We start from the raw sequence: 287226 nt of genomic DNA on the forward strand, positions 1-287226 counted from the left end.
CCTCACATGGCGGCCGCCTGCACCGCGAACCCGGGACCACCCGCCGCCCCTTCCCGCACTGCTCCCCCGCGGGGACCGCCCCCCGGGACCGCCGGCGCTCGTCAGCCGCCGGGAGCCGCGGAAAGTCCGGGTCACGGCGCTGCCGGGCAGGAGCTGCCTGAAAATCCCCCCGGAGAGCCCCAGCCCCGCGGGCCAGCTGGGTTCGACGCCCCCCCGGGCAGCCCGACTCGCTCTTTCGCCTGCAGAAATGAAGTCCCCGCAGTTTCTCCCCTCTCCAGGCGGCCCCGGAGCCCGCCTCGCCCCGTGTGTCCCCCGGCGCTCACCTCCGGCCGCTCCTGCACGCCGCGCTCCTGCGACATCGCTCTCTGGAGCGGCGGCAGCTCCACATGGGGAACAGCCAGCTCAGCCCGGGATCGTGGGTGTGAGGACACGGCATCCGTGCTGGGATACAGCGATTTTCACTTTCGCTACTCACCCTGTTCCTTTAAATAATAAGGAAATGCGACAGACTTCTTGTAAAGGCAAAGCCAGACAAAAAATGCTGGAAATACAGTTGCTGCAGACAAAAATCTTTCTCTTCCATTATTCTGTCGAGTGTATTTTAACAGAACACTGTTTCTTTTACCTCTCGGAACGCCTTCCTGCATTTTAATTGCAGTTACCTTGGCCTTATGCTTTGAAAGGGGGTGTTTGCACTGACAGCTACTTCAACATCCTTGCTCTTCTGCAAAAGGATTTGTACCCTCCTGGCTATGCTCAGCTCACAGAGGTGAACACATGACCATGAGAGGAGGGTATGTGCCCCCAAACTGCAGGGCAGTCGGTCACAAAGCCCCGGGTATCTCCATAAATCAGATACATCCCTATTTTTCTGGTTTCCTCAGCAGCTTGAGTCATCCGGCTTAGATGAAGTTAGAGAGTTGGCAAACTGAGTAAATATAGACTCTCCTTCCAGGAAGATGTGGCTAACAGTTCATGCTAAAGGTGAGGGAACCATGCTCCCTGGAGTCCAAGAGTCAAAGTGACGCCTGTGCTCTGCCACATGTTTCCTGGTAGGCTCTGGGACTGTGACTAAAGGACTTGAGCATGACTTCCTTGGTTTGAAGTGCTTCTCCCCAGCTGTTACCCCTCAAAGCAGCTTGTGTCTCAAGGCTATCCATGAATTTATTCGATTTTGATAGCCCTCCAGGCTATCCATGAATTTATTTGATTTTGCACTTTTCCAAGAGCTTCTCTAACACAGGAGGACCGAGTCCCTGTGAGTCTTGCCACCCTAACAGCCCTGGGAAGGTGGCTGGTGACCACAGCTGGGAAGCACACTCTTGCCAATATACCCTGACCTAACTTGCAGCCCCAGACTGTGCTGGGTCTCCCAAGCATCTCACAGGGCATTCCCTGGTTTCTTCAAAAGCAGTCTTGCTTCTTTCTCCCTTTGTCATCCAATGTGCCAAGAGCAGGATGTTCACCAAGGGCTGCTTGTGGAGGCAGCAGTAAGGTGTGGGTTCAGTGCCACTCTCCAGCTGAGGGCATCCAAACCAGCACCTCCAGGAAAGCAGCCCTGGCCACCAGGCAGAGAGCTCTTAGGGGGTGAATTGCTCTCAACTGCTCCTTTGAAACAGCCTAATCTTGCATTAACTACACCTCATGCAGTTAAAGGGAAGCAGTGCAAGAGGGCACCAACAGAGATGTAGTTGGGACAGTTGCTGAAAAAGAGAGCACTGGCATCTTGCTGCCTTTGTAGCTTTAGCTCAGATGAAATAAACAGGACTAGAAGGCAGTATTTTCACAAGCTCAGGGAACAGGTATTTTGTCTTGCTATGAACCATGTGGATAAAACACCTCAACAGCCCTCTGGAGTGATCTGTGGGAAAGAAAGTCCCCTTCCACAGAGGGACTTTGAACTCCATGCTCCAGAAGCAATGCTGCTGCAAATGGCACCTGCACCAGCTACCTGACAGCATCAAATCATGAGCAGCTCACCAAGAATTTATTAGTCCTGAGTAAATATCCACCTCACTGAGTAATTCCCAACAGCTGCAGAATAAGGTTTCCAGGATAACACAAGCATAGGACAAGCCAGGGGACAGTCCCCTTGAGCCTGAATAGTCTGTTCTTGTTCAGAACAAATGACAAAGGAAATGACAAGTCAAAATTTGCTTGTGGGAACAAGTTTCTACTTAGTATTAAAGCTATCTCTGGTACATCTGTAGAAATGCCTACACAGTAATTCCAGGTAGTGCAGCAGTAAAGGCAGAGTGTTTCTGTGCAGGAGAGAAAACCAGCCCAGAAAGCAGCTTAGTCAGCTGAGCTTGCCTTTTATAATGGCAGTTTATCAGTGATTTTTGTCTGCACTGAAGCAGCCTACACGTATGCAGACTAGTTTCTGATCATAGCTTAGCACAGCATGGCTCTCCTGGAGAATGGCACATGTCAGAAATGGGTCTCAGAGCACCCAGGCTTCCAAACAGATGTCAGGGAACGTGTGAAGATTTCTGGAAGAGGAGCTTCCCCTTTAGAGTTCATAATCCTCTTTGTTCAGAAAGTACACACAGCAAAAGCAGGCGTGGATGCTGCTCCAATTTGCAAGTTTTTCTTGGCCAGGGACAGCCTAGCCTTATGAGCAAAAAGCACACTGCAGACAGGACACACTAACAAACAGTGAGATGTTCTGTCTCGCCCCCAAAGGCCAAGAAATTCAAACTCAGTTTGCAAATGAACCCAAGCATCCCTCACCGTTGAGCTGTCTTACAAAATTCAAAGGCTATATAAAGAAAAACTACCAGACATTTCTTGATGCAATACCAATTCGCCCCAAGTTAAAAATAAGAAGCTTGGCTGTTGTGACATTTCAGTAGAAGCCTGATTAGACATGTCTTGCACAACACTGCCAATTCCTATGAAAAGTTAACTGAAGGACAAAAGGCTACTGGAGTGGGGAAAAATGAAGTGTTTTATGTGTTTCTGCCAATGGGAAGAACAGCTGGTTGCAGGTATCACTGGCTGTAGAATTTTTTAATAACCATTGGAAAAACTGCTGAACATTCATGTTGAGTTTAGCTCATCACAGAACTTGCATTTAAAGGGAGACTCTCTTTCCAGTGCTGCTTGGCCAAAAGTAGCCATCAGATTTTTAAATTCCTAGTTTATACACTGCACTTGGAATCTTGAATAATTTATCTTTTTCTTTACACAGTCCACTTGGCCAGCATTTCCAGATGCATTTTTCTTCTTCCACCCGGTTGCAGTTGCAACACAGGCTATGGAACAGAAGACCAAGTGCTCTAACTCAGAGCATCCATTCCCACTTACCTGAAATCCTGTGCAGGCCAACTATCCCTTAGTCTCTAAACAGAAACATGCACTGTGTGAATTTATTTATTAAGTCTTAAACCACAGTGCTTTCCCTTTTAATTTCTTATGGCATTTGTCCTACCCCAGCTATTTCTGATGGAATTTCTTCAAAGAGATACCTATTCCTAGCTATTTTCTGTACTTGCCTGTCATTTGCAGAGAAGAGCAGAAAACCTTCCTATTAACAGAGGAAATGGCCAAACACTGTAATAGTACCCATGCAGAATCTTGTAGGGCTCACCTTAGCCCAGCACCAGCCAGGATCTGTGTGAAGAAAGCCGTAGCAGGGATTTCCAACGCCGCACAGAGCCGAGCACTCAAAATAGCAAGGGGCTGTGTGAGAAGCAGTCTGAGCCACACACCCCACAGCCCTGCAGCTCCAGTCCCTCTCACATCCTGTCCTCTCTTAATGAGAAACTTTGCAGCCCTGAGATTAATAACACTTGTGAGTTCAAAGGCAGTAAATGGAACTACTTCAGTTACTCAAGGCAGAATTTAACACAGATGTCCTCTGAAGAACACTCACTGCTCAGCCACCATCTATTCCAGGATTAGAACTGACAATATTATCTGAAGCTTTGATCTTCCTTAATTGATTTAATTTACTTCATATAAAAACACACATTTGTATATACAAAGTCAGGAAAAATATTTACATATTATTACATATACAAAGTCTCAGTACAGACGGTCACTTTTACAAAATAAATGATGCTAAAATCTGTTTTCTTGAGAACTCTCAGTCTCTTAGACATTAGGTTGGACATGTCTTCTTAGCACCAAATATGTCATTAATAAAGCTTCTAAAACTCCCCTCCATTTACTGTGTAACAAATATGTTACATACTAAACAGGAGTATTTACTGCAGGCACATGCAACCATAAACTAGAAAAAGTTATAAATGGTTAAGGCACAAGGCTCAATTTAGTACTAATTTCCAATATTCTAGGCACTAATGAGTAAAGAAAACAAAAGTAAGCTAGCTCAAGTGAATACCATTAACTGGTAGCCTCCATTGATCTTTAAAGTTTAGTCAAACAACACAAATGCAAACATAACCCAAGTCAAGATCCTTTCTTGGGTAGAAATATTGCTCAGGAAAACCCCAGGTGCACAATTGGATTACATGAAATGATATATCAGACCCTAAGATGTTGATGGTTGAATTCGTGTTCAGAAGAGCACACTGCAAGTAAATACATACAATTATTAAAAATCCAAGTTTCAACAAACATGACTATAAATAAGCCTAAATGACCTACATTCAGGAAAGGTAGAATAGCAAAGACTAATGTCACATGTGTGCATAGACTTCCTTAAAACTCCAACATCGCATCAAATTTGGTGATTTCAATATGCTGCAGCGTCAATTAATTCATTAATATAAAAGCCACATGCCTCAGTAATCAATGAAGGTGCATTAGGAGAACTAGACATTCTCCAACCTCTTTAGAGACATGCTGAATGTAAATGAGCAGTTAGTGGTTTCCTAAAAGACTGCCCACATACATAAAGCATGCACATGAACTCTGAGAAGCACAAGGACTCAAGCTAAAAACTGCAATATAAGAGCAAAAAATGAGTTAAATGGCAAATACACTTGCTGGATATTGGATGCTACTGGTACATGTACCATATATCATGTCAGCAAAAGTAGAAATATTTAAGAGGTCAAAGACTAATTAAAGAAGCTCCCATGTATAGCACTGAGGGGAGATGAGTTCTAAGAAAAAAGATGGAACACATGGAACAAAAGTACAACTGAGATTCCAATGTGAAAACACAAAATGAGAAATTCATGCACTGAGAGTGATCTTCCTCCGCCGCAGTGGGTAGCGCCTTCTCCCAGGGGAATCTGCAGCTTTTCTTCTTCTCAGCAAAACATAAGGATTTTTACTGCAAACAGTTCCTGTTGGTGTGACTTCTCCTGGTGGTACTGAATTTTGGACATTGTTTTCCTCCTTCACCTTGAAACCAGAAAAGACTTCTTGCCGCAGCTTGCAGAGTTCCAAGGTTGGTTGCAAAGTCAATGCTTGGGAAAAACCTTCTGCTTTTTCTATGAGTGCTGGGATAGACTGCAAAAACAAACCCGAGGATCTCAAGTTACATGGGAAAAACAATGGTTATAAGGCATGCAATATGCTAATGAGATTCTGACAGGCACAAAAGCTTCAGTGTCTGCAGAGATGATGCTCAGGAGGGCGGGTGAGGGCGGTGAACGCAGAGCTACCACCCCAATAGTGAGGTGTCTGCACTGAGAAACCATGCAAAGAGTGTGCCAAGGTGAAGTGTTCCCTCATGATATCTCTAAGCTCAGGCAGTATCACAGGAATACCACAGCTGATGCGTAAGCAGGTGTTGAAGTAATAAATGTCATACTCTAGATGAAGTCATACAAGTCTTCAAAAGATGTTCTGTTTTTCAGATGCTGCAGGTTCCAAAATCTCAGTGGAAGTATTTCCTGGGTAATCTCCCTTACTACCACATGAGGGGGAATGCTTTACACACACAATGCTTTACCTGCTTCCTAGGTACACACACAGGCTTTTTTTCTACTGAACTATAAGGAAGATGAATTAGAACTCCTGTTTTGTGACATATTACCAGATCAAGAAGATAAAAACATATTTCTCTTGGAGCACATGGAGGTCTCACCTGCATTGCTTCACTGATCTGTTTGGATGCCACCTCTGTTGCCTGCTTCAGATCTGCGATGTAAGCATCTACAGACAAACACAGCCCAAATCAACTTCTGAAACATAACCCCTTCCCCCACTACTCACTATCAGAAAATGGACAGAAAACCAGTAAAGTCCCTGTATAAAACCAACACCTGCAGCACATCCCTTTCACTGTAACACTGAGGACAACAGCTGCCATGGTATATCTCACTAGTAGTACTCTTTATCATTCAAATTGCAGTAGAGGCTAGCAGTCCCAACTACAGAAAGCCCCAAAGTTCTTACCTAAAAAACACAAAGCCAGTATTTGAAATAAGAGAACAGTTGTAAAGAAATAATTACATAGAAAGATTTGTTTTCAAAACTTTTAAGCTCATATTACATTTGATAAAACCCACACAGAACACAGAGAACAGACACCACTGTGGGGAACATGAGATTTAGAAAACCCATTTTCAGGAAGGCAAATAAATCTTCCTATTTCTCCAAGTTGGCTTTTACAATAAAGGCTGCTTATTTTTCTTCTGGCTTAACTTATCAAGCATCAACACTAAAAAGAACCAAGCATAAATAACATGAACTGTATTAATTCTGCTGTGCTAATAAGGAAAGAAAAAAACCCCCAGCTTTCAGAAACACTGAAGCAGGCAGCAGGTGCAGAACACCAGCATAAATCTGACTGTAATAGCAATATGATAAGATCATCAAAACTTTAATTCTGTATTCAAGAGTTAAACTCTAGCCTATTATGAAACTGTTTTGCATGTTCTCCATCCACAAAACTTAAAATGAGCAGACTAGCATGCTTTTGGGAGGTAAGGAGCCTCACGTCCACTACTATTACTTTTCTGTAGGGTTTCACCAGTGCCTGCAGTAGGACAGTGTCAGGTGGTGCACATACCCCTAAACCCTGTCAGGGTTAAACACAGCATTCTGTTTTGAAGTCAATCTTTGCAGTGCTGCTGAAGGCATTTAGAATCAGTCACTGCATTCTAGCTCAGGGTTACAGTGATTCCCTGCTGAAACATGGTAACCACCAAGGGATGGTGCTTGTTGAACTGTCCATGTATCCAGTGTGCTGCTCAGAGCTGGTTTAGGAACACATGATCCCTACATGAACATGGACACTAAAATGCACCATCATTCAGTTTGGAAGAATTAGCAGTCCAGAAGCAATCTCTTTAAACTCATCTCAGAGCCCTATGGAAGGGCATTCTCTAAAAGAAGGATATCTCTACAATGAAGCGTTCTTACAATAAAGTATTGGGATGAGGAGGCTGGTGACCTTATGAAATGGTAAGGATGGAGTGAAGTGAAAGAAGAAATAATTATTTGTATTATTGTACAGAAAGACTGACACACAGTTAAGTGAAATTTGCCTGCAAGAGTTTGCCTTGACATAGATGGCATTATATTCCTCGGTGTTCAAGGCTTTCCAAAACATAGGGAAATGAAACAAGGAAATGAAAGGTATTGAGTAATCTAAACATTTTTGGTTTCTGGCCACTGTACTTGCTAAAGTGGGATACATAAACTTCCCAAAGACTACATAATACCAAAATGCTCCATAAACTCCATGGTATCTTAGCGACAACTTTGCTGTCACCAAACTCAAAACCACAATATCACAGTGCAAGCTGCTACTAACTTGCAAGTAGTGGACTGACATCAGAAAAGCCTGGATTTGGACACTAGAAACCAAAAGGAACTCAGATACAAAGTGACCACTGTACTGCTCCTACTGGCTGCTTTGGGGCACAAGCTGGCACTGCCGGAAGCCATGTCTCACATCTACAAAGAGGAAATGATGTTTAGAATGAAGTCAGATCAGCAGGGTGAGAACTGAAGATTCAGCTCAGCTCCTCAAACTCTGAGCACCACTGCTTGTTACATCATGTGCAGTAATTCATAGTGAGGGTGCTCACTTTTCAAATTAGAACTGCACTGCTGAATTCTGTCATTATTCAATACTTAACAACAGGTAACACAAAACTTCCCATTTATTAAAGCCAGCCTCAAAAGAGGACATCCCAATCATCCACTGCAAAATCCACCACCTTGTTCCAAGGAGTCTGTACAAGGCATCTTTCCAAAGCATGCAGCAAACTTACAACGTTGTTTGCAGCCCTGTTCCTTCATCAACCCTCACAAGTGACACAGGCAGGATGAAATCTCTGTCCTACTTGGCAAGTTAGGAGAGCCAACCCTGCCACCACTGAGTCCTACACAACAGCTTTCACCAACTCCCTGAAGGAAATGACTGATTAGGAAGAGAGGCTGAAGCATTTCTAGTACTTGCGTAAAATGAACACAAGAACAGATGAAGTACAATGTCAGTGATCCATCAGTTCCCCACCTGGCTCCACCAGTGATGAAGGGAAGAAGTAAGGAAGCCTTCTGGGGGTAGCTGTGTGACAATTTCTCCCCAACACACACACAGAGAGAGAGCTTTTTGCCTTCAAGAACAGTGCCTAACTGCAGGCAGCACTCAGAATGAGAGAAATGGACACAGTAAAACTCAGGCAGCAATACATTCACTTATGACAAACTTCTAGCTTTTTAGTTAATTTATAAACAGCCAATTTTAAACAAGCTTAAAGAAAGAAAACTTGTTAAACATTTACAGTTAGCCAGTAAGTGAGGCAGTGTTTCCTCACTACAGCTGCCATCCCCACAAAATCTTTACCTTGAGAAGGCTGAGGTCTTATGTCTGCTGGTTTTACCACAGGCTGGTAGAGCTTCTGCATATTGAAAAAAAAAAAAATTGTAAAATACCTCTTTGGTTTAATAGATATCTAATATATAGATATATATGTATCAGTCAGAACAATGGGGATTTTGGTGAAATTATTTAGATCAAGCATATATTAGAGGTACAGATTATAGATACTTAGCTACTGAAAATAGCATTCTGGTTAACACAGTTACACTCACTGTAAACACATCTCCAGAAATCTGCTTTAGTTTGCAGAATTCTAACTATTAAAGCATGAGAACTGACATCCAGGCATTTTGGAAGAAGCATTGCCACCTGCTGCATGACTGAGGAAAATAAGCTGCTCTAGCTTCTCAAGAGCCATTCACAGAACCAGCATGCTTTCACAGAGCCACAAAGTCCAACAAAAGGTACATTAAGACAAAAAGCTAAGAAAAAGAAAAGTACTTAAACAACTACACTCTAGCCCTGCAATTACTTATACAGAACTAAGAACACTCTGCTTCACAAACTGTGAGTCTTGTCCCCTTACATCAGTTAACTGAGACATGAAGCAAACTAGCAATAACTGAATACCACACATACTCAGTTACATTAAAGGTGCAATTAGAAGCAGCTAACAGGGAAGAAGGAAACAAAGCAAGGCCAAGGGAACAGAAGTTAGATCATCTGCAAGTTAGTGCTCTCCACTTCAGAAGCTGTCCCTCAACATTCTTCAGGCAACAGCAAGTAGGGGAAAGCTAATTATTCCCGGCTGTAGTTTGGGAGAAATTTTTTCGCAGTCCACACAACTTAGCAAGTTTGCAGTAACAGCTCCAAGCAGGAGAGCAAACATGGCTTGCACTAGCCTCAAACTCTACAGACCATATTGACTGAAAACCCACAGGATGATCTCCTGCTTTGGCAATTACAAGGAAATCACCACAATAAATGACTGGTTCTCTCCAGATAAATCACATCTTCATGGCTGCTCTTTATGCCTCAGAAAGCATCACTCATTTAGCTATGATGATGAAAGAACACAAGAAATCCTCAGCCAAAACCAAGAGACCACTGGTACCTTTGCAGAAATAGCTGAGAGATGAAAATAAAAGAACCATTTACAGAGATAAACTAGGCTTTCCATATTTCTTACACATATTTCTACATATTCTTACGGGGATAAACTAAACTTTTGCAGACAATTTTAATTAAAATAATCGTCTAGTTGTGGTGGTGTAAACTTTGAAGAGATCAGCAAGAGAAAAAAAAGCAGTATGGGAGGCATTCCAAATAACTAACCCACTGTGGCACTCAGGTAGCAGAAACATTAAAAGGTCTTGTTAAATCTTGGTGCTATTCAATAGCATATTTTATTTAAGTTGATTTTGTTTGTTTTACATACTTAATATACTGACTAAACAGATCACAAAAGACAATATATATCAGAAACTATCTCAGGTGTAAGATGAAAGTGCACCCATGCACTTTTCCTTGCTGTAAATCATCTCTGCCTGGCAACCCTAGAGAGTTAACATTACTCAATTTTAGTCCTCAGAAATACAATGCAGGTTCCTACACAACTTCCAAAAAAATTCCCTGTCTGCTTTAGTATAGAATAGCTGAAGTTGAAAAGAACCTCTAAACACCCTCCTGAAAGTTGGGCCAACTATGGCAGGTGGCTCAGAACCTCATCCAGTCAACGTCTGAGTGTCTCCATGAATCTTTCCAAGGATGAAGATGGCACAGTTTCACTGGGCAGCTTGTGCCAGTGTTTGACTCTGCCTCAGCCTCTTGTTTTTTGCCAAAGGAATTCTAATTAATCAAGAGGTAAGCAAAAGGAAAGCCTAACATAACTTCAGGGAAGAAATCCAGCAGCTGAGGACACAACTGGCTTGTTTAATGCCAGTAATTACTTTACACTGTGTGTCAAAAATCCCCCAGAATTTACTGTGTTGATTCATTAATCCACACTGCCCTTTGCTTTACTGAAAATTATTACTTGAAGTAGTTACTAGCTCCAAAAAAGTGCTTAGGAAGCCACTGACATTTTTTAAGCAGTACACTGCATGTGATACTATCTATCTGTACGTAGTGTAACATTTAGCACCTCAACCTCAGCCAGTCCAGCCCTTGGGCAAGGACTTGAGGAACTCGAAGATAAATAGGTGCCTACTGGTTTGTAAATCCTGAGTCACCAAGCTGAAGCAATGTGCTACAGTTTCTTTGTGCCACAGACCCAATTCAGACACAGCCACAATGCTTTGTAGCAACCCTTAGTAAACTTACTAAGTTTAACCCTTAGTTACTGCAGAACCAGTTAATGAAAAAAAAGCAATTTCATTTTATGATAAAGAATCAAAAGCAATCATGGGAAGGAGCTTAAAGGTCAACACTGGATGATTGATTTCTTAATGCAAAGGTTTTCTGGAAGTCTTAGGTTACTCACCAACATCTCTTGCTCTGCTTTCATGGTTTCGATAGCATGCACCAGGATCTTTTTAGGCCACTGTTTACGCCTAGTTGCTGTCTCTACTATTAATTCATCAAATTGATCCTCCAGAATTTTAATATTGGAATCTGAAAGCGACAAACACACATAGTTACTGTGGAATTCTCAATTTTTTTTTTTTTTTTGAGACAAACTTGTCAAGAAAAAGAAGCTTCAGATCTCAAATAAAAAAAATCATGCAGAATTATCAACATAGAAATAAATGTATGTCTCGAATCTCCTTGCTAAGAGAGTATAGAGATTGGAGCATAACTTGATGTTGGCCAGTTATTCTGAAGTAAATGGTCTGGGGTGGGGAGAGGGAAAGAACTATCCAGGGGAAAAATAACAAATGTATTTCCCTATGAACACTGAATCTGTGAAGAATGTCTTAGGAAGCAATGGCTATCTTCTAAGGAGAAAAATGGTTTATCTGTGTGATTTACAAGCACTAAACAAACTCCAACTGTACAAACAGTAATTGGAAGCCTAACTGATTTTACATCACACAGTGCACAAATAAGCAGTTTAACATTAAAATCCACTGTTCCCATTAATGTGCTGAGTATAACTTGCAAGCCATGCAATGTTTTCAATCTAGTGGTAAAGAATAGATTTTGAGCACCCTCTCTGGGTCACTCAGTGCAGAATCAAGTGATTGCAAAACTCAGGAAGGAAAAGCCAAGGTTTTAGGAGTCTGTGAGTTTGTTTTGGTTGTTTGTTTTAAGATCAACATGAAACCATTTAAATATAGACAGGAAAGACTTAAGCCACTGATCAACATAAATACGGAAGGCACAAACTGACAGATCTCTTGGTGACTCAAACTGGATCAGAGCTAGGCACATGAGTAAACTATATCAAATTAAAAAGCACAATACAGTCCTTGCACCTGCTTTATGCAGCTGTGGGCAGATGACAGTGTCTCAGTTTTGCATTTTGCATCATGAGTTCCATGCATTTTTGACCTTGTAGTCAAAGTACCTGGAGTTTTATCATTCTAGAATTACAACTGCAGACACTTCACAGAATGAGAGAATAGTCTGGGTTGGAAGGGCCTTTAAAAGTGATCTAGTCCAAGCCTCCTGCAATGAGCAGGTACATCTTCAACCAGATCACACTGCTCAGAGCCCATGTGTGCTCAGAGCAACCTGACCAAAAAACAGTTCAATGTTTTGGGCTCAACAGCTCCGTACTTAGCTCAATGTATCTGTATTTTCAGCTCTATATAACTGCAAAAAGCATTAAACTGCAAGCAAAGACCACCCAAAGCCAACATAGGTGAGTGAATGGACCGCACTGAAATTTTCTTAGGACACCAGACTACCAAGAATCTCCACTACTATTATTCAAAAGACAGTAATTAAAAATACATTGTTTCTATTACACATATTTATATAGAAATAATTTTCAACACTTAATCTGTACATTCAATAGCAGCAACAGAGAGTCTCCTAGGGTCCTCTGACAGATCTTGGTCACTGCCCCCAACACTGAGGCTGGAGGGGCCCTCCAGAGCCTCCTGCTCACAGCAGAGTCAAAGCCCATTTCAAAACAGGTTGCTCCAGAGGGTTTTTGGAAGCCTTCAATGCTGGAAACAAGCTCTGGGCAGCCTTTTCCAATGCTCTGTTATCCTAGGAATGAGTTTTTACTTCCAAACATGAAGTCAGAACCTCCCCTTTCAATCGGGCCCCTTCTGCTTCTGGACAAAACCAAACCAAGCCAAACCCAGGGAGCGGGAAGCGAATGGAAGCCGACGCCTACCGCTCTGCAGCCGGGAGTCATCCGAGGCCTCCTCCCAGGGCTGCCCGTTAATGGTGACGTTCTCCCGCACCGCTGTCTCGAAGTTCTGCAAGGCACGGAGCAGACTGAGAATCCATCGGTGCATCCGTGAATCCATCCATCTATCCATCCATCCCTCCCGCAGGAAGAGCCCCCGGGGGCCACCCCGGGGCAAGCTGCCACTCACCCCGGCTGCCGAGCGCTGCCAGCGGGGCCCGCCGGGCCCTGTGCCGGCATGTTCCCGCTCCCATTCCCGTTCCCGCTCCCTCTCCCCGCTCACCCAGAGTGCGTCCGCCTCTGCGGCGGCCCCGCCGGGCTGTCCCTGCACCAGGGCCCGCACGAAAGGCGCGCACAGCTCCAGCACCGCGCCCAGCCCGCGCCGCGAGCAGCACCGCACGCGCGGGTCCCGCCGCGCCTCCCCCGGCCCCGCGCCCGCCGCCTCGGGCTCCGGCGGCGCCTCCATTTCCCGCCCGGGACGCGGGGAAAATGCCGGCCCGGAAGCGGAACCCGCGGCCGCCCGGTGCCTTCCCGCCGGGCGCGGCATGGCGGGGCCGGTGGACTGTCACTGCCACCTGGCCGCGGCCTGCTTCCAGCCGGTGAGGCGCGGCGGGCCGGCGGGCGGGCGGCCGGGGGGAGTGGGTGCCGGCGCGGCCCTGGGCTGAGGCGGTGCGTGTCTCTTGCAGGACGTGGCGGCCGTGGTGCGGGCGGCGGAGCAGGTGAGGCGGGGCGGCCTGAGGGGACCCTCTGCCCGCGGCCCCGCCGGTCTCAGCGGGCCGGGGGTCTCTGTGTGCCGCAGGCGGCCGTGTCGGCGCTGGTGGTGGTGTCGGAGCAGGCGGGCGAGTTCCGGAGCGTCGTGGAGCTGTCCGAGAGGTGCGAGTTCGGCCGGGATCCCGCGCCCACCCGCGCCTTGGGGACTGACGGCGGATGCGCTGCCCCCCTCAGTCAGGCCGGCCCTTCTGGGCTTTAAACCTGCGCTCTCTGCGAGCTCCTGGCGTTAAACTTAGGGTCTCTGTGGTCTTTCACCCTCTCGCTATCTGTTCCGTGCCTAGATTCCCAGGGTTTGTCTTGCCATGCCTGGGAGTTCACCCCGTTCAAGAGATTTCTCCAGAGGAGCAGCGCAGTGTTACTTTGAAGGTAAAACGCGGCCTCTAAAATACTGCTGGAACTTTTCAGGACAGACGACAGGATGCTCCGGTCTGCCTGATTTACCTTCGGCTCTGCCCAGTGGTTTTTCTGCCCTCTGTCATGCAAGGAGACCCAGTGGACCAAATCCCAGGCTCTCTCAGCATATCCATTTGTCCCTGTTAGCCTTTAAAGCAGAATTGTTATCTGGAGTCATCTGGCTGTATTACTGCAGTGAAATGGTTTTAGAAATCCCAAGTGTGCTTTGCTTACAGCAAACAAAATGTGCAGATGTTCCTTTGTTAACATGGGAACTGGAAGGCAACTGTTTGTGGCCTTATCCTAAAAATCTCAGGGAGCTGTCTGCAGCTATTTAATGTTACTAAGTTATTTTTGGGCCTTGTTTTAATTACCTCTGCTGCTATTGTGAAAAGTTAGCTCAGGACTATTTAGAATAAGGTTTTGAGTTATATATATACATATTAATATATATATAGAGATAGATACAGATATAGATACAGAATGTAATAATAATGTGTAATGAAGATAGGAAATGAAATGGTTATTACGTGAAGAAGATAAATCCTTCAGACTTCTAAAATCTGATGGCACAGCTCACAGTAATGGCAAGTTGTGAAGTACAGAATTTCAGAACAGCGAAGGAAATACCAATTTTATCATAATGCTCATAATGTTCATAACCCTTTCCTCTTGTAAGGGCAGTGAGAGTTGCATCTTTTATTCTTGCAGGATCTGGATGCTGCGCTGCCTCTTATAGAACTTTACAAAGACAAATTGGTGGGGATTGGAGAAGTGAGTGGAATTCTATAACTTGTTTAAATCTCTCCAGCAGCAGCTGTCACTGGAATTACAAAAACTGAGTCAATGCTTGTTTTTCTGCATGTGATAAGAATTGCTATCAGCCTGAACAAGCACTAAGTCTGATTGGCAGTTCTCTTAATGTGCTTTCCTTTATAGCTTTGGTTGATTCCTTCTTTTCCTTTGTTATTGCTATTAGAAAATAGATGGAATTTATGCTGCTGGAGTTGTTGGAAGATTACATACTTATGCTCTCTCATGTTATACCCAAAGGCAGGTCCTTCCTGCCTTTTTCTCTGACAAAGTTAGTCTAAGCTGTGATTTCAGTACAGCACAGTAACTTGTACAGTTCTTTTATTTAATCTTTCATCTATCTGTATCCATCTGTTGTCTACTGTCTTACATTTGTTTATAAATGAATTGAGGCTTTAGGATGGAGTCTGCCTCGATTTGTGTGTTAGTACCAGAGGGACTTACATCTGGTTCTGCACTGGCTACAGAAAAAGCAGGTTTTGGCAGAGTTTTGTAGCTAAATTTGCCATGTTGTACTGTATATGAAGAATTTCTCTTCATCTAACTGTGAATGGGACTGCTTTGACAAACATTTGAACATGTTTACATCAAAAAAGTATAGAATTAATGGGTAATTTTTGCTAGAGATTGGATTAAAGCTATGGGTTCAGGTCAGAAATTTTGCCTATACTGGAGATCCATATTTGAGACTTAATCTGACATAATATTCAATAGAATGTAAACCCCCAGAAAACCAGTTACAGACTAAAATGTTAAATACCCTTGTTAGTAGCTGTCTACCCACAAATGTTTTCATTGTTGAAAAGCTTATGGTTGAGAATGCATTCTTTTAATTTAAGCTGCAGCTGAGCTCATTTTAATTGCAGTCTCTATTCATATTTTGAAATGTTTTGCAGTTTTGAATCATGGTATGCCTTTGTATGTCTAATTATGGTTTTGTTAAGTGTTAGGTCTGTAAAACTTTTCCCTTCTCTTCTTGTACTGTAGGTTGGACTAGATTTCACTCCCAGATTTGCCAGCACCGATGAACAGAAGGAAGGACAAAGACAGGTTTTGATCAAGCAGATTGAGCTGGCAAGAAGACTGGATTTGCCACTGTAGGTTTTGTTTATACCAGGAGGATTTGCCAGGTCTCAGTAACATGTTGAAATACTTCCCAGGATTTATGGTTATTAAGTGCCCACAGAACTTTCCTTAGATGGATTAAACTGGCATAAGTGTCCTGTCAGTCTCCAGTTTGAGACGTAATTGTAGAATTTTCCTTATGTTTGCACTTCTGTACAGACACCTTATGTTCCCTGTCCGTGCTATGTTGTTCCTATATCTTCACTAGCTGAAAGGATTAATAAATACATCCTTGGGTCTTTTTCTTGATAAAAGTTATAGTATAGATTCATTATTTTCATCCCAAGATACTGTTTGTTTGTATTTGCAAGAATAGGGTATTTGGCTAAATTTCCTAATGCTAGGCCTCTCCTTGCTGTGCAGAAATGTTCATTCCCGCTCAGCTGGAAGACCAACCATTAATCTCTTGAAGGAACAAGGTATGCTTTGAATGCCTTTCCTCTGCCATGGCTTTGGCCAACAGGATTTCTCCAGTTGTGCCACGTCCTGACATCAGTTTGTGTGTGTTTAACTCAGGAGTGTGAAAAACACCAATCACTTGTTTTTAAAATTTTAAAAGTTTAATAGTAATAAAATGGTTATAAAAATAGTAATACAATTAGAGTAATAATAATTTGGGCAATTTGAATTAGGACAATATAAGACAATAGAAACAAAGAGTTATGGACGTCCAGGTACCTTTTTCTGGGAAGGACACCCGTTAACAGAGGATTAACCCTTAAAAGCAATAGCCTGTTGCATGTTCATACATCTCATACATGATGCATAAATTCCATTCAAATACAGGATTCTGTCTGGTCATCGTCAACTTCTTCCTCCGAATCCTAACAGTGCCTTTGAGGCAGGAAGAAGTTCGTTTCTTCTGATAATGGGGCAATAAATTCTCTTTCTCTGAAAGATTTAGGTGTCCTGTGTCTGCTATCTGGTGCGAGTCCTTTCCTTAAAAAAAGTATCTTATATAGCATAGTTTCTATTTTAACAATTTTTATAACCTAAAACTATATTTAACACACTACTTAAGAGAATTAATACAGCATAACTTTCTAACATAACACATATAATATTCATTTTATATTTGTGAAAAGCCAATCATAAAATATGCATTTTTCACAGGAGCAATAGTGCAGAGTTTCTGTGTTAATTCTGTATGGGACCAAGGTCCCACTGGAAGCTGGCATGACAGCCCTGTGTAACCCTGCTGATGAATGTGGTTTGCTTTGTTTCTCCAAGGTGCTACCAAGGTGTTGCTCCATGCCTTTGATGGGAAGCCATCTGTAGCCATGGAAGGGGTGAGAGCTGGATACTACTTCTCCATTCCTCCTTCCATTGTAAGGAGTGAACAGGTAATGTTTTGTTCCAGCTGGGATCTGCTCCTTCTCCATGCATTGCACATTTTTACTTTGGCTGAATTTCTGCCTGGGGCTTTTGCCTTAGCTGGACTTTGGAGGGGGAATTCTGGCTAAAACAGCTCAGCTGTTCCTGAGAAACAAGGGGGATTTTTCTCATTTTATTGCAGTTTCCGGTGAACTCTTCTTCAGAAGATTCTGTTACTGGACTGTTTTACAGCAGGGACACGTCATGTAGAGAAGGAGTAGTTTTTGTGACAGGATTGCTTTCTGTGATAAGCTCAGGAAATGTAAGAGAGGAAAAAGTTTGATTCAAGTGGAGGGAGCATGAGGAGTGGATATAAATGGGGATGAGCATGGGTACTTAGGAGGAAGGAAAACAAACTGGGGTTGAGAGGTAAAGCAGAGAGGAGGAAAAGGTACACAAATACTATATGCACAGAAAACAGCAAATTAGAATTGCACTGGCAACTCTATAACTGCAATATACCTGCATTATTTAATAAATAATGATGAATTCAGCTTTGAGATAATAGTACTTTGGATATTTAGAGAACAGCAGAACCCTAATTTGAAGGGACTTCTTGAGCAGCTCCTGGTGTTCTTGCTTCCATTCAGAAATCATTGATAAAATGTAAACAGTGGCACCAAAGTCTTTTGATGTTGTCTCTAAATGTAGGGAATATCCTCCCTTCATGTTTTTCCCCCACAGTTTTAAGTGCATAAAGCATTTAATGGCTGTCTTATTTTCTTCAAGAAGCAGAAGCTTGTGAAACAGCTGCCACTGGAAAATATGTGCTTGGAAACGGATTCTCCTGCACTGGGGCCTGAAAAACAGGTGGGTGATGGGAGGGAGGGACTTCTGCCTATTTGCATCCAAACCCACACCTTGTGGAGGTCAGCTGCTGGCACAGGATAGTGAAGTAGTCTTAAGTGTGGTTACAGAGAGGAAAGAAGCTACCAAGGGAACTTGATTCAAGAGGAATGGATACATGTAATTTTTTCTGCCACATGTGCCACAGTGTGACTGAAGTTGTGTCAGAAAGTACTGAATCTGAAACACTTGTGATCTCTATGGGTCTGTAATTTGATTGGTTTTGTTTGTTTTCCAGGTGAGGAATGAACCCAAAAATATTTACATTGCTGCTGAATACATTGCCAAAATTAAAGGAATTCCAGTTGGAGAAGTTATAGAAGTGACTACACAGAATGCACTAAAAGTATTCCCTAAACTTCAGCACTTTATTCGGATATAGATTCAGAAACTGAAATATATGATGTTGCAGAAAGTATTACTTGTGGTGTAATTAATAAAACCAACATCTTGTGTTAAAGTGGAGTTTCACAGTTGGAAGCTCAAGAAGCAAGGAGTGTTATATAGCTGGATAGGATGAAAATAGGGAATTTCTCAAAGGCTTTTGGTGTGCACCATAATAATCTCATTAATGTGATAAAGGCATGTTGTTCCTTTGCATCTCTCACGTTTCTGAGCAAATAGTTTGTAAAGGAGAGCACCATAAAATTGTCAGTTTAGTTTCTCAGGCTGCTTTCCCAGCTGCTCCTAGTCTGGGAGATGGCCACTGTACAGTGCTTGATGTCCCCTTCACTCCTTGTTTCTGCTGACTGAAAGTCACAAGTTGTGGACCCAGGCATGATAAGAAAGCTCCTGTTAGAACTGGCAGCCTGCACATCCCTTTCTGAGCCATTAAAAAACCCAGCTGGAAGGACATTCTCTGTATTCTGTGCTGACTGGACTGAGTGGTGCAGAAGCAACATCTTTTCAAAATACAGTTAGAAGAATTATAGCCCTTCTCCTTTTCCTTGGCTACTTTAAGATGGATTTTCTTGGATTTTTAAAATACTTTATTTTTTGAGTTGTGTTCAAAGCAAAAAGCCTGGGTTTGGTCTTAGTTCAAGGACTCACTCTTCTGACTGCTCAGTACCAGGAGACACAGGATGTGAAAGGGAGACAAGCTCAGTTTTGTGATATCTTGGAGGTGGTCTCTGTGGATTCATCTATGTTGCCCAGTGTCCTAAAGCTGAATCTGGTGCTCCTTCACAGCACCTGTGTGGATGTGGTCCTGTGAAATACTGATCAAAACGTTGTTGATTATAAACCAGCAATTGAATGAGATGGGTTTTATATGGCACACAACTGTTCTGAGGGCCACTAGGGAAGTGGAGCTTTTCTCTCACTATGGGGAGTTTTACCAGGTCAATGAAGAAAATACACAAGCATTAACTTAGTTCATGACCACCTCAGAGAGGAGAAGGGGCCAAAGCTTGCAGTGTAAGTGATGCCCATCATAAAGTTTTGTTTTCCTCCACCTCATCTTCCTCAGTTTCTTAAAACCACATTGTCAAGAGGTTTTTTTTTGCTGCCTTTATCAGAACAGTTGTTCTGCCTTTTGACTAGAACTAGCTTATTAAGTTTAAATGTGTTCCTAAACAGTTTTCAGCCTGCAGCAAACAACCAAACTTGCACAATTTGTCTCTACTACAACGTGTGTTTAGAGCAGCAAACACCTGGATCTCTGCTGAGTGTTTGATCCAGAGGAGTCAGAGCTGTTCCTTACCCTGGATCTGCGGGCACCATTTTCACTAAACAGGGCCAAGGACAGGGTTTGCCTGCAGGTGGTGCTAGGGAACAGGTGTGCAATAGTCAGAATATTAGCTTGATTCACTTAATTAATAATCATGTCATTGGAGATGCTAAATGTGATAGATACCAGGCAGCCTTAAATGTGCTTCCTGCTGCCTATGTGTTGGGAAGTCTCCCAGTATTGCTTGGGAATGCAAAATTCCAATGCAATTGCAATGTGAGGAGGTGCTCTGGGTAAGAAGTCAGGCAGCATCCAACTGTTTGTGAAGTTTCAACCTAATTATTTTTCTCTATGGAATCCTTAGCATTGGATGAAAACACTGGTTTTGCAAGAAGGGGGAATATTAAGGAGTCTCCTCAAAATCGCTGTCTCTGCAGGGGGGTGGCATTGCTCTGTTTCAGCCTTAGCCTTGCAGTAGGATGATTCCTGAGTGGTTGAATCCCTTTTGCTGTGGCAGAAACCTCCAGCACACTCCCATGCTGGAGCTCCTGTGTGGGCAGGGCACTGCCGAGGGTGGGCAGCCCCCGGGGGCCATGGGGCTCTGGGACAGCCCAGGTCCCTGGGCCCTGCAGCAGCAGGCCTGAAGCTGCTGCTGGTGGTGCAGGAGCGTGGCTGAGGCTGGTGGAGGAGGCACAGAGTTGCTTCCCCTGGGCCAGGGAGGGCTGGCATTGCAACAGCCATGGGCAGGGTGAGCCTGGCAGGGGGCCACGGCAAAACAAACCAGCTCTGTGCTCTCCTTAGACCTGCGGCGCCGGAGCTAAGTCATGGAGTAGGTGACCTGGAGTCCCAGAAAAGGAAAACTCAGTGTCACTCCCACCCTGCCTTGGCATCCCTGACACAACAAGGGTCAGAAGCAGCACCCTTTTCCCAGTGCTGCTGGTTTGCCTGTGCAAGTTGTGCCCCAGTCACTGCACTCAGTGCTGGGGGTGGGCAGCAGGCACTGGAAATAAAGTTGTTTCCCTGCACAGGAAACTCTAGGGTGCTCACTCAGGACTGGGGGTACTGCTGTGCAGGGAAGAGAAAGTGTGGTTTCTGATGTTCTGGAAAACATCGCTGGTCCTCAGCAGTCGTTCTGTAACTTTACCTCAAAAGGAGGATTTAACAGAAAGCTTGGATTTCTGCCTGCATTCCCAGGCCAACACCTGGCCTGCAGAGGCTGGGGAAGGCAGGATGGCTTTTGGGGAGCTGCATGGCTGTGCACTGTGAAGCCCTTCATCCCCACAGAGGTTGGCCTTAGCAACATCCATGTGTGTCCTGAACCCTGTTGCAAGCTTCTCAGGTCTGGATAAACCATGCCTTCCCCTACATAACACAGGAGACTGAAATGGCCAAGGATGTACTGGAGGAAGGACACAGTGCAAATTTAGTTTTTGGGAAAGTTAGTGTGACCCAAGTTTTCTTTTCAGCCATGCCACCACTTTTGGAGGTCACACACAGCCCAGGTGACCTCTGTTTCAGTGAGGGGAATGGCACAGATTGTCTGCAGCAGTGTGGAAAGTGGTAGGTCTCAATCTCCATCATACCTTCAGCCATCAGCTTTCCTTAGGATGCTACAAACAGTGGATCTGGTTGTACTTTGCAAGACTCCCCATGTCATTTTACCTTGCAGGATGTACATGGAGTGATAAAAAAACAAGGAAGGGCTCTATCTGTGCTCACAGAAATAGTCTTTGGAGGGCTGCAGGTGGATCACCCTCCTAGGGCCTTTCTCCTGAAATTTGTTTTTAGCCATGTATTAACAGGGGCTGAATCTCCTGAACTCTGGGGCAAAGTGCTCTGAGTTTTTCCAGAATATGACATGGGAGCAAATGGGGAGATGGTAATGAGGCCAAGTTGATGAAATGCTTCTTATTCCTGCTGATTATCATGATAAGAGTTTAGACCAATGGACTAAAGACTTTTACCTTTTACTGAGGTGCTTCCAACAGACTCCTATGCAATGCATAGATAGGCTCTTAAGAGGCAAAAGCAAATAAATGAATGGCTGGAAATGCAACTTTCATCACTTATGAAGTTCTGCTTTTGTTTGTTTTTTCATTAATGCAGGCTGGGGTTCAATCCTCTGTTCCCATTACAGAGCAGGAAAGTGAATTTGAGAAAGTCACTGGCTTAGCATAAAGCTTTATTGTTCTCTTTGCTTTCTATATGCAGTACAAAGACACTGCTGAGATCAAAGAAAGGACATGAATTGCCATATCACTCAGTTGTCTCAACATTTTCCTCTTCAGCAGGTGGTTATCCATCTGTTCATTTTCCCTGCTGGGGTTGGCTTTTCTGTCAGTGTGAATCTCCTGGGGCATGGGCATGTAAACCCTGCTTGCACTGGGTGGTGGCCCAACCATGCAGTGAGTGCCAAGTGCCTCCTCCAGGAGCTGCTGGACTTTTATGCCCCTTTGAGCTCCTGTGTGTGACAAAACAAGGAGGAACCATAGTGAGGATCCAGGTCCTGCTGAACCCTGGGGCAGGGGCTGGTGCCCATCTCCCCAGATGCTTGTTGCTGTGCTCAGAGAGATGCTGCTTGGTGCAAGCACAGGAGATCAGTGCCACTACCCTGCTCAGGTCTGCTGATGAAAACACCAGTGGGGTTCCCTTGAGGAAGCAGAAGTGTTGAGGCACTGGAGTCCCTCTGAGGCATGGCACTGAGGACAAGGAGTCTGGAGGAGCATATCTGATGTCCTACCAAAGAGGCAGAATCAGTATATATGGATTTTGTCTGCAGTGTGTGGGTGAGGTAATATGCCTTGTACCCTGCCTCTGAGGGAAGGTGAGGCAGCTGTGTGGTGTCTGTGGGCAGTGATTCACATGAGCCCAGCCTGCCACAGCAGAGCCCTGGCTGTGCTGAGGCTGAGCAAACCTTCAGCTACCCATACAAGGGCGAGTGCAGCTGCCTGAATGACCATGAAGCAGCAGCGACAAGTGGGGGAGCAGGGCTACATCTCTTCCCTGTTCTGGAAGAGCAGGGGGTGAGACCTGGAAAAGTGACAGTATGGGCAGTGTGATTGAGGCCCTGCTGCCCCAGATATCAGCAGGCAGACGGGCTGGGTCTGTGCCTGGGCCGGCTGTTAAAGCCTGCCTGCAGTGCAGGAGAGCTCTCTGTGCTCCCCACCCTGTCAGTCCCTCTCGCCGAGCCCGTGGTGCTGAGGCCGCTCTCCTCTCTCTCCATCTGCTGCGAGGTCCCCGTGGCTGCCTGCCTGTACTGCACCTGGGCTGCCCTGGCTGCAGGGAAGAGCAGCTGACGTGTCCCTGCCCCCTCAGCCCCCCACGTGCATCCTGACTCCATCCTGTGTGGGGTGGGGTTCATCCCATTCAGAGCAGAGCAGATGGGCAGCGCCACAGTCACATAGATTTTGTATTTCTGTGGCAGAGTGTGGACACTGGGTTTAATTTGTTTAGTGTTCCCATATGGGCTTTGCATCTGCTCTTTTGGCTGTACCAGGGCTGTGTGCTTTGTCACCAAGAGTGCAAATGGGTGCTGGGGTCCTTGTTGGTGCCCAATCACACCTTAAGGCACATGATGCAGCATTGATGGAAGTTGTTTCACAAGCAGCACAACCAATAATGCTTTTTTCCCCAGGGATTTATGGTCGCCTGACCACAGCGATCCCAATCTCCTACCCATGTCCTGTAATGTTCCCATTACAGCCCAGCAATCCCAGTGCAGCTCCCAGTGTTTCTCCCAGTCATGGTACAACCAGCTCCTCCATGTACCTTCTGGATTCTGCTTGTCACATCACCTTGGCTTTCTTCTGTGTCCCTGTCATCTCCTTGTAATTCCCATGCCTCTTCCATGGTGCCTGCCCCGAGCCTGTTGGATTGTCATTTAGGCAAGATTAGTCTGGGTAGATCATGTTTGGATAGTGCTGGCATCAGCCTCAGCAGCTAGGTGTGTGACGCCTCTTGGTAGCCACAAGAGGGAATGGGGACAGTGTCATCTACCTGTCCAAAACTCCCACAAACCATCTAGGGACTTTGTACCTCCAAGACATTTGTCTCTTTGCTAGATTTTGTTGACCATTGTACAAAACCTCTGAGTTGTGGATGTGGACTAAAGGGCAGTATGTTAAATGAATTCCATAGAAATGTGTGTGCATGGGATGATGCATCTCCTGGGTGGAATTGGACCTTGGAGCCTCTTAGGTCTGCTCAGCCTATGAGCACTGGTGAACCTGTGGAATGGACCTGGGGTTATCTAACAGGAAGGTCTGTCTTTCTGAAGTGGAGAGGGCAGCTTTGAAGTGTTGCTTGGCACTGGCTTTATTGTTATAACCATATAGAGAGAGTGTTTTTGTGCTCAGATCATTTCTGGACATCATTTCCTCACAACAAAGGGTTAGGAAGCAAACAAATGGAGTGCTGTGGGAACAAGTTAAATGGAGCACCATGTGGGGAGCTCCAGTCACAACATCACCAGGTAACTTCCCTTTTCTCTAGGGGTCATTATTCCTGCCTGGAAAAGTCAGGGTGGAAACTCAGCTCTGTACTACACAGGACTTCTGTGCTGGGTCGAAGCAATGGTGGGTGCACGTGCAGTGGGCTAATGGGGTGTATAATGTGCACAAGCAGATGTCAGCACAGTCCAAAATAATCCCTCCTGTGCTCCTGGTGAGTGCAGCACATCCACTGACAATCCTCGTGTGTGACATTTATCCAAAGATGGCGTTTCTTGACCAGCACATGTAGGCTGCTGTTGTTGCTCCAAACTGGTTTCTTACACTTTATTTCACCCGCTGTGCAAGAGGCCAATCCACACACAGAGTCGAGGTATTTGATTTATTTACAGTTCTGTGCAGAAAGCAAATCCAAAACACAGCCCTGTACCAGGCCCTTTGAGGAAAGTTAACCCCAGCCCAAACCAGCACAATAGCCCAAAGTGATGAAGGGCTTGGCTGAAAAGGCAGTGATTTTGGGACTGGTCTGGAAGGGTGGCTCAGCAAGACCTGCTCCCTGGCACTGACAACTGCCTTTCCTCTGGAAAGGACACAGGACCAGCTGCCAGAGACCTTTTAAAAGGTTTCTCAGAGGTTTCTCAGTACTTAAAAGATGAGGCTCAGTTCAGCCAAATGATGAAGAATGGGGCCTTTCTTTGCTCACTAGCAGAGTTACCTGGACTAACATCCCTCCAACCTCCTTTGAATCTATCTTTTAATTTTGTTCTCAAAGGGCTGAGTAATTAGGTTATTTAGAAGCTGTCAGCAACACAGGAGACTGGTAGCCTCTGTCCTGGACAGTCATTTTCATGGTCTGCTTTTCAAGTTGTGCCATAATAAAGTTTGTATTGTGGCTTTGTTTGCCATGGCTCAGCTGGTTTATTACAGGCCATGGAATCTGTCCTGCTCTTCAAGAAACACAAAGATTAAGCTGGAGGCCATTGGTGAGGTAATCTGCTCTGATTTCTGCAGAACCAGAGGATGCTTGATTTGGCTATGTGGAAACTGTCTGAAGGTAACTCATTGTAACCTCTGACTGCTTACACTCCTCTGCATGGATAGATATGAAATGAGTTAAGACTAAACCTCAAAACTTCATTTTCTTGGCTAAACATCCATGCAGGAGTAAAATGAAAATTGCAAAATCCCACAAGGAGAGCATATTGATAGATGTCTGAAATGCTAATATCTTCCTGCAATGAAGACACTGTAGGGAAGCTACTGAAGCTACTTTAATCTGTGCCAGGAGTGTTTTTGCAGCTGTTATCACATTTTCTTGATTTTTATTATTTATATGTTACTATATTTCAAGGTTTGTTGTCTTTTGAAGGGTGCTGTTTGCTGCTCTGTTTCTTCTCTGATAAAAGCTTCTGCCACTCTCCTGAGAAAATTAAGCTAGCAAAGGCATTAGATCCCCCCATTTTGAAGTTAATCACATTTCACAAAGTTTTAGATAACTTTTTGTGTGAATTGGGCTGAACTTCACTCCATGGATTGTGTCCATGGCTCAGCAATGTGAGGAGCAGCAGAGAGCCCTGTGCAGCCCCTGGCACAGCAAAGCAGCTGGACCTGCCTGGAGGAGTCAGAACTTTTCAGGGTGTCTCCTTTGTAAATGGGACTTTAACTAGGCTCAACACCTGTTTCCTGCATCACAGCTCCACAGGCATCCCCTAAAGAACACTGGTGATTGTTTTGAAGTTTATCTAAGTGTTCAGTGGTTTAAGATGGAAAGATAACCATACTTGTGAGCACTAACATCTAGGAGCATGGTGTCTTTGCCAAAAGCCAACTGGAAAACTGTTCCTTTCCAACTGTGCCTCTGATGAGGATGTGGCAGACTTCCTAGCCCTTTCCTCAAGATTCTCCCAAAGGAGACTTCTTTTTATGGTTCTTCATCTCAGAGACTCAAGGGTGCTGGTTGGTACAGACCTAGTAACATAAGGAATCCCCAAATACACCTGAAAATTAGTGAAACCAAGACCAAGGAGTAACTTTGGGGGAGGAATGGTGGAAGTAGTGGAGCAAAACAGGCACTGCCACAGCATTACCCAGTACAGTGTGTTTTCTTTTATTGTGGAAGAAAGTATTATTTTGTGAGATATTTTTTCTCCCTGTGGACTATTTTAAGCAGATACGTATATGCCAAATTTTACTCATCTAATGGGGAAAAAGACGTCCTTTCCACTCATTAAAAACCCAATATCTTCAATTAAAACATGACAGAAGACAGCAGGACAGAAAAAAGTGCCATGGACCTGGAAGAGAGGCAGCTGAGCAATTGCAACAAAGACTTTTCCTGTATTTGCAAGTCCCATTTTGGACCAGGAAGGTGCTAAATGAAAAATTAGGTGCCCATTGCCAGTGCTCTGGTGACTGGTAAGTTAACTTGGTGTCCTTGCCCACCTACCAGTGGGTCAAGGGAATATCAGCAGCCATTTCACCGTATGGAGGGCAGGGTTAACAAGTCCAGGCTCTGCATTTTTTGGTGGCTGTAGTTCTGCTTAAAGTCTTGGAGCATTCTCATCCTGCTGTAAGAAAGTTTGATACACAGGCTTTGGGCTGCTCAATTCTGCAGCCTGATCCCAGCTCCCTGGCTTTCATCACTGTGGGTGTTCAGGACATGCTGCTCCATAACTTTGCTGGGACACAGTCTGTCATCCTAGAAAAGGTACCAGCTGGTTATTATTCTTCTTTTATTATTTTGTTATTATTATTATTTTCTTGCTATTATTTTTTTCCCTCTTGCCATTACAAGCTTGATCAGGTTAATCCTTGCAGAGTTCCTGGAAGTTATTTCAACAGGGTTATAATTGGATTGCATGAGCCTTCACCTTTTTCTCTCTCTTGCAAATATAATTTTCCAGTATCTGAATCAGTGTAGAAGGAAAAGTAATACTAGCAGGGATGAGGAATTGGCTGGGGTTGCCATGAAACAGATCAATGTCCATGTTTCCCTTTGGAGTGATAATGAGACACTGGGATTTTTTTGATTTTGGAAAAAAAAAAAAAACCCAATGAGAAAGAGAAGTCACATAGCAGTTTGAAGCTAAGCCTCCTATAAGCTGTTGTTTTGAAAAAAACCTGCCCATCTTGAAACTAGAGGCATATTTATTTTTCAGCATTCCCCACATAAAACCAAACATTTCCACACTTCTAAAGGGAAAGCTCAGTATGACACTCTCAGTGAAACAGTTTGGTGTTTATAAATAAATAAAATTTCCCAAATATATAGATATCTTCAGTTCCTCAAAAAATGCAGCCTCTGCCAAGCCCATCCCTTGTCAGGGAGCAGTGGGAGCTCCACCTTCACCACCGTCCATCCCAACATCACCCAGCTCTGCTCTTGCCCCAGGCTCTGGCTGCTCCATCCCCTCCCTCTGGTCTGAGGAAGGGGAACAAGGACTTTTGCTTCCAGCACTGACATTTATCCTGGCAGTAGCTGGGCTGACAGGAGTCACCAAGACAGCCAAATCTGCCTGGGTAAAGGGAGGCAATCAGAGCTCTCCCTGTCCCTTCCCTTGGGCTGGCAGGAGGGATGCAGGGATGTCCCTGAGCACGGTGCTCTGAAGCTGCCAGGCTGCTCCTGGCTGTGATGGTCTTTCACCAGGGTGTGAAGCTGCCCTGTGCCTCTCAGCAGCTCTGAGGGTCTGCCTTCTGGCACCCAACAGCACCTTTGTCCTGAGCACAGCTCCCAGGGTAGCTGTACAGCCAGCAGAGAGGAGAGAGCACTCAAAGCACAGTTATTCCCAGGACCCAAGTTATTTCCACCTCATTCCCCTCCTAAGGTTTCTGAAAGCTATGAACTGTTGGTACTGCCTAAGGTCTTAAGGGAAACAAATGCTCTGTTCACCCTGTGTTTGCAGTTCATTGGAATTGTAGGATTATCTCCAAAGGCTTAAACAGTCTGAATGCCATTCTGGCAGAGCTGGGATGTATTTTGCATGTTGCTGTATGGATTGCTGTAGTGAGACTGCTTCTCAGGGGCCATTCTCTCATGTTTATATCCCCACCTGCTCTGGTGCAGATAAGAATAAATGGCCTCAATCTCCACCAGGGGAGGTTTAGATTGGATATTAAGAAAAACTTCTTCACTGAAAGGGTTTTTGAGTGTTGGAACAGGCAGCTCAGAGAAGTGCTGGAGTCACCATAATGGAGGTATTTAAAAGACATGCAGATGTGGCACTAAGGGACATGGTTTAGTAGTGGACTTGGCAGTGCTGGGTTCACAGTTGGACTTGATGATCTTAAAGATCTTTTCCAAAATAAATTCTGTCATCCTATATTTAAGAGCCACAGAGTACTCACAAGACAGATAAACAATTTTTAGGTGGACACTATGTTGCCATGATATTTTATGAAAAATCCTTTTGCTAGGATTTTTTCTCCTGATAAGCTGAGAGGCCTCAGAAGCGAAATGTAAACAATAATTTTCTGCTGCTGTGGAATGCAACAGGTGCATCTTTGATTGGTCTCATGAGGTTGTTTTTAATTAATGGCCAATCACAGTCCAGCTATCTCAGACTCTGCTCAGTCACAAGATTTTATTATCATTCCATTCCGTTCCTTTCCTTGCTAGCCTTCTGATTAAATCCTTTCTTCTATTTTTTTAGTATAGTTATAATATATCATTTTCTTTTAATACAATATATATCATAAAATAATAAATCAGCCTTCTGAAACATGGAGTCAAGACTCTCATCTCCTCCCTCATCCTGGGACCCCTGCGAACACCACCACAACACTACAGCTGTTGGGCTGATACCATCTGACTGCTGCTCCAGTGAAACACACTGATGAATGTATTTGTGGACTCCTCAGGGATGTCAGGAGCTGGGTGACTGCTGGAGGTGCTGAGTGCCCTCCATTCCCTGTGGTGCCACCAGGAGCTGGTCAGTGTGCAGGCTGGAGGAGGGAGCAGAAGGCTAGGCTCTCTAAACATCTGCATGGAGTAGATGTTGTCACTCACATGCAAAAAGTTCTACATGCTCTGGGGTTGTCCTGGCACAGGAGCTGCCCACTGGTTGATATGGGCACTAAGTTTGTCTCCCCTGACAGTAAAAGAGAGGGAGTTTTCTGTGAAAGATTGTGGGTTTGCAGCTCATCTGAAATAGTTTATATCTTCTAGCTGTGATGCAAAAGCCTACTGTTCAAAAGGGTCTTTGGAGAACTCTTGGAGTGCTTTCCCAACAGAGGAGCTCCAGCAAGGAGAGTCCCTGGTGTCTGTCCCTCTGACTTCCTGTTAGAATGATTAACCTTGCTGGAATGTCAATGCATTTTCTATAATGTACTTTCACAGCCAGGGTCCTGGGCAGGAATCTTTTATTGTTACCCAGTCTAAACAAAAAAAAAATCCTGCTGGTTTTTAGTTAAGCTGAGGTCAGCCAGCATCTTCCCCATGGAATGCATGTAGACCTTTAGAGGCTCTCTTCCTGCTGATAACCTCTTCAGAGAGAAATTGGAAGCTTCAAGCTGTTACTAAATATTTGGTTTTCCTCAACAGTAAAAGTAGCAATGTTTCTCAAGCTTGGGTGAGCAATCTGTCTCTAAAACACATTTTCATACCAGGCTCTTAGTGGCTCCAAAATCATATGTCCCTTCCATTTAATTTTCAAAGGATCTGTGTGCATGGACAGGCAGGTAAAGTGTAAAGAATCAGGTAGTGAAGGAGGGTTACACCGTGTGTTTTCAAGAGCATAGTGCTTTTTTTTTGTAACTCTGAGACATCCTCGGAGTGAAGATTTTATTGTTGTTGCTCTGAAAAGTGGTTTCACCAGCTGCTTGCTCCCCATTCCTATGCAGCTGGGCAGGGAGCAGGAGCTCTCAGTGGACATTCTGCATCCACAGAAGGCTCTCTCTGACTTAGTGACCAGTGGTCCTGCTGCAGCCAACAGAGAAAACTCCCACATTACTGAATTCTTGTAAGCTGGGTTGCTAAGTGGAGTGTGTTAGTGGAGTCCTGCCACATCCCCCAGTGTGTGTTTGGGGTGGGATGAACTGCAGCCCAGCAGTTCCTCAGGCTGTGGGGGAGCCTCTGGCTGCATCTGCACAGCTTCTCCATCCCTCCTGTTCCACAGCCCTCTGATGGTCCAGGCTGATGTCACCTGTCAGCTTTTTGGTTATCTTTTAGTAAGGAAATGAACCCAAGGCATCAGGATTGCCTGAGAGCACATGGCTGTGCTGGTGTATCAGTGGAGGGAATCTGTGATGTAACACTGAAAATGCCTCCAAGCCTTTCCCCAGATTTAATAACCTTCCAGTGCTGATCAAAAATGGGAATGTTCATCTAAGACAACCTTTCTACAGATCATGCATTTCATTAATATTTTTTTGTGGGCATTTACACTTTACTTACTGTGCATAAAGGATTCAAATGAAAGTTACATTTTTTGTAATATATGAAGAGCCTGTTAATCTTGGAGAATAAGAACCCAATAAATTTTGCCAACTATATTTGTTGACATGATTATTTACTTGTATTAAAATTTTATTTTGCGTCAGTAGTTTTTCCCCTGCTTGCTTTGCTAGGAAACTCAAGGGTAAAATTCCATTACATATATGAAATTGATAGCTAGCTACAAAAATAAAAGCAGATGGCAGCTAAGCAGAAGTGCCAGATGTATATTTCTGCATCTTTTGTACAGATTGAGACACTCAGGAACACAAATTCCTATTGTTTACAGTAGAGAAGTTAATTACCCATATTTTAAAATTCAGAACTTTTCTCTGCACTTATATGTTCTTGTCAGTGCATCAGAAATGGAACCCAGGTCACTGGCAAACATGCCTACTGTGGGCAGTCATATTCCCAAATTGGGGTGGCCAGGCAAACTTCTGGAGCTACAAACAAATTTCAGGCAAATGCCTTGAGTTGCAAATGCTTTTTCTTCAGTTGAGGGTTCTGGCTTTATCTTGTGGGGAGACTGGGCAAATGTAGCTGGAATGAGGACTGCACAGGAGGAAAAGGATGTTTACATCTTCCCCTGAATTCTCTCTGAGCTTTCCACCAAGACATTTAGGCGTGGGACTCTCCAACTCTTTATTTCAAGTCCAGCTTATTGAGCTTTGTTTAATATCCAGCTAAAATTGTTCATTTCTAGCTCAGTTGGAACTTCAGATCTTTTGTTCTGAAACCCTTTTCTTAAGCTGCTGTGGTTTTCTTTTTTAAACAACTCATCTGGGAGACAAGGACCTGGTGCTCTCCTGTCATGTAGGTTTTCTCTGCATGGAGAGATCAGCTTTTGCATTGACAATCATAACCAAGATATAAATGCATTGTAAAATAAAGCTCTTTTTTTTTTTTTTTCCTTGCAGACTGGTACATGATTTGAAACATTAAAACCAGAAGATCTGAAAGTCTTCACTGTGTGCCTGATGTACATAAAATTTCTTTAGGATTGTTTTAGAATTGCTGGAATTTTGGCAAGATTCTACAATCTCCATTTCAGACTCCTAACCTTGGCCTCATGTTTCCCAAGGATGGACTGACCTGTGGGGCTTTTATGGGGGGCTTAAATACCATTTTGAGGTTTGGAAGGAGGACATAACTAGGAATTGATATGACTGAGATAACCCAGTTAGGGGTGTCCAAAAGCTAAAAACACCCTGAAAGCAACACTCTACAGATTAGTTTCCTGTATTTTGGGAAATATTACCTGGATTGAATTTAAAAGGCTCCTTCTGAGCCTTTTTTTTTTTTTTTGTACAAACATGCAGTAGCTGCAAGATGAATTTTTAGTTTCAAAATAATTGTGAAGATACACTCTTCTTTCAATGACACATATGCTACAGAAGGAACAAAAACATTACTGCAAGTAAGGTTTGGCATTTCTAATTGCTTTTTAACCTTCTCCAGCCCAATAATTTAAGTGTTAGGTTCCTGCCTGCCTTTTTGAATTTGGATACAAGGAAATAATTTTTGTGGAGATAATTTGTATCACATACTTCCCAGTGACTGCCTGATACATAAGAGGTATTTTGGCCTTTTCAGAGCATTCAGGAAAATAAATTTGTTACTGCTTGGGTGTATGTGAGAAATTTCTGGCTCTATCACCAACAGGAGTATTCAGGAGAGCCTAAATTTTCAGTTAGAGGGCAAATTAAAAACAGATAGCAATTTTAAGCTAAACTGTGCTGTAAACCTTGATATCAGTGTTCTGTTTTTAGCTTTATAAATTGTCCATGAAATGTAGAAATCCAGGGACTCACATTTTAAGTGAAATGCTACAATGGATGTTTCTCCTGGATCACTTTCTCTTGCTGGGCAACTTTGTCCTTGGCCATGCTTTTTGGACAAATGGCTGTAAATCAGAAGTAATGCTCATGAAACCTATGAAACACAGCAGGAGATAAATATCAAAGCTTTGCCATTGTGAAAAATGCCAATCACTTGTTTTTAACATTTTAAATGTTTAATAGTAATAAAATGGTTATAAAAATAGCAATATAATTAGAGTAATAATAATTTTGGACAATTTGAATTAGGACAATATGAGACAATAGAGACAAAGAGTTATGGACATCCGGGTACCTTTTTCTGAGCAGCACAAGCCCTAAAAAGGACACCCGATAACAGAGGATTAACCCTTAAAAGCAATAGCCCATTGAATATTCATACATCTCATCCTTGATGCATAAATTCCATTCAAACACAGGATTCTGTCTGGTCAGTGTCAACTTCTTCCTCTTAACCCTAAACAGCGTCTTCATGGCTGAGCGAGGCGGGAAGAAGTTCGTTTCTTCTGATAAGAAGGCAATAAATTCTCTTTCTCTGAAAGATTTAGGTGTCCTGTGTCTGCTATCTCACTGTGAGTCCTTTCCTTAAAAAAGTATCTTACATAGCATAGTTTCTATTTTAACATTTTGTTATAACCTAAAACTATATTTAACACACTACTTAAGAAAATTAATACAGCATAACTTTCTAACATAACACATAAAATATTCATTTTAATATTTGTGAAAAGCCAATCATAAAATATCTATTTTTCACAGCCATCATATTTTATTTTTGGTTTGTCTTTTCCTTTCTTTCTTAGGAAGGTGCTGCTGGAGATAAATGTCCCCAGGATGCAAAGGCATTGGTTGTACCTCACCAAAATCAAACTTTGGATTTGATTTCACTGAGACCAGCGCAGCGCAGCAAAGATGGACGTGCCTCTGTGTCCATCTGCTGTAAATACACTTCCTTCTTTCTGGAAGAACTCTCCTTCCCGGAGCTGGCTTGCATCCACAGCCTCTTTCCTTGTCCCTGCAGTTCCCTGGTGTCTCGTTGCTGCTTCCGTGCAGGAAGCCCATGACAGCGAGTGTGCCGAGCCAGTGGCTGGGCAGCGCGGGCAGACGATGCTCTGTGGTGAAAGCCAAGATGTGCCAGCCATTCTTAGCACAGAACGAGTTTGAACCGTTCTCTGAGCTTGTTAGCTGGCAGCAGCTGTGAGCAGGCAAGGGTGCAACAGCAGGGAAAGGAAGAATGGGAGAACAGAGCCTGTTTTCATCTGGTTTGAAGGAGTAAATGCTGTCTTTGGATGGACTTTGAGATCATCCAAATTTCAAGGGGAAAAAATGTTAAATTAAGTCAGCTGTACATCAGTGTTTGTACCTTCTTCCAAAAGAACAAGAATAATTTAGGAAGTTAACACTACATCTATTCCACCAGCCAAAGTGTCACAGCCCTTTCCCTGACCCCAAGGGCAACCCACAGCCTGTGCCAGAGCTCCTGAAGGGCCAAGCACTGGCACAGACAGAGTCTCAGCTGTGTTTTCAGCACACAATGTATAATATGGATATACACTCCTATAGTGAAACCCAGCTATTCTGTCGCTTTGACAATGTTTGTTTCAATTCCCAATACACTTCTTCCTCTTGAGGTCCTGTTAAAGAAAAGCTCCATTGCTTCAGAACTTAGGACAAGTCAGATAGAGAAACTGAGAGAAATTTACCAAGCATCTGATCTTACAGAGGGAAAAAAATAAATCAGGCTCTTTTTTTTTTTTTTTTTTTGGCAGGAATGAGAGAGGCAAGAAGGGCCTGAATCTGACAAAGGTAACTTTATTTTTAAAGAGCTGATTTCTTGCACACACCTCTTACCTGCAAATTCAGGACTACTTGCAGTAGTCTCTAAAATTCCATGGTGCCTGCAATCATCGTTACTGTTGCTCAGCTAAGTGCCCAGGGAAAGCAAACATAGCCAAATTAATAGTTTGAAGTATGTGTCCATATTATTATCCATACTGTAAATAAGATCAGGAACTGTGGCTTACATAGGTCAACAGGTCTTGAGTAAAATACCAACTCCTAATTAGTGATAAAATACCAACTCCTAATTAGTGAGGGTACTTAAGACTGGTGGCTGAGTGTATCCACAGCCCAGACAGATCTGATTAGGCTCTGACCTATCCATGAACAATGTGCAGTGTGTTATTTGCTGAACATGTTCCAAACTATTTCCCACAGAAACCAGTAAAATACTATTAACATTGTTAGCAAACTTAAATATTTCTGTATTTTCTTATTATGCTTTGTAGAATAATCTGTCTCCTTATTAGGGGACACTGTCTGCAGCAGCAGAATTACAAACAGTGACAGGGGCTGCCAGACACTGCTCCTGAGCAGACATGGACCGGGCAGGGTTGGGGGGAAGATTGCTTACTGAGGTGATATGCACTGCACATGAGCCAGAGGGCCAGTTTTCTGGGGTATGTGTCAAATCAAATTTCAGAGGCTGAGTGGAAACAAGGAATGTTTTGCCTGAGGCTCTGGAGGCAGTGAAGGACTGGGGTGGATGCACATGCCCTGATAATGCTCTGTACTGGCCACCCTCGGCTGCAGTTTGGGCTCTGTCTCTGCCCATCCGTCTCTTATCACTTCAGTACATTTCTGTGCATCACCACTGCAAAGAGACAAATCTTAACAGGGCAGGGCAAGGCCCTGGATTTTCCAGGCTGTGCTGGAAGTGGTGTGGCCCATGTGTCTCTGCACAGATGGTGCAGCAGCCGAGGTGCCCTGCCTGTGCCCAGGAGGAGAGGTGAGGGATGGGCCACAAAGCACCAGGCTGTGCCCACCCAGCCTGGCCTGGGCTGGGCACACCAGCCACCAAAACGTTCCAGGAAGGAGGTGATGCTGCTCCTTCCTTGGAGGTATTGTGGGGATTATGCACATCATTACTTGTCACCATAGGACACGAAACAACACGAGCGCACGCACCACTGCTCTCAAGGTGAATAAAGGGGAGTTTATTTTCTGACTCCAACATTTATAGTTTTGCAAAAGTGACAGTGGATTGGAGGGTGAAAGTGCCACCTCTCCGATGACACTGGACAAACTAACAGTCTATCAAATTTCTCTTCCTCCATAAAAGAATGCAAAACAATAAGTTATTTGCAGAAAGTGTGTGAGAAATTTTGCTACAAGAATGTAAATATCAGAAGGCTTAGAAAATCTTAAAAAATCAGGGCGACATCTACTATCGCCCCATCGTTCTCATGCAGCCAGCTAAAGTCACACAGGGTTTGTAAGTTCAGTTTAAAAGACTTCAAGAAGTGTGAGTCTTTGTGTGTGTGTGCCCATACAGCACTCAGATGTTGGCATGTGGGGATTGAAGCAGAGCAGGACAGGAGCAGGAGCGCAGGGATTGTGCAGATCAGGAACCACGAGAAAGATGGACAAAGAAAACGGGAGCAGAGGTGTGATCAAAACATCTATCTATATCTATCTATCTATCTATCTATCTATCTAATCTATCTATCTATCTATCTATCTATCTATCTATCTATCTATCTATCTATCTATCTATCTATCTATCTATCTATCTATCTATCTATCTATCTATCTATCTATCTATCTATCTATCCCCACAGGCACAGGCTCCCAGCTCTTCCCAGCAGCCCAGACTGTGCAGTGCCTGCCCCCGGAGCCCCCCGCGCCCCGGGCAGCGCTGCCGGGCCCGCCCTCCCTGGGGCCGCCTCCTGCTCCGCCCGCCGGGCACGGCTGTGGCCCGGCCCCGGGGCGGGGCGGCGAGCGGAGCCGCGGCCAGGTGACCTTGGCAGGCAGAGCCGGGCTGTGCCCGCCGCCGGGGAAGCTGGGTGCGGAGACGGCCGAGATGGTGGAGGACGGCGGCGAGGAGGAGGCGGAGGGAGAGAGCGGGGAGGTGCCGGCGGCGCCGCTGCAGCAGCAGCAGCAGCAGCGCTGCAATGGCTTCCTGCCCGGCAAGGAGGCGGCGGGCGGCGGGCAGCGGGCGGCCCCGGCGGCCGAGGAGATGCTGGCGGCGGGCGGCGAGCGGCGGGAGGCGCGGCTGGAGACGCGGCTGTCGCGGCGGCGGCTGGCGGTGCTGGCCGTGTTCAGCTGCTACTCGCTGGTGAACGCCTTCCAGTGGATCCAGTACAGCATCCTCAGCAACGTCTTCGCCGGCTTCTACGGCGTCTCCTTCACTCAGATCGACTGGCTGTCCATGGTGTACATGGTGGCCTACGTGCCGCTGATCCTGCCGGCCACCTGGCTGCTGGATGCCCGCGGGCTGCGGCTCACGGCGCTGCTGGGCGCGGGGCTCAACGCGCTGGGCGCCTGGCTCAAGTGCGGCAGCCTGGCCCCGCAGCGCTACCCGCTCACGCTGGCCGCCCAGGCCGTGTGCGCCGTGGCCCAGGTCTTCATCCTGGGGCTGCCCTCCCGCATCGCCTCCGTCTGGTTCGGCCCCACCGAGGTCTCCACCGCCTGCGCCGTGGCTGTGCTGGGCAACCAGGTAGGGCCGCAGGGGAGCGAGGGGGGGGCTTGGATAAGTGGGCTTCCTTGGAGTTCGGCATCGAGTTGGAAACGTGGTGCTCAAGTGGGAGAAGGCTTTCTGCAGGATGCGGTGTTGGGAGGGCGGCCGGATGAGGAAGCGGGGCTGTGCCGGAGCCGGGCCATGTGGCAGCGTGCGGCTCTCCCACGCTTCAGGCAGCTGCCGGCAGTACCGCAGCCGAGAGAGAACCTTTGCACAAGTGGTCCTGCTCCGCTTCCTCTTTCTCTTGCATTTTGGCGCTTGGATTCATTTGGCTGAATCCACCCCCGTTGGAGGGGTATGAACTACGTGAACTTCCATGAAGAGCCCCAACGACAACATATATTAGTTTCTGCTTTTTAAAATATGGCCTCTAATTGCCAGGTGCCAGTAGTCAATACCCTGGTGACTCCTGAAGTTTTGTGTAACGCTGTGATAGTTCACATCACTGTTGGGAGCTGATAACTGAGTCATGGATTTCCTCAAGCTCCCTGGTCCTGGCCAGTTTCAGAGAGCTGGAACAGGTGCATCTGAAAGCACAGGTGCAGGTATGATACTTTTTCCTCCTATAGCCTAATTCTCACCTCCTGCCACTGTCCCAGATTTTTTTTTTCTCCTGTGGCAAAAAAATGGCTAAGATTCAAATCAGCATCACTGATGCAGGCTGAGGTCATAGGTACAGTTTGGTTAAGATAACGAGGGATTTGGTTTTTATCATGTGAGTCTAATGATTTTATGTTTGTGTACTTTGGATTATGACAGCAGTGGCATGCATTTTACATATTTACAGTGAGGGTGTACCTAAACCTAGCTGATTCCTCATTAGCTGATACCTGGCTGTTTGCAGTTCTTCCAAAACATTTTTTTTTTTGCATCGGAGGTTTCAAGTGGACAAGTCAACTGTCTCTTTTGGACTGAAGATTTCAGAAATTGTTGGTTGTTTCAGCAGTGAGGCAAAAATTTTGGATCTGTATCCTGGTATGAGGTTAAAGGTTTCTTTGGCAGCTAAATGTCCTCTCTTTCTGACATGCACCAGTCCTCCCAGTAGCAAGGAGTTACCGGGTTTTCAGTTCTGCAGTAGAGTGTCAAGTATCCAGCATGGAGCCTGAAACTGATGCTTCACTGGGATGCTGAGATGTGGGGCTGAAGTGGTGCAGGACAGGAGCAGAAGAGCAGGGATTGTGTGGATGGGAGCCACGAGAAGGATGGACAAGGGAAACAGGATCAGGATGTGAACAGAATAAGCCGTGGATATTTCTGGAGCGTATTCCCCTCCAGAAGCTAGGACTGATCTCCGTGTGCCTGTTGAAGTGTGTCAATAGAACAACAGAATTTATCTGTTCTTGCATTTTACTTCCTTAAAAAAAGCCCTAAAAACTCTCAAAAGCTAGATTGAAAGAGTAGCAAGAATTTAGGCCCTTGGAAGTTAGAAGTAATGTCTGTGTATCCCACTGCAGTTCCCTTCTGCACAGGCATTCCTGCTGGGTCTCCCTGTCCTGATAAGGCACAACGTGAACTGTGTAACAGAACACCACTCACTGTACCGGGCAATTGCACAACCTGAACTGTGTCATAGAACAGGTTGCTATAACCCACCCAGCTGCCGGTCATCCAATTTCTTATCAGATTGCTTATCACACGGCTTCAGATTGTGTGAAGCTGCAGGGCTACAGCGGCCAGCAGGGCAGGGACAGCAGGCAGGGGAGGAACAGAGCAGTTATCAAAATTTAGACCTCACTCCTTTGGGATGCTGATCGTTTGCAGCTGGAACACAAATCACTGTGATGTACCTGTCAAGGGTTGTTTGGAGTGCCAGATCTCCACAAGTATTTACCATCTTAAATGAGGCATGCCAAACTCATTGGAACACTTTATTCTGGCCTTAACCTCTCTAGATGTAAATGATGGGAAATGGTATCACTCGACTTTGTTGGAACATTGTGGATACTGCACTGGCTCCTCTTGGGGGAGGAAAAAACATCCCTAAAGGCAAAAAGTAACTATGTGCTCAGTTCGTGTTTGTAGGGTTCATATAATGAAGAGTGAGGACAAAAGGAGACAAATTCTTCCTGGGACCACTGGATACTGTGTCAATATGATGGCCTGGGGGAAAAAAGGTAGCAAAACCCTCATCAGGGTATGCACAAAGGGTGTTTAGTAAGCATAGTGGCACACCTCTAATGTGTGTGCTTTCTGATTGTTGGACTTGCTACTCTAACAGTCTTTGGTGCTCTTTTTTCATTTAATTTTACCTAAAATAAATAAATGTTCCAACACTTTAAAATGCCGCTAAGTTTTGGGGGAACAGAAGAGGGAAATTGGAGAATAGTTCAGGACGTGTTCCTTCATGTTTAAAAATATTTTACATATGTACCCAAAATTTCAGTCCCCATTTTACGTCTCTTTAATGCAAAATCAGTTGTTATGTTGGAATTTACTCTACACACAAACCCACTACTACTTCATTCTGTGATTTTCATTTATTTCCTTAGCAATAATTGTTGAGTTTGGTCTTAATAAGGATATTCCTTTTCTCTGCTCTATATGTGCTTCAGTGAACCTTGCAGTCAGGCTTTGCTGTAGTGGCAGAAGCATGACATCAAATGAAGAACATTTCTGCAAGAGTAGCTGGAATCTTATGTCATCTGTAGCCCTTCACTTGCAGGATGACTGATACAAATTTATGTTCATGCATGGTGTTTTCACTTCCTGTGAAAGGTTCTTGTATATGTATGAAGATTCTTGTACAAGTACTATGTGTACTGTAAATATATACACTAAGTGTGGTAGTGTAGTTCAATTGAGAAGTGAAAAGGTTAAACCCGAGTTAAAGAAGATCTGGTTGTAAAACAACATCGAGAACAAGTGGCTCAGAAGTGTGATACTAAAGTTTTGTTAACGCTTATTATGATAACAATTCTGAATTCTACCTGGTAAGACTTTTCACTTCTGTTGATTTCTATGTTCAGAGGGAAATTATTTTTGTTTTTTTTTCTCCTTGCTTTCCAGCTTGGTACTGCAATTGGCTTCTTGTTGCCACCTGTTTTGGTCCCAAATACGCCGAATGATATTGATCTTATGGCACACAACATCAGCATCATGTTCTACGGAACAGCGATAGTGTCCACACTTCTGTTCTTCTTAGCAGGAGTTGGTAAGTCTTTAAATTACTGGGATTTATGTGCTGACTACAGGGGGTGTTTACAATGTCTCACTTTAAAGCAGCTGACTCCTCAAAGTAGTTGAGGTCACAATTTTTCCAGTTTGTGTTCACTCACCTGTTGTGCCAGGGTTAAGCAACAGCCATTTCACTCTATGTTGTGCTTCACATGGGGTGATTTCTTTCAGAATATTTAGTTCTCTTAGTTTCTTTGCTGCAAGGACTTATTATATAATGTGAATTCACTCTGTTAATCTTACAATTTGTATACAAAGGTCCTGACGTATTGCAGATGAAGTCTGTCTTTCACCATATTTTGGTAGCAATCATATGTCACCAGATAACACATCCTTTGTGGATGTGACTCACTTCTTCCATGAGAAAGTCTAGAAATTTTTTTCATGGAGTTGTTAAAACTACATGTCACTCTTCTGGAATTCATCAAGCTGAAACACTTCCAAAAAAAAAAAAAAAGCCCAAAAAAACCTGCACATTAGTTTGGTAGAGATGAATCAAAAATTGTTCCTTCTGTTTTTTCCCCAGTGTTTGAAGAAAAGCCCAAATACCCTCCCAGTCACTCTCAAGCAGTCCTGCAAACTAAACCTCCTGAGGATTACTCCTACAAACAGTCCATTATTAACTTGTTCAGAAATATTCCATTTATACTTTTGCTAATCAGTTATGGTAAGTGGTGCTATCTGCTTGTAGTCTGGCAGAAAGGTTCAAATGTAGCCCAGAAGCATGTAGAATTTTAATTGTGGGGGTTTTTTTAATCAGGGAGGGGGTGTCAAACTTTTATTTACTCAGGTGCCCGGGCTGGAAAGTCTGTAAGGATAAAAAATATCACTTATAGGTCCAGTGATCTGGCTTATGTGCCAGATTTTACCTGGCACATAAAAGGTTTTGTGTTGTGAGTCTTAAATGTCATAAGATGAATTCTTTAGGGTAAAAAATCAGCATGGCTGCACCTGGAATGACTGAAGCTTTTTTCTTGGTACTGCAGGTATTATGACTGGGGCATTTTACTCTGTCTCCACATTATTAAACCAGATGATAGTAACTCATTATGAGGTAAGTTTCTTGGATCTTATCTTTCTCTTTTTCACCGTACATTTGCAGAGGTGATATTTATTTTGTAGGTGCTATGTGTGCTCAGACATTTGGTTTCTTGTATACCTCTGTACAGTTTCTTGTGCCATACAGCTGTGGGAGTCATAGGAATGTTTGTTTGCACTTATGACTGCCAAGAGGTCTGAACTTGACTCTGAATGGAAGCAATTATTAATGAGCACCATATAAATATTTGTTGAAAGGGAGAAGAAGTGAACGCTGGGAGAATTGGCTTGACACTGGTGGTGGCAGGAATGGTGGGTTCGATTATTTGTGGTTTGTGGCTGGATTACACTAAAACATACAAGTAAGTGTGGGTAGGCATGTGTGGGGCTAGGGGTAGGAGAGTGGTGCAATTGCATTAGGAAAATACTCCAACATAAGGGCTGAAATGATCTGCTGATGAAATGCAGTTGGTCCCTGATCTTTTAGTGGCCTTGATGGAGAGAAGTTTCTGCGGCTACAGCAAAAGCTTGAGACTCTTACTGGTTATTGGCCAAAAGAAATGAGGGAGCACAATGCAAAGGGATTTGTCATCTACTCCTGTCTCTTTAGGACTGTAAGGAAAGCACTGTAGGTCCTACATACAGTGGCCAGGTGGCCCAGTGGGCTTCTTCTCCTAGGAAAGCATAAAGTCTCAAAGCCTGCCCTGCATTGTTTTGTAAAATGGCCAGCTGATGGATTCTCAATTTTTTTATGCTACTCCTGATCCTATTAGTAAGTGTAATGTTTGCTTTAATTCAGGGGATGATCATGGAGCAGAGCTCTCTTCTGGGGTAGGAGCTCCTGGGTCTATCATCCAGGAGCGAGCACTGCCCTGGAGCACTGTTTGTGATGGAATAGTTCTCCCCTGTGACTCTTAGTACATTATGTGCCTCTACAAGCCTAATGGATGTTAATGCTGTAGATTGGCTTTGTTTCTGCATGTGTTTTGGCTTACAAATATGTGCTTTAAGAATTTGGAAGACATCCCTTCTTCCAGATTGAAAAGAAATAGAACACTGTAATGAGATTTGTTTGACTTGCCTCTTGTAGGCTGACTTTTATTGCTAATAGTGTTGGACTCAGCTGCTCCTGTGTTGATGTATCATGTAATGGGCAGCAGTGCAGAATGGCCAAGAGGTACAGCATAGCAGAGAACTAAAATAGTCTTAAGGTAGTAGTATGTGCTGTGATTGTCCATTCTTTGAGAGTTTGAGTCAGTATCCTTAGCCTGGAATGAAGCAGCCAGACACTGAAGGGTTCAGGAATGGATATGTGCTCACTGCATGCTAAGTTTGAGGCAGAATTACATGGAGCAAATTTTATAGCTTTAGAATGGCTTATGTAATGTTCGTGTTATCCTTCCATGCTTCAGCAATGTGCTATGGCCTTCTATGAACAATGTTAATTTGTTGTTGTTGTTGTTGGGTTGCAGGCAAACTACTTTGATTGTTTACATTCTCTCTTTCATTGGGTTGCTGGTATTTACCTTCACCCTGGACCTCGGATACCTTATAGTGGTGTTTGTGACTGGAGGAGTGCTTGGGTGAGCAATTAAAGAGCACTACAAGACTTACTGCAGTTCTCTTCTGAAACATATTTAAATATTTTACCTAGATAATTCTGTGTATTCTGTCACCATGGTCTCAGCCTTTAGCTCACAGTACAGATAGGGTTTCTCCTTCTGTTACATCAGAATAAAGCTAAAGTAACTTTCAGTAAATTTCATTTACCAATTTATGGACCTAAGAGAGGTCCTATGTGATCAGTTTGTTTGGTTCCAATTCAAAAAGCTGTGTGCAGTGAAGTTGAAGCTTTTTCTTGAGCAGTGTGTAGGTGATTAGAGTTTGAGCAGATCTAGGAAGACTGGCTTCTCTGCATTTTCATTAATCTCTACTTTGATAGCCCAAGCAACATGCTGGTCCCTTTGTGTGCTGTGCTCATAGATACCCAATCTAAAGGCCTCAAGAGGTGCTGAGGGAATGTTGCTGTATTCAGACACAGAAGTCAAGATGAAACCAGAAATGTCTTGAGAGTTTCAGTTTAAAAACCAAACAACCAACCTCAGCTGCATTTTAAGCCTTTTCTCTTCCCATCATTCATGGGTCCTCTCAGCTTCTTCCATAGCAGCTTCCAGCAGGTGTTCAAGTGTACAGCCTCACTCCCTACTCATGGCCTCTTTTTGTCCTCCAGCATGGATATTTGGGCTGATCAAATGATGCTTGTGCATGGCTTTCATATGAAAGTAATTGGCTTCAAGTATGGAGTGGCTTGCAGACTTCTTTGCAAAGGTTGTTTCATATGTATGGGGTTATGGGAAATAGGACAAACATATTTTAGCAGCTTTGCCTTAAAGAGAAAGATGTGTGGCTAAAATTCTCGGATCATGCTGAGGGAATGAAGCAGTCACTATTATTTGGAATTACTGAATTCTGTTAAGTCGTGAACACATGACAATTCAGAATACCAGCTAATTCATAACACCATGTGTATATGTTAGGTTTTCTTAGCTGTAGTAACAGATGAAGGCCACACCTGTCATCCTCTTACTCTCCTCTTCAACAGGTTTTTCATGACTGGCTATCTTCCACTTGGGTTTGAATTTGCTGTGGAAATTACATATCCAGAGTCTGAAGGCACTTCCTCAGGTCTCCTTAATGCATCAGCACAGGTTACAGCATTTTATTTCTTCAAGTGAAGTAATGTTCAGAAATGCCACTATGCTCAAGTCTAGGAAAGCTTAAGATTTGATTTCTATAAGGTGTGACCTGGAACTTTTAAAGGTAAAATGATGACTCTTTTTCTGTGTGATCCTGATGAAGTTACTTGTTTGTTTATAGATATTTGGAATTATCTTTACACTTGTTCAAGGAAAGCTCACAACAGACTACAGTCCTCGTGCAGGAAACATCTTTCTTTGTGCTTGGATTTTTGTGGGCATTATTTTAACAGGTAATTACAAGTGCAAGTAATAGCTTCTCTTTAATGTAAAAACTTAGGTGTTTTTAGGACAATGTTGCTAATATATGGACACCCATCTGACCCCCATTTCCTGAGACATGTCTTGAATTTGAGACAGATGTCCATCTCCAGAGCAGGGTGAGAAATAGAAACAAATGCACAAATGGAAGCAGTTTGCAGTTTTCCAAATGCAAGAAATTGCTGATGCACTCTGGAGCTGTGCCAGTGTTTATACATGTTGACTCACAAATGTGCTGAAAGTGCTGAACTATCAAGCTTTTCTTTAAGTGCTTGTGGTTTAAAAGATTTTATTGTCATTGCCTGCTTTGTGTGCTTTGTGAGGAGCAAGTTCAAATTATCAGTGAGTTCAAATTGCAAAGAAAAAATAGGGGTATTTTTAAAATGTGCTGAAAGCAGCCTCTGTGTGCTTGCACCCTGCAAACATTTCCCTTGAATTGCATGTCACTGCAAAGGTGTGAACCAGCTTTCCTTTTTCCTTCTTTTCTCAGCCTTAATAAAATCAGATTTGCGAAGACACAATGTGAATTCAGGGATTATGAACTTGGACGTTAAAGCTGTAAGTGGCGACTCTTTTACCATCCTACTGGAATGCTTGACTTCTACTGGCAGAACAATAGCAGCTGCAAAAGAGTACTTGACAAAGTCTTATGACTGGTTCCATGTTGGTTTTGAACAACAGAGCCACATGGGATGCTGCTCTCACATATCTGTTTTTCTCCTTAACTCCCATGAAAAAAACTGAAAAAACTTCTGCTCTCAGATTTTTTAAAAATTTTTTGAATATTTGAATTTTAAGTGGCTAATAATATTATGTTATTGCTTGAATCTTGCTTTATCATAATAGCAGGGAAGCATTTTAAACTGTGAAGCCTTTTTGTTTATTGGGTTGTGAGGCCATCCTATCGACTATGTATGTTATTTAAAATACCTGCAGTCTCTTCAGATGAAGTCAGTGTCTAAACAGAAGCCATGCTGGAGTTTCTATGCAGTGCTGCATAAATAGCTGGGTTTGTTCCTCTGCTGACACTCTCAATTTAAAGGAAGAGTGAGCATAGCATTTTCTGATGATCACAGGGCTCCATTTTTCAGCAGCTTTTCCAAACTACGACATTTATTAGTAGAAATAAAGCTCTCAGTGGAAAATTTTTTCAAAATTTGCTGTGGGTTTTTCATTGCTTGGATCAAGATATGAGACAGCTTTTTGGAGTCAGACATCACAAGATACTCTGCCATGCTTATTTTTGTGTAGGCATCTTGCATGCCCAGCAGCTTTTGATGATCTGTGACCAACTGCACGCTCTTAGTGTCTGTATGAGGTTCAGAAACTTTGAGCTGGTGCTGTCGGAGCTAACTTGAACCTGAAACCTGCTGGCAGCTGCGGGTGCTCAGTGTGGCATCCTGTGGGTTTCCCAGCCGGGGTTGGGGCTGTTCATGACTTATCTGCTTTCCATTATCACCTCGTTAATTAGCCGAGATCGTCACAGCTTCATTCATATTAGCCAGGGTGTAAGAAAAGCTGCAGTCCTTGCCCTGATGTTGCCATGCATGATTGAGACCTGGCTGAGTTAATAATGTTCAGTATCACTTTGATACTGAACCTTGATCATGATTCTACTGTGGTTAAATGTAACAGAGAAAAAAATGACAAGTTAATCTTCATGTGACAGATACTTATATGCAGTAAATATATACTTGAGAGTTATACTAAGAAAATAAATTCTATGTTTGGGCTCTCTTCTTTTATTACAAAAAGAATATAGGGTTTTATATAATTTGCTTAACTGGGCTAATTAACTACATATACTGTTGGAGCCTAACCTAATAATTACCCAAGAATACTGTGTTACAGAATAATTCTGTTGAATAACAGCCTAATTCCTGTTGTGTTTTTACTTTTTTATCTCCCTCTTCAGGTACCAGTTGACAGTCCTGTAGAACCTGAAAGCACTACATTAAAGGTTCAGTCAGCTTTATGAAGCTGAAGGAAGGTGACTCAGAAATGCACAAGTTTGGTTAGATATGGAATGATATGAGCTAGTGTAATCACTGGATTTGTGTGTATGAGTAGTGACATGTGTTTGTTGATATTGGTGGTAGTTGTGTACTGGAAGATGCTCAGTTCATTTTGCTCAAGATGCAAAGAATTCACCTTTGTAAGGAATATTTATTTTAACATTTTCAAGTCTTGCAGTTTCATTAGTAAAGAACTGTGTGAACACTCTCCACAATAGGGAGATGTGCATTCAGGATGCATACTTGAAAAAAATCAGGAGTCTTGAAACACAGTTGATCAGAAGTATCTAATCTTCTTTTCTTGTTCAGTCTTGCTGGTGCATTTGAAAAGTCAAAGAGTAGGGAAATGCACAGCAGGAGGATGTTCACGAGTTCATTTTTTATTTTAAATCTATCTGTATTTGAATATAAGCCAATGATTCCTTCTGGGAAAGTGATAGCACAATACTGAAAACAAGAGATGACGTGTGTGTTTCATACTGGCATCTGACATTCCTTTTGCCTTGAAACTTCTTTATAGGTATCAAAAGGCAGATAAGAGAAAACACTGTTTTTGCTATAGCTTCATTGTAGCATTTCTGGGGAGATTCAAAAAGTTTCTCAATAGATAAATTGGAGAAAAAACATTTCTTATTAAATACAGTAAAAAGGAGGACAAAGGCCTTTGATATCTCTGTTATGAAATATTTATAAGCAATGGAACACTACCACACGTTTCCTCCACGGAATATTTTGAGTGCTTTCTCATTTAAAGAGAGAGGAGTACGTGTTTACAAAGAGCCAGTGCCTTTACTTTGTAAAGAAGATCCCTGCCTCATCTTGAGTTTAATCAGTGCTGCTGAAGAAATTCCATTTTGTGTGTTAAACCTCTGAATATTTGTGGAGTATCAGAAAACATGTTCTGTCCTTTTTATGAATTGTATCACTTGTCTCATGTGAAATTCCTGTACTTGTGTAACTTAAATAATGTTTTTGCAGTTAGTTAAAAGCTGTAAGGATGACTGAAAAGAAAATAGTGATATTTTCACTATTTCTGATCAAATATTTTCTTTTATGCCATTTTAGCTGCAAAATGAGCAGACATTATTAACAGTAACTTTTTGTTACTTCATTTATCTGTACTTGGGATGGGGGTTCTTCAGTTCAGTGCTTTTGAAAATTTTCTCCTTTACCTTGTGCTCTATCTACACACCCACAGAACTGATAGCACTACAATAATACTATTGCTGGGAGTCAGACCTGGGTCAGTGGACTTTTTGGAAATATTTAATTTTTAGCTCAGCAAACTGAGCTTGCAAGTCAGTGGCATCAATGATGCTGTGTCTCTGAGTTCCCACAGTTGCAATGCCATCCAGAAGGTGCAATCCTGCTCCAAGTTTTCCACAGGTTGTTATGGTTAGGGATGGGGAATTATTTAACTCTGTGCTGGTTTCAGCTGGGCTAGTTAATCTTCTTCACAGTGGCTGGCATGGGGCTGTGTTTTGGATTTGTGCTGAACACAGGGCTGGTAATACAGAGATGTTTTATCCTTGCTGAGCAGGGCTCACACAGAGCCAAGGCCTTTTCCGCTTTTCATGCGTCAGAAAAGGTGAGGAAGTTGGGAGTGCCTGGGAGGTTGGGAGGAGACACAGTCAGGACAGGTGACCCCAGCTGACCAAAGGAATACTCCAGACCATGTGACATCATGCTCAGTGTATACACTGGGGGGTAGAAGGAGGAAGGGAGGGATGTTTGGAGTTGATGGTGTTTTCTTCCCAAGCAGCCATTGCACTTGGTGGGGATGGCTGAGCACCTGCCTGCCCATGGGAAGCAGTAAATTAATTCCTTGTTTTTCTTTCCTTGTGTTTGGCTTCTGCTTTCCCTATGAAGCTGCCTTTATCTCATCCCATGAGTTTTCCAGCTTTTACCCTTCTGATTCCATCCTCAATCCCACTGCTGGGGAAGGGAGGGAGCAAGTGGCTGTGTGGGGCTTGGTGGATGGCTGGGGTTAAACAACAACAAACTCCAAGATAGTCTCTAAGTACAAGAAATATAATTAAAAGCTTTTCTTTTTTTTATTTTGCTGTAGACTCAGGAAAAGCCTTTTGTAAAAAAAGGGCCCTGAAAACTTATCTTCCTAAGCTTAGCCTCTAAATGTGATGATCTTGATTTAAAATATTTTGTATGACAAATGCTTTAGACAGGAGAAGACCTATCAGAATAAACTAAGCACACTTGGAACACTTGCCCTGCCAAAAAGGGTTCATGTCTCTTTGCCAGGTCCAGTGCTAAGGAGAAAATGGCCAGGCCTTGCTGCTCCTGGAGAGGTGAACTCTAGAAGAGTCCACTGCTGAAGCAGCTGAATATAGGAAAAGTCACTCTTTGATTCTTGGCTATTCAAATGGCAGGCAAGGATATAGGAGTGAAAGGAAAGATGCTTTCATTATGTCATGAAAGACATAAATGAAATGAAAGTAGAGATGCTTACATTATATCATCGAAGAGATGCTTTCATTATTCATTTACATTGAAGCTGCCCCATCAAGGGATGTACAGGTTTTCAGCCTGAATGAGAAAAGTGAAAGTTTCTGCCTTCTGACATAAGTGGGTGGCCTTTCCCTTTGGAAAAATGATAATAACATGTGCCAATATATATATATATGTTTTTCATCAAGATACAGAAAATATTTATGTTCATGGCCCATGCATGGTTGCTTTGAATTTTGGTGTTGCAAAATCTTAACAAGATAATATTTTTATAGTTTTGGGGAATTGTTTTCAAATGTCCAGTAGAAAGTCTTTTGTGGTATCCAGGATTTTTGCTGACCTGTTCAGTATACACTGTTAAAAATAAAAGATTGAGTATTTTTGTTCCATTCTTAAAATTTATTTTTTCAATTCCTTTCTTCACTGCTTGTTTCCAGTTTCAGCTATGTTCAGCTGATTATTGAAAAAAATATTCTAGTTCTGGCTCTTTGTATTTTTTATCTTCTGCCAAATTACTTGGCTACCTTTTGAAAAGGTTGAAAGAAGATTTTGGCTGGCTGGAAACCCTGCTGGGTCCCTGAAAAGAAAATATTCCTAATAATGAAGGCTTAATTACATCCTGGATTTAATATTCCCCTTCTAAAAGGAGCTTGAAAGTTGGAAACCTATGAGCTATTTTCAGGCAATGATAAAGTATTTAGATGTAAGGCTCAGCAGCAGAATAAAGAGCAAATAAAGAGCAAATCAGTATTTTCTATGCAATAGTCTTATAATCTGTCAAGAAATTGAGGTTCTAGCTCATGGCAGAAATAAATTAGGAATAGTTGAGGCTTCGTGGTTTTTGCTTTTAATTTTTGGGTTTTAGCAGAAAACATCCACTCAATCAAACATAGAATCACAGAATGTTAAGAGGTTGGAAGGGACCTTAAAGATCATCTGGTCCCAACCCACTTGCCATGGGCAGGGACACCTCCCACTGGACCAGGCTGCTCAAGGCTCTATCCAGCCTGGCCTTGGACACTGCCAGGGTTGGGGTGTTCACAACCTGCCTGGCCAACCTGTTCCAGTGCCTTGCCATCCTCACAGTAAAAAATTTGTTCCTGATACCTAAATTAAATTCCCTCTCTTTCAGTTTGTACCCATTTCCTCTTGTCCTATCACTACAATTCCTTACAGAGTCCCTCCCACTTCGATGTAGTCTCTCTTCAGATACTGGAAGGTTGCTATGAGTTCTCTGGGCAACCTTCTTAGCCTGGAAATTCCACATGCATTTGGAATTGCAAATAGGGTTTCTGATTCTTAGCCTTCAGATCCTGGCTCAGCCCTCCAGCAAGAGTACAGTTGGGGGCTAAAAATCCTAGCTGCTTAAAAAAAAGCAATTGTATAATGAATGGATTGTATAAAAAAAGTAATTGTATAATGAATGGAATTGCACATCAGCTAGGAGAGGATGGTGTAAGAAACCAAGTGATGAGAACAGGCATCCCAGTCCCATGCATCAACTTTTGCTTTTCAATTTGCTTTTTTTCTGAGTGTTTCAGGAGAGCTCTGGAGGGTGCAAGAGAACACACACGAGGCACACAGTAGGGAACATAAACAAGGGGACTGCCCCCAAGTTCCCAGGAGCCCAGCAGGTTGTGCAATTGATAACTTTCAGCTACAAAATTCAGAGATTAGCATTAATATTAGTTCTTACCTTTGTGTTTCTTCCCAGCCACGTTAAACTTTTGGTAATTTCAGTGGAAGAGACTCAGAGAACATTGACACATTTTTATTTAGGATTCCTGCCACGGCCTTAAACCCCTCGTTTCTATTGGCTGGGTGTGAAAATACCAGACCTGTAGGATGGAGTCTAGAATTGCTGGTAGGTAAGTCCCTCAGAACAAGTATTTGTAGATGGGTGCTTGTCTTTAGTAACATCTCTTTCTGTTGCTAAATGCCCATGGTTTATGAGGAAGAAAGAACAAGGGAAGAAGTAGCAACAATACATATGAATAATTTCAGATTAATAGCGATGCCTTGAGAGGCTACCTAGAACAGAGGCTAGACAGTGTAAAAGGAATAAAGTAGGTATTTGTTAAAAAGGCCTTCAAAGGAAAAACCTTGGGCAGTACAAGAGCCCAGCCAGGGCTATACCCAAAATGGGTGATGGGTCACGTTTTCACACTTTTATAAGTTTTGGTCCATTTACATTTTGGGGTTGATTATCCAATTACAGCTTCAGGTTATGAAGTCCCATCCTCCCAGATTGCTCTCCTCAATTCACTGTTGGTTATGCTTTTTGGGTCTGAAGGTGCAATGGTGTCCTTGGTTTTCAAGCTGGAAAAGGATTGTTTGTCACACTAAACTGTGAAGAGAATTTGCTAACACTTTATATGAACTTCACAGCTATACACTAATGCAGTACAGAATCTGGAAAATATGAAAGCTAAAACTCAAGACATCAATAGGGCTTTTCTAACTTCAGACTCATGGTTATCTCTTTTGTTCAAAGGAGTCTGTTATTTCAGAGACAATCAGTGGAGTGTGTAATTAGAGCTGCCAGCCCATGTTGCCTAATGAAAAAATGTTTTTTGAGAAATATTTGTACTACCTTGTGCATCTACAACCAAGTGAAATTTGGTTAAGCTGTAAACATTTATTGTTTTCCTTTTCCATTTTGTGAACTCACTAGTTTTTCTGTGTGAATGGGAGTGTGTGACCTTTACAGTTGCTGTCTTTCAATACACGTATGTACCTCTTTCTCAACTGTAACAGGCTATTGATGTTTCATGGAGCACAAGCTGTCATTGTACACAGTCATGTGTGATTGCCCCAGCCCCACCATTAGGTCTGAATTCTGTGAAGAGGGAGAAGTGATGTTAATGCAGGAACTGGAATGAATTAAGCAAAAAAATTTCCTAAGAGAAATGTATTTCTGTGTAAGACCCATGTTATTTACTGCTCATGCCTTTGTTCTACTCATGAAGATAACAAATGTCTTTTGCTGTAATATTTTGGTTTTGTTAGTGTCCAATTCTTTATTTCAAGAGAAAATTAAAAGTTCTTAATGAATATTCTCTGATTGCAATACTGTATGTATGTGTATATGTGGATGCCATCATTCCTTACCATTCTATGTTACTAAAAAAGTGTATAATGCCTAAATTGATTGGAGCCAAGAGTAACATTTTTGACAGCTGGTAATAAAGCTGCTAATCTAAAAGTGATTTTTTTTTTCCCTTAGAACCTGCTTTTTAATGTAGGAAAATGTGTAAGTGTATGACTTACTGTTTCATTAATAAACGTTCATGCAGAGTACATGCAGGGTATAGAAATTTATTTTACACAAGAGTATTGGCATCCAGAGACATTTTCTTGGGGCATAGAATTAAAGTACTAGCATTGGTAGTCAAGTTGTACTGCTCTAGCACAGAGATTTCTCCTTGCCTTTAGAAAAGGTCTGTGAGGAAATGAAAGGGCAAGTAAAGCCCTAAAGCAGAGCAATCCAAAGGCAGCTTCTTGAGGGTAGGGCAGATATTATTTTTATAAAGCACTTTGTCGCTGAGATATTATCTGGGGGAGAGGGTAGGATAACTTCTGAGGCAGGATAGAAGTGAGACATTACATTCAGTTATGGCTAAAATCAGAGGTGTCTTCAGTGGGAGCACTGCAGAACCCTTGTGAACACTCTGCAAGGGTTCTGTCACCTACCCTCAATGCCCCTACCTGGGCATTTAGCCCAGGTGTGAGCCAGGCAAATTTGAGGAACCTGCTTCGAAGTATGCAGAGTCATGGTAAGAAAATGTTTCATTTTTTAAATCTCACTTCTCCACAGAGCTGGGATTCTCTCTCAGCTATTTTGGTATAGGAGATGCTTCACAGGGAGAGGCTGCAGGTGCTGCAGAGCACAGCAAACACAAGCCTTGTGTCATAAAGCAATGCTGAGATGCAGTTCAACACTGAGTTGAACTTTCAGGTGGGTTCTTTGTTCTACAACCAGGACCACAAGGTCATGTTCCTCTTATGGTACCTCTATGAAAGCTGCAGGGAATATCTCCAGTTAGCACTGTAATTTAAACATTCCCACAGCTAGAAAGGAACAATCCCAGAAAATCATTATTGGCTAAACTTTCTTTGGCATTGGAATTTTGGGGTTGGTCATTTTATTTCTTTTTTTCTGGTTAGATTCTCAGTCCTTCAAAGAAAACACTAGAAACCTCATCAGGGAAGTGGGAAATGTGAAGTCATCCTGACTATGATTAATCAGATAATTATTTCTATAGCTGGGAGGAGGCTCTCTGATCCAAAGCTAACAATTATTACCCCTTCCAGAAAGTGATGTGCTTTGTGTATGGATAAAATAGGCAGATGCCTAACAGTCCAGCTGCTTCCTGGGCTGGAAAGGTTTCTTAGAAGTCTGCTGGATTTCCTTCTGTCTGTGCTTCACAATGAACTAAACCCTATCTGACCATGCTCTAAATCAATATTTACAGCTCTATTACACAACAACTTTTCAGAAAACAAAACAATAATATCCTGAACTTTGTAGAAAGGACTTCAGCAGATATGTCACAAAGGCGAAGTATTGGCAATGGTTAGGCATAATTACTGATTTGTGAGTAATTATACATTTGTGAGTAACGAGCTAATATCTGCTTAATGTCAGGGACCAAAATTCAGCCTCTGGGGTGCTACTTTCCAGTGCTTCCTCAGTAAACCACTTCTGCTTGTAACAGTGTTTGGACCATTAAAAAGGCAGTAAATAGTATCTAAAGGGCATTGTCAGTATTGTGGCCTCGTGTTACGAGTTTCCAGAAACAGACACAAGATTCTACAAAAGCTACAAACTCCATGCAGATGGAAAAATCCTGGGGAAGTAGTGAAGGCTTCAGAAGTTTTTCTAGCCTGCATTAGGCTGAACCAGAGAGGTTTTTTTTTTCAGAATGGGGCAGTCCTAAGGCTTTTTAGATGTTGATGACTAGTTTGGTTAAGGCAATAGAGGAACTGCAGCTGACTGCAGAATCAGTTATTCTTTTATAAATCAAATTGTCCAGCTTGCTGCCAAGAGAAAAAGAAGTTAAAATATAACAGTGCAGCTTCCAAGGCTGTGCATGGCATTTTCTCCACTAAATATTGGAAGGCAACTTGATTTTCTCAGAATAATTCATCAGCTGGTTCTGAACAACCCTGCAGGCATTAGACAGAATGTACATCCTGTGTGGAATGAAGAGACACTGTCCCACAGGGGTGAGAATGACTCACCCAGAGATCATTAACTGGCTCCAGGGGACTTGAATTTGTGTTATCTTCTGCTCACAATGAACAACTGGATTTTCTTCAGGCCTTAATGCTAAAAAAACCAAACCACTTGGAGGCTACTGCCTAAAGTCTAGCCTTGTTTGATGAAATCATGATTTCTCATCTTGTCACAGCCCCACTGAAGCTTCAGAAGGGTAGAGAAGGCCTCAAAGGCTCAGAAGCTTGACAAAATTGTCCAAACCAGACTGTCACCAAGGGAAATACAGAGGTCCCCCAGCTTTTGGGGAACAGAATGCCCCATGGTCAGTGTGATTTTTCTCTGACTTATTTCATCTGCTCAGAATGCGAGAATCTCATGAGGGTTGAAATGTCTGCATGCACTGAGAGCATTAGGGAGTCTCCTCCAAGTCCACAGCTTGTGTGATTACACAGCATTCCTGGGTTTGATTCCAAAGCCAGAAGGTGCTCTGTAGGCTTCAGTCTGCTCTGAAGATTATAATCACTCATGTCATGGCAAATAATGAAGATCATTAAGTAAAAAAAGTAATTTTGCTCTAGATTACTGTATTTCCTTTAAGAGCTTTATTTTTAAAATGATTGTGGTATTTGAATTTTACTGTCACCTTCAGGTGCTTCTGCAGCATTTTGATTACTCTTCAATCATCCTCTGGAAAGGGGAACTCAATCTGCAGAGCACTGTCTCCCAGGGATGCTTGAAGTGATGCTTAAGATCAAAAATTGTTTGATGAAATCATCAGTGTCGTCATGACCCTTTGCAGCACCAGGGCATTAAGAACAGTAAATCACACATTTCTCATTGCAGGTTTCACACAGCATCTCAGTTCAAAGGCTTTTAGTGTTTGGGCTTGTGACACATTCTATTGCTAGGCTTAATAACTTTTCCAGTCTGCTTTTCTTTCTTCCTGGAAAGAAAATGCATTTGAGGAACTTTAATAATAAGGAGGACATTTGGTCAGTGTTCCCTAACCAGCATCACACTATTCCTAGAGGGCACAGGTTATCCCATAGCACAACTGGACTGTTTAATTTATTTCTGATCAGCCACAACAACTGTGCTTCTAACCTCAAGCAGGCAGGGGTTTATTGCAGTGCATTCCTCTCTCCAGGAAGGCAGGGATGACTCAGGTGCTCACTTGGCAGTGGAGGTAAGTCCTGACTTTCACCTCTGGTGCCACCACTGGCAGCTCCTTTGTGACAAGCCGGTGGGTGCTGATGATTGCTGAAAAGAAATCTCATTTCTAGGGAGCAGATTTTTTTCAGCTACTGCTGTTCTTTACTACCTGTATTTTTATTATGCAGTTCCCCTTGCGGGGGGGGAAGTGATTGTGCAGGGTAGTTTACCCTCTGACTAAACGTTAAAGAAGTAATTAGTAAAAAAAAAAAAAAAAAAGCCAATATTCATGGAAGGTTACATTAGTATTTTCTTGTTTTTGTAAGCAGAGCTTGCTGCAGAGAACAAATCATGTGATATGGTGTCAAGTAAGATCTTCAGAGCAAACTGTATTGATGTAATTATTTTCCCAAGCTACTGCAATGTTTGAGACTGAGACTTTGGAACAAGATAGGAGTAAGGCAGGCTAATTGGGATGCTGATGTTGTACCACTCTGGAACAACAGTTTCACCTGCATCTGATGGCATCAGTTGTAGACCAGAGTGAGGTGACAGTAGGAAGTATGGAAAAGGTTATTTCAATGTCAGCAAAGGCTCAGTCAGGTTACTAGGACATGCTGATCTGCAATGGGGAGTGGAAAGTGAAAATTTGCAAACCAGTTTTGGGGAAGGTCTGATTTATAGGCTTTTCATGACACTTTGAATTTTTTTAAAATGCTTTTAAAAATCTTTTTTAATGCAAGAAAAACTTGCCTGTTGGACTAGTCTGAGAACAACTGGAGTCCATCTAGCCCCATGTAAAATAAACACTATAATGATTTGTTGCAGTAGATTTATTGCAAGAGATCCTGGACTTACTCAGGCAGAAATGAAAACATGCTGCTGAAGTTTTTCATTGGTGCAGCCAAAGCAGCTGATGGCTGCTTTTTCTGCTAGACTATTGCAAAATAAACAGTGGCTTAAGAGTTCTCAGAAAGGGCTACCTTGGGGAATGCTCCAAGGAAGCACACCCTCAAGCATTTTTTTATAGCTTGCTTTTTTTTTTTAAAGTCTGCTTTAGATATTTATTTTCCCAGTGATCACAGGGAAATTCTATGAGTACAGAAAGTTGTTCTTATTGGTTACGCAAATCGCTCCTGCAAACTTGTACCAACAGCCATTGCCATATTGCCATGGTTACATCCTTATCACAGTCTGACCTTTCATTTCATCACTAAAAAAATCCCATTCCAGCATAATGTTCAATTTAGGAAAAAAGCCCCAGACAAACAAATTTTATATTCCTTTCAAAGGATCAAATGAGGTCACTATGGTCTTTTCAGGAAATGGGCCAATATTTGCATTGCAATAATGCAATTTACTTAAAGCAGGCAAACTTTCTTGACCTGTGTTTTTCTGCTGCCCTCTGCAAAGCTGAAGCACCCCTGTAGGATTAACCATTTTGGCCTGCAGCCGCTCTGCTGGCTGCTAAATGCAGAAAAAGCCATTAAGGTCACTTGGCCTAGCTTTAGCAGAACAGTGTGCCCAAGCTGGTGTCAGGAAAATCCACAAACACCAGAGGTTTATGTCCAAAAAGGAGACAGAGGAGTCCTGCAACTTTACTTGCATAAAGGGAGAGTCCACCGGAGCACAAGCCCACAAACTCTTCTCTCTCAAGGTTTTGGAGGGCGCAGACTCCTTTTATCCTAAACTCACGACTGTGTGTTTCTCCCTTCCTTTCCCCACTGGCTGAGGCACTAGGAAGGTACAGCCTTCCTGAACTGCTGACCACATATTCCCCCTTGAACCTACTATTTTACCCCAAAGTTCAGAAACTCAGGCTTGTGCAGACCCCACTTGTCTGGTTCAGTAGCTGAGCTGTCTGGGCTCTGCAAGGAACCTGCTGCCCACAGTTAGCAGAGATATTGAGCCCCTTTTCAAAGATGTTAACACCCACACCTTCACCCATGATATTGTTTGTAAAGACATCAGACTCTTTCCTCTCACTGGGAAGGTATCCAGGCTTCAGGCTTTTGCACTGACTGCTGCCAGCTGGAGGTGCTGGGCACATTTCCTGCTCCACCAGTAACTGATACTGGTACAAAGTTAGTGTCCACTTTTACTGACCTGGGAAACAGCCCAGGTCCAGATCTGTCCTGTTACCGAAAGAAGGAAGGAAGGAAGGAAGGAAGGAAGGAAGGAAGGAAGGAAGGAAGGAAGGAAGGAAGGAAGGAAGGAAGGAAGGAAGGAAGGAAGGAAGGAAGGAAGGAAGGAAGGATAAACAAGCTTTCGCTTCCCAGCACTGCCTTGGATGGCAGCAGTTTGAACACCCTTCTTGCACAAAAGAAAACTTCTGTTCCTAGTGTAAGAAATGTCAATCACATTTTTCTTTTAATTTTAAAAGTTTAATGACAATAAAATGTTCATAAAAATAGCAATATAGTTAGAGTAATCATAATTTTGGACAATTTGGATTAGGACAATATGAGACAACAGGAACAAAGAGTTACAGACATCCGGGTACCTTTTTCTGGGCACCATAAGCCCTAAAAAGGACACCCGATAACAGAGGATTAACCCTTAAAAGCAATAGCCCATTGAATATTCATAGATCTCATCCATGATGCATAAATTCCATTCAAACACAGGATTCTGTCTGGTCAGTGTCAACTTCTTCCACTGAATCCTGACGGCGTCTTCATTGCTGAGCGAGGCAGGAAGAGTTTGTTTCTCCTGATAATGGAGCAATAAATTCTCTTTCTCTGAAAGATTTAGGTGTCCTGTGTCTGCTATCTGGTGCGAGTCCTTTCCTTAAAAAAAGTATCTTATATAGCATAGTTTCTATTTTAACATTTTGTTATAACCTAAAACTATATTTAACACACTACTAAAAAAATTAATACAGCAAAACTTTCTCACATAACACATATAATATTCATGTGAAAAGCCAATCATAAAACATGCATTTTTCACCGTAGGAGGGTTAGAACAAAACGTGTCTCCTGCCCCTGCTGGCTGGGCTGCTGGAGCAGCTGCCCTTTTCCTGCCTGCAGAGGCATCAAAGCACCGGGCCAGCTGTGTGCCGTGGCTGTGGCTCTGAGAAGGGTCTGTTGGACTGGGACCCGGGGAATTGCCACATGGCCTGGCTTGGAGGGCTCCAAGGTTGCAGAGCTGGGGCTGGCCAGGCAGGGCAGGGGCAAGGGCAATCTGCTGACCAGCCCATCCTTTGCTGCAGTGCTGCTGCTGGTCTTGTTTCACTTCTGGGTTTTTTGCCCCCCTTGTGGCCCTGGTAGCACAGAGAGGCATTCCTGTTCACAGTGAGAAGTATTTTCACATTACAAGGTTTATTGATATCAGAGTCTGGACAAGGCATTACAAAGATCTTAGAAAAGGCTGGAGCTGTGCTGGCAAAAGATCTGCAGAGCAGAAAACCACCAAATTTCCAAGCAGCAAAGCAGGAGCATGAGGCCTCACAGGCCATGAGACAGCAAATGACACCAGTCCTCCTTCCCCAGCCTGGCTGCAGCTCCCTCTTCTGAGGCCAGGCCAGGCTGGAGCTCCTGCCCAGGAAAGCCTTCTCCTGCCGGCTCCTTGCACGAGAAGGGCTGTTTGGAAACAATGGGTAATAGAGGAAGTGCTTTCCCAGACAAGTCCAAATAAATACATGAATGAACTTCCTCTGCTCAGTATCACAGGGCAGTGAGGGTTTGCTGTGTGGCCAGGCTGAATTCGCTCCTGTTTGATCTCCGAGGAAGAGGATAGTGGGACTCCTTGTGGGGGTGTGGGGGTGGCACTTTGGAGAAGAAGCCTGCTTGGAAAAAGTGCCAATGCTGATATCACCTTGCTGCCATGGTGCAAATTAAGAGCTATTAAGTTTCCTGCACTTGGTTGTGTAATTGCACTGCAGGGCCTTTTAACTGCTGCATTTAAATGAGTCTGCAATTGGAAATAATGAAGGTTAAAACCCTCTTACATGTTGATTCTATGATCAAATTAGCTCCTTTGACCCAGAAAGCAGCTGTGGTAGCAATGAGCTCTGCGCTAGGACTGTAGATGGAAGTGTTGCTCAGAGCTAGCTTTAGAAAGGTACATCCATACAAAGGGACTGAATTTCAAAGTCAAACAGGTCTGGCACACTGGGACAGAGGCTGGGCAGGAACCTGGTGTGAGAGGAAGACCTGCAAACAGAGCAAGGAGGAAGGCAGCTCTGCTCAGAGTCATGGTACCAAAATTAAGTGGTCCCATGAGGTGAAAGCCATGGGATACAGGGGGCATGATGCAGATCCCATCCTGCTTTTACTCATCTTGAGTATCTGTTCATAACTAATACCAGGGAGAGCTTTGGCTAATCCAAAGCAGCATTATTCTATTTTTACACCTCATTTGTAGCTGGTGAGAGAGTTATTAAGACTTTCCCTTAGTTGTAGGGACTTAGGTACTCTACTTTTATTTCCTTAGGCTGTTGCTTTGAAGTTGCCTTTAGCTCCAGGACTCCAGCTAACTTCTGCCCTGCCTGTCCAGTCCACAGCTGGCCTTGGACCCACTGACTGACCTCTGGGAGTTCAACTTGTCACTCTCCCTGTTCTTCCTGAGCATCAGGGAGGAGCTGGTAGGAATTTTCTTTCTTTCAGTCCTGATTGGAAGTGGTCTGGATGCTGCAGACTGCTGTGAGCAGAGCTGTGGTGTCCAAACTTTGCCAGGACTCTCCCTGTCTGGCCAGGGAGAGTCCTTCCCTCTGGCATGGAGCACATCCTGACATGGTGGATGCAGGAGGCTTTGAACTGCAAAGCACGTGGCATCACTCTAATCTTCACCCTCCCAGGTGAAGGGTGGCTGTAGGAAAACATGATCTGAAGGTTCCTGGCTGCTCTAGGCAGTGAAGCAGCACTGAGCAAGGCTGTGACAGCCTCAACATGGTTGCCTGTTCCAACCAGGAACAAGGCTCTGGAATATACGTGACTGCCAGCTTGTGTATGAGCATCCTTGAGGATGACACTGTGCTGTGTAATCCCAGCACTCCAGGCTCTGGCACATGCAGTGTGCCCCTCAGCTGCTCACACATGGATGCCACCACCTGCACTGTCCCATTAGTTCTAAGATCCAGGTCTGAAGGATTTTCAGGCTTTCCCCTGGCTCTGCTCCAGTGAACTCACAGACTTTCTTGGCCTTCCTTTCCTTGCACTGTCTTGCCTGAGCCTCCCTTGGCTCCTGGAGAGTCCTTTCCTCTGTGTCTGCAGCCATCTGCAGCCTCTCTGGGTTTCTGTGTTTCATCATCTCCCATTGGGAACTCCTCTTGGTGCTCTCATATCTTGCTGTTGTTCAGCATCATCTGCACTCCAGAAGGAGAGACTGTGCTTCCCCTGGGATCCTGCTCCCAAACCCAGCAGGGTGTGGGGGTGTGTGTGTGTGTGTGTGTGTGTGTATGTGTGTATCATCTCTGCCCAGCATGGATGCACATTTTCCCTCCAACTGCAGCGTTTGCTTGATGATTAGGGAAATGCAGGACATAGTGGAGAGGGTGAAGACTTCAGAGCAGCTCTAAGTCCACCCTGACCTTTACCCCTTTCCCCTGGATTGTGTTGCCATTTACACACAGAGCCCCACATTCAGCTCGGGGGGTTTCTACACTGGGTTGAAAGCTGACACTGGGCAAGCCATGTACGCTGAAGCCCTTGATTTGCTGTAGCTGATGGAACAGCTTTTCACTGTCCTCCCTTCTGTTAAAGCCCCTGGTGAGATTCTGGCATGCCATGTGGCCAGGGGACAGCAGGGAGGATTACTGCTAGGACTCACAGAGACATCGGCTCCTGTGGAGAGTGATTAGCAACTCATCATGCACTTCTGGCTCCTGAGAGCCTTCGGGAAGCTGATTAGGGACCGCAGAAATTTATTCCTGTCTGGGAGCAGGGCAGATCGGAGCTCCAGCAGTATCTGAGTGCATGGTCAGGGGATGGGAGCAATGCTTTTCACACTATTTGTATCTGATGGGGGGGTCACTCACAGCTCTAGGAGATGCATTATTACACTGACACTGCTGTGCTTGACATAAAGAGCTGAAAATTCGCGTCCGAGCGTGGCCACAGCCACCAGGGCACGGTGGGCGGGCAGCACGGCCAGGGCGGTCTCTGCCGGGCCTGGGGCTCTCTGCCCTCTCCTCACAGGCGCCTCTCCTTCAGGATCTCGCTGCCACCACCGTACCGCTGCGTGGTTAACAGGGGATCTCCCAGCTCTGCTGGGAAGAGCGAACAGCCCGGCTCTCTCCGAGGAGGACTTCCATCCTCCGGCCCCCATCCCGCACCGGGGACCGGGACGCACGGCTGGAGTCGGGCTGCGCTAGGCTGGGTTCGGCTTGAGGGGATCGCCGCGCCTCGGAGGGGCCGGGCTCGGCTCTGCTGGGTTCGGCTGCGCTGGACTCGACCTGGCTCGGCTCGGCCTGGCTCGGCTCTGCTGGGTTCGGCTGCGCGGGGCTCGGCCTGGCTCGGCTCGGCCTGGCTCGGCTCGGCCTGGCTCGGCTCGGTTCGGCCCGGCTGAGGGCGAAAGCGCTCGGACTGCGCCGCCCGGTGGTGGTGTTCCCCGCTGTGCGGCAGGGGGCGCCTCCCGGCGGCGTCTCGGCCAGTGGCGGCCCGCCCCGCCCCGCTGGCCCCGCCCCTCTTTGTTGCGGCGGCCAATGGGGGCGCGCCGCGGGCGGGCGGGCGGCCGGTCGCGCGGTAACGCGCGGCATGGCGCGCGGCGCGGGGCGCGCCCCCTGCGCGGCCGCGGCCGGTACCGGGGTCGGGACGGGGCGCCCGGAGCGAGCGGGCCGGCGTCGCTAGCGAGGGACCGCCCCCGCCCGGCCTCCTCCGCACGCCCCTCACAGGCGCACACACACACACGTACACATAAAGAGCGGCCGGGCGGCGGCGAGGCCGTGGGGCGCATCCCGGCAGCGGTCCCGGTCCCGGGCATGGCCGCGGGGCCATGACGGGCGTGGCGGGCCGCGGCGGCGGCTGCCGCGGGAGCGGCCGGCGTGCGGCGGCCGGCAAGGAGGGCGGCCGGTCGCGGAGCGCCCAGCCGCGGGCGGCGGGCGGCGGCGGCGGCGGCAGCGGGAGCGGCGGGGGCTCGGAGGAGGAGGAGCAGGAGCAGCAGCGGGACGGCGGCTCGCTCTTCCTGGTGAACAAGAGCGGCTTCCCCATGGACGGGCAGACCTGGGAGCGCATGTGGGGCCACGTGGAGCGGGTGCACCCCGACGGCGGGGCCGTGGCGGCGGCCATCCGGAGCGCCGCCCGCCTGGCTCGGGTAAGGCGGAGCCGCCGTGTGTCCCCTCGTGCGGGGCAGCGGGTGACAGCGAGCCCGAGGGCGGCGTCCCGCGGCTGCTGCGTTCGGTGCGCGTCCGGCGGCCGGGCGGCTCCGGGGCCGGCTGGGAGGGTGCGACACCGCTGCCCGGAGGATGCTCTGGGGCACTGCGGGGATGGATGGGGCATCTGCTGTCCCAAAGCGGCCGGAACGGGGTACGGGGCTGCGGGTGCTTAGGGGATGCACTGGGTGTCCTGGGGAACAAGCAGGGGAAAAATTACTCCTTTTGGCTTGGGGAGAAAAAGCCAGAAAACAAAAGTTAAAAGAAATCTTCAGGGATTGAGTGAAGCATTTTGTGCGATTTAAAGCAGGTTTTTCTTTTGCTTTCGGAACACAGCTGTTTCCTTAAACACAGCGTTGCTCCTCAAATGTAACAAGGGATTTAAAACTCAGACGTTTCTTTTCCACTAAGTGGAAAGATTCCAAATGCTTTTGTCTGGTACGTTCCTCAGTACAAGCCCCAAATAGCTCTGCCTCACCCAAGTATTTTTCCTCCAGACAGCAAATAAAATGTTGATGTCTGCTCTTGTTCCAAGGCTTCTTGACACTGTGCTGCATTATTGCTCACAATGTCTTTAACACTCTCTGCTTTGGCAGACTTTGAGCTTGATTCACTGCTCACATCAGGCAGCATTAATGTGAGCTGACTGCTGGAGTCTGGCTTGGTTCATACCCCTGTGTGTGCTGGGGTGACATGGTTGGGCTGCTGCTGTCATGGTCCAAGCTGTCAGTGATACTGACATGAACCATATGCCTGTTCTTCTCGTGGAGTGGAAAGGAAATTCTGTGCACAGGGAAGTCGAAATCTTATTGTGTAGGGCTGTATTGAGAAGGTGCTTGTCAAATAAGCTGCTGAAAAGGCCTTTCATCTCTCTTCTGCAATGTTCAGTCCAGTGCAGGTACAAAAGGGACCATCTCTCTCCTCTCTGCTCTCCTTGTGCTGGAACCAGCCTTTGTTTGGATGGGGGAGCATATCCAACTAAAGAATAATCAGGCTATGCTGAGTTTGTGGTTCCTTGGTGTGGTTCATCTTGTACTTACACGAGCACTTGAGGTGGAAATGAGGGGGCAGGGACTGGGCAGAACTTCTTGTTTCAGCAGCCTGACCAGCTTATGCCAGTCTAGATGGCCTGCAAGCCCTTTTGATGTTAAGGGATGGCAAAGCATGTGCTAGATTTGACTTTCATCCTTTACTTCCCAACTCCAGAGCATGTAACTTTTATTGGTGACAGCCGTGGTGACTGATAAAGCATCTGGTGAGAGACATGCCAGTGGCTCCAGTGTGCTGGACTGTATTCCTGTGGGAATGTCCCAGAGAGCATTGCCCATGGCTTCTTCCTCAGTGCCACAGCTCTGGGCTCACTCTCTGTAGCATCTGTGTAAGCTGGGCAGAATAAAAATGTTTTGAAATCTGCCTGGCCAAATCATTTGATGTTGATGATCAGTGCCCAGTGCTGCAGGAGTTGTACTCCAGCAGTGCCTGGATGCAAAATCCCTGTTACAGTGATTAGTTTCTTCAGGGTCTGGAGGACCCGGTGCCCTCTGTGACTAAGTAGGTATTGCTGGCTGAGTGTGGCACCTCTAGGGTCAGAGAGTAGTTTGAGGACTTGCTGGCCCTTATTAGGGCCAACAGAGCTCGGGTGAGCAAATGAAGGTTAGGAGCAGGGTTTTTTTTGCCAAAGCGGTAGTGGATTACCAAAGTTGTGATGGTAATTTTTGGGTCAGAGTAGGAATATGAGTGGGGACTTGTTCCTTAAATGGTGGTACAAATTATTTTAATTGGCTTGTGCTGCAGGGTATGTGTCACCCTGCAAAAGACCAGGTACTGCTGTTTGGGAGTGATGAGGGAAACTTGTGCCTGTGAGAAGATGATTTGTAATTTGCTTGCATGGATAGTTGGTTCAGGCTGAGTAAGTGGCATGTGCAACTGCTCCATTTCTGCATCTGATCTGTTCTTAATCCCTGCTGATGGGAGAGAGTTTTCATCCCCTCTCCAAGAAGCTCCACTTGATTGCTCTAATCATCTTGGCATTAGTCTCAGCAATCATACACGCAGGGTGTAAGTAGCTTCTGACTGTGTCTGTGAGGCTGTCCTTACTGCAACAAATGCAAGCTGCAGAGGTGCAGGGCTGCATCTCTCTCGGGAGGCAGAGTCCTTACAAAAAGCTGCCCTGTCTGCAAGGGCACTTTTGGAACCTGTGGGGTGCCCACCTCTGGCTGTTGGCTTGAGCTCTGCAAATAGTGCAGGCTCACGGTTTGGAAGGGCTGTGCAATCCTTTACTTGTTCTGTGATCTTGGAGGTACTTGGAGATTGTAATAAATTAAACCTCTCAGCAGCTTTGAGAACTCTTGCCTGTCAGCTTCATCCGTGCTGAGTAACGGAGTGCTTGCAGGGGGAGCTGGTAGAAAATGACTTTTTGGTCATTAAGTGAGACAGTGCATTTGGGCAAAAGGAGTTCCACACAGGATATCTGTGGTGAAGTGAGACTACAGCATTTCCAGCCATGGGATGAGTCTCCAGCTCTGCCACGTGGTCTTGCACTGCAGCAGCTCCACTCTCTGGAGCTGCTATTCCTTGGAAAGACTGATATGAGGTCAAGGCTTTTCATCTGACTCATCTCTGAATTTCTCTTGCTTTACAAATTCATGGTCTGTAGTGCTGTGTCTGCATTTCCTCTTGCCATCCATGACCTCTTGCCTGCTCCTTGCTGCTGTGGATGCATACCAGGAGCTGGAGGGCTGCATCCTCAATGAAAACAGAGCTGTGCTTTCCTGCACTTGTATCGTGCAGCCCTGCTGCTCCATGCTGCGTGAGTGCCCAGGATCAGTCCTCCTGTAGCTGGGGCAGGAATCAGGGAGGGAAACATGTTTGGAAGGAGTGGGAGTGGTGTGTGGCTCCCCAGTGCCTGGCCTGGCTGGCAGCATGGTGTGTGTCCTGCCTGCTCTGCATGGAGAGATGAGAGCAGTGCTGCCCTGTGTGGGCTCAGGCTTATGGATGCTCCTCCCTTCTTGCCTGAGATCTGGAGGGCTTGAGCCTCCTGGCTCAGCAGGCCTGCTAGGAATGTGTTCTAGCTAGTGAGAAAACCCTGGATCTCTTTTCTAGGCTATGCTCTGGTATCTGACATCATCATCCTCCTTGGATAATGTGATCACCTGCCTTGGAGATGGGGAGCACCTCACTTGGAATCTGAACCTGTCCCCTCTGGTGAGGGTGGCCTCTGTGGGTTTCAGGAAGGGCTGTGTCTGTTCACACTGCTGCTGTCCCTGTGGGATGCTGTCCTGGGTCCCACAGCAGGGTGAGGGCTGGGCAAAGGATGGAATCCCCACCTCTGCAGCAGCCAGGCCCCTCACTGCCTGGGGCTCCCATTGATTGGTGTGTTGTGTAAGTGCAATGCATGCACCTAGAGCTTCTGTATCTTTGAAGCAAAGGTCTGAGTGTATTGGAGCAGAAATGGCCCCTCCAGGAAGGTGTGAGAACCCTGCCAGAATTCCCTTTGTCAGCTCCTTGCTGCATCTGGAACTTGAGCCTTATCTGGTGTGTTGAGTCCAGGTGTGCCTTCGTGCTGGAAGGGACAGGTGAATAATTCATCCAGCCCAAAGGGGCTGGGTGGGAAAGGAACCTGTGGAACCAAAAGAAAATTCCTCTAATGAAGAGCTTAGGCATGAAAATCATGATTAGGAAGTGCTAATGAGTCTTGCTCATAACTCCCACTGGTGAGAGGAGACAGCCCATGTGTGCAGGTGCCGCGTAGCACTGGGATGGCGGGGGCGAGCTGGAAGCCTTGCCATCTGCTTGCCACTTACAGTTTGTTTCTGTGTGCCAGGAGTGTAGGAGTCTCTGGTTTGGTGTTTTCTCCCCCCTTCTCCAAGGTGTATTTACTACTTCACTGTAGTAACTTGCTGTGTGTAGTAAATTCTGGGTTTTGTTGCCTTGGGATTACCAGTGCTCATTCTCTGGAAGCAAACACACAGTCTTAACAGAGATGGGAGCTGGAGAGGACAGTCTGTGGCAGAGATGCCCCATACAACCTGAACTTGCTGTTCTTATCAGCAATTGCTGACGTGAAATATATTAAGGACAGTGATATGTCACTTTATGAGCTTTAAACTATGGTTACGACAATGTGGTCCCAAAACTTTTCTTTGCACCTTGTCACAGCTGCCCAAATTGCTGGTTCCTGAATTTGAATCTGCATTAATATTCAAATTGCTTCCTTCACTGTGTTTGTGAGGATTGTGCCGACTTCTTTCTAGCCATGCTGCCCACTTTAATATCTGCTGGCCCCATATGTTGCAGTCTTACCCCTGAAATAAGTGGACTTGGGACAAGGCTGTGCCCCTTTCCTGCATGGCTGCAGGCTCAGGAGCCAAATAGCTATGGGGATTAAATGTGGATTGAGGGCCTGCCTTCTTAAAATGCTTAGGCACAAGCAGATGTCTTATGAGATTTTGGAAAAATCCCATCATGTTGCCAGTCTATATCTTTAAGTGTCTTAATGTCATTAAATATTTGGGTGCCAGGTGGTCCTCTAGGTGCTGTGCTCTCCCTCCCCAGCAAGCCTGCTGCAGACGTATGGCAGATGGGAAATTATGCAGCCTAGGATCCTTGTCTCCTTTTATCTTTCTCTTGTGGTAAAGGAGGCCAGAAATTAGACTTGAAATGGCTTCCAGGGGGAGGGAGAACAGCAGGGTCAGTACTGGGACTCTGCTCATCCAAATGCCCTGTGCTGGGGGGGAATGGGAAGCAGAGGCTTTCTGTGTGCACTGCCTGCCTGCATGGGTGGTGTTTGAGGGATGCTGGTGGCTCTGATGATCAGCCTGCCACAGTCTCTGTGCAGGGCAGGGCTGGCTCTGCTGCTGGGGCAGCCCCTTGCTCAGCAGGATGACTTTGCCTGATGCCTGAGTTCACGTGGGGCTTAAGCCATCTGTGCTGCAGCGTTGTGTTGCACTGAGCACATGCCACTGCTCAGTAAATCACTTATCTGCTCTGCAGGGAGCCGTGGCTGTCTAACCTCTTCATCTTTTTTCTTGTGTCCAGCCCTCAGTGCCGCCAGTGCCAAACTACAAGCTCTCCATGTCAATCCCAGAATGGCTCCAGGCAATACAGACCTACATGAAGATGCTGCAGTATCCTTCTCCTGTGTGTGTTCTCTGGAATGAAGGCTGACTTGTGCCTGGTGTGAGTTACAGAGCTTTACTGAAGCTTTAGCTGGTTGTGAGGGCTTGGGATCATTTGGGGGTAAAGGGACGCCTCCAGGGATTTGTGATAGCACCAGCAGCACTGAGCTTGTCATAGCAGTCCTCTGGGAGATGTAATTAGCTTTAAATTATACTGAAAAATTTAACTGGAATGACATTGGTAGGAACAGAAGTGCTTATTTTGAAGCTGATGTATGAGGATATTATGATTGGATCATGATGCCTGGAGAAATAATATGGCATCTTGTCATAAAGCCACGAAGAGGGAGCCAGTGTTGTGTCAAACCCTTTCTCCCTGTGCCTGAGCAGCCCCTGTGGGTTCCCTGAGGATTGCCTGTGTGCTCAGCCTACAGGGAGTGCTTGTCACTGGGGTGAGGGGCACAAGCAGCTGTCCTGACCCCAAGGTGGGCAGGAACACCTGCCTGTGACACAGGAACTGACCAAAGGCATCTCCCTTCCAAGATGTTCCACCTTGCCTGGGGATTCATCAGGGATGTACACATCTGTCTAGCCTGTCTGTCACTGCCCCACACCCAATTCCCACCTTTCCATTGCTGACAGATAGTTTCAGAGAAGGTTGCTGGCCCAGATGCTGCTCTTCTGTTTCCCTTTTTTCCTAAATTCTGCCTTTTTGTGTATGTGGGGAAACTGGGGGGGATGAAGAATGAGTGTAAAGTGCTGGTAAGGATTAAGAAGGATATGGGAGGCAGCTGGAAGAGCATCCAGAAATAGCAGGGGGGGAGTCGTGGCTGGGATCAAGGCGGGCCTGGAGCTGCAGCAGCTGCCCTGGGCAGGGAGCCTGGGCCTGCCTGCTCTGCAGGGGGATGGTGCAATTCTCTTCTTTATGGCAGCCACTGGGCCAGGACAGGAGGCTTCTTGCTCCCTGGGATTGTGCCAGAGAGGATACCGTGTCATACAGAGCTCCAAAAATGACATTATCCCCCATTTCCCCCTGCAGTGGTTTTGAAATCCTGCCTTTTGCTACGTAGCAGGAGCAGGCCTTGGGCACAGGGTTTGGATCTGTGTTCAGAAAAGCTTCAAAGGGGGCTGGGGAGCAGCGTCTGGGCTTCCTTTGAGGGCTGCAGGAGGATGTATGCTTTGTGCAGAGCACCCTGAGAGGGCCTCATGAGTTAGTTTTGAAGGCGGGAGGGGAAGTAAAGCCTTGTTTGTGGAGAACTCTGAACTCTAATTGAAGTCAGTTCAGAGCATCCTGGTGAGATCTGGAGTTTTTATTTAGGCTATGGTTATACATCCAGCAGCTGTGTTATTTATGCCTTGCAAGCAACTCTTAGCTTCCATGGGGTCACCTGCTCATGCCCTGGTATCTGCCTTGCTATCACCAGTTTTACTGGCATGAACATTCTGATGGGAATAGAATTTAGGTACTAGGTTAGGAAAGAGATTCAACTGGAAAAGTAACCTAGCAAAAATAAGGACAGTGTGTTTTCTTTTTTTTTTTTTTACAAAACTTAATTGGGTTTTTTGTTTTGTTTTTACTGAACAGATTGTTTTCCTGGTCTGATTTATTGTATTGCTGCTTGTACAGAAATGCACAAGGAGGAGGGAAGAGGCTGCTTCTATTGATGCTGCTGTGTGGCAGCCTGTGCTTCTAGGAGAGTGGTGCTGAGATTTGGTTGACTGCTGGCATCATTTGTGATGAACTTTTCTACTATTAATGTTAGCTAATGACCTTGGCTTGCACATAGCTGGTTGTTTTCATTTCAAGAGCATTGTATTTTTAGAGAATGGTTATATTTTCTAAGTGTGAAGGGATGCACCTGCAATGGTTTTGGTTGACAGGTCACAGGTGAGCCATGAGGCTGATGGAGTTAAAAGACTTCTAAAGGAAATAAGTTTTTTCAGACCATGGATTATGTTGATTGGTTTGGGTAGGCTATGAATGCTTTTTCTTGCCCATGTGGGAGACTTTTTTCCAAACTTGCAACCTAGTAGTGAGCAGGACCTAGTGAAAAAGAATTTATAACCTTCAAATGCTGAATTTGAGTGTCATTTTACATGGTCAACCTTAATACATGATTCTGCACCTACTGCTGTTAATAAGTCATATAAAAAGACAAGTGAAAAGTTTTGCTTTATTTTACATGCCATGTGCTTCATATCTGAGAGTCAATGGCTTTTACTGCCTATTTTGTGTTTCAACAGGAACTCAGAACTGAAATTCACCTTTTCAGCAGTGTTATTTTATTGCTTGGCTGTTCAAGTTACTTTCCCTTAACAGAACAAAATACAGATACAATCACACGGGAACACAGTTCTTCGAGATCAGAAAAAGCAGACCTCTGAGTGGGTAAGTGCCCCTGGAATTGCTCTAATGCCCTTGTCCCTGATCAGCTGGCATTCAAGCACTGCAGCACCATGGCATGGGAGGGTTGTGTCCTCTGTGCCACAGCTCCTCTGGCAGGGCCAAAGCTGCCTCTGTTGCTTCTTTGCAAGGAGTGTCCCAGCTTGCTGCGGGGTGGCAAAAGCACCATGGAGTGGAAAGTGCTGCTCTTACTCAGCAGCTGTGTGGGAGCTGCTTGGCTGCAGGCCAGAGCTGCCTGCACAGGGCTGGGAAAACTCTCTGCTTATTGGTGTTGGGCTGGGAGGGCTGGGCTGCTTTTCTGGAAACAGAGTAAGTCCTGATACTCTGGTTGTGCCAAAATGCCCTTTGCAGGTAGTAGGAAGGGATTAGCTGTGTGAAGTGCAGCAGGAGTTTGGGCATCCTGAGCACAGTAGTTTTCCCTGAAGGCTCATGATGGACTGTTTAAGTCATGTCTGTGCTTCTGCCTTGCTGCTCATCTTGCTGTTCCATCCATGTGGAGGGCTTGTGCTGGCTGGTGATGAGTTGTGCAGTGCAACTATGAACATGTGCCCAGGGAGCCTGGCAGCAGAGAGCTGGGGTCTCTTGCATGTTAGAACTGCATCATACTTAGGACAGCTCTTTAACAGAACCTAATAAATTAGCAGGTTAGGGCAGGAAGGGTGTTGACAGCATTATACTTTTATTTTAGGGTGAAATTAAGATAAGCAGAATATAATCACTCCCACAGACTGCTCTGTCTCTAGCTCTTCCCAGTTCTCTGTCAATAAACTAATGGTCCCTCATTGTAAAATTCCAGTTCCCATCTCAGCTTTGTGCTTCAGGTTTTCATCTTGCTGACAGCAATCTTTCTCACCTCCTTTATCTAATGTTCACTGCTCTGGTGGAACTAGTTTAAAACAAATCTTGTGCCTTGAATGATAGATGGGTTTACAGAAGCTTAAACCAATTTTCAAGCTGCTCACTCATTTTTAAATTTGTCCCATTACTTTTTTCAAAAGAAGTGAAGGATGAAAATGAATTATGTTCAGCACTTACCACTTAAAAGGTCGTTGCCTTCATGGCTGCATAAAAGCCTGGCTTACAGGATGGTGCTCTTTCCTAGAAGGGAACAGTGCTCACAGCTGGAGATGTGCCTGTGGCTTTGAATCACCTCCCAAGTGGGGCCATTTCCTCTGTGTATCTGCCTTAGTGATTGCTTGGGGGCGAGTGTCTGACTCCTCTCTTGTTGCTGCTTGGAGCTGCTTGGAATGGGGTGGCAGGAGTTCTGTGGGGTTAAGGATGGTGCCCCTGGAAATGTCCAACCCCTCAGGGGCTGCCAGCTCTCCAGGCACAGTTGCCTGAGCACGGTGTGTGCTGGACTCAAACAGGGTAAAGTCCTAAGAAGGCCTGTGCTGCTTTGCTCCTGGATTGGGTAGATGTGGGTGCTGGGAGGAATGGAGCTGTCAGGAGCACGAGTTGCTGCCCAGATCCTGCTGTTCTGCTGTAGGGCTCTAACACTTGCCTGGGCTTGGTTTCTCCAGTTTTGAGAAGGAGAACACATGCAAAGCTGCCTGAAGTTCCTGTCATTTTTATGAAACGAAAATTCCAGTTGTTTTTATGAAACTTACAGTTTCTGGTTTAGATTTCAGATCTTTTAAAATTTACCTGGCCAAGTCAGGATGGGACCAGACTATTTTCAGTAGTCTCCAGTGACAGGACAAGGAGCAGTGGGCAGAAGCTGGAAGTTCCATCTAAGTATGAGGAAAAAATGTTTACTTTGAGGCTGACAGAGCACTTGAACAGGCTGCCCATAGAGGTTATGGAGTCTTCTTCTGTGGAGATATTCAAAACCTACCTGTGCAACCTGCTCTAAGTGAAACTGCTTTAGCAGGAGGCTTGGGCAAATGGAGGTCCCTTCCAACCCTAGCTTTGGTGTTTCTGTGTGAATAATGCATTGAGGTGTGCACAAAAGCTTCCCTTTCCTTCATCTGGCCAGTTTTCATCAAAGCTGAAAAATCACTTACACCTCCAAGTTATTTTTCCTGGGAGGTGTGCTCTACTTTGCAAGAAATCTGCTCCCAGCATGGCAATGACAGGTGTCCTGTGCTGTGACAGGAGCTGCTCTGAGCCGTTTCTGTGGTGTGAAAGGCCTCGCTTGCTGCAACACAGTGTTTGCAAGTGGATTGGGCAAGATGCTGAAGGCTTCCAATTGCCACTGGCTCTTGAAAAATGAGGCTGCTCCCAGGGCTTTATTGACACTAAACATATTGCTGGTTTCATAATGTGAGGGCTCAAAGCTAGTGAAAGTATTATGAAATCTTTGGCAGCCTCTCTTCAAGACAGCCGTGGCTGGACACAAAGAAGCTGAGTATTAGATGGAAATTGAATATTCATAAATTCATGTCAAAGTGTCCTAAAGCAGCTGGGGCATATTAATGAGTTTTCCTATTATGGAGGGAGGACTAGATATTGTAGAGATTTACTGCCAGCATCAGTGTGATGTATGAGAAAATAAAAATGCGTGGCTGAGCATAGGAAGAAGAGCATAAATTATCTATGGGAGCTCATTAAGGGATACAGTCTTGCTGTAACTCAGTATTTACAGTCTCTTTAAAAAAAGTTACTCTTATTATCAACTTGAATTTTAGAGTGCCAGACCACCACGTGGATTTGTCTAGACCACAGATAGCACTTTTAGAAATGCTAGATTTCTGTTGGCATAGCTGTGTGAGTCAGGGTGGCAGAGCTGTGAACCTGTAAACTTGGTGTGCTGTTCTTGTTGTACTGGCAAACTGTGTCTGAAAATGTGCCTGGGTCTCACCTCTCCTGAGCTGGCTGTATTTGCAAAAAATCCAAATTTATGGGCGTAGCTACCTGCACTGTAGGAGTGCTTTGCTTACACAGGTATCCTGGGAGAGTGCCCTTCACAGGCTCCATGATGTACCTTTTTGTACTGAATAGGTAAAGGGCACCCTGTGAAGTTCAGCTCTGCTGATCCATGTGTGCATGCATGTGATATGAATGTTTCAGACACCAGTAGGACTGGTTCTCCTTTTCCCATGCAGGATTATGCTGGCTAAACCTATATTAGGCTTTTATTGGTACGACCAGTCTGATCAAAATGGTACTTTTGACTGACACATTCTTTTTACAACTTTCAGGCTTAGATCATGTAGGAGCTTTAGGAAAAAAGTGTATGTCTGGATATCCAGTAATATCTGTAACTGTGAATTCAATGTCAACAAACTGATACTACTGGGTTTACAAGGAGTGATAAGCCCTCTGGAAGCTTCTGTTCTAGGATGCAGGCTTGAGGCACGATGAGAAACAAATCTCTTTATCCTCCACAGAGGATCAGGGGAGGTGCAGTATTGTTCTGTTCCCTCCAGTAAGTGCCAGCTGAACAGGGGGACCTGCAACTGAAGCAGAAACTGATATTTGGGGAGGTTCTGTGCTCTTTGAGGAATTGGAGTCCAGAAGCTGCTCTGTGAGGAGGGAGAGACCTTCAGTGGCAGCAGATGTAATGTGTGATCAGTTGCAGGAAAGGAGCATGATAGGAGCTGTCACATGGCAACGATGCAACCAAATAACAGGGAAGGGGAGATGGGAAATAATATTGTTTCCACACACCATGTTATTAAGGAACACTGATGGGGCTGTAAAGAAAAATGGGCTCATAGCATTTCCAGACAATAGACTGCAGAAGGCATTTGAACATCTGCTTCTCTCTCTCACAAAGGGGGATGTTACAGATACGGTGGGGTGTTCAGCATGTTCTGGAAATGCTTTTGCTGTTGCAACACTGTTTTTGAGAGGATTCACAAGATCCATAGCTGCTCTGCTGTTTTATCTCCTTTTGCTCCTGCTGGTGCCTTTCACTTCTCTCTTGGCTTCATTATCATGAATGAAACTGTCAGGAGCCTTAAAATCTCCTTCTCCCAAGTTTTTCTATAGATCTCATGCAAATACATGGGTCTGTGCAAGGAGAATTTTGTGGAAAAATGTGCTGGAAGATCTCACTAATAAAAAATTTATTCAGTCTTGAAGGAGTCTTTCTGGTGAAGGTAATGGGGAGCCTCTCCTAAGCATGGTCATCCCTGAAGGGATTCCAGTGTGATCGGTGGTGGCTGGTGAGATCCTCCAGTTTTGGGCATGCTGAATGGTTTTAAGATTTTTCTAACCTGTATATGAAATTGGGTGCCCCAAGTGAAAAATCTGGAAGCAAAAGGAATTAGTGATTCCTGTGAGCTGTCTTTAGACACTGCCACTTTGAACAGAAAGCATCCTGAAGAGGCAAAGTCAGCTCCTTTCAGGGCCTCTGTTACTGCAGGAAGCAAGGTTCCTGAAAACACTGAAAGAAATTTGAATCAATTAACAAGGAAGTATCACTATCTGCCAAGGACTGGGTCTTGAGGGAGGAACAAGCAGCCTGTTCCTGTTGGCTACATTTGTTAGAGGCAGAAGTGTTCACTGTGGTCTGGAATAGAGATGTGCCTGGCAGACGTCAGAGAGTGGTGTAAATGCCACAAAGAGGGGAGCTGCAGGGTGCTTCTCTTTGGCTCTAGCAGTCTCTCCTGGAAGAGATGGGCTGCCCCCAGTGCTCACTGGAGTGTGGGGAGAGGGTGACTGTGGGCTGATTCCCAGCTATCTGATATGTAAGACTGTAAAGAATAGCTATATATATAGGGCTCTTTTCAGGTAACTGTCAAGATTTAAAGAAAATCCCAGCAGCAAACCCTGCTAAGGCAGGGAATTGAAATGCTTGATGCTGTTTTTTAATTATTTTCTGCCTTCCTTAAATCTTCTTTCACAAGTTTAACTGCAGACTTTCTGGTCACTATCAACATCTGAGACAGTGTGATAGGAATTTAGGAGTGAGGGAAAAGAGGGAAAGGACAAATCAAAGAGCACCTGCAATGAGCTGAATGCTCTGTCATTTGCCATAGGTCATTTGCCATAGATCCCTTAGAGAGCTGACAAGCAGCCTTCAACCATTAATATTTGTGTTAGAGAATGTGGGTGGGTGCTGGGGAAGGCCAAGATAGCAGCCTTTAAAAAGAATAAGGGAAAAGATAAGTCTAGGAACTTTGAGTTTATCTGCAGTTCAAGGGAAGGGAAAGGCAACATTAATATTGTTGGGCACTATTTGTTTCTGAGAATTTCCTTCTATGAGCGTGTAAGAGCTTTTGTCAACAAGGGAGAAGATGTGGATGTAATAACTCCTTGTTTTAGTGTGGCTTTTGATAGGGCCACATCTTATCTCTGCAGATAAGGCAGGGACCTTGAGTCTAAACAAAACTATTTGATGGAAGGACCCAACTTGGTGAAAAGCAGCACGTAGGAAGTGGCACTTTACCAATCTTGCCTAGCAGAGATTGTCAGTCGAGGTGTGCAGTGTCTGTCCCAGCTCAGTTTTTCCTTCATGGTATGGGTAAGACTAATTGTATCACGAGGGATGATATGTAGTCCAGGCTGGACAAGGTGACAAGGCTTTGAAAAGTGAAACTGGGATATTCAGAGTGATCTCTTGGGCTGGAACAAATGGGAGATAATTTAGTGAGGGCAAATAGATAGGAGAGTTTGGCAGTAGCCAGCTGTGGAGAGCAAAAGTGGAGTTTGGCAAAGAAGAAGATGAGCTTAAAAAAATAAAAGAAACCAAACAAAATTTACCAAAAAAGCCCAGACAAAAAATCCCCACCCCTAACAAAAAAACCTCCCAACCAACCTAAAAAAAACCCCATCAAAAACACCAACAGAAAAAACACCAGAACCCGATTCAGTGTGGGCCAACAGAGAAAAGCCAACAGCATGCTGGCTTGGTTGCAAATATGCACTGAAAGATGGATTCAGAAGGAAATTGGTCTGTTTGTACTGTTGTGGGCTTATCCAAAGGACTGTGAGAAGTGAGTTGGTTGAAGGGATTCCAAGATTGAAAGAAACAAACATTGTCCTAAAATCATAACCTCAGGGGGAGTGAGGGAGGAATTAAATAAAAATTGGTGTCTGCTTTCTTATTTTTACAGAGGAGAAGGTAGATTACAGTCTTTTGCATATACAAATGTCTGTAGCAAGAGGAGAGATGATGAATGGTCTCCATGCCCACTGTGGAGAGAAACAGCTCCTGATTTGATTTGCAAAAAGGGAAGGATTTAGTTTAAACATTAGGGGACCTTCTTAGATGCAAGGTTAAGTATAGGATAGATTAACTGGTGGGTTCCCAGGCTTTTGAGAAGCCAGTTGAAAGCAGACCGAAAAATAATCTGTGGGGAGTGATTTAGATTTGGCCTGTGCTACCTTGGGCAGAGCGGCGGCTTGGGGATTCTCCAGGGCTCTGCTTCCAATACAAACACAGGGTTCAAGGCCATGCTTTGACTTAAGCTTGTTAAAAGTGGAAGGAAAAACTCTTCAGTGGCTTTTGAACTGGGTCATGCACATAAAGCCTGAGGTCTGTGCTGGAAATGCAGAGAGAAAGCAAACTGTTTGCAGAGTGCTCCCAGGAGTCCGGGAGGGCTGTGTGTGAGGGCACAGCCTGCCCAGAAGTGCAGGTGGCTGCTGCTTTGCTGACAGCTGGTGGTGCCTCCTGAGCAGTGCTCCCCTCTCACAGACCCTCCTCACTGTCCTGCTCCATTGGTGTCTCTCAGCTGCCAGGTCCCACTGCAGCTCCTGGATCTGGGTGCAGGCTGCTGGGTGTCCCTGAGGAGGAGATGCTGGCCCTGCCCCTCAGACTCTGTGAACCAGGTAGAGGTCACACCAAATGGCTTGCAGGTAAATGGTTTTACAACTTGACATTTTTCCTCATGATGCACATTCATAATTTTTTTTTTTGTAACTCCCGTGTAGTTAGAAGATAGGAAATCCAGTGGCTTATCTTGTTTATGGATACCTCCCATGCCTCATCTGCACATAACAAATCTGAGACAGGCTTTGCAGTGACCAGTGGGAGCCTCTGTGGGCAATGAAGGAGCCCCATTGTGTGCCCTCCCCAGGGTTGCTCTGTGCTTCCAGCAGTTCTCTGGGTTTCTGTGCCTGATTGTGAGTGTGGAGGAGGCAGGCAAACTCTAATTAGTCTTCTGAACTGCAGGCAGAGTGTAAGGGTGGTTGTTTACAAATGAAAAGATAATTTCTAACTTGGATAAATGGGACATGAAATGGCTGTGACAGGCTGTAATAGCAGTGGAAACTCTGTTGTCACTTGCATTCAACACAAGGTTTAAAATGCATGAGGTGGGTGAATCAGAAAGTGGGGGGAACAGACTGATGGTTTCAGATGCATATTTTCATAATCTTCTCTAATACAAATATTTTTGTCATTTAATCTTGTATTTCCTTAGAGTAGGGATCTGTTTACAAAGCTCTTCCCAGAGAAAGGATATGGATAGAGAAGACTGCAAAAGAAAAGTTATCCTCTGGCTGAGTTTTCAGCTGTGCTTTTCTGGGGGGGCAGTTTTTTGGTGTGGCATTGGATATGATTCTTCTGGCCTTTTTTAGGGTTTTCCTTTTTTTTTTTTGGTTTTTTTTCAACCTGTCCAGGATTTCAGGATCTGTTTGTGGAAGGGGATGGGTTACCTACTAGGTTAATAGTGCAGTGTCAGTCTGGCACAGCAGCTTTCTCAGCTGACCTGAGGTTGCTTGTCACAGTGCTGTCCCTGTCAAATAATTGTACTCCAGAGATGTTGTCTAGATTGTACCTAAACTTTGGGAACTTGCAAAATCCTGGGCATGCATAGTTTCCTGCACTCCTGCAGGAAATTTTGTGAATTTTGCCACTTTCCCTGTCCACAGGAGATGTGGGGCAGCAGCAAGACAATAACTCAGTGTACAGGGATGTGAAGTGTCTGTGTTGGTAGAGCTCTCTGCAGTGCAGGCTTTCATAAAAAGGCAATAAATTCTGGTCTGCAGTCGTAGCTATGGGATTATGGAGGCATTTGTAGCTCTTAGGGGGGCATGTAACCATCCTCTCTCTCCTGGTTGGTTTGTTTGTTTGTTTTTCCTGCAGAGGACAGCCAGGATTATTTTGAAAATAAGCTGAACTCAGTCCTGCTCTGGGATTTCCATGACTGCCAGCTCGTGCAGTTCAGTGGGCTTTGTGTTACAGTCTGAGGTGATGCTCAGGGAGTTGCTGCCGGATGCAGAGAGGACTGCATTCCTCCCATTCACCTTCAAGTCTTTTTGTTTCTCTCTTTTTCCCTCCCAGTCATCCTCCAGAAGTTAACAGGACTCTGACGAGTCACTGAAGGGGAGAATCAAGTTCCCCAGCTCTTGCTGAGATAAGAGCTGGAGGTGCCTGGCTCTTGGTGTATGAGAGGACCTTTTGATTCCTGTCAATTGCTCTAGCTGGAAGGACTGAAAACTGTTTTGTTTCTGTTCTAGGTTAATGGAGACAGCAAGAGAAATGACCAGGGAGTCCTTACCTATCAAATGCCTTGAAGCAGTTATCCTGGGGATGTATCCTTTCACGTGCCTGTGCCTTTTTGCACTGCAGCTCTGTTGAATACATTGCCCCTCACAGATGGTGTTTGAGAGGGCTGCAGCCAAAGGTGAGTGCCAGCAGCTTGGGGAGCTGCCCTGGTATTCATCACTGAGCTGCTGAGTTGCCTGAGATTGTAGGTGGGAGTTGTTGTTGTTGTAAATTGGCCATGCAGACTTTGCCTCCTGCCCTGGTAATCTGCATAATGTCAGGATCTGACCCAAAGTGCCCAAATAAGTCCCTTTCTGCACAATCCTTGTTTACTTTTTGTTAGCATTTCTCGGTTGTTGTTGGAGCTTGGTAACAGCTGAGGAGGTGGGTTCTGATCTGTGTTTGTCTGATGTTTAGCTTTTGTCTCTGAACCTGCAGCTGTGCTTTGTGCAGAAACATGTGTGTGTTGCAGTTAAACACTGGAGCTTCCCCTTGACATAATGCTGGCTTCCCACTCACTCTTCAGTCATTTAGACACTGATTGCTTCTCCACCCACTGGTGCTGTCACTGATAAATCAACCTGCACCATCCTCAAACACTGGAGGAGGGCAAGGCAGGGCTGCAGGAACAGGTTGCCAGACACATCTTGTCAGAAATGATCAAGTTTCACTTAAAACAAATCCCAACTAAAAATAAGCCCGGAAGCAAACCATCTCCTGGGGTGTCTCTGCAGTGTTTTGCTGGCTGCTGCTGCCCCCTCCTGTGGGACAGGGAGCTGGCAGAGCCTGGCAGGTCGTGCCTGTGAGAATCCACGGCTGCTGGGGGTGGGAAGGGGATGGGCTGAGCAATGTGTGCCAGGGATAGGCCTCGATTGCAGTCTGAGAGGTGGCTCTGGCTGACAGGGTTTCCCCTGGGAATGCTGACAGGCTCTGCATGAGCTGGAGGGATTTGGGTCCTAGGGGCTTGATGTCAACAAGAAACTCAAACCCCCTTCAAAGCCCTTACAGAAGGAGAAATCACAGAATTATAGAATATCCTGAGTTGGAAGGGACCCACAAAAACCATGGAGGTTCAGGCCCTGTGTTGTCCAAAAGCTTTTTGAACTCTGTCAGGCTGCCTGGTGCTGTGACCACTTCCCTGGGGAGCCTGTTCCAGTGCCCAGCCATCCTCTGGGTGAAGAACCCTTCCTTAATATCCAACCTAAACCTCCCCTGACACAGCTTCAGGCCATTCCCTTGGGCCCTGTCACTGGCACCACAGAGCAGAGATCAGTGCCTGCCCCTGCTCTTCCCCTCAGGAGGAAATTGTAGACTGCAGTGAGGTCTCCCCTCAGTCTCTTCCAAGCTGAGCAAGCCAGGTGACCTCAGCCACTCCTTGTATGGCTTCCCCTCAAGGACTATCTTCACTGCCCTCTTTGGGATGCTCTCTAATAGATTTATATCCTTTTTATGTTGTGGCACCCAGAACTGCCCCCAGCACTGGAGGTGAGGCTGCCCCAGAGCAGAGCAGAGTGGGACAATCCCCTCCCTTGCCTGGCTGGCAATGCTGTGCCTGATGCCCCCCAGGACATGGTTGGCCCTCCTGGCTGCCAGGGCACTGCTGACTCACGTTCCCTCTCTGTGGTGCTGTCCTCCAGCCTCTCATTCCCCAGTCTGTCCACACAACTGGGTGTGCCCTGTCCCAGATGCAGAATCTGGCACTTCCCTTGTTAAACTTCATTGGTGATCACCCAGCTTTCCAACTTGTCAAGGTCTGCAGGGCCTCTCTGCCCTTGAGGGAGTCAGCAGCTCTTCCCAATTTTGTGTCATCAGCAAACTTACTAAGCATACCTTTAAGTCTTGCATCCAAGTAATTTGTGGAGATGTTGACCTGGCCTTAAAAGGGAGCCCTGTGGAAGCCCACTAGTGAGTGGCTGCCAGCCTGGTGTGACCCCATTTGCTGTAAGCCTTGGTGTCTGACCTGTGAGCCTGTTGCTTACCCATTGAGTTCTGTATTTCTCTAGCTGTATGCTGGATATTTTGTCCAGGAGAATACTGGGAGTAACAGTATTGAAGCTTTCCTGAAGCCCCAAAATTTTATATTAACTGATTTCCCTTGAAGTGATGTCAGTGGATCTGTTATGTTTGCCCTTGTGGCAGGGTTGTGTCCCAAACTATTGGAATGGGGGAAATAATGCCCAGGTGGAGTTGATGCTGCTCTGCAGGGTCAGTGTGGCTTGCAATCTGTATTTCTAGCAGTGAACTGATTATTCCTCATATCACAGGAGCAAAGGGTGATTAGTGGCCTATGGATAAGCATGATAACCTGAAAGTGTTGTTGCTGTTTTTTTTACTTGCCTCAAACACCTGACTTGTGGGTTCAGTTTGGTGGTTTTGGGGTTGTTTTTTGGGTGTTTTTGAGAAGTGAAGGAAGAAAAATAGTTGAAAGCTTTGTTTTATACTATTTATTGTCATTTGAAGTTTCTTCAGAGTTAAGATGTGTATGAATTTTTCTGTATCTAGATGCTAATTTAAAAAAACCCAAACTTAGGGCAAACTTTTTTTTTTTTTTTTTTAATTAGAAGGTTTAGCCAAGGGAGTGTGTGGGACAGGCTTGTCTTTCTAGGACTTGTGCATCCAGTCTTGGAAGTCTGTCTGAGAGCAGGGACTGTCTGGTGGCTGGTGGTGCAGTAACAGAAGCATTTAGGTTTACAAGATTCACGCACTATAAACCCCAGGTATTTTGCTTGAGGAGTGGCTACACAAAGAGTGTAGCAGAGGTGAGTGGATGGGCCACCTGAATTTGTCTGGGAAGTGGCTGGTACAGAGCCTGTGCCAGTATGGAACCTCACAATGCTGTGATGCACGTGCAGCATGAGGGGTTTTGGGAGGCATCTTTGGCATGACATGTCACAGACATATTTTATGAAAGATCCTTTTGCTAGGATTTTTTCTCCTGAGAAGCTGAGAGGCCTCAGAAACGAAGCTTACCCTCTCCTGAGTTCCCAGGCCTCAGCTGAGCAGCCCTGTGTGTGTGTGAACCTCTGGTTCCATTCCATGTGTCTGGAAATAAGGTCCTGCTGTAATTTGTGTGCTGGCAGGCCCTGAGTGTTGCCTGGATACTGCAAAAGCTCAGCCCACTCCAGCGACCCTCGGTGTGAGCCTTCCTTCAAAGGCCGCCTGGCGCAGAGCGGCTTAGCGAGATGTCGCTTCAGTTGAGCTGCTCGCTGGCTTTTTTTAAAAATTGCCTTTTACTGTGTGACTTCTTATAAAATGCTTCTATAATCCCTCTTGGTGCAGAATTAAGTTTTGCATAATTGCCTATGCACTTGATCTTGGAACGTTTTTATAGGGCACTGAGGTACCCTGTCTGTACACACCAAGGAAGCAGCTGCTCTGAGATGACCAAAAGCTCAAGCAGATCTTCCAGTGTTATTTTGCAGCAGTCTGCACAGCTCTTTTTCTCTGTGTAGCTGTCTGAACTGGCTTCCTATCTCTGCTTACATGATCTGCTTGTCAGAGCCTAACCAGAAGCATTTCTTCTGCTGTCTTCCCCAGGGCATTGCTCAGTTCAGTTGTAAATCAGCTGAGTAATGGTGCGTTCAGCCCACTCTTTCTGAGCAAAGATCCAATTGATTTGAGCTCATGAAAGGGAATAGTAAACCAGAAAGTGCCAAGGGAATTTTATCTGCACTGCATTCACTTTATTAAAACGTGGAGAGCAAAATATCAGAGGGGGAGAGGGAAGCTGCACACTGCATCCCTCCTCGGGGAGTCTTGCAGAGCACATCCACATTGGCTGAGCATAAATCACAGAAATCACTCCCATTGCCTTCAGCATCCTTCTTCCAGTTCATGTGAGGTAACGCTTGGACCCACACAGGGTATTAGAGCCCCTGGCCAATAATATCATTAAACAAGGAAGAGAAAAAGTGTCTCAGGAGTGAGAAATTATTCAGTAGCTTCTGCAGTGTTCCTTCTGTGGATGCAATCCGTCGATGGTGTTTATCACCACTGGAGGCATGGGTCCATCCATCTCCTCCAGGCCAGCAGGTACATCCCTGGGCTGGAAGTGAGGGTTTTCAGTAAGGGAGAGAGTTTACTGCAGTCATTGCAGGATATTGATATCTGTTTAGTGCTCCTCTTTGCCTCCTGCATGCTTGTCTACAGCTTGACCCACTTGCTAACTGAAATATGGGAGAGGAAGATGGTGCTGAATGTCTACAGTCCCTGGGTGGCTGTGAAGAGCTAGGAGAGAGCTTTTAATTGCTTACATTGTCATGGTCTAATCTTTAGATAGTCCCACCTCTTACTGTAGCCAGGCACTGGAGAGTAGGTTTCTCAGACTAAGGGATGTCACCCTGGCAGTCCTGCTTTGGGAAGCTGAACCAGCTGCTTGAGCCTTGCCTACATGGACCCTGGAGATGCCAGGGGGAACTGTAGGCCCTCTGTAGACAACATCCAGCTGTGGGCTCAGTAGCACTCTGCCTCACTGTAAGCAATCCCAAGCCCATGGGAAATGCTATCTGACTCCAGCTGGAAACCTCTCTAAGTGTTTATTGCTGGTGGTTGGGGGCCCTCTCAGCAGTTGCTTGGAAAACCAACTCTTCTGGTTTTACTGAAGCCTTATTTATGGTTTTGAGATTTATTTTCCTCCTGCTCCACATGCTGCTCTGTGCTAGCAGCTTCAGCATTGCTAAGAACTAGAGCAGCTTCCTTGCTCCCCAGCCTGCTGCCATCCCTCCAGATCACTGCTGCTCAGTGGCACTTGCTCATGGCCCCAGCCCTTGGGAGTGGCTCAAGGGGGAAGCCAGACACCCTGTAGTTTTCTGTGCTCGTCTTGACCAGACTTCAGCTAAAACACCCTTGCTGGGCTCTTGAGGCATGAAGCACTGCCCCTTTTCAGGTATAGATTCCAGCACTTCTCTTGTTAAACCTTTTGTGGTTGGTGGTTGCCCATCTCTCCAATTTGTTGAGGTCTCTCTGCAGCACCTCTCTGCCCTTGAAGGAGTCAACAGCTCTTCTCAGTTTGGTGCCGTCCCCAAACTTCCTTTGAGTTCTGTGTCCATGTTATAATGAAGATGTTGAAGAGACCTGGGCTGAGGATGGAGCCCTGCTAAAGAACCCCTTTAGTGACTCGTCTCTGGGCTGATGTTACAATTCTCTAGGACTCTCTTGTGCCTGACCTGTGAGCTTCTTGTGCTTCAGTTTCTGCCCTGTTGCCTCTTGTCCTGTTGGTTGGCACCACTGAGAAGAGCCTGGCTCCATCATCTTGATTGTGAAGAAGACCCAGGATTAGGAGGCCGCTGAGCTTTGCTGCAGCTGCTTTTGCCCTCTCCTGCTCTGCTCTGCTTCTCTATTGTGACATGTAATTCACTCCCTGACTCTCCATGCTGCAGTCACAGTCCCAGCTCAGAAGTGTGATTACAGCTGCAGCATTGCTGTGTGCTTGCCTTTTGTTTGCCACAATACAGCTCTCCTTGGGCAGAGCAGAAAGGAAAGCTGTAATAATGATGCAGGGACAGAGGGGAAGATCTGACGTGCCTTTGCAGCCCATTTGCTGTGTATTTCATCTCGGGTGGGGACTCTCATTAACCAGTCCCTCAGCAGAAGCAACCAGTACCTAAAGGTTAATTTCCACAGCAGTTGTTGCTGGGTTGTTTGATGGTGGGTAATTTCTGCCCTCAAAAGATTCTTTTACTCCTACTAAGTATTTAATGAGATTAAATTGCAACTTCTCTGAGCCCTTGTGGCAGAAGTGTGTATGTGTGGCAGGTGGCCACCAAAGCTTTGTGTGGACTTAACAGAAAGGCACTTGGGGAGCAGAGTGAAAACCCTTTCATAATGAGGGGGAAAAATAGTGGTGATGTTTGAAAGCTTCCTAGGTGTTAATAAAAGGTAGTGCTTTTTCACTTACACAGAATGATAAATACAATGGGCTTTTGCAGGAATCGGTCTGTAGGACACAAATTATTGTAACATGACTTTGATGTACACAGGATGCACCTTTTAAGGCCTGAAGTAAGGTGACCTTTTAAATGAGGTGAGTGTGTGCTGAGTTTTCCAGTTGACATAATGTTGCTGGGCCCCATTCTACCCTTGCAGTGTATTTATAATCTTTAATTATAAATCATCTACTGATGGTGGGGTGAAGATATTTTTCTTGGAGAAGCTAGTCCTAAGGCAGCAGTGATCCAGTGAGACCATCTAAGGCAAATAGAGCTGTTTCTGTTCTGTGTAGGTGATGTTGGGGTGGGCTTTGATGCTGGAGGGGGTCTGTGTTTGGTGGCAGTGGGGCAGGAGGTGGGTGGCCTTGGCTGGGTGACAGATGTGTGTGGCAGGGAGGTCTGTGCTCTGCTGTGCATAGTCTCCAGACTCATGGTCATACAGCCAGTGAAGTGCAGCGTGAGCTGAGCCCACAGTGTTGTCTGTTCCTTTACCCTCTAACACGTTTTCTCCAGGCTGCTAAAGCTGATCACATCTAGCACTGAATACAGCTAAGCATGTTTGACATGGAACTGAAAAGCTTCCCTGTGGCTGTTCCAAAAGTTCTGAGTCAATGTGTTTTTCTTGCCTGTTTTTTGTTTGTTTGTTTGTGAAACTCCTTGCTCTTGACTTCAGATTCTGGGCAGTTCATGGATCTCTTATTAGTTGATTTCTGCATTTACCCAGAATCCAAAAGTTTGAATTTGTGAAATTCAACAAACATTGGGTGAAATATCCCCCTGAGAAAGTGGTTTAGAGAGAGATGAAAGCCACTGGATGCTTTTCATGCAACCCTATAGAACGAAGAGGTGAAATATGGGGTGCAGGCAGGGCTCAGCATCCAGGGAGTCACACTGGTGGTGAGGTGGTGGCGTGTCAAGCTGGGCAGAACCCAGAACAGAGTCCAAATTTTGTTTTACAGTCTTGATACAAAGGCTTTTTTGTGCTCTCAGTTTCCCAGCAGCTGTCTGGCAGCCGTGCTATGCAGGCAGGGGAGGAAGGCTGGTCACAATAACATCCCAGGATCTCTCAGCTGTGTGGTGGCTCTTGTTTCACTGCTGTTAAATACCTCCTTTTTGGGCATGAGGTATGGAGAAGAGGCGATGCTGGCAATGCCAAGAGCAGAATCCTGGACAAAGCAGGTTCCTGCAGCTTCAGTGGAACTGAGCCCACTCCTCCATCTGTCAGGATGCCCTGACACTATCCTGGCAGTGCTGCCCTTTGGGCTGGTGTGTTTTGTAGTGGCAGCACCATGACCAGCTGCCTCAAGGGATGGTTCCGAGGTTCCAGCAGGTGCCTCTGGCTGGAGTAAGCCCAGGCTGGAGCGTTTTGCTACAGCCTTTTCTGGTCATCCCTCCTCCATCCCCCAGGCGTGGGTGGGGGCCTCAGCTGTGGAGGGGAAGGGCACCTGCTGTCTCAGGGGCCAGGTGCCAGCACGTGGAGCCAGGCTGAGTTTCAGCTGTCCCAGGATTAGCAGCAGGGAGCTGCGTGCGACGTAGGTGCTGACGCAAAGCTGCCTGTGAGGGATTCTCAGGCTGTCCTCTCCCTGGCACGGGCCAGCAGCCTCCTTGGGAGGTGACCTGCACGTAGCTCCCCTCTGAGATCACACACTGCACTGGCACAGAGCTTGGTCCTGGCCTCTGCACGTGGGGCCTTTGAAATGGCCAGTCAGTGATTCCAGGGACAGGGTTTGCTTTTTAACAGCATTGTTTCTGACCATGCCTCTGTGCTTATCTAATTAGTTATTCATCTTGGACCTTTCCTTTGGTTCTTCTCAGCAATGTGTTACAAGGGTAACGTGCTGAAACACTCTGTATGAGGAGTGCACTGTCGAAGGCCAGTTTACAGGAGGAAAGGCAGACTGTCATATTAGCAAGGAATAAATCCAAATTTCTTGGTACTATTTGAAGACGTGAGAAAATGAGGCTCAGTAAGCTAAGTTGTATCAAACCCTCAAAAAAGGGAGGTAAACACTTTTCCTTTCGGAAGCGTGGGAGTTTGATGTATGTATCAAATGGGGAGCTTCCACAGATCTAGGGAGGGTGGTCTCTCTTTGGGTGTGCTAACCTGAACAGTGTTGTGGTTTTTATCTTTTCCCTAAGTGTGATTAAGAGTCATTTATTTTCCAAGCAGTGAAATGGGCTTTGGCAGCATTGGCTGTATCTGGGCACAGAGATGAATGTGAGATGAATGAATGAATTCTCACACAGTGAGAATAAGTTTGTGTTTACAGGAAGACCCTTTGCCCTGGCAGTTAGAAACCCCAAACCTGCTGAAGATGTCCCTCAGGTGTAACTGTAGCTGCTGCTCTCCCAGCACCGTTGTTGCCTTGATGCAGTGCACCCCAGCTACTTAACAAACGGGCAGCCCTCCGTGGAACGATTCCCCATCAGCTTTAAAACCCACTTCTCAGGGAACTATTTCCATCACGTGGTGCTTGGGATTTACTGCAACGGCCGCTACGGCTCGCTGGGCATGAGCAGGCGATCGGATCTGATGGACAAACCTCTCACGTACCGGACTCTGAGCGACCTCATCTTCGAATTCGAAGACTCCTATAAAAAGTACTTGCATTCAGTGAAAAAAGTGAAAATCGGGTTGTACGTGCCGCACGAGCCGCACAGCTTCCAGCCCATCGAGTGGAAACAGCTGGTCCTCAACGTCTCCAAGATGATGCGCACAGACGTCAGGAAGGAGCTGGAGAAGTTTGCCAGGGATATGAGGATGAAGGTAGGTCCGTGCACCTGGGTGTTGGGCTCAGGAGGCAGCTGTGCCTTGTCCCATCCTGCATCCTTGTCCCCCTGTCCCTTGCTGTGTGTCAGCCTGAGATCATGCAGGTATCAGGTGTGCTGAGGGGGTGCTTGCATCTCTCTTTTTTGTGTGCTTTCAAGCCCTTACAGCTATTTAGTTGAAGGATCTCCCCTTTAGCCTGGGAAACACTCAAACCCATACTTGTCCCTGGCTATTAGGTAACTGTTGTCCAGTTTGCTTTCCTCAATGACTCCAGAAGAAGGTGATTGGGAAGTATCAGTATGGCTGGGACTGGAACTGCTGGGAAGAGTGGCCCGGTTGCAAGTAGGGGAGGGTCTGTGTTTTCCACCTGAGCTGCAGGAGGTGCCGTGGGACATCTGTGTCAGTGGTTGCCTCTTATAAATGGTGTTCAATGTGTGTTGAATTGGGGCTGGGTTCTTTTACCTATAACACTTGCAGGACATGCCAGGGGGCTGATGTCTACTACTCTCAGCTATATCACAGAGTAGGTTATGTGGGACAGGCGAGTAAAGCGACTCCCTGACAGACTTCCCTGCTGGCTGGTTGGACTGAAGAGCTCATTGGGAAACAACGGGGAGACAAGGCAGGCTGCCAGGGGCCTGCAGGGTTTGGCTGCCCTTGGGCATGAGGGGTGTCCCTGACCGTGCCTCTGAGCCTGGCATGGGCCAGGAGCTCTTTGTGGTCGTGGTGGAAGCAGATTTGGTGCCTGTCCAGCTGGCTGCCAGCAGCAAGAGCAGAGCAGGTGTGTTGCTAAGTATGGCTCTGGCTCTTGTGCAGAGCTATGTGGCATGGTGTCCAAGTTATTCTGGGTTCTCTCCCCTTCCCTGCTAAAGGACGGCTCCTACGTGGCAGCCACGTGCCTTTTTGGCTGAGGCACCTGCCCCGTGCCCTGACCTTGGGTGAGCCCTGCCAGTGGCATCGATGTTCTGCTGTCATCTCTCCTGTCCTGCCAAGGAGTTTTGAGGGCCACCTTGTACCATGCTTAAGCATATGGGCTTGATTACTGATGTGACCTCAAAACTCCTTACCCAAATGTAAGTTTGGGTTTTTTGTCCTTCTCTATTCATGTGCTTTTAATACTGTCCAGAGAGCAAACAGGCTTGAGTTGAAGAAGTCTACATGGGTGGGTGACTGACTGAATTTTCTACTTGCTTTTGATAGAGGGCCCAGCTCTCTGTGTGCACTGAGCTGTGACACTGGGTCTGTCCTGGTGAGTGCCTCAAGGGCCAGGACCACAGCCCTGAACCCTTGAGGCTGAAGGCCCTCCATCTGATCTTACCCTCGAGTTACTACAGAATTCAGAGGGCTTCCATTGTGAGTGGGCTGGGTTTGGAGGATCAGGTCTTTAAATCTGTCCAGAGTGTGAGTGTAATGCTGATGGCCCTCTGATGTTGGAGGGCCTGGAGGATGGGGGCAAGTTGGAGACCTCCTGAAAAGCCTCACTGTCAGAGTTCAGCTGCCAGCCTGAGATGGTCACCTCTGTTCGCTGAGAGAAAAGCTGAGAGGGTGATTGGCTGCCTGAGTTTCTTTCAGCTGAGGCTCAAAGCCATTTTTCTTATCTCTTGCCGTTGCCAGCTCTGAAGAAAGCCATGGATGAGACAGTATTCAGCTGGGAACTGAACTGGTGACACCAACTAATTCTTGCAGGGGGCCCCTGAACAGCTATCACATGATAACAGCTTTGAGTTCCTCTTAACCTGGGCAGGGTTTGAATAAGCCCCAAGGGACTGAAGGCTCTTTGTGTGTCATCCCTGCTACTGTATGAGGCCCTTTATTTTAAATTTTTATTTGCAGTGAATCATTGCCTTTATTGAAGGCCACTTCCTTCCCTCCCCCATCTCTCACAGATTCTGAAGCCCTCAAGTGCCCATTCTCCGATGAAGGAGAGGCCCCGGGGTAAGTCGCTGTCGCCGCGCCGGAGGCAGGGCAGCCCTCAGAGACGGGCCTGCAGGAGGGACAAATCGTGAGTATCCCTGCCACCATCCCTGCTGGGCACAGGGGAGGCTGCTGCTGTTACTTTGCTGTACACAACTTCTGTGCTCACTGACACATACAGGAAAACTGCACCAGGTGCCTTTGGTAGCAGAGGGGCTCCAGAAGCTGCTGGCACTGCTGATGTCCTGGCATTGCTTCCAGTGCTTCCTGCTGCCTGATGGCCCCTTTGTGCTGGGTCCTTGCACTGTGCAGCTTACAGAGACAGGGGAAGTGTAAACTTGTCTTTCCAAAGTGACAACATCACTTGAATTGAATTCTTTGATTTTAATCAGCCTAAAAAAACCCCAGGCTGCTTTCCATGTGTGTCGTAGCCAGGAGTTGTTCTTCAGCTGTGTGGGGAAGGATGGATGCAATACCTCTAAATGGATAAAACTGTGCTTCCAGATCCACAGGCCTTTTACAGCCATTGGCAATTCAGACTCCCCTACCTTAGATGTGGAAGAGCTGAGTTCTAGCTGTAGTGCTCCATGCCAGGAAGCTGACAACTGTGAAAGCCTATACGTAACCCAGATTAGTCACATATTTATGATCATTGCTTTTTAAATAGGCTCCCAGACTACTGTCTCAGCACTTATTTATTTATTTTAAAGCACCTAACAAAGACATTAGACTAACCTTCTAAAGATAACTTCAAGATACGTTAGCAGCAGATGATTTCACAGCAGGCTTTTATTTTTACATGCTCATTCGCACGCAATCCACGATGCTGTACTTTGGGCTTCGTCACTGAGAGCTCCTTGTTTAGTGCATAGATAATTATATTTGTGATGGGCTCAGCTGCTTCAGGCTTCTTCACCTCCTAGATTCTCTTGGGGAACAGTTTCATTTTTGAGTTTCTGATAGTGCTTCTGAGTTGCTGGAGTGGATCAAGTATTTCTGGAGAGGAATGAGTGTCACTGGGCTTGGAGACTCTCCAGTTGAGGTGGTTTCCTGAAAAAGCTGCTGGGCATGTGGCTGCTCTGCAGTGACTGATCTCTCCTTGGCAGCTTTGCTTTTCCAGGACAGAAAGACAGGGAGGGTACAGGTGGCCTTGCAGTGGCTTCAGCACCTGTTACCTGCTCAGTGGTTTTGTTCTGTTGCTCTGTATCAAGAGCAAATGATACGTAACTCTAAAATAAACCCTGGGTCACCCTGACAGAAGATGCAGGACCCAGACACAGTGTGATGAGCTGTGAGCCCTGAAGGGGGAATGGCATCCCCAGGTCAGGGATGAGCTGAATCACACATCCCAGCATGTGCAGCAGTTGATGTAAGGCGAGAAATACAAGAGGAGAAATGGGGTATTCTCTTCTCCATATTGGTGGATCTCTGAGAACCTGTTGGAGTGAGAGGCCTTTGTGTTACACACAGAATAGGAAAGAGTCAGGTTTGCTGGGCTTTAGGCTGGAATCCAAGCTAAAGAATGGCTGTGCTTATCAACACTGTTTTGTTTCTTTGTGGATCTCTTACTCACATGCTGTAATTACAGCTTTCTTGAGCTTGCTGGGGAGGGGGAGAGAAGCCTTTTGCTCCAGTGTGAGCTGGCAGGGCAGAATAACACATTCATTTGAAAGGCTTCACCTGCTGATGACAAGCTGTTATTACAGCTTGGGTTTTTTCAACAGTAAAATTATATGGGCCTGCTGGGAGAAATCTCCCACTGAAGGATATGGAGTGTAAACTAGAGTATCTTGGCTGGATTGTTTCTGAAGGACAAAGGCTGAAACTGTGCTTAAGGATGGAAGAGGATTTCATAGCCACAGATGTTTAACTTCTCATCCTTGCCCCTTCAGCTTTGTTAGGGAAATGTTGGTGGTGGCTGCCAGCAAGCCCAGGATAGCCTTTCAGCCTGGAAATGCAGCTGCAAGGCAGGTGGGGCACATTGCAGGGCAGGTGGCAGTGCAGTACCCAGTGCATGCCTGCTAGGAGGCTGGTGTGTAGGCAAATTGCAGCTCATTAACTGAGCTGTGCAGCAGTCCCCGTGCTCTCAGCCCACAGCTGGTGTGATCCTGCATGAATACAGAGCATACAGATAGGGCAGTGCCAATCCCTCTGGTGAGTCTGAAGCTTTACTGTGTCCACTTGCCCATCCTCTGAAGTCCCAAAGCAGAAGGGTGCAGTAAATTGCATTCCTGTGCTGGAACAGGCAGTGAAGTGTTTCATCCTCACTAGGAGCTCCTGGAGCTGGAGGAGTTTGGGAGAGTTGCTGTGAGTTTGGAAGGGAGGGTCATGCAGTAGTCTGGAGAATCTCTGCTCCTAAATGTCAGCTCACCAGATCTATTTCCTTTCAATTTCATGTTGAGCCTTAACATGCATGCTCTGTGACTGGCTGGCAACACTGGCCTTGTGTGCTTCCAGCCCGGTGTAGCTGCTGAAAGGGAAGTTCTGCTAGTCTGTTTTATCAGGGTGGGCAAGGGGGCAGGATTACATTAGGATGTGTCAAATCAGGCAGCTCCAGTGCAGACAGCTCATGAATGCTGTGTGCCCAGCAGCTGGGCACAGCTTGCTCACCTGCTCGTGGTCAGGGTGCTTTGGACAGGAGGTGTGATCTGATGGACCTGTAAAGCAGAGGCCCCCGGCCTCAGAGGGCATGTCTGGCATAAAGTCATTTGGCACCGAGGAGAATGGGGTCTGTGGTGCCTCTGGTCCAAGTCTTGTCTTTTCCTGAAACTTATGGAGGACAGTCTGTTTGTAGCTAAAAGCTACAGACAGTTGTGGATGGGTGGAAATGGGCATGTCACCATGGGTGTACAGTGACTCCCCATCCCTCCTGGATAATCAGAGAAGGTACTACCATCCAGGCATGCTTTAATTAAAACCATATTGTGACCCTAATTAAAGGGAGGGAGGAAAAGGTGTGAAGAGAATCCCTAAATTGGAGAGAAGGGGGGAAGGAAGGACACTGGAAGTCTCATACAGTGCATCTCTTGCTGGTCTCTGACTCCTACACAAGCTCTGAGGGATGCAGCTTGTAGCTTGTTTACTGGTTAGTCAAATCCCATCTGCTCTGAAGGAATAATGAGGAAAAATGCAAACTATCTTACAGTGATTTCTTTTAAGTGTGATCCCTTCCTGCAAATGAGAGAGACTAGTGAAGACTTCTCTTTTGTGAATGACTTAAATTGAGACAAACACAAGGCATGGTGCAGGGCAGTACTGCAGTGAGGATGGTGAGGTTATTATGAGAGGTGCTTAGATAAATGTCAAAGCAACAGCCACTAGGCAGAAGAGCATTAGATGCCTCAAATGCTGTGCAGATTCTCAGCAGGGATTTGGTGTTAACTCTTAAAAAGAAAAAAAAATTCCTTGTTGAATTGAGCAATTAAAAAATATTTCAGAGGCTGTGTTGCACACACGCATGTGTGAGCTATACACTCTCAGTTTTTGGGGCTGCAGCAGTACAGCTCTTCCCTGTGTGTGCCCCAGCAGTGTGCCACAGGCAGGGCTGGGCTTTCCCTGTTTTCCAGCCTCCTGTGGCACTGCTGCCTGCCCTGAGCTGCTCCAGTGGGAATGGGCTGGCAGCCTGCAGCAGGGAGATAAGGGCCAGCCTGGCTGTGCAAACTCAGGGGTCACATCTGCTGCAGAGAGGGCAAAGAGGAAGCATACAGAGCTGGAAAGCAGGGCTGAGGAGCTGAAAGCACTGGAGCCATGATCAGCCTCCCATTGTACTGCTGGGGCTTTAGCTGTGTTTCTGCAGGGAAGCAGACGTGCTGTGGAGTACTGGAGAAATGTGTGCTTTAAACAATGTCTGTCTTCAGAAAAGCAAACACATGGCTTAGTGTGAAAGCAGCCAAGAGCCTGCAGTAAATTCTCAGATTAGACACTTCTAGACTATAAATCAGCTGGATAGTTTTGGTTTGACAACTTTGTTGCAGGAGCTTTTCCATTGCTTGCTAAAGAGAGACTGATAGCTCAAGGTTTCCTTTGGTTCAGGCTGTTGGAATACTTAAATGGCCTAACAGCATCCATGTGTGATTGCTCAGGTGAGTGGTATCAGAATGCTGAATGCCAGGAGGCTGGAGGGAGTCCACCCTGTGTTTTCTGTTTGGTGGGCTCCAGCCCTTAACACAGACCCAGCCAGGAGGAGGGGGCAGGCTGGGGGACAGCCAACACACAGTGTGCCCATGTGAGAGGCCCTGCCTGTTTGCTCTCAGCTGTTTTTGCTTTGCTCTAAAAACTGGAGTCCTGCTCCGAGGTGGATGACAGGTGGGGTGTGTCTAGTCTTAGCTACTCATTCAGGGCCTCTCTCAAATCAGGAGGAGGGGGTGCTTCAGGCTCACATCCTAAATCCCAGGCGCAGCTTGTCAGAGGCAATATGCAGATAGCTCTATCACAGTAGCTCCTGTAGCAGATTTACCAGGATTGTGTTTAAGATGACATTAGCTCCATCCACTCTCCTGTGAGGCAGGCTTTTCCCTGTGTGGCTGCTGAGCTCTCCACGCCTGCACGGCCGTGCGGGATCGCTGGTCAGCAGCGCCCTCTTCCCTCCCCTGTGCGCAGGCCGGCGGTGCTGGACAAGAAAGGAGACCTGGCTGCACTCAACGAGGTGGGCTACCAGCTCCGCATCTGACACGGCCGTGCCACGGGCTCCAGAGGGCTTCCCGCTGCTGCCGCTGCACTTTACCTGCACCCCCTTGGAAGGAAAAAGGAATGGGACTGGTTTTTAATTTATGTACTCTATAAATAAAAGTTTGACCTAGAAAATAGGGGGTAATTGTTTTTGGTGGCGGTATTTATTTCAATTTATAGAAAAGGCATCAGTGAAGAGAACCTAAAATTAGATTTGCCAGGATATGAGATTTTTTTTCTCTCCCATCATGTAGCAGGTGACTTCAGTGGTGTGAGTTTCTTCAAATATAATTTCCCTGTACAAGTGTTAATTGAACTTGGCCTTGTGCTGGGTGGTTGCATTGGAGTAACTAACAAATCATATTCTTAGTATTAAGATGTGCTGGGGTGCAGTGCAATTAAAAAAATCATATTCACTATTAATCTTTAATTCAGCAATAAAAGCAAGCAGTGAAGAAGTTTTTAAAGTATCAGTATTACCTCACTAGACTTAATAGATATGCAAAACTGTCAGTATTATTGTTTTCTAACCGATTTGTACTGTTTCCCAGCATTACTGGGAGTATTAAAACAGCACTGGATGTTTTACTGCCACCTCTATTATTATTTTCTGCGTGTTGCCGAAAGATGTTAAGTAATAGTAATATGCAACTGTATTCTTAACACTGACGTCTTGTTAGGCAAGATACAAGGGTTGAGGTTTTTTAAATGATGATAATTGATGAATAATGAATTTTTAAACTTTCATAATTTTTTTTATACTTTTGTCACAAGCTTATAGTCTTTCTGAACTACACCGCTGAAGCACAAAACATAAAGATTGCTGTTTTGTAGAGACAAGTCAGCTTTTTTCTCATATATGTAGTACCTGGAATAATGGAAAAACTGTGGGAATCGCTAACCTATGTGCTTTTCTCTCCACATTTATGTGCAAATTTGAACCTTGTCTTTGAAAGGCTGAGCAGTCTCTGATGGTGATGCCTTGACACCTTGTATTAAATCAGGCATGGCAGGCTGAAATCAAACCTCCTGCCATGCTGTGCAGGGAGTTTTCCTGCACATGTTGTAGTAATAACTGCTTAGTCAGACTTGAATAAGGAAGTATGGCTGAAATAGATGAAAATCAAGCTTGTCTGCTTCCTCCCTGCTCAGTTGTTTTGTTGTAAGACTTGGCTAAGGACCTGTGATGGACAGCAGTGTTCTCATGTGATGCGGTAAGACTCGCTGGGGTCCACCATTCGACTTAGTGAAGTTCTCTGGAAGCATTTGAGTGCTGCATTCCTGGAAATGTTTCAATAGGTGCCTAAATATAAACTGGATTATTGTACATGTCCAGCCTCTACCCTTTGTGCTGTGCTCATAGATGCTGCCATGCGCCTGGTGTACCTCCCCTCCTGAGCACTTAACTTTTTTGGGATCTCGATGAAGATGGATGCTGTTACAGACTGACAGTAATGCTTATTCAAATGGAATGATGGAAGCTCCTAGGACACTTCCATCAGCCAGAAAATGAATGAATATAGAAGGAAAGAATTGCTTGTTCACAGACCTCATTGCTCAAAAAACTGAATTTCACCTGCCTAGGACAGGAAGAAAAAGCCAAGACCCAGCAACCTTCTACAGCCAATGAAAGGCTTTCTACTGATTAAGAGTTCAAAAGCTCTAGAAAGAGAACTTTTCAAAAGTGTGACACCTCTTTATCCAAGTTTACCATATCAATATCAGGAAGGCCTTTCCCATCCCTCTTTCTCTAAACTTTTCCACTCCTGTGTTCACAGTAAGGATTTTTTTAGTTAAGGAGTGAAGCTGAAGAGAGGGAAATACTCTTTTGGTAGAAATTCTTGTGTAATTTGACATCAGCTGCAGAGTTTTGGTTTCAAACTTTGTGCTGCCCAGTGTCTTGTGACCTAAATAATTTTTAATGACTTCTCATGGATAAAACGGTGTGGAAAAACTTTTGATCAGCTGTATCCTATAGCACAATGTTATCTGATATGTTGCAACTTTTTTCTATGAAACCATGGTTTACTTCAGCTCAAATAATCGTTGTATATAGTTTCTACCCTTGTCCAGCACACTTTATTTTCTCCTAACTGATACTGAAGCTTTTTAATGCTGTAGAGGTGTGTTGACAAATTGCTTTTGGTCCTTGTTTAAAGTTCTGCTGAAGTATTCTCTTGAAACTTGCTTATGATGGCATTTGTCTTAAGTGTGGTTCAAGTGACAGCAAAGTGGTCAAATAGTATAGAAAAACATGCATGACTTTTTGGGCTTTTTCTCATCACTTGTATATGCACAGCATGAAACTTCAATAAAAGTATCATGGTAGTCTTTTTTTTATGCCTTATGGTGTTTTTTTGTTTTTGCTCTTAACAAGGGTTGCTACAACTGAACAATGTTTTTAGCTGTAATGTGGATGTACCCAGAAATTTGTTGCCTCTATCTAAGGATGCTGGCGTCTATGAGGTTACTCAAATGCTTGAAAGCAGACAGCATCCAGGATCAAACAGGTTCTCATCCTCAGCATCAACCTGACTGTTAACAGGCAGAAGAAAGATCTTCAGTTACAACTACCTATGACTATGACAAAAGTAGCCCCTTCCAAATTCTCAGCAATGTAAGCTGAATGTTTTGGCAGGTGCTCATATTTTGTAATGGACTGAGGAGCTTCTTTAATTGCAGTTGTCTGCAGTCAGGGAAAGGCAACACAGATGAAAATTCCACAAGTGCTCCTGTGAGACAAATGTGTCTAAATGGGTGCAGGTTTTCCAGCACTACACTGAAAGACAATTCTTACTTCAAAGTTGGTTCTACATTACTCATCTATGTGTAGTTTGACCAAGTTACAAGATCTGTTTCCAGCCCCTCTACATTTCCTATTTAGGCAGTCTGGTGTTTTTTTAATTACTTTTTAAATTGTATTTTATAGAGAATGTTTATGAGTGCATCATGAGAGTAAATATAAAACCATGATAATTTAATAACGTCAGGATCTGTCATTTCAAGATACAACCAGGCCTTTTTAATAACTAAATGGAAAAAAAAACCCCACCCTGTCACCAGTTCTTCAATATGTATGAAACCTTAAGATGTCAAGGGCTAATTTTTTTGCTCCTGTATAGATCAGTTAAGTTTCCTGTGATGTGGTGTACTCGTTAAGCTTAGCTTTATTTCAGATATTTAAAAAAAATTTCAGTGAATGCTACCTATATTTAAGCCCTTAAAATTTTAAGCAGCAAATTCTTAAAGCATCAGTATTTGCCTTTCTTCCTTTGAAAGTTCAATCTTGCAGCCTCTGCACTGACAACACTGAGTAAATTCCTTTACAGAAGTGCTAAGATGGAAGTGACCACAAAGCACCTTTGTAGTAAAACATTATTTTGAACTCATTTTAAAATGCTGCGGGAACACAGACACATTCCCCTTTGCTTGAAGAAACACACAGTTCTCAGAATAGTCCTTTTTACTGTGATTTACAATAAAAATCATTTACAACATATTCATGAAAAATAATGCCATTTGGAGTCTGGCACAGATGTTTTCCTTTATCAAAGAGGAAGCTAATGTAAAATCCTTTTTCTCCCTAAAAGACTTGGTAAAGTAAATTAAGCATTTTTTTTAAAAAAAAGGAAGTCCCTTTAGAAAGTCTACTTTACACAACACTAATAAATCAGCATGCAGGCAAACTTATTTAAACTGGACCAGCAGTGCTTGAATTTTAAAAAAATAATAATAATCATCCCATGAGAGAGAAGGTAAAGGGAACTTTACCTACACCACAAGTCCTTTGGATATTACCGTTCAATAAGCCTGAACTCTGCTAGCAGTGGCAGGTGGTCAGAAGAGTTCTTTTCATTGGGAAGACCATTAACAGTCCAAAGATCTTTCTCTGTTACAAGTGCCAGCCTGCCAAGAAGTTTCAGACCTCCACAAAAAGAATCCTCTGCTCCTGTTAGAAAAAACAAACCAAAAGGCAGTGTTTATCAGTGTGGGCTAAGTATCACATGTTCATACAGATGTAGAAGGAGGAAAGCAGTATGGCAGCAATAATGCACAGTTGGTACTGTTCCATGCAAAATCACCAATATGACAGTTCAGAAATTCTTTTATGATTCTCAAAACAGAGTTTCAGCAGTAGACCTCAATGTATTCCTGAGGACACTGTTTTGTGGAGAGGTAAAAATAGAAATAAAAAGGAAAATGCATTTATTTGTTCATTGTAACTCCCCTGAAAAAGCCTCATATAATCCAATCCATTACTTTAGAAAACAGCATTGCCAAACAGAGCTGACACTTGCAAAGGTAAGTATCTTTTTAGAGTTACTGGTTCACATAACATTTTATTTCTGTATCCTAAGGCACACAGTTCCCCAGCAGGCAAATCATACAGAAACTTTTGCTCATAAGGATGAAGGTATTCGAGCTTTCTATTCCCTTTCATCAAAAGAAAGGGGTCTCCATTATCTCTTGCTACCTATAACTAAGGAACTAATAATTATATTCCTACAACCTAAGGAACCCACTCCCACCTCCTTCCCCAGATGGAACACCACACTGCTCATGCAAGAGTGAACACGACTCAAGCCTTGCAATTACTGCACACTTACATAGAATGGTTTGGCTTGGAAGGGATCTTATGGACCATCTTGTTCCAACCCATGGGCAAAGGACACTTTCCACTAGACCAGGTTGCTCAGAGCTCCATCCAGCCTGACCTTGGACACTTCCAGGGATGGGGCAGCATTGGTCCCAATACCCTGAGGAATGAGGAACTGATCCCTGAGGAATGCCACTTGTCTCCACCTGGATATTGAGGCATTGATGGCAGCTGTTTGTTTCCAGTCAATTCGTGGAGTGGTGCAGCCACCAAATCCATCTCTCCAGCTGCTGGGCAGGACCATGTCAGATGCCTTGCACAAGCCCAGGGAGATTGTTCAGTTGTTCTATGTTTCTATGTTTCTATATTTCAGTTGTTCAGTTGTTTCTATGTTTTACAATTACTGTAACCCTGCCACTCAAGGCCATTGGATTTGCCCATCATCAAAGAGCAATCAGCTTCAGCTCAGGTGGAGAAATTTCACTGAAATCCTTCCATGATGTGTAAAATTTAGATTTCCTGAGCTATGTATTCAAGTTAGACAACTACTCAGGAACCCTACCTATTGCTTTCAGAGTGCAGAGGTGATCCTGGGCAAGTTGAGTGCTTTCAGGACCAGTACAAACTGCAGCTGTAACTTTTGACAGAAATACTTTCTGTGTGAAAGTTCTCAGCAAATTCAGAGCTTCCTGGCTGACTCTGGTACTGGCTTCCCAAGAGATACTTTAAAGAACTATCCAGCAACTGCTGAACTCCTCAGAGAGTTCAACAGCTTCATCCTTTGCCATCTGCCAGCTTTCCAGCCCTTCAACAACCCAGCAGCTGTTTGCTGCTTTAAAGAAAAGCTTTTTTACTTCAAAGATCTCTTGGCAGCTCTAGAGCACATGTCCACCAGGTCTTGAGACAAATTTGTCATTTATCAGCACCTGCACATCTACAAAAGAGCAGTTTGTTGCCACAGAGAGCTTGTCTGCATGCAGTGGTTAATGTCACTCAGAACACTCAGCAAAACTCTGCCCTGCAGGACTCAGGTAGATACTGAACCCTGGTAACAGGAAATCCTGTCAGGTGGATTTTTTATACCAAATATTTGGATAAACATGACAGAATAAAGCATGAATATTTTAAAATAAAACCCTTTAAATGGAAAAAACCAATCCATGAGCCTAGAGCACATTTAAGATTCTTGTACAGACTTTGGCAGCTTTAAATACAGATGCCCAGGTCATTAGAAAACTGAAAATCCAAACCATGGCTTAATTTCTAAGAGCTTGCGAATAAAAACTATACTAGTTTAAAGTAGCTGGAAAATTCGAGTTTGGTTCCATTCTGTGCTCTGATGTGAGAACAATCTATTTGAAAAACAAGTGCAAAAAGAAAAAAGTGCTGTATCTCTGCTGGAGCAATGATGGTGCTAATGATGCAAAAAATATATAATGATGGTGCAAAAAATATATAAACAGGTGAATTAGGATTAAATTCTGTGCAGAGATGCATTCTGCAATCACACAGCACTCCATTAGATTACATGGCACTCAGAAGTAATTTAAATACTTCCCATATTGTGGTTTTTCAGTCAAAGCTTTTGTATTTGCCATTTTACATTAAGGTGGCATTTACTGTGCACGTTATGACAAATGAGACTTCTATGAATCGACTCAATGAATTTTAACAATCTAGTCTCAAGTTACAAGAGATGAAGGTGGTGTTTTCATTCCACATACTGAAAACAATGTTAATTTATAAAAATCAGTGGCACTGTACTCTACGGCAATGGAATCCAGGTTTCTTTGCTCCAATGCAGAGACATTTATGTGCTAGCACTGCACTGATGTTTGTTGATGGCATGAAACACAGAACTCAGGGGAGCATGGAAAGCAAACTGGTCAGAAGCACCCACGGAATGAGTCCCAGAGCAGTAAAGCATGGAGAAACACTGTGATACCCATCACGAAATTCCCACAGAGGTACCGCGACTTTCTTGCACCATCTGGTGACTTTTAGCTGCAACTGCAAACCGGAGAGTGACAGCTGGGCCTGTGCCAGTGACCGTGCTCACAGCAAAGGCCAAGAGTCTGTTACTGGGCAGAAATTACTGCAAGACAAGCTGAGAAGTAAATTGCCAGGAAACGGTTCGTTTATCAGTTTTAATGCACATCACAAATTGCTGTTCATTGTGTTGATCAGATGATTGGGAACACTGCCTTGCTGTAGGTCTGGCCTGCATTACTGACAGCAGTACTTCTCAGGTGCCACTTCCACTGCTGCTTTCCTGTACTTCCAGCTTGTCCCCAGGCTGAGACAGGAACCACAGAAATGTTCACTCAGATGAAAAGGGTGGCCCTGTGTGGCACTACAAGTCCAGCTGTGTTGAGCTTACCATGTTTCTCAGGTAACAGCTGATATTCAAAGCACTACCACGAACTTCTGAGGAACTTCACTTGCATGAAATCATCACTACACTTCTCTTACAACAGCAAACAAATATTCTTGTTGAGCATTTATGAAAATTAAAAGTCAGTTTCTTTACCTGGCTGGTCAGCAGTATCATCATTTGCTGCAGAATAGAAAATATAATCCACGGTGACAGCACTTCGGGAATGACAAGTTGTCACTTCTGGAATCCCAGTTTCAGGGAAGTAATGAGAATACACTGAAGACAATTTAAAGTGGTGCCGCAATTTTGAAGATGACCTAAAGAGACATCAAAGAAAATAATTTTATTTTCTTCCATTACCAAGAAGGAATAAGCAATGAAGAAATACCAAATAGTTCCTGGTTACAAACAAAATTAATTATCTGGACATGCAAACTAGTGTTTCTCTCCTGCAAGCCATCCTGTAGTCTTTTGTTGTGAGAGGCCTAAAACTCTGAAGGCAAAATGCAGGCAGCATTTTCAAATAAAATGCTGGTCAGAACTGGTTTAGCTGACACTTTACTTAATAGATAGCTTTGAACTCCATATACATTCTGTAAGCATTCACATGTCCTCACTCAGCAATCTCCCCCTGACACACAGGCAGAAATGTCCATGAAAGCAGCTTATATGAAAGCAACAAAAACACAAACTCATCTAACCAGACCCTTCAGCATAAAGAGAAATTCCGATTTTTAGAGCTTTTATCCTCCCCCAAGCAAGAGGCATCAAGTTCCAAGTTAGGCTATGCTTATATCTTTCTTCCACTCAGGCTCCCATTTTGTGTCTCCCCATCATTTGTCTGTTCCTCTTCAGTTCAGCCCATCTTGTCTCACCTGTCTTTTCAATCTTGAAAGCAAAATGCAAAACTGCACCTTTCAGCAAAAGAACTCCTGTCTCTCAGGAGTTTTGCTTCCATCATCTCTACAAATCATCCATCCCTCAGCTGTACCTGCCTCATCCTGGATTTTAAACCTAGGCTGCAATGTGTTCTGATTGAAACACAAGCAATTAAACAAAAAAATCAGCACATTACCTTGCCTGATTCAGAGCACAGACAAACATGCCAGTTGGTACAACACAGGCAAGTAGTAATTTCTGGTTTTGTTACCTGACATTCCTTTTAAGATGAGGTGGAAAAGCCCTGCAAGAAGCATTCAGCATGCTATGGATTTAAACCATAGCATAGGGCTTCCTATTTGTTATCTACTTCTTCTCTCAGAAATGCCACGAGACCTTTTTCATCACCAAGAATCACCAAGAGTTCTACTATGACTATCTGCAGTGATGCCAAGATGTCATTTCTGGTAAGAAATACCTGACTTGGAGCTTACCATCCCATACATACATTTAGGCATTTATTGCCTTCTTCTATGCCTAACTTTATACGCCTTTGCCAGTTTGGTAAATGCAAATATATTCTTGCTTTCAAAAAGCAGTTACATTTTCCTCCTCAGCATTCCAGCCATGGCTTCCTCCTTCTGAGTGAAAGTTGCATTACCAAATCCATAATACTCCACATTTCTCAGACTCAAAGAACTTAAACACTCCCACAGAACTCATGACAAGGAAGATTTTATGACCTTTCCAGTTCCTTTCCCTTCTTCATCCCAGTTTCACATTGAATTATAGGATTTTACAGATCCATAAACCAGTGTATCAAAAACAATAAAAAGAGAGAGAAGTGCCAGTAGTTCAGCAGCTGTATTTTTTTCCTCTCCCTCTTTTAAAAACATGGCTTCTGTAACTGGACTCAAGATCACATGTTTCTTGTAATGTCCCTACAGAGGATGATGTTCTGTTTATGTCAAGAAGTGACAAAAAATGCCAGAGGCATTCTTATAATGAGCAGACAGAAAGTCCTATCTAGACAGCACTGACACCTCAGCCCTGCATTCTGAAAAAATATCTGCAAATTCCTGAAGAACACACATTCCATTCTGCTGTCTGATCAGCCTTTTCATGTTTAAATGAACAATGATGCTTTTGCCAAAAGGGCAGACAGGGTTGGGTGATCATCAGGTACCCACAGCTGGAATCAGATATAAGTTTGGTCTAAAACCAAAACCAACCCCCAGGTAACCAGCCAAGGGCTTGCATATTTTTCCCCAATACATACTTTTCAGGTGCTATTACAATCTCCTGAGTGTTGTCTGGTTTTGCTGTTTCCAATTTTTCTCCTGCAAAATAAAAAAAAATTCAATTTATATTTAAAATAGGATATAAGTAAGACCAATGCTGAAGAGCTACAGAAAAGCTACAGTAAAAAAAAAAGTATCTTTAAGTACAGTTATTTTTTTACAGCAGGCAAGGTACAATTCACCTAGCAGAATTGAATTCTTCTGTTCCATTAGTAAAATCCCCTTTAAAGACTCTTTTATATTATGTCCCATTCATTTAAAATTTGTTTTTCTGTCAAAGGAAAAAATAGTGGATGAAAGATGTAGCCATACTCAGCAAGGAATCACTTGCTCTTCCCAACTGTTCCATGAAGTGCCAACACTATAATTCATAAACACTGAGGCACAATGCAGGTCCACATTATGTCCATGTGCTGCATCCCTTCACCTCCCTCTCCCAGTCACAGCACAGCTGGCTTTCAGGATGCAGACACGGGACTTTAAACATTGCACACCAATTCCTGAAGGGAAATTTCTAACTATTATCTTATAAAGATTCAAATTTGCAAAGTTTATGTGAATAAATCACTTTACACTCTAATGAGCCCAACAAGAAAGTTTTGTAAACTCAAGACTCACTGTTTTTCCCCCACTAAAACAGAACATATGGTTTTCAGTACTAGTTGAATGATGCTTTCAAACGCTCACAAAAATTCATTTATTCAAAAACTGACCTGCATTTTCTTCCTTTTGTTGCTGTTTTATTTCATATACACAGTTTTGTGAAATGCCTAATTTTTTGGGCCAAATTGGAATAGATAAGATTCTTTGTCCCCTTGGAAACTGTTCTTGTCCAGAGACCTGAGAAAGACAACAAGCTTTTTTCAGAAAAAAAATCTGATTTAAAAAACAACAAAAAAAAAGAAAACCCACTAAACAAACCTGAAATAAGTGAACATTTTTTGGTAAAGTTTAAAGAAAAAGGCCCAGCCCCTTGGAATAATTATAATGATTCAAATCCCTGTAAAAATAACACCCTTTATGTACATCCACTCTGTTTATCTATAGCAAGTTCTTTACAGGTACCCGATTTTTCCAGATGGTTCTTGTGACACTGAGACACTTCCAAGGACAGCACTGGCTCAGCACAGAGAGCTACCCAGATCAGCTGCAGGATGCTGATCCTTCTGGGAGCAGGTCAAGTCAAAGGGGGGCTTGAATCAAGTCCCACTATCAAACAACACCCAACAGGGCTATTTTTTTGGTCATGTTTCCTCATTTTATGTAGTTCAGTCACTCCTAATACATAGAATGTGACACATCCAACAGCTGCATACAAGAGCTCACAACAAGACATCTTTTATCATGGAACAGTTGAGATTCAGCATCTAATTGCAGCTTTGCTTTTACAATTACTGCAGTCACGAAGTTTATCTACAGTAAGAGTTATCTTCCCACAGAGCACACAGTAGGTTTTTTATTAAGTGGCTATTTTATCCTACTTAAAGACTGGGACACTTAAACACAGTGATAAAATCATCCAAACACAGTGATACAATTGTTCTGTGGATTCACTAAATTTCAGGAATGATTGTTGGTGAGTTTTTCCTTTCAGAATGGTGGGAGAGGACACAATATTCCCTAAGGCACAGCTAATATATCCAAGCTTATTTAACTGCAATAACTTTTGCTTTGCAGGCTGCTGACAAGGCACTAAGAGAGGCACTGCAATGGAAACAATCACAGCACCACCCAAATACTTCTCTTTAATCAGCATTAACCATTTTTTTGGTGAGAAGTGAGAAGCACAGCCTACCTTCCCTATAGCAAGTCCTTCATAATTTAACTTTCCTTCCTTTATAAATCTGTACAATGGAGAGCCAGGAACAGAATTGAAGTCCCCACAGATGATAATTGGGCAGAAAGAGCCATCCTTCTGAGGGGCAACACTGGCAATCTCTGCCAGGAGCATTGCAAGCTGGGTCAGTTTGATGTCCCCTCTCCTTGGGTTGTACAGTAGGTGTGTATTGGCAATACAGATGGCAGCATTGGCTTTACACTGAAATCTGGGCTGCAGCAGCAACACCAGTCCAACGTTGTCCCTGTCCAAGAGTGGGATATCACGGCGAAAAAATTCCACTGGGTTTGAGGAAATCAGGCTAAATTTGGAAGTTTTGAAGCAAATGGCACAGCCATCAGGTTTTCTGCCTGTCCTCATTTTATACTCACAGTGATATCCTGCAAGAAAGGCAATTAAGAACATAAAATACTATTGTATAAATAGAGATTTTAAAACAAACAAACAAACAAATCAGAAAGATCTCACGCTGTTTTCTCACATCACAGTCAACCCCCAGTCTGAAGTACCAAAGCCTGTGTGAAGTTCACAGAGACTTGTGCTCTTTTCCTTCTTCCCTAATCTGAGCTGAGGCAAGGCAGGACAGGAAACATGGTCCAATACCTTATGCAATGTGCAAACATCTACATACTCTAAGATACCAGTCATGCTCTTATCTCCTCATCTGGAAAAAAACCCAAACCAAAACAACACAGAAACCCCCACAAGGCACATAAAAGTGGCCTTGTGCATTGAAGTTTTTTCTGGATGCTACAAGAATGGCTTAGGAGTAATACCAGTGAAGCATTACCAATCAAAAGCCTTAATCATGCTAAGTCATTAGTCAATGTCTAAAATTATTCATGGAACAAAGGTCTCAAATGTATTTACATAATTATGCAATTATCCAGTGAGCAGCAAGTGGCAATGTTTCACCAAGGAAACAGAGACACTTATCAAATGACAGCACTGGAGTTCAAACAAGTCCATCTAGAAATAGTGATTTGCAATTTCTTCATTTTATGCAGAGGTGATTTAAACAAGATGTTATCTATTTAAGGGAAAAAAATAGATCTTGAAACAGTATCTATTTTTTGCCATTTTAAAATGTTCTCTGCCCTGCCTAGACCATATGAATTAATGAAGTACAGCCTTAGTGAAGTAGGGTGAGCTGACCTGAGCTCACACCAGTGCTGGACAGGGATTCCCATTCCCCTCTCGCAGATTCAGGCCATGTTGCTCTGGCCACTTGTTGTGGCACTTAGTGCTAACTCAGTAAGCTAACAGAAAACTAACCCAGAAAAATAAAATTAGTCTGGATAGTATTCTGCTGGACTGCTGGATTTCACCAGTGAGTGCCAAAACTATGCCAGGATAAGGGGCAGGACATGCATCTGGGAGCTAGGGATGGGGAAAGGAAGAGCTAAAGCAAGCTCCAGATCCTCCTGTACACTAGTTACAAGCTCTCTTGCCCCCAACAAGCCTGGCCTCACAGTGTTGTTTCACATTTCAAGGGGATTTCAATCAGTACTGCCATTACCCTCTTCTTTGCAAACACTCAATTCTGGGAGCTAAACTACCTCAACTAACCAAAAAAGAAAAAAGTATCAGTCTAGTGCTGCTCCTTTACCATGTCCTCCTGGCATCACACAAGAACCAGTGGAGGATGGAAGTGGGGCCCTGGGACTGGAAGGTGGTGCAGGGCATAAAAGATTCAAATCAGTTTAAACCACCATGGAATCAACCCTTAGCAACACATTCCTTCCATAAAATTACAGGAGAGATAGTGACAGGACAGTCTATTCAGACTGACTGACAGCATTTGTATAAAAACCTCATGAATATATACTGACCATGGATAACATTTAGTGCTAATATCTGGAAGGTTTCAAGGCAGAAAAAACATGCCCTTGAAGTGCTACCCAACAAGAATACTGGTAAAAAGGATTAAGGTGGTTTCAAGAGAGCACTTGATGAATTTGTAAAAGAGGATACACAACATTGTTGCATGTCATAGCAAAAGACTTGATTCTCTAATAGTACTAGTTTCCTCAAAAAGCCCTGAGTTCTCAAAGGGTAACAAGTTATCCCTGCAGGGGAGAAGACAATGTATTGGTCCTAAGAGTTTCATCATACCCAGGGATTCCAAACTTGACTTGATCTCTGTTCTGTAGTGGTCTTCTTGGACTTCCTGTAAGCAGAGCACCTAAGGCAAAGGTTTACAATTAAAATGTATTAGTAAGTACATCAAAATGTTACTACAGCATATCTCTGTTGGCCAGTCCGTACAGGTATTAAAAAAAGCAAACTCAGAAGGTTTTTGACTCCATAATCCCACAAAACAATTCACTCTTCATAGAAAATGCTCCCTAAGATTATGAAGAAGGCCCCAACTCCTCCTTTTTCAGACAGACATTTTCAGAGGTGAGATTCAATTGAATCACAATAGTAACTTGTTCCAACATTCTCAGCAGCTCAGGGGAAGGCTCAGGGAGAAGGGATGAAGAGGCAAATGGCACACTACAGGATGGAAAACAGGCTTCCATATTATAAGAACCTGAACCAAAGCTGAAACTCAAAATATTCATTTAAGAGAGCTCACAGAATCACTGAGTATTTTGAGTTGGAATGGACCCACAAGGATCATGGAGTCCAAGTCCAGCTGTGAGCTTCTCTGAGCCTTCCTCCAGCACTCTGCAGGAACACAGATCTACAGCCACCACTGGGATAAAGCTCCCAAAGGGGAATAAGTTACCCCTGCTTGCTGAACTGCAGCAACACATCCCACCTGCCCAGCTGTCATCAGCTCATTCAAGCTCTCAAGGGAGAGTCAAATCTCAAGCAACATTCTGAAATCTCTGCTTCACCTAAGGTTACAGTTCCAACCAATGAAAGTTTAAAATCTATGTCCTCTAGCAAGAAATTTCTCTGTGGAAAGGACACCTGCATCTGCCAGGGTCTGAGAGCAGCTGCTCCTCTCAGAAGCTATCCAAGGTATCTCATTGTAAAGATAAATGCATAGAGGATGTATAAATTTATTAGGAAGAAAGGAAGAGTTTGAAGGGACTTTAATTTCCAGATTCCTGGCTACATACTAACATAACTAATATAAATGGGACAAGGCTGTTTTTCTGTGGCTTCCCTAATACAACTATTTTTTTCAGTACTGTTTTTTGACACAAACAGGATGGATTCTATCACTGAACTTTTGTTGGTCTGAAAAATGACTGAAGCAACATTTTACTGACTTGACTTCCTGATTAAGACTTACAATAATTTATGTGAACAATAACATACAAACAAAAACAAACAATAAACTCTACAACCAACCAAAACCACAGAGGTGTTTTTCAGACCCCAGTACAGAGTAGCAGAATTTGCTACCTCAGTTAATCAGTTCTTAACAAATATCCACATGCTCATTTTCTACTCACATCTGCATCCAGCTCTTTGATTTCTTGTAGGATGTTGGGAAATCTGTATGTCCAGAATAGCAATCGCTGCCTGCAGTGTCTGTACAGGTGAGAGTTGTCTTCCAACAAATTCTGTGAGAGAATGTTGTAGGACATGACTGTAAAATCAAATGTTGCCTCACTTCCTGTGCTGCTTTGGTCAGATCCTTTATTTTTAGCGATTTTCATTGTTTTACTCTGCTGACAGAAATATTCCCAGTGTCTTTTGATGGTTCCTGTTAAAAGAATATCAAGCAGAAAAATGTTATGTTATAGACCATATGACTTCTTACTGCTCTTGGAAATCATTCTGACAACCATTTGTCTTTCAAATCTCTTAAATAATTCTAAAAGCTTATTCAATTAGCAGTGATTCAGACCCTCTGTTTAAGATAGATAAGCATCAGTAAAATTAAATAAAAAAAAATCAAACAAACCAAAACAAACAGCACAAAACCATTATATGCCCTGAATTTCAACTGCTTTGAAACTGGGGAACTGGCCTGTTCTAAGGAGATTGTTTCAATCAGACTACACCCCCTGCTCCTGTAGAAGGGCTTGCATAACTGGTGAGCCAAATCCAGTCTGTTGGGAGTCTCCCACTGCCTTGTGCCACTTCCTCATCAGCAGAGATGGTGTATGCCAGTGTGGATACACTCCTTAGGGCAGCATATGGGCACCTTGTTGATCTCTCTATGCATGACTAACAAAGGGTTAGGAATCCAGCAATCACCTCTACCGTGTGTACAGTCTGTAAAACTCAGCCATAAGCTGCAACAGGGTCTACTACAGGAGTCCCAAAACAAATAAAGAACCCAATTTTCCTCAGTGCGTTGAGAAATCAAGAAATTATTAAGTTTCAGAATTACCAAGAACTTCTGAAAAGACATCCTTTACCTTCCTGCCATTTTAAATTTCATACTTACAATTACTAGGAAAATTCATAATAACATATCTGCCCATCATTAAGCATCCAATTACTTCTTAAGAAATGTATTTCTCCACTTAAAAGCTCACTGAGATGCTTTTCACCCTTTATATCTGACCTCATCTGAGAGCAAGCTGAGGTCCAGTTATCTGTGCTAACAACCAGTGGCAGACTGCAGCTATAGCTGTCACCATCTGTCCTATTTGGGGAGTAATTTTCATTGCTGTGCTTAGATTATTGAGGACTTTACAGTGTTTGCAATGAATACTGCAAAGCTTTAAGTTCTGTTTCTGTGGTGGGAGAGGAGCCACATTGTTCCTCAGCAGGTATCTTTAACTAGCATCACCTTCCCAAGGGTGACTGGGAAGGACCACAGTGCCAACCACACCCTCAGATAAAGCCATCTGATAAAAGGCAAGCAGGGTTAACAGAGGACTCTGTAATCAAGGCACAAAGAAAAGTCCCCTCCTTTGGCTCCTGAAGATGAATATGTTTCTAAGCCTTATGGGTTTTTGTGTCCAAAAATCCCTTTGGGATGCTGATAGCATCTATTACCCTTTTTAGTCATAATACAATTTCCAGTTTAGTTTGCTAAGGAAGTGATTTATGCAAGAGGAAAACAATTTTGACTGTGTCCCCCTGTTTGTCTCACACTAGACAAAACTGTAAATATACACAAGACTCAGTAAAATATTTGGATGCTATGTACAAGATTGTATCTGTAACAAGCTAACACAGACACTTTGAAGTTTCATGGAAGTTTGTTACTAAGCCCAGTACACAACTCTGCACTTCCTCCTGTATTTATCTGGATAAGCACACGTGCTGCCTGCTCTGTCAGACGTGATCTGACACAAAACTTGCTACCATGCCAGTGGCAGAATACAGCTGTAAGAACAAAATCACACAAGCGCACTGGAAGCACGCACCATTAAAACTCAGTGCATTCATTCTCAGTTTTCTAGGTCACAGATAACACAACTGGTCTGGAAAGAAACCAGTTCAGGTCCAGTAGTGTTCATGAGCTTAGGTAGAGCACAAGGACTGAAGCTATACAACTGCCAGTCCAGCTCAGCCCTACAGCAAGTCAGCCAAATCTTTGCTTTCCAGAGCTTCCAAGTTACTGGTGACAGAGACACGAGAGAGTGTTGTCTGAACCAAGCTCAGGACTCCCCAGGTTGGGCAATCCCTCACACAAGTGACTGTGTTCCACTCTCAAGTGCAGTGAACCTAGTTCTGGTACTGTTTGACAGCACAAAATACAAATTTGCTGACTAAACAGCATTACAAAATTGGAGCATTTTAAAGACATGTTTCCCTGAGAGGGGTGCCAAGAAAAACAGTAACTCAAAAGGAGCAGGCACTACTGCTCATGTCTCTAAACTTATTTGGTGTATTCAGCATTACAAATAAACACAGCAAATGAGCAAAGAGCATCTTTTACCTTTCTTGCTGCCATGTTTTTCCTCATTCTGTGCTACAGAAAGACAAGATACTTCCTTCTGATTAGACAAGTCTGTTTGCTGTTCAGGAGTTGAAGTATCATCCTGGCCATAGAGTTTTCTCTTCTTTGTCAATGGTTCTTCTCCCTCAGATTTCATACTGGGGTTGGGGAGGTGAAAGCAACAACTTTGGGTGTAGTTATCAAGATGCCAAATGGAGTTGTGAAATTGTCTCCAAGTTCCAAAAAATGGAGGGAATCTCCAGTTTGCTGAAAAATCAGCTGAAATGGGGAGTGGAAAGGAGGCCCAGGGAGGATAGTGTCCGGCCCATCTCATACAGCTGGAAACTGGGCTGTTCAAGGCCAGTATCTGGGAGCCATTCCAGTGGGTGATCCAGTCTCTGCCCAGCCTCTGCACATGGCGGGGCAGCATGGAGTGTCTACCAAAAAAGCACAAGTGTCATTACTAGCACACAACTACATCTGCCTGTAGAAAGCTGTGGAGGCAAAGTCATCCTGCTCAGCCCTTACAGAAGATACTCTTTCTCTACAAGTTAATGCATACAAGATATTCAAACACTTATATACAAGGTATTTAAACATTTATCTAAATGATATGCAAAATGGGACTTTACAAAGTGATCTTGCATCCTTTACCCCCCTCAGATTTGTAAGTGACATTTAGTATCCAAACCCTATCTGTCTGAGTAACAATTTAAAATTTCTGCCTTGTTGAATTCAAGTGTCAGATCTTTCAAGCGCTCAGAGGAATGACCTTTACAAAAGGCCATTTTTGCATGCTGCATTAACTTTATCATAAGGCTATTTGTAAGGAATGAGGAGACCACTTTCCTGCAAGCTGTCAGAACTTTGTTTGGAAAGCCATGGATTTGGCTCAAATCCCAATGCCAACACAACAGGGAAATAAAGGTACTAAGTCTCGAGGTATCCCTAGCACCAGCTTAAGACTAAATCTGTATTCTTACTTCTCTTCCAGGAGAGCAAATCTCAGCTCAGCAACTAAAGCCATGAAAAAGGTGGGTTTTTTTTTTTTTTTTAGAAGAAAGAAATCTGTCGCTCAACAAGATAACAGGAAGGTAGGCTGAGTAACAATGATGTCTCAGATTCCTCACTGTTTAAATAAGGTATATTTTGAGCCTATAAGCAAAAGATATCAAAGCTTGGTATGCTTGAAGTTGCACTGAAGTGAGAACCTCCCAGCTGCCATTCAGCCGAGCAAATAAGCCAAAATACAGAATCACTGAATCACAGAACACGCTGAATTGGAAGAGACCCACAAGGAGTCGTTGATTCCAACTCCTGGCTCTGCACAGGACACCCTGAGAGTCACACCCTGTGCCTGAGAGCACTGTCCAAAGGCTCCCTGAACCCTGGCTGCCTGGTGCTGTTCCCTGTGCTGTTCCCTGGCTGCTCCAGTGCCCAGCCACCCTCTGGGTGAGGAACCTTTTTCTAATACTCAGCCTAAACCTGCCCTGACACAGCTTCAGGCATTCCCTCGGGTGCAGTCACTGGCACCACAGAGCACAGACCAGTACCTGCTCCTCCTCTGCCCTTCCTAAGGAAGTTGCATAGACTTCAGCCTGGAGGTCTCCCTCAGTCTCCTCCAGGCTGGAAATGACCTCGGCCGCTTCTAACATAGATTCCCCTCAAGGCCCTTCACCATCTTCGTAGCCCTCCTTTGGACACCCTCTAATCGCTAACACAACTCTCAGCAAAACCCACTTGTCCTCAAATAACCTTTTCCGCCACAGCGCACCAGATGTAGTCCGGCAGAGACAAAAACAAAACACCCCCCCGGACACCACAGCATAACTGTGGAGCAAAACGAGGCATCACTCCTTTACATAAACCCCCTGAAACACATGTTTTACAGAAAAGCACTGAGAAACTGCTCCCTCCTAACCCCGGCGCCCCCCACCCCCGGCAGCAGCACGCCCCATGCCGCGCTCTGTTTACCGCGGCCCTGCTCGGCCTAATGGCGGGCATTGACCACCAGCGGCCCCAGCCCCCGTTACCTCCCAGAGGGCCCGGGCCCCGCTGCCGGCCCCGCGCAGCCCCGGCGCCCCCCGAAGGGGTCAGCCCAGGGCAGCGCCAGCTCCGGCCGCCGCGCTCCGGCCGCCCCGCCACCGCCTCATCCTCCGCACGGGCTGCGGCCGCGCCGCGCCCTCCCGCTCGCTCCTGGGACTTGTAGTCCAAGGGCCGGGCCCGCGGCCATGTTTAGCCCGGGCAGCGACGCCGGGCCCGGCCGCCATGCCGGCCCCGGGCGGGTGACGCCCCCAGCCCGCGGTGCCCGCCGGGGGCCGCGCCCGCTCCGGAGCGCAGCTAAACCCGCGTGGAGGCAGCACGGCCGGAGCTGTGGAAGCGTTTAAATGGAGCTAGCACGGGGTTCTTGCATGTGAAAATCGCCAATCACTTGTTTTTAATTTTTTTTTAAAGTTTAATAGTAATAAAATGGTTATAAAAATAGTAATACAATTAGAGTAATAATAATTTGGACAATTTGAATTAGGACAATATGAGACAATAGAGACCAAGAGTTACGGACGTCCAGGTACCTTCTTCTGGGCAGCACGAGCCCGAAAAAGGACACACGTTAACAGAGGATTAACCCTTAAGAGCGATAGCCTGTTGAATATTCATACATCTCATACATGATGCATAAATTCCATTCAGACAAAGGATTCTGTCTGGTAAGTGTCAACTTCTTCTGAATCCTAAGGCACTTTCAATCTTTAGCTAGGCAGGAAGAATTCAGTTTCTTCTGATAAGAGAACAATAAATTCCTTTTTTTCTGAAAGATTTAGGTGTCTTGTGGCTGCTATCTGGTGCAAGTGCTTCATTCCTTTCTTAAAAAAAATCTCACATAGTTCTTATTTTAACTACAAAAGTTACCTTTTTAACTACAAGACTACATTTATCATATTATTAAAATGTTAGTACAGCACTACTAATCAATACAGCAAAATACATATAGTAAATATCTGTGTAGAGCCCTATAATATGCACTTTTCACAGTGGAGTAGTTTCTTCACCCAGAGGGTGGTTGGGCACTGGAAAAGGCTCCCCAGGAAAGTGGTCACGGCACCAGGTCTGGCAGAATTCAAGAGGCATTTGGACAACGCTCTCAGGCCTGAGTGTGACCCTCGAGGATGTCCTGTGCAGGGCCAGGGGTTGCACTTTGATGATCCTCGTGGATCCCTTCCAACTGAGCATATTCTGAGATAGTTTCCATAAGTGGTCTTCTCCCTGAGATCACCGTGTGTTCCTGCAGAGACAAAGGGGCTGGGAAAGAGCTGCCGTGTATTTCAAGGTGCCATAGTATATTTCAAGGGCAGCAGCACCATGCTTAGTGTTTGCAGAAAAACAAATGCCCCGCTCACCCAAGTGAGTATTTCAACATTGTCAGGTTTTAAAATGCAGCTGAAGGTGCTCTGCTGAGGAGAGCTGGCCTGAGAGAAGGGTGGGAGACCTGCCCACCCTGCAGCCCTGCTGGCAGACCCACCGCTGCTTACCAGCTGCAGCAACAATCCTCTGCCTCTGCTGATGCTGCTTGAATAAGCACTCAGAACGCTTTCTTGAGGTCTTCTGAGGACAGGGGAAATGCTGGCCCCATTTACTGTAAGGAAACTTAGCACAATGCATATGAAAAATTATAGTGCTGAATAGTGCAGATGCTGTGCAGGAACTGTAATCAAGTAAAATACTGTTTCTCTGCATTCCTTTTATATCTGTCATAAACGTGACTTTAAATAACATTTGAAGTTTTCCCAGGAGTGGTAGGGAAGACTGGAATTGAAATAATGCAGTGATGAGCATGCTAGTTAGGCAACGTGTCAGATCCACTTTGGGTTTTCCATTTCTTGGACACAACTTACTGGTGAAAGGTAAAAATACCCATCCATTTTCTGTAAGTTTCTCCACCATGTGAGAATGAAACTGCTAACACATATGTAGTAAAGGATCTCCCAACTGCATTTTCAAGACCATCTTCTTGTGGTGGTTTGTTCTTTTCTGAATTTTTGTATTCTTATCTTTTAGATGTATTTTTAGGAGAGAAGACAGTAAGCCATAACTATAGCAACAACAACTGCTGTTATTTCTAGGAGCAGAATCTACATACAACATGCAGTTATTTTCTGTATTTTCTATATGTGACCTGCACAGGGACACCCAAATTGATCTGTCACTTCAAAGGTTTTTACATAGTAGTAATCTCAGTAGTGATGCTGGAAAAAAAGAAATCATGGAAGCTTTGGGTTTTAATGAAAATGAAGATGTGATGAAAAGTATGGAAGCTGTGTAATAGACAAAAGAGAAGAAAAAGATTAACCTATTAATATGATGCAAATCGTTTCTCATCTCAGTCTTGCTACATTTTCTTGCCTTGACCTAGAAAAGTCTTAATAAGCCAGTAACACTTAATTGTGGGTTTTTTATTCTCATCTAATTACTATTTTGTGTTGGCTATACCATGTGAAAAGATATTTTGCAGAATTAGATATCTCCAAATTCTGATTTGTAAGTAGAAGCCAAATTATTTTATGAGTCATTTGAGCTTTTGAAACTCCCTAGTGAATGGAGGCTACTGACTCACTGAGGGATGCTTTGATTGATTACACTGCACATAAGAACAGCCACGGTGGCTCAGATCAATGGTCCACTGAGCTCAGTTTCCTGCTTTCTAAACGTTATTAGCAGCAGATGCCTAGAAATGTGCAGGGGCTGGGCACACTTCAAATGAACACTCTCCCTGCCTCTTGCTGTTTTCAGCTCCATGCATTTCCTAAGCCTGATGTGTTTGTCTCTTTAGTTACTCACTGACTCTCTCCCCCAAGTACTTGAATTTGTGAACTTTTGGTAACTTATGGAACTTCCATGAAGTTCTGTGTACCAGCACAAGACGTAGAAGACACATTCTTCCCCTCAGAAGATAAGGGAGAGTGACAAGTGAGCTGCTAACAACCAATGTCCTCTTTCTTCCCTCTTCCTTAAGAAAACGTTCCTCAAAGGAGAGGCACGTGCTTACTATGAACTTCAGTACAAGAGACTCTTATCTTTCACAAAGACACACGGTTGAGTACACTTTATGTCAAAAACCTGTATGAGAGCAGAGGTAAAAAGAACTTGGTAAGGAAAAGCTGTTTTTTTAACATCTGCAATTAAATGAATGAACGCACAGTGATTAAAAAAAATCGAGTTTCTATGATCTGAGATGTGAGATCTACATTGGTACAGACCCCACTACAGGCAAGAAATTGAAGGTAATCTTACAAAAGGGACGAGGTCCTGTGGCACAGAGTTAAGCTCCTCAGCACTGCAGCAATGCCCCTCAAACCCTGGCGGGTTCCGAACACCGAAGTGTTCCGCTGACCTGGGCCCGCAGAGAGCCCCTCCGCAGGGAGAAGTGCAGGTGCAGCTTACAGAACCCGGAGGAGACACAACCCACAAAACATGGTGACTCGGTAACCATCAAACTCGCCTTTCTGGTAGCATTCCTCTTTAAAATCCGTGAGTCATTTCTGCGTTACAGGCCTATGGATTTAGGGCAGCATAGCCTAAAATAGCCCACGGCAGACGCTGGAAGCGGCGTACCGGGGGCTCATTACGGATTTGTAGAGGCCACGGGCGCCTGTGTGAGCGCGGGCCTCGGCGGTCAGTCCCCGCCGAGTGTAAATCCCCCACGGCCGTGCCCTTGCCGAACACCTGGAACGGGGCCGCGCCGCCGCCGGGCCGTGACTGCCACGTCTGGGCCGCGACACCTCGGCCTCATCCCTGCGGCGCGGACTCCCAGCCTCGGGGAAGCACCGCGAGCGGGGATCCGAGCATCCCGCGGAGCCGGGCGGGGCTCCCCGGGCCGGGCCCCCGGCACCGCCCGGGCGGGGCGGGGCGGGGCGTTCCCGGGCGCCGCTTCCGCCTGTGCCGGGCGGGCGGCGCGGCGGGGGCAGCAGCAGGATGCTGAGCCCGCGGGAGCGCGGCGCCGACCTGGCCCGCTTCTACACCGTGACGGAGCCGCGCCGCCACCCCCGCGGCCACACCGTCTACAAGGTCACGGCGCGGGTGAGTCGGCGGCCGCCGCCCAGCCCCTCGCCCCCGCGGCTCCCCGCGCCCGGCCTGCAAAGCCGCCGCTGGGTGCGGAGCAGCGCCCGCGGCTGCCGTGCCCGGCCGCGACGTGGAAGCCCCTGTGAGGGACACGGGTGGGAGGGAGGGCAGGTGGAACACGGCGGCCCCTTCCGAGCCGAGCCCCGCTCGCCTCCTGCAAACTTGTAGCCTCGCAACGTTGTAATGGCCTCAGACGCGCTTTGCAATTAACTCTCGGTTGCCTCGCTGTGCGTAGCAGGGCGTGCCAGAGTAGCTTAAAAACAAACATCTCCTTCTCTTCTTCCCCCGTTCTTCCGGCCCAGATGTGGTGGGTGGGTTGCGGTGGGGTTGCCCAGCGTTGCTGCAGCCCCGCAGCGCAGCAGCGCTCCCGGGAGGAGCCAGGAAGGAGCCGGGAGCGAGCGGGGTGCGGGGGCTCTGCGCGCCCACGCCGGCAGACCGAGCGGCCCCAGCCGCGCACCGAGGCTCGGCCTGCCCAGGAGGGGCCAGCCCGGCGGGCAGAGCGCTCTGGGTCACTCAGGCCTAGCACGGGAGGCAGGGAAGCTGCTGCAGATGTTGGGAGAGCTGCTGTGGTGCTACTGACTTTGATGAAAGCTCCGTGTATTCTCCCAGGAAAATTCCTTGCTTTCTTTTCCACTTTCCTATTAAACCAAAAAAGGGAGGCGAGTAAGTAAATATGTGGAGATGGGTTCAAGAGGAGTGGCAGTTTAGCTCACAGGTGTGGTGGGATAGATTGAGAGCATCAGAAGAGGTGTCACAGAGAGACAGAGTTTCCTTAAATGACCCGTGATCCTGTAGTTAGTGCAGCTGTACTCATCCTGCCTGTGAGAGCAAGGCATGCTTATAAGCACCCTCCTCTTAATTCAAATACAACATTCTGTATATGTATAGAGGTTGTAATGTCAGTTTGTTAGCATATGATCAGTTTGTATGATTTGTAAAATTAAAAAATAAAAATTTTTGGTCAACTACCTACCTACCTACCTATCTCTCCAAGTTCACCAAACACAAATATGTTTAAACTATTCTTTTTTGTCCAATACAATGTAGTATTTGTGAATAGGAAAAAAAGAGTTGCTTTTTCCTATGATGCTGCAATTTAAAAAGACTCTCCTGAAATGGATGCAGAGAAGACAATACTGTCGCATCTTCTGCAGTTGTTCTTGATGGCCCAAGCATGTGTGTGTGTACTAAAAAGTTTTGTCAGTGAAATAAGGACTAATAGGAATGAGCCAAGACTTCTGCTGCTTATTTTGCTCTGGTTTTGTTCTTACTGGCTAAAGCCAGTTAAATTTCTCTGTGATGTTTTGGTTTCTGTAGAATTGTTCAAAATTGAGTTGTGGCTGACTAGTTGGGGATGTCATTCTCTTTCCTTGTCCCACAAACTGAGGGTGCTCTGGTGCCTTTCCAAGCAAGGCAGTGCAGAATTAGGTGGTGTGCTTCATTTAGCTCAGAGCAAGGAGCTGGTCAGTCTGTGAGCTGTCCAAATTCAGCTGACCTAACCAGAGATCATTAGTTTTTTATAGTGTTTTGATAGCTAAAATCACCAAAGGGAAAAATTATTCCCTTTATTTGCAGTAAAGGATACTTTGGACTCCCAAGTGCAGAAATATGAATAACTTTTTTTTTTCAGCAGGGCTCTGGTAATATGTTGTATAGTACTTGAAGTGAGGATTTGGGAAATTGAATAAAATGATTTAAAAAGGATTCAGTGTACATATCAAGTACCCTTTCTGTTTCTTTCCTCCTATTCCTCCCTCCTGTTCCTGTGGTGATCTGGCTCCATGGTTGATATCACAGCACTCCAGCTGTATTTGCTGAGCATCAGCTCAGCAACTTTGGGGGACCGCCAGGAAAAAAGTGAGGTGGGCCTTCCTGTTGTGTTGAATATCATTCTAGCTGAGATCCAGGATAGTCAGTATGTGTGAGTGGAGATTTGTGGCTCCTTAGTGCAGTATGAGAGTGAATCCTTTGTGAAATGAAGTTAAAGGAACTTTCTGTTTCAAAGTAATATAGATAAATAATCATGGATAAGAAAGCACTTGTATTAGTGTGTCCTAAACATCTGGCCCAAGGCATAACTACCCATGCAGTCTCCTCTGAGTGCTAATATCATTATTTCAGCTTTTTTCTTAAAGGTTTTGTTTGTATAGCAAAGAATATGTATTTTCTCGTAAACTGTAGCATAATTTTAAATGCGGACAAGTTTAAATTAATATTGGCTTTTTAATACCCATTTCCAAATGCAAAGAAATAGATAGATATTAGCAAGTGGTGATGAGGAGTGTTCTTTAACAATACCTGAAAATATTAGCCACTAATGAAAGTTTAGAGAATTTGGAAGATTAAAATCATTAATGATAATTAAAGTTCTAATGAGTTATGTTGGATTTCTGCAGGTCAGATGAAGAATGGGGTAATCTGAAGTACTTTTCTCCATGTTGAGGGTCCTTGTAGGATCTCTGTTTTCAGAGTCTGGTCAGTAATTACACATTGCTTAGCTCATTGGCGGGTATCCTAATGATATTTTTGAAAATAGGTTATAGTTGCTTGTGTTACAGATTTGCAGAAGGATCTGACTGCTTTGATCCTTGGGGAAGGATTAAAAAAAGTACATGGAAAATTTAGGGGGTTGGGTCATCTTTGCCAAGTCTCTAGGTTGACTATAGATTGGGAGGAAGGGGCAGACCTCTTGTGAGATTGACCTTCAGAAAAGGATATGAGGAACAAAGTAGGACAACACATAAATTATTACATACTGACTTAAAGTTGGCATGGCTGGGAGATATAGAAGGCGGTGTAACATAAGAACAAGTGTGAAACAGGGCCTCTGGGTTTTATTCCAGATTCTTACTAACTGGCTGGGTAATTACTCATCTCTCTGGGTCTCCTTCTGCCCATCTGGTAACTTCCCTAGCTGCCAAAACTGTTGCAAGGCTTTAACTAAAGGTGAACTGCAAAGCAAAGCAGTTGGTGTCTGCCCTTTGGTGTTCTCTGTGATGTGTAGCCATGCCTGTGATATTTTCTTCCCCCAGCTCTACAGACTCCTTGCATCAAGTACGCCAGCTATTAGAAAAGGAGGTTAGGATTATTTCACCAATTGTTCTTATAAACTGCCTGGTAGTGAATGAAAGAGCACCAAGGTTAACATTTGGTGAAGTTGCCAAATGTTAGATTACTCAAGAGTGAGGAAAAGTGGAGAAGGGTTTTGTCAATGTAGACTACGCTGGAAGAAGAGGACTTTGGTATGCAAGGTGAGAGAGAGAACAAGGAGCTGTGAAGGAAAATGTTTCATGTCTTTTGGGAGATTGTTAGAGAAGGAAACACTTCTCTTTTCCATCTTGTCTCCTCCAAAATGTGTGAGAGGTGAGCGGCTGGGCTGTAGTAAACGGATGGTACAAAATCTGGGAGGCTTTGGCAAGGATTCTTGCAAAATGGAAGTGAGGAAGAGAACTGAGTTTGTGGGAGATATAAGAGGTGTGGTGTTGTCACTTAGCAAGAGGAAAGTGTGGATTCAGTGGCTTCCATCTCAGCAGCAGCTGCGTGGTGCTTGCGGAGCGGGGGGACGGCGCGTGAGTCTCTGGGGTGCCAGTGCTCTGGGCTCCCTGCGCTTCCCTGCACGCGTCACCTCTTCAGGGCATCAATTATTCCGGGGTGTGGCGCTGAGGACAGTCCCAGTTGCATTAAGAATGCCCTATTTTGCTTTAGCTAACAATAGACTAATTATTTTGTTAAACAGCTTTGGCTCTTATGATGGAGGATATACTGACTTGCACAAGATAATTGCAGTTATGAATTAAAGATGTGTCTGTTTGGTTTGTGTGTTTGTGGGGATACGCTCTTACTGCTCTTTATAGGACCAGAACAAGACTTGGATTACAAAGGCTTTTGTGATCAATATTTATTTAAAGAAGAAAAAAAAATCTTCATGAAATACAGGCTTCTTTATGGTGTGCAGCCAAGCCTGATTTTCACTGCAATTTTCCCCTGGACTAAGTAATTTATAATTAATTAGGCCAAGAGTTTTTAAGGAGAAACAAATATGCCAGGATAGTCAGACGTGTCTGCACTCTGGTGATTGTAAGTAAAGTGGAAATACTGTCTTACTAAATACAAATCCTCACATTCTCAGTGAGGTTGTTTGCAGCTTATATTAAGCCAAGTAGCCTTAGTGAGCTCTTCTTATTGGGAATAATGTGGCCATAATATGAATTAATAGGAAGAGACTGGAAAGATGATAGATGTGCTCAGTGTAGCTTTGTTTTGAGAGATGCCTTTTGTGCCATTCTGCCTAGAATGTGTGTCTGTCTTTATGTGTGATCAGAACTGACTGCTGCTGAAATCCCTCACTGTGTTGTCTTTGGGTATTTGACTTCTCTAAAACAAAATCAAAACTTCCTGAGTGCACAGGACCATGCAGCTGTTTGCCTTTTTCCAGACTTTTCTCTTCAGCAACAAATCGTTGTATGTTACTCTTTAACCTCCAAACTGAAAATCCAAGGACTTACGTGGTTTCATTTTTGTTTTGCCTTTCAGATTGTTTCAAGAAAAAATCCAGAGGATGTCCAGGAGGTAACATTTTAAACTTGTGCAAATGTCTTTATGAATCACACTATGGCTTTTGAAGCATCTTTGATGTAATTTAGCAGTTTCTGTGTGTTTTGTCCTTGTAATTGAGCCAACAATTTTCGTATGTTTCCATTTGTCTTTAGCTTTCATAGTTAAAAACAGTAGCTAGTGTAACATGATGCATTTCATCCCTCAGTGATGAATGGTGACTTGAAACAAAGTCTTAAGGACTAAAGTGTCTTTTGATAACAAAACTGCTTTGATAACTTTACAAGCTCTTTTCTTGAGACTGGAATTGGCAAATTGATGGTTACTTAACTCCTACTGGTAAAATTAGAGATCAGTCCACAATTCAAGTCTTAGGTCTCAGCTGTAGGTACTCTTTTCCTCTTTAACCAATGCTTGCTTCACTGAAAAGCCTACACCATTACTGTCTGTTAGTGAAGAAGGAGAACGGAGGAGTCTAGGAGTTGTTGAGAGAGATTAGACTGCAAGTTATATATGTTATGCCTATCTCTCTGAGGCTCCTTTAGTATTTCCCAGTGATATACTTTGACAAAACTTTAAAATTACTTATTATTTGCCTCTTCTGACAAGTCTATGAATAAGGGTCTGACCTATTCTTGTGCATCTTAAATACCTCAAAATTCTGTCACAGGAGTCATTTGTTGAGAGAGAAAAATACACCACATGTGTGTGCATTGTAGATTTTTTTTCTTTTTAATTAAGAAATCTTCCCCCTCCCCGCCCTTGATTTTTTCCTGGACTAGTGACTTGACATGGTTACTATTATACTATGTACCTGCAGAATCTTCCCTCAAAAGCACAATGTTATGGTTTTTCAGACATTGTGTAACACATGCATATGTTCAGTTTCTGGTGCAGTCTCTTACTAAGACTGAGGAGAACCTACATAGCTGATGAAAGATGAGCTCATAACTGAATTCATTGCATCATTAAATTTGCTAATACATCTAACACCCCTTTACTGCATCTTTCTTTGAAATCTTGAGAATCAGGCAAGCATGAGCATTGGTACTTTTTGCATTTTTTTTAATCTCTAGGAGATTAAAATAACCTATCAGAATCAGAGATGATCATGGATCTAGTTTAGAACTGCATTACTGTAGTTTGTAGCTTGATGTTCACCTTTTCCAGGGAGACTCCTGAATTGAACCTATCCATGAGCACATTCTGCCATTACCTTAATCTTCATTTGTGAGGAAAAGCACTTTATAAGAGCTGTTGATGAGTCCATTCATCAGAAAAATATATTGTAAGTGTCTTTCAGCTAGAGTATTGCATGAATATGTGTTAAGTAGTTTTGACACAATAGCAAAACCATATCTTTTAGTTGTTGCTTTGATTTGTGGCTATAGGTTACCCATGCAGAGTTTCACATGCTCTCGACAATAAGAGGACATAAATATGAGATGAACTTCTTAATAGTTGTCCTTTTCCACCCTGCATTGTACCTTATTAATTATTCTGCATGTGATAGCATGTTAGATGCAGGGTGAATCTGTTATAAGCATTATCTGAAAATAGTTGGTTATTGCAAGGAATATCCTAAATGCTAGTTGACATAAGGGGGAATTGTAGTCAGAAACCCTCATATGTTGAGAGCTTTTCTGTTACATGGTCTCTTACAGTAAAAAAAAGAACTGTGGGCAGCCTTTGGAAGAAAAAGAATATGCCCTTAACCTGCTCCCACTGAAAATAAATTTACCTCAGTTTTCCAGAATGCTCAATGAGGAATTAAATGGGAAATTTTGTGCACAAGATCACCTCATGGCTTTAGGATACGTCTCATGCAACCTGCTTCCCATGTCCATGTAGGACCAGTGAGCTGTGCCTGCCTCCTCCTCCAGGTGTCCCTTAATGCCACTGCTGTGATGTGAATGCATTCTTCATATGTACAGCTGCTCGCAAGGCTGAGTGCTGTGACCTCAACTCCACTTGCCAGTTTTCTGTCACATCTTTTGGCTGCTCTTTGGGATACAAATCTTTACTACTGCAGCCAGTTAGAGCTCAGTGTAATCCTGGCTGTTGTTGTTGGGCCAGGAAGGAAGAGAACCTTGTAAGGGCTTTCCCCTAGAAAGGATGAAATAGATCAATGTGAAGTTTTGTGTGAGCATAGCAGATACAGAAAGGCCACTGGACCTAACTTTAATGTCCTTGCTTCTTGATGGTAGCAATGTGGTGTGTAAGGCAATTGCATCTAGGGTAGTCCTGTGGTGGTTTTTTTCCTTTTCATTTAGGAGAAAGGCTTATTCATTGTGGAACAGATGAGTTGCATGAGTTAATAGAGATCTACTGGCTCTCGCCATGACAAGCACCTTATTGCATTACAAGTCTAACATATGTTTTATGATATACTTGCTGTGCTTCACTGGGCCTCAAAGTACAATGTGTCCTTCCTCCAACTCTAATTTCTAATGAGGATGTTAGAACTTTGCTAACTTTGCTGGGCCATATGCATGCAAAGGCATGTTTTCTATGAGCTTCTGGAAGGTTTTAGGATATCCTTGACTGCTTTTGCTATGCAAGTTACTTAGGGACATTTATTTTTTTTCCTCTTGACTGTTGAGTGATCACTTGTAGCAGTGAAAAATGATGCTTTTTTAGTGGAATGAAATCTCATGCTCTGATTTTTTGGCAGCTTTTCATGTTGTTTCCAAGTACTGACGATACAGTAACTCAATGTTTAAAGAATTCACCATCTTAAGCAATTTTGTGTTCTATATGCACACTGCTCAAGAAGTGCGAATCATGCACTCTCTGGTTATTGGATTTGATAAAAGTATAGCATTGAAAAATTATTATTTCTGATAGCAAAATGACTAGTTTGCCTTCTTGAGATTCCTCACTTGTGTGTGAGGAGTACCAGCTGTAATTAAGTAATGAAAATGTGCCAATAAGGGAGTTAGAATCAGGACTGCTGGTTCCAGTATAGCTAAATTTATAAGGTGGATAATGTGTTGCCACACTAAAGCTTTGCATGTCCACTGTTGAGAATCCTCTTACCTTATATCTACATTGTTCCGGAGGTAGGACTTGCATCTGCTGAAACTTAGAAGGCCTCTGACTGCAGTATTAAAAAAACCCCAAAAACAACAATACAAAAATGCTCTAAATCGAAACCTTTTGCTTAGCTCTGAATCTGGTTTGCTTGAAAAAAATATATAAACTTTTTCAATTATGATTGTTCATGAGAGGGCAACCTTCTAAATCATTCATAAATATGGGGAATATTTAAAGTTGTGGTTAGTTGTATTAAGTTAATTGAGACATTTGACTGGTGCAACTGTGGAATCAACTGCTGAATGCATGTACTCTCCTTGGTTTTTTTCCCTTCTGTTCTACTTTAATCAGTTTACATTAGTGTTGAGGTTTATTGTGATGGCTTAGGGAATCTGACCAAAAATGAGGTCAGGATATAAAAAAAAAATCTGTGTTAATATCTTTTCATCCTGATAACAAATCCAGTAGCAGTCAAGTGTTAGTGTTATTGTTTAATTCTTTCATTGGTTTGATTTTCCTACTGGATTCTCCTCCTTTCTTGAATAGAAAGAATGGGATGGAAGAAGGATAAAGTAGATACCTGACTGAGAGATAAAGTAGATACCTGACTGACTACTTTCTGGAAAGGGAGTGACATCTTTATATTCCTAAGATGGAGTTTTTGTCTAGATTACAAAAGGAACATAATTTTTTTTTGGTGTGTTATTACAAAAAACCATTTAAGATGGAGGCTAGCATTTACATCTGATCCACACTTTGCATACATAATTTAGGAGCTGTTTTCTAGTCCTGGGTGCTTAATGTATTGTCCCTAAAGATCCCTTGCTTGTGTTGGGATTTCTCTTCCCTGGTTTTCTCTTTTGCTGTTGTGTCTCTTCCCCACACCTGCAGCTGCACCAGGCACAGTGTGCTGTTGAATTTTGGATAGTACAACACTCCTGTTCAGCATTTTTTCCTCTCTTACTGGCTCCCTGTATAGGTCTGGATCTCAGAATAACTGAAGCAGTGCTGCCTTTGCCCTCCTTTCAGCTTTTACTCAGTTTTTCTCTATGCACTGAGGTGTTGTTAGCCACAGTGTGGGTTGGGGACAGATAATGGCCTTTTTTTATGCTTGTTACACTTGGCAGTTCAGACTGTATATTTTTGTTAAATAAATTTGCTGGAGTTAGTGGTCTGATGTGATTAACCCAGTGGATTTGTGGTATGATGTAATATGAACAATGAACCTCACTAATGCTTCTCTCTGGTTTCTCTGCTTCAGATAATCGTTTGGAAGAGATACAGTGACTTTAAGAAACTGCACAAAGATCTTTGGCAAATTCATAAAAACCTATGCAGACACACAGAGCTCTTTCCACCTTTTGCCAAAGCAATAGTGTTTGGTAAGCATAATTTCTTCCTGACCTGCTGAAATTCTTTGATAACTCAATATCTATAAATACATCTTGTTTTGTAGCTGGATGAAAAATTTCCTTGTGCTTTTTCTACTTGACCTGTATGTGTATGCTTTTATTTATTTTTGTAATATATAAGAGTTTATGTCCTCCCCTCCACGTTAGACATAGTAGCTGAGATATTTATTGATGTATATGTTCTGTATCTTTACAACATACATTCCCTGTTTTCAGGAGCATAAAGTCTATATTAGCTTTGTGAACAGCACTTGAACAGCAAAAAAACCATCTAATGTATGAGCTGTCTGATTTTTAGTGATGAGCTGTATTAAAGTATTAAATAGTTGTTACAGAAAAAAATATTGTGGCAATGTGATTGCAATTGTCAGTTTTATCTAGCTAGGCTGTTGAGATCAGTTTTACATATTTCATCAAAACAATCTGCCAGAGAAACAAGTGACAAAAAGGAATTAGCTCTTATAGGTCTTAACTTCATCCTGATATGTATGTCCTTATCAATGAGCTATAGGTGGACTTCCAGTGAAGTGGTGTAAGTGTACAGAATTCCACCTACTACACTTTTTTTAGCAGTGTTGTGTTTATAAAATCGCCTTTTTTTAGTGTATGTTCTTCATGTTCACCACAAACTGGAGCTATGTTTATATATCACACAATATCCACTGTGTTTTTAAGTGTTTTTCAACAATTTTTTAGTGTGTTCAGCATGTTTGGTATCTTTTTTGCATGCATATACTGCATGCTCTGTGAGTGTATCTGAGGCATTTCTAAAGTGTTGCTGACTGTTGCTTTTGGTGTACATTTACCACCTGCTTTTGAAACCTTTTTCCCAAGAATTTTAAAGCTGTATTTTGAAAGTGTCCAACAAGTGTTTGACATTTGTTTACTTGCATCTGTCATGCACATTTGGTTTGGTTTTGCATGAGCTTTTTGGTTTCTAATGTGCTTTTGGGGTTAAAGGTTTCCAGTGTGGACTGTTCTTAGGTGTGGTTTTGGTCCCTAGGGCATGGCTAAGATGTTATTTCTGTCCAGGATTTCTTTAGTGGATTCTTTTTGCATACATACATGGTATGATTTTTCAGTTTATTATTTTATGAGTTAGCCAGTGGAATTTTTTCTGTGTATCCAGTATATTTGCTGGGCCTTTTTAGCATGAATTTACCACGTGCAATTTATCATTGGGCATTTTAATGGTTTTTAATCTTTGAACATGTTGGGTGTTTTTTTTGGCGTGCAACCACCAGATCCTTTTTGGTGAGGTTTTCTGTTTCTGAGGTGTATTCTGGGTTTATTAAATCCTTTTCAGAACCTAAGGCATTTTGGGCTTATTAAATCTTTTTTATGATGTTTACAAGTTGGTTTAGTTTGGTGGTTTTTTCCTTTGTTTTGTTTTTTTAATCAGCATTCATTTGTGTTCATGGCTTCTCTATGCACCTTGCATGGGGTTTAGTGTCCAGGATGTTTGGCATTTTTTAAAATGCATCTGCCATATGCTCTTGTTTCTGGTCTGGGATTTCTGTGTGTTTTTTGGTGTGGATTTTGGTTCTTACAGTGTTGTCCCAGTATGTTTGGCATTACTGCAGTGGTATTTCAGGTGTCCAGTATGTTTGGCATCTTTTGGCATGAATTTCCAGTGTGCTCTTTTTTTGCTAAGCTTCTTGAACTTTTAAAAAAAATGCCTTTTGTTTTTTGGGCATTGCTGCAGTGTTGCTTTCCATTGCCATGTGTTTTGAATATGTTTTTTTAAACATACAGCACACTTCAGCATGGATTTGCCTTTTTTTTTCTTTTGCATTCTGCTACCACATCCTTATTTTTCCCTTCCCCATATTTTTAGCATTTTTAGTGTTGAGCTTGTTTGGCATTTTTTTACCACACCTCTAGGGCATGCTTTATGTGTATTTGCAGTTTCCATGTGTTGTGTCTGGTTTTTGTGTTTATTGCCATACATGTTTTTTGCATGGTTTGGATGTATTGTGCACGTTTCAGCACCCAGACAGTATTTGGTGTTTTTTTGTGCATATCTAGTGCTGCTTTTTGCAGGTTTTCTTTGTGTGGCATTTTTTAGCAGTGTTGGGCAGTCATCTAGAGGCTATTTTCCCAAATTTTTTGTGTGGCTTAGATTGTATGTTTTAGCATCCAATATGTTTCACATTTGTTGGCCTGCATCTATGAAGCTGAATTCTGATGTAGATTTTGTGGCTCTCTGCTAGGTGAATTTCCTGGTTTAAATTGTATTTCACATCAGCCAAATTGTATCCAAGTTTCATGTAATTTTTTTTTTGGTTATTTAAGAAGTTGGAAGTGGGGTAAGTTTTGGTGCTATGCCAGAGCATGGGGAATAATTGTTAAATAAAGCATATAGTGTTAGTTTCATTCTGAGATTATTTTAAATCTGATTTACAGAGTAGAGTTCTCATTGGACAAATTATTTACAAAGCTCTAGTATTTGCAGAGCATAATTTAACTTCAGGTAGAAGATATGATAGCTATTCATATAGGGGAGAATAGGGGAGGGGTAAAACGAAATCAGGGTGGAAGAGAGTATAGGTATCTTAAAAAATGTCTTAAATAATTTAAAATTGCTATAAATGCAAATTAGCTGTTTTTACACTAGCTCTGTGTAAGCAAGGGAAGAATTGAGTGAAATCCCTTCTGAAAAACATCCTTCTTCTATTGTATTTAGTAAACAAAAGTGATTGAAATGTACTTTGTGAGAGAAGGAAATACACAGAAACATTCAATGCAGTTATTTATTTAAAAGCTCTTTGAAATTAAAACTAAATGAAAACAAACCCCCCTACATTTAAATGAAGCTTAGACACAGAAAAATACAGAAAATTGGAGTAATGTAAAAACAAATTTTAAATGATTGGTACATAACTGAAAGGAACAGCCCTATGTGACTCTCCAATTTAAGAATTATTTTTGTATTTACAATATAAAATTTTATTGTGTATCCTTCCATTGCAATTCTGCACATAGTAACTGCCATATGATTTATTTTAATTTAAAATAAAAATCCTATGGGTTTTTTTGTACTAGAGGAAAAATACAATCTTCATAGATAACAAGGTTTTGAAAAACTCGTTTTCAGTCTCATTCTGTTAGTGATGACCTGCAAGGTCCATCTCTCTCAAGATCTTTTGTTTCCATGCTGCTTTGATGGGCCATTTCTGTAGTATTGCTTCCCTGTGGCAATGTTACAATTGTTGCAGCTTTTAGACTAGTTTCTAATTAAACTTGTGAGTAGAATTGTTGGCAACTGGTGGGGGGTTTTTGGCTTTTTTTTTATCCGTATTTGGTGGTTTTTTTGTTTTGTTTTGTTTTTTTGTTTTGTTTTGTTTTGATTGGTTGGGTTTTTTTTGGATGCCTGTGCTTTAAATAATGTATGTACCTATTGTTTGCAGAGGGTGCAGTTTGCAAAATGGGCAATGGTGGCTCTGACAGTTGAATTTAGTTGTAGTAGAATTGTTGAAGCTGAGGAGCATCTCCAGTTCAGCATTCAGAGTTTCAGGAGATGGTGTGGAGAACTGAGATGTATTTAAAAACGTGTCATGCTGTGCTTCCATATTTCATGCAACTAAAGACTTGCTACAAAGTGTGTGTGTTTTTATGTTGTTGTAGTAGAGCTGCTTGTATCAAAGCAGAAAAATTGCTCTGGATGGGAGAAAGAAATCATCTGACTTTCTCTGTACTTCACTTGAACATTTTCCACTTGTTTTATAAGAAAAACCTCAGTGAACTTGATCATGGAAATCTAAAATGTTCTAACATATCCAGCTGCTAAAATTATGATACCTCTATCTGGGACATAATTACTGTTCTATCCTAGGACCTTAACATAATGTTTTTCAGTACTTTCAAGCTACTTCTTTTTTGTTGTTGTTGGACATTGGAAGTATTTCCATATGTTGACCATACATGGCATTTTACCAACATATGGGTAAATCTGCATGTATTGTATCTAGCAATTGCAGAAATGTACTCTAGTATAAAAATAATACTACACCCCCCAACCCACCCAAAAAGAAACAAAACCTCCCCAGATATTGATAACTTGCTAGCAGTGAGTCAGAAAGATGATTTTCGTTATAAAGCTCACATAAGGCTGCTCTTTGTATTTGAAGACACTGAATGAGGTAATGTGTTTATGAATTTGGTGCCATGTACAGTAGGAAGTCTTGTGAGAAGCTGACGGAAACATGAACACACACTTTGCTGGGTGTTTAGTTGTTCAGGTCTGCTCCACAAAATTAATTGTGGATTCTTTTAACAGGAACTTACATTTGGTTTTTATGTAAATAGGAAATGTTGAATGGATCCTTGCTGGAGGAGTAAGAACTGTGTTATATGCTGAAGCTGTAGTTGACACTTCTTACAAATATCAGAAAGATGTGATTCCTATAATGAAGTGTGTGTATGTCTGAGAATTGTAAAGACTAGCAGAAATAATGTTGATTTAGATGCAGAATGACATCCTGATAGAAATGTTGGAAGAGTCAGCTGGCTGCGTAAGCACCTTTGAGCATTTCCTTGAGAAGAGTGACAATGAAAGTGTTGAGCAATACAACATTGCTTGAAAGTACAAAAAAAGGAAAAGGAGGAAGGAGGTGGGCAGGGCTGCCTGGGAATTAACTGCCAGCAAGATGCCAGGAGGTCTGTGAACTGAACCAGTACTGAATAATGTTCTTCCTTCCCTAAAGCCCTCTAGTTCTAGAAGCAGTTTTTCTGATGCTATCATGATGCTAATGGGCTGGAAAATGTGACAGTGACTAATGTTTCAACAGCTCTGTTCTAACATGTATTTCTATTTTTTTAGCTGAGTGTCCTAAGAAACTAAGGCTTGTGTAATTGTGCCTTTAAAAAGTCGAACCCCTTACTGATGTGGCTAATATCAGATAAATTTGAGAGTGAAAGTGGTTGCAAATGTAGTTATACTTCTGCAAAGTCTGTGAAATGGCAGCTGAGTAAGAAAAGAGCATGTGTTTTGGTGCTGCTGAGGGCCAGGCAGGCTCAGCTCATACCTGTGAGGTTTGCAGCTGCCTGGCAATCAGTGAATGCACACTGGCCAGCCTGCTGTCACACTGGTGCTCAGTGGAGATACTCACACTGGTGCCCAGTGGAGATACTGAGAAGATGTAAATAAGCAAAATTCATTTTTATTGAGCTTGATTAAATGAAAGGGAGAGATTCTTGAGAAACAAGGAAAAATATCTTACAGAATTTTTTTCTTGCAGAAGTTTTCTGTTTCTGGTATTGTTAGGTGTTTACTTCTTCACCATTGATTTTCTACTGCATTGTAACAGCGTTTGTGTGAATTTGTAGATTCATTTAGCTGGCCCATGCTGCTGTGCTTTGCTGAGGGAAGTTGTTTTCTTTCCATGACGTCCAATTTTGCATGTAATGAGCCAAGAGCCCTAATGCACCCCCAGTGTTGCTCTGAAGACTTAGGAAGTTTGGTGAGCAGTTTAATAGGGCCTGATTTCAATGTTCCCACTCACGGTGGTAGCATTGCTTTTGCCTTCTTTCTGCTTGCTTGTTGCTCACTCTTTTGTGCAGCAGCTCCTGTTTGTACAACTGAAACGGCAGGGTGGGCAAGGCACGGAACCAGTCCAGCTGAAAATTAGCCCAATGATGTCTTTTCTTTTCTTTCATGGGAAAAATAAGCTCTAAAAGCTTTGTTTGTGATCTTGTGAGTATGTGTGTGTCTTTTTAGTTTTATTTTCTTTTTTCTGATACCGCATGGGCAGGAGCTATTTACTTGAAGAATTTCTGGAAAGAATCCTGCTTTGATACTTTCTTCTGGGATTATTTTTTTTGCTTGCTCTAAGTATAAATGAATTTTGCTTTTGTATTCAATGTTTCTTTTGTCCTCTTCAAAGGTTAATGCCACAGAGCTGTCACAGGTGGTTCTTATTTTTCTGGTCATGCTGTTATAGCAGTACTGTTTCTTGAACTTGTCTTCCCAGTCCTTTTTTCCCCCTCTGTATAGCTGTTGCAATATCTGTTCTATTCTCCTCCAATTATTACTGTTAACCTCTGCCCTTTTTCTTTTGTAAACTTGTAACTATTTCAACAACAAAGTGATGTTGATATAAAAAGCTAAAATAAGTTGCGTGCAATTGTGAAGGATGTGAATTTAAGGTAGCAACCCAAGGGTTTTCTCCTGAGAAGCAAATCTCTTCAGGTGAACTGTGGGATTGTTTTTAAGTATGTTTTTTCTAATTGGAATGTTTTGGGTGCTGAGTAGAGAAAAAGGAATGATCATACGTTTTAGTAAATGAGCTGCTTCCAGCTCTGTTTACCTCTTGAATCCAGAAGGAGATGAGACCCTGTCTGCATGGAGTTACTTCAGAGGAAAGCTTCAGTGTCTGGTAGCAGGGCTTCACCATCTCCCCTACACTTTGTCTCCTCCATAAATGGCACCTTGGAATTGAAGATCTGTTTGGGGGCTTTTAGCAATACTTTGTTTACTACCCGCTCATATTGTGCGTTGTTCTTGAGAATACGTGAAGATTGCTCAGCTCCTTACAGGATTTGGGCCATAATCAAGGCTGACACTGACTGGCATATTGTCAAATTGTGCATGTATCATTTATTGTCAGATAACACTGGACATCCGTTAGTGTCTCTTGGCTAATCAAGAGTGTTGCCTCACATATTCTTACGATGAGAGGGCGAAGGATTCTTGTCGTAGCTGCCAGCTTTCATCATCCGAGCGGATTGCAGAAGACGGGACTCTAGGGACAATTGAGAATAGGAAGTTTGAAGATTTGCTATGTTCTCCTGAAGCGTTGGAGTGACTTTCATAGACTCAGGGCATTGTCTCCAGAAGGTTGCTTTTGTCTCGTTTGTTTTCTTTCGTTGTAGTTGTTATTGCAAAATAAATGTGTGGTTATTTCTAAAGCTGTCAATCTGTGTGTCTGTTCCAGGGCGATTTGATGAAACTGTGATTGAAGAAAGAAGGCAATGTGCTGAAGATCTCTTGCAGTTTTCTGCCAATATCCCTGCTCTCTATAACAGCAAACAGCTGGAAGAGTTTTTTAAGGTTGGTTGGTATTTGCAGAAGTGTTTGCTTCTTACTGACATGACTGAAGTGTAGTGCTGATTCTGCTTTACTTTATAAACCACGGAATGGCAGTGAGCTGCTCTGACATGCTTTGTGAAGGGACTGGGGCTTTTCCGCTCACCCTGGAAATGTGGCTTTAAAAAAACCCCATGCCACACCTCTGCAAGGTGGAAAGTTTTACAGGAACTTCAGGTGAAGAGATTTGAATTTTTTTTTATTGAATGCTGAGCAGAACTTGTGATGATAAATTCCAGTGGGAAGTAATACAAATATTTCACTGTTCCTATATTTTCAGTAGGTGTTTATAGTTTCAAACCAAAGGAGTGAAGACTGTTTACACTGGTTCCTTATGGTCTTTGTGGACTTAGGTCCACAGCAACAAATTCAGCGTGTAACTAGTCCAACCTGCTGCTTGTACAGTGCTTTGAGAACCAGTCTTCAAAACAAATTTTAGGACAGTACATTGATATGGACTTGCTCTTTATTACAGCTGAAGCAGTTTCTGTTCAATAGTTCCTTCAAACCTCTTTATTTTCAGTAGCTTAGCCTAATGTACTGCAAACTCATAAGCATAAATTTACATGTACCCGTGATAGTAACTCTCTAGAATTAAGGAAATGTTCATCTGGCTGAGATGAGACTTAAGCATATTAATGTGTTTAGTATATTTAAATGATATCTATATGCAAGAGCAAAATTTTATCAAAGCTTAAGATTCTTCACTTGTTTTCATGATGAAGTTATTGCAGTGTTCTTTAAAATACTTAAAATAATGTTCTTTAAGCTTTGATGTCAATAAATGACTGGGAGACCGAGTTAGACTATTTTACTTTTTGGTTTATTTGCATTTGCATTTTTTCAGTTCTTTGGAAATACTTCTGTGGTTTTGGGTAGTTTTTCAGACCTCTCTTTCCTTCCTTTGCTTAATAAAAGTGTTAGTTTTAGTCTCCCAATGGACCTTTTCTGGCTTTGCAGGGAAATGAATAAAACTAGAAAACCAATGTTTTTTTAGGACAAACTATGTCTTCAAGGGGGGTTATGCAAATGCAATAATTTAGGCTCATTTGTTAGCTGATGTTGTGTCATGCTTTCCTGTAAGAGAGCCTTAGGTTTGGTCTGTCACCAGCTCAGCCTGTGTGCTTTTAGCTCTACCCATGGGTGGTTTTGTTCCTTTTCAGATTTTTGTGGCTGTGGAGAGAGAGACTTGGACAATGAATTCTTAGAAACATCTGAAGGGAGTGTTCTGTTCATCTATGTGCTATAAACTCCAGAAGAATGAGCTGGCTTGTGTGAAAATGTGCTGGGCTGGTTCAAGACAGATTAGCAATGCCTGTTTGTAATATGATTTTGAAAATGGTGCACTTTTGGTTAAAGTGGCATGGAAAGTGTGCACCTGTGATGTGAAGCAGAAATTTAAGGAAGCACTGAAATATTTAGGTGGTTTCTAATGCTATTGTTACTTCTCTTAGCTTTGATTCCTTTCAGGCTTGGAGAGGAATGTCCTCCTTGTATCTTTGTGAAGTCTCAGCTATGACTGAAGTCAAGATAGTGGGTCATGAGTGGGACATTAGTCTGATAGACAGTCCTGTGCTTGGGAGCACCACTGAAGGGCACAGACTACATGTGACACAAGAGATCAGGAGCACTGTTATTCTCTCTCTGTTAGACTTGGGTGTGCAGGTCTGTGTGGTTCAAAATTCTCAACCTGCAGTAGGCTAAATATTTAGATACCTAGTCAGTCTGTGGCAACCAAACATGGCTTAACTGTAAGTCCTTGCTAAATTTTGCAGGCTTATATGGTTTAATTCAATTCATTAACTCTGAAGTAATGGAGCACTCACTGATTAGGAAATATCATTTTGGCTATCACTTCTATACAATGAGAATTTCCAAAGAGCACAGCAGCTGAGTAATTCCTTTGCCTCTTTTTTTTTTTCAGGGTGGAGAGGTGCATGATGGCTCTGAGTTGATTGGTCCTGTTGAGCCTCTGTCTGACTCTCTGACTGACAATCTGTCTGACTGCAGCTCTGAAGGTTTGCTTTCTCTTCCCACATAACCTCATGGCATGATCTGTTTTAAAGCAGCTCGTAAATGGCAAGTGACAGATTTCTTCATGGAGCATTGGCCTCCAGTTTGTGTTTGCTTGTTATGGCAAAAATGCTGAGCTGGGATTGGCAAGAGAGAAATTTGGGTCAGCAGAGCTGAAGTTTCATTCTAAAGGTGTAATGCTGACTTGGATAGCACGTGTAGAGTAATTTTAGTGACACTTTTAGGGGCAGTTCACTTGCACTAAATAATAGTAGAGCTGTAAGGAAGGGTCAGTCAGCCCAAATAAATACTGTACTGGAGCTTCTTGCCTGCCTCTAGGCTGAGTCAGTTAAGCATTTCTGTGTACCCTGCAATCTTTTAGATATTTATGTGTTTCTGAGTTATGCTTGGTCCTTGTGATTTCTATGAAATTCTTCTTCAATTCTTAAGTTTTCCTTTGGAATTGCTTAGCACTCATGTATGAATCCACATTATTATACAAACACTTGTTAAGCTTCTTTAGGAGGGGATCCGATCATTCTGGCATAGAATTTGCTTTGGTAAAGCAATCCTTGCAGAACAAAACATGGGTTTTGTCTTCTGACAGTGGTTGGTTAATTTTTTTCACTTGAGGTTGTATGACTTGTCCCTGGGATCTCTCTGTGTCAATAACTTTGTTCTTAGTCGTACAATATATTCTACATAGGAAATGAGCTTTGCATTTTATTTTGTAGTACCTTCTATGATGTTAATGAACTAATGTCCCCACAATATTTTGTTCTGTGAAGGGAAAAGTATAGAAGTTGTTGTTGTTTATATATAAAACCATATAGGTTTATGTTTATATATAAAATGTATGTTTATATATAAATATATGTGTGTTTATATGTAATTGTTTAGTTGAAGAGGGCAGCTATGATAAATAGCACTAACTAGTGTTAAAGGGTTTTAATGATTTCTGTGAAATTTAACATTTCAGATTCTGACAATGCACTCACTTTACACTGTGCCCTATAAAATAGACTGCTTCTAAAAGTGCTTAATGTGAACATTTCTATTCATTATTCACAAGGGCCTCATTTTTAGCAGAAGAAAACCACTTCCTTTATGTCAGATAAAATACTGAAAAGAAAAAATGCTGTAAAGTAGAAAAATTCTTTGATACCCTTCTGAATCGGCTGGAGGGCTTTTACGGGATCCTTGGAACAGCCATGAGCACAGGAGTTGAACATGCTGAATGTGAATTTTGTGGAGTTACATTTTCTAAAAACCTATGTGTCTTCCAGCTCACATTGTCTTATGTTTGAAAGCAGATTTTGGTGGGCAGGAGGCTGTGGACAGAAGGAACGTCTGTCTGTAAAACCTCTAGATGGCAGTGGCAATACTCGGCCCTGAGTCCTCTCCCTGACTCTCCTCACAGCCTCCTGCCTGCAGCTGATTTTTCCCAGTCTGATTATGGCAGTTAACTGTGGCTGGTTCACTCTGTCACCTTCTGTGGGTATGCAAGGGCCTCCACGTGGGCACTGCTCCTTCAAGCTGTTGTACTTAGAAGTAGCAAATCTATCCCTTAACAGGTGCTGCTGTTTGCTTTTAAGGGTGGGTTGTGTTTTCTCACTTTTATCTGTTTTTTCCAGACAAAGTTCATTTTGCAGAAGGTGTTCACATTAATGGTGGAAGATGCAAATTGACAGTAGTAGGAATGTTTTTGTACCAAAATAAGCAACAATTTTCTTGCTTGTAAAAGGAGTTTGGCAGTTCATGCTTTTGTAGGAATCTGCTTTTCAAGAGGCCAGGTTACCCAGGCTTTCCACCAGTTTTTGGAAACTGTGTTTACTTTTCAGATACCTTTTTCAGACGAGTACAGAGATTTGTGTTCAATTTCAGCATCATTATTCTCATCTTATATTCCTGATAAACAGTCATTTTGTCTTCTCTGTGTACACTGAATGATGTTCAGATGTCCCACTTGCTCATCATAAATCTTTCTATATTAATTAACTTACCAGATTCTTTTGAGAACTTCATCAGGAAGTATATATTTTTTTTCATTCTCTTTTTTCCTCTCTCCTTCTGTTTTACCATGTACACATTATCTTCCCAGAAATAATCTTGTGTGCTTGAGATGTTTCCTACCCCATAAGCTGACTGGAAACCCCATGACTATAGTTGTGTGGTGCCAGCTCTGGGCTCTAAACCTGACCTAAAGAAAAGTTTATTAGCTCAGGCTCTGTGCCATGCTAGCTGTGTTCATAGAGCTTTTGGTCCACTTGGCTACAAGACAAGAGCAAACGTGGTTTTATTTGGCCTGTAGGGAGGGGAACTTGAGTCTCTGTGAAATCTGCTCTGTGGATGGGCTCTAATTCATCTCATCTGAGTGGCCAGAGCAGCCTTCCAAAACCCGCAGCTTTTCCATTCATGGTTTCTCTCTGCACTCTTCTTCCATCAATCAGATCTGCTTTCATCACCTGGTACCTCTAAATGATGTTTAATAAATGCTCAGTTCTCCACCCCCAAATTTGATATTGCTGCCCCTAAATTGAGCAGGTGAATGGCCCATTATTATTATGCTAGTTAATGAATCCTCTGCCCTCCTCCAGCTTTTCTGTTGTTTTTCTTCTTTCTTGCAGGACTGGGGGCTACACAGTTTTCTTCTCTGCCTGTACACTTCCCTTTATGGCCCTTCCATGAGAAGATCAGGAACATTGTCTCCTCTGCACCCTGTCCCTTCCTCTCAAGTAGTATAGTATAGTGTCATAAGTATCACTGTCCCTTGCTTTTCAGACAAAGAGTGGCTGGTAATTTGTTGTCCTTCATGTCTTTTTCCTCTCACTCATGTTAAGGAACTGCTGGCTTTTGGAAAAGCAGTATTTCTACAGTGCCTTCTTACTTCTCTTCCATGAATTGTAAACTCCTGTAACTTTACAGCTGCAAAATGTAAAAGAAAGGTGGAGTTAGTTGCCTTTGAGTCAGCTTCTAGCTGCTGCTATATACTTTTTGAAAATAAGTCAGAATATGTTACTTGGAAACGTGGTTAAACTCATCAATCTGACAATAATATAGGAGAAAGCAGACAGCAGGTTTTAGCTCAGAATTTACTTTCTCTGTGCATGCAAACAGCTAAATGTCTTGACCTTGTTGCCTGTTTTATTGCCTCAGTGGGTACATGTGCCAAGGTGATAAAACAAACTGCTACTTGATATCCAGGTGGCACTGCCAAATTTGTGGCTTGCTCCATATGTCTCATGCAGAGTACTATTCTGGAATGACGTTTTTGAGACTGAAAGCTGACTTTTTTTTTTTTCCCTTGTGTGTAGGTCCCAGCTTTGAAAACTTTCCTGTTTTACATCTCCTTAGCTGTAAATTGTCAGAGCAGAGAGAGATAGGGACTATGGTCTTGCTGTTGGTGAAATGAGGTGGAGTGTGAGGTTCGAATAATCCCCTATCCAAGCAAGGAGCTGTGTTTTGTTTTTTGAATCTTGGAAGCAGTGAGAAATGGCAAACCTAATACCTATTTTTAATGGTGTGTTAACAAATGGGTATCTCTGATAGCCAGTCAAAGAGCAGTTTCATATTATATACTTTTACTTATAGGAGGGTCATGTATTTTCATTCTGATGGCAAAAGTAATCTGTTGTACATATGGGTGTCAGAAACATTTTTGTCCTTCTTTTCAGTTCGAAAGGATTTAAGTGGGCTTGATGATGTGACGCTTACGAGCCAATCGGAATGTGGAGGTGAGATCTGGAAGTTGTCTCCATTACATTTGTGGGAATTAAATCATCAGAAAACCCTAATTGAATGAATGCCTTTTATGGATGATAATCCTTACTGAATGAAATGATATATATGTAAAATAGCTTTGTTGCCGTTTATTCCCAAATAACCATGAAAAGTACCTGTGGTTTAGATACTGAAGGTCAGTTTGCAGTATGGGTGTAGTGACTTACAGCAAATGTAAAATAAAATGTGTTAGCTCAGATCTGAGTGATGAAAGAGGTGCTAAGTAATTTATTTTACCATGTGTTAGCAATGAAGGAAGATTATATGTATTACATGTGATCTGAGTACTGCATGATGCATAAGCTGACAGTAACTCTGTGTTAATTCAAACTCCTAATTTACTGTTTTGAGGATACTTCATCTTGCTGATTATAAACAGTGTGTTGGGATTTCTTGCAACAGTAATTTGGCTCCTGTCACACAGGTTTAGTTTTGTAATTTCCTGGAGCCCAATGGTAAGCTGCTTTGGAAGTTTAAGTTGGGTGTTAGATGTTGGTCTCTTAATTCCCAGTACTGAAATGAAGACTGGTTGTTTTGCAGAGTTTGTCATTAATTTTTAAAAATATGTTTCTGTAGGTACAAAAATTTTTTTAGAGGCAGCATTGCAATCAGGGAGTTTCTGTGGGTATTCTGAGGAAACTGCATAAGTGAAAAGAGCTAAATCTTTGAATGGGCTAAGGAATTTTGAAGGCTTCTAAGGTATATGAGCAATCCAGAGTAATGGATGCCTTTCTGACTTCCAGGCTTCTCCAGTGACAGTGACCTGATCTCTCTGACAGTCGATGTAGATTCTCTCGCCGAGGTGGATGATGGAATGGCATCCAACCAAAGTTCTCCCAGTAGAGCTGCTGGCCTTTGTGTTACTTCTGAGCCCCCAGTCCAAAGCACGTTGGCATCTGAGCAGGAGTGGAGCAAACCTGAAGGAGAAAAGGAAAGCCATGGTTTATTTACTGGAAGCTTAAAATCCAAGCCAGGCAAACAAGATTACTTGGAGAAAGCAGGCGAGTTAATAAAACTGGCCTTGAAGAAGGAGGAAGAGGAAGATTATGAAACTGCCTTAAGCTTTTATAGGAAGGGGGTTGATCTGCTTCTGGAAGGTGTTCAAGGTATGGATCTTCTCATGATGTTTGTCTTCTCCTTGGTTATGTTTATGACATTTCCAGGGCTAACATCAGCTTACTGCATTGTAGAGAAGTGATCTGCAATGCAGAGTTACATGTGCTTGGCTTTCATGTACTTGATAGCTATGTGCATGTGAGAGAGAGAGAAACTTTTCTCTCTAAGACTGAATGATAATTTAGGGTCTCATCTTCCAAGTGCCCACTATCTCCTCTGTTAGAATTGCAGCACAACCTTCAACTTGCAGGTAAGTAGCAAAGTGCTCCACTTTTGCCTCTTTCCTTTTTATTGCCTAGCCATTAATTAATATGTGGCACTTGCAGCACTGTTGAAACATTATTTAATTTACATGGTTAAGTGAGGATTAATTATCCCCATTTTACGCTTGGGAAGAGGCAGACTCAGGTTAACTTCCCAATCACAAAAGGATTAGAATTGCTCTTGTCTCACAGCCTCTTGCTTCTTTCATTAAACTGTTCTCCTTTTCTAGCTAAAGGATGCATAGAAACTTATATGCTTGCATTGCTAGAGGAGAACAGGGGGTTTTTTTACCTTTTCAAAAGACTTTGGTCTGTCAATATATGTCTGCAAAAGCTGTTGTTAATAGACTGGTTGCAACTACATACAAATTTCTGCCTCCTTGCACTTTGTCAGTAAGGAAGAAAATTTTTTCCTTTCTCTCTCTTGAGAATCTCAAGTATAACCTCATGTAATCTGTGTTTTGTCCAACAGTGGCTTAAAACTATAAAGTACAGGGAAAGATTTGTTCTTTCCTGGAGTGAATTCAGGGTCTGTGTATTGTGCTTCTGTCCCACACAGATCAAATGAGTGAGATTAGAATTGTGCCTTTGTTTGACAGCGTACAGCACAGGTGCATTCTGCTGCTCCAGATCTGGACTTAGACATGAATGTACCAAACACACACAAGCAAGAAGCCTTTGCTGCATCCCAGTGGGATGCACAGCAGTGGTCCAGACCTTCTGAACAGTTCTAGCAATGGAAATTACCTGCTGAGCTGATTTAATAGGGCCTGGCAAAAAATAATGGGTAGGTTACTGATGGGAACTAGAGGTGTGAGCCAAGATATGTGCATAGCCTTTGCTTAAAGTGTCTTATACTTTTTGGCAAAAGTAAATCCACCTCTTTTCAAGTCTCAGTGATGTCAGTAGGGTTGCTGCTTTGCTGCTTGTTGTGGCTTTTCAATAGCATCCTTCCTTTCCTTGCCTGTGTTGTCAAAATGTTTTTCATTCTTAGTGTTGAATATGCTGGCAGTCTTCTTTTGGAGAGCCCAGCTATTCTTTCTTTGCAAGTACACTTTTTCATAGACCTGTGGGCCTTTCAGTTGTGATCTTCTGAAGGATATCCGATTTTGTCATAAACACTTCTGTCTGCCAGCCATGATGCAAGGCTGCCATGATGCTGTTTTGAACTGACAGTTCAAACTTCAACTTCAAAAGCTTTCTTTATTAAACAGTTTCAAACCGTTAGGGCATGAAAACAAGTCAGTCTATTACCCATCAGTTTTGCTGTGGTAATTACCGTGTATACTTGAGTTGTGGCAGTGGTTAAACATGTTGGCTTTGAATTCATGGTAATCTTTAGGGTAATATGTTTGCTTTAAAGTTGTGAAAGACTTTTTTGCATGTAGGTGACTTGCTCAACTCATGCATATGGACTTGTTCAGCCAGAGTAGGCTGAATTTCTTCTTTATATGTACCAAAATTTCCTCCAAGGATTTTTTTCTTCTTTGCTGTTGTCTAGCCACTCTTCCAGCTGCCTCAGAAAACTGTTAATCCTTTTCTATCACCCACTTATCCCTGCTTTTAGAAAATTGTGATATTTGCCTGATTTTCTTGATGTCACTCAGTGCAGTGGGAGTTATTAATAATTTGTGGTGATGGTTACTTGTGTGGTGTGTGTCAGCATTCCTGATGGATGAAGAAATATGTAACCAACACCAGCACCTTTTTCTTTGCAGTCCCTGACATTGTATCTGTATTGCACACAAGAGGGATTAATGGGAATGAGTTGCATTTTAGGTGGCATCTTATCCCTTGGGATAATTGTACACAGGGTGGTTCCTAGCAGCCAGCTGTTTTTTTTCATTTCTCTGTGTTACCCTGCATGGCTGTGAAGGAATATTCCTTCTCTTTTGTCATTCACACTAGATTTGGGTAGATCCAGCTCATTTTGTCCCATTCTCCTTGAAGCTTATGAAAGCTGGCAGAGAGACACTGTTGCCCTCTTCATGATGGCAAGGCTGGTCCAAATGTCTTAAAAATGTGCCATCTCCTGATCTATGAGGACAGTAAAAACAAACAAACAGACAAACAAACAAAAAAAAACCCCAAACAAAACTTTCTAATCTAGCTGCTTTGTGAAGGCAGTGTGTTTAGCATAAATATGTGAACATTTAATGTATATTGCAGTAAAACCCCACAACTCTTCTACCTAATCACTTGTTATTTAAACACCCCTAGTTATGTATTTCACATGGATAATAACATACTCCTTTCAAAGATAAGGATGGTGCAATTATTACAAAACGCTTCTGGTCGTCTGCCACCGATTCTTTTGCACCTCTTCAGTGTAAATAAGACTTTGTAACAGCTGAGAGTGAAACACAGTGTTCATCGAGCCTTACCCACCTGTGCAGTGCCGTTGTCTCTGTGTACAGCCTCTGCAGGGCGGGCCGCAGGTGGCTTTTTCCCTGGAAAATGCAGGGACACGGGAATACAGACCTTGGCCACGAGGTGGCGGCAAGGAAATAGAAATTGCCACCCGAGACTTGGAATCGGGCGGTTGTAGCAGCGCACGGAGATGGGGGAAGGAATGCCGCCCATCCTCTGTGCTTCCAGCTTGGCTTTTGAGGCAGAGCACTCGCTCAGGTGCAGCGCCTCTGTGAGCTGCTTCGCTGGGTTTGGGGGTGAGGCTGTGTCTGGCACCAGTCGCTCCTTTAGGCTCAGCACAAGATCTGCTCGACAAAACCGTGCGCGGGAAAGTTCAGTGCTGCAGGTTTATAGACCTGTGCTGGTTAGTTTGAGGTAGGTGGCTTCCCTACAGGCAGTTGAGCACACTTGAGCCTGTTATATTCCTGATGATTTTCCAGCTCTCTGAGCTGCTGGCACCAGTGTTGGGCAAGGCAGGTGTTGTATATTTGAGAAATGGCCATCTTGACTTTGTTTTCTGCTCTGTGCACATGCTCTCAGATGTACAGTGGTATTAATTATTCTGGGCAAGGTGCACATGTATTTTCTTTTGCTAGTCTCTTCCAGAGTTTAGTACTAAATCCTTTCATGTCCTGTTTATAGTCCTGCCAGGAGACCCAATTTGTGTCCCTTGGGGAAAGCCTGCGTGCTCAGAGACTGGTCTATACCTTGGACTCTGGGCATCTGCTCCTTATACATGTCTGGCCTACTTCTGCTCATACTCATCTTTAGTATTAACCAGTTGTCAGTGGGAAGAAGAATAAAATCTTGGACTGGCAGTGTAGCCCTGGAACTGCACCTTTTGCATCTTCCTATTTTGTGTATACCAGAGCTGCCTTGCTTGCAGTGACAGGGAGTAGCTGCCATAATTTCCTTTTCCTTCTGAATATGTACCAATGCTGCTGCTCCTCTGTCTTTTTTGGGCATTGCTGCATGCAGGGTTTGGAAGCTTTTGGAAGACAGGTTGTGTAGGATGGTTCAACAATTCTCTAGGAGCTGAAACCTTCTAGAATTCAAGGTTTTGTGCCTTTTTAAGCATACTGAGTATGCTAACTGATAGAAACTTTGGCTCACAATTATAGCTGTTCCTTTGTTTTGTTAGCATGTCAGAGCACTTTGAGGTCAGTGCATTGCTTCAGGCCTAGAGATGGAAAAAAATGCACTAATCAATAGCAAGCCACCGACTTCTAGCTGGAAGTTAACTCTGTTTTATGCAAAGTAGTGCATTCCCTGACTTTGGTATGGGGCATAGTTTATGTTAGGAAGAAGCAGATCACGAGGCTGAAATTATGGAGAGGTTTTTTTTTGTAATAAAGAAGGAGAGTCCTGCTCCTCTTTTTACAACAGCAGCCTTTCTTTAGTTACATCCATTATGGGTCTGGGCAGTCTGAGGTGTGTGATGAACAGAGTTAACACTGCTGCTTATTGCTGTGTTTCAAGAACTTCAGGCATGTGAAGAAGCAAGAATTCTGCACAACCTGGCCAGCCTAATTCATGTAGAAAAGTACAAGATCTCTTCCATGTGTTTTAGAAACCAAATGTGTTCATTGCTGGTCTGTCCATGTTGCATATTAACATCTGAAGGGAGGCGACCCATTTACTCCGTCGGAGTTTTGGGATGTTTATTTTCACATGTGTAGCAGCTGTGGCTGGGCAGAATGAACATTGATTTAGTTTAGGCAGCATGAACCTTGTTGCATGAAGTATGTGATGTCTCTGGAGTGTCAGCAGCCACAAGCTGTTTTCCAGGTACCTCTGTTTTGTGTTAGGGATCCACAAGTTCTGACTAAGCTGCGGGTGTCTTTGAAAGCAGGCTGTGAATGTCAGTTTTGCGCTGCTCTGTGCTATTTTAATGTTTATCCAGTAAACAGAGCTGGAACAAAAATTACACAAATTACTGGAACCTTGCTAAAATGACTTTGACTTTTAACCCAGAAATGCATATACAATGAAATGCTGGGAATACTTTGGACAACTAGACGATATTTTTGGATATACTGAAAACAAACCAACTTGTGTCTAATTACTGGGATTATGATGGGCTATGATTTGAACTTGTGATGGAGCCAGGGATGCAAACAGGAGCATGCTTGACAGAATGCCAAGAAGACAGTACTTTATGAAAAGGGAAACAGCCATGGCATTCCACCAGCGCATTTCTGGCTTCCTTTTGCTTGTTTGTTGAATGGCACTTGTGAAGACAACTTCTGTTACCACATAGTAGCTATTTTAAATTCCTTTCGCTCGTGAAGGCCTCTGAGTAGTGTTCCTCATTGATGTTAACAGTTTCTGAGCTATCCAGCAGATGTGTCTGGTTGTGGCACTGTCTCTAAGGAAACAACAGACCTGTTTTCTGAGAAGGTGAATTGGGGTGTGAGCTGATGTCTGCAGGGAAACCCTCAGAGTTGTGCTGAACTCCACAGGGAAGGTTGGTGATGGGATGACCAATGCAAGTGTCATTCCCCCTGCCCTGACCTTAGGCTTCTGTGTTCCTATGGTGTGTTATCACTCAACCTGTTTGCTTGTAGAACTGTTTGGGCTGAGCTTTCTGAACAATGCTACAAAGTGCTCCCTCCCTTCTAGTGCTTCATACAACCTTGAAATTACAGCTGCTGCTTCAGAAGAAAAGTGTGTGACAGGACTTATCTGTTGATAAGCAGCTGGATTAAGAATGGATCTTGGAAATACTGTGGATGGTTAACAGAAACAAAAGTCACACCTCACCATGCTACCAGTGATGCTGAAACCACATGCTAGTATGGACTATGAACTGTTCATAATTGGAATGTGTTGTCTCCAAGCCCATTGCAGACCACACAGAGCTTCAGAGCACATCAGTGCTGCAGATCCTTCACTGTGCAGTAGGTACTGGATGGACTACCCTGAGTGATGTCATTCCCTATGTGGAGGTGCTGGGTTTAGACACCTCATTGTGGCAAAGCAGTAAAATACAGCATGTGCCAGTAAAGTATGGTTAATGAATGTAGTTAATGCCAGAAACTGGTTACTGTATAAATGCAGCCAGATTTGGCTATGTAAAGGAACACTTAAGGCAGAGTTCCATTTAAACTGCAGGACTTCTCTCCACCAGGAGGCTGATAAAGGTGTGAGGTTTAGTACATGCTGCAGAGCTTAGGGCCTTGCAATACATGTAAAAGTGAATTGTAGCAATACCTGCAAGCCAGTGTGTTGGGTATGATGCAGAGATGACTCTGAATGTGGTTACTTAGCAGTGAACATTAATTCACTGTTAAAGAATTAATAAATACATGACCAAGTGAGCCTTAGAAATCTCATTTTCCTTCCCTCTTGGGTCACAGCTAGCTCCATTGACTTGGTGCTGTTCTGACCTTTCCAAGATTTGAGTCTTTCCTCATAGCAGTTCCTTGCCAGGCTGCTGTCTGTGCCTGGCCTCTTTGACAGACATCTCTTCCAGCCTGCACTGCCTTTTATCTCAGCTGTTGTTAGCCACAACACTTAGCTGCAAAGTGCAGGAACCTTTTTTTGACTGTAGCTGTGTGGGGTTTCTGACTCCCATCAGAAGACCCAGTAGGGCTGCCACAGTTCTTGCAGCATGCAGGGTAGACAGGGCAGACTGATTAGGGTACAGTGCCGCTGCTGTCCGCAGGTGAGAAATTTGAAGTTTCTGGCTGCAGAATTCAATGCCTTAGGCACTGTAGGTGAATTGAGGCAAATTACTGGAATAGAAAAATTGCATAGATAGGTTTAAGGGCATGATGCTGCATGATAATCAGTGCTCTGGTTCTCTCCCAAACAGTTCTTGCATATACAGCTTCTCTCTTTTCACATCCTCCTTTTCTCTTTTCTTGTCCTCTTTTTCTCTTAACTCTTCCAGTATCTTAAAATAGCCTCCTTAGCTTCAGAGCTGTCTAGGACTAGTATGGGTTTGATCTCTTCAAGGCCTGCTGCTGGCTTGTCTGTTTTAGAGATTCTTGTGAGTGCTTGGGGAAAAATACCATTTCCCATAGGAGTATATAAAAGTACATATGAATTGCATTTAATACATAAATACGAGTACTATTAGATTGTCAGGATTTATGAATCTCATAATTGTGTTTTTTTAATCTGCCTTTTTCTTTTTTTTCCCCTGCCGTATACTGTTCTTATTTGAAGGGGTAGGTGTCTCTGTGCCTGGATTCCCTCTGCTCTGAAGCAAGGGATGTTTGTGGATGCTAATTCTAATTTGAACTTGGCCTTTTAGTCAAGAAGTGCAGAGAAGTTGGAAATTTCCTCTCTCTCGTGGTGGTGGCCTGGATAACATCTTTCCTTGCTCTGACTGTCAGTGTTCTTCCCCTGTTCCAATGGTGCTTGTGTTGGAGCACTTGCTGCTGCTGTCACCATTTTGTTCCCTCATCTGTGCTAGAATGTCACTGCTTGTTCTTCTGTCTTGAAACACTTATAGTGTAGTTCTGCAGAAGAACATTCAAGAATATTTGTCATATTAAGTCTTATTTGGGTGAAATACCCTACAGTTAAGACTATAAGTATTAGCACATAGATGGGAAGTTAAGACTTTCCTCCCTGAAATGCTGGGTGCTGTGACCATTCATTATATTTTTCCCAGGTACATGAAAAGCTACCACCACCTTCTGGATTTAACATGAGAGTTTATCTAGAAGCAGATGTTTGTTGGTTAATATTTCTGGCAAGTTACATTTCTTATCTTCAGTGTTACTGACTCCTTCTTTACTGGTCACTCAAACACATTTCACCCACATCATTCTTCTGTGTACTCTTAACTTTGGCAAATGTGCCAACATTTTTTTTTCTCCTAGAGAAATGTTTACCTAGACATTTACATGACAGGTGTGTAGCCATAGGTTTTCTACAGGATGCAGAACTGGCAACTTCATAGGAAATATAGATCTCTAAGAGTCTCAGGCAACCTGCAGTGAAGATGATGTAAGTAACATATGGACATAATAGTTACCAGCACACTGGAAAGTTGGAAGAAGAATTTGTAGGCATTCACTCACTGTCACAAATTTGTGCTTTAGTGTGAAAGGTATAACTTTTAAGTGGCTTTTCTTCTTGGTTGATAGAGTGCAGTACTGTCCTGAATCTTCAGAAAAGCAAGAAAGAATGGTTCTCATAAATGTGTTGCATCTTAATAAATTCTGTCTCTCTCAAAACGTTAAGAAAAAATAAAAAGAGGAAAAAAGATCACTTCAAGCTGTTTTATCATAATGGGCTTAACCTTTGTCTTATTATTTAATATTTACAGGTTTTTTTTCAGCTTCAGAATTTGATCAGCACCTCAAAGTAACTCGCTGTTAATATAATGTAAAGCATACTAGAGCTGATGAGGTAGTGGTCTTATTTCACAATTCCAAGCCCCACCTGCTGCTCAAATCTATAGCTCTTTCCTTGATGCTGCAGTATCCGTCTACCCCAGCACCTGCCACATTTCACTTAAGTAATTGTTTGAAAATTAAAGGTTACCCTCCCTCCTGTGAAAGTTGGTGGAGACTCGTTCCAAAATCAGCAGCTTTTCCCCTTCCTGAAATAAATTTTGGGGTTATAAAACAGTGTCCAAAGTCATCACAAACCCGTGCTGGATTATGAGTCGCATTGTCACTTACGGTGTGCCTGAGCTTTTGTTTGGCTAATATGGACAAAGGAGTCTGCTTCACATGATGTAAGAAGTGTTTGCCCTAAGAAGAACAGAGGTCCTCTTGAACCAATTAGGCAAAAATAACAGCTGGGCTACCCACTAATAAGGAAGGTGCTGCTAAACCTCTTTTCATTGTGAGAAGAAATAAATCTTTTAAGGCTTACTCCCTTGCATTTTTATAGAGAGCAATTCTTTGAAAAATTCAGCAATCCAGCTGGGTGATATGTGCAGGAAGACTGTGAAGAAGATAAAGAAACTTTTAAAAATAAAAAATGGTATTATAGCTGTTAGATTTGGCAATTATAAATGTTTCATTGAAGATTTCAGTATTTAGAGAAAGTTTTACTGTTTAAATTGTTAAGAACGTGGAGTTTGGGGCTGGCACAACAGGCAGTCTCGTACAAGTTCCTTGTAGCTTGTTCTGCAAGAGGATATTCCTTCCTGGAGCAAATCTCTTCTGATATCTTCTTTAAAGGAAGGCAGCCCACATATATTTTTAGTAAGTCTGAGAGAAAAGCAGGAAGAGGAGGTCACAGAGGATTGGGACAGGTAATACTAACTTTATGGCCTTACTTTTTCTGTGAAAATATTCCTGTCCTGGCCACCCACCTACTCAAGTAGGGAGTGCACCTGTGTTGCCCTGACAGATTAACTCTTGCTGAGGAAGACCTCTTAACACCTTGAGGGGGGTGATTTGGAACTGGTCAGGCACAAAGAAAGGAAGGGATATCTAGAATTCCTGGGTGGGTGCTACATATAATGATTTAATGATTTTTTTTTTTGTACATGTTAGTAGCAAGTGGCAAGTAGAACTATCTTTATCATCCAGAGAGAAACAGATCTTCCCCACGACTTCATCCTGGATCCTTGGAAGAGAACAGTTACACACCAGACCAACTTTGACAGCACTTCTAAGCATCTGAGATGTGTTCTCCTTGTAGTATCCCAGATTATTTGAGGAAAAACGACAGATTTTTGTCCATGGTCTATACTGACCCAATTTTTTTTATTTGTCTAAGTTTATTGAATGTGGCCCCCTTTCAATAGCTTTTTGCTGTTACTACCTAAGCATTGGTAATTTTACTATATGATAGAATTACAAAAGATTTGATGTGTGAATGAGCAGTTAACTGAGCTGAACACTTCAGCATTGAGTTAGCTGATCTCTCCAAGGTATGTCCTCTTCTGAGGTACTGTGAAGTGTGAGTGAAGACTCTGAGCAGAAGACATAAATATTGCTAGTTTTCCAGATGCCTCTGCTATACATTGTGGAAGTACTTCTTCTTTGTGTTTTTTATTCAAATCAGTGCACTATGGACAAACAATCAGACAAGTCATAGAACTCAGTGGCACAATTATTCCAATATTTGTGGTTTTCCTCTGTCAAACTCTCAAAATCATTTGAATGTTGTTAGGAATATCTATGTTTGTAAATATATTGTAGCTGAGCTGTCTTTAGAAATATAAATTAAAGAACAAATTTTAAATCATTGGCTGCTGTCCTGATATCCTGGCTTACTGTTACTTTGGTCAGTGGGTGGCCTGGTCAGCCTTTCCAAAGCCAATTTTCATTTTAGGATATTTTTACTTCTTTGTAATACGCAAAGCCTTTGGAAAATGAGGGAGCAGCCTGCTTGTGCTTGTGTGTGTGGATGAAGGCTTATATGTGCAACAAAGTAGCTGTAGAGTTTTTATATTCTGTTTGCAGTAATAGTAAACAGAGCATCTAAAATAACCACTTGCACATTGCAACAAACACATCATCATTTGCTTAAAAAGAGTTATAATTACAGTTGACGAAGCATGGACACCATAAAAAATGCATTAGTTTGGCTTGACACATTAATTACCTGTTTTTGCAGATGTTTTTATATATTGTTGTGTGAACAGTTTACAAAATAATTACAGGAAAGTCATATGGAAAATAAACTAAGTGGGTGGTTTCTCGCCTTAATATTTTCATTCATGTGAATCTGTGTGAGGCACAGCTGCTCTGTAGCAAAAGCAGAGAGAGAGAAATGGGGAATCTTGAGGGGTCTTTATTCTAAGGTCCCTATGATCAGCCTTGCTGCACTTTTATATCTTGCTTTAGCAGTGTAGTTTTTAAAAGTGTAAAATGACATTGCTGATTTAATCCCAGTGATCAGGAGGGGGGAGAAGCTTTGATCCTGATCAGATGAAACAAATCTTCTAGTATCTAGGAAAATAAATGAAAAATCAATATTATTTTAAGCAGGATGAGCTTTTATGAGCAGTTGTAAAGATTCATCAAAGACTTTGACACAGTTTAAACATTTCCTGTTTGCTGGCATTTTAAGAAAAATGCCTTTCAAGTTTAAATTGTAATTAGAGAGATACCTCTTTAGATTATTGTGAGCTAACCACAGAATGGAAATAGGAGCTCAGTATGCTCCCACAATATTTAAATCAAAAGTTCTTAACTAGGAATAAATGATTATTCCTGACTTATTATAAAATTAAATTGATGCTTTTGAAAATACATTTTGCTTAACCAAAACCAATATTTCATGGCAAAATGTAACATTGCATTAAAAAACCCATGGAGTCTGAATCACAGCTTTGACATCTGTCAGATATAAGGATTTGTTCTAGTACTGTGTTTTAGTGATTTATTTGGTTTTAAGTGAACAGTTCTATGACCGCGAATTTGGCATAAATGCTAAAGATTATTTTTAGCTTAATGGGGTCTTTACTGTTACTGTCTGTATTTGAGGCTTTTTAAGTAGCATTTACTTGTTTATTAAATTTATATCCTGTATTTATTTACAGATTTTTGTGAGATATTGGCTGTTTAAATGGGAATTTGTATTGCAATGTAGTTTTTTACATTTTCTTGGTTAAACTAATGCAAAAAAATAAAAAGCCAAAATCCTATTTCCATGAACCTAATTCTCAATCATCCACCTGTTAAAGTATTCAGAGACTGAACTGTCAATGATCTTATCCACAAATACAATGCGAGAACTTGTTGAATAAATGTTATTTTTTTGAATTCACACCCTTTTTTATGGCTGAAGATTTTAATGAGAGGAACAGCTTGCAAAGGTTATTTAACAAATTACTCGGGAAGGAAAAGTAGAAGGAAAACTGGAATTAATGTCTTGTGAAAGTAGGGAGAACAAAGACAGCTCTGAGGGGACATCCTAGCTGGTTTGCCTTAATTACTGTAAAATTACTGAAGCATTGGAAAAAAGCAAGAAACATCCAAACTAAATACACATAACTAACAATTAAGCAGTAAGCTTGACTTTTATGATAGCCTTAGACACTGACCTAGCAGTTTTTTAGCAGCTTGAAGGAAATGCTGGCTGCAGAGTTTATTGTTGCTGTGCAGATGTCTTGCTTTCCCCGAGCAGCTGCCACTTGGTGTGTCTGAGAGAACGTGGGTGCTCACCAGTGCATCAGCATGAAGAAGTTTCGTGGTGCTTTCACACTACCTGCACAGATGAAAGCCAGAGTTAGTCCTGTTTTAGGAAATTGCAACACAGGCTTATTGAAAAAAATACTGTGTATCTACTCTCTTTTGATAATGCCAACTTCAACTTCAAAGAGTTGAGTGATGCTATTTTTTTTTTTTTATCCTAGGTGGGCATAAGACTGACAGTCTTATGAAGGGAACTTTCTACCAAGATTTCCCTAGGCCTTTAGAATGAGAGAAATTACTGAGATATTGATAAATATCCATAATATTGTATGCTGAAAGTGCACTGACTTTCTGTCTGTCTAAAACGAAGTGTAGACAAAGGTTTTTGCAGAGCAGTCTTGTGTCTATATTCAAGGAGGGAACAATCACTTTTTCCTCCTGCTGTGAGGTGGATAGTAAAATTTACAAGCGACCACTTATCTCAGAACTTGGAGTAGACCCAAAGTCTCTTCTGCTTACTCTTGATGGAGTCTGGGTGTGATGGTTCTGTGTGTTTGGGTAGTCTCTAGTCGTGATATGAAAGGAATGGGAGTCTCTATTTTAAAACAATCCACCTTGACCCCTATCTTTAATTCTGTCCTTGAAAATCTCACAATGTCTTACACATTGCCACAATTGCCCCCTGAAAACCTCCTGCAGTAATTTCTGAATGCAGGCATTCACACAGTAAGTTCTCTATCAGAAGTTCCATAATAAGCTTGCCCTTTTTTATGAGACTCATTCTTGATAACCCACAATAATCCTGTTTTTTTTCTTATCAGTTACAAAGTTTCTGGTTGAACTCCTTCAAGGTTACACTCGGTTCCTTTCATGGCCAGGTGATCAGTGTCTTACGAGCTCCAGTCTTTGTTAATATCTGTTATCTGCCGTTGGTTGGGGTTTGTGTATTTGTGTGTTTAATTTATTGCCTCTCCAGTTCCTTGCCTTGTCTTTCATGTGGAGTAGCTGTTGGGCAGATATCCTTGCAGTTCCTTGCCCTGTTGAGCATCAGTTTGAGAGGTGCTGGCTTGCACCTGGCAGTGCAGAGCCTGTCACAGTCAAGGCTTTGTTTCTGCAAGTCTTGGATGGCCTCAGTTAGGGCTGGGAGAGACTGTCAGGGCCATATCAAGTCTCTACGGTCCTTCAGTCTTCTTCTGGGACAGTTGTCCCTGTCTTTTTTCAGCATAATAATCTCATTTCTCTGTTATAACAGTTGTGTCTCACAGTCTCTTATCTTTGTTGGGTGGTTGAGGTTGGTTGGGTGTTGGCATCACAGGTCGAGTCTGTTACAGCAATACATTGCTCAGGATGTGAACGCCTAAACCAAACTGAAAGCTTCAGAGTGAATTCAGTGTTTGTGTGGTGCCATGTGGTTCTCACTAAGAGTTTGGGTAGATCAGAAATAATACATTGGTTGTTTAGCCATCTGGAAAGTGAAGTAGTTGGTGCAAGTGCTTATTGCTCTCTTCCCGTGTTACCCCAAGACAAGAGGCAAGGAATGTCTAGCATAGAAAAGCTGAGAGCAGGAGTTCTTAGTGCCTCTCCTCAGTTGCCTTCTTGCTTTCAATAGCATTTCTAGACTTCATGTATAATTAGGAGAGTCCATACTGGACACCTGATGTCTCAATATGACATGAAATGAACAACACTCACATGCTGAGATGTCTAAGGCAAAAAAGCACGTTTATTTTTGGACTTTGATATTTATAGAATTCTAAAAGTAACTAGGGATTGGAGGACTAAATTGCTACTTCTCCGACCACACTGGTCAAACTAAGAGTCTATTAATTCTCTCCTCTTCTAGAAAGTAGTGGAAAATAGTTATTATTTACATGAAAAGTGCGTGAGAAACTCCATTAAAAAATGCAAACATCAGAAGGCTTAGAAGAACAGGGCGACAGCCTGAGGAAAAAATAAGTTTGTTGTTTTGTTGTAATGATCTTATTCTGTCTTTCCTAATTGATTTCGCATTTTGGAATGCAGGGTTTGGATCAGTGGTTTGTTTCAGTTCTTATCTATGTTACTATAGGAACATATACCAAATAACAGAAATTTTAGGAAAGACTTTTGATTTACTGTAGTCTATAGCAAGGCTTAATTTGTTATTTTTGTAGAACTCTGAGATCACAGTACTGGATTTTTAGAAGATGTGTATCTTTAGGTTTGATTATGAATAACCCAAAGGAAATCAAAAAGGTAGACTCAAAGTAGTCATGTGCTTTGATTACTTAGTACCTCTCTCTTTATAGAAAACATGACTTTTTTTTTCTCCATTGAGGTGAATCAAGTCCAACTCGTCGAGAAGCAGTGAAAAGGAAGACTGCAGAATACCTCATGCGTGCTGAAAAAATTTCCAGTCTCTACCATAAAACCTCTGAAGATGCATCTGTTTCTATGGTAGGCTTTAATTAATTTTTTTCTGAATTAATTTTTTTCAGAATTTGTTATAATTAAGTAGCAAAGCATATTCTAGCTTAAGGTTCAAAAGCTGTCTAGAATTTCTCTTTTGGGAGGCTGGAGGAGTATTTTGATGTTGTGTTTCTGTTAAGTTGCCATTCTTTCTGATTCTTCATAATTTTACGAGGAGTGCTTGGTTTAACACAGGACTGCTTTTCATATGCTTTCCTACTGCTCATGGTTGATGATGTAGACATTTTTCATCATGCTGAAGAATCTAAAGGTAAAGGAAAAAACCACTCTAGAGTGTAACATTTCATTTGACTTTTCCATGAGAATGCTGGATGGTCCTGTGGGGAGTGAGAATCCTGTTGGTTTCTTTAGCCTAGCACATAGTGATGTATCACAAGTGAGTCAAGCACAGGGTAGTGGGGATCAGATTAATTTTCCACAGAACAAGTCTGAAACAGAGCAAAGGTTCTTCCTGATCCTTTGAAATGTCTCTCTTGGATATGCTTGTGGGATCAGTTCCTTTTTGATTTTTGAGAAGTTTCTGTGCTAATTTCTTGAACAGAACACCTTCATCTGTGCTTGTACAACAGACAAACAAAGCTTGTTCTAAGACACCCTCCATAAATATCTAACTTGCCCTTCCTTAAACAGTTCCTTTAGGATTTATCTATTTCTACTTTAGACTTTTACTGCAGTCATGTTAAACTGTGTTATTGTCAATGACTGCCCTATTGCAGTAAGTATAAAAGCTGCAAACTTCCTGACTCTTTAATATCAAGGGATAACAAAAGGGATAGAAGATTATTGCTTCTTACTTTGCACAGATCTAAAAATGCTTTAAGGAGACAACTGCTGCAAAAATTGGAAGCCTTCTAAAAGCTGTCTATCTAATAAGTAAATTTAAAAAGCAAAGACACTGATTTTTTAAGGGTAGATTATTTCATGTTGAGAGCCCACAAGTACAATTTTGAGGATGTTCCAAATGGGATATATTTTGTGAGGCTTGGAGTCTTGCTGTTGCTATGAACTGTACTTTGAACAATTTAATATTTTGGACAGATACGAACTCCTACTAGGTATTCTTTCTTTGGGTCAAACACCCCTGAAAATGGGGAAGAAGCTATATTGAATGGAATCCTCAGTGTGTTTGGAAACTGAAGAACAAGAGAAAAAAATCCACGAACAACCTATTTTTGCCTTTTATAAGTTTAAAAACTAACTGTGGTTGAGAAGGAGGAAGAAATAGGTTGCATTTTTCTGTGTGAGCTTGAGAGGTAAAGTATTTCCTCTTTTATGCTGTACTGAATAAGACACATGCCTTCTTTGCAGGTCCAAAGAAAAGCAGATTTAATTGGGATAAGACAAGAAAAAAAAAGCAGATAGAATAAAAAACCATTCTCCTTCTGTGTTGAAACTCAAAATTGACAAATCATGGCAAATCTTGTTTTCTACAAAGTGTTGCACCTGGCTGATTCTCCTGTTTACAAAAAAGGCCATGCAGCCATGATTTAGCCTTGTTTTTTCCAAAAGTTTGTACATGTGTTTTAATGTCCTTTATTTGCTGCTCTTCATAATGCATGAACTTTACTTTTGTCTTAGAATTTTGGAATTTGCTGATATTGAGGGTGGATGGGTCATGCTTATGGGTCATGATGGTTGTGTTGAGGACCAGCTTGTTTCTTGTTCATAGCTGAAAGTTACCTGGGAGAAGGACTTAACTCCCAAAATTATTGTGAAGGTAGTGGTAGAGACCACAAAGAATTGGCATGCTCTGTGCTTTTGCTTAATGTCTAAGGAAAATGAGGAATGTGACTGTTCCATGTGTTGGTTGCTGAGCAGGCCTGAATTCTTGCACTTAAGTTACTGCTTATTATTTTTACTTCCCAAGATAGTATATATTGGAGTTTGCATGAGTTATTCCACTCCATATGGACAGTGATAAGTGCACTGGAAGAACCTCCATCTATAGGCAGTGTGATTCTTGGGAGATACCAGTGGCAACTTGCAGATGCATTGTGTCCTTCTCCTAAAGACATTACGTGCTTGATGGGCACAGTTAGTGCAGTACCTGGACCCTGTTAGGAGTGGCAGAGTGCAGTTTTGTTATGGAAAGCATGGTTCACTGCAGGGAATGCCATGGGCAGTGGGGGTGCTGAGACCATTTGCACCTTGGAGGAAGAGATCTGGCTAGTGATTGGGCATGGGCATTTAGGGCAAAGTGCTCTTGTTCATGACCTGTGTCACGGGGCAGAACTGCTTTGTCACCTCTGTCTGCTGGAGGTGGCTTTGTGTTTCCTGTGGTGCCCTAAACATGGAAATTTACCTCCTTCTCCTCCATCAGGCCAGAGAACTGTCCAGCAAGGGAAGGGGTAAGCTCAGAAGTGCAGGTTCAGTTATTGTCCTGCACTTCTCAGCCTGTCAGATCTCCCAAAGGCCTGGGATGCCAGCCACGTGCTGAGCTACCTGCAGCAGTCTCAAAAGACTGTGCCCACTACATGTGCCCTTTGCCATCTGAACACCAGGTGAAGATAAGGCACAGAGCCTGGCTTTTCTCTGGGAGCCCAGACAAGGAGGAAGTGAGCCATTCTTTCGTGGCTGGAAATGCCAGGCCCTCGCCTCTTCCAAACCTCCCTAAAGAGGCAAAAGTCTGGTATTTTAGAGCTGAGAAGCAAAATTGTCTTTGATGTCATGGAAACCGAATGAAGAACAACTACTTTGTTACTTTTCAGCAGTGCAGCTCTCAAGGATAGCCTCCTTAGCAACCACCCTGCTGCTTGCAAGTTCAAGTGGTCGAGAGAGGAGCACAAGAAGATGGTATTTGGAGAATCCTTGGCATTGTTAAAGAAAGGTTTTGGGTAGAGGGCTTAAAAGAAAGATAGGGAACTGACTCAGCTGTGCCCTTGAGCTGGGGACTCATCTGAGTGTCTTGTAAACATTGAGAAAAGCCTTGTGTGACCCATAAGAGTAGATGTGGAGACAGCTTCTGGAGCTTTTAAACAGGCAAGTGAACCTTCTGGAAAAACAACCTGCAGCAAATGCTGTCCTCTTCTTCCTTTGGTGCAGCACAGCAGCCTCAAGGGCTGTGTCTTGGACAAGTGCTGCAGAGCACTGTGTAAGAGCAGCACTGGGTCATTTTGCAGATTCTCGAGCTGCATTTTCTCCTCTGCCCCTTTATTAGTAGTGTTTCTGGGGAGCCATCTCCAAGCCTGAGTGGGAGCTGCAGCAACAGCCTCTAAATCCCACTGGCCTGACCATCAGAAAGCTGGAGTCTTGCATAGCTGTCAGCTGCAAAGCCCAGCACAGCTGCTTGTACAGGCCGTGGGGCAGTTTTAACTTTGGTCGTTTTTATAAAGCATATTTTTATTCCCTCTTTGAAATAAGTTCTGATTCTACTTACGCCTAACTTCGCATATTCAGAGTTGTTTCTTTTTGCACCATAATGAAAGCTGTTGTCTTTTTCTCAATGTCAATTATTTTTGATTTTTCAAAGCAATTTAGTAACAAGAGGTACATGCAAGCCTGATGCCTGAACAGAAGAAGCAGTCATTGTGGTTTCCATAATATATCTTCCTAAAATTCTCATTAAATGTGCATGAAAATTACATGAAGTGTAAAGAAAATGCACTGCTGTAGTTCTGTGAGATATAAATTTAAGATAAGAGATTCAGTCTCAACTTCTAGGATCACATCCAAGGTGTGTCCCAGCTTCAGGAAAAGTGCATTCCCCAGCTGGTGCTCACTGAGGGCCTCCTGAAGCACACTGTAGTTCTGTCTGGTTCAGATGCAGGCAGAAATCCAACCTGGTTTTCTCCTGGTGCAGAAGGAGGAAGAGGCCAGGAAGTTTGCCATACCAGGAGAGCTGGAAGCACTGTCACAGCCATGAGGCAGATTCTAGTGTATTTGCATCAAAACAAGGCATCTCCTTGCTGCAAGTGAAGATCTGGCTATGCTACTGGTAGACAGATATTGAAATATCAGACTCAGATCTCTGAGTGGCAAGGGGAGATTGCATTTTGATGTGCAGATCTGCACTGGTGGTGTACATGAAAGTTCTCTTTTCTTATCCTGAGGATCTGTGGTGACTGATGTCAAAGGTGGCAGCATTAGCAGCTAAATTAGCAGAGCTTTCTGGGTGAAAGGATGAAGAGGGGAAAATAAAGATCAAATATTTAATTAGAGGGAAATCCAGGGAAAACAGCAGTTGTGTTGGGAAAGCTTTGAGAGACCAGTGCAAGGGGCATCACTGCTTGAGCACGTGGATTGCTTTGAGCAACCAAGGAAGGACCAGGACTCCACCCTTCCTCATGTTTCACTGCATTCCAGGAGGAAAAGGGTGCAAGGAACCCCACCACAGATGCTGGGGTGCCCCCAGCCTGGGATGTACACATGGTGTGGTTTTTGGGGTTTCCCTGTGCGAGCCCAGGAGCTGGATCCTTGTGAGTCCCTTCCAACTCAGGATATTCCATGATTTCCCATCAAATGGTGTTTGTGTCACTGGGCTAGGGATAGTGCTCTTGCCTTAAGTGAGGTTAACATGGAATGCCCTTTCTCTTACTTGACTGGTGGAGTTCTCTGTCTCCCTCTGCTCTTCTCCCTGCTGGCAGTGATGCCAAAGCTGAGGCAAGGGCTCTGCCCATGTTCCTCGTGTAGCTTACAGAACCAGAGCTTTCCAAAGGCAAGCAGTGGCCACAGGCTGCTGGGTGTCCTTGCAGGAGCATCACAATCAGCATCAGCCTTTTCCTCTGGAAATCTACACATGGTTAAAGGTGATGGTGGGAGAGGATCTGGTGATGCCTGTCCTAACTCTGGATAAATCCAGCTGTGCTGCTCAGAGTGTAGTCTGGAAATAGAGAGGGCATGACCACAACAGAGAAGATCCAGGGGTACCTGAGCAGCATGCTGAACATTTGGACAGGCTGCTGAAGGCCTTCTGCAGACAGAGGTAGCCTGACAGTTTGTTCAGAATATTTGTCTCATTTCTAAAGGCAAATGAAGCTTTTTTTTTTTGTTATCCTCCTTCCTGTATTTTTTTTGTTCCTCTGTTTTTTGATGAGAGTGAGGGTTTTTAGTTATTTTTCTTCTTGCTGCCTAGATGCTGAGCTTGGATTTTTACTCTATTCAGAGGAGCAGGCTGTTTCATAGAGTGCTTAATTGCTGTAGTTTTGGGAATTGTTCTGGGAATTTAGAGTTTGCTTCCAGCCTGCTTCACAACAGAATGTGATGCCTTCCCATCATTGGGCTCTTCTATTAGACTTTTGAAACAGTGAAACCAAAGTACTGTAAAGAGCAAAACTGATAAAAATGGAGAGTCTGCTGGGAGCTGTGGATGTGATTGCAAATCCCTTTAAGGTAAGAAGTGACTGTAGAGCACACATATAAAAATCAGTGTGTATACACACTATTACCGACTCTGCCACCACTGATCACATTTAGAGAAAGACCTAAAATATATGTACTGGGTCTTTTTGGCTCTTTGGACAGGATGGGTGCAGAAATCTGATTGTATAGCATTATTAGACAACTATTAACTTCTGCAGAGATGTATGAACTTAATTCATGGTTGAAATGTTATTCATAAGAGAAAATATTAAAAGTGTGATTATTGAGGAATGGTTATAAAATGTAATAGCAAGCAGATAGAAGTGAAAGTCTTTTATAGTAGTCTAGAGGATTAGGAAATGTTCTCTTCCTTTAAATGTCTTCCTTAGAATGCTTTTGAAATCTTGTCATGAATAAACTGTGTTAGCACAACTCTTTGTTTCAAAGGAAGTTTTTCATTATTGCAGAAAAATTGCCTACTCTCAAAATACTTTCAACAGCTCACTGAAATGTGGAACCGAAATTAGGTTTGGAGAAAAAAAGTTCAAGTAGAGTTTTCTTTTTTTTATTCTTCCTGTTAAAGCCTTTAGTTTTAGATTGTAGAATCTGGGCTGTTTTCTCTTAACTGCTGTTGGTATTCCTGCTTGGCAGGGTTTATGTGACAAAACAATTATTAGATCCATACAAAAAAAATGAAAATAACTAAGAAATTCCCAAACACTGAGCCCAGAAAAGCACACTTTTCTCCAAGCTTTTTGAACATGTGTCTATGGTCCTTTCTTTTGGATTTTGTGGGCAATAAGTACTTAAATACATACTGATATTTAGGAAGGAATTTGGAAGGAGAGAGTGTTGTTGAGTGAATGGGGAAGGCTTTAAGGAGTTGCTTTAGCCTTGGAGGGTAGCACAGTAAGGATGTCTGAGGGGGGAAAAATAGGGTGGCAGGAAATTGCCAGGATCTTGGAGTTTCTCATCACAAGGGAGAAATTTTTGATTTTTCCTGATACTTAAGCATTTAATCCACAGTGTATTTGCTTACCAACCATTTTTCTTTGTGACATAGCAGTTAAATATTGCCTCAGAATTCTGACTTCCCTCTTTCTTTGCACCTTTGTGTGACAGAAATCTGCTTGGGGAGGCCAGGTTATGTTTCAAAGGAGTTTGGCATTCAGCAGCTCTGCAAATGAAGTTGCCTTATTTGTGAGGAAGAGATACAGGTCTGTGGTTCTAGTAGAAGCTACGTGTTGAATTTTTGGAGGAAGATCTAATAAATTCTCTCAGTTGGCAACTAGAAACTGCTGAAAATATTTGTTCACATGCCAGAGGTATATGGGATGCTTAAAATGTTGATCTTTGTCCCAAAAGACTTCCAATTGAAATGTTGTTTTCCCCTCTGGCATGCAAGCTTTGAATTTGCTCTGAGAAACTACAAAACATAGTATGGACAAATATCTATGTATATTAGCATATTAACTACTTGAATAGTTAGCACCTGCCAATTTTCTTGGTGTGGTGTTAATTTCTAGATTGATGATACATAGCTAGTTACTTTTTTCTAAGGCAGCTTTAGGAATCATTTCTGTTGTGCACCTTATTATTAAAAAGATTTCATACAGCTCACCAGAGAGCAAGAGAACCCCATTTATAATTCTATATTTTATGTTCTTCAGGCTTAAAAAGCCTCTAATTTGCTTTCTCCTCCTCAGTGATCTCTGAATTATTTTGTACCCAGAATACCTGTAAGGCTTTGATTGATTATTATTATGTGGTAAGAACTAAGTAATCAATTTCTGGGTTCCATTAAGCATAGAAAATATAAAAATTCATTGCTCTTTTCTTTTTTAAATTTTTGTTTTCAGTGTTATCTTGACTTTTATTTACTTGCAAGTTGTTTTTTTTCCCCCCACTAAGGACAAACAGAAAACTTCTCCTTTCATCTTCAGTCTCTCTGATTTATGATAAATTTAGTTTCCTTCGGCCTGGCATTTGCTTCAGCAGGCAGTCTTCCTTCAAGTACCACCCTGATTGATGTATAATCTTTGATATCTTCCATTAGCCTCCAGGATCACTAAGTTCAAGGCCCTCTTGGAACCTAAGGAGCCCTGCCGAGGAACTGAAGACCTTCAGAGTCCTTGGGGTGATTGACAAGGTAATTCTTCAGTGTCTCTTCAAGAATTCAGTCATAAATCGACTGCATGCTGACATTTTGTCTTTGAAGCTGCGGATCTTAAGGATATGAAACAAAAGGGGAAAATGACTCAAATGCATCTGCACTTTAAAATAACAAAAGTAGAAGAAAAAAAGGCTTTTATCTAAGCAATTCATGTAAGGTCATGCAAAATGTATTTGAGCTAAAGGATAAGGTACATGTTTGGTAGCATTCAATAGGATGGGGCCTGTTTTTCAAAAATGAAATCATGGTTGCTGTTCTGGGGTAAGGACAAGTTGATGTGTTTTCAGTTGAACAGTCTGGTGGATACTGAAAATATAGAATGGTAGAAATTCTTACTTTTGAACTCTTACTTGAAATGGGAGCTGGGGACACACACGACTGTTCTCCTTCCCTGAGAATTCAGAATTGAAATCCCTTGCCAAGACAGAGAAGCAGCAATGAAGCCAAGCTTATTTTGGAGTCATGCAAATAATGTCTTCCAGAATCCCAGGATAATACCCGTCTGTAAACAGTAAAGGACCATACGGATTTTTTTTGCAAGCCTAATTAAGAGACCAGAAGAATTGTTGGGTTGTTTTGATAATGCTGATTAGTTACCACCTTACCAAATACTTTTAAGATGATGCATTATTCAGCAGTGTGACAGTGGCTAATGCAGACTGTAACGGCTCGTTTCCTTTTTGCTGTGCCAAATCCCTTGTGCCTTTTGATAGTTCCTTATGTAGTCCCTAGTTTGTGCATGAGCTACTGATGCATGGTCAATTTATGCATTTGTAACGTGCATCAAAAACCTGTGGCTCATCCCTTGAGGTCTGTATTTCTTGGTTGCTTTTTCTTGTTGGACTGAACCTAGCTATTGGGACTGGTTTTTGTTTTTCTTTGCCTGTTTCATTGTAATTGTGTGCATAAGTTGATAACTTCTCCTTAGGGGGCTGTATACATTAGGTATTATGGTTGTTTTTATAGCACACAAGGTTTTCTAAGCTCTGACTTCATATTCATTGTATCTTCTTTCCTCAGTTGTAAGTACAGAATTTAGCCTGTATTCCACTCTGTATACATATCAGAGAGACATGTTGGAAAGACCACCTATCTGTAGCACCTGTTAGTAGGTGCTAACTAAGTTAGTAGCCACTAAATGGATGCAGTGTGCATGGATTTTGTGAATTATTCTGACAGAGTGAGCCTGCAGAAATGTTGAAAATGGATCAAGAAAGATTTTCTCAATATCTCCATTCTAGTGTAGTGCTAATGAACAGCTACTGGAAAAGATGCTTGACCAGAATGAAGCTTTTGCAGCCCTTGGTGGTACCAGGTCTCCTTAGCTCTCTCTGAGCAGTTTCAGTAAGCATCCCAGGTGTGAGCTGAACATGTCCAGATCTTTGAAGCAGAATTGGGGAGAATCAGGGTTCTAATGATGACAAAACCACAGGATTCTCTGAGCTGAAGATGTATGCAGGGAGTAGCTGCACACAGCTGGAATGCTCCTGTGTAAGCAGTATCACAGGGCTCAGAGTTCATGTTTAATTATTGTGTAGAAAAGGGAGCCAGATTCTTTCAGGTGTCTTTGTACTCTGCATTCCTTCTTCCAGATTCTCACGTCACAATCTTAGCCTTATCCTGAGTATGCTGCTTTTTAGCATATATTTTTAGGGGTCTGTAAAATTGGGAGGCAAATGAAAACCTGCTCTAAGCCCAGAGAATATTTTATTTGGTTTTATAATGCATACACAAAATGCATATGAATATGAGACAAAAGTGTGTAGATGTATCTGTGAGCTGGAGATGATGTCCCTGCCTTTGGTTTAAAGCACCATCTCCCTTCCTTCCTCACCATCACTGTCATTTCCCTCCTTCTCTGCTTCCATATGCCCTAAAGCTCTCATCATGGAGAAATCCAGTCAATGTGTAAGTATCCTTGGTGCAGCCAAGTAGATGACATAGCATGCTTGTTCCTAAAATGGGTTTTGGTTTTCAGGGCCAGCATTGAAGATGCTATGCTTTTGGGTACAAGGCTGTAACTGATTCAGCACCATGCAGAGTTTTGCCTGAAAATAATCTTCCATTCTAACCCTAAGGTAGCTGCTTTGGTTTCAGCAGAAAATAGGTGTGGGTAGTAATGGGCCACTGGCATTGTAACTGCTGGCTTGACTAACCCTGTGCAAGACTGGCTTAAACACACCAACTTAAAATGGTGTTGGTTGGTTTGCAGACTCGTTCTCCCACTGCTGAAGCCCAGAGTGGTGTCTGCCTGCTACAGTGCTGCCTCGAGAAAACCAGCTGTTAACCTTCCCTCATTCAAATGCTGAAAGGTTCAGTGCTTTCCCTTAGAGTAATGTCACTCTTTGTTCTTCTTTTGAAGCCTCTTCAAGTGTTTTGAATTGGCTTCATTTTCATGGACAAAATGCTTGTTGCTACCTGAAACTCTGGGTGTTTCAAACTGTTTTAGACTAGGCAGAATGATTAGATACTTAATTTTAGGCTAGTTTATTCCCAATGTGCAATCCTTCTTTCCCTGTCTGCCCTTTCACCTTCCTTGCCACCTTTTTGTTGCTTTGACCCTTTTCTGCTAAATCTGAGAGTTAGACATCTTAGCATTATTATGCTCCCTAAATTATTGTGAAAATTCAGGGAAGTATGCCCATATGTGCCTTGCCTCCCATCCTTCTGCTTTTGCTCTCATGCAAAGGCTGTAGTATAAATCTAACTATTTTAGTAGACCAAAGAGGACTTATATTTTCCTTGAGGAAGCCATTCGTTTTTTTTTGAGTTCTGCTGCTCCTGTGTTTGCTCACTTCATGGTGTCAAAAGGTAACAAGGTGGTGTTTGCAGGTATTTTATATGTTTAATATGTAAAGAGCCTGCCCGTGAGTAGGTTTCTGAAAATGGAGGTGTAATCTAATTGTAAAGGTGGCTTTTGTCCTGCAAACCTTGTGAAATGTGAGGTGCTGCTGTTTGGGCAGCAAGGCTCTTATTAATGTTACCAGAGGTACTGCATTGGAAACAAATAGCTAAATATTGTAGCTGTTGTTATCACCAACTACAAATGATCAATTATTTTATCATCTCATGTACCTTAAAGTAAGAAACTTCTTTTTTTGGAGTAGGGAAGAGTTTTGCTTTCAAAATTTGCCTAATTAAAAATCAAGGTTGCAGGTTCTGTGCTGAGTTTCTGCCCTAGGCAAATCTTTCCTTTGAAGCTACAACCGGCCCCTGAAGAAACGACTTTGTTATGGTGCTGCTGGATACCTTCACAATGCTGCTTCAAACCCAATTTCTTATTCTTTAGAACCCTCTGTTATTTAGATTCGTTCAATTTAAAGATTCACCTTGAAAGCAGAGTGCATTAAGTAATAACTATGCCTCTGTAACCAATGGCTGTCTTTTATGTCTCTTCTATCCCCTCCCCAGTACCCCATCAAGGCACACTGTCGGTACTGGCACTGGCTGTGTTCAGTTCTTCCACAGCTGTCCATGCATTTGAGCTTGTTGTTCAATACACTGTTAAGCTTTATTGTGAAACCTAATAAAATCACATACTCTCATCAGGGCCTTGTGGTAAAATTATTTTTGGAGTTTCTGAGATAGATAATGTTTTTTAGAAAATGGAAGCAATTCTGTTAATTGTGAATGTAGGGGGTTTTTGTGTCTTCCATGCTGTCCTGAGAACTCCTAATTCTGGTGACTGTACATTTTGGTGAAGTGACTTTAAAAATACGCAGGAGAATCAAATTAATATTATTAATTATTTATAAAGTGTGATCACTACTTGTCTGCTTAATGAGTGAAAGTGTCAAAAGACAGAAATAGGTAGAATATATGTCAACTTCACATGCATGATCTCCAGATGCAGGGTTGAATTCAAACAGGTTATGGCTAGTTCTACTGAAATTTAATCAGAGGGGTAGGAGGAATAGTCCCTACTTATGGCAGCATGTGTGGTGTTGTGCCTGAGTAACAGACATAGCTAACTATGTCCTGTTAGTGTTTGTTAGGAACTTAAATATTCAGCCTTTTATTGTCAGGTGAGATTAAAGACTGTTGCAGCTGTGAAACTGAGTTGACTGTAGCAGATGTTTTCTCTCCCCTGGCTCTCAGGTGCACTCTGTGAGCACCTTTAGATCATCTTACAGATTTGACTGAGTGGCTGTGTGTGCCTAAGAGGTGTGGGGGAAAGGGAGCTGGAATGTACATACAAACCGGGCAGAATGGAAAATAACAGTAGAAAAACGTTGAAAATCTGAAACTGAGTAATAATAGTAACTATTCATACAAATAAACTTTTAAGAGCTGGTTTGATGTTTTGATAACCTTTTAGTTTCTTAAGTGGCTTGCCAAGTCCTACAAAATCAAACCAACTACAGAGTTATTGTCGAAAGTGATTTCTTGGCTCACCACCTTCCTTTCCCTACTGCTGTGGGATTATTCCTAAGCTACTGTCAGGTTTCAAGCCCCAAGTAATAAAGCTTGCTCAACTTTAAAACCTAGTCTCTCTGCCAGCTAGAAAGGGTCCTGTCCCTTCTTCCCTGCCCCCAAACACCTGCCACTTCTTTTCCTGAAATCTTTCCATTTACACAAATCTGAGCATTTCTCAGTGTTTGTCGTAACTCTTGTTTCTCTCTAGCTTCTTTCCTGTTTGTCTCACTAAAATTTCTTTTGACTTGAGTGAGATTTGGTAGAGTAATGCAAATTTTGCCCTTGCCTTTAGAAAAAAGAAATTATATTGTTGAATGTTCTTCTGTAGGCTATACTATATGTCTTCTGGCCTTCAGAAAGAAATAAATTATTGAGATATTTTCTTTTAAACCAAGATTATATAAGTTTGTCTTCCTAATTGTTACTAAGTTGCTTAATACATAATTTGTGCCAGACAATTACTCTGGGATGCCAGTGGCATTTCATATTGTAAAATGCTTTCATTAGTAAAACCTGCCAGTTATATTTTCTAGGTTAATATTTCACCATTTGTAATTTATTGGCCAGTTTTTAGTTTACTTTAGGAAAATGGACTTTCCTCTCTGTTACCAACCGACTCAAAGTATTTAAAAATTTTAATTTGAATATATGCTGCTTTCTTAGCATTTTCATTATTTAAAGCTGCACCATTTGTCTTATAAGTACACTATTATTCCAAGTCATAGAATATACAGGCTGTAAGTTCCTTAGAATAATGGTTTGAAAGGAGGAATAATTGCAAACTGAAGATAATTCATATTGCACAGGTACAAGGATAAGGAATAATCACATTTTTCGTACATATTAGCCAAATGTAATCTCTTTCTGTAACGACAGAGGGAGATGAGTGAGAGTCTGGGTGGTGTAATCTGAAAAGTGACAAGAATAAATCTGTGTTAAGTAGATCTTTTAATCCTGGTAGCCTTGTGACAGCCGGCACAGCTGAGGAGAGCAGGAGGAATTGCACCCCTGCTCCTGCCCATCAACAGAGCTGTGTCCTGGGTGCAGCACGCAGCTGATCTCCAGCCCCGGCTGAGGTTTTCTTGCAGTCCCAAATACTCCTGCCAGGGATCAGGTGGATGACTTGTCTCATTCCTTGTCATCTCTCACTACAGCATTTTCCAGCTGGTGGGGTAAACACAAGAGAAAAAATCCTAGATGATCATCTGATGCATATTCAAGTTTGTAGGACTTTTGCTAGAGTGTCTATCCTATGATAAGGGTACATTTGTTTAGCAGATAAGGACCAGAGTTAATAGGTGGCCCACTGGTGGCAATATTTACATGATGTGTTTTCAGTGTAAAGCAGCAATTTAATAACAAAATGGAGCTGGTTTTAAAGTAATCCCTTAGCTGTGGTTTGTCTTGGAAACCTTTCTGCTGTCTGATTCTGCAGTAAGAGATCTTATTCAATTTTCTTTGATCGGGCACAAGCTATTTTTCACTTCTGTTAGTGAACTTAAAGTCACATTTTTGTAAGCAAGTGTGTTGACGTGTTTGTTTTGATTACCGTTAAAAGCTGCTCCAGTAAATAAAAAGCACAGGTATGTTCTGTGCTATGGAAGAACAGAAACTAGGAAAACAATCAGGCAGGGAAGGGAAGAAGGGAGGGGGGGAAAATCCCAGAAAAGGAAGGGGAACTGGGGAAACAAATGTGTGTCAGGATTTGTGCGCTGGTGTTAAAGCCACCGGCGGGAGAGCAGCGCTCAGAGCAGCCCTTCCTTCTGCAGAGCTGTCCCCCGTGACCTTGGCTGGCTGCTCGCTGGGGTGACTGCTGGTTCACCATGCTCTCTTTTCCTGGTGCCTTGCCTGTTGCCTGCCCCTGGCTCTGTGCTCCCCCTTATGCTGACTTCTGCAGTATTCCTTCAGTCTCTTATCTCAGGGCTTTGATGCATATGTTCTGAAGGTGGCCACCGTGACTTTGGGTGGCAGCAGATGGTAAACCTTCAGGCTGCCACCGGCTATACTGGTGTTAAGTTGGAAACTTAACGTTTGATGAAGAATCAGTAGTGCATATGAAAGAGCTTTTACTGCAGAAATATCTTTTAATTAAAAAAAATTAGCATACCGAAACATTTGCTAATTTCTGTGCATTTAAAGGATCTTAAAATGAACAATTTTCTTAAAGCTAGACTATGGTTATTTACCAAGCAGGTTTTATTTTATTTTTCTCCAATTAATTGGACCTACTATATTGAATGGAATTGAATTTATTTTCCTCTAAGCTGTTGGGTACACTGTAAATCAAATATAAGAAGCTAATTTTTTTAAGTAGCTGCTGTCAGCATCAGAATTAACTCTTGACTTAGGACAGGAAAAAAATTCACAAGTAGGAAATCCTATTTGGCATCATGGAGGGGTATTGCTGTCTGCACTTTACTGAGATGCTGTCATGCAGTGCTGCTGTGTTCACTTGTTTTTTGGGAGGTTCCTGAGAGCTCCAGTGCTTGTACAAAATTAGGATGTCTGTGCTGAAGACACTTATTTACATTAGATATTTATTTGTGGTGATTGCTATTTGTGTGTCAGTGTTTTTGGCTCTGTTGAGGTTGTCATCAGTGCAAAAAATAGAGAAAGAATGAGTAAGCAACAGAGCTGTAAGAGCCAGCGTGATATGTGGACCTTGACTCTGTTCATCCATTAGTATTACAAATAGGATTTTGCCTTGTCTCCTTTTGTGTTACAGTCTAGTTGCTCAGTGCCCAGGAGTGCCCTGCTGTGCCTTCTTCTCCCTCCTCTCTGAGACAGGATGGTAATTGTTACAGCTGGCAGTTTGTTGTTAGGAGAAGCTAAATATTACAACTTACATGGTGAAAGAGGTTCTGTCAGCTCTGTGAGCTATGAAGCAACCTTGGCTAATGCCAGCATCTCTGTGTGATCTGCTCTGGAGAATAGCAGAGCTCTGTCCCAGGGGATGCTCTGTGGAATCTTGTTTTGTCCCATCCTGCCTTTAAGGTGAAGACTTGTCACTTTGCATTTTAAAAAGGAATCTTAGAATTACAAAACCACTTTTGCCGCTGGAGGGAAGTGTGAAGGAATGCAAACAGGAGGCTTGGTGCACTGCTGTCTATAAATTGGCTGTAAAACATGAGGTGAGGAGAGTAAGTTGGCACTTGGGTCAGTTGTGCCCTTCTGCAGCAGTGTTGTAATGCATCCAAGAGCTGCTGACCTTTCTCTGCTCTGGGTGAGTGATAAACATTCAAGCAAATATACTTGTGACCCTCTCTTTCCTGGATTTACCCCTTCCTGAAATAGCTTTCTGATGGTGACTTCCCCATTCATGTTGTCCTTTAATTATTTGGGAGAAACTGGTTAAACCACATCTTTGTACTAATGCATGCGGGCTGCTTTCCCTTGCAACAAGTTTTGATTTGTAAAGTCTGCAGTCTGCCAGGGCCAAATGGACCATCACTACACGAATTTCTGAAGTTACTTCCAAGGCTCTTCCTGGGCTTCTTGAAGTCCCTTTTGAAGTAAACAGTCTTGCCAAAGACTGGTACTGAATCAACAAAGAAATAATTGTCCCTAAAAGGAAGTGGAGCTGTAAATGAGGTGTTAGTTAGTCACTCTGGGAAGGGAGGATGCTTGATAGAAAGCAAAAAGAAAGGAGCTGGTCAGTTGCACTGGATAGTCCATGCAGGTAGTTAACCTCAAAGGCACAGGGATATTAGTTGTTGTTATTGCAGGTATAAAAGTGTAGCTGCTGCTTTCGTGTTGATGCTGCAATATAGCAGCAGATGAAGTTACCCTACAGGGAGCTGCTGCCTGCTTTATTGGCCTTGGTGGTGGTGGTTCTGTACCTCAACTTAGGGGGAGAGGGCTCAGTAATCTCTTCTGTTGCACCATATGCTAATACAGTGCTGATAAGCAAGTGTGAAAAATGAAAGGGAGGAATACATTAATTGTATTTGTGCAATAAGGTATGCTATCAAAGGTAATTATTTCATGACAGTTTTAGTTATAGCAGTTGTTTTATCATGAAATAAAAGATGGCTTTAGGAGCCTTTTATTGGAAAGACAATTGTATCAAATTAGTACCAAATTAGATTTTTGTCTTTATAAAGGTGAGCAAACCCATGAGCAGTTTTTAAATTGGTGTCTTCTACTCTACAAATGAACAAATCCTGTTTGAGGGTTAAAGAAGCTATTATTCTGTCCTTTATGCTGACAGCTTCATTACTGATTGGCCTACTGTTGGTATTAAAAAAATGTTTGGCTCCTTATGATCTTTGTGCATGCAACTATAATATTAATACAGACCACGGAACTGTTCATTAAGAAATGACTTTAAATGAGGTTGATGCTTGTAAATCTGCAGAGATACAGATGTTAAATGCTGCCATTCCTTTTCATATACAGCTGTATGGCTAATAATTTCCAAGTGGCTAAAGCTCTTGTTAGCAAGAGTGCTGGTGTGTTAAGAATGGCCCTATAAATAACTTTAAGAACTGAAGTTGAAGGTGCTTCTTTTAAAGACTATTGTTAACTAAACATTATTGCCAAACAGATGGAAAGCATTCACCAGCCTGATGTTTTTAGGTCTAATTATATTATCGCCAGTCCTGTACGGCTCAGTTGAAGAGGTGTATCCAGAGGCCAATTTATAATCATTTAGCCAACACCTGTTTGGGAGATATTGACAGTCAAAGGGCACATTTAAAAAAAAAATCACATATGTTCTCGTATTTATTGCCTCAATGTGAACAGTGTCTAGTTGCAAACAAACTTGGGAGAAGAGGAAGGAGAGTGATTGTAAACACATACATGTTTCCAAACCATTTTTATCTTCTTTTGGCATCTTCTTGTAAAGTGGCTTTTATTTTTTCTCTTGTTCTGTTGATTTTCTTTGGTTGGTTGGTGTGGTTTTGTGTTTTTCTTTAATTTTAATTTTACACCTATTGGTTAAGCAAGGATAACAAAACCAGTTTTGCAGTTGTTATTTATTGAGTTGGTTTCCACTGTTTTTGGAAGCCCTATGTAAGAGGCCTAAAAAAGAGGCCAAAAAGTTGTTTGGCCAACTCAAAAGACTGGGAATATTTGCCTTTCCTTACCATGCCCTTGAAATGGAAACTGTGTGTCATTCCTTTGTTAAAAGAATCTCAGTAGCACCAACTTCTGTTGATATTTTTTCCCCCTCAAAGATACAGAAAGCTTTTAAAATTGTCTGCAACCCTAGTAAAAGAGGAGGTCTTTGAAATGGGGACGAGTCTGTGACTTCGTTTACTTTGGTGAAATATCGTGAGTGAGAAATGATTAGAAAATACTTCAGTTCCCCTTCTGATGTTTGAGATGCAATGGGGAGAGAAGTAGGTTTTGGATGCTGCCATCCAGAGACAGCAGAGCATGGCTGCATTGCTGCCCCTGGCAGCAGGGAGCCCAGGAAGGCTGGGTGCTGTTCTCCTTCTGCCACCTGATGACGCCTTGTTGCTCCTGATGCATCATTCCTCTGCAAGAAGTCTTTGACTCTCTGACTTGATCTTCACTGCTCCTTGTCTGTTCAACCCAGTGTTAGGTAACCCCAGTGCCAGCAAGGGAGAGACGCCCTTTAGGAGTTTGATTTTGCAGCCTAAATATTTTGCTATAACTGTATGTGAATATTTATACTGGAAGCTTACAATGTCTGCTGTAAATAAACAATGAGGGCACACTCTTGTTCCTAGAGGAGGGTTGAGCTTGTGCTGCTTGTGTGGCTGTCTTGCAGCTGGTGCTTTTCAAGCACATCTGTGTTCTTAGGGTTTGAAAACACTTAATTCCTGGGCAGGGTGACTTGAAGACAGAGGATTCCAGCTTTCTAAGGATGCAGTTTCCTAAATGTATATACACATAAATCTTTTTGTTTGGTTTGTTTTCAACGCGTAACCAAATGGAGCTTGCTAGGAGTGTAGGTGCTATTTAGTGCTTCTCTCATTGTTGTGTTTAAAGTGCTTTCAGTAGAGGTGATGCACTGCTAGCAGAGATGCTCTTTGCAGCTGTAGGTGTTCTTGCCTCTGCAGCAAACCCATCCACACTTTTCTCTTTAAATAAATCCTCTTTTTTGTTGTTGTTACTCTAATTTTAGAGATCTATATCCTCAGTCATTTTTTTGCTAAAAAAAAAGACTGGTTGTCAAGTCTGTATGCTGCAGGGGTTTAATTTTTAAATTGATTATATATAATTTCTTTTTAAGAGTGTTCAGCATTAGATTTAGGAACTATAACTAGAAGTTCTGTTCGCTTACTCCTGTGAATCCTAAATAAATTCTGATTACTTTTTGCTTAGGTTTTGCTTGTAATGGACACTAGAACACAGCAGACTTTTATATTGAAGGTGAGTAAAATCTTTTATTTTATGGCCTCTGAAATTACACCAGCACACCAAGATCAGTTTGTATGTAATTTATAGAGGTATCCCTGCAATATATTGTTGTTATGGTAATATATGTTAACTGCCCTGGAATTCTTTTTGTCGGTGTTTGGTTGCATTCCTTTTCTTTCCTTTCTCTCTAACATCCCTAGTGCTCAGATGTGCTGGTTTAGTCACCTGAGATGCTTCTGGTTATTGAGGCCAACACCTTTGCAGGCTTTGGTAAAAAATCACACATTTCATGTGCTGCTTTAAAACATCTCTAAAGCCTTGGTGGCTCAGGACTTCTGACAAAGGTGAAAATTCTCTTAATCTAAGCACATTGACCGCACTTTGTGTTTGGTCTTTTTTTAACTGAGGAATATCCTGCTGGCCTAAGTGGGTTCTGGATGAAATGTACAACTGACCTTCTTTAAATTTGTTTCCTTATGTTTTACATCAGTAGTCTGAGATAACTGAGATAACCCACTACATTTCTGTACAGTTATTTGGTCAGAATAAAATTTTTGCATTACTCTTTGATGTTTCAGTAAGTGTTCAGATCAAGACCCCAATGTACTCAGAGCATTTGTGATGCTGACAATTGGCTTAGTTATGAGTATTGTTTTTGTGGCCATTTACTTCAGGCTCCCCTTGACATGAATTCCACTGCTAATGGCAGGAAGGATGGAAAAAAAGCTGTGTCCCAAACATGAAGCTTTAATTACTTGTTAACATTTTGCTTCAGATCTGGCTTACAACCCACCTTAACTTTGTGCATCGGCCTTTGAAATTGTATGTGCAGGATACAGCAAACCTGTTTGTTTCTCATAAAGGTTCGTTTGTGAATATTTTATATTAGAACCTCACATTATCTGCTGGCAGATAGGGTAACATTGAATTTCCCATGTAACTGCCTATGTTTATCAATATTGTAATAGGTCACACTATTGACATAATTTTTTTTCTCTTTCTCTCTCCCCTCCCTTCCACCCTCCCACATCAATTTTTTCACTTCTGGCAACTTCATCCCTGCACTACCTCCCAAAAATCATTGCCTCTCAAGGAGACTAATCCTTTCCTTTCCTTTTTTATTGAGGTGGTTGCTGTCTTTAGTAAAGTAAAATGGAAATGTGAGGATTACCTGTGAGGCTAAGGTATTCTTTTGTCTTTAAGACTTGAATTGAATTTTTTTAATAGTGTCTTTTGGTCACGCGCAAAAATAAAATTTTAAAAAAAGGTCACAGGGAAATAACTGAGTGTCATCCTGATGACTTAGTTTGAGAGAGATTCTAATAAAAACATTGACCCATGTAATTGATTTTAATGGCAGCTTTGTGCCATCTTCTGTTCTCTGGAAACGCGCCAGATGCCATCAGCACAGCCTCGGGGGACCGAGGGGCATAGAGCAGCAGATGAGTGGTTTCTCTGAAGCCCAGAGTAACTCGGATAGATTAGTTTGGTTGATAAACACAGAGCACAGCAGGCTCCAAAGGCAACTGAGGGTACAACTGACCTTTTTGTTCTCTGTCAGGGTCTAAGGAAAAGTAGTGAGTGCAGCAGGAGCAGAACGACCATCATCCCCCGCTGCGTGCCCAACATGGTGTGTCTGCACAAGTACATCATCTCTGAGGAGTCTGTCTTCCTTGTGCTGCAGCATGCAGAAGGTTTGTCTCTCCTTTAAGCATATTGTTGAAAAGAATCAAAGGTTTTTAGTTTTAATCAATGGTGCACTTCATTGTCAAATGAATCTCTCATACATCCGGTTAAAATATTTTAGTGTGGCAGAGAGGTGTCAGGTAAGACACCCCACTCCGTTCCTCTGTCCCTCCCTTTTCACCTCTCATTCTGCAGTGGATCTGATTCCTGCTTCAAATGGCCTCAAATCCTTGAATTGTAGCAGTATTGAAGGCTTCCAACTGTTTATTTTCTACAGGAGAGGGAGTGCTTTGGCTGCAACAACTATCTGCATTATTTACAGTTAGCTTTCAGAGGTGAAGTCTTTGGCTGCTTTCATAAACTTTAACTAGTAAATCTTTTTAGCATCTTCTAGTTAAAATGACAAGTATTTGCACAAGAATTTAATAGCTCTGCTAAAAACCATGAACATTTTCCTGTTGATTAATATTGCTCTGATCTGGATTTTTAAGAAAATAGCTAGTGGCATCACACAGGAGTTCAAAGCAGAACCACAGAGTTGTGCCTTCAAACTATTTATAAAATTCCTGTTAAATGTACAGGGAACAGGTGGCACAAAATAATTACATTTTGATTTTTTTGTCTAACACCTGGATTTAAATATTCCCTAAATGTAATTACCCATATTTGTTTAGAATGAGTGCAGAATATAAATTTTGGGGTTGCTAATAGTTATTTTTTTAGGAAATGTTAATAACTCAGACAGAATGGATGATGTGAAGAAAATAAGCTGGCTGATAGAGAAGATAATTTTATTACATTGAATATTATTTCTTTTTCCCCCTAATAACTTAGATTTTGGCTTTTTCATGAACAATTTGTCATATGAGGCCAGCTAAAGTTAGCTTTACAACAGGAATGAATGTTTCTGCAATGTGTGACTTGGTTTTGTCATGAGCACTGATGCAGGAAGAAAAGCCTCACGTTGCAGTAGTGCCTGATGGTGATCTTGGGAATTTACAGTGCTGCTCTGTACAGTGCAGCACTTTTTTTGAGGTGTGTGTATATAATAATAGACACAATAATTGGGAAATTCTCACCTGGGCTGCAATCTCCATATAAGCTGTTATATTTTGTTTAGAGAAACAGTATTTTTAAATACCCACAACCAAAGAAGCTCCAAACCAAACAAAAAATCTCACCCACAACCCTTGTCAGATACCAGCTGCTCTTAAGACTAGCATAATTACATAATTATAATTTAAAATACATATTTCTGAAGTTTCTGAAGTCCTACAGTTTTGCTCATCTCTTTAGGAAGAACGTTCTTCCTTGAGACAGCCGGAAAAGTGAGCGGAGTAGTAGCGAAATTTTGTGGGAGAAGTGGTCAGATGTAAGAACAAAAGTTCTAAGGAAGGCCTAATGTGAGCAGCTGACAAAGACAATCCTCTGGAAGTGTTAATTTTTTTGTGATAACAGTAAGAAAAATAGAGACATTGCATGAACAGAGCTCTTTCATTTTCATGAACCTACTGTCTGGGCTCAGAAGACACAAAAGGGAAAGGAAGAGTGATATATTCTGTTGTAAAGAGGGATAGCTGGGGTACACAGTGATGAGTAAATTGCCTGAGAATGTATTCAATAAGTGTATTGCAGATGTAGGGCCTGATTCCAAATCCCAAACTGGGGCAATGGCCACTGCTCCTCACCCTGCTGTGACACTGATGCTGGAAAGGGATTCAGGAGAAAGGCTTTTAACTCTGCACGAATAAAGGATAAATAAAAATAGGGCTGAAGTTATGCTGCACTATTTGCAGAGTAGTCTTGCTCACCCCACTGATGATGGTCTTGATCAGATCAGTCTTATGTTAGTAGTACTCATTCTTTAAATTACAATGATAATAACACCAGGAATCCCTATAGACAAACCTATCTTAAAATGTTGTCCATCTCAGACTAGATATGAATAGAGAAGGTGCTTGTAGTTGATGTTGGGAAAGGATAAAAATTTCTAAGACAGTGCTTCTTAAGTAATAGTCTCTTGAAATTTTATTTAATAACTTATAAATGATCTAAATATTCCTACTCCAAGTAATTCTAGTAAGCAATAAGATTGTGCCAGTCAAATTTGTAAGTGGTGCTGATTTATGATGTTAGGTATGTTAGCTACACCACTGTGAGTTTGAAGGGTAAAATACTAATTTAAATGGGTAGTGGCTCGTATTGTAGCAAATTCAGAGGTTTTGATGTTATGAATGGACAATATTTGTTTGCTAAGCTGCTCACTGTTTCCTGTTCATGGTAGATTTTAATCCATTATTAAGAGCAGCACTGTTAGGTTTTGTGTGGAATTTTGCAAGCTTGACCACTGACTCAAGAGGTAAATCATGATGGTGTAACATGCCTAGAGTTGGTGAGTGAGGTCTTGGGTTCTTTTAGAGATTTTTCTCCCCTCCACAGTGACAGGCTTCAAGGATGCATCAGAAGCACAAAAGTCCATAAAGTTATCTTGTAGCTTTTTTGGAAAGCACTTGCCAAGTTCTAGTGTGGGAGAGAGCCAATCTGATGTTAATAAGGCCTCGCTTCTTCCTGGCACTATTAACAACTGAAATTTTAGAAACAGATGCTTCAAAATAGGCTGGGGGGCTTCCATGGGACATCAAAGTTTAAGTGGCTGTTAGAAGCTGTCAAATCTCTTTAAGCATAAACAAGCTGGAGTTCCTATCAATCTGGAGAGCACTCAAGAAACTTCCTGCTGAAGAGGCTTGCTGCACGCAGCAATTGATAGACAACACCACGGCAGTGCTCTGGCTTGCAAAGCTGGGGATTTGTTGTTAGGAGAGGAGATAATGCTAGCTGTAAATATTTGACAGCAATCAGAAAATGTAGGGAAGGTGATATGCTCCTTGGCAAGTGACTTTTTCAGGAGGCTGCTTTGGAATAGTAGCTTTTGCTCAAAGTGCATTGGAGCTTTGCCTAAACTAGCAAACCTTGCAGCAGAGATTCACCAGCAGCACTGGAAATACAGGACTGCAGATGCAGGACTCTGGTGCTTGTAACTACTGTCATGTTGGAGATTAGGCAGGAGCTCAGCTTCCTGTTCGTGTGGAGCTGCAGCTCCACTGTGCCTGCCTTTGGGATGCTGTGGGATATTGTTGTTGTGCCATGGCAGTGCCTGTGTGTCTGCTTTGCTTTTGGCCTAGGAACTGTGCAAGCCCCACTTTTTGTAGCCATTGCATTAGCATGGTGAAGTTTACCAGTAGACGTGTCTCTGTTGCCTAGAGGAGGCAGTGATTCTTTGAAAACCATGGAATTGTTCCTTTTCCAGCAAGGAAGGTTATTAATTCTCACGAGGTGCATGGTTTAGGATTGGAAGTCCTGGCCATACACAAATCCTTATGCAGTGATGTAGATAGCTGGGCCCAGTTTTGGAGAATAATTCAAGCATATGTCTTTCATTACTATGTTTTTCTTCCCTATCACATTACAATTATTTGTAAGCCTGGGTTGTTCACTTTGACTTTGTTTGGGATTTCCTAAATACAGTAACTGCTGCATTCTGAGCTGCATTCCAGTTCTGCGAGAATTGCAGTACTTCATCCTTGGGAATAATCTCATGGGCCAAGCTAGCAAAAGCTATTGATTTATTTTGAAATATGTCTCCTTAGCCAGTCTTTCAGGATGTGAAACTGAAATGGGAAGTGTTTGATAACTGGGTAAGGAAGAATCCAACTGGTCATGAATTTTTCAGCTGGAACAAAAGACATGTTTAGGAGACAAATTTGCTGATCTGTTAGGTTTTGTTTTATTCTGTCTTATGTACTATATAGTCTCTGTATTTTCTTTTTGGTGTTCCTACATCAAGTGCTACTAAAAAAGCTGCAGAAATGTTTGAAAGAATATAAAAGATTTCTAGTCAGCTTCATCACTTGGTCACTTTATGCTGAATTTCCTGTTGATTATTTTGAACACTAACTTTTTAGATTCTGCCTTTAGAAGCAAAGGTATAAGCTCCAGAATACTGGAAATGTGGTAAAGTATGGCACTGCTAGTAAGAAATTTTTCACTGAATAACTGCAGAAGAATGTGGAACTTGATGATTTTCATGTGCTTATAAAACCAGAAAGACTGAACTAGGCTGGTTGTAGAATCAGTTCATGGTGGAAGAAAACAAATGTAATAATTAGTTATGTTAATAATAGACTTCTGAAATCACATTAAACACTAATAAACTTTAGCTTAATACTGTAGCTTTTATAGTATTTAGTCTGTTGGACTATCTGACAGTGACTGAAGCTTACTTGTTTGGATTGATTTCTGTAATTTTAGTTTTTATAGATTCCTGATACTATATTAGCATGGTTTGCTAATGGGTTTTCTTGATCTTACACAACACATGGGGAGAGGGGGAAAGATTATTAGTATGTCATTCATAAAGGCATAATTACATACGCAGATACAAATATCACTTTTGTTTGACCCTGGATTGAATGTTTTCAAAAAGGAATGAAATTGTTGTTTTTCACTATAGAACACAATTATTGCATGGCATTTATTTACGTATTTCCACTTGACCAGGAGGCCAGTCTTGAAATATTTGTATTTTAACATATTTGGACATAATTTTTGTTTTGTTTTGTTTACTTGTGTTTAACTCTTAAGTTGAAGTTGCAGTAAGTAGTCATTTCCAGTGTGGTTTTTAAATACAAGTCATGAATAATGAACAACTTCTTTTTGAAAACCTAAGATAATAGATTTGCAAAAACAAATGAATTGTTGCAGTTCTCCCTGTTTTCACAAGTGGACAGTGGTGAATTCTTGAGCACTGTAAAAATAAAGAGATTTTTTTTTGTCTTTTGCAACTTCTGTGTTTACTGAACCTCTCAAATCTGCCAGTGATTTTTCCGTGGATTTTTGAAGTATTGATCCCAACATGTCTCTTTTTCCTTCCTTAATCTTTCTTGGGTCTCCTTTAAGCTGCAGTAATCCAAGTAGAAGCCCAAATCTAGTGGAGGCTGCATGAAATCTTGCATGAAGTGAGGCAGAGGGAGCAGAAGACAGGAGTTGTCCTAAGAGCAGCTGAACTTGTCAATAGGTGAAAAACTTCAGTTGTGCAAGGATAATTCTTGCATTCTTCCTATTGTAGGCAGCCCAGCCCCTTCTTATCTTATTTTGTACCCCCTACCAGTATAGGGGTACAAAACATTTGGGTCAGTGGGAGCCATTCAGGTGTCACATGTAAAAACCCACCTGGTGTCCAATAATGACACAAGAAAAAGATGTGACAAAAGAGCACAGGAAGAAGGTTTTGAGCTTTGTCTCCCTGGGTCAAAGCTCAAGGCAGGCCTCTGTTAGAAAGACCTTTTCTTACAACTTCCTTCAGAGGAAGCACTGATGGTGCTCATAGTTGCATTAAAGCCATACCTGGAGGCTGAGGTGGTGTTGTGCCAGGCACTTCCCAAAGCTCCAAAAATCTTCTGTGAGTCTTCAAGGGTCATGGCCTGTGAACACGCTTTGACACCTGAGGGTTGTGTTTTCAGAATAAATTTGTGACTAAACACCAATAGTAATATGTAGATGAAAATATTTAGGTTGTACTAATTAATCATTAATGCAGGTGGGATGGGGAGACGATATAATTTTTTTATTAAATAGTGTGTTTTATTAAATGCAATAGGTGGTTCTCAAATTAGATTTTATTGTTTGGTATGAAATGGACATGAATCATTCCATGCCTAGTTAATAAACTGGGCAATTTATTTTATTAAAAATAAATTATAATAAAAATAATTATTTTATTAAATTGGGTAAAGTACTTGAAGTAATTTAATTGAAATTTTAAAGGAAATTAATTCTTATGGATAAAAGTGTGAAAAGAGGATAAACTCTCACATATGTAAAAATTATGTATTTTTTCACTCTCTTTCTCATTCACTTTTCTGTTATTTTAATCTCCCTGCCATTTTATAGCAAAAATAGGAATAAATGTAGAAGTATAACATTAGAAAAGAACTGCTGGTGATTATGGGATGGACAACTCTTATTTTCACCAAATCAGCTGCAGTAATCCTGAAGTGCTGTGCAAGCTGCAGGGCTCCGAGGGCAGGCTGCCTTTGCCCTGCTGCGCTGCTGTGTGACCTGTTGTGTTTAAAGCAAGTGGCCTCACCTGAAGAGCCTGCAGGGGCTCCCTGCTTCTCACAGGGCTGAAATCCTCCTGTGAGGCAGCTCTGGCAGGGCCAGGGCCCTCTGTGTCACCGGCACAGGGCCTGGGGTCACTTGTGCCCAGGCAGGCTGGGAGTCAGTCCCTGCCCTTCAGCTCTCCTCAGAGGGACCCAGGGGCTGTGCCTCGCTGCTGTGGCAGGGCACACTTTGGGTGCATATTTTAAATGCACCTCTGGGTAAGAATTTAAAGTGCTTATGTTTGCAGTGGTCAGTATAGCAGTTCTTGCTCCTTTCTCTGTGAGCATTGCTCCCCTTTGCTCCTGTTGCTTTACCTGGCATCCTTTCTCACTGCATTCTAGAAGGTGGCAAGGGTCATCCTGACCTGGTGCTAGCTCTGTTTGTACTTAGAGCAGAAACCAGGGTGATTAACAGACCTAAATTTTCATTTTTACCATTGGACTCAAGCTGTTAGAATTCCCTTTTAGTGTTTTTAATATACTTACTTTCACCACAACCAGTAAGATATTTTTTTCCTCTTGAAAAACAAGTCTTGTCTTAGCCAGGGGGATGGAGGGCAGGAAAACTTCACATTATATTATTCAAATTAATTTTTTAAAGTGTCAAGGTTTTTCTGTCTTTGATAAGTTTTATTTGAAATACCTGGGAGTATAGAAAATCTGTTCCTAGGCAATGATAAATAGTTTCTTCTTTTATTGTACTTTTTAAAGGAATTTTGCCTGATAAAGAGTGTTAAAAAACCCCAAACTATTAAAGCATGTATTTTGGAAAAATATAAAATTCTATTTTATCCAAATAAGTAACAAAAACCCAACAAAAAACCCACCAACTTTGCAGATGCCCTGTCGGATGGATACTTATCTTTTCTTTCACAAAGATTTTGTTCAAACTCCTGCATTTTCCAGAATTTCTGTACAGTCTTTGAAGTTGAAATGTCTTGACATGGCATTTCTCCCTAAGTTATCAAAGGAGACTTGTTAGCTTTAAGCCAAATTCTTTGGCACATACAAGAGGTAAGGTAACTTCCTGATTTATTTTGCTAAAATTACGTTTGTGATTTTAGCAAATCACAAGCTCAAGTCTGTGAGCTTTTTTAATATGTGCAGCATTTGGAAACATGAAGAGTCCTGGATTGTATTTTTTAAATGTAACTTATTTTTGGAGATCCCACTTTCTTAGATGCTGTGAAGGAGCTGTTTGCCTGTGTAACTTAAAGTATTGATAAATCCTTGTGTGGTGCAGCAAAGCATAAAAACCTTTTTTTGAATTCTAAAGTAAATAGAAGAAGTATATCAATATTTAACTAAAATCCCCAACTTCTTCAAAGACAGACATGGACCCTTAAAATATCCAGCTACTATGGTAATTTCCCTTATTGAACTTGCTGTTTAGTTTTCAGTCCATTTCCACTAATGCTGCTGATGAGTTTAGAGCTGTGGTACAGAATTATTCAGGGTAGATAGAGGTGGTGATGAGCACTAAACAATTTGATCTTCCTTTGTTTTTCCTTCTTTTGAGGCAGCAGGTGGAGAGTAGTGACTACTTTGCAACTTGAGACATGCTCTGTAATGAGACTTTACTGAAGTTTAGAAATAAAAAAGCAGCAGTTTAATCTTAGATGCAGCTCTTTAAATATTTATGTAATAGTACAAATCTACATGAAAAGCAAGTTGTGGTCCCTGTAATTATTTCCTCCTAGGGTAGCGGATCCAAATAACTCCCTGGACATAAGGGTACAGTGACAGTGAGGATATTTTCCTGTTTCATAAAAAAAATTTCTATTTTGAGTGAAATTAAGAGATCCCCTCCTTTTTTCTTTTTTTTCAGGAGGGAAACTCTGGTCTTATGTCAGTAAGTTCCTAAACAGAAGTCCTGAAGAGAGCTTTGAAATTCCTGAATCCAGAACATCCAGTTCAACTAAAATTTACCTGGAGCAACCAACACCAACTCCTAAAGAAACTGGTAGCAGCACCGATTCCAGAGAAAGCTATGGGGAGAGCATGCTGAAGGTGGTCCCACTGAGGAGCAGCCTGACACCAAGCTCTCAGGACGACAGCAGTACCCAGGAAGATGGTCAGGAGAGTTCCAAGTGGATGGACTCAGCATCCAGCTCAGAAGAAGAGTGCACCACTAGTTATTTAACGTTGTGCAATGAATACGGGCAGGAAAAAATTGACTCTGGCTCCCTAAGTGAGGAACCAGTGACTAAAGCAGAGAGTGAAGGGCTGCACACCAAAGAGAGGAGTTCCTTGCAGAGGTGCAGTGTTGTTGGCAGTGACAGCTTCACCTCCCAGATTGCACCTCAGGAACGAAAGCTGTTCATCGACGATGCTGAGTCAGAAATAGCCAGCCCTACTAGGATACTGGACTCGTTAACTAGATCCAAGAACAGCCCCATGGAGCTCTTCAGGATAGACAGCAAAGATAGCACTAGTGAGCTCCTGGGGCTTGAGTTTGGAGAAAAGTTGTATAATCTGAAATCAGAGCCTTTAAAGCCATTGTTTTCTGTCCCGGATCATGACAGAAGCTTGGATGCCCTGGAGAGCAAGATGGGAGTGAAAGCTCATGACACTGTGAGCAGGGGTTCAAATGACTCTGTGCCAGTCATCTCCTTTAAGGATGCTGCTTTTGATGATGTGAATAGCATTGATGAAGGAAGGCCTGATCTCCTTATAAACTTACCAGGCATGTCTGATGAAACGGAGGAGCCAGCTGTGTCAAAGCCCACAAAGTTTACAAAATCTGATAGGGACATGTCAGAAGTAAAGTTGTTAGAAACACCTGATGTCTTGCAATTAAATAGTTCTACAGAGCCATGCAAAACATTTGATCAAGAGCCAAATCATGTGGCACCAGAAGTGGGCGATCCTGCCCACAAGGAAGCAAATGAGCAAAGTGGTGTCACTCAGGGAGCTCTTAGGACCCTCTTTTCATCTGACCAAGAGGTAGGTGCTTCAGAAGATGGGGCTCTGTTCCAAGAGCTTGGGGCCTGCTCCTTAAACATGGCAAGCAAAGAAGAAAGTTCATGTGTTTCCAGCCCGCTCTCAGGTGCTCCAGAGGTTAGCTTGGACACAGACGTGCTAAGGAATGAAGGAGTGTCGCTGTTTTCCAATGAAACTGAAGACAGCAGGAAAGAGGAGGCAGACTCAGCTATATCACCAGCAGCTGAAAGTAAAAAGACTGCACCAAAGAAGGAAGACAAAACAGCAGGAGCAGGGCAGAAGGAAATACATCAAATTTTTCAGGACCTCGATGAAAGATTAGCGCTAACCTCCAGGTTTAATATCCCAGAGGATTGCATTCAAAGATGGGCAGCTGAAATGGTGGTAGCCCTTGATGCTTTACATAGAGAAGGAATTGTGTGCCGCGATTTGAACCCAAACAACATCTTATTGAATGATAGAGGTCAGGAACTTTTGCAAATGCATTTCTTTTTATTCGCTGTTGCTTCCAATTAACTGAGTAGGCGTTTTATCTTGTAATTAGTATCTTCATTTCCTGTCTAGAGCTTCATTATCAGTGCAGCAAATTCACCCCCAGTAATAGCTTCTAGTACTTAATGATGCCATTATTCTTAATGATACTGTTTTTAGCTACAAAAGGAGTAATTACAGTTCACTTCTGCAGAAAATGGAAGGGAAAAATGTTTTGATTTCTCCTGTCGTTTTGTTTTTAGGACACATTCAGCTAACGTATTTTAGCAGGTGGAGGGAGGTTGAAGATTCCTGTGACAACGATGCCATAGAGAGAATGTACTGTGCCCCAGGTTAGAGCAATCACCTACAATGTTTCACTTGGAAAGTAGATTAGCAGCTTTCATTTTCTCATGTTGTCTCTGTAGCATACAGTTTGAGATCATGCAATATCTGAGTTTTCTTTGCTTCTTTTCCTTAATGTCTTAAAAAGCTACAGGGCTCATAACTGCTTTATTGTTGAACTGTGGTGGTGTTTGTTATGTCATTTCCATAACATGTAATTGTACTGAATGTCTTGTTTAAGCAAGTTAGAAATGTTCTGTTTTCTTCCAGTTATTTCCTGTGTGTAAGTACATCTTGGTAAATGAAAAGAGCAAATTAGGCTGAAAAAGTTGCACTAAGACCCTTAAAAATATAAAAATTTATACATGCAAAGGACATGGGGGGTTGTTGGAGGTGGGGGGAGAACACCACAGAGGTTTGAAAAATACAACCCTAATAGGCTCAGAGATGCCTCTGACATTTTTGATGAGCTACAGTGGGCTTTGAAATAGTTTAGAGAGCTCTTTCCTTAGAACCGCTTTCATCAATCATGAGGGTGATAAAATCAATATCTCTTGGGATCTTACAGAAGGATGGCACTTGAAACTGAGATCTCCCTCTTTTCCTTTTTCCAGTTTATTTTCTGCAAATATAGTGGGCTGTGATTTGGCTGTCACTACCAAAAATCAGGTGTTTCATGTACAGCTTCATAGTTTAAAAATTTCATCGTTAACTTATAAAAACTATGCTAAGAGTTGAAATTACTACGTTTTCATTCCAACCTTGAAATGCCAACATAACTTTCTGCAGAGTGCATGGTCTGGCCAGGCATTGCAACTTGGCACGCAGGTAGTCCTCAAGCTCAGGGTCTGCAAATGTGCTTAGGAAAATTTAAAATAAGAGTTACCAGCCATGGAAGTTCTGAATTTAGTTTGGCATCAGGTGTTTCTTCTGTGTTTTTGTTCTTCAAGTGAAATGCAGCAAGGAACTGCCTCTGCGAATAAAGGTGTTAGGGTCTCAACAAACTTTGAATGTCAGCTTCTTGAGATAAATGAAAAATAAAATCTTTTCTATGCAAGTCAAAAGGGCAGGTATCACAGAAAATAATTCTTTTCATCTATCAAAGCAAATCCAACACCTTCGTTCTACCCTCAGGGCACTTTTATTCAAGAACAAGATAATTGGGGAATCCCAGCAATTACTGTGTTTGTTAAATAGATGGCTGTCCTGGTTGCCAACATGTGTGACAACCTGTTAAGAGAGGTGTTTTCCTGCCTCCTTAACACAGCCTCGAACAGAGCGCTCCCCAGTCGAGCTCTAGCAAAGATGGAAGTGCAGCCTTTCCCACCCTGTCATCATTAATGAGCTGTGAAAGTCAAAGCTTAATTTTTCTGTACCTTAATGAGGATCCAAAGAGAGGTGCTTTTTGCCCCCTAAGCCCCAACCAGCCAACTCCTACAGTAATTAAGTGTTTAGGGAGCAGTTGAAATAATATTTAGAAGTCCCCGAATACAAGAATTAAGTTTTGCACACCGTCATTATTTCCACCTCACAGCACAGGTGTGGTACCCATCCAGGCTTTTTTTTGCTGAAGTTGCCCTCCCCTCTCTGCCCTCTCTGCCCTACCCAGGCTGCATTTGCTTTGTGTGGCTGCAAGGTGAGGATTTGCAAATGCAAATATTAGGTGTATTCAAGGTGGATGAATTGGTACTGCTCCGTGATTCCTACCTTTCAGATTTCTTGATCCTAATGTTACCTCTGTGAAGCATGCTTGTACTTTAGCGTAGCTGTTGTATGTTAATTTTTAGTAGGAGAGTAATACTTGGTATAATTTAGCAGCACAAAATATATTTTGGATTCAAGTGTCATTCTTTTATGAGGAATGATTCAGTAATGGTGTATAGCTGTGTCCACAGCAGCTTTCTTAGGGCTACTGCTGCTGGTAAATGTTGTTTTAGAACTTTTAACCAATGTTAAAAGCAATAATCACATTATTAAGCTTTCTCTAGGTTCCAATATTACAGGGGGCAAAAAAACTTAATTTGGATGATAATTTTTTTTCATTTTGAGGAGTGTACCATGTCCCAGCACCCCTTTATCATGAAAGCATTGCTCCTCAAGCTGCTTCTTTGAATAAGGATTTTGAAATTATATTTGTCCTTCAGTTCAGTACACTAGGAACAAGTTTTGAGGTTTTAAAATTAATTTTTAAGTTTCTTGTTAATATAATATAAAGTATTTCTCACAACTTGGTTTTGCTTTTTTTTTCTGAGGGAAATGCTATATTTTTGTAGAGGTGAAAAATTATCTTCACAAAATTTTATCAGGTCTTATGATTTCTTACTGTAATAAAGCACAGTGTCTAAAATAAGTGACTCAAAGTGAGTCTTTATCTCATTTTGAATTTTCCTGGTGTTTTCAGGAGTATGTGCTGTGTTGCCCTGTCTCTGGATAGTGAGCCTTCCTTCTTCTTTTCTCTCCTGCTGAAGGATGCAGTGAAACTTGGCTTGTAAAAATTTTGTGTTTGGCTTGCTGTGTGCTTTTAACAGAGTTTGAGACAGAATAGATTTGGATATGATAACTTGTATTCTACCTGACTTCAACAATTTAGTGCCCTCTTTCAACATATGCAAGAAAGGGAAGGTGTCTATCAATAAACATTGCTTTTTAGGGTCTGCTTTTGGAGACTGAGAACAGATGAGTTTAGGGCTGCATTTTTTTTTCTGCATTGATTTTTGAGGAGCAAATTTTGGAGGCAGAAAAAGGGGAGGATGAATGTGAAATTTAAACACATTGCAGGATATCGTCTGTTTAAAACAGGTAGGAAATTTTATTGCGGAGTTACATGAAAATTTTAAACGTATTTGAAACAGTTGAGACTTTTTCAGTTGTTGAGGTTTCAGATGTTGCTTTTCTATAGTGTAAATTATAAAGTGATTTGGAGTGAAGTGCATGAAGATATATTTAAATCTTAAGCTGTTTTATTTGTTGAAGAAAAACATGAAGTCTAAATTCTACAATTTATATATTGTAAACTAATTGCTGGATGGGCTGGGGATAGTAATGTATTATATTAGTGTGGAAGCTTTGCAGGGCCAAGGGAGAATAGAGGTCCACCTGTGTGAAACTTGCTTGTGGGATGTAGGATTTTGTCTTTAGGGCTTTCTGTGCACCAGAGTGTAACCTTGCATTGAGGTAAAGCAAGGCAGAGTGGGTACAGCAGCAGTGATCAGATCCCTGCCCTGGTGAAGCGCAGGGATTTGTTCAGCTCCTGTTGTCCTAGGAGAGGTGGAGAAGCAAAAAGACATTATGCAGTGCCTATATAAAATAACAACTGCAATGCCTATAAATGCAGAAGTGTCAAAAAGACAAGGAAAGGGAGCAGTCTGAAAAGCTGCATCGCGCTCCCTGTGAGCAGTATAATTCGTTCTGTGTGAAATAGCAATGGTCGTTTTGCATCGTGCATGAGTTCGAGCAGGGCTGCATGTGTTGCAGGAGTGGCACTTCCCCGCTGCCGACGGGAGGTGGCATTGTACCATTAATGGATGGTGCTGTTGCACTGGCTGCCCCTCATTTGCTTAACTTCTCCTCAGAACTGGAGACAGAAGATGCGGCTCATTTGTAATTATTTGCATATGAAGAATTGTGCTCGTAAGCTCGTGGTGTGTTACGGTGCTGCTGGATCTGTTGGTGTGGCTGGGTTACTCTTTACTGCTGTACAGTTCTGCTCAATTAAAAAAAACAAACCAAAAGTTCCTGAACCAGCTCTGGCACCAACAAAGCTGTCTGCAGATGCTTTAAAGTAGTGTCTGTGCTATATTTTGATTAATGCCCAAACTAAATCTTCGCTGTTCACCTATGATAAGTCAAATGTTGTTTCTCTTATTCACAAGGGAAACGTTGGATTATAAATCATACCGTATAAACTCAACACCACTTCTAGTAAAACTGCGGGAGGTTTGGCTAAGAATGACCTATTTGCTTTTAAAGAAGAAATTAGCACTTGTAACTGAGAATTTCTGCTGTGTTAATATGGCTAAGGTGACTATAGTGAGGTTTATGTGTTTTGTTTCCTTTAACTTTCCCCCTCTTCATAGTAATTTTGTTTTCTGAACATTTTAAAGTGCGCTGAGCAGCTGATGTCTGAATACAAAGTTATTAGCAGATCAGATGAGAATGATTCACTTCTGTTTAAACAGCCCTTTGCTCTCCATGCCCCCTGAGAACTCTTATCACATATTTGTCCAAAAAATCCCCACGAAAACTAACAAAAAATCCCTTGCTTTATCCACCTGCCTGGTGGCTGATAGTATCAGCAATGTATCTCTTTATCTCTTGGTTAATGTGCCTTGGTATTCTGAAGGGGGGAAAATTCCAGTAACAGATTCAATTTACATGGACAGAAACTTGAGCAAATGCCAGCCTAGCAGGGGGGCCATTATTCTGCTCTATAAATAAGTTTAAAAAAGAAACACACACACGCACACACAAACCTGTGAATCAACATGTTTTGGTCTAATTGAGAGAAAAGCAAGATAGATGAATTTTGAAATGCAAATTATCACCTTCTGTTATTTTAAGTATTGGTTTTGCCAACATTGTGATCTTAAATATAAAGAGTTGTTAACTTTTAAATACAGTAATAATTGTATTCCATTGTTGACAGTCACAATTCAAAAAACAAAATTGGTAACTTTTTTTGTAAAAAGCCATTCTCAGTATGAGAATACCTGTGAGAAAGACAGAATTGTCTACAGCCGTTGCCTAGTCAAGGCTGTCTTCGGGTAAAGCAGATTTAAGTTGAGGATTTTCTCATGAAGAGAATTAAGGTACTTTTTCAGTCTAACCTGTGAAGTGTCATGTTGTAGAAGCAGCTTGCTGGTCTGACATCTTGTGTAAATATGATGTGTGAATGAGATGTTTTATTTACACTCCCCGAGTTCTTGTTCCAGCAGCGGGGATGCTTTCTGTTGCATCCCTGTAGTGTTTTTGGAGGACGAGGTTTCAGAACTGGGCTGCCTTTAGAATCTTTTTTCTTTCTTGTTTAAACAAGTTTTCACCAGACTGTGTTTACTAAAAACTGGAGATTTGCTACTTGAGATCCTACAGCCAAAGGGAGCTTAGCTTCCTAGAAAATGTAAGTAGGAAACTGGCCATCAGTAATGCATCGTATTATTCTGAGGCTTTCATAAGCTGTGTGCTATAATCAAGTCTTATTTACACAAAGTAGCATTCACAGAAGCCTACAAATAAATATATGGTAAATTTGGTTTTATGTAACCTGCTGTTACTTGTGCACAGTGCAAAACCTAAGCAAAAAGAAGGCATTGTGTGTAAAGAATTTTGTTCCAAAAAAAAAAGACAAAAATGTTTCAACGTGCAACCTGATTTTTGTACTCCCAAATAAAGATATCACTTTTGCTCTTGAACAATTGAAAATACAGATGCAAAGTGCAGCTGGTTACCTAAAATAGATGGCATGAAAATAAAAATTGCTAGTTGATATCATTAGCCTGCATGCTATAATTTTTATTTACTGAATAAGGAAAAAGATTATTTGCCTCTGTTTACCAAATAGGCATTTGATGCAGAAAAACTGCATATTATTTGTGTATGTGTTTTTCAGTAGGAGTTTGCAGGCACTCATTAAATTTGCTATTCTGTATTATAGTAATTTAATTTGAGTAGATTGTTTAAGAAGCAAAATAACTGTGGTGGATTAAAGTGCCATTGACCCTGAGATGTGTCGAGGGGTGGGCTGGTCTCATGGTTATAGTGTAAGACTGGACTTCCTGCTTTTTACCTCTGACTCTGTCCTAGATTTTTGTGTGACAATTAATGTCTCTGGATTATCCAAAAAAGAAAAGGAAATATCTGGATAGGTGAAGGAGCTTTGGGCATCAAAATCAGAAGGATGAGCTAGCTTGATTTGAAAAACCCTGGCAATAGGAAACAGGATCAAACACAAACATGAAAAATATATGGCTGGTGTGAATAAGGTCTGGATGTACAGAAAAAGGACTGATTCCTTTGAGGCTGGGAGTAGCAGTTTTTCAGCAACCATTTGGAGTGGGACAGCTCTCTAGAGACCCCAGAGTGTCCCACAGAAAACAGTGACAACTGACTGCTCCCTGAATAGCAAAATATCATAAACTTGGAGCTGGTAATTGAAGGCATAGGTTTGGGGAGAGCATCAGGTACTTTCTGAAAAAAGTCTGATCTCAGCCTTGTTGTAAGTACACAATGTGTTTCAGGTGAAGCACATGGTCTTGTGGTTTTTCTTAGACTCTGTAACTAGAATAAGCAGTAAGATGTACCCAAGCTGTTGATTTGTAAAAATCAGATGTTTTAGTCTGGCTGTCATAAAAGCTAGTTGTTAACTCCAGAAGGAACTGTAGTTTACCTGTGTTTATTTATGTCTGTTGTTATTAGTAGTACTAACATTACAGATGGGACTAAACCTTGAAGATAGCATACAAGATGCCTTGTGAAAATAAACGGAGCTAGCTGTGAGGTTAATTAATGTTTGCTTTGTTTTGATAACAGTAATAAAACTTTGTCTCTTTCGTCACATGATTATTTTAGAGGAAGTTTTGATTCCATCTTGGGCTGCTAAAAGAAAGAAAGAAAGACCACAGTTCCCTCTATTTTTTTTCTTTTTTTTTTTTTTTTCCAAAGAAGAACATAGATGCTCATGTTTTTGAATAACTTTTAGATGAAACTTCCTATTTTCATACTCCATTTGATCTTAGCAAATGTTCATTGGACTTGCCTCACTACTTTATTGTTTAAAGACCATGATAAACTTCTTATACTTAAATATAGATGGTTCAATACTGTGCTTTATAAATTGCTGAAGCATTTTAGGCAAAGCATTATAGCCAGATTGCTTGTGGGATGTTTTATTTAGTGACTGTATCTTATGGTATCTTGGCTGACTGAGTCTGTTGCGAGTGAATTAGGTTGGAATTATTTTAGTTGATTCTCTGCAAATGTTTCTTTACATATATAGATATCAAAAGATGATAAAACAGTAATCTTTTAAAATTAAGTGAGTGTAAGGTAAATAGAATTTCCAGAGTCTCTAATGGTTTTTCATGCAATGTTTATCTTAATGGCCACAGGAGGGGAAAACATTGTATTTCTTTTCAGGATGTTGAACAAGTCCAATTTCTCATGAACAGTTTCAGACACCTGATGGTAGTTCAGATGGGTCTCCTTATTTTCCTATCAGTGCAGAATTGATAAATGATACTTGAGAGTATGCTGTTCCTGCTTGCAGTGTGGGGTAAGGGGAAAGCCTTTCCTGATTCCTGGGTGTCTGGGGATGCACTATATCCACCTAGAGCCAGTTTTTCTGTGAGCTGACTGGAGGTGCTTTTTATTTTTTTTTTTTTTTTAATTACTGTTTGTCCTACAAAATTTTTGATGAAGTTTTTTTCTTGGTGTTTCATGAGCCATCTGGCCTGAGTTGCACATAGAATGTCTAAGGCCTCCTGTAAGCCTGGCTTCTTCCATGTTAACTACTGTTTGCCTGTGCTGGTCATGAGGCATTATTGTCAGCCCTGGAGGAAACTGTGTTTGGAAGAAAATGTGGCAGGTGTTGTAGCAAAAGTCTTCAAAATCCTTCAGCAAGAAGGGTATATATAGGGTATATATTTCAAGTTGCTGTGTAAAGAATGAGAAAAGCCTTGGTTTGCCATCGATAGCTTTATTGAGAATGTGTGTTCAGGAGAGGGGAAGTTCTGCTTTTTCTTCAGAACTGGCACTTCTGTTTAAAATACAAAATGTTGTCAGCTATGTCTCCCTTATCAGGAAGTAAGATATTGCTGTGTGTAATGCAAATATTGAGATAAGTATGGAAACTATAAAGAAATGGCCTTTCAGTTGAGACCAGCTGCTCTGGAAGGAGGACAGTGCAGAGTAGTGAAGGTGTTTACCTGCACCATCTGTCTCTGTATAAACCTGATATCATTTTACAAATCTCCTTCCCCTCAGTTATCCCAGTGGCTGCCATTGGAATTGCTTTGTGCAGGAATTTAGCATTGCTGTTGACTTGTGCTTCATGGTGCTGGATGTCATCGCCATGCTTTGGGAAGGGAGAAAGAGGAGAGCTCTCTCTTTAATGAAATTGCAGTAAAGTTGGAAGAGCTATTGACTTTTTTTTTCACCCTACTTTATTATTTCTCTGATTTTCTATTTGAGGATGATAGGAATGTTTTTTTCTGCAAATGTTGTTCTGCCAGTCCTAGAAGCACCGTGTACATGTGTACACATGTTTATTTTTGTACAAATCTGGGTAAGGGCCTTGATTTCAAGGTTCATGAAGGAAAGATTTGGCACAAATATCCCCATGTTATTCACTTAAGCTTATGTGTCACTACCATTTATTGTCTAAATTACTTTGCTGATGGATTGAGATGAAAATGTTTTCTTAGTGAAGGCAGATATTGTAGTTCAGATTTATTGCAATATTGAAGCTTTAAAAAAAGCATATGCCCTGTGTGGTATATTACATTAGCCAGCTACTCTGTGTCCCTCAAAAGCACTTCATAATCTGCAGTTTCTAAATTTTCCCATGATGTTTAGTCAAGATAAAATGCAGTAATATTGATGTGGAATCCTGGACTTATTATGATCAGTATTGCATCAGAAATCATGAGACCTGTTCAAAGGAAGGAAATGTAAACAACATATGTTTATTTGTAGTGTACACAGTGAATTTTAAATTTTCTTTTTTTTTTAAGGAAAACATTTATTTTAACATTAAATAAGGAAACTTTAGAACATAGGGAAAGCAACTGGAAGGCAGACATTGCATAATAGGAAAAAAGTTGAGCTAAAATTTAGTTTTTGTAAAGAAGGGGACTCAGGTGTTGCCCTCAGCTGAGTTTTCCATTTTGTGTTCTTGTTGGTTCAGATGACTTGTTATGCAGCTTCTGCTTGTGCATGAGAACCCAGGCAGAGTCCTTCAGCCCTGGGAGAAATCCGTGTTACTTGCCTGTTCTTAATTTATTCCACTCGTGTCATTTTGGTCATGGCCAAAAGTGGATGGAACAGTTCAGTGCTGCTCTTGTCAGAGAACTGCAGTGACATTTGTTTTGGCTTGGCATATATTGAAAGTGTTCTTCCAGTTGAAAACATGAGCTTGGATTTTGGGGAAGTGGACTCTGGTTTGCTTTTTGACTCTTATTCTATATATGTCCATTTGCATCAGTGCTCCTAGTAATGAACAGTTCTGTGAAAGGAGGCACTGTAACTTTGGTTCTTTAGAGAACTGGATCAGCATCTCCGATTGCCAGCATAAAGAGAAATAACAGCAAAACCGATTTTTTTGGTAGAATTTCTTTTCCCTGTACTCTGAATGATGTATTTTTTTCACATTTAGGTAATTGGTGTATTTTTTTCACATTTAGGTAATTTTTTTTTCAATTGGGCTGTAACTCATGAGGCCCATTCCCACTAAACACCTTTGGGAAAAATGAATTATTTCCTTCTGTGACATTTTTCTAAAATTTAAGGTGTGTCAATATGGGATAGTTAGTGGAACTGAGAATGTAGTAGTCAATCTTATTAATTCCTGGCTTTGTTGTCCTTATTCTGTAATAAGTGTGTAATTTAATTTAAAAATAAAAATCGTCACTTGTTGGGAAGAAAGCTCCCTTGAACTGAAAAGGCATTTCCATTTAGTAGGTTTCACTAAGAATTGCTCTGAATACCTTTCACCAGCTGGTTTGTGTGGAAAGGCCCAACTTTGGGGGTTTTTTTTGTTTTTCTTTCTTTAAAGGATAGTTACCTAGAAGGTTGGATTTTCTGAAGGACTTTAAAACTAAATTGCAAGAACACATTTTGATTTTTACACAAATTCTCTCAATTTAATGTAACTTCAGCTTCATCCTGGTGCTCGCATGGGATCTTAAAACATTTTAAAAATGCATGTAATTATCCTGATACAGTTCCTCATGTAGTTGCTGTTACATCTTTGAAAAAGTTTCTTGGTGCTGATAGGAGCATTAATCTGTAAGGAGTGGAACAAATTCTGCTGTGTGGCACCCTTATAGTGACATATTGGTCATTCCAAGGCCATTAAGTGTAGTAAACTTTTCAGTGTGAGGGATGTGCTACCTCAGGAGACAATGTCTGAGCCATCCTTCCTTGTTGCTCTTGCAACAGCAGCCTGAGCTTAGTTCTGGGAGGGACTGAGCCTTTTCCAGCTGTGTGGCAGCTGCACATCCCTGAGCTCAGCGTGGCTGTGCTTCCCTGCCTCTGGGGAGCTCTGGGGTGACGCCTCCCTCTCCCTGACCCTGGGCTGGGACTCACCTGGAGCTCTTCTTGGCCATGCTCATGCTAAGCTCCATAAAATGATGAGCGGGATTTTTCTGCCCATGCTGCACTGCTTTTCACAGCAACAGCTATGTGACTGTATGCTAATTGTTGTCCTCTGCTGGGGAGCTGGTGTGGCTTTTGCCACCAAAGCTATTTTAGTGCAGCCTCTGCATTTTTTTGACAGTCAAAATGAAGATTTCATCTTCATTGCAATCTGGTTTTCTGCCTGTTTTAGGGCAGACAGTGTGGTGTGTTTGTATTTAATAATTTTTGTAGTTTAAAGCCTGAGTCAGTGAAGGCCAAGTTTTCTGCATGCATCATGCCATTGAATAGGTGTTTTTGTATGGCCAGGGACTGTCACCCCCTTCTCCCCTCCCTGCTCTCCCTTGTGCCTGTGCAGCAATAGCACTGTTGGGTTGGATGCAAGGGGAAGCAACTTTTCATACCAATGTACAGTTTGGGCTGGGCTGTAGCAATACACAGTTACTGGCTGTGGTTATGCTGTTTGAAGCAGATTTGATATCTCTCTATGAGACCATTGTGAAAAGCTCATGGAGGTCTCCCATGGGGATCCCATTAAATGGTGTGGGTTAGCCATGAGACAAATCCTACCCTCAAAGGCAAAACTAAGGCATGCAGTAAACTACTGCACCCCTCCTTGTGCTGCTTTTCTGGATTAGGCCACTCTGATATGTCCAGCTCTTCTGGCCAGCATAAATTCTCTAAAGATGCTTTGCTTTACCGTCTGTCATTGTTCAGTTTCGTCCAGAATAGAAAAATCATAACTGTAATGCCTACAAGTCTCGAAAGTGCCTATGTATGCATGGAAAATACAAATTATGCATGAAATGTATGGCATTGCTGTGCTTGAACAATGCAATCTGTAGGTGGCTAAAGGGCTAACTAAATTGCAGGCATAATGAAAGCTCTGTGGTATTTAGTATATGTTCTGTCAGCATTAAACAGTCACCTTGTAAATATATGTTAATTTTGAAGGTGCAACTGACCTTTTTAATATTAATTGAAATGTCTCATGTTTAGAGGTTGGTGCTATCCTAGAAGAGACAGAAGCCTGTGACTGGTGGAGCCTGGGTGCCATTCTTTTTGAACTCCTCACTGGGAAGGTAGGGCTGGGGGCAAGTGACTCCATAAAAGTGACTTGGCCAGTAATTTCTTACCAGTGGTATGCCCAGGTGTGATTCCCTTGATTGTATTTCTCTGATGAGCTTTGCCAACCTGAGCACTCTCAATTTGCTTAGTCTGCATGGGACCAGAGAAACAAAACATGTTCAGCCTTCAGCAGAACAGCTTAATAGAGCTGTACCAAATGAAGGACTGAAAAAATAACCAAAACTCTGCTGCTCTCTTAGCTACAGTGAAATCCAAGTTCTCTAACATTCCATCTGTACATGTACAAAACTTTTGCCCTAATACTTCCAGTAGTATTTCCTGAGACTATGTAGAAGCCATATATTGTTGTTACACATTAATTCAGTATTTTGAGGCAAAGAGTGCTTGACCAAATCAAACTGGTGATTGGTTGACGGCTCTGCACAAAGAAAGCAAAGTCCACCAAATTCCCAGGCTCTTCAAATTTGAGCAATAGAACAGAAGCTCTAAGATGTAAATGCTCTAAAGCTCTAACTTAGGGAGCTCCTCAGCGCCTGTAGGCATTCCTGCCAGAACCACTACTTCATACTAGAAAGCATGGACAGTAGGAGATAATCCAACACTGCAGTTTTGAAATCAATAAATATGCCTTCCTGCTTTGATTTATTTTTTCCCTTTTTCCTTTTCTCCTCCAGTCTTTGGCTGAGTGTCATCCATCAGGAATAAACACTCATACTTCTTTAAATATACCAGACCATGTATCGAAGGAGGCCAGATCACTGATTCAGCAGGTAAGTGAGGGGGGAATTTGTTTTCTCTATGTGCATGTGTGGTTGGGACAAATACTTATGTACCTAACTTGTTCTGGTGAAGTAAATGTAAAACAAGAAAGCTGCTGGTAGAAACATGGATGGCCCTTTTATCAGCACTGATGAATTTTGCCCAGTTGTCTTGTTGCATTTGCAAACTTTGACTTCTGCTGCCAGCTGGGTGTGTAGAAAACTGGAGTGCTTTGCCATTTCTTCAAAGAACAAGTTTGGCAAATGCTTTGGAAACACCTGCTGGTGATGCACGAACATTTTAGGAATTCTGCCCTAAATGTTCATGGAAACATTGTAGTGAAATAAAGTAAAAAATACTGATGCCAATTCAGCAGAATAGCTCAAAGTGCTATGAAACCTGTAGCACACTGATTTGAAGTTATGACCTTGCTGTGGTTGAAAGTGTGTAGCTCTCCTCCAGGAAACATTCTGGATGCCATTTTTAAAGAAAAGTACTTTAAATGGTGAATCCAATGACTTTTGTAGTCAGAAGATAAGTGGGTAGGTTGGACAAAAGGCAAAATTGTAATATATAGACAAGCTTCCAGACTGATACACCATTTTTAAATAAATGGGAATAGTACTGTTTGATGGTTTTAGTTTACTCTAGCTTTACGTAGTCATAACTGAACATATAGTACAGGGTCTTGAAATTCAATTAATGCAGTCTTCCTGCTAATTAATTTTGACATAGCTGTGGAAGTGGTGCCTAGATCTGACCTGTTCCACTTAAGAAGAATAAGCAAGATAGGCGAATTGTGCTGTTCAGCTTTGAAGAGGATCTTGCTAGCGGGTGCATAAATAGTGACATGACTTAGATGTAGTTTTGAGCAGAGCAGAGTGTACAAAGTATTTCTTGAAGAAAACAAAGGAAACAGAATTTGAAAATTCAGTGAATGAGAAGACCCAGTGACAGATTGATTTCTGTGCTGTTACTGTGAAATGATTAGTGGAAATGGAACTGTATGTTTAGACACCACCTATTTTGACTAAGTGACATGAAGTCACTGAAGGTGAAAGTACATATTTGGCAAAGGTAGAAAGGGAAATAATTAAAGAAAAATCCCATTTCTATATAGTTGGATGGTAGCAAATTTTTACATTCACCTGCAGATGCCATAAGACAAATAGCTGAAGGAAAGCAAAATCACATTTAATGAAGGGAGTTCTCCTATTAAGACTAGAAGACAAATGAAGTCATCCAGTCCATGTGTCCCTGCCAGTGCAAGATTCTTTTTTGCTGTAGACTAATACTAATTGGTAGTAATACTACTACTAATAATACTGTTATTAGTACTACTATTAGTACAATTCTAATGTATTGCTTATTTTCACATATGCCAAAGAATGTCTCTTTTGCCACTGGTGGGTTTAAGTGGCAAATGTATTTCTGCCACTCACAGCTGTTTTCCAAGGCCATGTCTGTTCAGAGAGCAGTCTCCCCAGTGCCTGTTAGATCAAGCTGTCTGGTGTAGGGTGGTGACTTATCTGGTGGAGGTTTGGCTATATGAAGCAGTAAATCACATTTTTGTTGTGTGACTATCCAAGGAAGCTGCCATTCATTGTTGAGGAAGCCTTGTCAGGAAAAGGAAGAGAGCTCTCTTGGCATGGATAGCAATTTGTCATTGCGACTTTCCTTCCCCCCACTGCCAAGGGTAAACAGGTCAAAACATCACAGAGTAACTCTCTGGGATCAGTGTTCAGCTATACAGAAAATTGTGTCAGGAGTTGTCTCCTGCTGTGGCTTCCAGTCCAGGTGACTTCATTGTAAACATCTTCTTCATTTAACCAGCATCTGAAAAACAGAGATCTGTTTATTTCTGCTGAAAGAGAAAGTTGTTTTTTGATGTTGGTTAGGAATTTTGCACTCAGGTTTTTGTTTTCAGGAACCTTCAAGTTCTACTAACAACAAAACATGCAATGTGACTTTTCAATAGGTGTCTGTTTCAGTTTACATTTGTTTTCTGAGATTAAAGTTATTCTGGAAGGACAAACTCCAGAAAATAAGTGACCATGCATGATTTTCCTGTGCTGGTGCTGCCTGTATTTCCAGGGAAGACTGATACACCCTGGCTGCATCTGTGGCTTGTGGGAGATACCAGAGCAGCACCATTCACTGTCAGCAAGCTACTTTTACTGTGTGCCACTATGACTGCAAATAGCAGAGCCATCTTAAAATGTGTAAATTCCTATGTTTATGGATGTAGGCTCTCTTAGATGTTGACTGCATCAAGATATGAATACACATTTTTCCAAGTGACAACTGGGAGAAGTTATCCTATTAGCTGTTGCAGAAAAAGCAAGCAAGAGATCATGCCTTTGTACTGGCTGTAATTGAATAGAGTATAAACACTTGAAAACTGCAAAATATGTTTGTGTGTCTTTATTAGTCTCTTTGGAGTTTACCTATGCATTCCCTTTTATATGGATTGGTATCTTTAAACAGATGTAAATATTGTGATTTCCTTTTCACATGAATTCAGCATGTGATGTACAACTAAAAAGCAAATGAGGTGCTGAGTTTCAGGAAATTTCCATTAAGCCATTAGGCTGTTTTGTTTCTTTCACTGGGGTTTTGACTTTTCAGTTTTAGGCCATTTGTAGAACTCTTTAAAACTTTTTTTTTTTTTTAGGAAATGGAGAGCTGGCTATGTTATCCTGATATTTTAGGACCAACTCGAAATTTATGAAACGGAAAGTTACAGACTGCTATCCCTGATGTAGCCATACCACAGTGGTGTGAGCAAAGGTTAACATGAAGCAAACGCAGCGTCCAGAGTTCTACTGATGCAGGCTCTGGCTGCTGCTGTCTCTTTTTAAAATGAGGTTACACTTGAAATGAAGTCCCAGTGTGCAGTGCTTCAGGGAATTGCATGCTGTGATCAGTAGTCTCTGAAGACTGTAAGACTGATACTCAAGGAAAGGAGAGTCTTCTTCCATTTACTGGATTTTAGGAATTTCAAGTATGCTTTTGCACTCTTGAAAGTAATTCATAGAGCAGGAAAACAGTAGGATGTCCCTTACCTTAGACCTTTCTGGAACTTTTAAGCAGTTGTTTTTGTTCTTACTCACTGAATCATGTGTTTTTTTCTTTTATGTCAAGCTTTTGCAGTTTAATCCTGCGGAGCGTCTTGGTGCTGGCGTTGCTGGTGTTGAAGACATCAAATCTCATCCATTTTTTGCCCTTATAGAATGGGCAGATCTGCAGAGATGAGAGACACGTGCCCTCTGAACAAACTCAGGTCAACTGGACAAGTTTCTCTGGCACAGGAGCACCCTGACTTGCTTCCTTTGGATGTCTCAAACCACTTGGACGTAATGGCTAAGGGATGCTGGAGCAACAGAGCCAGAAGTGAACACTTTTAACAGGAATCACTGGTTGTACAGGGTGCTGGCTTATTTTTACCACAGCTGGTTGCTACGTGTGTGTGAGTCCTTTCAGCAAAGGAAGGTTTGTGAGGCAACTCCTGGGCAGCATGTTGGGCACTGCCAGATAAGCAGGGCCAGGAATGTCGTCCTGGTACTTTGTCCGGTGATGGAAGTGTCTATAGACAGTTGAAAGTATTTTTTTATTGTGTCAATAGACCATTTCCCTATGCTAAGTGCAGCTCTTGGGGGGGTAGGGAAGGAAAAAGCAAATAATTTATTAACGGTATATGCTAAAGAAAATACTAAATAAAATACTAAAATGCTTTATGCAAAAGTTGACACATTAAAAATAATATATCCATTAAAAATTAAGAAAGCTGTTGCATAATACTGCGGAATGTGTCTTGAAAATAGCATATCATTTCCCATTCTGGAAAGAGCATATAAAAGGCAAATAATGCTGTCAAATGTTGTACTTTGTTGGCTGGCAATGTCTGTTTAAAACTCTTGACTGTTGTATTTGATGAGCTACATGTTAAAGTCACTACAGAAAGGGAAATCTTCTTTTCCTCAGCTGGATAAACACTGCTTTATCACTCTAATAAGGAGCAAGAACACATAACACTAAATAAATATATAGATAAAAAAGGAAAAACTCTTCTTTCATCGCTGCAGCCACTGCTTTATCACTTAATGAACTTTACTTCCTCTAAGTGTCCTATTTTTAGCTGCTACTTCAGGAAAAAAACCTTTCTGGTCGTGTTCTTGTGCTTGAGGAAGCTTCTGAACTCCCCAGTTTGTTTGTTAATAGTCTTAATAAATCAAAGAAAGCCTTCACCCACTCTGCTGCTTGAACAGGAAGAAGCCGGGGATTTGCTCATGCCAAATGACTAAGTGACATCTCTGAGCAAACCCTAGTGGGTAAGACTTGGGCAGGAGCCAATTAGCTGACCTGTTTGTTTGCTAGAAATGTCTGGAGAATGGGAGAAGAATATAAGACATGCAGAATATTTTGCTGAGTGCTGCTAGTGCTGCTAAGCAGCCATGCCTGTATGAATTCCTGATGTACGAACGCTGTACACTGCAATGTACAGATTATGTATCTGTGGGTTTTTTCCTAAATATTCCCTTTGCTTGCACTCTTTTTTCCTCCCTTTTCTTCCTCTGCCCAGCTTTATCCGGAGAACAAAGGGCAAATTCCTTTGGGAAAGTGAGGTGACAGCAACGATTACTGAATTTACAACTCAAAAAAAAAAAAAAGTATCCTTCCATTTGTATTTTAGCAGTGTATTTTATGGGCACTCCCAAAAGTGCATCTGTACAGTCTCCATCTGTTAGACACCAGGTCGATGTATTCAAATAAAGTGGAAAAGGAAAATGCTTCACTTAAACAAAGGAAATCTGGAAACTTTTTTTTTTTCCTTTTAAAATTATTCCACTCCCCTCTATTTTTTTTTTCTTCCCTTTCTTGTGATCACCAGGCCAGCAGAGGGGCTGTCACAACACTGCAGGTTGTAACCAGGTCACTAGTATCACTGCCTAGCCAGGGCCGTCCAAGATTACATCACCCACAGAAGCTGCGTTTCAACCCGCCACCCTCTGGCTTCATAACAGGAACTCCCTCAGGTGAGCCACAGGAACAACTTCCTGTGTCGGAAATCTCTAATGCAGAGAGCAAGCTGATCCCCAGCTTCCTCCCAGCACTGCCCTGGCTGGGACTCTGGAGAGGGCTCCTCGCTCAAGGAAAGCCTCCCTCCCCTTGGCCACCTGACTCCCTCCTTCCCTGGGGCTCTCCAGCCCAGCCACCAGATAATGCCCCTGCCTGTGTTGATCTGTCCCATTGCATTTGCCTGGTGATAACTGTACAAAAAGTATTTTCCATGTTACTTGGAAATGCTATCATGTTCAGGTTGTGCTCGTGTGCTGGCTGTAAGCAAAGGCAGGATAAGATAGCATGGGAGCGCAGGCTGGTTTCTGTGAGCAGCAGCAGGAGAACCCTGTTCTGGCAGAAACCAGATGATCAGTCATTCTCACTGCAAAGCATTTGGTTTAGTTAATGACACCAACATATTTTTTCAAGTATGTTATTAGTGAGGAAATCTAGATCATGGAAAGTAGAAGGAATGGCAGTATGACTTGCCAGAAATGAGCTTTTGAGATGCTACAAGTATTTGTAACATTACCACTGACTCAGATAATTGTTTGTCAAGGGAAGCATGGTCTGGAGTTAATTGCACAAAACCAATCCTGCTTCTATTTTTATTTTTTCCTTGAACATGTATTATGTTGTATTGGTGTTTACATGTATTCCTTTAATAAACAAAACCTTTCAAACCTATTTCAGACCTTGGCTTTCTGAACTTCATATTTAGTTCTTGAAGATTGACCTTACCGGATCGGTGCTTTTTGTCCTTTGCTTTAATGAGTTGAAATGCTCTAGATACCTTATTTTTGGTGCCTGTTACAAAGCCCTGTGATGCACACCTCCATTTGGATGAGTGTTCATTCCCGCTTTCTTCTGTTACACCTAATAGCTAAAAGCAAAACAAATCAGTGCTTTTTTTTTTTTCCACAAGAATTAGCTACAGTCTATGTAAAACATGGTAAAATAAAGCTATAGATTTTCCTATTCTCCTCTGGATGTTCAGGTACAGCACATTACGCACTTAGGGCATCTCAAAGTGGTAATTCTTTGCATCCTGTTGAACCCTGTAATATTCTTTGTGTCCTACTAAGAAAAACTGGGATACAAAATGTTCAAAGGCTTGCCCTGGGTAGAATTGCTGTGAGGTAAGCCTGGGCTCTACCCAGACCTATAGGAGAAAGTGCATCTCATGAAATACAAGGGACATAACTTTGAATGGCTGTATTCACAGCTTCTGTTCTTGTGGCACAGCTCCTGTGTCTCCTGTGAAAATCACCTCGCAGACAGCAGTCACTGTCACGCTGACTCCAGGCGCACCTTTGGGATGCTGAGTTGGCAGGGTTACCCGTGCCGGAACATCCACCCGGCTCCTCTCGCCAGTGCTAACCTGTTCCTTGGTGTGTCCCCGCAGCGAAGGGCACTGGGATGAAGAAGGCTGGGCAGGTCAGCTCCTCTAAATGAAGCACTCAGCATAACAAGGTACAGGGAAGTGCGAAGTAAACCACTATAGGATTTTTTTTTTTTTTTGAGTGTGGTATCATTTGTTTTCTCAAGGACGCTGAGTAGGAAGCTGGAGAAACAGAAACTTCCTCTGTAGTGAGATTTATGGTAGGGATTTTAGCAATAAAATGAAAAAGTACAATTGTTGGTTTCTTTGGGTTTTTGCTTTCTGTGAGGGCTGTGCTGTGAGCTGAGTGCTCTGGCTCCTGGCTGCTGCCTGGTCCTGTGCTCCGTGTGAGGGGCCATTTCCTGGGCCCTGGCACGTGCCATCCTGTGGCTGGGCACCATCCCCTTCCTCCAGTCAGCAGCAGCTCTGCCAGCCGGCCCTCAGCTCCGTGCATCTGCTGAGCCACCCGTGGCTTTCACATCAGAGCCCCACAGCTCTTTGCAGACCTCAAGAAGTTTGGTGTGTGGGATTGGTTTGCTGCAGCAGCGCCCTGCTGAATGTTGTCCGTTCCCTCCCTCAGAGGTTTGTTCCTTGAGGACTGCCATGCTTGCTGCCTGGTGTCCTGAGGGGACTGTGGGAGATGCCGCTGGAGAGGCCCTTGCATGGCCGGGGCCTGTTCTTCCCCTCAGCCCAGCAGCCTCCCGCAGGCCCTGCTCTGCGGTGGTTCGTGGCACCACGTACATTTTTAATGGTGGCTGTTTGGCACATGCCCCCCAATGAAAGGTAGCTTGGGGTGTAGTGAGGACCAGATCTGGGGCTTTGGCCACCTTGCTGCCTGAGGACCTTCCGTGTGGTTGTGCCTCTAGGGCCGGGCCCCCTGTGGGTGTCAGACCATGGCGCTGCATGGGGACAGGGCTGTGGCAAGGGTGAGCTCCTGCTTAGGGGAGTGGGTCTGGGGCCGGGGGGGAGTGAGGGATGGGGCCAGGCAGCAGCAGGAATGCTGGCAGCCCCCGGGACAGGGTGCCTCACGTGGCTCCAGCTGCCGTTTGGGAAGGGGTGGCAGAGCCAACTCCCAGAGGGGGAATGGGACTTGCTTAAAAGGTGCCGAGCAGCTGCTGCTGGCAGCAGGGGTTGAGACTGGCAGCGCAGGGCTGGCTGCTGTGCCTCAGGGCCGGTGGAGGGCTGGTTCCTGCCTGAGCCATCTGCATGAGCAGAGCTGGGCAGCCCTGGCCCAAAGGTTGCATTGTCCTCAAGAAAATCCCAACTTGTGAGTGGCAAAGCGGTGGAAGTGATCCCACCGCTTGCTGGTGCTGTGCAGTGAAATCTCCTGCACCCCTGCTGCGGGGCAGAGGAGGCTAATCAGGGTACAGCAGAGAGGATGCTCCAGACTCCTGGCAGCGGGTGACAGCTTGATGTGCTGCCCCAACAGGACCTCACTGTCTCTTGGCAGATCAGAGGCTCTCCTTCTCCAAAGGCCGCTCTGTCTCCATCTTCTTGGCCCAGGGACCCATCAGGGGGGATTAGTGCTGCTGCCAGAGGACTGCAGTGGCTCTGTGATGTATGGGAAGGCTGGGGACACGTGCAGCTCTGGGCAGTGAGGAATTGGTGTTGTCTTGGGTAGGCTGTGGGTGGTCACCTTAATGCTTTGCTGCTGAGATCCAAAGGGTGGCAAGTTTGAGAAAAGTCTTTTGGGGGTAATAAGCTAGACTGGGCTGTTGCCAAGTGGTGGAGCTGGGTAAAGATGGACCAGACAGGGAACAAACAGTTGTTGAGGTCAGTGGTCTTCCTTAACAGAGCCTTGCTAACCTCTTTTTGCTTTGCCTTGTAGAAGAGATGTTTTGCCTTGATACAACCTCACTTGTGCCAGTTTCTCCCATCCCCTTCCATGAGCTGAGCCATTTATTTCCAGGGTGTTTTCTAGGTTTCCTCAGCTCTCTCCATCCATGTCCTGTATTACATACTCCAGCCTTCGTCATAGATTTTCTTGCCCTTTCTGTGCCCTTGATTCTGAAATGCTGCCCCAAAATCCTGGGGCACAGGAGCAGATTATTAAATGCAGCTGTTATCCCCATGCACTGGTGAAGCAAAGAGAGATGATTACTCCCACAATATGAAAGTAGAGGGATTGTAAAAGCGTTGGGAAATTGGTTCCCCCAGCAGTGTGTGAGTAACGAGAGTTTTACGGCACCTCGCGCAGCGCTGGGATAACGAGGAAGGAGCTTCCATGAGAGGGACCGGTGGTGTGCCATGATTTAGAGCATGGCTCTGGCCAGCCATGCTCCACTTGGGGTCTTGCTTGTGCTCTGTGGTCTGTCATTGCCAGCTCTTAATCTTCCTTTATAAACCAGGCATGGAGAAGAGCTACTTCAACAGCATGGATCATGAGCCAAGTGGCACATACCCTTTCTACAGATTTTAAAATTTCCTACTCTGCTGCCTTGGTCTCCATCCTTTCCAGAATCATGTCTTCTTTGGCCTCAGAGAACTCCCCTGCGACCAGCCCCTGCCAGGCCCAGCAAACACAATAGGGTGAGGTGAGAGGGGAGTTCCCCTGAGAAGGACCCTGGCTGCTCTGGCTCCTTGCAGGCCCTTGACAGGTGCTCTGGGATACTGCAGAATCCCGAGTTAATCACCTTCCCAGGGTAAAGTAACCTCACAGTGTGAAGTCCCAGCCCCATTAACATCACTGGGAGTTCTCCCATTGACTTTTCTGGGGTCAGGAGCTTACCTTTCAATTACAGAGAGAAGACAATTTCATTGCAAACAGGTATAGAAAGCTTGTTTGCTTTCCTACTTTAAGCACACCCATGCAGTTTCAGTCCTGGTGTTAGTGAAATAAGCATGGTGTATTTTTTTTTTTGTTTGGTTTTTTTGTGGTTTGGTTTTTTTTTTAATGTTGTTTTGGTTTCTTTGCTATTCTTGTGGGTGCAGTTAATATGGCTGTTCAGTTACTCTCCCTGGCCGGGGTGAGGTCTGCTAGTATTCCCTCAGCCTTTGATGTGCCTCTGATTTACTGTGGGGGCCTCCCTATAAAACAGGGAGGGCATTTTGCCTGGTGGCAGAGATGGGAAGAGTTACTGAGAGCCTGCCCTGCGTTTTAAGGCTGAGAAGTCTTTGATGAGCAGGGTTGCACAAGCCCCGTTAGGGTGACTGGAGCGCAGAGGGCTGAGAAAGGCAGGCATCTGGTTTCCTCATTATTTCTTTTCATAAATAATCCCTTGTCCTTGCACCCTGCACTCTGACAGCATTTAGAATATGCCGGGCGGGTTTTTTTTCTTCTCCTCTCCGAAACTTATTCATTTGGAGGGCGATGAAACAATAGGTTTTTGTCTAAATCTTTACCAGTGAAATTGTCAGGAGAGATTTCCGCCCCCCGCTCCCGTCTATCTTCCTTTTGTCTCCTTCAGTTGTCGGGGTCAGGATTGGCCGCCAAACGGAGCCCGCAGTTGCTTTTCCAGGCCCCAGATGCCAATATGTGGCAGCATCTGGCTGGTTGGCAGGCGCCGGGCAGTGGTGCTGGCCGCGCTGTCAGGCGGCGGCGGTGGCGCTTGGTGGGCGCCCTGCTTCTTTGAGGATGTGGTCCCAAGCAAGACCAGGGATAATAATTAAATCTGCTAAAGGAGGTGAATTATCGGCTGGGGCGGCTGCTGTTGGGAGCTGTGCCGGCCCCCGGCCCTGGGTTTTTTTGTCCTCGTCAGCAGCATCCCGTGTCACCTCACCTTCTTGTGCTGTGAGCGTTTCAGGTGCCTTAAGGCATGGAGCTCCTTGAAAGAGAAATACAAATCACTAAAAATGTAGAGATAAAACCCTCTCCTTAGAGGCCATGTGTTTGGCATGGGAAACACACGATAACAGCTTGCTTTAGAAAGGTGACATTTCCACTGAAGGCTGAATAATAAAAAATGCATTAGACTTTTGTAATGAAGACAGCTTCTGGGACCGGGGAATCTACTGCTTCCTTGAAATATATGCGTGGGAGCTCTCCCTGGCCCTAATGGGTGTCACATGTGGCTCTGGCTACATTAATGTTGCAAGCTCTATTAAAAGGGATTGTCAGTAGCCCTTCACGTGCGGTGAATCAAAGCTGTCTTTCCCTAACTTTGCTTTAGCTCAGGCTTGTGTGTGTAGACTGACTTGCCCAGGGTTAAGTCACTTTTAATATTAAGACAGATAGAAAAGATTCTAATACCTTTTTTCTTTCTTTCTTTTTTTTTTTTCCCCTCTCCCTTTTAATTCAGAGCTTGCTGGTGAAGGACTCTGGAGGGATGGGGAAGGAGGAGACAGTCAGGCAGCTTAAAGAGGCCTCTGAGGGTCATGTTGAGTCTGTGCTATTATGTTCCAGCGAGGAGAATAGCTTTATTGACAGACAGCTGTTTGACTCCTGCAGCCACACAGTATTTGCTGCAGAGCTGCATAAATACCGAGCTCATGTTGACAAATTCCTCGTCAGTGCAAGATAGTTAAACCTGCTTGTTTAATCATTTGTGTGCTCTTACCTCTGCTGCTCTGAAAAGAATGAGCTGCTGTTTTACAATACAATGCATGAGAAACCTTTAAATGCTCAGAGCTGTTTCACTTGAGGTTTCCAGGGTGTGTTTTTATTTAGACCCTCTTGGAAACACAGTACTCTATTTTTTTTTTGTTATGTCAATTAGATTTTAGAAAAAATCTTTTTCTCTCTCATTTTTTTTCCCTCTAGAAAGTGTATAATTTTTGGTTTTCAAATAAAAAATATCTGGCAAGCTGAATTTACAATGGAGGTATCAGCTCTCTTGGCAGACCTTAGGTCCTGTCTGCGATGTGACACCAGCACTGGCACAGCCCCTTTAGGAGTCCCACACCTTGGTTTGCAGCACGTGTGCAAAGGCACGTGAGGATTTATGTTTTGGTTTGGCTTTTCTGGCACAGGGATATGGAACCTGTGCTACTGGTCACCTCCTGTCTGTAGCTCAGGGGTGGCTTTTTGACCTCACACCCATTTCACAATAATATCCACCTTCATACCAGCATACTATCTTGTCACATTGTTGGCCTCATCTCTGGAAATGTAGTATCTAAAATTAAAGATTTGTTTCCGTTTTGGAAATTTTCTGTTGACCTTTGTCATTTGAACAGGTAGAGAGGTGTAAATCAGGGCTCCTGCCACACAGTCAGTGGGAAAAAAGAGAGATGTCTTTGGAGATTTTCTTTGGACCCTCTTTACAGTGTGGCATCTCTTTAGTCCTTTCAAAATGTTTCTGGTGCGTAAGTGATTTTTGAATCAAAAGGTGTATTATTGAGGGGGGACCAAAAGAGAAGGCCTCACTGAAATGGGAGCCTATTGCTCAGTTGTACAAAAAATGTAGAACTGTCAAGTTGGTTTTTAGAGAGATGGGTCGCTATGTTTATGTGGCAGTGAAGGAGATGTGCATTTCTTTCAGGATCACAAATAAAGCTGTGCATACTTAAAGTGGTTGGTACAGGCAAGCTGTCTGTCCTATATTTGTAACTACTTATGGAGCTGAACCCAGTGGTGCTGCTGGGTTTTGACACTTTTTATCAGTTTCCCGGCAAGTCCAGGCCAAGCCAACATTGTCTGATGTTTTAATTTTGTTTTAAGTCCTGGAGTTGGTGCAAGACATTGGTTATATTGAGATTTACACTTGTGTCATGATGCTTGTGCCCTATGGAAGGACACTTCACCTGGCCAGCTGGGTCTGATGAGTCTGCAGAGATCAGCATGCAAAGAAATCAAGTTTCCACTGATTTCAGAGAGTACAGGTAGGTTTTTTTTTCATTGATTTAACTAAAAAGCCCAGCATAAAATACAGTCGTAGGAGTAGGGTGCAGCTTTGATTATTGGCTAGACCAGGCACCCTCACTCGAAGCCTGAGGAGCCTGGACAGCTCCTACATTACTTCCAAGGGAATATCTCCTCCTCTTCTCTCCATATATGTGCCTCCTGAGAGGGTTCCATTTGCAACCAAGTTATTCATTGAATGTTGGTTATATCATTCACATGACAACAGTTTTTACTTTCATTTATTTTTTAGTCTTTTTCTAGATGGACTTGGTCCTAGCCACCAAAAGGGCGGTTTTCTGCAGAAATGCTGGCTTTCTTTCCATTCTAACATTTTAAAAGCACGTTCCCTTCTTTTTAGTACAGCCTTATATCTTGTATGTTGGGGCCCAAGAGCTGTACAAGTTTATGTGGCTATTAAAATATTTCTATATGAATGTGAAATATTAAAAACATCCCAATATTCTGAATGAGATTAGGAGCTTTGGAAGAATGAGAATCACTTTTGGCTTAAAGCATAATTCAACCTTCAGCTAGGCCTTTTTAAACAAAAGCTTTCTTTCTGTCCTTCATCTTTCATCATTTTAAGAGACTAACTGCAGAGCTCTGACAGTCAGTTGAATTCAGAGTCCACCTTCAGAGCTGGGTCAGTACAGCGTCCAGAAGATGACTGAAAGCAGAATGGGTTTCTTCAGGTTTCCATCTCTTAACACTGCTGTTGATAGTATGACTGTTGTTCCCACTGTTTTTTTGAACAGGATTTTTGGCTGGAGGCTAACTTTTTTTATTATGCAAAACCCAAAGCACCAAGAATTCCTGCCAGTAGTGGGCTTGTACAGTCCCCATTCCAGCTAAGTGTGAATTGGACCAGCTGGAGTAGGACACCAACCCAAAAGTCTGATGGATAAGAGAAAGAATCCTGTTCTGTCTTCAGTGAGGTAGCACTATTTTGTCTTTATGCTGCAATCTCACCCAACCCATGTAGAAGCCTGAAGGAGGGAACACTCTCAGCCCCAGAGAACTGACAGCTCTAATGGCCTCACATCAGAGGGCCTGAAAAAATGGGGCTGAAGCCACAGTGTTTGGTACCACTGATCCTGCTGGGACTGAGCTCTTCAGTCTCTCTTCAGGTGCCTGATATTTCCCAGATGCCCCCCAGCCCAGTGCTGCCCTCACCCTAATAACAAAGGTGTAAATGACTTATATCCACACACCACACCTTTCTCTCTTGTTTTCCTTGCTCCTGAATGATAAGAACCCGCTGTGCTGGTGTCCAGGTGTTGCTGCCATGGGAGTCCCAGAGGATGATATACAGCACATACCCTGAGCACTGGGCAGCTCTGCTGCAGGAAGTCAGAGATTTTCTAGCATGGAATACAACAGGCTTTTCTGCAGTCATCATGGAGAGAGCGTTTGCCCTGGATGTGTGCAGCTCATTTGTTACAAAGCAAGCCGTGTTCCTGGTGTGCCACTCTATGCACAATGCTTATTTATTCCAGCCCTTAATCAGAGCTGGGTCACTTCCCTCTAAGGAAAACATAAAGGTCTTACAATGGTTTTTTTAGGAATTAAAGTTGTAACTCCTCCTCTGAAGTCTTGATTCAATAGCATTGATGTCACAATACTGTAAGAAATAGCCATTATCAACCGAGCTCCAACCAGGTAAAACCCACTGAAGGAATTTTGTCTGGAGTGGTCAAATTTCAGTGCAAACACAGAAGGTCAACTTGTGACACTTGGCTCCTGTGTTCAGTTCATAAGCATCCCAGTGTATTTGCTTTGCTCTCCCTGTCATTTTCCTCCTCTGTTCCCCTGTCCATACATCAGTGTCAGGGAGTTCAGACATCACAAGGGCCGGTGGTTTTTTTTATTATTTTTGTAACACCTAATGTGGAATTTTGCATGAGCAACACTCCTTCCTGTCGGCTCTTGGAAACTCTTTTGTGTTACGTCCGTCCTTTCTCTGAAGTAATCGCTCAACTATTTCTAGCAATAAAATATTCCTCTGTAGTGCCATCAGGTATGTTAGAAAGATTAGTGCAAGATCTGAAGGCCCTGTCCAGCTAAATTCAACAAAACTTCCATGGCTTTTAATGCTCTCCTTTTTTATTTCACTGCAGATTTTTTCTGTGGACATGGAGTAGGAAAAAGGCTCCCAGATACTCCCCAATAGACACAAGCTACAGAGAGGCTGCACATTGTCTGAGTGACGTGCCAAGGGGCAGGAACCTGTCTGTGCCTATCTACAGCCTTCTTTTCTGTGTTTTGCTGTTTTTTGTTGGCTTTTTTTAAAATTAAGTTAAAAAACACAACACCAAAGATTTGCCTAAAATTTGTTAGGCTACTGGGAATGGGACCTGCCTCTTCTGTTGGCTGAAAAGGCAGTGGGGTTTTTATCTCTCCACAGCTGAGGAAGTGAGGAGAGAAGCAATAAGGCAGTTTGAAAATCTTGGTGCCTAAGATGCATTTGGGGGAGGGAAGGTTTTCCTAAGATATTTAAACATTCACCTGACTAATGATGGGAGAAATCACTTCCTTTGCTCTCCCCTCAGGATTTGACACAAGCTGAAATAGAGCTGAAACTCCTGACGATTATTAAGAAATCCTTAAAAATGGAGAAGTGACAGAATTGAGGGTCATACTGTTTTCCATGTCACCAGTTGCACCAGCTGGAAGTGCACATGCAAGCTGAACTTATTGGCAGTGGTTGCTTTGATCTGACTTTGGGAAGCATGGAGCTGGTCTGTCAGCACTTGTTGTGGAAAAAACCAGCTCCTCTAGCTTTAACAGGGGAATCAGCTCCTCTATGAGTTACAGTGCTAGTGATGAAACAACTGCTTGGTTTTGGCTTTTCTTGGGTCTTTCTTCAGCTGGACGGTCTGGGGAGGCTTCCTCCCAAGTTCCAAAGTCTCTGCTCCCTAGGGAGGAGCCATGTGTGTGCAGCTGCCCCTGGCATGGCTGCCTGACTGCCCCAGTCACTGCCTTGCTCTACACTGCCGTCTCCTGTGGCTTTTTATTATATATTTAAAAACAAAAGTTTACTTCAGATTGAGAGTATTTTTGTGCAGCACCTTTTTTTCTTTTTTTTTTTTTGTTTTGTTTTTGTTTGACAGCCATGACAGCCTCTCCTCATTATTATGGAAAATATAGGGTTGGTGGTAATTACTATCTGAGTATGAATGGGAGCAGAAGTGGGCATAGACTGCACTGGCCTTTCTTTGACAAGGTATAACTTTCTTCTGAATTTCCGTGTTAATTAATGCTTATTTAAAAACCACTTTAATTGGCAGTAAACATCTCAACTTTTTGTACTCATTAAAATGCACCCATTGATGTGTGATGGATTTTTTAAAGCTTAATTAACTTTCTTCCTGTATATATAACCTATAATAATGACAAATACTGGAAACTGCCTCCCTTTCCCCCCCTCCCCTATTTTTTGCCCTCCCCTCGATATTTCAATCACTTGAGGAAAGGCTATAAAAATGTATCCTGACTTGGCCAGAATGGGGGGGAGCTCCCTGGGCACAATAATTCAGCCACTCAGAGACTCCACAGAGAAGCTGAGACTGGCCAGGGGCTACAGACACCTGCCCTGCATGCCCATGCCCTATCCTGTGCCTGCTCGTGCAGCCCAGGATGCCTACCATGCCCTCACTCTTCTCCCTTGTGGGTAGAAATTGGATCCTTCTCCCACCTTCACTGTGGGTCATTCATCACCATTTTTCAAAAATAAAATTGCTGGGGAAACTTTTTCTCAGGTAAGCTTACAGACATTTTCTTCCCTGAAACAAACCAGAATCTTTCAGTGAAAATTGATTTTTCTAGGTTTTTTTTTTCTTTTTTTTTTCTTTTTCGTTCTTTTTTTTTTTTTTTTAATAGATTGAGACAGGTTTATCTGTATGCACATGTGTGAATGCCAAGTCAAAAGAACCAAGGAGCCTCTAATAGTGTGTCCTGGTTTAGGGTTTTCCTCTTCCTCCAATTTTCACCCCATATCTAAGCCACTGAGAAGGATTTTGTGCAAAACTTTCCAGTGCAATGAAGAGAACCATGATTTCAACTTCTAATTTTTAAGTGTCTCAGCATTTTGGACTATGAAATTAGACTCTTGAATCACTTTTGAACATGAGATGTTGGTACTTTTTGCAACTGTGATCCGTTGTACAGAAGTGAAATTACAAGCAGAACACATTACAGTAATTCATGAAAATATGCAAATTGCTTGGTTCAGCTATTACACACAGATCATTTCCCAGTCTTTCTTTGCAATTTATGGAATATTCTTGTTTAAGGTGGGTAGATCAGAAGTTTTAAAGTGGGCAGTTTGGTTTGTGAAGCACTTCTAGTGAGTAAATTTTAAATGCCTGAAGCAATGATTTAATTTCCACAAGTACTTAATATCCAAAACCTCCTAATATCTTCATCCAAATGTAAACCTGTTTAAAATACCTTGTGGAATGCTCTTCATTCTCCTTTGCTCTGTGTGCTTTCTCTAACCCAGCTGATAATTGTGCTGCTGCCCAGTTCCTTTCTCTTTACCTGTCTCAAAGAGTGATTAGGGTGACTGTCAAAATTCCCTGCTGTAATAATAAATATACCAAGATACTCCCTCCTGCTCTGTGAATGTTGTGTGGCCAAGCTAGCACTGATATTTACTGGCAATTACATCTTGTCTGCTTCACAGGAATCTTCCATTCCGTGGTGACCAACACAAATCTTTACAGACACAGCTTATCATTCACCTAAATTAAGTGCACACTTAAAACCATGGAGCTTGCTGAGTTTCTCCTGCTGGGTAGTTTTCCTGTACAGTTTGAGAATAGGACAAACAAGATTTGCATTGACTGTGAACTGGATTTCTCTCACCTGCTCAAGGTAACTTAATTAGGATGACAATATTTAATTATTATTTTAAAATATACCTTCATCTGGAAAAATGTGGATGGCATGCAGTATTCTGAACATTAATGCTAACTTTCTTCCTGGGCTGATTTCAAGGCTATCATTAAAAATAAATGCTGCTGCCTGTTAATTTGACCATGTCAATAAATAAAAATGTCCATAACATGTGTATGAGGCTAATTAGGATTTTATAGCTGTGTTGTTCTGGTTGATAGCTGTACTGTTGGCTTGCTGGGTCTTTATGTTTCGGTGATGTACACCTCATTGATGCATAACATGTAACACCTGTTGATGCAGTAAATGTTTATTCCTGGCAATTGGCCCTCTCATCATTTCTGGTACAAGAGCTCTGTGTAGCAGACTCAGGTCTCATAATTAGGCTTGGTTTAGAAGAGCTTTCCCTAAAGGAAACCTGAAAGCTTCTGTTATCCTGGTGCAGCTCCCTAAACTTTGTGAAAAAGGACAGCATGATTCTCTGTCTCAGAAGATAAGTTTGGAACTGTGGGCTGGTTTGCTCCTTGCCTGTGAGGCAGGGCCACTCCTGTGACAGGATACTGAAGGCTCCAGGCACAGCTGCTCCTTCTCCCCCTGCATGTCCCAGCAAACACGCAGCACCAGCGATGCTGCAGCCTCATCAGCTTTAGGTGCCACATAGAAACACAGGCATTCTGAAATAAAATCACTGCTCACTGCCCTGAGTGCCTGCTCCTCATTCTTTTTCAGCACCAGGCCTGCCTGAGAATTGCATCTCTATAATAAAGAACCATGACATAATTTTCTGTAGGTGGAGTTCCCTGCAAAGTCCAATTAGTTTCAGACTTGGCTTTGAAATGTGGAAGATTATACCCGTCGTACCTTTGTTTACTTGAACAGCTTTAACTAGATCTGCTTGAACTGTTGTTAAAATTTATTGGGGTTTAAATATTTATTTATTGTTTTTAAAATCCCATTAATGTCTTGGTTTTAAGGGGATTTTGTGACAGTGGATTGCACAAGCCCATTTGATGCTGTGCTTAACTAGAAATGCTGTCTTTTGCCTGGAGTGCTGGCTCCCAGGCTCAGCTCCAAAGCAGTTCCTGCATGGTAGGAGAGTCACCCCGTGCTAATGAAGGGAGCAGAAGCACCTCCCAGCACAGCTGAGGACAACAAGGGTTTCAGAGCAGTTGCAGCCACACACCTTGAAGTTTTAGCTTTGTGGAAGTTCTGCATGAGTGAACAGGTTCCTTTGCTTCCTACATAGGAACATTAGAAATATATTATATTAATTCTGTTATTATATATTTAAAAACTATTAATCATAGCCTTAAAATAACTGGTAATTAAGAGGACAACAGTGTTACTCATCAGAAAGAAAAAAGCAGATGAGCAACCCAGCTTGGTATCAAATTCAATAAACGAGCACAATACATAATTCCAGCAGTTTATTATCCCTGCCTCAATCTTGTCACCTACAACATTTTGAAACTTCATTTTTCAGAAAAAAACATTGTTGCTAAATGAAAATAAAGCTGCTGTAGAAGGCTCCACCACTATATTCAGCACAGGAAAAACATGGAACTGTTGGAGGTGGTCCAGAGGAGGGTAATGAAAATTTTCACAGGGCTGCAACATCTCTGCTGCGCAGACAGCCTGAGAGAGTTGGGGTTCAGCCTGGAGAAGAGCAGGCTCTGGGAAGACCTTATAGCACCTTCCAGTGCCTAAAGGGGCTAAAAGAGAACTGGGGACAAACTTTCTAAAAAGACAGGTAGTGATAGGTCAAGGGGTAGAGGTTTTAAACTAAAAGAGCTTCAGATTAGGTAGAAGGAAGACTTTACAGTAAGAGAGATGAAATACTGGAACAGGTTGCCTGGAGAGGTGGTGGGTGTCCCGTCCCTGGGAATATTGAAGATCCCATTGGATCTGAGTAACCTGAGTAACCTCCAACCTCTGAGTAACCTGCTCTGGCTGAAAATGCCCCTGCTTATCGCAGGGCAGTTGGATTAGATGACCTTCAAAGGCCCCTTCTGACCCAAAGCATTCTATGATTCTGTGACATTTCTGTTGGGCACAACGGCAGAGATGTGTGAGAAAGCAATGACTAAAGCAGACAGGTGGGAGAAAGACTTAAATAATTTATTTCCATGAAAGGTAGGTGTATTAAGATTTTTCTTCTTTGCTTTTTGGCAAAGTTCTCTCATAAAGAAAAGGCAATGCCTTTGACTGCAAAACAGCTTGAAGGGAAAAAATGGGGATCTAGTTTCAAAAGCAGCTTATGAAATGGTGGAAAGTGAGCAAATTTATCCCTGATCTGTGCTTGCTGTAGGTCACCCAGCAACTGCCATAGGAAATTGCCATTGGCCATGGGGGCAGTTTCTTGGTAAGACTCTTCTCCTGCCAGAATCAGCTCTCTTCTTAAAATGGGGTGTCTTCTCATTTACACATTTATCTGCACAGGTTATGCAGAGTCAGTTTGTGCTTGCCTGTGATTTACTTATGGCCAAGAGGTTAATGACTCAAATTCAGAGATAATTGTGTTGACTGCCCAATCAGCACCTGATATACCTGCAACCAATCCAAACCAAGTACCTGGGTTTATGATTCAAAATATAAACCCTATAGTCCCCACTTTGCAACCCAACTTGGTGAGAAGAATTGCTGGATTGAAGGGGTCAGGATTGTTCAGGAACTTGTCTTGGCAATCTTGAGGCCACCAATGTCACTAATTTTTCTGGTATTTTGCCAAAGCAAATCAGTAAAAGTTTTGATTTTTGAAAAGTGGAAGACAATTGTTTCCAGATTATTTAAATAATCTCCTTAGAAAAACTCTCCTAGGCTAGGAAAATAAAAGCAGAAAACTAGAGTAGTGAAAGCTAAAAGCAAAACAGCTGGGATTTTTTACTAAGAAACTGGTAAAAATTTGTAAAATAAAATTTCACTTTATAGAAATAAAAGATTTCTTTAAAAAATATTTTGTTTAACAGGCCATTTTGATTTGATTATTGTTTTTATCTTTCAATGGCAAGTTATTTACTGTTTACTTTTCTCCCCATTGTGTGGCCCCAGGCCTTACTAAATGTGTTCTATTCAAACCCTGCTCTGAAGACAGAAATATTAATTTCCACATGGGCTTTTCTATAGAACTCATCACTATGGTAACTGAATGTTTCATAAACATTAATGAACTTATTTTCACTGCACTGCAGTGAGGCATTGGGTGGTAGTATTATCCCCATTTCATGATGAAGAACTGAGGCAGAAAGAGATTAAGTACAAAAGTATTCACTAATTTTAAGTTCCCTATCTGAGATGCATGGTCTGATTTTTCAGAGGACTTAGTTTGTTATTTGTTCAAAGCACAGCTCCCATTGCCTTCGGTTGCAGCTGCGAGTTCAAATTTCTTTGTGCTTTCTGTACTCAGATAGAGACTGCTTTAATCTTCAACATACATGGCCTTTTTAATTTCTTTTCCTCAACATAATCAGAAGGAATTGAAGCTTACTAGCTCCTCGCCACATATATTTTCTACATATTAACTGAAATGACAATGTTTTATATAATTTTATCCAAACACCATTTCATGGCTTTAGTGTTACTACTAAAATAATTTATAAGGTAGTAACTTAATTTCTCAAAGATTAGGAAATCATCTGCTCTGGTAGAGTTCAATTTTTGTTTTCATGAAAGAGAGAAAAACTCCTGGGAGGGCCTTTTTGAGGATAACCTTGGGGCTACTGATGTAGCTACAAACAGCTAAACTGGAATAATAGATTTTTATGCAGAGTCATGAATTAAAAAAATGAATCATACCCTCCCTTAAAACCAAGATATCAAGCAAACGAAATGTATTAGTTATATTGTTATATGGGATTTTTCCAGCAGGTGAATAGAGTATCTTGTTTCAAGCACACCTGGACTTTGCTGAAGTTTAGATTTGCTGTGATTCACCCACAGACATATCCTAGCATAGCAGGGAGTCTATTAAATTTGTTTTCTGGCTTTAGGCAGGAGGGCTTTATAGTGGTGTGGGATATCTTGAAGAGCCAGCCCTTAATTTGCATCAGAATATGACACAGGATTTATGGATCCCCTCATAGTTTTGCGGGCTCCTCTGCCATTCTTTTCTTTTGACCTACAAGTTGTAAAAGTTTATAAATGCAAAGTCTACTTTCAGGTCCTTCCCAAGATATTGAATCCTGGAGCAAATTTTTGTAGATGTTTTTCTGAAGCATTGATTCAGAAAGCAAGCTCTGACCCCCTCTTAACCGTAGAGGTGCAAACAGGCTGCTGCAATATCGTGTTGTTGAATTTTCCTTCCAGTGCCACATGAAAGAGAGCTTGCCCTTTTCCTCAAATCTCTCCCTGATCGAGAGATGAGTGAGCTGGTAGCTACAATATCCAACGGCTTCACCAAGTTGAGAATGTGATGTCTGTGTAATAATGCTCAATTTTGCACACTTCAAATCCATTAGTAGCAATTACCTTACCTGAGGTGTTTTGAGTTAGTTTTAGTACAGCATTCTTGCAGTTGGTAGATAATGAACATAATAATGTATACACCATTTTCAAGTCTCTGTTTTTAGCTACAATAATGCCATTAGGATTGTATTTAGCAAATGTGTGCTTCACACTAAAAGTTAAGACTTTTTTTGTTCATGTTTTCCCTGCCATGATTTCAATTGCATCTCCTGTCCTATTCTGTGCAGTGCTGGCTTGCCTGAAAGAGCAGGAAAGTGTTTACCCACTGCACCTGTGCAAAGGCAGTGAGCTCTGGCATGTTGGGAGCAAAACAAGGATGAAGCAGGGCAGGGCATTGCCTGAGCCCTGGTGCAGTCTTCCAAGCACCCCTGGGCAAGCCGTGTGCCTGCACTCTTCTGTGTCCTCTTTGCCCAAGGGGTGAGGATGCTGACACCCTCCCAGCACAGCACAGCACAGCAGCCATCCTGCTCGCCCCAGGAGGGGCTGTGACACTGCTGAAGCTGCTGGTGGACTCCGTGGTGGTAAAGATGGAGGTGGGCTGCATGGTGCTGAGAGAGGCAGGTGTTGCAGCACATTTCACTCAGGGATGCCAGACATCACTCAGACATCTGTGCTGGGGTCCTTAGGCACTGCAGATGTGTTGCGGCTCTCCTTCCCCTCAAAGCTTTTTTCTCTTCTCCAGTAAAAGAATGTGGAGTCCATATGAGGTGTTACAGCTGAGAAGAACTCATTTTGGACCTGGGTGATAAAAAGGAGTGGATGGTAAAGCAGTGGTGGTTGCAGTGAACGTTGCCCCATGCCTGCTTGTTTCCACAAGTCACTGATGTCAGACAGCTCTGGTGTCAGTGGGATTACCCTGCCCTTGCTCTGGGTTGAGGACTACCCCAGTACTCCACCCGTACAAGATCCCTCTTCATCCCTTGTCCTTGTAGTGAGATAAGCATTTGGATTGGGAGAACCAGTACTCCACCAGGCTTTCCTTTTCTCTGCCCACTGGAGGGAAAATAAGAAATCTGGTTTTGGCCTATCATTTGAACTGAGTGATACTGCTAAGCTAACACACAGAGTTTTCTAAGAAATAAGATTTCTTTGATTGCATCTTTCGATAGAATTCCTTACTAAAGAATAAGAAAGGGGTGAGGAGATATAATTGATGCCTCCTTTGTAGATGTCACTGTTAAGGTCTCTGGCATAGATAATATCAGCACCTTAAAAATAGTTTCAAAATGTTACAGTGCTCCTTTCATATTAAATTGACCAAACCCCAGAAGCAAGGAGTATTTGGGCAGCCAAACAACTTGTTTTTGTTGTTGGTGTGTTTAGAAATGAACAGAGTAAGAGCTGAGAGAGCTTCCTCTGTCTTGAAGAGGAACATGTGAACCGTCTTTGTCAGAAACACACCCTATCTCCAGTTCTTTTGCTCTTACTTAGATGATTTTTTGAAAAAGCAAACTGATTCTTGTGGCACTGAATTGATCTTTCTCACCTTTTAGTTCCTCTGGCACGCTGACCACGTGCTCGTCCCATGCCACCTCCTGCCCTGTGAGCACACACACATTCACTACAGAGGAATCCAGTGCTTGATGGAGAGTGATGGAGAGCTGTCCTAGTAATGCTCAGCAGGGAAAACGGAGCTGAATTTTAGCACCCCAGGGACAAGGACAAAATGATGGAAAAGCACTCGTCTGCATGAAGATAACAAAGTGCTGCTGGCCATGGGGTAGGCGGGTTGAAGGGGAGCAGGGCCTGTGTCCCCTCCTCTGTTGCTGCCCCTTCTTCTTGCCTGCACCACCTCCTGCCCCCTTCAGCTGTGGGAGTGACTGTCACCTCCATCCGTCTGCTGCCCCGGATGTCTGCTTGCCTGACAGCAGAGCCCAGAGGCTGACCCCATCGGCGGGCTGCGCACTGAAGGGGAGCTGGGGAGGCAGTATCACCTCTCAGTCACAACGTGCCCAGCCTGCTCCGGGGGCAGCACAGCAAAGCGCTGGCCCTGATCTTCTTGCATTGCCATCACCTACCCTGAAATTAGTAACAGCACGTCCAAGGTTAGTGGCAAATTCAGATACCCAAGCTACACGGGGAGGGTGAATAAAGGACAGTGGTTGTGTACAGTATAAGCGGTTGCCTTAGACAATGCGTGACCTCTGAATTAAAAGACCAGGATTAGCAAAGAGCTTTTTTGCATTATTGGGCCCATTTAAAAAAGCTTTAGCCCTAATTGTATGGTACCACAGAGCTTTAACTTGAGCACATATTGGTTTTGTAACATGATCCCCACATAAATCATAGTTGGTGAGAGCAGAACAATTAGTGCCTTAATCTACTGGGACTACACAGTATCTTTAAATCTGAATTTTCCTGATCATTATGGGTATTACAAGAGTCAATTAATTTATATTTCACACAAAATGTAATTAAATCCCATGATAACCTGACTGTGAAATGAAGGGGGGGGGGGGGAGTGAGGAGAAGGGTGGGAAAATCCTTTCCTTATGGAGCTGCCATCAGACACCATGGTGTGTTATCAACAGAGGCAAACTGCCTCCTCTTCAGTGCAGAAGTTTTGGGATGAGGGGTGTTGTTTCCCAGTTTTGTACTGAGTGGTCGTGTGGTCACAAGAAGTGTTTCCTACCACTTATTTCCAGTCCAGCCTGCAAGAAAAGTGATCCATGGTTGCTAACCCATATAAGTGCTCAGGAAAGGGGAAGGCCTTGATGTTCCAAAGAGCCCAATGCCTGTAGCTGGTCACCTAAGGGAATCCACTTATGACTCTATTACCCAGTAAATTAGCAGAGTGGTTCAGTCAGGTATATTTATCATGAAGAGAACTGAAGATAATTAATACACTGCATTGAATGCAAATTGCACCCACAGCACTTATCTCATTTTCAATTAGCACAAATGTTACAGCACTGCAGGCTTGTTATGGTTTTACCATGGGCTGGGTAATTAATTTCTGTGAGCTACATATCAGACACCTGATAATGCCGTTTATTAATAAATGTCACCCCAGGTATCTGTTAGGAGAGGTAAATAAATTAAATGTTCAGTTGTCTGCCCTGTGCAAATCTATTCTTACACCTCATTGCATCTTTTCACTTGTTTGTTTATCAAGGAGAATGACTGCTGAGATTACAATAGCAAACAAAGGAATACGAGGAACAATAATCCGCACCCTAAAGTGGTGTTCCTCTCACCGCTGCTGATGGCAAGAGCCATGCCACTGTCACTTTCCTGCCTGGGGACACGGCTGTGGGTCACTGAAGTGACCTCACTTCAGGGCTGCCCAGGACCCATGAGAGCAGAAAAGCTGAAGTGCCCTGCAAATCCTCACTTTCAAGGAATTTGCCAACCCCTTTTTGGCATATATTTCTGTCTGTGGGTCTGTCCCTCAGAGTGTTTAACTGCCCCCGCCCTGGAGCCAACCCCCGCACAGCTGCCTGTGGTGATTGTGCTCATCGGCTCCTCAGCAGATTCAGGTTTGTGTTTTTCCCTTTTGTTCCAAAACTTCAGAAAAGGAGGGTGGGGTTGGGTGAGCCTGTTGGGTTGTCCCCACCCTGGTGGGGCCAAGGCCTCTGCCTCAGGGCCAGGGGTGGCAGGGCATGGACTATGGTGTGGATTTTTGGAGATCTTTCCTCAGGAAAAATAAAAGCAAGGTTATAAGGAGACTGAAACAGCCGCGTGATCTTTGATCTGTTCCAGGTTTTGGGAGGAGTGGAACAGGAGATGGTGGGATTCTGACAGCACAACGATGGATAAAACTAGGTAAGGGCCTTATGTAGGAATATAGGAAGGTCAGGAAGTGCCATCTCCACCAGGCCCTGAGCTGCCTTCTACTGAGTGGATAGACCATATCTGCAAACTTTCTGGCCAAGTCCTGTTTTCCAAAATTTCAACACAGGTCTTGTCACCTTTGAGACAAAATATCCTTTGGTCTTTTTGTTTTCCCCCTCTCATTTGATTTTGAGATTTGGGCCAGCCACACTAACAAAAAGAGTTGAAAACGCTTCAGCCAATGTGACCTTTTGTGAACCTTCTCCCCAAGGAAGACCATAAGCAGGTAGCTGCAGTGACTTTAGCAAGCTTTGCATGATCTGTCTCAGATCATGTTAGCCTGGTTAAATTGACACAACCTCCATCGTGTGAGTGCAATTTTGTTGATAGAAAGATGCTTTATGGTTGTAATTTCTTACTTACAACACAAGTAGATTTGTACTATGTAAATACTCTCTCTTGGTGTGCATTAGGAATTGTATCAGTTTGAGTACACTGGCAAAATTAATATGTCTAACTGACCATTGTATTGATAGAAATCTGAGTATGGAACAAGTATTAATCTTTCTTGAAGGTAAAGACTATTTACAGCAAAAAAAAGTAGGTGCAATACAGCATTCAGTTTCCCAGATATAAACATATTAGGAAGAACTATATTATGAGTGACTTGTAAGTTAGCTGTGGGGAAGAACAAGAGACTGTTGCCACAATAATTTAATCAGTGTGAATTTCAGTGAAAAGTGCTTTTAAGCAAAATGCTTTCATCCCTTATGCAGGTCTTCATTATATTTACAAGTTCTTGTATTATAGGTAATTTCCATGTGCTTCCTGGTAGGGTGACTGCCATCTCACCATCATCTGCTGCGATTTTTTCAGATTTTGGGACTCAGAGATAACTCAGTATTTGAAATGGGATTTACAATAATGCTTTAAAAATACTGCAGCACTTGAAAAATCAATTTTAAAAAGCCTTATTTGGATTGAAGTTTATACTTCAGAGAAAAACACATGATTTTAAAGGCCAGATGACCTGCTAACATCCTTTAAAACCATGTTTAATATGCTGAGAAGCATGTATAAACTCTCAGTTTAAACAATTATAATATCCATCCTAAGAAGCAGGCAAGGTATAGAATTAATGCAAACTCCTTATTTGAACTAGAACACTATTTCCAATAAAAATAGAAATGGTGAATGCAATGTGAGTGGGACAGATCTGGTTTCTTTCCAGTCAGATCTAGGCTAACTCCCAGGCACGATAGGTCTGACATGGACTCCTGACCCAAAGGTGTGCCCTGCACACTGGTTCCCCCTGAGTGCCTACCCTTCCCTGGGAGAGGTGGCACAGCTGGTGCCAGGGTCATGCCAAGCCAGCTGTACCATGCCCACCAAGCTTTGGCATGGCTGGTGGGACTGCTGCTACCTGCAGGGAGAGTCTCAGGGGGAACAGGCACTCTGGAAAAGGCTTTTCTGGTGGAACCATGCAGCACAACAAGGAGACTTTTACGGGGAGAGAGGCCTATGAAAGTGTTGTTGGTAGCTGAGGGCAGTAGTACTGGTGGGGAATGAACTCATGTGGGTCATGCTCATAACAGCCAGCTCTCTGAACCATACAGTGAGCCTTGTATCCATTCATCATTGATTCCCTCTCGCACCTTCCTGCCTAGGGAGAAGTGGATGTAATGGAGTATCGTGTTTCTGATGTTATTATTTATGCAAGTCAAATATGCCATATGATGGAGGGGAAGTTTGGTGAAGGTTTGCATTCCCTGAAGGTGTTCAAGCTGAGGGCTCTGGACAGATGTGTGTGATTCTTTCTGCAGAGAGCTCATAGGGCTGGTGGAGTGAATCTGTCAAATGTTTCCTTCGCTGCAGCTTCATGCAGTGTTAGATGTGATGAGGATTATAAGAATGAAGACCATGAACTCAATTAGGAATTCCACAGGAAGCTGGTCCCAGGCCCAATGCCAGGTTTGATATACCTTTGTCACTGAAGAGATGCATTGCAGCAGTAAATGAACTTTTCTAAGCATGAATGCTGCGTGTTTGCGTATTTCAAATGACTATAGTCCAGCTGAGAAGTGACATAGCCATGAATAACAGAGGCAAGGTCATCACCTGCCAGAGTGGCACAGAACCTCCTAAACAATGGAAAAGAAGCGTTTCTTGCAGAGGTTGCCATGGGAAAACTTGGCACCAGTAGCAAATCCAAGAGCACACCTAAATTGCGAAACCAGCACACCACTTGGGGAAATACACCATCCAGCCACACATAGTGCACACAAGTGACAAGGTCTTAGAGAAGCTTTCTTGTCTCCCATCTGTCTTACCCCTGTTTTGCTTGGATTTAACTGGCTGTTTTTCTTTCACTGCCATGTTGTGGTAGCAGTGTGTGTATATACAGAGAAATTTAGGTAGAGCTGTATTTCACCTGGCAATTCAGTCCATGCTGTATCACTCAGCATCTTGGTGTAGAAACAGGGAGGCATCACAACAAATACAGATCAGGAGTCCACAGGAGAGAGGCGTCTAGTGCTGGAGATAACACCTCTTCACAAGTCAGGAGGTGTTACCAGCAGGAATGATTCAAAATAATTTTAGTACATTACCCTGGACTTCTGCCACCCATCAGACGAGACAGCAATATCTCATGGTTAATGCTGAAGTCAAGGAGGATGAGGATGGATGCCTGCCCTCTCTCCACTGACAGGAGGGTGTCATCCATCAATGCCACTTGAACAGCTCCAGTTCCATGTCCTGGCTTCAATCCAGACTGTCCCAGATTTAAAAGATTCACATTTAGCAGGTATAGTTCAAGCTGCCCTTTGGCTAGAAACTGTAGGAAATTTCCTGGTAGTTGGGAACACTCTTGGATATCGATTTGGAAGAACTCATATCCACAGGGTAGATTTTCTCAAGGCTAGGTGACAGTCAATTCCCAACATGTCAGTAATTCCCCAGTTGGTGTTCCCCATTGTTCCTCTTCAAGACTTGGACCTTCTGGGCTGGGCTCCAGAACAATCTTGGGCAGATGGCAGTATGAGGAAGCCCGACAACATTGCCAGGTTAAATCCAGGACAAGAATGAGTTCTGAGGTGTAGTTGCTGCAGGCAGAAGCCCTGTCCTATCAGCACACTGCTGAACACTTTTCCCTCTGATCAAATGGGTCAGAGCACTTCCTAGGATTTTTAAATGAAGGTAACTTTGACCATATGTAAAAGAAAAGCTACTTGTCCACTGCACTTTGCCCCAGCTTGCAGCACACTGTGTTGTTCTGGCTTTGCTTGGTTGCTGTGGAAGCTGGGTGAGCCCAGAGCTCTTGTGCCTCTGTGCAGATCAGTGTGTGCTGAAGTGCCTCAAGGAGAGAATTACAGAAAGGAGAAAGTCTATTAGCTGTCTCATTTGAGCTCCCTATGATTATTTGTGTCTATGTGTAAGATTTCTTCTGGCTCTTTGGTTCCTTCTGGCTGTCAGTATTTAATGGAAATCCATGGGGGTGGTTACTGTGTACCATCAGGTTGGGACCAAATGCACTTGGCACCGAACAAAAATAAACACAGAGAGCCTGAATATGCAACAACTTTTTCCTTCCTACCTTATGGATCAATGTCAAAACCTTTAAGTCTTTATGTCTGAGTAGCTTTTTCTGCAGCTACATGTTAATTACGTGTTTATATTCTTATAAATGCAGATTTACATTTACCTGTGTTTCAAGATGATTAGTGGGTACCAAGCAACTGATTACACTTGCAGCCAATCCTGTGCCATTAACAGTGAAAAATGGCAGGCACTGTTGTTTCAAATCTCATTTGGTTTGGCAAGGGTATGATGCTAAAAAATAACAGCTAAATCAATTGCTTGAATATACAGGGTTTTTCACCTTCAGGCATCTTTATCAGCACAGCTTTGATTAATATCTGTACACTGACAGGCATTTTCCTATTGCCATTAGAGAAAATTTAGTAGGTTGTTCACTATTTTTGTCCAATAGGTGGATTTTGGAATTAAAAAAAAAATTAAAAATTATCTAATGTTTATATTTAGAGGAAGTCAGTCAATGCTGATGGTCCTCATATTTGACCCAGAATCTGAAGAATTATTTGAAAAAATCTGTGAGTTATTTAGTTTTCTAAATTACAATACTATGTTTATTTATATTTAACAAACAAAAATTCCAGCAAAGTATTGTTTGCCCTATTACAAACAGGTCAGAGCTCACAATATGCACACATGTAATGAAGGTAAACTAATATTAGCCAGCGGAAGAGAGGGTCAAATGTTTAAGCTGAAACTGATTTCTTGGTTAAAACATGCAGTTTTCTATCAAACAAAGAGAGTAATGAATTTTTGCTGCTTGTAGGGAGTTGTTTCAATCTGGGAAAAAAAAGTAAAAAAAAGGCCAAAAACCTGTTTCATTTCAGCATTTCTAAACATTCCAATATGTTCTACAATGAAACACTTTGATTTTACAACTATAAATGTTATTTCATTTTCAAAATTTCTTCCAGTTTATTTAAAAAAGTAAAATGAAAGAAATTAAATAGAAATTAAACTTTTTTGAGTGAATAAAATTTTTTGCTGGAATGGTATAATCTGCTTTTTTTTTTGCTAATGCTTTTTTTTAAACAAAGGAAAACTTCTGGAAACTTATTTTAGGTCAAAGCAACTAATGATTACATATTATCTTTTGATTTGGCTTTGATTAGATTTGGCTGCTTATAGCCCCTTGAACAAAGCTTGAAGGAAGAAATGTCAATTTCAAGTTTCCCACTTCCCAGAAACAGATAAAATATTCCAACTATTGGAACCAGTTAGGAGAGTCAATGGAGTGGTGGGGGCTTCACTTTCTCTGGGCTCAGGACCTTTGGAGCTGGCTACCATGAAAGTCAGTGGAAAAATGTGTGTGCAGGATCTGTCCTGTTGTAGCTAATCTTGGGAATAAAAAAGTCTGCAGACTGATGTACTTTCCTGGGCTTGTTGCTGATGAATCTGGGGCATAAGAAAATTACCTTGACCCTGTAGTGTGTGCACTTCTTTCCTATTGTCAGTGCTTTTAAGGTCCTTGCAATCCCGCTCAGTGCTGTAGATATCTCACTTCACCACCTAAGGAGTATTTTTGGTAATCTTTGCTCTAACAAGGAAGCAAAGGTTGTTGTGAGTGAAGACGAGGGTGGGGGTGGGGAGGTTTTCAATCAGCAAGTGATCTGAGAATAAAGAAAGGTTACCTGTTTGTTTGTCAACAGGATGAAGTAAATAAGAGTTAAAAAAATCGGAGGCACCAGTCAAAGGCAATCAAATATGTATTTAATTAAAGCAAACATAAAAATTAAAGTTACATGTTGAATCAATAAACAGCACTTTTTTCTACATGCATTTTGAACAAGACAGATCAGAATCTTGCATGATGAAGACATAATGTGTCATAATAATTAGGAACACAGACAAAAGAACAGCTAATCAACATGCAAATTTATGCAGTTCTGGCGATTCAGATGAGGCAGATTTCTACCTCTTTTTTTGCTTGATTCATCTTCATTGCTAATCATCTGAAGGCTGCCAAATGTTCACTGACACTAATGTATTATAGGTCAAGAGAGGCAGGTCTTCACCTATTACCCCCACAAACAATATGCTTTCCTTCCCTGTTTCCTCTTCAGGATTTTCAGCAATTACTGCCAGATGCAATCAGACTCCTTGAATAGGAGCAACTGGGGCTTGTTTGTGGCTTGGATTCATTAGAATCAGGAGGATGAAGAAAGGAATAAATTACTTAATTGCACAAAAAAGTTGCAGCCAAAGTGATGGTGAGAGAAGCTGATTGTGTAGTTGCGTATTAGGCCACTCTTGGAATGGAGGATCTTAGAATAGCTGGTAGTTTGGCCTTCCTGATTCAGACAGATTTGGGTGTCCTCCAAAACAGATGGCTCCACACACCATCTATTCTTCTCTTTGTCAGGTTTTACCATTTATTTGATCTTGTTCATCTATGATGCTAGTTGTATTAGATGTAACACAAATATGCATTCAGATCATATCCATTTAGTCCTGCATCCCAACTTTTATTCTTTTAGCCTTGTTTGATGAGATGATCAAGTTGAACAAAGCCCTTGTTGTCCTGTTCCCGCACAATATCCATACATAAACCACCAAAACCCATGACTAAAGCCTTGCACAGACAAATAATCCTCCTGTGTCACAGGTTTTAAAGGTTTATTTCTCCCTGTTTTACCAAGCAGCTCCCAGCTCTGACAAATGATAACCAGACACAACAAATAGTTAATTTTTATTTGATCCCATAGAAGCAAACATTTGCATATGCCCAAGCAAAACTGCCCCCTCCCATCCTTATGCTGAGACCCCTGTTCAGATATTCTCTTCAGGTTCCAGGCCATGTGTTATGCTTGTGGGTGGTCTTAAGATCTTAAAGAAAAGCTTTGCTCTGTGAAGTCATGCAGCACTGTATGTAATTAAGAGGCTTTTTTTCTGTTTTTTTTTTCTTTCCTAACCCCCTGAATGTTTCCTGATTTCATTGTTGTTGCGAATGATTAACACTTTGTGGAAGAGCTGCCTTTCAGGTAATGGTTAGCATTAACTTTGTAAAAATGAGATGTGTGGTTAGGGACACACTTCCCTGTGTCCTGCTGAGCACGGTGCAGCTCCGCAGCACTGCTCACTCGCAGGGGCTGGAGTGGGGTCACACCAAGTCCCGATGCCTGGCTCTGAAGTGTGTGCTGCTCTCTGTGCATTTACAGGGCAGCCTTGGCAGCTGCTATTGCTCTTTCATCTGGGGCAGTTGGGGTATCCCTTGTTTGCCTGATGACTGTGGGGATCTGTGGGCAGAGAGGGGCAGGTCTTTATGTCATATGACATGGTCCTGGATTACAATGAACTTTCAGGGTCTGTAGTCATTTATCTTTTGGCCCAACATCTGCTGCAACCTGACAGATGCCCAGCAACAATACTTTACTCTGCAAGCGTGTTTGCATCTTGACTGCACAGCACAGAATTTTTGGATACCTTTGAAGCCAAAATTGGAGATTGTGAAACTCTTTAACATTTCTTGAAGTAAAGTGAAACACCCATGGCAATGGCAGTGTAGCTGCAATGCTGGAGGGAGAGCTCAAGCTCACAATTTCCAAGGAGATAAACTGAAGACACTTCTTCCCAAGGCTGGCATCAAACAACTGTTTGCACTGCCCCTGTGGGGGCAGCTATTCCAAAGAACCTATCTCCTGTAGTCCTTTTTTAGGCCATGTGTTGATACAGGTTCATGGAGGTGTTGTGCCCTACAGATGACAATGTTTGGGACTGAAGCTGATGGAATTTTTAGGCCAAAACTTCTGTTGCGCAGATGCCAGTGTCCATCTTGTCCTCCTTGTCCTCCCCTCAGCCCTTCCACAGTGCCCATGGCCCACAGTTGCTTTGGTCCCAAGGCTTCCCCACTCTTCCCCGTGCTAGAGGGGAACGAGAATCATGCCTCAAGGAGATGTGGGGCCCAACTGATTGCTCCCCTTGCCCTGGGCAGGGCAAATCCTGTGCCAGGATAATTTCCCCTTCCTGTCAGTGAAGACAGAGGGCTATATATGCTGGAAAAGCAAAAGTAATGCTCTGTTCCATGCACTGCTTTCATTCCCATGAGCAAGTGTGATTTTTATTTGGGGTGTTTCATGGGGCACTGGTGAACACATTTTATTGTAAGTCTTGGAGGCTTAATTTTACTGCTGTGTCACTAGGGGGAGATTTTTGAAGGCACAAATGCATTTAAGTGCTTACTTTCTTTTGAAAGTCAACAGGAGTTACACATCTAAATGGCCTTTGTGTGTGAGGGAAATACTGTGAAATGGGTAGAGCCCACATATCTGTTGCAAGTGATAAAGAAAGCCAATGGGTGAGGCTACACTGAACTGTTTTTTGTGGGTTTTTTTGGTCTTTTTTTTTTGTTTGTTTGTTTTTTAAATTGCCTTCCCATCCTTCATTTCTCACAGGCTGGGAATTGGTTTGTTACAAAGCATTGAGATACCTCATCTCCTCAGTCGAAATCCTCCTAGATAGTTTTGTGATAAGAAGACTGAGAAAATCCACAGAAGGAACTTCTCTTTGTACAGATGATACCTGGCTGCTTTTCTGTCTAAAGTTATAGAGATTCAAGAGCTGATGATGTCTTACAAAGGCTCCCTCTATCCGAGGGTCCCCTCAGAAAGGCGGGGGGAGATTTGCTTTGACAGGCTTTTAAGTCTGTGTAATCTCTTGCAGAATGGCCTCTGCTTTCACAGCTCCTCATGTTGCACCATGTCCTGATTTCTACACTTGTATTTGTCAATGAAACATTGCCTGAGCTTGGGTGAACAGTTCTCAGTCTGAATGAGGGCTGCTCACTTTGGGTATTTACCACTTCTTCTTCTGTTGTGAAACTATCCCAATGCACACAATATTATGCACAGACATTATGTTCTGTCTGCCCAATAACATCTGAGTGAGTGACTAAACTGTTCTGAATGGAAACATGAAGGAAGATGGAGAATGCAAATAAATACTCTTGTGTGCCTGGAAGGGAAGAAGCACTGGCAAAACTTTGAGCAAATAAAAGGGTATTTGTGCCAACGCTGGTGAAAAGGGTATGGACACAGTTGGAAGCAAAAGGCCTCTGCAATGTGCATGTTGTAAATGATGCTTTAACTAGGTCCAAACACCTATGCTGGGCACCTGTGACCATCTGTGTTTGCTGTTAGCAGTGCTCTTGAAATGCTACCATTTCCTATCAGAGGCACAGGCTTAGCAAATGGACCTTTCTGTGTGGAATGAGCATGTCTATGGGCAGACCACCATCCTTCATATATGTTCAAAATGGAGGTTAAAAAGGTTGCTGTCCTGTTGTGTCAGGAGTGGCAGACGTCACCTGGCTGGTCTCTGAAGGCTCTTGAGGAACTTCTGCCGATTGCTGAACTCATTCGTTGTGACACTCTATTACCTCCTTTGTTTTGACATATTTTCACTCTCCTCTTAATGTTTCCTGTTTTCATGAATCTTGCCCTTCTGCTGCATTTTCCTGTGTGTGTTTTTTTTTTCTCCCAGATGTTGTATGGCTGGCTATTTCAGTAACTCTTTGCGTCCTACAAAACTGAAAAAAAAAAAGGCCAGTGGAAAAACCCCACGTTGGAATGACAGCGTATTTTCCATGCGTGTGTCGCACGCTGGCTGAAACGTTTTCAACTGATACGTTAAACATCTATCTAAAATACTGCTATACAAAGGGCCTAATTATTGTATCCATTCAGGGTATGAGTTGGCATCTGCTATTTTGAAAAGCAAGAGGCTCTTTTAAAATAGCAATGATTTGCTGGCAATCATGGATTTAATATTTGTTCAGTGCTTGAACCTGTTTAGGCACAGGTTTGTCTGATGTAGGTAGTTTAGGACTTATTAAATGGCCAAAATACACAGGCCTAGGGCAGGATATTTGAAGATGCACACAGCAGGTCTTATTCTGACTTCTGAAAGTCAAGTTATCCATTAAGATGACTAACTGTGTATTTCTACACTTGAAAATATCAGCCTGCTTCATAAAGCTCAGCCATGCCAACTCTTTGCTTACCAAAGTAATTATATCTGTATCCAAGCAGACTTATCAGGGTCAGGTTTTCTTCCTGCATGGTGTAGCTTATAGGTGGTGTATCCTAGTGCTAGTATGTAGAGACTATGCCTGGAGCTGAAATGGGATGAGCTGCTCAGTTTTACATACCTGTAGTGCTTGTATTTGACAGCTCATTGCTGAAAACTTTGCAAAGGTAAGTACATATAAGCCTGGGTCCTAAGCTCCAGAGGTTTTGCCAGTTTACCTCTGAGATTCAGTTGCCATGAATATGTGTCAAGTCAAATTTCACATTGGAAAGGGATAACTAATGTAAAACCCAGGTTATCTGGAACTGACAGCAACTATCTTTGTCATAGTTCTGTCAGCTTTCCCCTCAGTTCTGCAGGTGAACATCTTCTGAGTAAATGTCCTTGAAGCATGTTTCTTCCCCCACTTCACTCACTTGACAGCTGATGTCACTTGCTGAAGCACTTGTAGGGTCTACAAGTACACTTGGGAAAATTTTCTCTAAATCCCAACTGTTGGAGTAACTCTAACCAGTACATCCATGCTTGGAAAATGTCTGTGGTGAATACTCTCTTGTTCTTCAAAAGACACAGGGTGTGAAAAATGTGCTGCCTTTTAACCAGCTGAACATGGTTGAGTCCATTGCTACTGGAGGACATTGTAAGGCTTGTCATGTTCTTATTGCCAGCTAGGTTCTCTGTGTGCAATGTATCCAAAGTTTGACCCATGGCTCTGCTACTGCCCTGTGCATCTACTCCTGGTTAGAGAAACTGTGTCTGGCCTAACCTTGCTGCCACTTCAGTAGCTTGGTAATGTCCTCAGCTGGGCACAAATTACCCCTGAGAAAAACCTTGCTACAGAAAAAGGTCCCAGAATTTCTTCTTAATCTTCTCTGGTCACTACCAGAGGGGTTGCCTAGGATGCTGAGGGTCAGAGGAATTCAATCTATAAATGCAATTAAATTCTTCACAGCAGAAACTTTCCCTTCACATGTGTTGTTGTTTGATGGTGGCATTCAGTCCTTTCCCCATGGAGCTGGGAGCTGAATTGTAGAGAAGAGCCCCTAAGCTGTGAGACACTGCGAACTTGTGACATGCAAGGCACTTGAGAGTGGCTTGCAGTGTGCCAAGCACAGAGGTGGAACACTTGGGAAAAAGGAATTCAAAGTTCTTGATTTAAACCAAGTCATGCCTGGTTTTGGAGTATAATGACAGCCTCCCAAAATCTTTTGTTACTTTTTTGTATTTTGAAAATGTCACCTGACACTGTCAAGTGATTGGGGTGCTATCAAGCAGTCACCTGATCCCTCTGCTAGACGGGCTTGTTGGATGAGTTAGAAGTCCAGGAGTTTGGACCCTTGATGGCAGCAAAGTCTTCTTCTCTTTAAATGTATGTATAACATGTTTTCTATGCCCCCTTAAAAGACAATTGTACCTGGGATTTCTTTCAGATCCAGATGGAAAGCTTTTGTTGAAAGGAGTGGTAATGAGGCTTAGTAAGATTTGTTTTTTGTTAAGAAAAGATCATCTGGCGCTTGCTTTTGGAGCTGGTTGCTCATGAAGGTTTCTAATTCAGGGCCTTAATTTTTGTAAAGAGTGAATTACAAGAAGTCAGAAGAATGATGCGAAGAGCATTTAATAATGCACATTCACAAAGAAGTGGTGTAACTACATTAATTAGGCAAGTCTTGCGTAAAGATGCAATGTAATTATATATTTGAGACAGTTAATTAGGGAGCTACTTGGAAATTTCAGTGAATATTAAGGTAATTATACATAAATACTATAACCATTAAGACTGTACCCATAATGAAAGCAATAACTAATTACATAAATAACAGCATACTTATGTTTTTACATTACCAATACCTAACAATACTTCCTCTCTTTCCCTGCTCTCTTTGCCATGCAAATGACAAAACTTCATTTTTTGATTCAGATATTCTTGAAAATTGTTGAGGAAACAATGAACTTTCCCCTTGTCCTCTTTCTCTAGAAAAGCCTGGACAACAGGAGTTATGCACACCTAGCAGGAACACAGTCAAGCATACTGCACAGGTCTGCAGGTTACATGCTGAGTTTTTGGTGGCGTCTCTTGGATTTCATACAAGCCCAGGTCTGAGAAGTTTAATAAAGAAATTGTATAGCTGTAAGGAAAATGTTTTAGACTTTTCAGTCATCTTTGAGTGAATCAGTAGTGAGGGTTAGGTGAATGGCTGTCATAGAAACAGTGCCCTGCATTTTGTAGCGTTTGGTGTGTAGGCAAATGCCAGACCTTTGCTAAAACATTTCCTACCATTTAGTTCTGTCAGGGTTTGAGGTACCTGTCTGCTGTCACCTTCATGTTCACCTACATCTAATGGCTTCTAGTGACAAGTGTGTCAACACTTGCTATGTTGTGCACATTGCTGTTGTTTTTCCAAGCTACTTCAACAAGGCTGTAACTCAGGCTCTTTAAACCCTTAAGAACTGCTATGCTGAGAGCTTTATGAGCGGCAGATCAGAATTGTTGCTTCTTAACTTACTTACTGAGTCAATAATACTTTCTAGCAGCTCTCACCTAAGGATCTAAAAATCTCAGAATGAGTCTATGATTATGTGTGCTGTCATGATGGAGACTTTACATGTGGGGAAACTGAGGCACAAAGAGCTCAAATGACTTACCCAATGTAATGAAGGACATCCAGAGTCCCACTGGAAGTCTCTCTGCTCTGTTTTAGTCAAAGTCATCCTCTCTCCTGGCAGAAGGATGTGGTTGGTACATGGTGTGGGGTCTAGTGATGGGACTTTTTCCTCTCTTTGTCAATCTTGTGTGAATAATTAAATTGACCTGGTGAGACAGTGGAGTTCACAAAGGAATGTAATTTTCAGCCAGTTGTCCATATTATTATGCTTCCATTAACATCATGAGTAGCAGACTGAAAAGACCCATAGCAGCATGGGCTCAGTGCATGTTTGTAATTTTGAAGTTACTGTCCTGCAGAACACAAGGTCATAACTAGAAAGGGGCTGGCACCTGGGATTTGCTGAGGCAAAGTTAGAGATGATTTAGGACAACACAGTAAATTTTGCTGTACTGTGTTTGCACACTGCAGGGTAAGTAGCTGTATGCAACTAAATGGTGTTTTCTTAGCTTAACAACAGTGACCAATGATACTCCCTGTCATAAACTTAAAAACGTATCAAAGGCTGGTGGGACATTTCAACTTATTTTGATTCTAAATAAATAGTGTCATAATTTTGAGATGGTAAATCCTTTCCATTTCTATAAATTATTTTATTGTTATGGGTTTACATAAGGGCTCGTGTTCCAAGGCAGGTCAGTTCTTATATCTTTTTTTGCACAGAGTAATGTCACTAAGTTTTTAAGATCTTTGTTTCTAGCAGAGTGAGATTAGGGGCAACTGACCTTTTTTTGGCAGTATAATACATGGACACTGAACTTTGTGTAGATCTGTTGGAAGAAAGATTAACAAATGCTACAGCAATACATACCTACTAAAGATAAATTTTGCTACATTGCTATGATAGATTTCCCTGAGTTTGTGACCAAGAGAAATATAGTAGAAATTCTAGTTCATCAAAATTTCTATAAAACGTTTAATACAGTGGTATACGGAATAAAACTATTTGGGCTGGAGAAAATATGGCACAATAAATGTAAAGAAATGGCTAAGGAAGGATTGCTGAAAACTGAACTAAAAGAACTGCCAAGGGACAAGAACAGTAACTAGCAAAGTTTATTAGTGATCAGTCTTTTGACCTATCTGAACATTTTTATTTGTACTTGCAGCAGAAAATCTGTGCACATACAAAGTCTGTAAAGAGACAGCTGAGAGGCCTTGACAGTTCAGAGAAGGACTGACCCTGACAACAGGAGAAATGGAAAATGGATAAAATGAAGTACTAATAAACCACAAGGTCATGCAGATGTTTTTTTGCTCTGAGCAGGAGGCTCATCAGCTGGAAGTAAGAGAGAAGTGTTTTGCTGAATCTCCCAATGATTGACAAATGCTGGGGCTCTGCAACAGCGGGGAAGGGAAGTATTCCCTGAGATGTTCTCCTGGATGTTGCATCAGGGGAAGCATATCCAGGAAACATGTGGGATTCCTGACTACTTTTGTACAAGGCACTGGGGACGTCCAAAAAAAGACAGACTCCAGAAGAAGGGAAATTAAATTGAGATAGGAAATGGGGGATAAAGGACTGTGTCTTTATTTTAGCAAAACTAAAACTGAGTAGAGATATATTTCTCCCTATAAATATATTATCAGGGTAAGTGGTGAGAGAGAACTGGTTAAATTAAGGGTGTATTGAATGCCATAGGAACAATTGATAGGAGCCAACTGAATAAATGTTCTTTGGAAAAGGGATGAAGGTTTTAATAATGTGAAGTTTTGGAGCAGTTTTCCAATAGGAGTCACAGGGGCAAGAAAACTACCTGGTTTCAAGAAAAAACTTGAGAAATTTATCAATGAGATTGTGATGTTGTGATATCAATGAGATATGATGTGTCAGACGTAGCAGGGGATGACCTGGGAGGACTCTTCCAGTCCTATTTCCTATGTAAAACTATTCAACAGAGCCCCTGGTCTCCAGAGTATTTTTTTCTGTAAAAAGACTTCAATAGCAAGCTAGGGAAAATGGCCTTTGCTTTGGATTCTTTGTTTGCCCTTATCTATACAGGAGACATAGATCTGATCAAAGTGCCAATGAATCTTGTGGTAGATTGGATGCAGATCTCTATTATCTGTGTGACAATACCTTTTAGAGGTCCTGCTCATTACTGGGGCCCAGCTACTTTCCATGACCTGACATTTATGATCCCAGTTCATCTCTTAGCTAAATTCATCTGAAGCTGTTTCCTTGATAGCCCTTTCAATATTTTACAGGTTTCTTACAGTTCTTGTATTCTTGGAACCTTCTGAGGTCCTTCAAAGCAAGCCAAACAATCTTCTACCTTTCACAGTGCCATCAGCTAGCCAAGCCCATGAGTAGATCCCTAATTCTCTGAGATAAGATCAATAGCCCATCATCTGCTGCTATCCTAAAAAGATCTGGCAACTGAAGTCTAGGTGTAGCAACTGAAAGAACTGTTAATAATGGATGATGACTGACAAAACTCTTAGGTGTGAAAGGAGATTTACCAGGAGCATGGTGTTTGTGTGTAGTGCTCACTGATTGACAGCCCCAACAGGTTAGAGGTTACCCATGGAATACAGTCTTGATGGCCTAGGATGAAATGTTCCCCCTGACCCTTCTGTAAGCTGGTGATACAAAGCACTGGCTAACATATCATTAACTTGCGACACCATGATGATGGGATTAAGACCCAGAGGGCTTTATCTCTACCTTATTAATGGCAATTAAAAGCTGCGTGACAGTTTTAAAACTTGTTGATGTAAAGAAAGTTAGTGTCTATCTTATAGCAGCACAGTAAATAATTGTCTGGCTGCTTGGCTTTTCGTAATCTGCCCATGCAGCTGGATATTATCATTATTTTGCTGCAAATACAGCTTTTCGATTTATCAACAAAAGAGCAGGTAAGGCTCTATGTAAATAATGATGAAGGACACTTCCAAGTTGGATTTTTTCCCATTTAGATTGCTGAGCATGAAAGAAGCAGAGGATTTTCAAAACTAGTGGCAGTATCTGTTAGACCTATTTTTCAAAGGCTAATTACCCCCCCAAAAAAGATGTTGACCCCAATTTTAGTTACTGAAAACTTCACCTGGCTAGTTCGTAGGGCAGGTATTAAAATCTCTCTCTGCCCTCCTTTATATGGAAAGAGATTTTTATTCCTTCTTGGGTGTTTACCATTGTTGGAGCTGTACTGATTTGTGGCAAGAAGTTTCATATCTTTTGGCCTTCTGAATTCAAGGAAATGTGACTACTCCCAGAGCAATATTGTGAGTGCTGTGAACTAGAAATAGCTCTCTTTTGTGCTGCTCCCGTTAAAATCTCAATCTAAATTGGAAAGAAAGGATCAACCCCAAATATGTGCTCTAACTGGAAAGTCATGTTTCCCTCAAATATTTAGTGACTGTTCTTGTGCTCCTATATATCCTGATTAACTTCTCTGGTTGTGGCATCTCACTTTTCAGACTGTGTTTCTGAACTACTATTTTTCTGTGCAGATGTGCATTAGGTGCTTTTTCATGAGAACTGGGTGTTGGGGTTTTAAGGGGATTTTATATGCTGTGAATCTTTCTTGATCTTTTAGGAAGCATGGTTAGGTTTTGGCTTTCAAGAGTCAATCTCAGCTCTGGGGTGACAGAGTGGCGAAAAGGTCATCAGTGCAGCTCCCAAAGAGACTTCTCCTTACTTGCTCCCCATCAAGTAAGAGGCAAAGACACCAGGTCTGCCTCTCTCTGTACTTTTACTGATTTTTTCCTAGGGTTATAAAAGCTGGAGAGCTTTTATGCATTTGGTGCTCATTGCTTTTGGACTAGAGAGAAGGACTCTCAGCTTTTGCCACTGCTGTAATTTCAGGGGTGTTGGTGGCTGTGGGGCCTGCAGTGGCCTGTGTCTGGCTAAGCCACTCCAGCTGTGGCAAATCAGCTTCAGGACTCCTGCCGGGTCCTGCCTTCTCCCAGCTCTCCGGAAGCTGTGGGACTGGGGGACGTCGCCTGTCATTTTAGCCTCTTGCCACTCCAAGGCAGAGATTGCCTTACACTTGTAGTTTATACAGCCCCAAGCACAATGTCAGCATTACACATTAATTAATAATAGTGGCTTATATTGCTAATCACTTAATTATAAATTATGTCTGCTGGTTATGCCTGCCATCACATATTACTTTGTAGTTACATAGATATACACATAGTGTATCTGGGCTTTTGTAAATCAGCTTGTAGTTGTTCAATGATACAAAGGCTATGCCAGCACATAAATCCGATGTAAACTGCTAATCATTTTTAAATGAAGACAAAGCAATCTGAGTTTTAAATCCATAATGCAACAGAATTACAGTGCATGTGCCTGAAATTTAGGAAGAGAACTTGCTTTGCAGACGTTTCAATTGTAACCAAAATTCTGACGTTATGCGCATTACATGGTATTTTACTGAAATCACACTCAGTGGCAGATTTGCATAAATGAATGTATTGTATTTTTTATAACTGTGAAAGCTTTAATTACCTAAACTCTAATTAGGCTTGCATTTTTTAGAAAACACAAGATATTAGCTTATTTTGTAGTTGGCTCAACTTTAATGTTTTCCCACATTTGTAACTCATACGTAATAAAATTCTATAAAAGCACAGGGAAAACAGAGAGATGAAGGCATCCCTGGAATTTCTGGAGCTGATTGGTTGTTTCTCCTCTTGGTGCATTCAAGCCTCAATGCACTGAAATGTTCTTGAATGCTGCCCTAGGGCCAAAACCACATCTGATATAGTTTTGTTGCAGACAGATCTGGTAGTGTTGCATCAAGGATGGATCTAAACAAGTATATTTTGATAATTTCTAGGTATAAAGGTGTTGTGTGAAAGGGAGTTATTGATGATATTATTTTATAGTGGAATTTATTTGGTGTTCTTGGAACTCTTGCAGAGTTCTACAATGGTTTTTTGTAGAGCAAGATGACAGTACTGTCTGGGTACTTGAGCTGCTGGGATTGGGATTGCAACAAAGATTTAGGCACACAACACAGATTAGAAAATGTTTATCCCAATAGGACTTTCACATGGCACCCATGGCACTGTGGTGCCTTTTATAAAGTGGGAAAAATTACCCAGATAAATACAACTACCATTTATTGTTATTGCCCCTTTTGCCTAACCTATGAAAGAAGTGCTAATTCATTTTGTGTAAATTCTGCTGAATTTTCTCCTTTACTTCCATATGAACACACCTCTTGTCTCTCTGTTGGGTTGTCCAGATTTTGCCCTTTCCTGCATCACGAAGTAGTGGCAGTTTCCTGTGTGTTTGTCACCATGTGGGTAGGCTGCTTTAATGTGCTCAAACAAGGCTACTTTTACAGGAATTGTGAGGCCTGTGCTGGATCAGAGCATCCAGGCCAGCATTCACTGAGGATGTGCTGCTGGGAGCGTGCAGCACCTCTGTTCTCTCCTGCTGCTAAGGCAGCCCTACATGCTGTTGACATGCTTGTTGTGGTGTGTAGCCTTCCAGATGCTCAGGAGTGCTGCTTTTCTAAGTCAGAGTGAGGTGAAGATATCTCACCTCTTGAAGGACTGCTTTGAGAGAAATTGTATAATTCTATGTGCTTCTTGCAGTGTTTCTGTAAGGTAGAACCAGAGAGCATTGCGGCCCTACCACTGCCAGAACAGAAAAAAGTACTAATAATATCTCACCCATTGTTACTATTGAGCGTTTCAGCTGTATTTTGTCAGGAGGAATGAAAAAGAGTATCATATTTATTTCTGCAATTTCTCCTCCCTTACTGTTTTCAATCCTTTAACATCTTGCAGCAGAAAGATCTGAGGAGATGTTGTTCTAAACAATGAACTGGTTGGATGAAAAGTAAGAGATGTAAACATTAGCATCTAACCTGTAGATGCTAATGATGTAATCATTACATCATTATAATGATGTACAATGAAATGTAACCTGTAGATGCTAATGATGTAATGATTACATCATTAGCATCTACAGCTTACATTTCTTGTTCTCTTCTCAAACCTCAAACTCCCTTTTTAGAATGCTGACTGTGCTTTTCATTTTAGTAATTACAGTACTCTGGGAGATATTCTTTTCTGCAGCACTGGTAGGGATATATCACAGTTTGGGGTATGTTACTGCATTTGTGCTAACTAACATCAACTGGAGTGATGGAGGACACGTCATTAAAAGTGCCTTTCTTCTTTTCTTACACATCATAACATTGTCCCAAACATTTTATTTTGAAGGCATGCAGATACCTGTGATTGCAAGGTACCACTCAAACTTCTGTGCCAGGGCAGACTGTGAGTGGATTCAGTGATATCAGCCCTGCTTAGAGCCTTCAGAAGCACAATAAATTCAGAAATCTCTGTGGCCCATTCCCAGCCACCTGCATCATATCTCTGGGTATTCTGCAGGCTGTGTGTGTTTGTGTGTGCCGATACCAGCTGGCTGAAGCTCCTGGTGTGCTCCCATGTAGAACCACATGTGTCCTTGCTTGAGCTCTGATAATTCTGGCTTTCAGATGGTGCAGATAAACCTATTGGGAAGGATGATCTTGGGGAGCATGTAGTGCACAACTGTATCCATATCATTTTATTTCATGTGGGATGTGGTCTTCTAAACTTGTCCTAAGGGGGAAGCCTACTGTGAATGAAGTCTCAGACCCACAAGTGGAGCTGTATCTGATTCTTATGAACCTGGACAGAATTAGTTATTGTCTTCTAGAAGAGGCAAAGCATCAGCAAACTCAAATAAAGGGTGGTATGTACCTGTCTACCTTTTAGGTTCTTAGTCCTTCTCAGCAAATGAGTTTTTCTGTGTTATATCCTCCTGGATTAAGGTACTAAACAACATAGATAAAGGTGGGGAAAGAAAGTCAGGTCTTGTGGTATGTTATTTGACATAGATACTGCTTTTGTTACTGTTTCCAGACATTTTCAGACAGACAGAAGGAAAGGGATAGACCTTTTACTTCAGAATGCATGAAACATGTATGTTTTGAGGAAGAAGAAGAAGAAGTAATTCTGACATTTTTTGTTGAAGTGGAATCTTTTTCTTAAAGCCAGAAATGAAATGGCACAGTCAACTTGAAATCTGTATAAACAAGCGAATTACAACAGGTTCAGTTCCAAGACCTGCTTCTTAGGCCTCCCGGTAATTTTTGGGTGTTATAGTTTCCAACTCTTCTTGTCCTTAAGTAGTTTTATTTTCTTTTTTGTGTGAAAAGCACCAAGGAAAACGTAGTTATATAATGAGAAAGCACTGAGTGGACCAGGAGCTAGTCCGTCAAAAAGTAGACACATTCAAGAAGATTGTATTAGAGAGGATTGTCCCACCCTTATTATCAGAATTTTGTTTGCAACTGTGTGTACAAGAAAAATGAATAAGCTCCAAGAAGAAAAATTTGATCCAGTATTTATGTCTCAGCTATGGCACTGGGATATTTTTGTGATATATTTTATCCCTCCAGATATTTTCATTTTCTGTACTAGTTCTGGCAAGCCTTTTGGCCCCACTGCACAGATGCAACACTGAGTGCCACTGTAGCAAGTGTCACAGTGCCTTTCTTCAGTTGTGCAGTGCCCACAGAGTGATTGGCAGCCTGAAGGTAGGTGTGCAGGTTTGTTGTAAAATCTAGATGGAGTTCTGGAGCTGGCCAGGAGTTGCAAGGTGCTGCCCTCCAGGCACAGACTCTGTAACTGGCACTGTCACCCTGTGCCTGGACTTAGCTCAGTGTCTGACCTTTCTCTCAAGAACCAACAAGGTGACAGCAGTAATTTGTCTGATACTTTACTGGTTTGTAAATTCATCCAAAACATTGGAGTTCACTTTCCTTTTCTCCTGCCTTAATTCCTTCATCTCTGTTCTGGTAGGATTAGATCCTATGCATCAAGCTAGTCTTAGGCAGGATGAGAGGAGAGGACACTCTTCATGCCTCTTCTTAAACAGTTCTTGTTGTAAAATTCAGGATTAATGGGGATAGAAAAAGGATGTGAGGATAGCCTAACTCTGTGGCACATTAGTTAGCACACCTACTTAGGAAAGGAAGATTGTGTGTCAAAGACTGTGAAACACATAATGGAAATCCAATGCCGCAATTACTGCTAGGTGTGCCTTTCTCCCGTAGCCCTGGTGTATAGGAAATGGAGAGTTCTATGCAGATATATGTTGTGTATGGAAGGCCCTTCCAGCACATGTTCCAAAGGTACCTATAAGACCAGGCTGATCTTCTGATGTAGATGGAAGTGTGTGGATTCCTGCTGGAGCAAAAGTACTTGATCCCCATTGAGTGACTGGGCCTTTTCAAGACAGCATTTTCTAGCCATGCATAGAAACAAAATTGTGGAAGCTGGGCAAAATGTAATGCAATTGACTGATGTGCCAAAAGACTTCTGGGTGTTGTGAGGCTTATATCTTTGCCATGCAGGCAGGTTATAGCTTTCCAAGAACTGTTGTGAGTCTGGTCCAGAAGCATTGAGTTTTCCACCAGTAAACTGCAGAAAGTGTCCTTATCTCCCCAAGGAGTTGAGTTATTGCACCCCATTATCAGATAAATAGTTAACATAAAAAGGACAAAGAAAAGTTTAACAGTACCCCTTTCAGGCTGTAAGCTGCTGGGAAAATATAATTCCAACTTGATGTGGGATGTTTTGATGGGCAGAGAGGAAAAAGGCAACATTTCAAAATTGTAGGTAATTTGTGAGGAGATGAATTTGTGATTTTTCCAAACTTGGTTCTGAATGGCCTTGAGAAGCCAATAGGAACTACTGGTTCCCAAGCTTTCTGAGACCAGACCCTAGGAGCTGCACCTGAGTCCCCTAAAAATGGAAGATTCTGAGATCAGTGTGAGAAAAAATTTTGGCGGAGTACCCTATGTCACACAGCGGGCTTGTGCCGAAGCCAGGGCCCAGCATCCTTTCTCCAAGTTCTCCTAACAATAAGAACAACCTCCTCAGCAATTGCCTTACAAAAGGTTTGAACATCAGGTTACCCAGAGACATGAGCAGATAGTAGAGCAGTGATGTACAAATGAAAGTCCTACACTTTGACCTCCAACCACATGAAGCCCCATTACAATAAATATCCAACAACACATCCCTTTCCACACCACATGGATGCTGCCTTAGGTACAAAGGTACTAAAATGACTGTTCCATGTAATAAAACATGGTGGGAGAAATTATGAAGTATGAAGTGAGGTTATTGCCTTCACTGCTAATTAAAGTTTACTGTATCTTCTTGCAGCTTTGTTTAATGGGCTCCTACATATCATGGGGTGTTTCTTTAAAGAAATAAAAGAAAGCTCTTTTTAAGGTCACTCACTTGACCTCAATTCATTGTGTTGTGAATGCCGTATTGTAGTAGCACATATTGTGTGGGGTACAACACCATGTGCTGCTCCAAGACTCCTGTGGTAGCTAAGCACAAAGGGCTGCGTTAACGATGATGTGTCAGCCTTAGCTTTGAATTTCCTTGCTTGAGTGCTAGTTTTCATTACTGACACATAATACATGGTGTTAACCATTTCAGCGCCGAACTGTGCACAGGGACACACCACCGTTTGTGCTTGGAAATGGCCATTTCTGAAGTGCCAATGATCTGAGGTACAATTATTATTTTATTACCTAATGGCACCAATTAGGGCAAGCATTGTCAACTAGCACACAATGATCTCAGCACCACAGTGTGATATAACTATTACAATGAGTATCATAGCCTGATACTTATGTCATATAGGGAATAAAAAGCTTCAGCCTTTTTTTTTCCTCTGATTTGGCAAAAAAAATCTGTATTCTGAGGTTATCACTTTGTTTCTTTGTGCTTTCATTTCCTCGTCAGATAAATTCTGTAAAGCTCTTTAAATATTGCTCATACTTTATGTAACATTTCCTATCACAAAAAAATTCTTAGTAGTAACTCATACAGCTCTGTTCTTTGATGGCTAAATCCTTGCTTATTTTCTGTTTTCTCTTCAGTCCTTTTCCCAGTCTGCTAGCTGAGTCTAGATCCGTGTTTACATCATGCATCTCAAGCTGCAGCTGCTGTGGACTCTCTTGTTTGGTAGAACTCTGTTACTTTGGTATCTTGGCTCTTTATCTGGCTCGGGTTGCTTCCTCCTCAATACATGTTCCACTCATGAGGCGGGTGATCCAAAGCCCATTGAAGTAAATGGAAAAATTGCTGTTGATTAAATTATTTCACATCTGCACTCCCTGGCTCTACCAGCTTCTTCTATTGTCCACACATCCTGATTCACAAATGTTTTAAATGACAGCTTTAGGAACATGAAAGCCTTTGGGGCAATGGCCTAAAGAGACAGCAGAGGGTAAAATTTGTGAGCATTATAATGCTAGAGCTGTAGTGCTTCCATTAGTCAGTGCTGAGCACCAACTGAAAAGCCTGCTTCAGTCAGGCAAGGAAGGCTTGCATTTCACACACACAGGCACACAGTCAGCCCCTATCTCAGAGTGTAGTTCATCAGGAGGATTATTTCTTTCCAAGTGCAAACTGAGCATCAACTATGCTTGTCCTCCAACCCTGGAAAATCACTGGGGGAAAAGCTGGGAACATATGGAGGGAGGAAACCAGTTCCTGTATACCTGACCTGCTGTCAGGATCACAGATTCATAACAACAGGGTGCCCACACTCTTTAGGTGCTGCCCCCCATTACTTCTTTAAAGTGAGTCCTTGTGGGGATCCTTTATAGGACAGTGTAATTTATACTGGAATTTCAATGGACTTCTCAAAATGGTGAAAATGGCAGCGAGAGGTATCAGTAGACCTCATTTTCAGATGACAGTAGTGAAAATTCAAGTACATTTTCAAAATGAAGGGGCTGTTTACCAACATAATATTTGGAAGCAGTCAGGAATGCCATGTATAATTATGGCAATGTTTGGTAAAGGACACGTGCACTTAACTGCTCAACAACTCAAATATCATTCCCAAGGTTTTCTCATTTGGTTTTTTTCCCCTCTTTTTCTCCTGTGCTCCTGTGCTTGCTGTCTCTTGAACTGGAGTGTTATTCCAGGCACAAAGATCATGAGGTAATTACATACAGCCAGACCTGGATGTGGGGATAGAAATTCAGCACTATGAGCTCACCTGTCTTTAGGGGAAACTTTTTAAACATTTGGAAGCTATTTAAAAGCATTTACAAATCTTTTGATGTGCCTTGTCTTGTGTTAAGGCATGGATTCAGCTTTACCAATGGAACAGATGCTGGTTTGTATGCCTAAATTATATAACTTTGTACCAAACCTTTCTGTTCATTGCTAAAAGAACAGCAACATCATTAGAGTTATAAATATAGTTACCAAGGAAACCAGTTTATCATAATTGGTTATCCTTCATTCTTTATCCCAGTCTCTTTCTGTTCTCTATCCCATGGCACCTCACTGTGTTTTTCCTCCCAGTTAAAAGATATGATAACCTGCTATCAGACTGGCTAACTTGTTGATCTGCATCTTAATAGAGATGGATAAACCTTGCCTGCAAAATTTAAATCAGGTTTTCTTTCCTTTTCCACTTTAGTTTTTGGGGTTCTCAGGGGCATCTGTCTGTTTATTGTGCCCAAGCTATTGGGAAGTGACTTGGATTTCTAGTATTTCCAAATTCATGTGCTGCCACTAAAAACACAATCAAGGAAAAGAGGAAGCAATTAATGGCTAACGGTTGGAATTATCTCCCCTGAAATGTTTAAAATAATCAAGGAAAAGAAGATGCAATATCCTTTGGCAGAGGAAGGAAAGGACTTGGCTTTCTTTGCGAGGACCTTGAGGCATTTATTTTCTACAGCAATTGTCTGGGGTGATTTTGTTGGGTGTCTTTGGTCCTGATTTCCTATCCATGTAACAGGTGTAAGCCATGCTGTTGATGAGATCAATGACATTATTTGCACAAACAGAGTGAAACACTTTGTTCTGTGAGGGCTGACGGGAAGGCTCCCTTTCCTTGAATTCCCCTGCATTGTCATTTTATTAAGATAGGTGAAAGCTTAAGCTTTAACTGAATGTCACATCAATTTTATTATGTCTGTAGGCGTCTTTGTTTTTAAAATTCATGACAAGTTCCTTGCAATACATTTTTACTACATTACAGCCACCTGTTCTACCTTGGTGGGTGGCTGTAAATCTGGGACTGTCCTTTCGTGTGTGTGCACATGAATGATTGTTTCTTTACGCAGCGTATTAGGAGCTTCCAAAATATATTCATAGCCTGGACCATTCTGGGGGGACATGTGCATGTTTATGGATTGGCTTTCCTTTTCTGCTACCGCAAAAGGATCACCTGGGGTCCCAAAGAAAAACTTCTTGTCCTTCCCATGGGACACCACATGCATTTTATCCATTCCTAGCCACAGTCAGTTCCCTTGTCCTGTATGTTGCCATTAAAACAGTTTGCTCCTAGATCAGCTTCAAATAAATAATTCAGATTGGTGTGATTCTTGACATGCCTTTTCATTTTATTGTCAATATCTGGCTTACCCAAGGAATGTCCAGTATAGATACTATGCATTAGGAAAACATGCAAACACTTCCTTAATGTCCCTTTGGTGTTTCTTTGAATCCAACCTTTGGGGTTGGATTCAGCAAAAGCCCCCGGCTTCCATGGAGCTGCAGGCAGACAGGGGAAGGACTCCACTTCTTCCTGAAGGGAAGCCCTCTTCACTCTGTTGTTCAGGGGTGCAATTGGCTTGTGGGGGTGAGGTGTTGAATGTGAACTCAGGATGACCAAACTTCTGCCCCTCTTGTCTGGGTCAGGCTTGGACCAATCTCACATCCATGTGCTGTAGTTTCCTAATTTTCAAATGGAGATTTTGATATTTGCTCTGCATTTTTTCCTCCTGTCAGCTTAATTGAACCTCTCATTAGGAAATGAGAGGGCTGGTATACCTCCATGTTCACTTTATCATAGTGACCCTCAGTGTTCAGGCACATTTCCAGCAAGGCCTCAGTTAAGGAGGTAGGCCTGCGTAGCAAATTGGTATGCTGGTATGTCAGAGGCACAGGGCTAGTGTGAGTGGCAGGAAATTTTTTCATAGTGGGTGTGTTAACTAGTTGTATTGGAATTGCTACTCTTTGTTGGTGTGTTACACCTGAAAATTCTTGTAAAGCTTCTCGTTTCAATACTGTAGCTTTTTGACGCTGTTCAAGTGCCAGAGGCCTAAAAGATAAGTGCATTTATTTAAGGGGATGAATTACAAATAAATGAACTCAATACATTATTAGAACCCTGGGCTGATTTCAGGTAGAGGTTTATGGGCTTGTTTTGTTCATGGCCAATGGAAGCTCCTGGGGGCAGAACTTTTTCCCCTGTATATTTGTTTTTAAGAGCTGCAAAATAATATCATTATGCAGAGGCTGTCCAGTCCTGTGTACAATATTGTAACCCAAATTCGTGGGCCACAGAGAAGGCTTGTGACGATAGAAAGCAGTCTCAAGAGTCAATGCTGCAGGCTAGTCTTTTATTAATCTCCTGCAAAATGAGGTCCCACAGCAGCAAATCAGCCAGTGCTGACACATTTAGTGCTTGTCTTCCCTAGTTCACATAAGGGGAAGAGCTCTGCATCCCCATTTCTGAGAGAACGAGGTGCAGCATGTGCTGTGTCTAAGGAAGAGGTTGGGTTTGCCAAGAGCACCAGATGAGACATTGATGAAATCCTGGGAGCGCCTGTGTACTTCTGGTGGTGTGGATTGTAAATCACAGTAAGGGATGTCGATGCTTTAATTATGTGTATGTGATGGTCTATGTGTTTGTGCTTGTGGGTTTTTTATAAGTACGGTAAATGGAGAAGAGAATCTGGCCTGGCTCTGAGGCTGCTGCTGCTACTGGCGAGGCAGGAGAACATTTTGGCAAAGCAGTATATTTATTTTTTTTAAACCTCCCTCCACAGGCCCTCCTGCTGTACTATATTTTTCTTTTTTTTTCAGGGTTTTTTGTGTTCCTTATCTGAGGTGCTGCTGGGACTGGCCGTGTGCTGCAGCTTAGTGTGCTCTTTCCCATTTATCTGGTGTGGTTCCCAACCTATGATTTAACTGTGGTGTGTGCAACAGAAAGAGAAAAACAATGTTTGATCTGCTAAAACGTACCTTAAGAGCAAACACACACACATTGATGAAGGTATCAGCTGGGTTCTGCCCACAGTTATGTCAAACAAAGTATGCTAGAAAGTGCCAACTTTCCTTTTGTGCTGTGACACCAAGCGCTGCCAAAAGATATTAAAAAGCTTGCGTGAACTAGGTGATGGCAGCTGTAACTATCTAAGTTATTGCCTGGCAGCTGTAATGCTTCTTCAGTGCTGCTGGCTGCTTTTTATATTTGGTTCCCCATTTGTTTGCCCTTATTCTAGCAACCGATACCACCAAAGCAGGCAATCAGTGCGTTACAGCACATGGCCACTTGCTACTGCAAAATAGGCAGCTTAGTAGTGGCAATTGAGAGACTCTCATGCAGCAGCTGATATAAGTCATATTTCTTTTGGAAGAGAACCAACCTAGCTTTTTTTTTTTTTTTTTGTTATGTGTCAGTGTGAATCCAAGAAACCTTAGATGAGCTGATGGCAAAAGGCAAACACACACACATGCACGTACACACAGACATTCACATGCATACACACACAAAAATGCAGCTTTCCGTGTTCTTTCCGTGTTGGCTCTAAATGTGCTAGAACAATATAGCCAGCTCCCAGCCCCTGCCAATCCTACATCTGCTCTCTAAAACCTCCAGCAAATAAGAATTACTGTGGGGTTGTTTAACCAATGCTTACAATATACACACTTTTCATTTTTCCGTCACTTCTATCTGTACACTGGTGGCAAAGGTTTGAGAGATAATGGAGAATGATACCCACTGGGCACTTGCTTTTTCAGTGCTGTGAGGTGGGCAGTAGCCACCTAGATCTCTCTGCTGGCATGATTTTGGACAATATAAAATGTTTTTCATTGCTGTGAGCTTTTGGGAAAATGTCTGTACAGTGGGGAGTGGGTTTCTGCTGCTTTTAGATTTGTTTTTTTTTTTCCTGAGGGGAGGGCTTTATATCTTTATATGATGTGTTCTTCTTTTGAGTTTCCTCTTTTCAGTCATATCTTAAATAATTCCTACCATCCATGGATGCAATATTTCTGGGAGATGTTATTTTTTTATCCTTTCTCAGATTAGTTTTGAAAGTCCTGCAACATGATAATATTTTCACAGCATGATCAACCTCAGAGCAATTTCTTCAGCATGGAAAATGGACTGAAGTAGTAGTTGCATCTTGCAGAGGATAGGGCAGAAGATCTCAGTGGAGCTTTTAGATTTTTCTTCCTTTTCTGTTTAGGCTCAGCTGTTACAGAGACCTGAGACAATTGCATGTTGTCTCACAGTAATAAGACACCATAATAATTCTTTCCACCAAAGAGTCCCAAAGCATTCATGAGTGTTTAATTACCTATTCCATTTCACAGATGAGGATGCTGAAATGCAGAGCAGTTAAGTGATGTGACAAAAGACACCTAGGTATTTGATAATGTAACTTGAAAAAGAAACATCATGTTATTAATCCATTTTGAATCACAGAGATTGGACTGTGCCTACCATGATTGTAACTAAAGAAATCTGCATTGCTTCAGAGCCTTGCCTCCAAACTAATTGCTTAACTGTTTTTTTTTACCCTCCTAGTTTGAAAATCCCCAGTTAACTCTAAATTTCTTTTGTCTCTGTATTTTGCAAGATAAATCATCACTATTACTTCAAAATGCTGGAGAGATTTGCAGAAAGTGCTGTAAATGGTAGGGTGTTGGTATGACTAGGGGGAGACTCACATCTGGCATTACAGATTATACCAATCCTATAGTGAGTACTCTGGTACTAGGAAAGATCTGTGTTGACCCTCTAAATTTTCTGTTAATTTCTCTCTGTAAGGAGAGATCTCTGGAAAAACATGATTCCTACCTTCCGTTGCAGGAGTCATACCTGCCTGCAGTAGTGAAGCATGCCAAAGAAGAGGGCATTTATTTTGAGAATTCAGATGAGTTCTGCTAGTTCAAAGTTCTCTTGGATTAGGTGGAAATCCGCACATGCAAAATCATCTCACATGGAAAGTCTGGCATAGCTTGAGGAGAGAAACCACCTGTGGGGTCTGTGAAGCAGCCCCAAGTGGCTTAACCTCAAGCCTATCATCTTCCAGAGGGTTTCTTAGCTGCAATAAGTTGACCCGTTCTCTAATTGCCCCAGCACTTGCTTTTTTTCTGTTCCTTTTGTGGCTAGAAAGCCTTGTTCATGAGTCAGATGTGTGTGTGGGCAACAGCTCCCACAAAGCACCAGTGGGATGAGCCTGTGTCTTGCAGACTGCAGAAAGCATTACCCTTTATATCCCACACATATCAGAGAGGCTGGGAGCTGCCACCTATAGGTTCTCAAACCACTCCTGGCAGTGGGAGATTTTGTTACCTCTTGGTGTTCTTTACTGCCTGCAGAAAACTTGTTCTTCTTGTTCTGTCCCCTTACTCCACTCTGGTGAGACCCCACCTGGAGTACTGAATCCAGCCCTGGGGTTCTCAGCAAAGAAAGACATGGATCTGTTGGAGCAAGTCCAGAGGAGGCCACCAAACTGATTAGAGCTATGGAGCACCTCTCCTACAAGCAAAGAGAATTTGATTTGTTCAGCCTGGAGAAGAGAAGGCTTTGGGGTGACCTAACTGTGCCCTTTCAGTACCTGGACAGAGCCTACATGAAAGATGGAGAAGGACTTTTTACAAGAGCCTGTAGTGAGGGGGGAATGGCTTCAAACTGAAAGGCAGTAGGTTTAGATAGTAGAGGAAGTTTTTTGCTCTGAGGGTGGCGAGGAACTGGCACAGGTTGGCCAGAGCAGTGGTGGATACTCTGTGATTACCACTCTCAACTTAGAGATCTGAGGCTCCTGATAGGTATTTAGAGTTGGTCACCCACAACTGCTGATCTGTTCATCAAATCTTGTCTGAGATGCTTTTAAAGTAGTATCCTGTCGTCTAAATTAATTACCAAAAAGAAGGTGCTTGGTAGGGAACAATTACCTTATTTAGATTTTGTTCCTTTGACTTTTTTTTATTTTGGCATTGTTGCTTTCTCTGTGATTATAGAGCAATCCAAATCAACTTCCACCATTATTTGCCATTGCTAAATGCAAAATAGGTTACTTGGAGCCTCTTGTATCTCCATTTCTTTTTCTCAAATAATACCACAAAATCAAACATACAAATGCTTCTTTTCTGACACACTCATACCATTGTCAACCCCAATGCATTTAGTATTCTTTTTTTTCCTGGAGGCTGATTTGAGCCATTCCTTTCCTCAAGAAATGTGTGTGTGTGTGTGTGGTGTGTGTGTGTGTGTGTGCGTGTGTGTGTGTAATGGAAATGCTGACAGACCCTTAACTATAACAGCACGAAAGGCGCCACTAAAATAACAGTGGAACAGATGCTGTCACCACTGCCCCTGGTGGGGAAAGAAGATGAAACAGAAGGGCATTAGAGTTGGTGGATGGCAAATTAATCCTATTGTACTAGCAGCTGCAGCCACCAAGATGCTCGCATTCATGCTTAGACACTTCCAGTACACCAAGCTCTAGTAGGGGTGGTTGGAAAGGATGAGGCAATGAAAGGTCACTGGAACTGTTTATATCTGAACAAGAACAACAATAATAATCATAAAAAATGTTGGTGTATGTTCTCTACTGTGACTAGGCTCTTTTTACTGTGGCAACCCAATCTATCAATCTGGTATTTTAAGACTCTCAGTATTTCTCGAATGCTGAAGTATAATGCCAATGTAATTTTTGTTTTCTTTTTACCCCTGCACCCAAGCTTCCATATGCTCAAAATCTGATTTTAGATCTTTTTTTTATGCTTATATTAGCAGGAAAAAAAATCACTGTTATTTTTAAACAGTGAGTAAGAAAGTTATAATTTTAATTCCTAAAACAATCTGGTTGATTTTGTGGGGGTGTTGTGGAAACTGAAACTCTGAAAGACCTGTGACCTTAAATCATTGGATTAAAAAAAAGGAATCTTGTTTCCAATGAAGTAGATAATGTAAATCAGAATTTTAGGGGCTCAATTTATCTCTACAGGATTTTTTTTTTGGTGAAAACTTGTTGAAGGGAGCTGTGCAAACAATAGCTTGTGTAAGCCAAAGCTGGCATCTAGCAATTCTTAATGTCTGAATGAAAGTGCTTTTTTCCCCCCCCCCTTCACAGTACGTGTTGCCAAGAAAACAAGGAGTAGTTGCTTAAAGCATTTACAAATGGTAATGCACCAACAGCTGGTCTCAATCCAACTGAGCTATTGTAGGGGTATTAAAAAGACAGGCCAGAGTTTGAGATCTACTGCCAACCTCCCTTGTGGAGTTAGGGAACATTTTACTTGGGAAAAAAGGTCTTCTCTTCCTGCAGAGATCCACGGCTGTATTCTCCTGCAGAGCCTGAGCCCTGCCTGGCAGAGTAGGCAAAAATACATCGGTAGGCCAAATGCTTCATTGACATGAAAGTGTAGAATCTAATAGGTCTCCAGCTAAATTATTTATCTCAGTCTAATATTATAGTCTTCATCTGTGTTTTACACATTTTGTTTGTTAGATGGATAATTCTTTCCTGTGGCTATATTTTTATAAATTTTCTTGCTGTCCTAGAAAAATCTTTGAACTTAGTGAATATAATACCAGTATTAAGGAAATAAAGTTAATTCTTTTGAATTGAAGGATTGTTCTAAAGGGGATTTAACCTGAAAGACTCTTCTGCTTTCTGCAAAAAGCACGTACAATCTTTTCTCCATCCAGCAGGAATTTTAAAATATTATTTGCCTTCTAAGTTTGTAGGTAACTACAATACTTTTTTTGGGAATATAATTACAGATGAAATATGTTTACAGCAAATGTCTGAAAGAGAGCAATAAAATTTATTATTTTTCATGCTAAAGGCCTCTGCTATTAGCAGTACATTTTATATATGCTACCTTTTCTGAACAGAAATGCAATGTTTGGCTTTTCCCTGAAAGATAAATGAACCCATTTGTTGATGTGGCACACTTGAGCTGGACATTTATGTGAAATAAAAGGGGCCAAAATAATTGTAAAACAAAACACCCCCCTCCAACGAAAACAGGCAAACAAACCATCACATGAGCAAATGTGAAAAATACACCTTTTTCTTTCTTTCTAGAGATATTTGCATTTCAAGGGTGTTCACAGAGAGAGTGGCACAATGCCCACTTGTTTAGGTTTGTGTGTGTGTGTGTATTTATTTATTTTTTTACAATCATATGGCTTGGTTCTGTTTTCCAGATCTTGTCCGGGAGCTGCTATTCGAAATAAAAATGTTTGTATCCATTTCCTCATTAATCATTGTAATACAACCTGCTGCAGCTAAATGACAAAACAGATGCAACGATGAAAATTAAAAGTGATGGATACTTATCTTTGGCTATAAAAGCTGCTAACAATTTAGACAACTAGAGTGCCTTTTGGAGCTAGAATGTGGCAAATGAGAGAACAATAATAGGGCTAAAGAGTTTACTGTTTGTAAACCAGATAACGGTGGGGAGGCTGCATTGCTCTCTAGCACCTGTTTTATGTGGTTTGTCTTTTCTACTGAGTAAGATCAAGTGAGGTATTATTTTAAAGTCTGATATGTATAGCATCATTGGAACTGGATGTAACCTAACCCCACCAAAACTGCTGGAAACATGACCTTGCTTTTGTGTGGTGTTTTGAACTTGAAAATAGGCCTCTTTCTTTTTCTCTACCACACACACCAGCTTGGCTTGTGAGCTTTTCCCTGAAAAATGGGGTCCTTTTCCCTAATGAGAGGCAGACCTATCGTGATATGAAATATGCTTTTGAAGTGTCCCACTCTAAATCTGATTTCCTTATGGGTTTTTTGCAGAAATGCTGTTTTTTTTTCAGTGCACTTTTTGGGGATACTTTGTGGGGTATAAATATACAAGGATCAGAGTCTTACAGTGAAAATATTTATGGCAGTTCCCTTGGGAACTCCATTCTTGTATGCAGTAAGAAGTATTCTCTCATCCATCTCTATCTGGTCTCCTGCTGCAGCTGGGACCCTTAGAGGTTGCTCTATGCTGTGCTGTGCCTGTGCTTTGACTGCATGCTTCCAAAATGCTTATATACAACTCTGAAACTGCAATCAAAACCTTCAGGTGCATGCAGTGATTGTCCTGCATGAATATTTTTAAATGCACAAGGAAGCATGTTCATGTGCAAGGAAGACATGCAAATACTTCACATTCATCCATATTTGAGAGTTGGAAAGAGGGTCTCTGGGATCACAGAATCACAGAATATTCTGGGTTGGAAGGATCCACTTGGATCATCAAATTCCAACTCCTGAACCTGCCCAGGACACCACAAAGAGTCATACCAAATGCCTGAGAGCGTTGTCCAAACACCTCTTGAGCTCTGCCAGGCTTGATGCTGTGACCACCTGCCCTGGGGAGCCTGTTACAGTGCCCAAACACCCTCTGGGTGAAGAGCCTTGTCCTGACATCCATCCTGAACCTGCCCTGACACAGCTTCAGGCCATTCCCTTGGGTCCTGTCACTGGGAACCAACAGAGCAGAAATCTGTGCCTGTCCCTCTTCTTCCCCTCATGAGGAGTTGCAACTGCAGTGAGGTCTCTCCTCAGTCTTCTCCAGGCTGAACAAGCTAAGTGTGCCTTCCCCTCTAGATCCTTCACCCTGTTCATTACCCTTTGGACACTCTAATAGCTTTACATCCTTCTTACCTTGTGGCCCTCAAAACCACACACAGGACTCAGGCCAAGGCTGCACGTTTTTTCTTTTATGAGACACTCTGTGCTGAGAGAGGATGAAAAGCAGTGTTACAATACAAGTTCTGTTCATTGCTCATGTCTACTTCAGATGCAACTTCTCTCAGAATACTACTTTTATCCATGTGATCTCAAGTTTCTCTTGAAAATATTGGAACAAAGATTGTGATTTCTCCATTTTCTACTATCATGATTTATTTTTTTACTGCCTTTAATGATCTCCTTCTTTGGGAATAAATATGTTGCCTTGCAATGCACACAAACTTAAGTGAGGAAGGGCAAAGCTTCTTAGGACATTTTTAACAGGCATGGAAACCATTTTCTCCAGATAGCTAGCTGGAATCCAACTTGGGGAATCTAAGGTGATGAGTATCTACTTGTCAGCAAGGAAGAAGCCATATCAGCTACTGAGCAGGAAAGAAGAGAATGATGTGCAAGGGAAATTATTAATAGGAAGTGGCAAAAGATAACAGAAGCAGAAAGCTTCTTCTTTTACTTCCTCATCTGTCACTAGGCATCTTACACTATTTTGATTCTTTTCAGATCAGTTCTGAAATTGCTTATTTCTCCATGCATCACCTGTTTGAAACATGCTGATGGTCTTACTCCTGGCTGCAAAACCAGAAAATCCTTCCTGGAAGCAGGGAAGAGAGCATCCCTCTGGATATGCAGCAGCTGTATCTTTGAATGAAGAGTGAAACAGGCCCTCATGTTTGACTTTAACTTCTGTGGATATCCTACCTGCCATGGCAAGCTGCAGCAAGAGAGGTCACAATAGCAGATTTCTTTCCCATTCCTATTGTGTCAAATCATGCCTGCAGCCCTGTGGTGCTATAGGCCAGGGTACCCTTGGCTCCAGTATCTCTGTGGGAAAAGAGAGATATTGCCTGGTCTTATCCTTAGCAGCACAGCCTTCACTCGGTGTAGTCAGAGAGCAAATCCCAATGCTCCGTGAAGCCTGTCCAGCGTTAGCTGATGGTGGGTAGTAGTGTCCCTGCTGGAAGCTGCTGCACTCAGATCCTGCTCCATGAACTGAGAGCTAATGGCTTTGCATGGTTTTCCTGTGCATAACTGAAGGAGCATCTAAGTCACACCATAGTATCCTTAAATCTTGGTATATTTATCACAGTTGAGTCCACTTTGTGCACTAAACCATGGCTCACTTGCCATCAACCAGTCCTGATCTGAGCTGGTTTCTTCACACTGTTGAACTACAAATCTGCTAATTTGGGTATTATGGTGTGAAGCATTTCTATGGGTTGATTATTTATCTTATTTCTTAAAGTAAGTCCAAAGTAAATGCATCTTATTGGCACTCTTACTGGCACTCTCAGGAGCCACCCTGTTTACAACATCTTGCTATTCTTTATCTCATCCCATAATTTCTGATTACCTAGTACAAGCAATGACACTTGCTTGAAAAAAAATCCAGAGTTTCTCAGATTCAGCAGCAAATTGAAGCTGAGTGTCCTGACTTTTACAGCTTTTCTCCCCACACAGGCTATATTTTTGAGGATAGAGAACATCTCTGTTATGTGACTACATGCTTTGCATAAGACACACTCTAGATTTCCTGGTCAGTTTTGAAGGACAGCCATAACATAAAGCAGCAACAGCATCACCTTCTGAAAATTTAGAGGCAACCCAAAGATTTACCCTCCAAGATATTGGCAATCAGGACTTTAGAAACTTTCTGAACTTCTGATTGCACTGTATTTAATAGTCTCTCACAGATTTATTTCTCCATTCATTTTTCTAGAACCCATTTATACTTCTGGCTTTCGCAACACCATGTTGCGAAATATCAGCAAATATCAGAATTTGTGTTGCATGAAGAATAATTTTTTTAAAAAAAGTTTTTCTATCTGATAATTTCATTGAGTGCCCCAGCTCTTTGTATTAACATAATCATTCCATGTTCACCTTCTTACTACCATTCATGCTTTTGTAAACTTTATCACATCCCTCTTTTGCTGTATTTTTTTTCCAGTCTGATGAGCTACAGTCTCATTTCTCACTGCAAAAAAAGCTCTCCTGTGCCTATGGTCAGCTATTTCACCCCTCTTCATAACATTCCTAAGCATTCTGTCCTCTGAGATAGAGACTAGAAGTATTCAAGATGCAGGTGCACTGTAGATTTATGCAGCAAGATGGATTTTTTTTTTTTCATTTTGTTTTTCTCTCATTTTATTTCCTGGCAATTCCTAAAAGCCCCTCTGGGCATTTCTGACAGCATTTGGCACTGAGGTGACCTTTTATAATTATTCAAAGTGACTCCAAGATCTCTCTCCTGGGCAGTGCTGATCACTGTGTACCTATAACTAGTGTTATATTTCCCCACGTGTGTTAGCTGCCATTTCCCACCACTGAGTTTCATCTTAGCTCATGACATCCTTCAGCAGCTCTTCACAATTAGCTTCAGCTCTGGCTCTTCTGAGCAATGCTGTATTGCCAGCAAACTTTGTCACCTCACTTGTACTGCTTCCCCAGGTTGTTTATGAGTAAGAGTGAAGAACATGCTTGAAACCTTTTTCCATTGGGAAAACCAATTGTGCAGTTTGATTTCTGCTATTAACTTCTTATTCTGGGCATGCTTGGCTTCACTGCAAGTGGAGATGTTCACACTGTTTTGACCTGGTACTGTCTTAGTCCATATGCTCATTGAATACTTATAAAAAATTGTGAGGGATGACTCCTTTTTGTAGAAACTGTGGAATCTTTCCCCAGAACATAATATTTATATGTGTTTACTAATTTATTCATTATATTAGTTTCTAGCAATTTATCTGCTACAGAGGTCAGGTGTCCTGATCTCTCATTCAGTCTTCTATGGAGCCCTTAGGAAACATACCAGTATTTTCACATTTTTTGCCTATTCTTTTTTCAGATACTGAGACAGAATAGAGGTCTTGGTTACAGGCCTCCCTCAGTAACTTAGTAACATCTTTGTTTTGGAGCTCTTGAATATGTACTTTCTAATCCAAGTGACTGTTTAATATTCATCTATTGATTTATTCTAAGGACTCTTCAACTCACCTTTTATTTCCAGTTTAATCTTTTTTTCACTTTCTTTAATAATTTTACATGAGTTTGGCTGAGGTAGCAGCTACTGGGGCCCCTCTGAAAGCTTGGAAAACAGGAGGTGTTGTCCCCAATAAATTTGGAATGTTCTGGACTCTTTCTGGACGTCTGGGCTTTTAAGGGTAGTGATTACTGCAAATAATTCATTGCTTTCAGCAAGGTCTCCTGCCAGCCTTTCTGTATTTCTAGGGGGATTTTGTAACCTCACATTCTGCTTTTCAGGAGAAATTATGTGTATCATTAAGTTCTGTTTTGTTTGTTTTGTATACACTTCAGCTGGGGCTAGAACATAATCTCTTACTTTTTGCTTATTTTTTCATTGTGGATATTACTTTTAATTTTAATGCCTGTGTCTTTTTCCAACACTGCTGGAGAAACCAGTGTATTTTTTCATCAACTTCTCCAATAAGTGATGGGTATATCCTGTTTTGGGGTTTAATTCTGTTCCTTCTCTAGGCTGTCTTTGCGGAATTATTAACTATCTCTCTGTGGTTTGGAATAGAGCTCCTTTAAATAAACTAGAGATCTGCTCTGTTATGTGTTTTATATTTGTTTACATTGCATTGGTGTGAGATGGATCCCTCTCCAAATGTGCAAGGGAATTTTTACACCCACTGTTATTCCACTCTTGGACTGTGCCTTTGAAACTGTAACATTTCATGATGAAAAGTAAATTTTTGAAACAAACTCCCCATTAGTTTCAACTTGGCTTCTGCAGTTATTTTCACTCCTAAGCAAATGCTGCTAGGATTCAAATCAGCAGTACACAATTTCCAGCATCATCATCCTGATCTTCCCGCTTCATTTGGGAGCCTTAATGAAAATGCAGTTGGCCGCTCCTCGTGCATATAGGCAGGACCTAATCATCCTGAAGACACAGCTTTTGGCAGAGCAGCTGATCTAAGTAAATCAGGATGTCTCTGATGTTGGTGGACTGATGATCCATGTTTTTACATTGATCAAATATCTGCTTATAGCTGTACTTTACATCAAGAAAAGTCACTTTGTAACGCACCCTTAAAAAGTGATGAATCTTGCCAAATGACTTTATGTTATTAAGAATTTCTAAAATTTCCCCCTGCATTTGACCTATTTTGATTACCAGACATTCTGTACCGAGTACATCAGGTATATTATCACATTTCTTGGGTCTGTCTCTCACTAGATAAAAATGGATGGTGAAAAGCTTGCATATTTTTAAAAATTATTATTATTATTTAATTCTGAAAGTATTTTATCTTAAATTAAGCTTGCCCAGCTTGCAATATCATAGCCCATGCAGCAACTCCTTGTAATACCCCATGGGAGTTAAAGACTAAGAGAATATTGCCTGATATCAACCCCCGTTTAGTTTTTCTATTAGCATTAATGCCTATGTAAATAAGTGAAACATTTCTGTTTCTTAGGATGTTTTTACTAAATGTTTCTTATGTTTCTCAGTACTGAAACAAATGTTTTGACTGTCAAATGAGCAATTTTTCATGCAACATTTTTGCACTCCCAAATGACAGGAAGAAAATGCCTCCAACTGTAGTCCAGTGCTACATAAAGAACACAAATCTCAGGTCAGTAAGAAAAGAACTGTCTACAAGATCAATCTTGAACATGTTTGGGCTTCCCCAAAGCTTCTTCAGAACCTGTAAACAGGTCCTCTTTTACCTTGAAATTGCTCTTTCTAATCTTGGGAATTTACATATTCAACTCCTGACAAGTGCTCAAGAATCAAATCTGACTTTGGCCTAAGGGATTCTCTGCCAGTAACTTTGAGACTTATTTAAAAGTAGGCAAGTCTGTCTGTCTTCAGACAGACACAGGAATGAGGAGGCATTGAAATTAAGTGATTTACAAGGGAAAATTCTGGTGATAATATTGATATTCACAGTTTCCTGGCTTTCAGTCCTGTAATTGGATCCATAAGCAATTCTTCCTCTATCCCGAAGTTGTGCTTTCCTGGCTAAAAAAAGAGGCCAAACCATGAGCCTGAAGCTCAACATCCCCAGAAGTCAGGAAGTAGCCTGTAGATTCTCTCTTAAATACCTTCAGTGTGAAGTAAAATATGTACAGATCTCTGAAGAGTAGTTTGAGTTTTTATTTTCTCTACTAGTTTTTATTTATACTATTTTTTCTGATCTACATCTGAACTGTTTGATGTTTGCGAGTCTGGAGAGGGGCTGGAAGAAGTGAATAGTAGGTTGGTCATCAACCAATGACTGACAGTTGTGATGAGAAAAATGCTGATGATAACTCTTCAGCTGGGCAGCCTTGGAGGAAAAACAGATGAAATCATTTTGGCTAAAATAGATGTCTGTAGCTTCATTAAATCTCTCACAAAGAAACAAACCCTTGCCTGATAGTTTTTACAAAGGCAGGAACAGCCAGAATGCCAAGAGAAAGCCCAGTCCAGACCAACACTTCAATGGCATTTCAGTGCAAAATTGCTGACTTCCTCCATGTGCTGCAAGAATCAAGAGCAATGTAAAGTCTCAGGCTTAGAATATTTTTTAAAATATATTTTTCCCCTATAACCGTCACCTTAAACTCAAACATGAGGCGAATGGTGGATTTGAAAGTGCAGTTTTCAGAGAGCAGTGAATCTGGCATCCACACAGGGCATTGTGCTGCCAGTCCTTTCTGATGTAGCAACTCATGTGCTTCCTCCTGCCTTTTGAGCTGGGGCTCTCTGTACTGCGATGCCGCTGTTGTGACAATGCTATCGCCAGTCGCCTGCACCATCACATCCTTTTTGATTTGGAGTTACAAGAAACAGCAGATTGGAAAAAAAAAAGTAAATGTCAACTCTCTGGACTTAAAACTAATCCTTTCTCCTGAGGATCTCATCGCACTTCTTATACCTAGGCCAATATTCCTGGGAATTATAGAATTAGACGTTCTCATCTCACAGGTATAAGGAGCCACAAGTTGAGCAGCTTGCCTGGGAGAATACCTAAAAAGTTTTGACTCCAAGAACAGATTCACCCATACTGTGTGCTAGCCAAATAGCTGTTCTTGTCCAGAAGTTCTCTGAGCTGGGGCTTGATGAGTCCAAATTATGAATCTAGTAAAATAACTTTTACTGTCGCAGGATGGCTTTTTTAGGACCTTTGAAAATGAGGACATCTGCTAGTATATAACATCCTGTGCTCAAATACAGATTACACTGGCTTGGGATCTCCAACTCAGCTGTGGAACAATTCTCGTATTCTAACAGTGATAAATGCTCTAACCAGGAAATAGAAAACCACATCTACTATATATCCTTTGCTGTTGTCTTTCTGAACATGGACAGCTCATTTGTCTCTCTGGTTCCTCTGGTTCCTCATGAATTCAACCATTCCATCATGCTATTTCTTTGTCCTATTTTTTGCAGACTTTGTTCTTCCCTAAGCTGCTGGTTACCCACCATTACACATGATGTACCTTTTCAGCTTTGGGTTTCTATTTTCCTTCTTCTTTGATAATTCCTCTCCCTCCCTCTTTCTCCTGTGCAGTTTTCCTTGTCTGGTCCTTCCTTTGCTTTTGTATCTTTCCACCTCTTTTTTTTGTGCTGTCCACCTCTTCAGTCCTCCCTGCCTTCATCCTGGATATATCCCTTGCCTTCAGCCTTTCTCCTGAGAGAGTTGAGATGTGGTGATGGCACATTCCTTACAAAACCACAGTTACTCAGATGTCCATCAAAGTCTCCTCAAGTGAGCTGGGAAAGCTGAGGAAGTTACTGGAGCAGGAGAAGATCTCTTTGAGCAGAAAGTTGGAGGTAAACTAACTAATGTCTGTAGTCATGTGGTACCAGAGATCTGCAAGCTCTGTGTCTTGTGAGAGCACCCACTGAACCCCAGGTAAACCGTTTTGGATTCTCACACTTCCAGTGGGTTAGGCAGAGTATTTTGCACAATGCTTTGAATTAATGAACTTGTATAATTAACAAATAAACATTTCCACCAACTTGCCAATAACTCACTTCTTTTTCCTGCAGTGGTTTCTGAGGTCAGCTGCAAAAGTAGTAATTTCACTTGAACCTGCTTCTGATAAGCTTTTTCCTCTGATTAATATTATGGTCTTTTTTCTGGTCCCTGGTCAGTGTCCTTTCTCAGCACAGCCTCTTGCCTCGGATGGTATTTGCAGGGCTGCATGAAAACACCTGAGCTAACCTATCAGCTTAGGTAGTGAAAAAAAATGCAGTTTTTACAGATCACCATGTTACCTTTCCAGGGCTAATGGATCCTCTCTCCCCCTTCTTTGTTCTTTTACAGGGGTGTTAACCTGGGAAACTGTTTCTTGTGCCTGTGCTTGATCACTGAGAGTTATCTTGAGTATTTCTCCTTATGGAACTACTGTGCCCCATCCTTGTCTCCATTTCTGAAGCTTCTTTCAGACTATTCTAATGGCTGGCTTCGTATTTCTCTTCCTTCAAAACTCTTCTGAGAATTCACTTCAAAGACTCTTATAAATGACAACTTCAATGACAGGTAAAGTAATTAACCTTCTAATAAATGTAATTAATCAAAAAACCTAAACCATGTTTTATATTCTGAAAACTGGCCATAATCAGAATAACCATTTGCTGATTCTTCCCGTATTTCTGTTGTCCCTTCCTGCCTCATCTAATCTATATCATGGCTGAATCCATGCTTACTTCTGTGTATTTTTGTGTATTATTAATGCACATGGGAGTCCTGATAATACAGCATGTACATGTGATTTGGAAAATATATGCATGTGAATATTGCCTTCCAACTGAACTAGATCCAGAGAGAGAGACATGGGAGGCAGATCTTCTGCTCCCGCAGCTAGTGTGTATATGCAAAGCACCAGACTGAAGGAGCATCTATATTACTGCTTCTCAAAGCAGCAGAGACTCTGTCATACATAATACAGAGACATCATTACTAATATAAAACACTGCTGGGGAGAAGGGACACATGGGCGGGCCAAGATGGCAGATGGCTTTTAGTGGCATGCTGCTTTCAGTTCTTCTACCTTTGTAATTTGTGCAGTTTAAAGCTTTGGTTACTGTTTTTAGTCTGCTGTCCATTGGCCCTTGTGGGAGTTTTTGTTGTTGTGTGAGAATGCAGTGTATTTTTAGTGAGGGCCACAGCCAATCCTAAGTGCTGTGTTCTCCTGGTGACTGGTATTACAAAGGCAGCCCAGTCAAGAATAGCTTTTATGATCAGCTGGTTTGCTGAAGAATTGATGAAAAGAGCAGTTGTCCCAGCCATAGAAGCTCTGCTCTGTTGTACTGCGGGGTTTTGTGGTTGCTCTGTAAGGCACTAGTGATGAGGTGGAAAGCTCCTTGGCAGCTAAAGAGGGATGGTGGACATAAAATATACCTCTAAGAGAGGCAGTTTGTAAGGGGAGAGGGATGTATGGGAGCATCTCCCCTCATTTGCATAGTGATGGAAAAATTCTTTGAGGGGGCAGGAACGTGAAGGAGCCAAGGAGCACTTCCTGTGCCTTAGGAATGGTGTTTAGGAAATTTGGGGTTCTTTCTGACCCTGTTGTGTGACTTGACTCAATAGTGGAAGCACAGAAGTGCTTTTAAGGAACTCACTGCAAAAAGGAGAAGCAGGAAATGGTGGAAATTTTGTGAGACACCCTCTCTTCTGCTCTAATTTCTAGACTGAAGAAATTAACAAAAGCTTGGGGAAGGTTTCATGGATGCTTCTGAACTAGAAAGAAGCCCAAGATGCAAAGCCTGCTATTTAGAGCTCTCTTGCTTTCTTTTTTTTTTTTTTTTTTTTTTGCAACCTTTCTGAATTTTCTGATACTTTGCTTCCACCTCTGATTTTTATCTTTTATTTATGCGAGGCCCTCTCTAATTACAGCAGGTAAAATCAGCTCAGCTAAGCATAAGCTGTATTGTACTGCAGTGTGGTTTTAACCTTTACACAATGTGCATTTTCAAGGCAGTTTTAATACCAAACTGTATTTGCACATGTAAAAATTCTTATGCATGTTACCAAGTGTAGGACTTATACTGAAAAGCCAATGCTCAAGCAAGCAGTCTTGCCAAGGACTTTGGTTGCATTTCTGTTGCTGAGTGAGGTCAAACCATGAGAAAGGACAAGAACTTTTGTTCTGACTCACAGCTCAGAGGAATTTTGAAATATCCTTTCATATGTATGTTAGTTCTTTTGAGCTCAGATGTTTTTTCCACCTGGAGCCTGATCATCAGGTACCAGATGAATTCCTCAAATTAGTTTAAGAATTTTTTAGCCATGCTGTTGGATTAATTTTTAGATTCCAACTTATTATAGTCTTATCCATTTCTTATGCTCTCAATGTATAATATAAGTGGATTTTTTTTCAACAAAATTTGAGTGAACATGAAGCAGGAACGTAACAGCCTATTTTCAACTCTATTTTCAGGAGTTGTTATAATTCACAATGCATACAGTAGCTATAAAAAGACACATTATATTTTCAAGGTCTGTCACATTATTTACAATGTGAGAACATAAAAACTCCCTGATGTTTCTTGATAAACAGTCAGACCCAGTAGCACTGCTGAACAACGGGTTAGGTATCTCAGGTGCACAACCAGCTTCAGGTGGAGTAAGAAGCCAAGGGTATAGAAACATACTCTTTTTAGAGGACAAGAGGGTACTTCAATATCTGCAGTTTCAAATGCTGGAGTATATGGGTTAACAGAAACATTTCTGGTATTATGTGGTCTACCACTGCTACCTTCCAGGCAGTCAGTCATCTAAACAAAATTTCCACATGAGTGGCTGCTGAAAAACACAATGCCCCTTACCCTAGGGTGAATCCTAGTTTTGTTAAACTCAATGACAAAACTGCCTTTGACTTCAGTTGCGGTCACAACTGGTGATGTCTGATTTCCACTTGAGTTTAGGATTGGAGGTATCTTGCAGGAAAACAACTTGGTCATTCACTTAACGATTTGCAGGTTTTTCACCTTTATGGCCAAAGAAAGTTTATCCTCCTCTGAATCTAGATGCCCCCATAGAAGATATTACTGCCCTCCTCTTCAAAGGTCACTGTTTCCTCACTCTTTAAATTGTTTTAGCGTTAGTTACACAACTGGAAATTGTGGTTTCAGCTGGGATATTTGACCTGGAGTGAAGTGGGGAGTGCTCACAAACACTGTATAGGCCATGGATAAAGCAAAAACCAGGAGGTGCAGATTTGGCTGTGAGTGTTAAATGCTGTGTTTAACAGGAGAAGGACAGGTGCCCGTAGTTTAGGTCCTTGGAAGAGTGCCACCAGCTTGTGGCTCCTTCATGTGCTGAAGGCCACCACTTAGCAGAGCTGTGTGCACAGCTAATTCCTGTCAGGAAGAACCTTACATGGATAGAAGGCTGTGTGGGGTTTGACAGCTTGCCTGAACCAAATCTTTTTCTTCAGGCTAATGGAGAACGTTGACCTCAGGTTTTACATTCATGTTGGAAAAGCTTTTCTTGTGCTCCTTCTCTGCTGGTCCTGGTATTCCCACAGAGCTGCTGCCACAGGCTGAGGCTGCTGGTGGGATGAGTTGTCAGTAATATGTTCTTGTGCTGCGTGTTTCAGAAGGTTGGAGGTACCCCACAACAGCTGCGTTGCAACAGCCACATCTGGCTTATTGTACCTTAATGTAGTTTTTGTTGTCTGCTTCGTTTTGGTAGTACTCCAAAATGGCATTTCAAACAGCAAACTTCCCAACTTTTGATATAGCCTTTCTGTACTTCTGTACATACTCAGGCCTACTAGGTGCTCACAGAAAAACATGTGTGGTTACACACACACAATAGAAACAGGATCAGCACTTACAATGAGATGTTTTCCACAGGTAAGTGCAAGGCCCTGCTGGGCACAGCTGTGCTCAGGTGCTGGTGAATGCTCTGGTGCATGGAACTGAACTGGTGTCTGGTATCTGCCTTTTTAATGCCCCTACAGTGTTTTGTTTATCTCTAAAATGGAAGCTGTTGGGCTCAAACACCAGAGAATGGTATAAATCAGACTAAACCAGAACAAATGGAAAACATAACAGAATTGCTGGAAAAATACAAAAGGACTCTTTCAGCAGGGCTCAGAGCTTTAATTTCTTTCAAGAAAAATGACTGATTCACTTGAGCAGTGGCTGCTCTGATCCCTCACATGCAAATGGCTGACAAAGGCAGGCTTCTAGATTTGCAAGTGACAGAAATAGTTTTGTTGTGCAGTAGGTGTTGCAGGACTGCAGGCTCAGATGTGTTTTATAAAAAGAGAAGGTTTCTCCTCATTTTTATTATATAGTTCTTCCACACTAGAATGTCCTCTTTTTATTATCTGCTGCATACCCGTGTACCAAGTAAACAGTTCCGATGGCTGACCATAAACAGTTTTGGTGTCTCTGATCTGTATCTCCCCCTCTGTGGAAGAAATCTATTCTTATTAACATGAACATTTATGTAGCATACAATTTACTTTCAAAATGATTCCATAACTCCATAATTCACAAGACTGCACCACTTTGGTGCCAGCATTTCTTTTGCATCTTGTTTGTTTGAAAGAAGATTCTTCTGGCATTTTTTGAATTATAAGTTGGCAAACAAGAATTTTTTTCCTCTTGACTTCAAAGCAAACACAACAATAAAGACTTTACAGGTAGATCCTTGTGGGAAGCCTGCTGACACCTTATTTAGTGTCTGATTTTAAATTATGGGAAGAGTGAACTTGTTCAATGTACTTTGTGCCGTTCAAATTCTGACTGCAAGGTGACATATCCTATTAGAGCAATGAAACTGTGGCCCTTGTGCAACGCAAGGCAGCCGGGATCTTGAGGCTGGGCTTGTGGTAAGTGTGCCACAGCTGCACAGTGGGAAGCTGCTGACCCCTGCTCACCCAGGAAGGTCCTAGGGCTTAGATGGAGCAGTGTGCTCAGACCAGAGGCTGGCAGGGAGCACAGAAGCAATGCTTCATTTTGTGGTTGCTTTTGTGCTGAGTGGGTAGGTCTGCATGCTTATTTCCAGGACAAACAATTGAAACAGCAAACTCACAAGGGATATTTTGGACTCCTCTGTCAAGGTTTTTAAGTCCAAATTCAGCATCAGACAAGGTGTAGGTAGTTGATCTTGCCTTGCTGCAAGGAGCTGGACCAGCAGATCTCTTAAGGTTCCTTTTGGCTGTAAACTTACCTAATTTTATTGTTATAATGATGAAATTTGGAGTGAGAACATCTGAAAGGGAGACAAGAAATTTTACTAGGTGAGCAATAACAGAAAATGGAAATGCTTCTTATTTTTCCTTTCTCTGTCAGGTGATTGCTTTTAAAATGAGCAGTTACTGTAATACTGTCATCCTTTCCATTTAAATATCCTTTGTGATTTATTTGTGTTGGGTAAAAAGGTGACCCAAAGATTGGTGAAAACTGGTGATTTACAGCTGGCTGCACCAGGGACTCAACTTCTCAGCCTCAGAAAGTTCAAGAGTGTTTTGTATGACTGGTTATATTTGCAGCTGTGATCGAAGTGCATCAGAGGGCTAGGCAGCACATCCTTGAAGTGATCAGCTTGTGGGCTGTTCTGTGCTATTGCACTAGGTTGTTGCACGTTTTTGGTAGAGAAAGTTTTATTGCCTAATTCTGGGCAACTTTGATTGTCAGGTGCAGGTGAAGGCAGTTTCACTGTGTTGAAGGTTGTGGCTGGAGATGCCACAGGTGAAGTGCCAGGATCCTGCCTGTTTGTTGGTGCAGAGGGTCAGAACCTGATTTGAAGGCTGCTAATATGGTGGGCTGAGCTTTGCCTGGGGAGTGCCCTGAAACTCTCAAGGTGCAGCAGGCACAAGGCACACCAGCATCCAGCCTGCCTGGCATGACTGCTTCACATGAAAGGGCGAAAACAGCTCCTAGAAGGAGGTGTTTCCACCCTCACATGGACACAAGGTCAGCCTGACCTATTATCTATTTCTGTCTGAGGTAAACAAAACCACTTATTACCAAATGGCAGCATCCACACAGGTGATCAATATGGGGATGTCTGCAGCTCGTTCCTTTTGTGAATGTAATAGTCTTCTCTGTTTTCTTTCCTTTGATATTTTCATCAGAATAATGCAGTCTGACAATGTTTCTAAGTTACCGAGAACAACCAAGGGATAAACAGTTCAGTCACCTTGGCCTCTTTCTTCTCCTAGTATTAAAAGAGAGGCTAGCAGTTACTATGATATAGTATTTTACTCATTGACTTTCTTTTGAAGGTTCATAATGTGGAAGCTATTAAAAAAATCAATTTGCATAAATGCTTTTTAACAACAACAAAAAAGTTTACTCTTCCTTGACTTATTAATATTTTTTTTTGCATAGCAATTAGATACAAAATCTTGTATGCTTGTGCAGATATATGCATATATATTCACACACACATGCACATATGTATGCACAAAACTTGTCTCCTGTAGCTGGAAACAGTTCAACTGAGAAAAATTATGTGCACACCAAAACAATTGTGATTTTTCAACAAGATCCCAGTGTTTTCTTTGTAAAAAACTAGGATTGGAAAAACATGAGGTTTTCCTGCCAGATTCCATTCATTTTCAGCAGGAACAATCTGCTCCTCTCAGCTGAACGTTTTACAGCAAGAATGGCTGGAACTGAGGAACCAGCTCCTGTTTGGAAATAGTAATTGTTTTTAATGAAAATGCCTGCCTACCATTTGGAGCTAATACCAGAACCACGATTCCACTAGGACAAAGCATCAGCTGGACAGAAATATGCAGTGCAAGAGGGCAAGATGTCACATTACCAGGAAAGCAAAGGAGAAGGTCTTTCTTTTTTTTCCTGCTTTTTCTTTTTCTCTCCTTTTCTATTGGTTTCATCTGCAGTTCCCTAAGAGATACCAGATAATAAAAAGGGCAAGGGCCAAAAATCACCTGGTGGTGACTGGAGTCATGCCAAACCATTGTGTGTTTGAAAACAAAACTGATGGTAAAGGAACAGTGTGTTAGACCTCCCTGATAGTTAGGGTTTGCTTGGAAAAAAACACAGCCAGCTTGGCAGAAATAATCTGATGTACAAGAAGATGGATGTGATTGAAAAAGCCTGGGAGTTCAGCTTTGTACAATCCTGTCCACTCATTGCAGAAGCCAACATCTTAAGAGACTGTAAAATGTTTCAAGCAGAGATAGAGATTCAATGATTTCTTCGCTATCTCTATTTAGAGCCAGGTTTTGCTGCAGTTCTTATGACTGGATACAGATTGGGAAATCACAGAAGCAGAATATGTTTGGCTACATTTAAAGCCAGATGAATATTTACAAGAACAATAACTCCCCAAATCAAAAATCTATGGTTGGACAAGCCCATTAATGGAAATGATGGCTTTTACATAACATGCTTTCCTTGTCCATCTCAGCTTTCTACCCTCTAACGTGATGGGCTCTGGCAAGGTTTCTAATGCACTGCGTCTCTTCCCGTGTTTTCAGTGGTGTGACTCACCAGCACTACTATTAAAGACATCTCCCAGTTAACAACAGAAAGTTAAAGCGTTCAGCCACCCTTGCTGTTTACAAGGTTTTCAGCATTTACTGGTTTTGCTGGCTCAAGCTTGGCTGTTAAGACCAGGTTTCTCTTTTCTACCCTTATATAACTTTTCTGCAATTCAGTTTATACCAAATAGCTAAAAAGCTCAGAATATGGTCTATTAGCACACTTAGTAGTAGCTTACTTTCTATTACTTATTTAGGTTTTATTTTAAATGGAAAGAGCATATTAGTTAAAAGAACATGAAGTGTAGAATTATATCCATGATAGTCTGAGAATATTAGAGAGGACTGAAAGATCTGAAGGGACAGGTCTTAGCTTTTTCAGGTGAGCTGATACAATAAAAAATAGGCTATAATAGAAATTACAATACATAATATTATATATAAAAATAATATGTTAGTTATAGAAATAATTATATTAAAATAATGTTATAATAGGTTATAACAGAAATATGATATAATAAAAAAATTACATTTTCAGACAGATAGAACTTGCTGTTTTACCAAATCAGTGACATGGACTACCTAGAACTTAGGCTATGATTCCATCTATTAGGGAAAAATATCTATTTGGATACATCTTAACGGTGCCTAATACAATGATGACACTATCTATTTTCACAGCACATGCAGGATGGCATTTGATATCAATGACCATAGGGAACAAAGGCAAACAGAAGTGTGAACTCAATCTTACCTCAATAATTCCACTGTGATAACACAGGTTAATGCTGAAAATAATTCAGGTCACTGTGTGAATCTACTGGACCACAGCAAGTTCTTTGCAGGCATTTCAGTTTATCATGCTGTATTTTAAGAAGTCAAAAAAATGCCCCTTAATTTGTGGCTGTCACAGAAAGCTGTCCCACTGAGAAATTGGGGTTTCACTTACAAATCTTTGAGTTATCTTCCTATATGTTCAGTGTGTCTTGGAATAGAAAAGAAGGAAATAAAGGTTTGTAGCCAGCTTTGAAAATGCCCAAATTTGGAAGCGCAAAGTGTCAGTCTGGTCTTGTGGCGGAACTGTGAGTACTCTTGTCATGTTCCAGAATAGCCAGCTTGGATGACTGTAACCCAGGCTTCAGCCTGCTTCTTGGAGGTCTGAATGGCTGCATGTACTGGAGTATTAGAAATGTATTCTAAATGGTTACTTGTACTGGAGTATTAGAAATACATTCTAAGGTGCCTAATTTGCACAACAGTTGCCTTTTAGCCATTGCAATGAAAACATTGATACCTTTTTGTAAGTTTGCTGCTGGGTAATAAAGCATTAGCAGTACTCAGAGAAAAATTCTGAAATTAGGAAGATAAACTAATGCCTTGTTAGTGTAGAAATAAGACAGAAATCCTTTCAAGAGTAATCTCCTCTATTTCTGAGTTTACTGGCAACACAGAAAAGAATTGTGGGGGTAAGAGTAGATACCCTTAATTTGTGACTGCTTTTTGAGAGGGACTTACAGAGCAAACTGCATTAAAATATGGTGCTTATATTTGCTTACAAATCTGGTCTGTTGATTTAGGATCCAGATTTTGCTATTTAACCCCAAAGCCAGAGAAAGCTGCTCCCAGAAACCTCTAGTTGAACATACTGATGGGCCAGATGTAGTGACTTGGCAGGAAGGGCTCAGATGAACAGAACAGTGTCTTGGATTGAGCTGCTGTCTTGGATTCAGCAGGAAGACTTTTCAGCCTGGATTGCATCTGCAGCCCTGTACATTTGGCAGCTGATGAATTTTCGCTGTAAAACCTAGGTCCTATGTTTAGATAGGATGTGGCATTATGGAATATACATTTTGATTCAGATGCTTGAGGTAGATCCCTCAGTTTGAGTATCTGAATACCATAAGACTGCAATCATGCAGCTTATCTTGTGGGCAAGCAGTAGATAAAAATTTTATTTTTGTTTTGGTGCATGCTGTTCATCTGGAAAGAAGTTGTTTTGCTGCTCATACCTGAGTCAGCCACCTAAGAAGGATGAATAAATAAGGGTTTTCAAACATTATCCTGTATGTTTTGTTAATAAATCCCAGTTTATTAGTTATTTCCTGTTTTGCCCTAGAAAAAGCCAAAAGAATCTATTAAGAGCCTATTCATTGATTTCTAAGTGGGAATTAGAAAAGATGATAAACTGTGCAACTGCTGCTATGAATTGAAGGAATTAGATCTGATGCTATTTTCTTGTTTGCTGGGCTTGCTGTAAATGGGTATTTCTGTACTGAGTTCTTAGAGATCTGACATTACAGAGCATGTCCAGATCCATTAACAATAATAACTTTGTGTATGGAACAGGCTTATTATGTTAGATGCAGTAAACTTGTGCTTTGAAAGCTTGTAGTAGATTTTAAAGAAAACAGTGGTGCAATAGCGCATGCTTTTATGCATAATTTCCATGGGTATTCTTTGAGTTTTATTTGCTTCTGACTCTTTCACACCAGTTTTCACCAACATTTATCATAAGAAAATACCTTTAGGTAATTAGTAGTCAGTATAAGTAGTTTTCCTATGACTTATTGGAATTGAAATTTTAATTTCAATTTAAAAGGTACATTTTTCATAGTTTGCCATTTTCTTTATTTTTCCTCCCTTCTTTTTGATATTTTTCAAAAATTTAAAATGGAAAAGACAAAATAGAATCAAAACTTTAAAAAAAATTATAGGTAATTGTGGAGCACTAGAGTTCACTCCTGTGGATGGCCTTCAGGAAGAGCCTGTCACCTATCTCTATTGATTATATAGGGTCTTAGTGTGGGTACCTGAAGTTAGACTTTTAAGTTAGATAGTGTAAATTCCTCACACACTCTTTCACATTTATGCTGAATTCATTTGTGGATCAAAGTGTATGGCCATGGCCCTTAGTTAGACAACTTTAAAAAAGTTTCTGTAGAATAGCAGGCAAAAGAGACGATATTGTACTTTTAGAAATATGGTTGTGAAGTCTCAGACATCATGGGAAGGCTAAAATAGAAAATCCTGGACACAGTCTATTATGCTGCCATTAAATTATGAGAACATTTTCTCAGGTTCGAGTTCATATGGATAGTTCTACCTTTTTACATTAGGTATTATGAGCCCCAATGCCCTTCTCTAGGCTGCTTTCACTACTGAATTTGCTGTCTGTGGAGTAAATTTGGATTCATGCTGAGGGTTAGGATGATAAAGTCCTTTGTTTTCCAAATGGCTCTTTGTGGACAGTAAAACTGTTTTGCAGTTTTCCCTTTTGCATTGTAGTTGAATATTCTCCCTGACACTGTCTCTATATCTTGACCCCCTATAGGTCAAGATATGCTTCTGAAGTTTGCTTAATAAAAAATTTACACAGCCAAGAAACAACGAAGTCAACGTAGACAATAAGTCCCATACCTTTAGTACTATGATAAAGCAACATGCTTGAACAGAACTGTAAAATATTTGGGAAAACATGGAATATAGCCTGTTATCCTGCTGTTTGGCTGAATGGGGGTATTAACCTTCAAATCAGCTGAAAGTCCTGAAATGCTCAGTGCTATCACATTAATGTCCTATGAAAGGGCACTTGTACATGGGTGCTCTTTTCTGGGCACTGTAAGTCCTGCAGCTTTCTTACCCCCTGTAGGAAAATCAGCCAACCCTCCTTTAACGTCTTTGGCCCTGGGCAAGTGCAAAATCGCATGGTAGGTGAGGGGTTAATGATATGCATGCAGCTGCTAATACTTAACTTCTGAGGCAATATGGTCTTCAGGGGTAATTTCCAGGCTGGCTCTGACATGTCCCATTTACCATCAAACACAGCTAAGGCCATTGCACATTTTCTTAGGGCTATTGGGAGCTCCTATTGGCCTTCTTCCTTTTTGCCTGCTGTACAGATTTTCATTAACCAGCTGGACTCTCTCTATTCCTACACCTACTTGTGCTGAGTGTCTGTGTACATGTGGTAACTCCAAGTTTCCCTGACTGACTAGACATGGGTTTTGTTACTTGATGGGTTATCAAAGAGTATTGAGTCTTATTTCCCCAAGATGAAGTGGGTCAGGAGAAGTAGTTGTGAGAGAAGGTGTCAGCGACAAAATATGGAAGGTTAGATAGCACTAATTATGAGGGGAGCTCAGGAGATACTTGAAAGTTCAAATATATGCCTGAAAAAAAAAAATTAGAAAGTTTTTGAAGTTAATTAGAAGGTACAAAGAGATGTTGACTGAAGTGGCTCTGTGGAGCAGTGAAAGACAGCCCCAAATACATCCCAGGGCCGTGCCTCTGCTGTGGGTTGAGGTGGGCAGATGCACTTGCCTTGCTACTCTAGCCTGGGGTGTAGCTGGTTTGGATGAAATTCCCTGGAAGGCAGGGGCCTCATTTGCAGGTGCCAGAGCCCTGGCATTCTTCTCTGGGCTGTGTTGACACCTGGACAGTACATACAACTGCAGGCCTTCCATGAAGAGGAAGGCAGGAAGGTCCTGCAGTCACGCCCCTGACCGCAATGCAGATATATCTTCCCTTGTGCCACTATCTGCTCTATCAGCTCTGCTCTCTGTTACTGTGAGGATAAACCCACAAGGACTCTGACATTCAGTTTGTCACACAGACCAAGAATTAAAAAAATAAAATGAATTAGAATAAAGGGAAGCAAGGTAATTACACTCATCTTCACGATATTCAATTCAGCTCCATCCAGATCTCTAATTTAAGGTCAGCCCAATAATTCAGTGAACAAAATAGAAGTGGATGCCATTAAAAACTGAATATTTACCAGGCTTCAGTGCTCACTGAACATAGCTGTTCTTTACCTTGGTAATTTACTTTCTTATTTGCCAGGCTAAAAACTGAAAAATTTTCCAAATACTACACAAAATATATCTACAATTTGGATTTGAATGGTACCAGTGCTAGTTTTTATTGATTTTCACAAAAAAGCTAATAATTTCTGCTTAATTCTAAAGGGGAATATTCACACCTATGCAAAGAATTTTCTCAGTACCTGGATAGTCAGGGATGGATTATGGAACCATACCTTCTTGTGAGCCTGAAATTTGTTACATGGTATACAGGCTAGTCATTGAGGCAGGTGACTGAATGGGTGGTCTCTGTTTATTTTTTAATCTGCACATTACTTTAGCTGCTGTCTTTGATGATATTATCACCAGGGAGGCCAGGGGCTAAGCAGGTAATGCAGCAGAGCAGAATTTTTCTACATTAAATTTTCTGACTGTTACCAAATAGGTCCAAGCGCAGCTCCCAGAAGTAAAAGTGATGAATAAGCAAAGCAATGTCATCCAGCCTGCAAAACAGAAAGACTAAAAGACATAATCATAAAAATGTTGGAAGTGATGAGTGTCTTGTCTACATTAGAGTTCCCATCAGCAGTAACAGCAATGGAAAATATTTAGGAAAATATCAGTGATATGGAGCCATTAAAGTTGGTTCCTGTAGCTCAAGACCAAGGAATGTTTCTGCAGGGCAGTTTCAGGCAGAACTGCTTTGTTTCTGGATTATCTACCCTCTGGATATATCAGATACTGATTTTCTTTGGTGGAATCCATTTAAGCTTTCATCTACATGAATCCATCTATAAATTCATCACAGCATTAATCTATAAAGAGTTTAAAGCTTTTTATTCACTGAGGCACACCTCCTCTTCCTACAGGTGTGTCTGTGAACCTCCAGTGCTACCTGGCTGTGATGTTTAAGGTGGCTCTTTGCCAGCATGTGGTTCTGTGGCACAGGCAGGACTCTGGCTCTCACTGAGAGATCTAAATGAGGGAAGGAGAGGCTGAAGGGAAGCAGGAACATACTCAGGTATTGGCATCAGTAATTAGCAAACAGTAAAGAGAAAGCAATATAGAACAATAGGTCATATGTGAGGCCTTTTATTTCAGAACTCTCTCTGTTTCAGGACTTGTTGCACAATGTTTGAAAGCCCTGCCCAAGGAGTCTTCCTGGTGAGAGATGGTGTGTCAGACCAACAGGACATAGGAGGCTGGCTACAGCCTCAGGTGCTGCTGAGCAGATGATGCCAGCAGGTTTGGGGACTTCTGTTTGTAGCAAGGAATCTCCTTGCCCCTGCAGCTGCAAGTGCTGAGCAGAGGTTGGTGCTCAGAGCTGGTGTCCAAGTGCTGTGCCACTAAGTTCTGGGAGGAAAAGTGTGAGGCAGCCTATTTAACTGGAATCGTCTGTTGTAAATACAGACATTTGGATTTTAGAGGGATGCTGTTTTCTGGCTTAGCTGACAGTAAACAATCCCCGGAGTCCCTGGAAAAAAAGGGAGGCAAAAGTTTTTTTTCCCACTGTGGTAAATTCATGGCATTCTGAATCTGAGTGAATGGTGCCTATATATTTCCTCTGAAAACCAAAACCACACTCCTGTTCCCTTGAATATCAGGGCCAAACACAGGTGAAGAATTGGTTTTGTGGGATGGGAGGCTGGGGGGGAATTCTCTTCTCTATGGGGTATGCCTGTGTATATATTTAACAGAGACAGGGCTAATATTTCTGTTAGCTCCTGTACATTATGAGTCTGTAGAAAGACCTTAGGACACCTCCTAACAGTCCCTAGATCTGCAGCAGTAGATACTGGAATAGTTTAAATTGTTTGAAACTATAATTTTGACTACAAAACCACTGAAGTATGTAAGTTATTTCAAACAAACTGGGATTGGTACTTCTTTTTTTCTTTGTTATTAGCATCAGACAAAGATAAAGCAACAGTGTAAACAGACAACTGAGTGTTCCTTGGGCCATGCTTGCTGATGAGACTCTTGCATTTCTCTCTGGGTCTCTTTCAAGATGCTGAGAGCAACTCAGTAGCTGCTCTCAATGTGGGTGAAGTTGGCCATATGGCAAGCAGAAAACAGTGTTGGACAAACTTTCACGCATAGCTATTGCAGTGCTTTCCTTGCTAAATGAGGATTTTCTTCCTTAAGTCCAAATTTCACACTCAGATCTCTGGGGTGATGCATTAAACCACCAACAAGGCTGAAGTGTTTGCATCAGCCTGTTGTAATGCCTAGGAGAAATCCACCTTCTCCTTCTCTTTTGTGCTGTGGGGGTGTTTTGTTGAAACCTCTCTGGTCCAATTGATATGGAAGCTGGGGGAAGGAAGAATTCTGTTAGATTTGCTGTTAAAACTACACCAGGTTCATCAACAACTTTGTTGCCAGTATGTTCTCTTAGCATTGTCTCTGAGGGGTTCCTCTGAATCCTCCCTCAGTTTTGCTTGCAAAAGTTCATTATGCTACTGTAAGTTTTAGAATAATTTTTCCATTTTTCAGATCTAAATTTTTCCATTTCACAGATCTATGTGTTCCTCTAAAGCACCTGTTTCAGCCAAAGCATCTGCTCAAGTGTGATTGTGTGTACATGTTTGCCTTGTACGACTTAGCTTGTCGTATTTCTTTCAATCTCTCTGTGGTATCTATCCATCCATGTGTCAAGCTGCAAAACAATATTGATTTCAGAGACCATATGTTATCCTGATGTCTACAAGCATTTCTCCTGGTAGTAGCAATGGGAGTTCTTCCTGTGGAGTCAGGGCTTTCCAAGTTGGATGCTACTCTTAATACTTCTTGTGTTGGTTTATGAACTTTTCTTCATGACAGACAGAAATTTAGGTGCAATCCAATGTAAAACATGCTTAGTCAAAGAGGTACTATTTTGTTGTGAATCACAGTTCCCCTTTTAGCAACATTTACCTGCAAACTTTATGAACAAAACGTTGTACTATGAATATGCCATAGCAGTTAATATTAGTAACATCAGTATACATCTTTTTGCCTGTCTATGTTATGGTGCCTGATTTAAACCTGCTGGAGTCAACAGAAAGATGAATGTGTTTTTCAAGAAGTCAGGTTTATAGTTACCTAAACCCTCCTGTTAGAGGAGCAGGGTATTTGGAAGCAGTGCTTCTTCACCACAACCTGGCACAATTTAGGAAGTCTGTGTTACCTTAATCTGAGTAAGTCTGGCTCTCCCTCCATGGCCCCACTAGATACAGGTCTGTCTCAGGCTTTAGGGCAGTCCTGTGACCCTGCTAGGAGGAATGGAGCATGTGAGATGGTGTATGGACAGCACATTCTCCTCTAGGGAGTTCAGGGACTATTCAGTGGGACTGACTCTCCAGCAGTTTTTGGGTTGTTTTTCTAAGAGGCTCAGCCATGTGGGCTTCCTTCATTATTCAGGCATGAATATGAACTGTATTGAAGGTCACAAATTAATTAGACTCTCTTATGTAGCACCCTCCTCAATTAAAGAGTATATTAGAGTGCCATCTTTCACTGTGAGTGCCTTTGTGCTAAAAGATGAGTGGGACCCTTCCAGTCCTGTCAAAAAGGTCCTCCAGCTACCCTGTATTTCCTGGGCTGTTTTTTTGTTTTGGTTTGGTTGGTTTTGGTTCTGTTTTTTTAAATATTTTTTTTATTTTTCCACACGAAATGCCATAGTCTTCAGTGCTGCACTTCTGTAGCATCTGCCTAATTTAAATGTGGTTTTTATCCAATAAATGTCAAGAAATAAAAAAAAGATAGGTATTTCTCCTGACACAGACCTTTAATTCACTGTCTTTTAGAGACAGTTCTTTCTCAAAAGAGATTCTTGAATGCAGGCAAAAGTTTACCACCTGCAAGTGCTGGCTGGAGAATTGCAGGCCGTATCATAGAACCTTGGAATATCTCAAATTGGAAGGCACTGATAAGAATAATATATTTAATAAACAAATACATGTCCAAGCATACACACAAGACCCCAGTGTAAAACTTTGGAAAGAATTATGCTTCTGTTAGCCCAGAAGAGGAAAATGTTGGGGGAAATATATTGGTTCTAGCCTATCATTTCACTGCAAACTAGCCTATCTTTTCAACAGGGCAGAAAATCTAGTGCTGAATTAGCTGGGTAGTACCTACCCAGCTCATGGTCATACCTAGCCCTTGGTCATAGCTACTATTGCAGCTGTAAAAATAATACAGGGGCTGGGAACACTGGGATGAATACACCTTTAGTCATGAAAGTCTGTTCAGTCTCAATTTGTTGGACTATTTGGGAAAATTCCTCCCAGACTCTTGCAAAAAATGAAACTGATGCTTCTTCATAGCACACAAATGGGAATCTAGAGTGTTAGTCATTAACTTCAGGTGTGCACAGGCCTGTATGCAAAAGACTGTAAAATAAATCTTTAAAAGAGAAGAAATCCTAAAGTGTTTCTTTCTGGGTTTCATCACCTGGTCAGCATTAAGCTGTTAACTTGTAGTCTTTTGTTTATTGCATTTATACTCTGCATGTTTCTGTGGTGGGAAAGTACTCCATCCAATAATATAAGAATGTTATATAAGTTTCTCTATGAGAAACACATGCAACCTGCTTAGTTTATTTTGAAACATCTCTCAGGTTTACCCACTGTATCTGAGGTGATGAAATGAAGCTCAGATGAAATAAAATATCTGTAAAAGGTAACACAAGTCCTGGGTACCTCTGAGTAAAACATGATGAAAATATGATCCTGCTTTTGCTTATCTTTGCTACCATTTTCATTTCTTTATCTGGTTAAAGAAAGAGTGCTGGTGGAGGAGGAGGAGGAGGATGGGGTGGGTTTGGGAGATGGGGGGCAGGGAGCAGACCTACTGAATAACATGCTCAAGAGCTCTCCTGCACAATGAGATTAGCACGATGTGATCATTTTGGTGCCAAGGTGCTAACACAATAATACAAGCGAGTTTGCCAACTTTTCAAATTGAATGTATTTGATTATTTGCTTTTAATTAGTGTGAGTTTTGGAGTATGTACAGGATTGTTAGAGATACATGAAAAGCCTCCTATGGCAGGAGAGTGTATTCTCAGTAAAGACGCTACAGCATTGTTCTTTTTTAGCTGTGGAGAATGAGATTTAACAGCTATGTTAAATGTTTTAGCCTGTTTCTATTGTGCCTCCGTTTCAACCTATTGGCAAGCCCAAGTGATGCGAGAAAATAAACCTCTCATTTGATCTGAATGTTGAGCACTTTGCTGTAAGAAGAATTTCCTGCCTAACTTCATGATACAGAAAAATATCGCTGTTTTACTTACAGGAGGCTCCTACATTTTTCCCCCTTAACAAGATCTTGAGTAAATTCATGTAGTCATTTTTTCCCACGCAGTGCTCTCTTTTATGTTCATTTATCTTGAATGTTGTTGTCAAGATTGTGGGTATTTAAAAATCCTTTTAAATGGCAGAAAGAGATTGCAGATCTGTAGGAAATATAACAGGACAAAATATTTATTTTGACCTCTTTAAGGAAGGCAGAGCAAAGGTATCTCAGGGATTGTTTGGCTGATTTAGCACTGACTCACTTCATGACTTGCCAGTCACTGGGAGTAACTCACCTCCCTGGATCAGGAGATGTGTCAGCAAAAGGCACAGTAACTCCTTGTTCAGCATAGATTGTAGGTCAATGTCCATTTCTCAGTTTTCAGCATTACCTGCCTAAACCGAGTTCAGGCTCTTGGCCTTCTAACGTCCAAAGAACAGGAATAAGACTCAACACATTCTGTGTGTAGTGGCAGAACCTTCTACCTATAATGTTCTTCAGACAATTATACACAGTTACATATGCACACACATATATATATTTTAAATACTCTCCCCTTAAACAATAGAGAAAAACAAATGGTTGACAATAACAATGGCAGCAGCTCTCCAACAAAAGCATGCAATTATTACAATTACACTATCCTTGATTAGGCTCCCATGCATTGCATTTCAATGTAATTGATGTTGTAGGTTGACACATTGGACACCAAATATTCTCGCCTGTCCCTTCACTCTTTTGTTTCAGAGCCTGATTTGCATTTTCTATGCTTTTAGTAATGAAGACTTAGCACTTTTCCTCCATTAGAAAAAAAAAGAGAGACACAATAATCTGCAACTCGGCACTTGTTTAAGGATTCTGACCCTCAAAAATACCACTTTGCTTCACACATTAGCTGCTTACAAAGAAGGAAGCTAATGTATCATCTAATTGGGCAAACCACTGCATCTGATTTCTCTCAATCAGACTATTAGCTTCGTAATTACCCATCTGCCTCATGTGGAAAAACGGCAAGGCGAACACCCAGCTAATAACATTCTCAAGAGCTCTCTACCACAATGAGATGAGCATGATGTTGTGGGATATAGTCCCTAACCATTTAAATGCCAAGGTGGTCTCACAATACAGTGGGAGTCTGCCAACCTTCACAGTCTGAATGTGCTTAATTATTTGTCTTTAATTAGTCTGAGTTTTGGGGTCTGCTCAGGATTGGTGATGAAAAATGAACGTCAGGAAATAAAGCTTTTTGAGCTCCCTGGCAGTCTGTTTTTCATCCTCCTGTCTGGTAAAATAGTGGTATGGATAGTAGGATTTATCTCCTGACCAAGTCAAATTTCCTCTCACTTTAATTTTTATGGTTTAAAAAAAGTTTTCTGGGTACCTAAGCTAGTTAACTTTTTCAGAATTCAGATGGAGAATGCTCAAACAAAATTCAGCCTTGAATATCTTATTTCCTGCAGTTTTACACTCTTGACCTTTCAAATAATGCTAATTTAAGTGAGGAGATGCCCAGATCTCTCTTCAGCAGAAAGAGGTGCCATTTTCTACTTCCAGTCCTGGTTCTGCCCCTCCTGGATAGTTCACAGGATCTCTGAGCTTGTCTCCCGCTCGGTCAGCTCGCAGATTGCAAAAGGCTGGAATGCCCTTGCTACCTGACTCCAAGGTTGAAACCATATGGTCAAGTCACAGGTGATTCTCTGAGAAGGGCCCTTGGCTCTGTTTTCACTCCCACATGTGGTTTAGTAAAGCCCACATCTGGTTGCAGGTAGAGTGCAGAGCAAGATACATCTGCCTAATCTGTGTTCTTTTCATTGGTTTGGAAGCTTAGTGGAGATTTGCTAAGGAGAAATCAAATATTGATCCATATTGACTAATTACAAATCATTGAGTTTCCTTCATGTGTCCTACCAAAAAGCATACAGCATTACTCATTTTATTGTAATTGATTCTTTTGTCCTTGTACCAGATTGCTGGTTATGGGCTTGATCATACAAGTACTGATGATCCCAGCAAGGGAATTAAGAACTACAGACAATCCTACAGGAAAGGGAAAAACACTCACCCATTAAATAATGCTTAAAATTTCTTATAAGAAAACTGTCACATGTACCAAATTATTTTGCATATTGATATATTTCCATTCAAAAACATTCATGCTTTGGCCTTTCCAGAAACCAGTATTCAAAATGCTGCCACAACTAGTGATATAAAAATATATAATGGTATATGAGGTATAAGTGCAACTATTCATCAGTAACTCGATATTCCAACAACCCTCTCTGCCTTTCTAGCGGCAGGACTAGCAAGATGTGTACACAGCAAATGGAAACAACCAGATGGTCTTGCAGTTATGACCCTCACTCTCTTCTCTCCCATTGTTTACTGTTATCATTCATTGTACTACGTCCAAACTCCTTTACAGGTCTGCCAGCATGGATTGCTGGATGGAGGCCCTAAACTGCAAACTCTTCACATGCCTATTTCTGATACTGCATAAACACAGCTTGGGCCATCATGAATTATCTGGAAACTTGATCCTATAATGCTTGGTCCAAGTAGTAGGTTTTTGTCATGTGAATCAAAGTATTTACTGCAATGGTTGGGTCATGCGAATAACTTTGTTGACATAGGAAATTATTACATGCAATTTTGATTCAAGGCTTCTCAGCAATGTAGGCACCACTGAATATGAATACCCACAATGACAGCCAGGAGAGGCCACCTCTGCCCCCAGAGGGAATGAGGCATGAGAAATGGCCATGCAGGGTTGATTCCAGTGATTCACAATAGGCTTGGGAGAAGTGGTCAGTGTTCCTGAGGGGAGAACCTTCTTCCTCTCCTCAGCAGTGGAAAATGCCCTGAGCCCTGAGATACTTCTCTTGGAGACAGAAAAAGCTGGTCTGGCTTTCTGGACCATTTTTGTAGCGAAGTCCTTGTTTGCCTGTTTTGCTGACCCTGGTAGTTTGTTGCCACAGACAATTGCTTGCATTGCCTCTACACAGAAACAGCTCTGGTAATTTCGTGATGTCCTGTGTTTTTTGCTGCTTGGTAATTGTGTCATATTAAATAATACTTTTCAGTTGAAAGGCACATAGAATTTTAGCCTCCCAAAACCTTCACCAGATATCATTAAGGGATTCCCAGCTGCATCTCTGTGAAATAGTGTCCCTGTTTTATTGACTGCAAAACTGACATGAGGCCTTGGGCAATGCTGTGTAGTCATGTGAACAGCCTGAGTGTTTACCTGTTTATCAGAAAGAGTACAGGGCATTAAATAACTTCAGCTCTCTTACTTATGCATGTTGTCCTCACCCAGGTGGCATTCTGTATTTCAGGATATGGCTTGCCTGAGTAAGGACTGTGAGCCTATTACTTCAAATGCCTGTGTTCTCTGTGTTTTACCTTCACCTTCTCCCTAGAGATCCCTTTGGGGGAAAGATGTGCAATCTTTAGTGAGACATGTCACTTTAATTGAGGTGTTGACTCACTTATGGCTTCAGATTAAACTGGTATGCTTTAAGTGTTGGTGCCTAACCAGTTGCCCCCCCCCCGTGCCTCCTTCTCCTATAACTGCTGGCTCCAGAGGGGATGTCCCAGCAGCTCTTGGATTCATACTATTAGCCATCCAGAATACTACAGCAAATTCACATTGGCTCCATTTTCTTTCATATATAGGCCTGTAAAATGCAGCAGTTCTAGAGCTGACTTTTCTGCTCTGAGGTTACTATTGTCAGCCACAGAGTGGATAATCCCAGGATAAAGGTGCCAGGCCCATGTCCCAGGGCAGGATCCACTACACCATCCCTGCTGAATGTGACAGCAAGTGCAGTTCTTGCTGACTTGCTCTGTTTGTTGTGCCATGGATGTGTTAAGCATGTACCAGTGACAATGGTTATTTATGCACAGAACTGTTGCTTGGAAAGATTCAAGACTGAGTTAAGAAAGACATTAAACATGACAAAACCATCCTGATGGACCAACAAAAATTTTTTTCTGAGTCACTCTCCAGAAGTTGCTGCTGAATATGACTCCTGTTTTCAAACATGCATGCACATTAACTGGCACTAATTCAGAGGGAAAGCTGATGATGGGAGCTGTCTTAAGTGTCTTGAACTGCATGAATGGCTTGTGTTGTGGCTGTTGTGAGGGGAGAATCATTGATGAGGTAGAAGAGAAAATATTCTAGAGACTTAAAGGATAACTGAGAGACCCTAGGAACATATCTTAAGCATAAAAGTGCTTAGGTTTTTCAGAAAAATTCTCTAAGATTTCAGTTTAAATATTTTTCTTGGACATATGTTTGCTATCAGGAGGACTTTCTTGCTAGAGTAGGATTGATTCCTTCCAATCTAGATATTCATTGCACTCATAAGCAACAGTTTATCTTTCACTAAAAAATAAGTGACTTTTTTCTCCAGGAAATGAATTTTTCTCTCCTTTTAATGAATGAATGAGGGATGGGCTGGCATTTATAAATGTTTCTTAGCAAGTCAAAGAAGTAGTTCATCTTCTCTTATGGCTCTGAACTGCCCTATTAATTTTGCTCTCCATTGACCATCAGTGTTTCAGCTCTGTATGACCTATTCCCTAAATCTCTGCAAAGCTACACCACTGGTAGCTTGCTTCAGTTCCCTGTTTGACCATGGTGTTTCAGGGTTGCCTTGAGGTCCCCACTGAACTCTTGGTGCATAATAGTGCTTGTACTTTCTTGGGATATTACATGTTTCATGTAGTTGTGAGATTTTGCTGAGGTAAAAAGGACTCTTTTATATGGCTGGGACAGGTGAAAATGAGTTCCCTTCAGAGGTAATAAATGTACAGGTCATAATCTGAAAGGGATTCTATTATGGTGTGTGTGTTCCTGGAGTCCCTTGTCTGCTGCTTTCTGTGAGTTTCTGCAGGATTTGAGCACATTTTGTAACTCTGGACCATTGCTCTAGCCCACCTTAGAAGATCAAACACCCTTATCGGCCCCAAATTTTCAGGGAACAACACATCAGCAGATCCAGTGATGTTCTTGATTAATTTAACTCCCACAGCACACAAGTGCAGTAAGGATCTCAGTCAAATGAAAGTCTTTTTCATCATTCCTTTTTCTTCTTACAACAAAGCTGCCAGGGCAACTGCCCAGCACATATGAATCAATGTATTCATACTTCTGGGAAGTAATGTCTTACTTTTATTATTTTAGTCATTAGAAGCTGTTGGTTAACTAGGCTGAATACAGAGTAGACAAAGGAACCAGAAGGGTGTGTTTTGACTTTGGGCAGAGCAATCCAGGTGCTCTTCCCAGGGAGAGATTAGTAGCTATCTTGCTGAGAGATTCTGGTGCACAGCCAGCTCTGAACAGCCAGTACTGCATGCAGCCACCTCCGGAGTAGAGAGAAAGTGAATTTAGGAGAGGAGGCCAGGACAAGTCTCTGTTCTTTTAAGTTGGGCTGTAATGCCAGACACTACTTCCCTGTGGTGCCTTATCTAATTCAAGAAACTATATAAAAAAAAGTTTCCAAACGTTTGCTAAGATTTGAACCTTAATAAGGGTATTAGAAATAGCAGACTAAAACAACAGAAGAAGCCTTCTATGCATCATTTGAAGGAAGTTCTTCCTTCCATGACTGAGTTTTTCTAAACACTGCTAATACCCAACCAGTTTTGTCTGAATACGCAGGATCCAGTTTATTCCACTGAGTTTGTGTTTGGTGCCAGGCTACAAGGTCACTTCACAAAAAGAGGGCACTGTGTCTATCATAACCTAGACCTATTTGCAATTCACCCCTTTCACCTTGGCAGCAAAGCTGTTTGTTCTCGTCAGGACATAGGCTGAATATTTATAATAATAAGCCTTTATTGAACGGTGGTGTCCAAGCTCATGGTATTACTTGCAGCAACACTTGGGGTAATGAAGAATTCAGTATTATCAGTCACAGACTTGGTTTTGATAGCAGTGTACTGACTTCTGCTATGAGGAGAGACTAATGTAGCTGGACTGAAAAGGACTTAATAAACAGCAGTTTTGCTTAGGGCATCAGCTGTCAATCATTTTCTGTGAGAGATTCCAAATGAGGTTAGTGTGCTGGATAGGCATGTTGTCTGTTGTTTAATCAGGTCCTTGATGCAATCTTCATGGTCCTTCTAGGTTCCTGGAGGAGACTCTGGACAGGGATCTAAAAAAATTGTCAAGAAGTGCACCTGGAATGACAAAGAATGACAGAAAACTCCAGTCAGATGACATCCTCAGAGAGGTTAGCAAACTTGACTTGGTGACAGATGAACTGGAGGGTGATGTCTGATTTCAAAGAGAATGACTTTTACATTTTTTGTCTGATAAAGTGAAGCTGAATGGACTGGAATTTATGAAAGATAATATTGATAAAGTTATTTTAATCTGTAATGAAGTTTCCCATTCCATTAAGTAATAATTCCAAGTTTACCCTGCAAATGGGCTGCTATTAAAACTGCACTGCTGGGTCATTAATTAAAGTGCGAATGACTTTTATGGTAGCTAAATTAAAGAGACCGATGTCTATCCATATTCCAGTGGCAGCTATTCCCTTCTTGGCCATGAAGATCAGTTGATGGTTTTATGATCAATCCCATGTTTTGTACCAGCTTGCTCAAGCTGGTCCATCTCCTGGTGAGGGGGGAGCCTTCCTGTAACCCTCTCTCTTTTACTAACAGATCAGGTAGCTGCTGTTGTGCTGAAGACCAATGAAGCACATAAGAAATTTGCCAGTTAGGTCTTGTGAGGAGGCAAAGAGCCCAGCAGGAACATTGCATTTTGCCTCTGCTTAATAAAACAGGCTGAAGCCATATTTCTTCCTCTCCTTCTGCCCTGGTGCAAGTTCTTGATAGGATTTTATTTGGTTGCACAGCAAAAGTGGCCTTTTGATCTTCATGCAGGCTCCAGAATATTGAATAGTAAGAATCAGTTTTTAAAATTAAAAAAAGCCTCATTTAAGCCTCGTTACCAAGAGGCTACTATTTTAAATCAGAAAGGACTACTTGTTGGGAAAGGAAAATGCATTTGTTCCCACTTGGCCAACAACATGGAGCTGCTGCCTGCCTGGTGCAAGGGAATAGGCAGGAGCAGTAACCCTTGCAGTGGCTGCACAGTGGCTGGCTCCTGGGAATTGGAGGGTCTCTGCCCAGTTTCACTGGACAGGTGTCATTTCCACACAGTCAAAAAAACCATCCTCTGAAGCAGGCACTAATTGGCCCCCTTGTTGGCAATCTCAGCAGAGATGCCAGAGAGAATGGGCATGAAATCCCACTCAAACCCTTCGTGGTTTTCTCCTCAGGTCAAGGTTGAGGTGCTTTGGCAGACAAGTGTGAGGAAAGCTGACACTGCTGCTGTCAGTCTCCAGGTCTGTCAAGCTGCCACCTTTTCTAAGCACTGGAACACAGGGGTTTGGGCTTTTAAGATGTGTTTTTATTACTGTGTTAAACTTTGTGCTTTTGGAAGTGTTGTCCTTTGGGGGGGTTGTCAGTGCCAATGAACGAGGGAAATTTCTAACCTGCTCCTAAGGCAATATATACAGCAATTTATTGCTTACCTAGAGCCTGCCTTCCCTAACAATCCAAACACACTCCATCACAGCCTGCCACCATCTTTTATACAGAGTAAGGGAGACCCCACTCCTTTATAAGCACTCTGTGTGACCTGAAATATTTCAGGCCAATAAGTTACACTTGTTCAATAGATGCCTCATAATGCCTGAGAATTTATCTTCTAAATAGAATTTGCATTAAATACATTACTTTAGCATCAAATATATTGAGTGTAGAAGCTTTTTATGGCAGTATAATGATTTTAGGGAATGTAATTCAAGATACTTGATAGTATACAGCATACGAGAACACTTATGTAAAAAAGACTCACTGATTCTTTAAGACACACAAGTGGTTTGTGAGGCATATAGACGTTTAAAACCCCTCCAAAAGGCTGTGTTACACTGCACAAAGGCTTTGGTTTGGTTCTGCCAGGGAGTCTGTGGGGACAACACACAGAGCAGTCAGCAAGACCTTTGACACCAGCTTTTGCAGGGCTTGGATTCATCCCTGCAAGTTATTTCTTAGAAAAGACAAACAATTCATTAAAATTGTAAGTATCTTGACTACTTTTCTGTTTTCTGAAACCTTCTTAGAGAGGCTTACAGTCACTACTAATGCTGTTTTAGTATGAATTTCTGGCCCAGACCCTGAAGGCTCTTTACTTGCTGTTGGATTTTTTTTTTTTATTATTATTATTTCTTTTTCACTAATGCCTTGCAAAACCACAGAGGGTATTAGCCCATCTGAGTGCAGGTAATGTTGTAGAGGGAGCCATTTTTTGTGTCAATTTCCTCCTTAATGTTCTTTAAAGCTTT

The 287226-nt window shown here is 42.3% G+C and overlaps 6 protein-coding genes across 9 annotated transcripts in view; 4 read left to right on the plus strand and 2 right to left on the minus strand.

The window, feature by feature from the left end:
- The window catches only part of BATF3 (basic leucine zipper ATF-like transcription factor 3), an 8374-nt gene extending 7938 nt beyond the window's left edge, over positions 1 to 436 (minus strand). Inside the window, 2 exon segments of the mRNA XM_054630357.2 lie at positions 324 to 361; positions 364 to 436. Of these exon segments, the coding sequence (XP_054486332.2) occupies positions 324 to 361; positions 364 to 436 (111 nt within the window).
- Positions 437 to 13018: 12582 nt separating this feature from the next.
- TATDN3 (TatD DNase domain containing 3) lies at positions 13019 to 18785 on the plus strand. Of its 3 annotated transcripts, none has more exons than XM_054629616.2 (10): positions 13019 to 13597; positions 13685 to 13717; positions 13798 to 13871; positions 14051 to 14135; positions 14874 to 14936; positions 15963 to 16072; positions 16464 to 16519; positions 17331 to 17443; positions 18204 to 18284; positions 18559 to 18785. In XM_054629616.2, exons 1-10 carry the CDS (start codon positions 13034 to 13036, stop codon positions 18700 to 18702), a joined length of 1323 nt encoding a protein of 440 aa, XP_054485591.2. In that variant the 5' UTR covers positions 13019 to 13033; the 3' UTR covers positions 18703 to 18785. The 3 variants fall into 3 exon arrangements, with proteins under 3 accessions (XP_054485591.2, XP_077032010.1, XP_077032011.1); XM_077175895.1 differs by having other exon boundaries at positions 18207 to 18284; XM_077175896.1 differs by having other exon boundaries at positions 18210 to 18284.
- Positions 18786 to 36459: 17674 nt separating this feature from the next.
- Positions 36460 to 52237, plus strand: FLVCR1 (FLVCR choline and heme transporter 1). The gene is made up of 10 exons (XM_054630087.2): positions 36460 to 37206; positions 40234 to 40378; positions 40928 to 41068; positions 41388 to 41455; positions 41698 to 41801; positions 42912 to 43022; positions 44042 to 44147; positions 44317 to 44428; positions 44947 to 45014; positions 46372 to 52237. Exons 1-10 carry the CDS (start codon positions 36571 to 36573, stop codon positions 46432 to 46434), a joined length of 1554 nt encoding a protein of 517 aa, XP_054486062.2. The 5' UTR covers positions 36460 to 36570; the 3' UTR covers positions 46435 to 52237.
- Positions 52238 to 61949: 9712 nt separating this feature from the next.
- Positions 61950 to 96139, plus strand: VASH2 (vasohibin 2). Its single transcript, XM_054629772.2, has 7 exons — positions 61950 to 62564; positions 67660 to 67748; positions 70072 to 70128; positions 78493 to 78567; positions 86833 to 87214; positions 89104 to 89219; positions 93731 to 96139. The coding sequence occupies exons 1-7, from the start codon at positions 62247 to 62249 to the stop codon at positions 93798 to 93800; spliced, it is 1107 nt and encodes a 368-aa protein (XP_054485747.2). The 5' UTR covers positions 61950 to 62246; the 3' UTR covers positions 93801 to 96139.
- An 809-nt stretch (positions 96140 to 96948) lies between these two features.
- On the minus strand, positions 96949 to 112920 carry ANGEL2 (angel homolog 2). The gene is made up of 9 exons (XM_054629500.2): positions 112627 to 112920; positions 110594 to 111030; positions 108204 to 108457; positions 106906 to 106975; positions 104749 to 105170; positions 103667 to 103793; positions 102932 to 102992; positions 100927 to 101090; positions 96949 to 97748 (listed from the first exon to the last, which is right to left on the minus strand). Exons 2-9 carry the CDS (start codon positions 111021 to 111023, stop codon positions 97594 to 97596), a joined length of 1683 nt encoding a protein of 560 aa, XP_054485475.2. The 5' UTR covers positions 111024 to 111030; positions 112627 to 112920; the 3' UTR covers positions 96949 to 97593.
- A 3567-nt stretch (positions 112921 to 116487) lies between these two features.
- RPS6KC1 (ribosomal protein S6 kinase C1) lies at positions 116488 to 201674 on the plus strand. Of its 2 annotated transcripts, XM_077175897.1 has the most exons (17): positions 116488 to 116668; positions 118508 to 118572; positions 121244 to 121279; positions 125562 to 125682; positions 132648 to 132763; positions 134724 to 134817; positions 138487 to 138546; positions 139336 to 139698; positions 153757 to 153875; positions 161263 to 161355; positions 172093 to 172140; positions 173690 to 173822; positions 181801 to 183378; positions 183650 to 183739; positions 195078 to 195160; positions 195842 to 195937; positions 199071 to 201674. In XM_077175897.1, the coding sequence occupies exons 8-17, from the start codon at positions 139407 to 139409 to the stop codon at positions 199179 to 199181; spliced, it is 2643 nt and encodes an 880-aa protein (XP_077032012.1). In that variant the 5' UTR covers positions 116488 to 116668; positions 118508 to 118572; positions 121244 to 121279; positions 125562 to 125682; positions 132648 to 132763; positions 134724 to 134817; positions 138487 to 138546; positions 139336 to 139406; the 3' UTR covers positions 199182 to 201674. The 2 variants fall into 2 exon arrangements, with proteins under 2 accessions (XP_077032012.1, XP_054486426.2); XM_054630451.2 differs by lacking the exon at positions 118508 to 118572 and having other exon boundaries at positions 116494 to 116668.
- Positions 201675 to 287226: the final 85552 nt, after the last annotated feature.

This window comes from Agelaius phoeniceus, chromosome 3 (assembly GCF_051311805.1).
Source record: "Agelaius phoeniceus isolate bAgePho1 chromosome 3, bAgePho1.hap1, whole genome shotgun sequence".
NCBI classification, from domain to species: Eukaryota; Metazoa; Chordata; class Aves; order Passeriformes; family Icteridae; genus Agelaius; species Agelaius phoeniceus.

What these genes read in the sequence shown, in the direction of transcription:
- VASH2 (XM_054629772.2), top strand. Translation starts at nt 62,247, where the DNA reads ATGACGGGCGTGGCGGGCCGCGGCGGCGGCTGCCGCGGGAGCGGCCGG. An exon ending in AAAAGCAGACCTCTGAGTGG is followed by an intron (nt 70,129 to 78,492) that starts GTAAGTGCCCCT and finishes TTTCTGTTCTAG; the next exon opens with GTTAATGGAGACAGCAAGAG. An exon ending in GAAGCAGTTATCCTGGGGAT is followed by an intron (nt 78,568 to 86,832) that starts GTATCCTTTCAC and finishes AGTGCACCCCAG; the next exon opens with CTACTTAACAAACGGGCAGC.
- ANGEL2 (XM_054629500.2), bottom strand. Translation starts at nt 111,023, where the DNA reads ATGCTGCCCCGCCATGTGCAGAGGCTGGGCAGAGACTGGATCACCCAC. An exon ending in GTCAAGTTTGGAATCCCTGG is followed by an intron (nt 105,171 to 106,905) that starts GTATGATGAAAC and finishes CCTTTCTTGCAG; the next exon opens with GATATCACTGTGAGTATAAA. An exon ending in AAGGACTTGCTATAGGGAAG is followed by an intron (nt 103,794 to 104,748) that starts GTAGGCTGTGCT and finishes TGTCTTTCTCAG; the next exon opens with GTCTCTGGACAAGAACAGTT.
- FLVCR1 (XM_054630087.2), top strand. Translation starts at nt 36,571, where the DNA reads ATGGTGGAGGACGGCGGCGAGGAGGAGGCGGAGGGAGAGAGCGGGGAG. An exon ending in GTTCTTCTTAGCAGGAGTTG is followed by an intron (nt 40,379 to 40,927) that starts GTAAGTCTTTAA and finishes TTTTTTCCCCAG; the next exon opens with TGTTTGAAGAAAAGCCCAAA. An exon ending in TGTGGGCATTATTTTAACAG is followed by an intron (nt 44,429 to 44,946) that starts GTAATTACAAGT and finishes TTCTTTTCTCAG; the next exon opens with CCTTAATAAAATCAGATTTG.
- RPS6KC1 (XM_054630451.2), top strand. Translation starts at nt 116,564, where the DNA reads ATGCTGAGCCCGCGGGAGCGCGGCGCCGACCTGGCCCGCTTCTACACC. An exon ending in ATCCAGAGGATGTCCAGGAG is followed by an intron (nt 121,280 to 125,561) that starts GTAACATTTTAA and finishes TCTCTGCTTCAG; the next exon opens with ATAATCGTTTGGAAGAGATA. An exon ending in CCAGATCACTGATTCAGCAG is followed by an intron (nt 195,938 to 199,070) that starts GTAAGTGAGGGG and finishes TTTTATGTCAAG; the next exon opens with CTTTTGCAGTTTAATCCTGC.
- TATDN3 (XM_054629616.2), top strand. Translation starts at nt 13,034, where the DNA reads ATGGTGACGTTCTCCCGCACCGCTGTCTCGAAGTTCTGCAAGGCACGG. An exon ending in CCATTGTAAGGAGTGAACAG is followed by an intron (nt 17,444 to 18,203) that starts GTAATGTTTTGT and finishes ATTTTCTTCAAG; the next exon opens with AAGCAGAAGCTTGTGAAACA. An exon ending in CACTGGGGCCTGAAAAACAG is followed by an intron (nt 18,285 to 18,558) that starts GTGGGTGATGGG and finishes TTTGTTTTCCAG; the next exon opens with GTGAGGAATGAACCCAAAAA.